Genomic DNA, 259,670 nt, shown 5'->3' with positions numbered 1-259,670 from the left:
TCCACAGTGGACACTTGCTATTAGTTTTTGGAGCATAGTAAGAGTAGAGGGATATGGCAGCTCTAACACTGGCTGTTTCATTGAGGAAAAGTCTGTTGAAGCCTGGTTTTGCAAAAGCAGAAGGGTGTGGGGAGCGGCAGCATGGGCCCTCGCTGACATCAGTGAACAGCACATGATGGGGTGACTAATGAAGTCAGGTCTGTTTCAGGATAATCAACTTATCACAGTCTCATGTGATGATATGTTCTTGGATTCCTCCAAGTCATGGGCCATACATGAGAGAGACCAGCCATTTGGGACACTGTACATGCTCTCTGCTTGACACATTGTTCAGCAACAGCTTGCTTTGATTGTAAGAGGACAAGAATCGGAATTCATCTCAATTGTTAATCCAACATCTGCATACTTTGCTTAGAGCAGGAGTGAGCCATGGCTGAGCATTTAGGCTGAATCTTTGCAGGTAGGACTTTTCTCTGCCCCTGACAGGTTGTGCTTTAGTTATCACCTCCCTGAGGATCTGTGCAACAGAAATGTCACCTTTAAAGATTTCAGTGATGCTGCTAATACACAAGACTTTTTTTCCCCCACACTTCAACTAACCCCACACAAGGGACTTTGAAGATGTATCATATCATCTCAGCAGACATGTGTGGTGAAAAGCCAGCAGGATGCCTCCGTCTTTTCCAAAGGTTTCTGTCAAAGCAGCAGCACACTGAAGGTTTGTGCCCTGGAGCTGTCAAAACTTGTGAGTTGTCAGGGCAAAGGCTTGAAAAAAGAATAACTGGGCCATGGGCTGTAGCACCCAGGTAGCTTTAGAAATTTATCAGGAGATTTTAAATATTTATAATTTTTTGGCACATAATAGCCTTATCCAAACACAGGACAGCATTGTGCATTAAAACAAAAACCATGCATAACAAATGCCATAAAATAAACTGTAGTACATTCAAACCAGTGTGCAGATGCTAATCCTCACATCCCCACAGGGCAGCTCATCCCCTAACCCAGCACCCAGCCAGTAATCCTAAAGATCCAGCAGCTGAGGCTTACAGTAGTTAAAGGTTTGCCTTTTCAGAAGCCGCAGGCAGCATAACTGGAAGGGATTTCATGGCTAAGTGACCGTAAATGGCATTGCTGCACTGAGCCTGGCTCAGCATCACAGCCGGGTCCTCCCAGCCTCCTGTGTCAAAGGTTTCCAAACACATTGCACATTTTCTTCACCTGTTATCTATTTACTGGGTTCTGAAAGACAATAGAAGTGTTTCTTTTCAATTGATGAAGTAGTCATTAAACCTCTCCTTCTGTTACCATGGTCTCTACCAAGTGAAGCCAAACACACACAAGCTGTTCAATCAAAGCATGAATCAAATGAATTGCATCATATGGATTGCATTTTCCTTATTCAGCAATTCTATGGAAGGCAAAGAAGCTCTGCATTATACAGATATTGGCTAGGACCTTTGATACAACTTGTTCTGAGTTTTTCCATCTTCTGTTTCCTCCTCTGTTATCCAAGGAAGACAGCAATATAAGAGCCTGCAGCAGCAGTTCAGTCCAAATCGAACAAAGGGATGTCTGTAGGCAGAGCTGAAAAATATTTGTTCTAGAATTTGCATTGAAATTTATATTTGGAAAGTCCATTCAGGCAACAGTTGCCTTTAGTCACAGTTGAATCTGGGGCAACTTTCATCTCTCTGTGTCTGGAAGAACATGGTTTTTCTTTTGCATGGAATTCTTGCTGCATTATATATTTGTATGTACAGGTCTTGCTGCATTATATATGTATCCAGAAGCTGAAAATGGTGCCAAAAGCAGCCATCCATCTGGTAAACACAGTGTTTTGCCAGAACTTTCAGCGCTGCTTTTGCCTTGGGTCCCAGGGAGACTTGCAGCTGGAATTTAAAGGTCTGCTTTTGACACAGGCTGTAAACAGCCCAAGAGCAAGGCTGTTTGTGCTTTTTGCTATCCTGAAATCAGAGGAGACAACTAAACTGAAATCCATCTAGTGCATACTAGAAGAGCAAGGACAGGGCATTCCCTGGGAGTGTCTCATGCAGGAATTCACCTAATTAATTTGTCCAAAATACCCTTGCTGCTTGTTCCCATGGAAATGTTATGAAGTTCATCTCTTTTTCTTGGCTCATCTATTTTTCTGACTGATAAACTGCTGCAGGGTGTTTAATTTTCCTTCTGATTTGTGAAGTTGATTTTTAATGAAAAAAACACATACTCACAGCCATGTATAAACATCTCCCTTTCCAAAATCCAAACAAATTTATGTCGGTACCTGAGGACAATGCCTGGCAGTGCAAATGTCCCCACGGCAGTGCCTGGTCTCAGTCAGAACCTCCCCCCCAGCACCAGGAATGTGGTGATGGTCGCGCTGTGGGTGTCCGAGTGAAACACAGCTTACTCAAATAAATTTGACTTGACATATCAAACATAAAGTTGAAAAATAATTTGAAATAGCAGCTCATTTTTAAAATAACTCAGGATCTGATTTCATGACCTGGGAAGTCAGATCCACACAATGCTCCAGTGTGCAGCTAATCAGGGCTTCCTGCCCCTAGCAGATACCACAGGCATGGGCCTCATTAGGCATTTTCTCTGCTTACTTCCAACCTTACTTACTGCTTGTGTTTGCATGCAGGCTAACCAGAGCTCTTTTCCTAAGATGATACACCCATTTTTCTCAGGGTTTGAATTTCTTTTCTTGTGCTTTCACTCCATGAGTTGGAGTTTGCAGGAGTGACAGTGTAAAGTTGGAATTAAGCATCTTACATCTGCCAGAGCTCATGGACTGCACAGAATTCCAAGTGTTTCTCAGTTACTCTTCAGGAGCTGTTGTAACCTGAGATACAGATGAATAATTTTGTTTGACTTCAGAGGAGTAGCCAAGCTCCTCCTTGGGACAGCTGGAACAGAGGAACAGTGTATATTGTTTAAACAACCCAAAACTCTTCTGTATGACATAAACAAAATTGTTGACCTATATCCAGCCAAAGGGGGAGTTTGTTTGGCTCTCCTGGCACAGACCCCAGGGTGCAGCAGTGGGGTGAGAATGCCAGCACATAGAGTGAGTGAAAACACAACATCCCAGCTATTTCACAGCAAAGGCATGACACTGTGGTGCTCACTTCTACAGTCCCCACAGCAGTGTTATTTGACGCCAAATAACCAACCCCAAAAGCACTTTTAAGTGGATTTGCTTTCTGTGAAAAGCTGAAGTCATGCTCTTTTCTCTTTTTTAAACATTCTCACAAAAATATTCCCAGACAGAAATCTTGTATAAAAGAAGCCTTAAGTCTACTGACTGATTTGAAAGCTGCTTTATTAGCCCCTACATGGGCTGATAAGCCTTGCCTGGTGCATTAGGACACAAGGGCTGTACATTGTTTGGCTGCTCCGCTCAGCACAGTGCTGGCAGCCTGGGCTTGATCCAGTCATGCAATTAGAGAATTTAACTTCCTCCATAAATGCTTGTATGTGTGAGGCCATGTGTTTGGGGGCATTCCTCTACTTGAAAGGAATCTAAGTTTTTAAAGGTGTTGCAGAAGCAGAAGGAATGGCAGAGGCCTCTGTGGACAACATCACATTGATTAGGGTGAGAATTAGGAATAATAAAAGGCAGAATAATAAAAAGGCAGCAGTCACCAGCCTCAAGTCACCCTTCCCCCTGCGTGGTTGTTAGTCAGTTCTGCTATTAGTGAGTATATTGCAGCATAACAATGCCCTGCTGCTGAGCTCTGCCCAGCAACGCCCTCGAAGAGGAAAGGCGGGTGTGCGGGTGCAAGAAGCACTAGCATAGGGGAAAAAGGCAGGGTGTTGCCGGAACAAATGGAAGACACCCCCCAAGGTGGGCAAGAGGAAGGTGGCATTTTGGAAAACCCTTAACTGTGTGAGCTGCATGAACTGGGGGGCTTGAACTGGGGGGCTTTAACTAGGGGGCTGAGTGTCTGGGGACAACTCAGCAAGGGTTTGTCCAAAGAAACTGAAGTTCTCAGATGGGAGGAAGAAGGCTGAATAGATCGCCCACCCCATGGTACAGTCAATGCCTTATCAATTGCTAGTATCTTCTCTGGCTGATACTTTCACTAAAAATTACGAGATTCTTCTGGGGGGATTCTCACTCTGCTCTGGCTCAACCTTTGGCTTGTTGGGCAAAACCTGCAATTCTCAGGTTCCTGCTTTTCTAAAAATGATGATTCCTGGATTTTGTGAAGCAGGTCCAAAATCACCAGCTAAATTAATAAAATAAAATAAAATAAAATAAAATAAAATAAAATAAAATAAAATAAAATAAAATGACTAAAGGGTATACTAATGAGAGAAGATGGCATCAGAAAGATGTTACTGGTGGATCTGGCTGGGCAGCTGGCACCTCTTTCTCCTTGTGTGCCTGGCAGTAGTGAAATGAGAGGTAATACTGAGATTCAGCCCAGTCACAAGCTGTCTAAAAGAAGCAAACAGTAAAAATAGACCCTTTTCAATCAAGGAACTGTGTATTTCAAAGGACAGTTCAGCCACTGTAGCATCTGGCACTGCACTTCACATCAGCCATCTGCTATGGCACTCCAAGCACGGAACCTTGCCTTTTAAAGTATTGTCACTTCTCTAAGTTAAAACACCAACTAAGAGCCTGGTATGACACAAAGGAGGAAAAACAGAGCCCTGGCAAGCCCCGTCCTACTAACCAGAGTGAGCAAGAGCCAAATGTAAAAGGGGAACACGGTTGGGGCATGGTTTGAGAACCCTTTTTGAGGGTGGCTGCTGTGCCTTAGTTCCAGCTGCCTCTTTGCTGCAATAGTGATTTTAGAGAAGGGTGAGGGAAGTTATATGTAGAGCAGCCCCAGGTAAATGGTACATTTTATCTTTACAGCCCTGGTGATAACATGGTTTGCAGCAGGATGGGGGTGATCCAATCCAGCTGGGGCCAGTTGGGCTATGTGGAAGCTCCACAGGGGCCTGGCAGTGAGCATGTCTCCAGTGCAGGGCTGCAGGAGCTCTAGAAAGCTCTGGATTCTCACCACTGCCCTCTCAGGGGCACTGGATGTTTGCACGGGCACAGCATGACACCTACCCAGGTGCCTCTGGGGGCCCTTATTTGCTTTTGGCTTCTCCGAGGCTCAAGCCTGTGGAGGGAGATGGCAGCAGCTCCTTTAGGAACTAGAAACAGCCCCAGATTGCAAGATGCACCAGGAGGGCCAGGTGTGCCCACAAGAAGTCTCCTTGTCCTGCTCTCTGCACAGCAGTTATCTTCTGGATATATGTCGTTTTTGTTGAACTTTGTATGTAAAATTCTTCCTCTGTTCTGCACGGACTTTGGTTCCCTTGGCACATCCATCGCTGGTTGGCAGCAGCTGATATGACTGTGTCTTAAAGCATGGGGCTGAGTGGGGCACATGCCAGCACACCTGTGTTGTCTGTCTCTCTGGGAGAAGTAGGTCGGAACACTCCACAGTGAAAGGCTTCGATTCTGTGGGAAGAGCAGCAGTCTGGCTGTTAACACACTGGTGCTGCTGGTGCTCAGGTGGCACAGGTACCATGGCACAGCCACAGCCCAGAGCCTGGGAGCTCCATGCACACTGATGAGCAATTCCCTGTCCTGTGACAGTCTGGTTTGGCCCCAAAATAAACTTCCTCCTGCTCTTTCACCAGCCTTGGCAGTGGTGTGCTGAGTTTTCTGCAGTTCTCACAGCAATTGCAAACATTCCTTCTGCAAACCAGAAATCCTGTCACAGGTTCCTTGACAGCAGCAAAGTTCCAGTAGTGAAGCGGCAGGGGGGTAACGAAGCGGTTGCAAAACTGGTCAAGTACAACTGGAGAATGGCTTCGTTGTCTGAGGGGGGGTAGACCCTTTCCCTTTGCGGCAGATCCAGCCGCTCTGACAGCTCCTAAAACACTGATGAAATGGGCAAGGCGTCCCTGAGGGCACAGCCCGGCCCCATGCCCGCGGCTCCAGCCGCCATGAGGGCTAACCGCCCCACACAGCCCTTGGCACTGCTGCCCCCTGCCGGGCCCCGCCTGGCCCTCCCCTCACGCCGGCCCCGCCGCCGAAATAATACATGATACAGCCATAGAATAGCTTAGGCTGGAAAATCCCTCTAAGATCACTAAGTCCAACCATCCAACCATTAGCCCAGCACTGCCAAGCTACCACTAACTCATGGCCCTCAGTGCCACAACTACATGGCTTTTAAACACCTCCAGGGATGGTGATTCCATCACTGCACTGGGCAGCCCATTCCAGTGCTTGACAGTGCTTTTAGTGAAGAAAATTTCCTTAATATCCAATCTAAACCTTCCCAGGTGCACCTTGAGGTTGCTTCCTCTTGTCCTGTCACTTGTTACACCCGGGAGAAGAGACTGACCCCCGTCTGGCTACAATCTCCTTTCAGGTGTTGTAGAGCCATAAGGCCCCTCTGAGCCTCTTCTCCAGGCTAAACACCCCCAGCTACTCCCAAGGAGCCTTGTGCTCCAGCCCCTTCCCCAGCTCTGTTGCCCTTCTCTGGACACACTCCAGCATCTCAATGTCTTTTGTGTAGTGAGGGACCCAAAACTGAACCCAGGATTTGAGCTGTGGCCTCAACAGTGCCCAGTACAAGGGGACAGTCACTGCCCTGGGCCTGCTGGCCACACTACTGCTGATACAGCCAGGATGCCACTGGCCTTGGCCACCTGCGCACACCTGGGCTCCTGTTCAGCTGCTCATGTCAACCAACATCCCCAGATCCACTTCCAGTCGGCAACTTTCCAGCCACTCTGCCCCAAAATCACCCAGAGCCTGTGCAGCTGATGGGTTCATTCGCATTCCCAGGCCTTCAGAACTGCAGTGGCGGGGTGGGAGCAGGGAAGGGGCTGTGCTGCCCCTGCTTCGGTCTGGGAGTATCTTCTCATGCCACAGGAATGTGGTTATGTCATGGCGAGTCCTCCACACGCCCTGCTGCTGCCTCCCAGCCCACTGCCGGGGGAAGCATCATTACTGCTGAAATGGAGGCATAAATTTCTGCTGGCAGGGCTCCTGGCTGTGAAAACTTGTAAGCAACAACCGCTCACTGCGACAAAGTTATTCTGACATTTCCCATGGCTCCGGTCCCGCCCTTCAGAGCTGGGGGCAGGAAGAGGGGGAAAAGGTTTTAAAAACTTTTCATTTTCCTTATGTAGTTGAGCGTTACCGGGGGCGATATTTCTGCCTGTGCACGAATCCTTCCTGCTGAACTCATGGGGCATGACGCACCCACAGGAGGGGAGAGCATGCCCAAGACAAGAGCAGCTGAAGTACGCTCCTGCTGAGCTGCTCTTTCTGAGGATTTGTATTTCTTTTTCCAGCTGAGGAGCTTCATTATTACAAAAAGAACATGAGATTTTTATGAGTGATTTTACAAATTAATTTCTCAAATTGTTTGCAGCAGCACAACAAATGTTGCAGTCATTAAAGTTCATAGAAAGTATCAAATGCTCCATCACCGCAAAGCTTTTCCTTGTGCAACAGAAACAAAGTAAAGTCACCCCTGGCAGGTTTAGAAGTCTGACTCAGAAATGCTGTTCATCACCTCTCCACCACAGCGTACAGCAACTCATCCTGCCCTTGTGCACGTTGCTTGAACGAGCCCAGAGCTGAACCAGCACAAACCCAGCTACAAATATGATTTTAAAAACAAACAACTAATTATTTCCATTCACTTCATTTAATTTGGGCTTATGCAGAAATGCTGTTCATCCAATATCCAAAACATGTCATGTATTAGGAGCTGAACAGTCCAGCCCAATGAATGAGTCATCACCCAGTGGATGAAATCCCATATCTTCATGGCTGCTCATAAATAAGACAAGCTCAACTTTATAGTAAGTCCTAAGTAAACAATGAACTATATGAAAATCAGACTCAGCTGTGTTATAACTGCATGGGCACAGTGCCCACACAGAAATAAAAAGCGAATGTGATACCATCACTGCTTGGCTTTGGAGACTGAATTTGGGACTGAGGCTCTTAAGGGGTTTTGATGTGTGTAGCAGGGCAGTCGGACATCCAGGCCTTTGAGGCCACTGCAGATGCTTGTTTGCAATAAATAACGCATTGTCTTGGCCATTAGCACTTCTGAACCTCAGATTCCAATGGGCAGATTTTCTGAAATTATTGTCTTGTATCTTCTCACAACAGAAAATTTCCAAAATCTCCAGGCAGTGCTCTCATGTTCTTGCAGCCTGCTCCTTCATCAGCGCTCTCTCCTAGAGGGAAATGAAGGGCAGCAAAAAGCTGTTCCTTCACCCTGAAATGAGCATCTGTACATCCTGTGCATCTCTCATAACCATAACCTGTGTGCTAGGCTGGATTCACAGAGCTGGCTGGAGTTTTTGATTTCATAACTATTTGAACAGGTGTTGTGAGAGAAGGCAGGAAATAGCAGAAAGTATTGATCAACCTCTATCTTATTATAAAATTAAGAGCATATAAAACACACTATTGAAATAACTGGAAGCCTGACCACACTGCAGACAGCCCAGTAGAAGGGCCAGGCAAGAGAAGGTGTGTTGATGGCACTGAGAAAGACTAACACATGGTCATAAAGGGATCCTTCTGCAGCAAGGGCAGCTGAAGCCACCTCCAAGTCTGAGCTCCACTGCCACTCGAGCGTCCTGACCACAAGCAGCTCATGGGGCTGCAGCCAGTTTGCATTTACTCCAATAAAAAACATCTTTCTGCTCCTGAGAAAGAGAAGTGTTTTGCTATCTTGTCAAAGACTCTGGGAAATGTCTTAAAATTTCCTGTTTGTATTCAGGTTAGTGGTGCCAGTGGGATACAAAGAAGATCACAGGAAGCAAATCCTTAAATTTTAAGGAAATCCAGGGTGTAGCTGGATGTGCTAGAGGGTACACAAGGTTGACAATCTCAAAGGATGTTTTCATTATACTGACACTGTGCAGGTAACAGGTAACAATTAATGGCAGAGCTGCTATTGCCTGAAGAAAGTGCCCTAGGGATAGATGCCTGACAGAGGAGCCAGGTTTGAAGTCTTCCAGGTATGATTGGGCTTTGTGATACACTCGGAAGTGGAGATGTACTGCTGCTTCCTTACTGTAGCCTTCTCCTCTCAAATACAGTAGAGCAGCTCAGGCTGCCTTTCAGATAGCAGTGAGGCCAAGACAGTAGCTGTCTGGCTATAGGAAGGGAAGAGACCAAAGCAGCTTTTCCCTGAGAGAGCAAAGCTCCAGCATCTGCCAAAGTACACAAGGACACAGACTGCCTTGTGGCTGTCCCTGCAGAATAGAGGCTGGGGCAGATGGGGATATCTGTTCTACAGTGATGTGTCCAGACAGGGGGGAGGGCTTCAAGATGAGTCACAAGAATGAAAGCCCTGAAGAGACCCAAGCCTGGTCACAGGCACTCAGTCCATCTCAAGGGACGCAGGGTCTCATGATGGGAAATCGAGCCTGGGTCCCTTCCTCCTTCCTGCCCTGACATGACTGCATTTCTTTAAAAGGCTGAGAACAGTTGTGCCCTCTCAGGATTCCACAGATGGTTTACAAGTCCTCTCAGGAGGCATCCAAAGAGCTCCTCTGGCTCCTTGCCTTCCTGATGGTCCTTGATCAAGTGGCTCTGGCAATCAGAGCAGGCTGGGCAGTACCACAGCCTTAGCTCAGGCTTTTCCCAAAAAAGATGCTCTGATCAAGGAAGTTGTTTCATTTTCTCAACCCTTGGTACAGTTGTAACAGGGCAAAGCCCAGATAGTATCCAACCAGAGATGTGACTGCACAAGCCCAGATCACTACTTGGTGTCCAAGCAGAGATCCTCTGTATACATTCTCTTTTTAACACTGGAAAATTATTGTACTTTAATAAAGTTCTGTAAATGGATGAATAATTTCCACAAGGAAAGAATGTTAAACTTGCATTGGCACAACATTACTTCTAATCAAGTGATCTTCATAATTCTCCAGAAAAGCAGAACTTCATATTTTCCATATGTAACCATCTTTGTCACCCAAAGAAGAAGAAGAAGAAAAAAAAAAAAAAAAAAAAAACAACCACCTTTTGATGTGCAGTTTTTCTGGCATTGCACATCTCCGGTTCACTCACTCAACAAGTTTAGAATTAAATCACAAAACCTTAATTCACTCTCTAATGATCTGTTTGTTTCCAGATTCGTATTCCCACAATATATTTGCTGACAGCAGTTGGGCCCTTTTACAAAAGTCAAGAATTTTTTCCCAACAATGTATATTTGCTTCATTCTGGTGAATTACAGGGGAAGAGTGCAGGCTGTACAAGCTGTCACTAGTAACGTGACTGTAAGACCAAGTGTAATTTATTTAGTACAAGCTAAGTGTTTATACTAAATATTCATTTGTTCCAAACATTATCACTTCAACATTGAGCTTTTTATGGAGAGAGTTGTGAGAAAGGTTGAGCCCTGTTTTGAAAGAATTTTTAAATTTAGCATCACTATGCCGGGGAGCCAAAGCTCTGATGCATACAGTTCTCAGGAAAATGATGGCAAAAAGCCATTCCCCTTGGTTTCAGGCACTTCTAAATTGTTCTTTTTGACTTTGTATTATGTGTTAGAACTGAATAAGAGCAAATCAATTATTGAAAGGATATGTTGTTTCAAAATAAATCCAGAATCTTACACTCCAAATAATGTTCAATGTGGTACTTTGATATTATTGCACCTTATCCCTTTCTCCCATTCTTAAAATAATCCCTTCAAATTCATATCGATTTCACAAAGCACTTTGACCGCAGCAGAAACAAAACACATTGGGATGAAATCTGGTCCTACCAATATTTCTCAGCCTTTCTCACCTGCCCACTGATGGATGGGGTCTGGAAGGTGTCCCTACCTTGGTGTCCACACACAGCTGCACTTCAAGCAACAACAAAAAGCAGCCCTTCTTTAATAAACCAGTTTAATAAACTGGCGATAAAGCAAAACTAAGTCTGTGATACCTAGAAAGCCCAGGATATTATATTTTTCAAAAGTCAAGTGCAAGTTACTCTGTCAGAAGAGTACTGGACTTTGTCAGTAGCATGAATAATCTCATTCCATGTAAGCACACTTGAAAACTGCATCCCAGTATGATCTTTGCCACTCAGAAAAGACAATAAGAAAAAGGAGAGCAGCAAGGAGGATGATGACTATGGCACAGGAAACCCACCTTGTGGTGAATGGTTTCAGGATCCTGATCTGCTGCTGAGAAGAAGGCCAAATGAGGTCACGAGCTGCAGCACCTGGATGGAAAGAGCAATGTCAGAGGCAAGGGGTTTCCACTTCCCAGGGGAAAAGTGACTCATGGCGGAAAGCTGCAGCTAAGCATCCACACACTAGGGAAATATATGTTCAAACAGGAGTGACTTGACCTTGTGAACAGCTATCTCTACCCTTAACTATCTCTTACAGTAGATCCTCCACCTCTCATATGAAAGGAAGAAACAATGTCAGATTTTTCTCTAAAATACATGTACTTTAAATAGGAACAGTTGAAGGCAGTTGTCCCACCTTACAATACTGTACTTCATCCTAGTTCCTGTTTTCTTGGGAGCAATTCATCCTATGAACAGCAATTCCAAGTTTTACTCCTAGAAAGCATTAACATCTTAATATTACTTCCATTTTTACAGCAGCTAGAATTATCCTTGTTTGCTCATTGAAAAATATTTTAGACATAACAAATACCTCTGGGTTTATCTGAAGAAAGGAAATCCTTTCTGCAGACTCCCCTTTGGTCCCTGCTGAGTTGCCGACTCCAAAGCCTGCAGAGTGCCCAGCAGCATGCAAGGGTGTTTCTCTGGGGTGTGAACCCTCCTACAGATAACAGCTTTATGGCACAGGCATTGTTCCTTACCAGGCCCCTGTTTTCAGAGGTATTTAATGAATAGGCTTTCAACTGGAAAAACAGAGGCAGAGATCAAGAAGGCAAATGACCTTTGTGCTTGTGATTGTATGTTCACATAGCTATGCTCAGTTTCCTCGTTAACATATAGGAATCCCTTTTTTGTTAACACATTTTATTTAATTTCTAATAGCCTTTTTGTTGTCTTTAAAAATCTAGAGGAAAACAGAAAAAAAAGTCCCATTGTTCTTCCACATGTTTGTTTTCACTACAACTACTAAGAGGAAAAGCCCTTTACAAAAACAGGATGCAGCAGACTTCTCTACGCTGTGCACCCTCTCCACCTCCCTCCCTCCGCACACTCGCACACTCTGGGTATGGGAGAGTCCACAGAAAGTCATCAGTGTTTGAAAAATATCAATGGGAGTTTTATTATCCACTTGAATAAGAGTAGTATCAAGTCCCTGCTGAATAAACCTCACCGGCCTAGGCAGGTTCTGCTCCCCTCAGACAAATTCCCACCTGCCTAAGGACACTTTCTCTGTGATATCAGTTATAGAGAGAGGGGCAGATGGGGATGTCTGCAGGGCAAACCCCACCATTGAGGAAAGGCATCATGTCAGTGACAAAAGCTACAGCATCCAGCATCCCTTCCCAGTAGTCCTAAGAGACAAATCACCAGGGAACAATGTGATGTCACCTACATCAGGTGCTACCTGGCCCCAAGAGATGCTCCAGATCCCCCACGGATCTTACTGAGCAGCCACAGGCTGTCTCTGGGGTACCTTCAGGAGTGGGGTTCCCCACTGCATTTCTACCAATAACTTTTCAGAGCTCCTTTCTTGATGTATCCTATGGCGTCCTCTCCCCCCTCTTGGATTATTGCTTCCCCTGATGGATTTTTGGCCAGTCAGCAGAGGACTTCCCGGCTGTGCCAGCAGCCCTCAGGAAAGGCCAGAGCTGAGGCAGGGGAGCTAAGCTGCACTCACTGCAAAGCACATTCCTGTGAGCTGTTGTTAAGAAGATAATAAAAATTACTGCTTTCTTTCTTCCCACACGTTAGCATTTGGGAGAGTTCATATTCCAAAGAATAACGCTGACTTGTTCTCTGTGATACAGAAGAATAAATCAAATGCAATTACCAGGAGATCTGCATTTCTATAATCAAGAGCCTCATCCCTGGCCAGAAAGTACCTTGGGGGAATTGAGTTCGAGTGTCTGGGAGGCCAGTAAAGAGCAATTTGAGCTTTTCTGACTGAAATGCGGTGATTACACTTCCTTTTGCCTAGGCAGAAACTACCGCTTAGCAGCCTGGCAACCTCCTTCAAACACCATCCCAAGAGCATTTCAGTATTAAAAAAAGTCTCAAATTTTAGGGAAATATGTCTTCTAATTTCTTTCTAAGGAAAAACATAAAATGCCATAAGGGTTGAGGATATTCTTGCAGTGAAGGGAACATAATACTACTTTGGGTTTAGTTGTATAGGATTGTGGTTCTACTTGTTTTTCTTTTAACTATGTTAAGTAAGCTTTTTTTCTTCAGAAATTATAATGACTTTTGATTTAGCCATGCTTTCTGAACAAGAGAATTATATAATGCAAAATGATTACATTACAATGTAAATTATATGAGAACTGTTTATGCAAATCCTTAGGTAAAACAATAACATTTTATTACTGCAAAATAAACTTTCAGATTACTGACACTTTGTCTTTGAATTGGAGAGTCTGCTATGGCTCAATAAACTAAAGAGCCAGGGAGACAATTTAGCACAACAAGCTATGCCTGATAATACTTAGACCACAATGTTTTCAGTTCAAGGGGAAAAAAATCCAATTTCCACTTCTACCAAAACCTTTCATTGTTTAGAAACTGCAAACTGACATCAGCTGCTTTTTGCATTCATTGGTAAATCTCTGATCATCATCGGAGGACAGGATTAAATAATGCAGCTGTCATTCCTTCCTCATCAGGGAGAAATAAACCCACCGTGTCCTCCCTTGCTGCATGCAAGGACTTCAGCTACAAAAATACGCTTTTCCCAAACTCTCAGTATCTGCTGACTGGGTGTCCCAAAAGGCAAGAAATCACAATTCCCCAGGCAATGTCGGGACAAGCTCCCTTTGAGCAACTCCTTTTCTGAAAGCAGAGCATGGACAGCTCTCCGGGCACTCCCTCCATCTCACAGACCCTCTCTCCCTGCCATCCCCTCCAGCCCCAGCCCCGGGGTCCCGCCGGAGCCGAGGGCAGGTCCCACATGGTGCCCGGCCACGCTGCCCCTCGCACCTACCGAGCACTGCTCCCCGCGGCCCCACCGCGCCGAGAGATGGATGGAACTGTCGGGTTTGGCCGGGAGCTGCTGCTGTCCCAGCAGCAGGAGGTCACTAGGCTGCTGGTCTGATCTTCAGTTTGCTTTCCATCTGAAAAGTTTAACTCCTTCACGCCCTGAAAGGCACAGTATCAGCAAATACTTGGGCGCTGTGCTCATCCCTTGCCAGGACTCTGGGCACAACCTTTTTCCAGGCTGCTGAGAACAAGGACATGCACCTGAGAGAAACCAGGATATGGGGGGTCAGCATGGGCAGTTTTGCTCTGAGACTTCGGGGTGAATGTGATGCAAAGAAGTCCTCAATTACATATTCCTCTTAACAAAGTACACCCCTAAGCCCTGTCCTGAAGTCTCCTGTATTCCCACACATTCCTGCAGCTGCCAAATTCCTGCTGGGGACCCCAGGGGCTTACACTTTGGAAGGGAAGGGGAAAACCTTTGACAGCACTTTTTTCCCTATCTCACCAAGCCCCTGGGAAATTGAAGGGGGTGGAAATTGCTTCTGGCGGAGGAGATAATCAGATCTGAAAGCGCACACTGGGAAGGGGCCCCAAAAACTCCCAGCCCCATCCTTGCTGCCAGGAAACCCCAGCCAGCCCTAGCCTGGCCATGCCTATCCCTGGGCACCCATGTTCCTCCTTGCTTTGATCACAGAGGGGTTCCTGGTGATGGTGTTTTGTGGTCCAGCTCAAGATGCCTGTGCAAGAGCATGGGTAAGAAGTTGTCCCTGCTTTGCCCCCACGGCCCACTGGGTTTCCAGCTCTCTGCACACCAGCCCTAGGCCCTGTATGTGGTACTACCAAAATGTATAGGACAGAGTAGTGGCAGCCATCAGGAACTCAAAGTGCTACTTTTTCCAGCAAGATATTTAAAATGGTTACATGATGATGTCAAGCCTGACCTCCATGTTCCTCTTGCAGCCCTCTGCTGTGTGACTGTTGAGCAATGGAAACACTTCTTGGGTTTCAAGGCACAGAGTCCTGTCCCCCAGTCCCTGGCTGTGGGCTCACTCTCACCCTCAGCCACCACACTGTCCTCTGCAGCCTGTTCAGATCTGGCAGATGGGAAGGCTCCTGCCCCACCCCAGGAAACTGAAATATGGCCCCATGCAAGGCTTCTTTAAACAACAGTTGCTAGGCATAAAATCATGGTTCAGTACAAAAGCCCACTCTTGTTGCCACAACCAGGCTGCCCTCTTGCCCAGCTGTGGTGGCAGTCACAGGAAACGGACAGTTGTGAACTTACCATCCTTCTCCAAAGGAGGATGTGCCAGGCAGGCAGGCTGCAGGCTGTCACAGGGAAGGCCACATGGCAGAGACAGGAGCATTTCATGGGGCCAGCAGGAAGGCAGCAGGTCAAAGCTGTGTTGGAGATCTTCTCCCCAGGGTGTTGCAGTGCCCTGTGGGCACAGCACTCTCTGGCCCAGGTGCACTGGCACTCACCATGCTGAGCCCAGCTGCTGCCCACCCCTGCTCAACCTTTGTGTCCTCTCCAGTGCACCAGCCCATGCATCCACAGGAACCCATATGTGAGCACGAAAAAGTGCTCACAGCAAACAACCAACACAAGGCTCTAGTAACCCACAGCTCTGATGCCAGCACATCCCATCCTGCACCCTGTGGCTGGGCTTCACTTGTAAGCTGCCCAGGAAGAGGCTTTGCTGAGACCCTTAAGTCAATCCAGCCCAATATAAATAACATGACCCTCATCCAGTCTCTCCAGATGGGGTGCACCTGGCAGAGCCTCTTCCTATGCCAAAGGTGATTCCCAAAGGACCATCAGCGCATACCACAGCCAGACCCTTTCAGCTCTCAGGCACTCTGAGTTACGCAAAAGGTGATTTTTGTCCCCAATAATAGGAGCCTGAGTGAGGGAGAGGACAGGGAGAGGTGGCCCCTTGCCCTTTTTCTGCAGAACAGGAGGCTGTGAATGCAGTGCTGTCATTCCAGGCAACACGTGGCATCTCTGAGACTGCACCACTGATGGGGCATGAGATGATGACTGACACATAATTCCCATGCAGACACCCTTATCAAGGACCTGCAGCTTTTCATTCATCTCTTAGATCAGCAAACACCAACATTTAAGATAATTTTCCAAACCTTGCTCTGAAGGGAGGATAGCTTTGGGGTTTTTGATTTCAGGTATGAAAAATGTAATTATGGATAAAGATGCCTCTTGCTGTAACCCAAGCAAAAAAACCTTTCTGTGTTTCATGGCTGGTCCCTGTGCCCTAAAGTAAAAGAGGGTTTCTGCTTTCATTGCAAAACATATTTGTATTTCAACCTGTAAGGCCACCTCATCTGGGAGCTCTCTAGTGGCCAGCAGTCACTCCTGCATCTGGTGTTACTTAGCCAGCAATTTTTCTTCTGTGTTGCCTAGGGGCCAAAAGTACTCCTCAAAAGGCAAAACACAGGTTAAAATTGTTTAGAGAACAAAACTCTGTTAGAACATTTTATTTGAGTCTGGGGAAATTACTTCTAAAATATATACATATAATATTAGCAACAATAATAGAGTTTTTAAAAGTTCACTGTAAAAGTAATGATGTTTCAGATGCCAGCATTTCAAACCCATCTGTATGGAGATGACATCAGATGCACGGCTTATGTTTCTACTTTTGGTGGTGTGAAAGAAAATACGCTGCTACACATACTTACCTTTAGCTTGTGTGTTTGCTTAACTTGGACAGTTTGGTTGGGTAATTGCTTGAACTCAGAAAGCTTCACTTTGACAGAAAGCAAAAACTGTTTTTGTTTTTGTTTCTTTTTAATTTACAGGCTTCTCAGCTTGTATCAAAACCACCCCTCTCCATCTTCACTGGGTTTTGCCACTATGACACTTAAATCCATTATTCTATTTCAATTGTTATAAGGTGACAAATTAACCTGGTGAATGCAAGACCTGATGCAGCAGACATCTCATACTGTTACATTGCAGATGTTTAGGCTCCCTTGGTTGACATCAGCCTTCCACCTTCCCGGAGAGTTCAGTGTGGGGCAGCAGGGCCAGGGTGGGCACTGTGGAGCTGCGCTGGCTTTCCCTTCCCTTCCCTTCCCTTCCCTTCCCTTCCCTTCCCTTCCCTTCCCTTCCCTTCCCTTCCCTTCCCTTCCCTTCCCTTCCCTTCCCTTCCCTTCCCTTCCCTTCCCTCCCCTCCCCCTGGGGCAAGGCAGCTTCAGCACTCCTGCCGCAGCCCTTCCCGTGTCAGGTAAGCAGCTGCATAAAATGCTGGTGCATTCTCGGCTGAAATTAGAGAGGGTGGGTTATCCCACATGCATCTCTCGTGAGCAGGAGCCAGGTCTCATTTCTCACCTGCCCGTGAGCAGGAGCCCAGTGTGCTGTGGGCAGTTGTGTGTACAGTTCAAGAAGGTGCAGTCCCCACTGATTTGGACCTTGCCTAGGATGCACTGGGTCCAAGCACATTATGCATTGCTTTTAATTAAGGATACTTGCCTCTGATGGCATTTTCTGCCGAGAATGGGAACTCCTGAGGACTGTTCCCATCTGCAGAAAGATGCCATTACCTGCAGTATAGAGACAGGCAGTAAGGAAGGGATCTGCTGACATGCACACTCTAAAGCCAGTCTGAGATTTCCACATAATCTTTAAAGAAGGGTAAAAAAATCTAAGTGATAAGAACAGAACAATGAAATCTGAGTAAATAGCACTAATGACCCTCATTAAGCTCCCTCCAATGTTTATAAATGAAAGAGAAAACATCCAGAGGTTACGAGTATGAGATCTTTTTTTTTAATCAGAAATACCCTGAATATTTCTCAGTTTCTGTTTTCAGATGTTGCCTTCTCACAGAAATGACCACCTAAAGCATTCATCTTTTTATTAAAAATACATATTTTCATTAAAAAATTACATTGGAATTTCATTCTTATTCCAATTCTATGCTTTTCTCTTTTTTTTTTTTTTTTTTTTTTTTTTTTTTTTTTTTTTTTTTTGGCATGGGTACAAACATTTTTCTAAACTTAAAGCCTTCTCAGTGGGGGGTGGAAACATGAAATATTTTTAAGATGTAGTTTTCTTTGATTTCCAAAGAATTTGATTCCAGTGCTAGAAAGCCACAGAAAATAATCCCAGTGAGAGGAACAACCAAGAGCCAGATTATTCCTAAGGCTCTGAGATCCTTTCAAGTTGGCCTAAAAACCTCATTGTTAATCAAAATAATTGCATAAGAACCAATCAGGAAATCCTGAAACATTCAGAATGAAACCTTGTCATTACAAATTCACCATCATGGCTAAAAACCAGATTATTTCTGTCAAAAGCTGTGGGAAAGTTTGCTTTGTAGCAGTAGGGGCAGAAGTAAATATTTGCCCAATCTGTTTTGTTTATCTTAAAAACATATATACATGTACAAAGTTTCAATTAAACACTATTTTCTTTTTCCCCATGTGTACATCATTTGAACTGCCCATGTGAGGAGTTTTAAAAGCATCTCTCACAGGAATCAGGGAGATGGCTCTGCACCAGCCCTTACTCAGACCATTATGCCATGGCAGGGCAGGTTGGATTGCTTGGAATTTTAAGCCTCATTTCTTTGGTCTCACCTCTAAGTCCAGGCATAGCTGGCCCCTTGCTGTAATTTAAAGCAATCTAAAGCAGATGCACAAAGTGCCCCTGAAAACATACCCACAGAGGGGTTGGTTTTGCTGGTACAGGCCACAGGTTCCCAAGGCTGGTGATCACAGGGAGCAGGTGCAGGAGAAAGAGGTTCAGGTGTGGCTGAGGTCTGTTTCACCAACATGCAGATTCCCCAAGTTACTGTATTTAAATCACTTAAGAAATTGCATATTTTCTTGAGGAGGAGTGGTGCTGGGGATGCCTGAGCTGGTGGAAGAGCTTGAGAGGACACTGGGACAGACCAAGAGTTCAAAACAACTGTTTTACTGCCCTGTGGGGGGTCATGAGCCCCTCTCATACCTACCCCAGAACCCTCCAGGCTGACACTGCTTTTGCAGGGATACAGTCAGAGATACAGGTGTGAAAGGTCTCTGGTCTGGGCTGTCCTTTGTAATAGCTGTTTGCAAAATTAGTTTCAAAATGCTTTGTTTTGAAATCGAGGTCCACACATGCCATTTAAAAATGCAGTTGTAAAAAGAAAAAAAAGGCAAAGAATAAAAGGAAAAATATCCAGCCAGTGGTTGAACCCTCTGAATCTTTTTCCCTGTGGCAACAGTGTTCAAACAGGTGAACAGGAAAGAAAAGCACAGGCTGGAGAAAAAACAAATGGTCACCACATTTAAAAACACCTGCTCGAAGTGACTGCAGCAAAAAATTGTTCAGAACATTTTGGAAAATACCTGAATCATGTGCATAATCCACTGCTGCTGCTGAGAGGGCTGGAGACCTCCAGGCACTGCGCCCTGGGACCCCACCGGAGCATCCACTGATCCCACTGGCATCACATGAAAGTGCAACAATCCTCTGTGAGGTATTAAGATCATTTCAAAATCTCTTCTTGCATGAAACAACTCACAGCAAAACAAAAGTACAGCTTATTTTGTCCAGATTTAGCAAGTCTTAGATCTTTAATTATCTCAGGGGATCAGGGTCCTGGTGCTTCTCCCACCCAAATCATTGGGAATGTTGCCACAGGCTCCAGATGGCAACCAGACCTTATCCTACAGGCTGCCCTGTCGAGCTGACACCTTTTCATCTCTCAGCCCCCGTGGCAGCAATAGATTTACCAGAGGTGGACAGTCTCCAGGCAGAGCAGTGGGACAGACACCAGCCTCCTGCAGCTGCCCAGGCAGGCAATGACACTCAGTCATGAAGCTGCAGGTCCCTCCGAGCTCAACCCCCAGTCCTACAGCTAAACAAACCTGTGCCAGGATCCCTGTGGTGGAGGATGAGCTGGAGGGGGCATCTGAATACCCTCAGCCCTCCAGGCCTGAAACTGTGGTTGGGGCTTCTCCTCCCTGGCCACAGGTCAGCAACGCAGGGGAGAGATATGTCCTAGGAATGAAAAGTCTGGCATTTTGGCCCTGCTCTCCCTCCAGGTCCTTGCAGCGCAGTGAGGGGCTGTGTCAGAGCACTGCAGCTAGAACTGCACACAAGTTTGCACATAAACACCACCACTTCCATGTGAGAAAGACAACTGGTTTGACACGATGTTCTATTTCAGAGAAATAACTGGTTGCAGCTACAGGCCAGTCCCTTGCATGGACGGATTTAATTGTCAACCCATTTCTGTTGGATGTAGCAACAAACCTTTGTAACATCATGGAAACAGACACATCCTGTGCGCATCCACTACCAGGACCATCCCTTCTGGCATCATGAGGTTGTCCTGTGCAGGGCCAGGAGCTAGACTCAGCAAGTCCCTTCCAAGTCATGATATTCTATGATCCTACGCCCGGGAGCACATCCAGCCACCCACCCTGCTGCGCTGCAGCACCTCACTGCCATCACAGCTCACTGCTGGTAACCCATCAAAGCCAGCTCTGATTGTCTGTTTATTCTTCCACATAAACAGACATAGGTTTGCCCCAGGTAAACGGGCAGAGCTGGCACTGCTGCTGCTGCCAACCAGGCACCTTTGTCATCCCAGCCCTTGGAAAAAATGGAGAAACCCAAAGGAAGTCAAAGACACCTTAAGAGAGGAACAGAAAACAATAGGGAGCTATGCTGGGAGGGAAAGAGGCCAAGGAGCAGCATTATAACTGAACAACATGTGCATTGTAATTAATCTAGATTAGTTTTTATTTTATAGCATTAACAGCCCGCGGTGGCAGCATGCGGTGATCTGGTCCCGCGAGTTCCCAGCCTTCGCAGGGCCGGGCCGGGGCGCTGGGAAAGCTCCAGGCGGAGCATCAGCCTGCAGGAAGCGGTGCCGGTGACTCACAGGCTGCATGCTTGCTTGGAGACTAATGAACTAATTCAGGCACTCCGGGCCCTTTCCACGGCCCCCTTCCATTAATCTTCGGGTTAAAAAATGCAGCAGTCGCTCAAGAGAGAAACTGCCACAGAGCAGAAGGATTTGTGCTGGGAGCCCCCTGTGCTGACCTCCTTGGCAGCCCTTGCAGAACCAAAAAAGTCCAACTGCTCGGCCCCAGCGGCGGGGCTCGGGAGCCGCTGGGATTTCGGCCTCTCCCCCGCGGCTGCCCCGGGAGGATGCGGGTCCCGCAGCGCCCGCGGGGTGCGGCTCCTGCCGCCGGGATGGAAGGCAGAGGCAGGACCTCGTCCTGCTGCCGGGCAGCTCACAACCACATATTTGTTCCCATGGAAGGTTCTCCTTGGCATTTTTTGGCACATTCCAACTTCTGCAATAGCAAGTTGCCCACCTGAAGTGCTTACAGCCGTCCTCCCCTCCCTCCCAGCCTCCCCTCCTCCACTCACACTCTGCACAGTTGGGGTTTTGCTTTCCCCACATCACAAATTGCCAGGTGCTGTCCCATTCCCAACAGGCACTACTCCTAAGGGGCCCACGTGTCAGTTGTGCCTCGAGATGTATTAGAGCTTTCCCAACTTCAAAAAAGTGAAGCACAGTTAAAAATTGTTTCTTAAAACTCCTGAGACAGAAGAGCTCCACAATGCCACAAACAGTAGGAGAGCAGGGCATGGTGGAGACAGGCTCTCCTGGAGAGTGATGTGCAACAGGATTTCATCTGTAGCTCCCCTTTTCATCCAGGACAGTCTGTATTCAACATTGCATCATCACGTGGAAAATGCCTAAATAATCCCAGGGATGGCAGAGACCTGCAACCACAGTCTTGGGGAATTGGACAACCAGTGCGACTGGGGATCCAGTTACTACACAGCTACTTTACTCCATCCTTAATCTTTATTTTATATTTGTATTTCTTCAATATAATAGAATACAGCTTATTTTACATAATGTATACAAACTATATCACAGTGCTTTACAGAGCAAAGTATGAATTACATGGTGAAAACTGGGAGAAAAAGGGTAAGATCCTCTGCTTTGCCAAGCCACTTCTTTTCTCCCTATTCCAGGAGACTTCCCAGGACACCCTCAATCTAGTGGGAAGCTCCCACCTGAGTAATTACTGGCCCCAAGGTGAATTTGGCTCATCACAACTGTGCTCTCCTCTCTCTGGAGCACTGGCAGGGCTGGTATCCCAAGGAGCTGTCACATTTAACCCCCTTGTTCTTTTCTCCTTTTTCTCACAAGACAAGCAGCAGCTCTTTCTTTTGAGCAACATAATTACTCCCAAAGTAATTACTGGAAAATGGAGGGGAACCCCCCATCATTATTTTCTCCCAGGATGAGCTATTTTTTCCAGAGCACATGGATGGCCCCAGATAAACCACTGGGTTTGGCAATGCTGTTTGCTACATTTATGAAAGCAGTAAATCCATCACAACTCCACAGTACCAGAGCCAGGGTGGGATGCAGACCTGGCTCCTCCAACAGTCTCTTTGTAGCTGCTTTATGAACACAGCAAGCAAAAAGCACTCACAACCATCATTCATGGTGTTACAGGATACTGTAAATGACATTGGATTGATGGCTGTGAGAGGTCTCTGAGACCTAGGAATAGGAGTACTCACAGTCGGAAATGGGAAGTTTTTGGAAGCTGGGAGAGAGTGGGACTGTGGACAACAGGAGCTGAGAGTAACACACACAACAGAGAAATGGCAAGGACAGACAGAGGGACACTGACCTAAATGCCAGATGAAAAGTTTTCAGATGGATCCCCAGAGTGATCCCTGTAGGATTCCTGAACACAACACACACTTCAGTGAATACACACAACACACAGCAACAAAAGGAAGGTACTGGCCATGGCTTCCCTCAGGCCCTGAGCTACTGCAGAACATCACATTGTGAAACAGGGCACTGTTTTAACACATACTTTTTATGAGTAATAAGAATAATAAACCACCCATTTTCCATTCTCTAACCTAATGGAATAAATGTAGAATTCCCAGCATTTGTACATCATCATGTCCAGAATGATCAGAATCCCTTTCTGCAACAGTAACATGGAACACACCCATGGCAGAACTGAAGACAATGGGCAGAAAAAGAGCAAAGGCAGACACGTAGGAGTAAGTTTCCCTATAACACTTAAAATAGAAACATAGGTCAAATATACATTTGATGAGTAGGAAAAAGTGAACAAGAAACCATAGTTTTCCTAACTTCAGAGTCCACTTCTCCTAATCCCTTTAATTCTAGACCACACTGATGAATCAGAATTTGACCTAAAAGCTTTGCAGCAGGAGAATTAGCCAAATACTTGAATTAAATATTGCTTATAAAAATCTATTTCCTTTTCTTAACAGAAAATTTTCCAACTGGGAAAAGAGTTTGAGGCCCATACGCTTTCTAAGTTTGGTGAATTAGACACTTCTCTCTTAAATCCCATCCCTCATAACCTGGAAAAGATACAGCTTTACACGTCAAATTATTTTCCAGGAGAAACTCAGCAGGATATTTGCTTAAGCAGGAGGATTTCTTTACATCTAAATGATTCTTGAACAACCTCTTCATTTCTGACCACTCATCCTGTAGTGATTGAAACCACTTGGAGCATGACAGGACTCTGCTGGCCCTGGTGGCTGCTGTTGGGTGTTACAGGACTTCCTCCTGACCAGGACCTGATGCATCTGCTGGGGCTCTCCTGATCTCAGGGGCCAAGGGACAAACCTACCTTGGCTTGACTGCCAGGTCAAGTGCTACCATGAGGTCACTCCAGCAGAAAAAGTAAATACCTCAGACTCTGCCCACATAACTGCAATTATCAAGAAAGTCCCAATACAACCTGAGCAAAAAACCCCATGTCCCTCTCAATTTTATAATGTATTGATATTGTGAAGTCACAATCTCTGGAGCAGAGCAGCCATGGCTTGTTCAGCACACGTGAATGAACCCTGTGCAACGGCCTCGCTCACAAAACACTTTGCCAGATCACACAGGGCCCCACCAGCACAAGAAGCTGAACCACAGCTTACAAAGCTTTCAAGAAGTGACTAAGACTTAGGGGATAGGACTGGGTCCTACTTGACTAGTTTTGCTTTTACACAACCTTTTATCTCTACTGATAAAGTTTGGGCTTGATTCAAGTAATAAAGATGGGAACTTTAATCTCAAGCAGTAAAATAATAAAGAAATAAACGAGTAATGGCTCATCCATGTGCAGCTTCTTTTCTAGAGAAGGATATGACTGATCAAAAAACATTTAAAGTCTAAATAGGACTTTGGTTACCATGTTAAGGTCCTATTTTTTTAGTCCATCAATCGTCACTCTTGGCTCAGCTTTGAGCTCCAACCATTTTTCAGACCATGGAAAGGAGGTTGTATCTTTCCTACAAGCAAGTAGATGACCATCAAGTTTAACTAACAATGGAAGCTTTGCCTGTAGGAAATATAATAATTTAAGTTTCCATATTGGTGGCACAACTGGAATATCTAAGTAATGGTGTGAGTGTTTTCTTGGACTAGTTTTAGGATTACTGCATAAAAGGAAACACTTTGAAGTTCTGGCAAAAATCAGAACTGGTAACTGGTGGTTTTATATCCTGCTGGGCCTTTCAGAAGCCATGGGCATACATTTAGAACAGCAATTACGTCAAGCTTTTCTGTTGTTCCCAAGAAATGTAAAAACATTTTTTGAGAATTCTTGCTTAACAAGAGAGAAAAAGGAGGCAGCTCTCCCTGCCCTGCTCCTGACTTGCAGAGGGTGGCTCTACATGATGCTCCACAAGTGCACAAGGAGTTTGTGTGCTCTGGGGTCCACTCCTACACACAGGCACACAACAAACCCAGGGACTTGCAGCAAGCCCCTCACTGTGCACACACACAGACTCTTCCTGCCTCTCCATCACTCTGCCAGGCTCCAGCCACAGGAAATGTGTCCTGCAGGCTCCTCCAGGGAGCTTCTCTGAACCTCTGCCTGAGGCCTTATGTTCTTGCAGGAACAGGGCCATGGTTCCAGGCAAGATGACAACACAGACCTTCCCAAACTCCCCCAACACTGATGGCACTCTACTAAACAACTTTTCCTGCACACAGGATTCCTGCCTGCCATATCCCACTCCCTCCAGAGAGCAGTTAAGACACATACAGCAAACTTCATCCCCAAAGTTATTTTGGTGGGTGAACAAGAGCCAGAGGGCAAGGCACAATTAGAAGGGGCAAAATATCAAGAATCTAGCATGGCACCAGTTATCTTAGTCTTTTTGCTTTACGCCCTTGCTTTAGTTGGATCAATATTTTTTAATGAAAAATTGATCACGTCTTACTAATGAAAACATTACTCAATTTTTTTGCAGCAAAATAGGTGACAACACAAAAAGAATAATTTCCCAGGATCTCATGCTCATGGCATGCTAAATCACACTGATTCCTGTTCTAGGTATGCAAATAGAGAAGTGTCAAGTTTTGAAGGACACAAAAGATCCCAATAAATACCCATGAAACAGCCATTTGTCCAAAAGTGCTATATGTAGATATAAGGAGCACTGAGATAGTCCAGAAAAAATAAATTGTATTCTAAGGCAGTGATGCTTCAAACATGTGCTGAAGCCCATAAAAATAAGTTAAAGGCTGTGTTGACAGACAGGATGAAGAAAAAATCTGTTTCTGGGATTAGTAGTTACAAAAGGTCTTCCAGATCCTACGATGAAATTTCTAGATGGCTCACCAGGATTTCAGTAAGACCAGGGAAGAAACACACATCCCTAAAGTTACCAGGCACAGTAAATCTTCTGGATAAATGGTATCTCAAGGATACTCCTAAGAATCGCCACATGATGGGGGCACCCAAAATCTTCTTCAAATGAGGATCAGTTTCTCCAAAACTGGTTCAAATCTCCTCACCTTCCTCAAAGCAGGAGTGAAAACTGCTTCTTGCCCTACATGGCAGCCAGGACACCAGCCCTTAGCCCTGGGCAAACTCACACTAGTGAGGGACACACTGAGGACCTGTTTGGGGCACGGCTGTAATCTCGCCCCAGTGAGGAACTGGAGTATGTTTGTGAGATGCCCCAAACCATCTCACTTCTGCCCTCACACCAGCTGGGTTCATCTGCTTTTATAAGGCTGCTGTTTTGAGATGAGGGTGAAGACACTTGGTAAGCTCAAAACAAAGCACAAAGTGCCATCAGGGAGTTACCCCTCCCACAGGGAGCTGGAGATACATAAAACCTTCAGATGTGATCTTCCTCAGGTTTAAATGTGAAACACAGGCACTAGGGCAAGTGAAACCTGGCAGGAGCCATGAAAAGCAAGTTGGTGATCTCCCCCAAATCAACTCGGTACTGGAGCCTTTCACAGGGCCAGCCCAGGCTAATGGGCTAATTCTCAGATGAGAGAAATCAAGAATCTGACCCAAAGGTTTGCTGAGCCAGCCCTGGCTTAAAGCAAGGAGAAGTGGCAGCAGATACTACAAAAGGAAGGTTGGGGAGATGCTGTTCTGCCCTTAGTATAATGAAACATTTACCTTCATTCATGGAGGAAACAGTTCAGAGAGGACAGAAGGTTCTCTGGTTTAGGGCACAGCTGGAGGACATTGAGCTATGGAAGCTCCGAATGTCCAAGAGCACTTAATGCCAGCCCATGGCATGAGGCCAGGTTTGAAAGCAAACTCACTGGAAGCAATCACTAATGCTTGCTAAACACTTGCTGGCTTTTCAAACAAAACAAACCAACCAACCAACCAACCCAAAGAACTTTCAGACTTCTGTCCCTGCCTGACCAGCACAGATATAGTCACTTCCTGACAGCAAGAAGAGGCACGGAGACATGTCCCTGCAGCAAGGCAGGTGTTAGGAAATGGGGAGCTTTTGTCTACTTTCCCCATCATAATTCACTATAGGAGCAATTCTTTTCAGTAAATACGACACAGAAAATCCAAGCGAGGAGAAACCAGGGTTTTCTCTCTCCAGCAGGTAGGTCCACGTGTTGCGGCACAGGTGCAGAGGTGGAGCCTGCCAGTCTGGAATCATCCCCTTTGGAGAATGAATTCCCTTTCAGGTACAAAACAGATGCAAGAACCCAGCCAGGCCAGTGCTCTTGGCTGCTCGCAGGATGTCTTTAAGGGCTGAATGACAAGCTGTAGAGCAGATGTTCACCCTTGGCAATGACTCAGCCATACTGTGGTGTATAGATTTGTTTTTTCAGCTCTGGCCAAAAAGGATGCACATTTCCTCCACACTGTCTGACGGAGAAAAGACTGAACATGGGTGTGATGATATTTTCTAACAGACATCAGCAAACTCCCCCAGTAGGAAACCGAGTGCTTTACTGGCAGTTCAGCAATGCCCTGAACACCATCCCCAGGATGACTAACACTGAATCCCGGGAACAAGGCAGTAGTTACCGTCACTGGATGGGTCAGGCATCACATACAAAAGGCTTTTGGAGGAGTGCAAAAGCAGATTTCTGGAGAAAGCTGAAAGGGGACAAAAAAAAGCTTGCTCTGCTGCTCTTCACACTCCCCAGCAGGCTGCAAACACCAATTTTCACACAGTTTAAAAGGAAAAAAAAAGATTAATATTTGCTAATATATAACAGTTTGAACTGAAGTCAGATTCACAGAACTTATCTGACTCAGGATACAGCATCTTTTATATACACACTTGAAGATGAATCACACTTGTCTCATAATATCACTTCCTAAAATTTGCTCTCCCGTAACTGTTTAGGGTTCCTGCTCTGCAACAGAACATGATGTCACTGTTTACATAAATAAAGGCAATGGTGCTCAGATCAAATCTAGGAAACCAGTCTCTTTCCTCTTAAAGTTATTAACCATCTCTACTTTCTTACAAGGCTGGGGGTGTAAGAACTGGCCTGGGCATAAATAGAAGCACAGACAAAAAAAAAAGGTGCGAAGGTGACCCAAATCACATACTTTACACAGACTCCTTTTGTTCTTAGAAAGCTGGCCATGATAAAAGTGATGTAGCTCTCATTGTTCTCACTCTGTCCACAGTGGGGAGATTAAACTTCTGCACAGGAGAGTTGCAACTGAAGAATATTGCCATTGCACTGAACACAAATAGCTTTATCTTGAACATTGAGCATGCACGTGGCCTCCCCTCTCCCCCAGCTTACATTTTATGAGATTTTTGACAGTCAGAGAAAACTCTCCTTCCATATGTTCAGGATGTTAAGATTTCAACCTCCTTGCAGCAGGAAAATAAAGTCATCTTCTTTGTAATGTCACAGTACTGAGCACACACAGAGCACTGAAACAGTAATGCGTGAACTGATCTCTGCCATTGCGGAAAACTGCAGGGATCCTGGAGCAGGTCTTGTTCCTGTCATGTCTGCAGATGCTCTGTTAAGGACTCCAGGGACATAGAGCAATTACTAGGGTTTGTTTCTGCTTTCCAGGAGCAGTTCTGTTTAGGAGAGAATAGAAAGGGATTATTTTTACCTTATAGTTTGGACTTACAGGGTGTGAACTGAATTTTTGTTCTCACAGAGAGACATCATGTAACAACACTTTCAATGCCCTGTCATGGGGCTGTTCCTTCTCAGCAGAGCCCAAAAGCCCAAAGGCTAATGAGAGTGACAGGCAGGGCCCAATTAGCAGCACTGGCATAGGGACGGTTGCATTTAGGCCACACATTGAGTCTAAAGGGTTTTTTCCTTTTGTTTGGGGGGCTTTGTTGGTTTGTGAGTTTTTTTTGCTTTGAGTCTAGAAAGTTGACATCTGCTTCTGATAAAATTGACAAACTATTTTATTTGTCAGTAAATGTAGATTGAAACAGTACAGAGAACTGCATTGTCTGGGTCTGCAGGATTGTAGGAAGTATCGATGAGGCATTTTCCACTGGCATATGAATAGAGAAAAAAACATTTCAGGGAAGACAATTTTTCCATATATATTATGTGCATTATTGTATACAAGTGAGAATTAGACAAACAAAAGTAGAACAAAGATTCTTTTAAAATTTAAAAGGATCTTTGTCTCTCAGCCATATGGATGGCTCAAGCCAAGCTCCATGGATGAGGCAACAAATGAGGCATCAGATGCATCAAAGGCATCTCACATCTTGTAGTACAGTTTAGCCAAGGCAAGACTCAGACCACACAGGGGATGTACTGGCACCAACGTCATTCTTGCTACAGCAGAAAAGACGTTCCCAGCTCTTACCTTCTCCTGATGTAGCCAGGCTCAGGTGAACCCTTCACTGTGCCCTACACAAGTCCTGGCACTTGGGCCAGCAAAGCTGCTTTTACCAGGGGCTCTGCCCACCCTGCAGTGGCACTGTGCCCCCATGGCAGCAAAACCAGCCGCGTTCTGCAATGAGATCTCACCAAATCCCATCCCACCATGTTTCCTGCAGCTGTAACTGCCCAGACCAAAGACTTTGCTTCCTGGACACCTTAGTGACTAGAAGGGTGTCTCCAGTTAAAATTCCCTGGTAGCCATTTTATTGTTCACCTGCTTTATGCTGCAAACACAGCCCCAGGTCACCTCCCTGTTGTAAAAGGAAGGAGAAATCTCCAGCATTCAGGGCAAGGGAAGCCCATGGACCTGGCTCTATGCAGTGGTGGAAGGTGCTGGCCCTGCATGGGTGGCAGGAAGCCTCAGGTCACAGCGGACCCACGGGTCAATGCCAGGAAGGGGATAAGAATGGAGCAGGCTTCCCAGGAGGTTCAGGCATAGGGCAGGAAGGCAGATATTGTCCGTGAGGCCCCTCTTTCACACAGTGAGTTAAACATTAAACAGCACCTCCCTTCCCCAGCTGCTCCCAAGGTCTCCCAGGGCAGCCACCCCTGCCCCAGGCAGCAGCTCTCCACCACCAGGCTGGCTCAGGGAGGCAGGCAGCAGACACAAGCAGAGGATGCAGATGCTCTTTCAAGGCTGGAAGAGTACTTTTTTCCTCTGTGGTAAAACCCAGGAACATCCTTCCCAGACTCATTTGACCCTTCCCTTCCTGATGTGCCCCCTACCCCATGCCTCTCCCTTGCCTTGTGTGGGAACATTCCCCAAAACATGCAGTTTTCCCCTCATTTCCTTCCTCTCAGGACACCTGGAACTTCCTTCTGCAGGCTCCTGGCACTCCTCATGGTGATACAGGCCAGGTCAGGCTTCCCAGGCCACTGGTTTATTGTCCAGGAAACCGAAACAACCAAAACTCCACCATGGGGCTGCTAGGGCAACATGCTCACACAGCTACCAGGGCCTTTGTGTACCGAGGATGACAATTTATTTCATCAAAACCACCCTGACATATTTGAGGAAAAACAGAAGCAGCAATGACCAGCAAGGACACCCCCAAGAAGGCTGTAGAGGAAGTATTTTCCACCACAAAACATGTTTTGAAATGTATTTGAAATTTGTCTCAAGCTGTTAGTAAACTCCTTGGTTAAACGAGTCAGTTTTGCATGCATTAAGCAATGCAGCACAGAAACAAAAGATAATTCCTCTCCAGCTTCAATGCCAGTTTAAAAGTTATTGGGAGGCAGCCAATATATTTGGGGAAGGTTTTCAAACATACCTCTTTCAAACTAAGATGCCTCAGCAGAGATCGGTGCACACAGTACACACCACAAATCACAACTCCAACTTCATCCTTCTAATGCACTGAATTTTAAAAGCTGAAAATACCTTTATCTAAACTTCTATCCCATTAAAACTGCTGCACTGAGAAGCATAAAGCTTCATTACACTAAAACAGAATGTATAGATAAGTGGAGTTTCATGCTCTGCTACACCAGCTTGTTTCTGTTCCATGATCATTTGATTCAGAAGCCATGCAAACCAGCTTTGCTAGTCCATTGAATGTGCACTGTAAAACAGAAACTGAGTTGGAAGGAACCACAAGGATCGCTGAGTCCAACTCAATATCCAACTCCTGATCCATACAGGGATCAAACCCACAACCTTGCTGTAACTAGCACCTGCTCTGACCAGCCCAGCTGATCTGTCCCAGAATCATTGGGACAGTTTGGACTGAAAGGGACCATAAAGATCATTTCATTTCAACCTCCTGCCACAAGCAGGGACACCTGCCATTAGACCAGGTTGCTCAAAGCCCCATCCAGCCTGGCCTCAAATACTTCAGGGATAGGACATCCACAGCTTCTCTGGACAACCTGTGCCAGGGCCTCACCACCCTCACAGTAAAGAATTTATTCCCAATATCCAACCTAAATCCATCTGTTAACATATATGCTGGGCTCCAGCTGAATGTCAACACCACATGGCAGAGCACAGCACACTGAGCTGCAAAAGCCAGACATTGCTTTTCACTGATGGGCATTCACAGACTCCTCAAATGGGCATTGCCAACTGCTGGGGTTCAACTCTCTCCCACTCTGGACTGGCAGACACTGGAGCAGGTGTAATCACCTGTAAAGCAGAACCCACATCACAGCAAATCACCTCAGCCTGGGACTGCAGAGAAAAGCACAGGGTTCTCAGCTGGAGGAAAGCAAGGCCATTATCTGTGCCTGCAGTCACCAGCCCTGGAAAGAGCCCCACCTGACCCCAAGACCTCCATAACTGCAGTGCTGAGCCTGAGCTGCTTTTGAACAAGCGAGATACCTGCATGCAAGATTTGAGCAGCCACAGATCGCTGAAGGACTGGGCTTTCAAGCTTTTCAACACTTCAAGAGGCTTCTTTTTATGGCTTCTCAGGTTTCATTAGTGAGAAGCAGGAAGACTGAATTGGGGGTATCCCCAGGCAGTGTTAACAGGATGTGACTCTGCCCTGAGTCATCATCCTCTTTCTAGAGTGGAGATGGCTGCTCACACCTGGGTCGTGGACACCTATGGCCATACTCATCAGGACAAACCCACTGCTTCCCAAGCTTGCACTCCAGAGGCTGCAGGAAGCAACCTTCACATCACACAATTAGAACTTTGTATTTTCAGAGTATCTTCACAACCAAAAGGACTGAAGAACTCCAAAATGTGCTAAAAATCTAATGATTAATACAGCAGTTTTCTGATTAAGTGTCTGAGCTAGCAGGATTGCACTGAGGTCTTACTTAAGTCCAAGAAATTAAAGCATTAAGCCATACAGCTGCAGAACATGACTAAATATGGAATTATTGCCCTGTATTTTACAGCTGAAAACTTAACCATGTTTGAATAATCTCCAGTGAAATGGATTTCATGGGAACTGGAAACAATTTACATTAAATGAACCAAATTAACACTATTAATGAGTCCACATGCACATGAGCAGAACTGAGGTGCCTCAGCTGAGAATTATCTCTGCCAATACTGTGGCTTATCTTCCATCCTTGACACTTTACAACAAAGGTTTCCCCGATACATTTGCCTGCCCATCTAAGGCAGTCATTCAGTAGCAGGGATGTCTCACAGACTCACATTCCAAACAGATGCAACATCCTACACATCTGACAAAGCAATTCAGTTCTCACCAAAGAAATATCCCGGAAGTGCTCATTCAGATGGAATGATTCCAGTATTTGTTTTTCAATTACTGGAAGAAACGTCTTGTGGGGTAAATAATTCTTTTACCACTCTCTCTAGATTTCAAATGAGACACACCATATAAGACACCAAAATTTTTTGTCTACTAAACATCTTCCTGAACAGGGACATGGATGTGCTAAGGTACACCCTCACTTGCTGCAAAGGCAATCATGTAAAGTGATAACGGAGATTGTTAATAATTTATTATTGGCTAGAACATAATTCTTCTAAAGAATACAGTTCAGAGAAGTCTCCAAAAGAAGGATGTACTATTGCTGCAATATGTACCACAGGCACACCAACACCTGGCCAACCCAAGGCTAGAACTGCAATTAAAAAATGACCGTGAAGCTGCCTCAGGCTGTCTTTGCTTATGTGCCACTGCAATAATTATGAAGTGGAAAAAAAAAAGAACAATAAATGTCTCTTACAATGGCCAGCTACAGGTGGATTCCAGTCAGGTTATGCAACAGAAAAACTGCCCGTCAGCTGTGGCTGCTACACTTACAACAGAAACACCAAATGCCTTGAATATCGTAACTACTGACCCTGGAAAACTGACATTGAACCTTTAAAAATGAGCAAACCTTATTACCACCTTTTGCCTGCAGCATTACTCAGAAATAAACTCACTCAGGGTCTAAGGAAGAGCACTCTGCGCTCGTGTTGGGACACATGAATTCAAGGCAAAGTTGTAACACATTAAGTGCTACCAGCAATGTCCCATGAAGAGCAACAGATATATTTATCACCATTTTAGGCTTCCTTCCCCCCTTAAACATCTACTGCATCTGGAAGAATGTTTTAATGCTAACTCTGACTTTCAATTTTTAAATTGAAAAATAGAAGAGACAAGTTACCTGGGTCTTACACCAGGACTTACTGCTTGCCTGGAATGAAACCATGTGTACCTAAACTGCACCCTGGGGTGGATCCAAAGCACACAGTCTCCAAATAGGGAAGAGACTTTACTTCCTCGAAACTTGCTGAAAACTGCGTGAGTGACTCATTCATGTCCTTCTCTTGAGTCAGCATTGAAAGAGAGCTCCAGAATTCCCACTGATTTACAGTGCAGATAAAAGACTGTAGGATTGTTGGTTTTCTCAAAGGATGATCCGTGACTGATGCCCTGAGGATGTCTCACCACTACACCCACATAACTCTTGCACAAACCAAGGCTGCATTCCTACCCCGTACTCCAGCCCTTCTCTCCCTGGGTTCAGACATGCTGGAGCCCAACTTTACCATGTCACAGAGGGGAGGGAAGGTCATGTGGCTGCAAATCCCATTTGCAAAAAGTAAACAGGAAAATAGATTCCAATTTTGAGATCAATTTTAATCAATTAATTAATTAGTAACTTGTCTTCTAACACAGTAAAGCAGAGCGTAGCAGGTTCAGAAGTTGTGGAGTGCTGAAATTTGGAGTTAGGCTGAATGAAAGACTATGTACAATACAAATCAGCTTTCTGTTGTGATGTAAATTTATTCTCATAATTTTTACCATTTATTCATCCCAAAAGACATATTGCATATTTGGAACATTTTTAAAGTAAGAGCCACTGTATTCAAGACAAGAACTAGTTTTGTCACATCAAAACTGATGACATACTCAATAGAATTATTTTCCAGAGCAAGAACTCCTTACAAGAAATATAAATAGAATATAAACTTCATAAATGATCTAGCATGAAAAGATTAAAATAGCAAATTCATTCCATACTGAAGGCAGTACTTTACCACTCATAGTGTGTATACAGTGTGTCTAAAAAAAATCCATGTCCCAACAATGGGTACTGAAACAAATATAGGTAAGCTTTTGGTTACATTTTATTCCAATAGAACAGCATGAATTGATGACTTCACTCTTTTGTCTCAATTTACTGACTAATATGATCAGGTAATAAAACACTGCCTTTAGTTTAACCCAGGCTTTGGATTTGTTCATCAGACACAATGAAGGGATGACACACTTTGGCAGCACATTGACATTTTCAGTGTTTCACCTGACATAACACAGGAATTACCTCTCCCTGCCAACATCTTCATTCCCACAGCTCCAGAACCATTTACCCAAGAATCTCAATTACACCCCCACTCTCTCTCACGGCTGCTGAACACCAGTGACCATGTCCTGGCCCACCACATGCAAGCGCAATCCCAGAACAGCACGGACACACATCCGCATCCCTCGGTGCCTTGGAGCTGAGACACAACCAGCTCTGGGAATGATGCTCACTGAGTACACTAAGAAACTCGGTCATGTGAACAACCTTGAATTTGAAATGCTTGGAGAGGGAAGTGTCAGTAATGTGCAAACAGCATGATGTGGCTGAGGGAAGAGAGCAAAATGTCTGATCCTGGGAAAAGGACTGGCTTTGCTTCACTCTAAGATGTGAGCAAATCATAAAACAATCTATGGGAAGAAGTCAGCAAAAAATTCAAGAACGTAAAATAATTCATACCTAAGCATTTAGAAAATAAAATTCCCCTTCTCAAAGTTTTTTTAAAAACGAATTTATTAGTGTTATTAAACCAAGACTTCTGTAAATAATGACATTCCAATAAAAGTGATCACTACACTACTATCACTGTAACTAATAACGCAGTTTACAGAACAGCTGTCAGTTTGTAAAAACTAAGTGAAGGGATTATTCTATTAATATTTTCCCTATTGTGCTTCAGGGATCAGTTTTTCTCTGATTACTGTTCAACACTGTATGATCAATAGTCTAGAATAAAGCTTCAAGAGTCATCCCTATAAAACCTGAAGGGGAAAAAAAAAACCTCTTCAATGCTGTGCTGAACAGTCATGGGAACAGGCTGCTGCTTGGGCCTGCTGCTTATAGTGGTTTTTCCCAAACAATATTGCAAAGTCAGATACCACAGGGTGCACCTCATACTGGGGTGATGTGAGGAGTACACTGATTTGATTGACAAGGTTAAAATCTAGAAGCTAGAAGTCAGTGAATCCCCTCAAAAAAAGTTCTGGTAGATAATCAAAGAATACCAGAACAGGATATAAAGCTTATTGTCTATTCATATGATGTTAGTAAGGTAATAACTGTAAGGACATGTTCTATTCTGGCATCTACTCTTCAAAAGAGAACATTTGGAAAATAAAAAATTGTTTAAAAAGCTGACAAAAACTAGAGGGATGAAGAAAAAAATAGAGAAATTCAATCAATTCATATAAAGTAAGACTGGAAGGTATGATCATGGTATGTCAAATCCCTGGATCAGGACAACATTTGCAACAAAAGAACATCCTCCAAGAGAGATGTACTGGAGTTCAACTTTTGGAAGCCAAAGCAAGATGAACTCAAACACAGGTTGGGGATTGGCTTGGGTTTTTTTTTTTGAGAGAAGTTTCTCACATACCTGATCTACAGAGGCAAATGATCCTTTTTCTGAAGTTCTTAGAGCAAGAACTTTTTTTCTAACAAATGCTGAACTTCTTGACATTCTGCTGCTGATGATGAAATCAGACTGAAGTTTCATGACTGCGAAAACCAGATCAGTGATCAGATGAATTCCCCTTACCTTTACAAATGGGAACTTGAGCCTGTAATGTCCCTTCCCATCAAAACTTGTGTTTCAATTGCTGATTCACCTTCTACTGCTGGGAGCCTTTTGTTGGACACTGGTAGCACCCAGCTCTTAAGCAGGAATGGGCGCAGCCCCTCTCTTCCAAGCAGAAATTGGCTCTGTTGGACAAACCTCTGCTCACTTTCAACAAGTTGGTCCAAAGTAAAAACCCAGGAAGGCCAGAAAATAATCCCCTACTCCCCACCAGAGAAGAAAGAATTCTGTGTTCATAAGAACACGCAAAAAGGGACTGGGATGAGCAAATCAGTTGGATCTGGGGGATTCAATGCAGCTGTTTACAGGAAGCAATCACTTCAAACAGACCCAGAGGTATATGCAAGAGAGAAGGAAAGAATATGGCTTCTAATTCTGTTTTATGATCAATTGCTGTTATTAATGGAGACTCAATTTTGAGACAGTTGCTAACAAAACACTAATGGCGGATGAAGAGCCAGAGGGGAGAAAAGGCCCCTGGTGAAACACTGCCAGCTCCTCTTGCAGGGCCAGTGCAAAGGACCGTGGCTTCCCAAAAGCCATAGTGGTGACCTGGTGTTTTAAAGCACTCAGATGCTGCTGGTGGAATGAATTCAGCAGTGGATTTGTTATGGAAAAGATTCAAGCTGAAGAAATGATTCCTGCAAGTGGCAGAACCCTGTGGATTAAGGCAGGAGACATTCAAAATCTTACATAAAGCACACAGATATCTGGAACAGGTAACATACTTCAGAAGACTTGATTAGAAAAATAACTTAGGGATATACCCCAAAATACATGCACAGGTGATTGATTACCTTTGCTTCAGCTATCAGTCATCTGATACTAATTCTCACTGTTTTATGAGAACTCTTGCAATATATTGTGCAGGCTCACAACTCTCCATTTAGCACCAAAAAATCCGGACATTCTGCAATAAGGATGAGGCAAAGACTCTGGAAGAACGCATTTAATTCAGCTACAAGGAACAGGAAAATCACACTATATTTTTCACATATTTATATTTTTAAATAAAAGGCCTGCTATTGTAGTCCCCATGTAGGTAAATTCTTTTAGAATTTAAAAAAGGTGCCTCATTCAAGCCACCAGGACAAATCTGAAGAAATGTTCAGATATTCTAAGATTTATACTAAATCTTCCAAATTGAACTAGCAACTGCTAAAACAACTCTCTGACTAACTCTGCTAGTATGAGAAACCTTTTTAAAGCCTCAAACTTCAGTGCAAGCTCAGAGGACTTGTTTTACATGTGAAAAGCTGCTTGGTATAGTAACTCCAAGGCTTAGCTAATGACGCCTCACAAAACAAAGAACCTAAATATGAATGTAAAAGAGCACACATACATTTACAATTTAAAAAAAAGCAATTAAAAACCAGAAAGGTTTGTGCAAGGAGTCCTTACAAAATAACTCCACTTGGGGTTTTAGTATCGAAGCATTGAAGAACAGCAACTTCCCAGTTACCCAACCCTTCTCCAGGGATTCTCACAAGAAGAGTGAACTGTGCATTTTAGCCCATTCCTTGTCATTTTGAACATGCAAGTGTCAAGAATCCTGGAAAAGGCACTGTATTAGGGAACCACAGGTATACTTGTAAGCACAAACCCCCATGCAATGTGTACTATGCACCTGTGTATATAATATACATATGCATACACGCACATAATGAAATTAGAAATATTTCTCCTTGAATTCACCCACGTTGGGCCTCACACTGCAGCTCTCAGGTAGGCTAGCGATTTCTGAAAACACATTTGTCTTTAATACATGGACAAAATTAAGCCCCAGGCAGAACTGCTGTGGTGCAGGGCTCCCCTGCTGCCCCCAGGGAACTTGGCACCTTCCCTGCTGCCAGCGGGGAGGGACCCCTGGCTCCACCAGGCTCCACCTCCTCATGCCACAGGCTACCAGCAGGGAGGAAGGAAGGGAGGAATCCGCTGCAAAAGAAACAGTAGCTGAAAGAGGGACAAACAGGGAATTTGAGATGCTTAAGAGGTGAGGAGGCAGCATCAGGCTCCCTTTCCCCAGCAGGGCTTTTCTCTATTGCCCAGCACCTGCAGCCACTGCTCCTCTGGTCTCACCACTCCTGCCATGGGCACATCCACCTTGCAGCTTGGACACCTTTTCCTCCTCTATGGCAACATGCTCCCAAGCCCTCCATGATCCTCTGCTACCCCACTTCCTTCTGAAAACCACTGACAGAGGGATCACCTAGACCAAAACTTAAACCTATGCAAATGCAAAATAAAAGGTAAAAAAAAAAAAAAAAAAAAAAAGTCTTTTGCTCTTACTGGACATGCTGCAGACATTGTGCCTAGTAACTGTGGCAATATCTAGTGCAAAAGAAATTTAGCATGAATCTCTCGTTTTCAAATGACATTCAACTCAAACATGCATAGGGAGAGTATTATTTTATTAAATCATGCACATCACATGTGTTAGTGCAAATAGTTTAATCTGTACTCCAGAAATTCTATTGTATTTTTATATCTTTACAAAATAGATTTAAAACAATTATTACTTTAAAAAATGTAATTCTGAAGTTAAGCATTTCAGAACAATATTTGCAATAACCTATATACAAGAGGTACTAAGTACCACTGGCATACGAGTGTTCTGTGGTTGGGTGGCTTCCTGCAACTGAAAAGGATGAAATGAAGTAAATGACAATAGTTATTTTCTACAAGTCACTTGTGGACTATTTTCGCCAACTAATAATCCTCCCATTAGGAAATCCCATGTAACTTAAGATAGAACCTTTAATTAAAGGACAATGACCCTTAAAACCTCACAAAGTAAATTATATACTAAATCTCTATTTAAATATTTAAACTATCTGTTGATTGCCATAACATTCTTTAAAGCCAATTGAATTGCTGAGATTACCTCCCTATTTTGAAGTTTCTTTTAGCAGAGCCATTTTACTTTACCATTCTTTAACATATTATTTAAAATCCGTCTTTAATAAATTTTTTGACAGACCTGTTGAGCTGAACAAGACAATTACGGTCAACATTTAATTCAGCACTAACTACAGTGATTCCCACCAAAAGTCAGCAAATAGCAATAGTTATAGTACTTAGATAAGGAAAATAAACTTTGTAATGGGGACCACTGCATCATTCTTACAGCCGTGTGGTAAGGAGCCATAAAATTTTACTACCAAATTAAAATCACCTTCACCTGACAATACTTAATCAGGTATATGATTTCGATTTCGTAGTATTTTATGTATCTAGATTTTCTCAGCTGATCACAGACATACTGTAGCAGTTCTCTTAATAAAGTTATGTCCACAAAAGCTTATTCTAAAGAGCTTCTCCAGCTCAAGTCAAAAAGTATCAAATGACTGAAAAAATAAACTGATACATGTGATATGTGAGCAGGTATTCATACTTTTAAAGAACGTATCTCTTTAAATATATGAAATTTAATAAATTACATTCAAACTAAAGTTAACGTGAGTTGAATCACTGCACTATGTCCATCAAATGACCAAGGACTTGCTCCCAGAAACACTTTAGTTCACTCAAGAACACACACATGCTTACACTCGCACACACACACACTAAATACTTTAGGCTGGTCTTCACCATCAGTATCTCCATCTCTTTAAGGCTGGACATGAATTGTGTTTATTTCCAAAACCCATTAATAAAGCAATCCTTATGAAAGAAAAATATGCTTCCTTTGAAAGACGTGGTAGAAGAAATTTTCTTAAGTCTTGTTCCCAACAGCTCAGTGACTAACAGCAAGTAAAATGATACACTAGTTTAAAAAAAAAAAATAGATCATACTGAAAGGCACTGAGCACACTGCATCTGTTTCCCGAGTATCTGCAAGGTTACTTGGCTTGGATGTCCAAATCAGTATTTTTCTCTTACGTCTAGAAATCAGATTCTAAAGTCAGTGTCCACAACCCTAGCCATTATAAATAATTTGGTACCAAGAAGCCTGCTTTAGGCCACCATTATAGTATTCAGAATCCCAACATACTAATTTACAACTTGCATGAAGTTGTAAGCAAAAATATTGCTCACAGTATGATGAATCACAATTTTATTCCCTCTTTATAGACAGATACATTTTATACAGTTTAAAGCAAATGACCCTACTGCTGTTCTCACGCAGAGCTGTGCTGTATTAAGAGGTAAAAAGGAAGAGAATTAATCTGTTTTCCCTCAGTATATGAATGTTGCCAGCTTCTAAAGGGAGGACGGTGTATGGATTCAACAACAGTTCTCATGGAGAAGCTCTGGTTAGGCCTGGGTACAGCACCACGGCTGTTACAGCAACCAAAGCTGCCATCACAGGCATCCAAGGCCATTGTCTCTGTGTGGAGAGAAAAAAGAAATCAATATCATATTTGTTCTAATTCATACTAATCAGTTTACCTCGTGGTTCCTGCAAGTCCTGAGTACCTGTTGATAGGCATCACTACAATGCTACCCATGAGCCCTGCTGAAGGCTAGTCCTGATTTGGAGCACCACAGCAAACCACGTTCCTCTAGCACAGGGAATTCCACGCCTCTTCGTGACTGAGGATCATCTAGAGGACTTTTGGCAGCTCCGTATTTCCAGGTTTGTTACTGTACACATCTCAGAGAAATGTGCCACTGAACATGCGAAAGCATGAGATGTTTAAAACATTGCTCATGCCAAGTCAATGCTAGACAGAGCTTTATGCACATCTTTAACTTTTTACCATTTAAATCAAGATCTGTGACTTATTTGTAGCAGATCCTAACAACACCATTTTTAACGGACTGTCACAACACTGCATGACAACAAAGGCATTTTAAGAGGAGGACACACTGAGAGACAAGAGAAAATGCAAGCTGAGAGTTCAGAATACAAACCAACCACCTACTTCTTGTCTTTTTTTTCCATCTTTCCATCAGCAATAGTGAGAAAAATTAAAGTGTTTAGAGCCAGAGATGAATTTCTTAGTCCATTGATAGGAACCAAAGCTTGTTGAATTTTATTATTAGAGGCAAACTCTTCATTTTTTTATAGTTAATTAAGCAATTAAGTTTTCTTACAAGACCTAACATCACAGCATTGTGCAAAAGGCAGCCCATTTGCTAAAGACAAACTGAGACCGAGTTAGAAGAGGCATGATCAAGCACCAGTTAGAACAAAATTAATTGTTAATTATTAAAGAATTAAAGAAATCACAGAGATGTTATATGATTAGCGGAGTGCTCAGCTCATCAGTGTCAACGGCATATTAAATGAAGGGTTTGCTTCAGGTAAAGAAATACCTGGGAGCATTTCACCATGCACTATTTGATACAGAGATGGCACAAACAGGTGAGAGGGACAAACATACATTGACTGAACAGTAGTGCTTGTACCTTTCGCTACCACAATGGGCCGTAACACCAATACAGGAAAGCCAGGATTAGGCCGATGAATACGGCTGGGACGGGTTGTAATATGGAAGGCTAAAGAAGGGAAGGGATATTAAAAATCACTTAGTGCTATAAATCAATCAGGTAAAGATGATTTAGAGAGGGGAATATAAGTCAGTAGGTTTTGTTTTAATTGAAATGTATTAAAGACATCTAACACATTGCAGCATTATCTAATCTGGTATACTAAGTTAGTATACCATTCTACTCAAATGAACAGGGATGTTTAAAAACAAAGGGAAGTAGGCAGAAAATATTCCAAGAAACCTCTTGTCACAACTTGGAATTTAGCACTTGAAAACAATATGAATGTTAAACTGATTTGCCTGTATCTTATTTATAGTTTGTTTTAGTTTTCATAAGTAAGAGGAAATCCTATTTGGATTTCTTGAGAGAGGGACTCACACCAAATACTGGATTTTTCAGCTATTTCTTCATTCCTTGCTAGTTAGCCTTTTCCATTTTCCATCACCAGCCTCCGGAAAAACAATCTTTTTTCCTCAGTTAGTGAATCAATTACAGCTATGTCCACAGGCAAACCCAGTAGTTCAGACATTTCTGTGAGATTGTAACATGACTGTACAATCCACACCCAGTTACTAAAAAGCAGAGAAGCACATTTTTATCAGAGATACCATAAAGTTCAGCATCTCCACCAGGTCAGCAGCCTTGTGATCAAATGCAATTCTGAAAATTGATCAAATGGTGCAGCTGGGCCAAACCAGCAGCTGGCCAGACTGCAGGGTTCATCCAGCTTATGGCCTCCTCAGAACCATCCACACTTTCTCAGCTATGTTTGATTTATGGAAACTACTGCACATTCTGGATGGAACAGTCTTTATCTGTGATATGAAAAATTAAAAGCAAAAATGGACCTAAATGCTTTTTAAGCTGTCCTTGGAAGACATCTACCTTCTTTTTATCCTACTCTATATATTTGTGCACACGCAAAGACACACAGAGGTTAAGGCTGAACCATGCCAAATATTTTTAAAACTGTTTGTGCTGAAATTACCTCAATTTTGTTCAGTCAAATAAATAATCCAATGATAAATTCATGTTTTTCTAAAACATTGTGATTAGTAAGTAAAATCTCACCCTGTTACAAATTTGTAGGAATCACTTATTCACAGAACCTCCAGTATGGTTCAAAACACAGAAATATTAGAAGGTATTCCAGTCCTGTTCAATTAATTTTTTTTTTCAATTAAGGCAAATACTTAACAAAAAATTATGTGTAACTATTGAAGACTTTTTCATGCAAGATTATTTTTGTGTCACGAGTGCCAAGAATCACAGTGCCACCTTCCCACAGAAAGCCTGTTGGCAGAAATAATCACAGCAGTGGTCAAAAAAGTGCCAGAGATTTAAATCAAACCAGAGCAGCTAATGTTCTCAAAGCATTCAGATCATCAAATCTGTTGTATAAAGCGCATCAGGAAGTAACCAGTGACTACAAGCATGCAAACAACAAGTGGTACACCACACTGCTAAGCATTTCAACAACACAACACTGCAATCTTTTTTAAAAGTAAAACTTAAATATTAAAAACTTAATATTTAAATGATATCCCAAATGGAGTACAGAAGCCTTATCTTTTCTAACATTTGCTGGTTCACTGAACAATTCTAGAGATTTTTTTATAAGTTACACACATTCTTGGCAAATGAAACAAATGATAAATGTCCATCATGTTCAATGAGATCACCTCCAAATAATCAGATTTTCCCCTCACAAACTTATCAATATATAACAAATCTCCCTATTGTCAAATAGCATTTAACTAGGTGCTTTAACAAAATTGTGCATCTTTTATTAGAGTATGAAGATATGCAAACTCAGACACAGATGGGCTGCAAAAGGGAACAAATCCCACAGTGGGAAGTCACTTTCTGTCCTCAGAAATGAAGTAGCAGATAATGATTCCAGCATAAGGGGGCAATGGTACTTGAAAAATTTGACCTTGGAACACAGCCAGGTATCCATGATGTTTGAAACAATCCCCAAGATGGATATGTTTTACATTACTGACTGTGAGTAATGTTTGGTGAGCAGTGAGTTTGCCCTTATATGGAGGATGCTCTTCATCACAGCCTGACCTCCAGGTTTCAACTGTCACAATTAACTCCTCTTCTGCAAGCAGACTTTGGCAACTGCTGTGGTTTCTGCTTTCATTTAAATACTCACCTCTAATTCTCCCCTAAAGTTTCCTTTCAGTTTTTTCACTTTCATCAGGTGCTCCAACTTCCTTCACAGTATTTCAACCCTTTACTATCTCCCCTTTTCCACTGATCGTTTTGATTCTGAGGTTAACGTTTCTATCAGAGCAGAAAATCTCACATTCACAATTATTTATTCAGTGTGATCTCTTCTATTAAAATGGGGTGAGGTTTTAGTCTGGTTGTTTGTGACTTCTGCTTAAATAAGTCAAGTAACTCAGCATTATTTGAGCACTGCAGAAAAATTCTAAACAAGAATCAGGTTCCAAGAGAATTATGAAATCATATTCCTGAAAATATGGCTGAAAAAAGTGAGAAAGGCTTTGAATTCTTCACATCTTGGACAGCTCCATGATGTTCAAGGTTTATATTCAAGAATAGATTATGGCAAGGATACCCATACAAACTTTAGGCATCCAGCAGCCAGCTGATTTAGAGGATGGGACCTGTACAACTTTCTTTGTAGTCAGAGACACAGTTTGCTAAAGTCTGTTAAAGAGCATCCATCATCCTCCTGTGTTGTACTGTGCATTACAGGAGCTGCTCACCCTGCACTGACCACAGAGGCAGTACGGGAAGACAAAACCAGCCCTCCCAGGGGAGTAGGGGACCTAAAATAAGGCTGTGATTACTGTATAATGTGTCTGCCACACCCTTAACGTTTGGACAATTTCGGAATCTCAGTAAAATAAAAAGCTGTCTCTAGCTGGGAACTCAGTTCTAATGACACAACCTCTCAAACAAATTGAAAAACAAAACCTACTATTTTCATTAGTGAATATAAAGGACAGTTCAACTGTAGTGTTTAAAGCATGAGCCCATCACAAAGAACCATGGTTAAGAAGCATATGCAAGAGTAAAGAGGGACCATCCATTGAAATAAATACTAATAAAATGAGAGCAGCTTGAAAAGGTTTACTCAATTCATTCAGATACAGGTTTGTCAGCTTTTACCCCTGTATCATTCTTTAAAATCAGAAAATGTTACTTAGTTCTGGTTCACTAGTACTTAAGCCACATGTTTGCAGGAGAGCAGGTATCTAAGGACATACTTAAAACTGTCAAGCAACTGTAAATTTAACTTTCATGTGTAATTGTAACAGTGTATTGATCTGCAAATCTGCACAGGTAGGACCAGAATGAAATTTTGTATAATATGGATCCTTTTCTATTTGACTCTTCTATGTTCCTTCAATCAACAGGATTGCCAGTGTAATAACCTGACTTCCCCACACATTTGGTACAGACTTACATTGTTTCCTTTTTCTTGTAGCAGCTTCAGGTTTTCTTTACATTGTTTGAGCTCTTCTGCGAGTGACTGGTTTTGTTGTTCAGCCACCTCATACTTTGCCTTCAGCTCCGAGAGCACAGTCTGTGTTCTTTCGTACTAAAGACAAAGAAAGAACAATCTGTGGACCTCTGGACACCCAACACATGCTGAGATCTGCTTAGCACACAGCTCCCTTTTCTGTCATCTGCCTAGACTAACTCGCATCAGTGCATTCTCTTTACATAAAAGCAGGGAAGAATTAAGATTTGCTTTTTTTCTAATTTTTTTTTTTTTTTTACCCAGCTTGGCAGGGCTAGGACTACTAAACCCAAGGAAATACAAAGCAAATGCAAAGCCTTAATTAATCTCTCATACCAATTATTATCATCGTATTGGAAAGGACTGTAAAAACTACAAAGCTAAAACAAGAAACAGGGGAACAAAGAGTCCTTTGCATTTGAATAGTGGTCTTACATCTAGGCTGCAGCTTACCACCTACTCCCCTCTAATAGGTGCAAAATTCAACACTCTGTATGAAGTAAATCAAACCTTCTTCCCACACAGCAAATTCAAATGTAAGAGTAAAGCAGGCCTTGTTACTGTCATGCCATAATCCTCAGTGCGGATCAGGTACAAACAGTACTGGATGAATATGACATGTTCCTGCAGAATGAGTAGCTTTTCCTTTTTCAAACCCTCATTCCACTTTTTCTATTCTAGCAGTCCTCTTGATGGGGCTTAGTAAGGACAGAACCAATGACCTTCAGTACTGGCCACAAATTCACCACAAATTTAGAAGATGAGGCATCTTTACAAATACTGATCTGATTACAAAACAGAGATTAAGACAACTGGGATTTTCAGATTCTGAGAACTGTAAGGAATGTGACATGGATGAATTAACCACACAGCAAACAAAAGGACTGCAAAAGAAACTAAGAGCAGTTACTAGGGAAACATTCAAAATGCTCATAAGAGGAAGCAAGTAAGTTGTTGGAGACTATGGCCTTCCAGACATAGTCTTTACAGTCCAGGCAGATTAAACACATGCTCAGAATGCTGCCTCTTCCTTATGCGCTTAGAAATCCACTAAGATAAAAGGAGATCTTTGTAAAGAATATGTAGTTCCATTGCCAAATAAAAGAGTTCAAATCTAACTGGGAAGATGAGACTGTAAAAAAAAAAATAGAATTTGATTCACAACAGCTAAAGAACTCTGGACCATCATGTCCATGAAGACTCTGAAAAATGATTTACCTGTCTGAACATCTTAAAAGTAAATTCACTACAGTAATATGCACATAAGTAAAGTTTAGGAAGTTCTCAAAGAACACGTGTATTTGCCTGCAGTCTTCCTTTTTAGCTTTGACTCCCAGTTCATATTTTCTTAGCTACCATTTAAACTGCAATAAACATAAAAAAATTCTTTACTAGAAAACTTTCCCTTTTCTTTTAGCTTAAAAAGGTCAGCCATTGGGCATTACATTCTTGCAAAATGGAAATATTTCATGTTACCTCTTTCTGAAAATCTTTTGCTTGACTCTCAGCTTCACTGAGTTGAGTTTTCAGACTGGCTGCATCCCGTTGATGTTTTTCTCTCAAAGATCCCATCTGATTTTCAAGCTCCTTTCGAGACATTTCAAGAACACTTATATCGCTGGTTAGTGCTAAACTCTGCTTCTGAGAACTGAAAAACAAAATCCAATTGCTTCCTTATGCATTTTAGATTTACACAAACAGGCACTTTTCACCCTTGAAAGCTTAACACATTGGTTTTGATATGTAAATATCAGCTTAGAGCAATCACAGAAGTATAGACCATTATTGTTTCCCTTTACAGAGTGCTGATACAAAAGGCTGGCCATGGTCTTGCTTTTAAAAATATGTGCACAGCTTGCTGTGTATAACTAACATTCAGTATCTCTTTTGGGAAGTTAAACTACCACCACCAAAACTCTTCAGCTGCTGTGGTACCTCCTAGACAAACCACTGTGCCCTTACCTGGAAAGCTCCTTCTCTTGTCGCTGAAGTTCAGATGTAAGTGAAGTATTTTCCTTCCTCAGTTTAACACATTCAGCTTCCAGAGCAATCCACTCTGCCTTCAACTTTTCAAGTTCACCTGCAATGTGTAAGTTAATTCAAGTATGTAAAATTATTTCATGACTGCTTCTCAAGGAACACCAGCTAATAAATGGAGGAAAAGCTGGTATCAGCCATAAATCTCAAATATACCTGTTTGTAAACATGTCACATGAATTCTCTCATGAGCACCTGTAAAACATTACAGTATCTTCTAGTGTTATGAGGTTTATTAAATCCAGTGCCAGGCAAGTTACTTTTTTCATTAAAGCTTTTTCTAGGGTACTAAGAATTAGAAAATCTTTTTATGGGTCAAGTCTAGTATTTTAGAAACACTAGTAGAAAAGCATATTTGAAGAAAATAATTTCCAAGGCTTGAAAATAGCAAGAGAATCACTAGATATCATGCCTCTGTTACAAGGGAAAGAATGTTTAAAGCAATAAGCTTTGGTGAAACTTTGTTAGAATTAAAAATTCAGGAGCTCCCCCTTAATGGGCTTAAATAATAGAGAAGTTACACAAGTCCTGGAAATTTTTTGGCAGTATGAATCCCTCAAACTGCAGAAGTTTTCCATCTTTCTAAGTGGAATTACACTTGTCTACTGATATCAAAGAGTACCTAAGTTAATTTAGGCATAACTGACACTAACTGTTTAATGAACCATGCAAAACGTCTTTTGTAACACCACGAGCCTTGGTGCACACACATCAATACATACACATGTACACACATGTATATACACATGCACATACATATACACACACACAGAGCAGCAAATGGCTAAAAGGGACAGACAAACAGTGATTTGAGTAACTGGTATTCACCACAATGAGCAGGATGCTCTGGTAGCCATCCTGTGACATCCTTTCAAACAAGTACCTTTTAGGCGAGAGGCCTCCTCCTTCTGCTGCTCCTCACACTGCTGGCATTTGAGCTGAAAACTGGCTTGCAGATCAACAATTTCTTTTTCATAATCTGAGGCATCTTTCCTCCACCGTTCAAGCTCCATTCGCACCATCTGCAGCTCAGCTTGCAATGTAGAAATATCTGTGTCTCGTTCTGATGCTGCTTTTTCTGCTACTTTTTGAAGTGACAGAATCTCATTTTGGGCACTGACTAGTTCATTTCGAGTGCATGAAATTTCATTCTCCTTTTCCTTGCGAAGATTCTCAATTTCTTCTTGTAACCTTCGCAACTGAGCTGGAAAGTAGACATTCATGTTAATATTTTTTTCAAACTGTATTTACAAAAAACCTAAAAAAATCTTCCCTCCCTTTCTCAACACACTGATATTTAACAGGATTAAAGAAGGCTAATGCAATTGAAAAAAATATATTTATCCTGCCAAATGCTGCACCTTAAAGAGGCAAGTATGTAGGCCATGTAATACAGAGAGTCAAAAGAAACAGCAATTATGTCTGGACAAAGCTGTCTTAGACAATACTGTGCTGTGTATGTGATACCAAAGCAACTTTCCAAAATCTGAAAACAAGATTTAGATCCAACATCACTGTAAGCAAAACAACTATTAGAGGACAAAGACATTAGGGCTTTCAGAGACAACAGAAAAAGCAAGAAAGCTCCTGTCACAAGCCAAACAATTGCAAAGCTACACTGGAAATATTTGCCTGTTCAGCAGTTAACTTATAACATCTATAAATATTTAATAATTTCTACTCTGTTCTAAACATGCAATAGAGGAAATACAATTTATTTATTTGCAAAAAGCGTTCTTCAAAGCACAAGACGAATTTTAAATTGAAAGGGACAGCTGCACCATGTATACTGAGCTATAAGAATGTCCTTTAGCATTTACAGCTTACTGTAAATGTGCAGCAGCCACATACACAAGGCTACTTGATATTTCTGCATGAAGCAAACCTTTTAAGTTATTCCCATCTAAAATCCTTTCATTACTAAAGATATCTCTGAGCACAATTTTTCATAAACATACATGTGAGTAGAATCCAGTGCAAACAGTTTAAAAAAAAGTACAGTATGGAGGAAAGGTAAGTATGAAAGAACAAGAGAACTACAATTATAATACCGATGGGAGCAAAGTATTTAATTTCCTTTTGTTCTATTTAGTTTGTTGTTTTTTTTTAATGTACTTCACTTATTTCAACATGTGAAAAAAAGCAATTATTAAATTAATGAAGAATTACTCTGAGAAGAAAAGGTAAAATTCTTAAGAGGAATTGAAAACCTCATGTAAGATACTGCAGAGGGTCAGAATTACAGATTTAAAGTAGTATGTTTCAGAACCAAAGGACAAAACAAGGACAGTGAAAAGCACAGGGAGGATAACCAAGGCTGAGTAACCTTCCTAGGTTACTTGTATTTATTTTTGTCATCTCAATCCATTATAGAACATTAATAGGAAGAACGTAGTTGTCTTGCTGTAAACTGACAGAGCATCAGAGCTACTCAAAGGAGACTTGCACCTCCATGACAATTACATTTGATGTTTTTTAGTAGCTACATATGCAGCAACACAGAAAGAATTAATATACTGGTACAATCTAGAAACTTTGTTGATGTAATTTAGTTGATCTGCAATGAAGAAGAAAAATTCACCTTTTTTGTGCCCTCCTCTAAACAGGCTCCAGCAAGACATTAATCTCATTAAATACACTAAAGAACCTATGAACTACTTAATTTCCCACTTGGAAGGAAAAAGACACAATGGGAAAAAATATGGTAGTTATTATATATTGTAATACCTAAGAGCTATTATAGACAATAGTAAATTAATTTCATGGCAATTATGTGTAAGATGAAACAGTCTATCTGTTCCATAACAGAAATATTTGTAACACGATGGATTTTGAAATATATATGAGCAAAATCAGGCTTACTACAACCTCATTTGAAAATTTCTACAGGCTTATACTAACAGAAAGCAAATGAAGCACTGGATGATAAGAAGCTGACAATAAGACAACACGATGTATCAACAACTGCCTTTCCACGTAGCCTTATATTAGAAGTCTTGAACCTACCAAAACAATATGCACTAAAACACAAAGAACTACGACTTGCTAATACAGCAGGTGCCTGAGCAAAGGAACGCAAACCATATCTTCCTGATAGTATTTTCTTCATCAAGCCAAGCTAAACTCCTACTTCTTGGTGCTGGCAACAATTCAAAGAACTATGGTTTTTTATCCGTGCACGCTGTTGATGAACAACTCTCCTTTTAGATGTTCAGGCCTGAAAAGAGTCTTGGAGTGAAAATTCAAAGACACACACAAATTCTAAGTTTGTGGAGTTGTAGAAATAACTTACACAGGAAAATTACTACTAACGATATGAGAAGGGTTTCTGAAGCATTGGGTATCATCTGAGAGGACAATTAGAAAGAAAATTTCCATTACATCTCTTGTTTATGTAAGCCATTACCTCATCTAAACTGAATGCTTTACTTCTTTCACTTTTTTTAAGTAAGGTGCAACGAGCTACTTGAATTTCCTTTCTCTACCTATGTGTTCATCTAATGAACCTGACATGTAGAGGTACAACCTCAGTTGTTTCTCTGGCACTTTCTCTTCTCTACCACAAACACAGCCAACAACACTGGCTGGGCTAAAACATTGATTCCCCAAAAATACTTCTAGAAATGTTATTTCATGCTGCCAGTTGTGGTTTTTTTTCCTCCCCTGCAGTTCACAGGGGCTGCCAAGGGACAATCCTGACAACTTTTCCCAAACTGCGAGATATGTCACACCCTAAAAGTTTGGGAAGCAGCAAAGCATACAGTGGACATCTGAACATTCTGAACTACAACAGAGAGTGGAGGAAACATTAGCAAGACTTCTCTTGAGACAGATCAAGAAAACAAGAAAGTACAGAATTGAGAAGCAGAATCCTGCAATTAAGTTTGGCTCAGCCAAGTTTCTACTTTCATTCTCTCTTTTTAGGAGGAAAAAAATTATTTACCTTTTTTTGTGCATAGAAATAACTATCAAATATTTTCTAATTTTTGTTACAGCATTTACTACTTAGAGAATTTTCATTCTTAGCAAGGTAACACTGAAAATTAAATTGCTCCTCTTGTTCTAAAGATAAGCATTCTGTAAGCCACTCTTTCTTACAAGACCAATGGCAGAAAACGTAAAGATTCTTTGCTGACAGTCACATAAAACAGAGCAATTACAGAAGTTTTTCAGTGTAACTAGTATATGACAAGTACTACATTATCCAAAAAACTACTGCCCAGAAAAAAAATTTCTAGGGCTATTTTGACTTCCTAAGAAAGTCAGGACTGTCAGTCCACCTGCCTGTCTGCTCATCTGCCTTCCAGACATTTCTGGATCCAAAGCAAATGATATGATGACAAAGATCCCAAGGGATGAAAATCCTGAGTTTGGTGATAATCAGAGGCTGAGTAGCTCTTCAAAGTAATGCTTGCTCTGAGGAAATTACAATGTAATATAACCTTTTTTGTCCTTAAGGCTGGACAGATGGACAGACTCTTGATCAATGAGCTCACTCACATGAATGGATGAGAAGTTAACGTGATACAGAACATGTGACTCAGAATTATGTAAATCATGGGATTACATCCTGCTGTACACATTTTGGGCTGAAAAGAGCATAATTGATTATATCAGTTTTCAAAAAGGCATGGACAGGGTCTCTGTTGCAGCAACTTTACTGCATGCTCTGATGTTGGATGTGGATCTGGATGAAAAACTTCTTCAAGAGTATCCTATACTGAAGTGAAGAGTGTGAGTAGCACAAAACCACCTGAAGCTTCTGAGTGCTCTGAAGGCAGTCACAGTAAGAACCACTGGATCATTCAGAACTGAGAAAGACTAATGGGAGATGATGAAGAGGTACCTATGACAGATTTCATCTTTTGCATTTTCTAAGTTACTCTTCGAACCATAGGAATTGAAAGGAATGATTCCACAACAACATTTACAGATACGGTGAAAGAAATCAGATTTAAAACATAGACTCAACTTTTCCTTTATTAGTGACTATGATGCCACAGAAACAGTCAAAACTATATAGTTTCCCTAAAGAGTGAGGGAAAAAAATTCCTACCTTGCAGAGCATTTATTTGCTTGTTGGATTCTTCAACTTGCACTCGATATGCTTTTCTCTCTTCCTCCAAGAGAGCTACAAATAAAAGTGAATATGTGCCCAAGAGTTTTTGTTAGTAACATTTATTTCACCTGTGTAATTAATTTTAGTCACAACCTCTCCTTAAATGAAAAGATTAAACTAACATATTACTTCAGGAAGTTATCAAAGGTAGTAACTGTGTAAGTAGTTTAATAAAAGTTAATACTAAGACATCATTCCATTATTGTGATAGTATTACAATTAATTTGAAATTGATATAATCTGTTGCCTCATCTGAAAACTCTAGGTGCGCTAAATGCAAACTGGTGTGGAAGGAAGGGAAAAAAAGGCTGTAAATATAACCTTAATGAACACTGAACAATATACAATTAAACTGGACTATACTCTTTCCTCTCAAAACAACAGAGCTACATAGCTGATAGGATGATCTAACAAAGAGCTACCACTGAAGACATTCAGTTACATCCATTATCTGACTGAAATAAGGATGACATATACAGAGTTCAAGTCTGTATTCAATACTATAAGAACATGTTGGTTTATCTTGAACTACCTGATATATACAATTTCAATTAATATCCTACAGAACCAAGTTTATCTGGGTCTCACCTTGAAGTTCAAAGCATTTTTGTTTACTTGTCCTAGCTAGCTCTTGGGCTTCAATCAGCTCCTTGTGCAGTTGCTGAATTTCTTGCTTAGCCTCAGTCTCTGACTGTGCACCCTGCAATTCATCTGATAAAAGAACATTTTCTTTGAATCATAAGTTTGTACAACACCTTAATTTGCATTGCCATGTGATGATTGGCAACAGTTTACTCAAATCTTCCAAAGTTAGTTAAAGTAAACTCAAAATTGGATTAGGCAAATATTAGCAAAAATATTAATATACTTTTTGAAGTAGTAAAACATATGCAAACTTTAAAACATTCACTACACATAACATGCAATATGAAACAAAAATTAACAAGGAAGATTTAGAGAGTTTTTAAAAACACTGTATAAACTGGCAAGGACTTCTGGATCGACAAAAATAAGGAACAATAAGCTTAAGACAATCCTTGACTGTGTTTACAACTTGTATCTTTTTAACAGAAGCTGCTCTAAGCCTGTCTCAGTGCACAGGCTCAGAGGCAAGAGCTGCTATTCCATGTTTCACTACTGCCACCCACCCACCACATTACCAGGCTCAGCCTTCCCCTCTCCCTCTGGGGATCAGCAAGGAAAGAATAAATTTTGGGAAATTTCCTAAAACAAAATTAAGAAAAAGAAAAAATTCCAGCCTCCTTATTTCATTCACTGAATATTAAGATAAATATTGCACTTTATTTTTTAAAAAATTATATCTTAAAATATTAGGTGTATCTTTAATATTATCATAAATCTATGCACATTATTTAAACTCTAAATAAAAACATCTGCTCTTCCCCATAAGTTTTCTATTAGCTAAAATGCATATTAAATGCCTCTTGGTATTACAAGAGATGACTCGCAGTCACAGACAAACACTTTTACAGCTGAAGTTTTGGAGGAATTTAAAAGAGGAAAACTAAGTATTTGTTACTAAGAGCAGTGTCCTCTAATAGGCACACATCTGGAAATTAGATTCAGGAACACTCCAGTCTGCAGGAATCTGCAAAGCCAGGAACAGCATCCAGAAAACTCTCATTTACTAGATTTTCCTTTAGCAGTGTCTGTGCGCAAACTGATCTTTCAACAGGCACAAACAGCACTAATAAACCCTATAGAGGTAGAGGGCTAAAACTTTTATATAACGTTTGTTTGGTGAGAAAGGTGAAGGAAGGAAATTGATGAAAGAATTCCAACTGTGTATCGTGGGAGAGAGTAGATAGAAAAGGGTTAGGACAATTACCTGGTCAATAAACATCTGCAACTATAGACCATATGGATTTAAGATAAAGGCTTAGAAAAAATACTTTGGTTTGTCTGGACGTTTCATTAAAAAGGAAAAAATTAAAAGAAACCATAATTTAGCTCTTCATTATAATTTTGACATTCATATTTAGCTGTATATATTATCAATAAAGTAATTATAGATTTTTTTTCTTGTTCTCTTAATTAAGAAAATTGTTTAACAAATCTTGCTAAAAGTCTTCATACTGTATCTCTCTAAGGGGCTGTTTTTCCTGCTCTCACAGTAATGAACTAGTGGGTTTGAGCAGAGCTGAGAACACACGTGTTTTTAGACTTTCTCAGAACAAAATTATGAGAGCAGAAAGAACAGAGGGGACCAGATATTTCATCCAAATACTTTGTTTTACAGTTTATTAGTTCTAAACCCAATTCTCTTTACTGAGCATGTTTTGTTCTTAGCTTCTCATGAATAAAGATTTAGGGCAATTAGACTTTCAACCCTCCTTAATGAGACTTTTCAGAAGAAATGGATGAGGAAGTTGACAAATTATGCTCAAATCACTCCTGATAAAGAAGCAATGTCCCATATCCAACAACAGACACCCTAAATGAACTTTATGGTGGCAGTGTTTTCTGGTCAATGAAAGCACACATCATAAAAAGCAGTACTGCTCCAAAAGAGATGAGAGGCTCAGTTTAAGGGACAACTTAATCTGTTTAGCAATGGCACAATCAAGGTAAGCTCTTTCCTACATCAATACAAAAGGGGAATTTCCATGTGTCTGACATGCTTCTAAATCAAACACCAAGAAATATAAGCACAAGAAAATACTAGCTTTTTAGTCTCACCCAAACTGAACATTAAATGTCTTTTAGTTCAAAGCAAATACAAATTTTGTGCTAATTCTAGTTTTGAAAAGTACTTCCTCAGTGAGTAACATTGCCCTATTCACAAATAATAAAACTAATAAATATCATCATGCTTAGAATCAGGTCCCTTAAGAAGCAAATTCACATCATGACCAACTGTCCTCAGAGAAGGCTAAGGAGTTACCATTAATTACAACAAGGTGACAGAAAGAATTAAATAAAAAATAAAATGTCAAATACAGCATATTTTCTACCTCATTCATTTTTTCTACTTCATGGAAAACTTTTATCTGTGATCATTTTTTTTGCCATATTTTAAGAAATGTTCTCAATTTATACCACTTTGTTTCCCACGCAAGTACAGTGAGGTGTCCCTTAACATTGAATCTAATGTTAATTTTTAAATTGTTCAAAAAACTATTTTTAGAACTATTTTAATTTAAAAAATTTTTTGATAACAGAGATAATGCAGAAGCACACACAGGTTGTGGTTTGAACTGGTCCCTTATCTGCATATGCCTGGCCTGTGGAAGCAACTTTATGAACAGCCTGGTATTTCTTCAAGCCTCACTTCTGAAAATTCACTTTCAGAATACTGCAGGATTTCTGAGATTATTCAGAAGACAATTTTCAGGGTACTCTGGTGAAGTCAGACACAACATTACAACCCTGAGTCTTTTTTAATGTCATAAGGTCCACATGAAGGAAACTGTAACATACATTTAAAATTAAGCAACTGGTAATTCTGACATAAAACAATGGTTCCAAAACTTTCTGAGCTGACAGACCACTGCTGATTTCCAAAATTTCTTAGGTAAATTATCACTATTCAGCAAACACACAACTGAAAACATCTCCTACTAACATTCCATGGATCAGTCTTGTAATTACTATGAAAACACAGGGACGTTGGTTAGAAGATTACCAATCTTCTTCAATGACATTTATTGCTTCTTTCCATCTGTTGAACATTCACCTGTCCTTAACTTTGCAATAAGTAGTCACAAACAGCCTGTTCCAACAGAAGTGTCCAGGGAACTATTACGAATGATTAATAAAGTAATTTATCTTGTGGGGGAAAAAACAAAGCGAACTAATCTGTCACAGCTTCCCCCCTTCCCCTCCTTGCCAGATTCTGACTTGTAGAAACTTGAATCAAATTCTGAACGGACTCAAAAATTTTGATGGAAAATGTTTGGAGGAAACTATAGCAATCAAGAGTCTCATAATTTTCTTGTTCTGTTAATTTGTTTTGTAAATTTCAACAAGACCACTGCCTTTTCCAGCAGCCATTTCTGCATTCCAAACTGATGCCAGACCAAAAATGTTCTCACTCCTCCTTAATTATATGGCTGCATAACAAATCTACTTGAAAACCTTTCTGAGGCAAATAAGATCCTTTTTAGGCCAAAGTCGGGCACATGAAGTAGCTCTCTGAAAAAAAACTCAAACAAAACTGTGGGTTTATAGGCTCTTCCTAAAAATTAAAAGGGCAAATGATTCATTGCATAGATATTTTGTAATGGTCTCATGAGAGCAAAATAGGAATGCCAATAAATAGCCTCAAGAGGAAAAGTTGCTGCCAACCTCAGTTTTATAACCAAAAATAAGACCATTATAATCACTACAAACATTATCATATTCTACCTTCTAGCACAGAAAGCCACCAAACATAGTTGTTATTAGTTGTAGATATTAGAGAGGAAACTCCAAACAGAACATGCCTGGTATCTCAAACACTCCTTTCTAAATTGCTCTGCTGAGTTGATGTCCACTGGGAAATATCTAACTCAGTATTATACATTGCCAAACAGCAAAAGTAATTTGCGCAAGCCTTTCTGTTGTAAAATTAGGGAGTGTAAACAATTGCAGAGAAAAGCTCTTTTACAGATCTCCTACATTCCATTACGGTTTCCTTTCTTTCTGAATCACGAAGAACTATGACATACCTTTACTTGTGATCCCATAATTTTACAGATCTTATCAAGTGTCTAATTGTTAAAGAAGTGTAAAAGATTTTCAGTAGGCTAAATGTAGTAACTAATTAATAAGCCACAAAATTCCTCAGCTAATGAATATGTAAATATCAGCTTCCTAATTAAATATATGCCTTCAATGCAAAAAAAAAAAAAACAAAACAATAAAAATGTTACTTTATAGAAACAAAGATCAAAGCTAAGCCTCAGCAATCATCTCAAATACAGTTGTAACACAAACTTCCAATCTTGATTGTGTTAAAGAGAAAATCTAAAATCCTGTTTTGATTAACCCATCAGCTGCAAACTAAGAGAAGCATTTCTGACAGTGATGGAAGCTATGCAAGTAAAATTTGACAGTGCTTGAAAAATGTCAGTGATGGAAGAATCCCTCCTCTCCACAGCTACAGTCTTAAACGTGTGCTGACTCTACTTCTCAAGTCAAAGTTATAACATGTAAATTCCTAGAACAGCACTGGTGAGTACAGAGATTACCTTTATACACGGATTATTTCTATAGCAACACTCAAAAGTGTGCTTTTATATCACTCAAAGGAGTCATTGCTGATATTTAAATTTAACTCTTCCATACTACATGATTAACATCTTTAAATCCCAGCATTCTATTTTAATGCATATTTGATTAAAACTAGGTAGATAAAAAGATTACGTATACAGAGCACACATCTAAATTTGCAAAAGTAAATTTGTTTACCTTTTAGAAGAGCTACTTTGACAATAGGTTCATTTAGATCTTGGTCATCCATTTGAGCATCTAAAAAAAAAAATCCCACACTTTCAGAGAGCAGGCAGACTGCAGACAGTTCTCATATACACATTCTTTACATGGAGGGAAGATTTTATGTTCTTCTCAATTTACAAGAGTCAAATTACGAAGTGGTAAAATAAATAATACTGCTGTAAGGTTGTCTCTAACTCTCCATAATACACTCCATTCTTTTAAGAAAATACTCATGATTACCTAGACACAATTCAAGCTAATTATAGGTTACAGAACTCTCAGTTAAACTCTTACCTGTAGTGTCGTCGCTGCTTTTTTCTTTGCTTGGGCTAAGGGTGTCAGACAAATCATTCGATTCTTTGACTTGTGCTTGGTTCTCTGCAAGAGACAAGGAAAAGCAACTGCAATCAATAAATGCTTTGTTCATAATTTCTCCTATACACTAAACTACTGCTAAATATCAATAGAAAACAATCTGGTTCAAGAAACAGTTAAAAACCTGCTGCGTGCTTATTTCTTTGCAAGTCTGGGCTGAAATGGATTCTGCATCCCTGGAGTCATTAACCCAGCCTGGCCTCTAATAAAGGATGTAATTACCTCGTGCACAGCTTGAATTTGGGTTAAAGCTGTGTTCTTGCCAGCTGGAACTGTGGAAAAGCTGATTCAATCAGCAAACAAATAACAAAAGAAAACTAGAACAATGCAGGTACTGTAGCAAGTCAGAAAGAAATTGCTGTTAGGAATAAAACTTTGCTTCAGTATTTTGGACAAATAAAATAATAGCAAATCTTGTACATACTGTCTCAAAAGAAGTGTGGTATGAACCATTAAAGAATCACAGCAATATAAATTAATACGCTATTTTCTAGAAAGAATTTTCAGTTCAAATTGTATTAAGAGAAGCAGTGTAGATTGTTTCCACAAAAAAAATTATCTTCGTGAAATATCTATTCATATATAATTGAACACTTTAGTACATGCAGCCTAGTGAAGCCACACAGTTAGTTTTGGTTTGGTTTTTTTTTTGTTTGCTGGATTTTTTGTTGTTGGGGCTTTTTTTTCATCAGTTCCATATTTTCAGTGGAGACCACATATTTTCAAAAGATAAGGGGATTTAATTGCACCAGTGCATCTTTGTCCACACAGAATCACCCCTGACTCCAAGTCTAAATATTATACGTGACTGAAATATACTTTAAAAAAATAAATCTTAAATAACAATTTTGGTTTAGTTCTGGTGGGTCCATTAAAAGAGGACACACCATCTCTGGTGTGGGCTAACCCAGCAGGTCTGTCAGCAAGGGACTGTCACCAACATGCAGGTGAGGTTATGCAAAACAAAATCTTTCTTGGCTGCCTAGTCAGAGCCTTGCTTTGACAGCACGGCTGCCCACCTGCAGGTTAACAGATTTCCTCTGAGTCTCAAGTTCCAGGCAGAGATACTGTATGAAAAGGGGTCAATACAGCATTCCCAGTACACAGACTTCTACCACTCATGGAGAAAAGCACAGCGAACACAAATAATATCACCACATATATATTATTGCGTGCATGCAACAATGAAGTACCAGGACATGGAAGAAAGAAGCACACCAATAAATAAATCATGTTGTATAATCATGTTATACAACAGGGTTAGTGTATGAAAATATGTATAAACCAAGGGAATAATAAGACACCTTTCCAAATAACAAAAGAATACACAGAACTAACTTCCCTCAAAACAAAAGAAGTGGAAACTGGACACAACCTGTGCAGCTACATGAGGAAATCAACACAGCAGAACACAGACAGGTTAAGAGAAAAAAAACCACCAAGTTTTCTTAATCTAACATGAAAAGTTTTCTATAAAACTGTTTCTATAAAACAGATTAACATTCACTTGTACATGAAACAGAAGGCGGCAAGTAGAAGCAAAGCAGCTGCTGAAGAGCAAGACTCTTCCCATCCTAATGGAACTGAAATCGCTGGAGAAGAGGAAAATAACTTGTACAGTTAAAAGCACACAAGAGGTTCAGACCTGCCAGGTATTCCAAACACAACTCCAATTTTAGCAGATTTCAAAATTCATAATGGTTACTGTAGTTAAAAACTTAATCTTTGGGGGTGGGTGGTTCTTTGCTAAAACAAAAAGGGTTTTTTCTTTTTTTTAGGAATAAGGTTTTTAACCAGTATCTAAAGTTGTTAAAAATCAAAACATTTTGCATTATCACACAGAACCAAGCTCACAGGATTGTCACTAAAGCTGTAATAATTACTAGACCAAGTAATACATTATTTTTTTAAACTATTAAGAAAAGTATAACCTAAAAACCTCACCCATGTCACGTTTATTAGTGGCCGATCCAGAAGCACTAAGCTGAGCAAGATCCATATCCAACTAACTTTACCATATCTGGGCATCCATGGAAATACTGCTTTCCTGCCCTGTGCAAAATGGGAGGAACAGTGCGAGTTCCTCTGAGCTGAATTAATTCTCTCTCCCACAGCATCCCCTTATATACTTCCCTCCCACCCACTCTTGGTAACCAGCTTCTCCCCACCTCGTGTCCTCCCTCTCTGAAACAAGGCACAAAAGATGAGGCATCAGAGGAAAGATGTACCAGTTCTACATGTGAAACAACAGAAAATAGACAAATTACTAGAAACCAGTTCCCTATTCTGGAACCAGTAGTAAGCACAAACTCTTTCCTGCACTATATTATATCACAGCAGTTGTTCCCATTTCCCATAATAAAACCGTGCTGAATAAATATAGCTGAAGTGATAAAGTGTATTAAAATGTGTTGACATCATAGTTGATGAGTTAGAATATATTACCAAACACTAAAACTAGCTCAGAGCTTTGCAATGGAAGGGGCATGCAAGTGTTACATTACAGTTGTAGTATGGATTCTTTTGCCAAATATGGCACCTTGTCTATAGCTTCCTCACATAGAGAAAGGAGTTAAAGGTGCCATTCCATGCACTGAAGGAAGAGAAGTTAAATTAAAAAGTCTCTAAAACGCGGTATCTTTTAACAAACTAACATTTATTATTAATGTGTATTAAAAAGTTGCAAGAGAGGAGTGAGCCTGCAAGTCCAAACAATCTTACATTATGAGGCACTTGAGAAATATTGACCTGCACACTTGATTGCAGTCCTGAACTTGGCATTGTAAGGTAAGGATGACTGTTCTAGACAAGTCTTTTGTAATTAGCTCCTTTAATTTAACTTGCTTTATACATTAGAGAAAAGAGTTAGAAAGGCACAGATATATTTTACTTGGAAAAGACACATTTAGGAGGTTAATGCTTATTTTAAAGTCATGAGGGTGTAAGAATGAAAATAGTCAAATTAAAATACACTTTTATTTAAAACTTAAAATGACACCAAACATTATTTCTGTGTAGCACTATAATAAAACCAAAATCCTGTTTGGAATTCATGCAGGCACTAAAACTTCAAATGACTGTACAAAAAAATTTTTTTAAAAAATGCATATTCAAGGAAGAATTCAGTCAGTATTAACATTTCATGCACTCAATCTTCAAAAATGGTTTCCATTTCATCTTTTTAGCCTACAATGGTATTTGGAGTACACTTTAGCAAACAATTTCCCTCCCCTTTACTGAATTTCTCCTCAAATGCGTATTCTGTCAAAACTCAAACTGCTGGCTTAACAAAGAACATGCACTGAGTGACAGAAAAAGCATGCTTCAGAAACAGTTAAATAATCCAGAAGTCTAACCTTTCAAAAGCTTTGTTTCTTCCTCTTTGGTTAGATGTCCTTCATCTATGATCTTGTCTGCCAAACAAAATAAGTGTTACTTTCCAAGCTCAAATTTTCCCTGCATGCATCTACATAGAGTACATTCCATGACCAAATTAAAAGCTGCTAATATTACTTCCTACTCAGGCTTGAACAAAAACTTTATTCTGGGACAGAATAATGAAACAGAGCACACAAGCCTACCAGAACTTTGTGATACAGTGCATAATTATTTCTCTTTATTAACTTACATAATGCTGCAGTTCACTAATGAGAATTTAGAAAAATTAATTTTATGTACTTAAAAAAATCTAATTGGAAGCAACAAATAATCAACACATTTCTCAAGTTTAGTTATCAAAAAAGGAATTCGAAGAGCCAGTTGCATGAAATAGACATTCACCTAACACAGCAGGAATCTACAAATGCAGCACACTAAAAGCAATAGAGAAGTCCCCTCAACATCACAATTGCTCTTAATTGCACCTGTGAAAGGTACACAGAAACAGCCTTTCTTCGTTTAAACCTTTCAAGACAGCTGCACAAACCTCCAAAAAACTAGGAATGCATTACGTTCAGGTCCATGAAAAATAGAGTTTTTTACAAGGTCTACTTTAGGGAAGTCTACTCATATATGGGAGGTGGATAAAACCTTAGAAGTGGAATTTGAGACTAGATTGCTAACTTCATCCTAACTCCTGCTAGGACATGAAGGTAAACAAGAACACCAAGGGAAGAACACGACTGGATTAAATCAGAGACACTAAAAAAACTATTCAATAATTCATTTCTTTTTGCAGGTGAAATGTTATTATTTCTAGTTCCTTAAGAAGCAATGACAACACAGAAGTATTGAGGATCCCTTCCTACAGATCACATCCTCAATTTCTGTGCAGTAGATTTTGCAGTTTAGTCCATGTTGAAACCTGTTAGTCCCTGAAATATCAGGCTTGAAGCTGCCTCTGCTTCCCCTCCATGCTCTCCCTCTCAGAGGCCTGATAACCAGGCAGGGAATGCAGTTTGCCGGATACTTTATGTGCTGTCAACAGGTAACTGAGACATAGAGAAGGGTGAATGAACAGCACAAACAAGAGAGTTCAGACTAAAGAAGCTGGATGACAGTAAATCCTTCTCAAATTTAAAAGAAATAATAATAATAATAATAATAAATTTTAAAAAAAACAGTCAGCATTTCCAGCTGCAGGTATCTCTGAAGATTAACTCATCCCTCTACTCCTCTGATGGCATGTTGCTGTAACTATGACAATTTAAGGACAAATGTAGGACAAGATCTTACAACCCTAGATGGCAGACAAGCTTTTAGACAAAAAGCCCTGAAGTCTGAAGAAGAGTTTTCATTGCCAAAAGGCTGTCCTGTCCTCTGCCCTCCCCCCCACACACAGATAAACCAGTCTAAAAGAGATGTTCCCACCACCTACTTTTATCAACAAATATTATCCTGCATTAGTGTAACGTTTTACTAATATCGCTTCAAAAACACATGGAACAGGACACTGCATTTTCAGGACTGGCTTTAGGTCTCAAGCAAGTGTAGGAGATCACTCATCATCCAAATTCAGAAGAGCCTTGAGTTCCTCAGAGCTGGTGAGAATGACTGTGCCTAGACTGAAGAAAACACTGTGGAGGACTCAAGTTACTCGCAGCCACAAGTCAGTAGTTTGAGTCATATCATGAGTCCTCCTCCATTTTAAAATAAAATAAACTAAAGTCTTCAGATATGATTATTCCAGGACTCAGTTGTGGATAGAGGAGGGATGGAAGGGAAGGCAGCAGGAAAAAAGCTGAGAAATTCTTCTTGTAGATCTGAATAAAACAGCCGAAAGCAAATAAAGTAGCTTTTAACTGCTTGATCTGAAGGGGTAACACCTCAACCATGCTAGACTGCTGGCTTAAAATAGGTTTCTATAATCAGCTTACAGAGTTAAATTTAGCATTATGAATTGATGCATCTTTTAGCTTTCACAATTTCAGTAACTGCTAAACCCCAAATAATTTTGATACAAAACCGAAACTACCCTTCTTGACATGTTTTCCAAACTGAAACTTCTGCAGCAGTTCTTTACACTTTGTTTCCACAACTAAAAGAAACTGCAGGCATGGTTTTTTTGGCTTTTTTTTCATTTCCGTGGTGACTTGTTGTTTTCTTGATTTCACCATTTGTACAAAAGGTGTTTCCTTGGCACTGTTTCTTCAACCAAGACCTCGAGTCTGTCCTGTCTGACCCAAAGCTGGCACAAGTCAGAGTTTTGCATTTGGTGACTGACACCTCTCCTAACTTTCAGAACAAGTGAACATTCTCTTTGTTTCAAGAATTCTATGGTTAATATATGGCATAAGCCAACAAAAAATAGTTTATTTCAGCATGTTGGTATTTAGATAATACACAGAAAATTGGATGTTGGTATCTCTGAACTCCATAGAATCTTATTTTTTGTTCTTACCACCCTAGTCACTAAAAAATGGCAGAATCCAGACAACAATGAAAAAGAAAAGATAAAGACACACCTTCTTTAAAGCATCTCTTTCAAATCTCTGCATTTTTTTATTTTACTATTTCAGAAAACTTCATAAACCTGTTTGTTTTTAAACCAATTTGTGTTTTCCCTGAATCAAGACATGCAATCTTGGCTACCAAAATATAAAATAGGGTGAGGATCCTGGCTGTAATTTCTGGCACAAGAGACCTTTAGCTTTCATGCTATCCAGTCCCTATTTAGCAGACAGCAGAGAGGTACACAAAACTAATGTTTTTACTAACACAATCTCCTGTGAAGTTAGCTCTCAGTTCTTCTTTAAGATAATTAGTATTTCCTTTTACAGCTTAAAGCCAGCTTTCCTTTAGGTTTTTAGGCATTTCCTATATTTTCAGTCTAAGAACTCTATTTTACATTTAGGTTGCTTATCACTCTGTGCAATAGAATAACTAAGATCTGTTAACATTGCAATTATCACTTAAGTAACATGATCCCTCTACATTTATATTTTGGCAGCAAAACAATCTTTGAAGTAAGCCAGGCTTGAAAACTAATAAAAAAACTGTCCCTCAGTGCACAGATTTCCAACCATCTGAAAAAAATGATACTAAACAGCTTAAACTTTACTTGACAGCTGCAGGTCAAAGGAAAAGTTAAAAATAACCATTCAATCCATGCAAAAACTATTACTTAATAAATTTGCAAAAATCAGGTTGGTGAAAAAAAAGTTGACTCGCATTTAAAATCAAATGCAAAATCACAAAGTAAGGGAAAAAAGAAGGACACAAATAAAGAAGGGTTAGACTGGAGTGAAAGACAGGAAACCAGCAGGGCAACAAATATCGCTTTGGTCTGTAAATAATCTCATTTTTTGCTAATAATAAGTATCATGTAATGATCAAAAAGAAGCACCATGACTTCTGCTCTTGATATCACTGATTTTCACCAGTGATTACTAAAAAGAAGCTATAGAATGAGCAACACGTGAACTGGATGCAATGATCAGAAAGTAAGAGACTTTCCAGATCATTCAGAGCCAGATCCATAACATTCAACAGATGTTAAGAGATCAGGACACGTTGCCAGATGATATTGTGAGAGCATTGTGCTTAAAAAAATAAAAATAATTACATAATATCTTTCAAAATCTACAGAAGCTGGATTTTACAAACCATATGTTTTCTGGGATTTTTATTATACCATTATTGCTTAAGTAATAAACCTGCTCCTCTCTCAGAATTTAAACCTCTGGACAAAACCCCAACATACTACAACATAATGAACTAGATATTCTTGCTCTGTATTACCAATCTTTAGCATATTGTTCTACACTATCTGCTGCGTGCCTTCAAACTTGACTTTCTGACAATCTCTGGAACTATAATTTTTCTCTTCAGGAGTCCCCAACCCTTGATGCTACACAGAGCAAAGAACAGGAGTAGGACTGAAGGGTAGCATTTATATACAAAAGAAAAAGAACAGATCCTACAGTTTGGAGTTTTTAACCTCATGATATTGTGAGGCCTGACTAAACGTATTTGAATGTGGGAAAGGCAAACTTTTTGTCTAAGAAAAAATAAAAGGGTCAATGATTTGAAATTTTTCTTGATGTGAGAATCAAAACTTAGACTGTCTTAAAAAAAACGCAAAATACTGAACTCTTTTGAAGTCATATTCATTCCTTTAAAACTGAAGCAGTTGAAGCCTTGCAGTGTCTTCACTCTGTAGCTTTCAGTGTCTTGAGAAAGGGTAGGCATAAATCCACTGATCTTAATTTTACTCTTATTAGTACTTCTTTTACATCTTAGAATATTTTACTAGATATTGTTGATCACTTTTCCTTCTCAATAGGGACAGGACTGGTCACATTTAGTTTGCAGAAGTGATATTAACCTAAGTTTTGCCAAAATAGGTTATGCTAACATCCAAGCAATGAAAACAGGCAACCAACTTGTATTTGAACATCACACAGTGTGCTGCTCTTCATGTTCTAGGCAAAAAAAAATGTTTCCTCAAGCATTTAACTTCATTTTTATATACTGAAAAAAGAAGATTCATACAAGATCTTTGCAAAATTTAGAATTATTTTAAACTGCAGCCTGACAGAAGACAGCTATGAGTCATTAATTTTTTAAAATAAACATTTTTCAAATAAATAAAATTTGAATTTTCTTAGACAAACATTAGCAATATCACGTCATTTGGTTCATAGCACTGCAATCTGGATCACAAGCTGTAAAATCAAACAAGTACACTACACTTCCTCATGAAAATTCGAGAGGAAAGGGTCCAATGGACATTATGCCAAAAATTAACCTCTCTTATTTCTGCTTCTAAATGCTTCTCTGCTCAATTTTAGGTATATAATTTCTATAAACTCTGAAGGAAAAAAAGCAGCATATTTTCTTGAAGTTTAATAGCACTTTGCTTCTCTTCATTCTATTGATATTTTTCTTTCAGTAGGCAAAAAGTATTAACCTCTTCAGTTTTTCCTTAATTAGAGATGTGCAGACAGCACTGTTTCATTACTCATTTTCAAAAGCATTTGCTTTGAAAAACACATTTCATATTCTGAATAATACATCTTTCTAAAGACTGGTATTGCAATTTTCTGTTTTTCTTAAAACAGTCTCTTGGATTTCCACATACAAACTACCTTTTGGTACAACTAATTTGGAGACTATGTAACGTCTTTAATTTTCAGATAAATTATAGATATGTGAAAAGGCACATATCTGTCCTGCTGCTGCTTGTGATGTTTGCTTAAACTGACAGATTTCAACCTAATTTTTAACAGGTGAAAAATTACACTCAGTTTTAAACACCATGTGGCAATATCACCACCCTTTTGTTGGTGATGAACTGAGAATAATGGATGAACTGAGAAGAGACAATGTGACCATCACTTTGCAAGAGCAAAGATATCCTACTACTGCATCTACTAGACATCTGCTTTAATACCACAATGTCACAATTCTATAATTAGAAAATTTCTGCTATTACAGAAATATTAAACATTAGTGACAAATTCTGTTTCATCCACCTTTTCTGTGTTTTCTGTTGTTTTTAAAGCAAATGTGAACACTCTTGTACTCACTCTGACATTCTATGAACTGATGAATAAAAGTGCAGTCCCCTCCATTCTTTGAAAGAAAGTGCTCTAGTAGAGAAAGAAACACTTCAGTTTACATCTTCTTATAATTTTCCAATAGAGGCAACAAAAATTTTGAAAGGCATATTAACAATATTTGTCAGTGTAGTCTCAACGGACTTTGGAGTCAAATCTGAGTTAATATGCAAGCAGACAAGACATGAAGTTGAAATGATGTCTGAGTGATAGTAGGAAACAAATTACTCTCTTGAATCAGTCAGAAGAAATAAGCACTTTGGCTGCAGTTTCAAAAGAAACATGTTTTTAACCTATATTCTTCAGCATTTTTATTAGCTTTAAAAGGGTATTTTCAAAGTTTTTCATTAATCTTCATGTTGATTCTTCATATCTAACATCCTCTATTTTAAAAATGTCACTGAATATATGAATATATACCTATACTTTTTGAACAGTTTCACTTTGAAAAGACAGCTCTGCAGCAGAGTTCCTAAAACTGGCCTCATTTCCCAAGTTTACTCAACTCCTTGTTTAGTTCCCAGATCCATCAGAATCCTGCACCTCTTCAGGGTGCAAACACTTCTTTCTAAGAACCCCAAAAATCCTTTGGCCAAGAGTCCAGCAGTAGGAAAAGGCTGTCATTAGTACAAACCTGCAGAATGTGGTACATTCTAACAAAATTGTTAAACCATTAGCTCTGACATCAGATGCTCAACTGCAATACTAAGCTTTACTATATTTCAAGGTTAATCTCAAAAGCCAATATTTTTTTCAACCCAGAAGGACAGAGCATTTAAAAAACAAGATGGCTGTAAACTTTATTTTCCATATTTAAGCTTCCTTTTTCATTTTCTTTTCATTTTTACCGGTTCTCTATCTCGTACCTTTCTTTGTGCAATATATGGTTCACAAAATTTAAAGATGAAAGCCAGGTGTGGTGCAACACACTGAGAAAAATACTACATTTTGAAACAACTTAGTTCTATACAACTTTTATCAGGGACTTGCTGTACAAACAAGTTGCTCTTTTCTGCACCAGCTTTCCTGTATGTACAATGGGAGAAAATAAATGCCTAACCATCATCCTCTAATACAATTTTTTAATTAAAAGCCCCTGGAGAGGCTATGAGTTCTTAGTTCCTCAACTCTGAATATAGCTCTTGACTGCTACAGCCACAGAAAAAAGTAATGAAAAAAACCCATTATTCTTGTCATGGCCAGGTAGTGTGCCTGTGCACACACTTTGAGAGAAAGAGATACAAAAGGAATTTTTTAAAGCATACTAATTTTACATAGGTTTTACAGTTTTCCTCTCTCATTCCCTAAATTGCTCAATCTGAATTATAAACCCAAAATTCTTAGCTCTTCTAAAATAATGCAAAAATACATAGTGGGGGGAAAAAAAAAAATCAAACAAAAACCCCAAGAAAAAGCCCAGCAGTAACTGCTTCCTGCTGCTTTAAAGGGAACAAAATCCAAAATCTGGCAGAACACATAACTTCCCATCTGTTGTACAAGGGCTATGTAAGGGACTGGAAGAAGCAAAAAGGCACAGACTGTCATGAAGAGAGCACAGGGCAGCAAGCTGTAAAATGCCAGAAAAATGGGGGTGGGTTGGGTATGACAGAGATGTAGAAAAATGTACAACAGAATAATGAAAAACTACGCTAAAATGCAGAATAATAAAACAGTATGGTATGTGCATGACAAAAAAAATGATATAAACATACAGAAAGAGAACTTGAATCAGCATTTATATGTTGTCTGTACTCAAAGAAAAATAACCCAGAAAATAGTTTCCTAAAACTTTCAGGTTTAAGCACAAGTTCCACTGTAACTCATAGGATGGAGGAATCTATCTTGTCATGCCTCAATTCAGATGACACTGACTCTTATACAATCCAAAATAAGTCCAAAAGGGATTGCTTCTTGACCTTTGACCAAAAAAGTGAGTTTCACTGATATAATGATATTTATTATAATCACAATGATTTTAAATGGGCAGTATTAAAATTTGGACTCGTAAAAGGTATCAGTATTTCAAAATCTCACATGACATTCCTAACAACATTTTTAAAACAAACAAAAAGTGTTTCTTTTAACAAAAAGTCAAATCTAGTATTACGTTATAAATTATTCCTCTATAAAATAATCTATATTTAAAGTTAAAGCTCAACAGCTTCTACTAATGTTTCAAATTAGCTCTAGTTTAAAAAGAGAAAAGCAGATCTATTTCTTAACCATTCTATCAAATATTAAGCTATTACCAACCTAAAATCATGGATCAGTAAGATGGATCAACCTATATAAAAATAAAATCTCATGGCAGTGGAGGGAAGTGACCACAAGCATTGAATGTTCTGTTTGTTAACCTCAGTATGCACCACGGCCAAGCACCTAAAATGCTGAGACACTTAGGGGCAACCAGGACTCTTAGCTTTAGGGGAGGTTTTGGTGCAGTTCCTGTAGGTGTTTAACAGATATCTCCTCCTGCTCCCAGTAAGGACCAGCCATGAGGTTCTCATAATTACCTTTCAATTTTGCTATTGGTCTCCCTAGTTAAGAACCTCACAATTTACAAATATGCATATGGAACTTTAAAGTTCTGTTTCAAAAATATATAAATACAGGAAGCCTTAAACACTGTGAATACTGGTTAAAACCACAAGTTCTCTATATAGGTCCCTGAACCTTCAAACCAATGCTACCACCATTCCTCAGATTGTAGAAGCTGGCTACATCAAGGAAAATTAAATTTACATAAGACGACAAATGTATCTCAGCCAGTTAAACAATCCGGAATCATAACTGAAATATTTTTTGCTATATGTAATATTGGACAATTTAACTCAAAAAACTTTGTGTATGTTAAGACACATGAGCTAAAATATTTGGCTTTAACTAACTAGCCTTTAAAAAACCCTATCACTTAGTTTAATCTGTATTAATTCCTGTTTCACATAAGATACTCCTTAGTTTTAAAAACTTAGTTTCCACTGTTTATAAATTTTATATACTCACATTTTTCATATTAAAATTATAAAAAAATAGGTTCTGCTGACTTTATTTAGCATACCCAACTTTACTAGAAAAACACTGTATGTCTATGTGTTGCAAGGGAAATAAAAAGAGAAAACAATCAATGAGTTCTCCACTTTCTTGTGTCACAACCCTGACACCATTCAATCAGTACATTCCTCCTGATTCCAGTGACAGCCCACCACAAACAAAAAGACAACCCAACAAAAAAAAAGACACCCTCCAAGTGGTTTTGTTGTATTTTACAGAACTTTCTAAAAACACTGTGACAGGAATGAAAAAAAAAAAGTAATAAAAAAATAAAAATTAAAAAAAAAAGCTGGTCAAGAGTGGACAAATTCATTTGCAAGAGAAAAAATTCCAAGCAAAACTTTAGAGAAGATTTTGAATTTGTTCATTTTCACACATCACCCGTAAGACAAAAGGTAGCCCTCAGATACACTACCTTTCTCTGTGCTCCCATTAATTTTAGGTATGAAGTCGTCAACTTGTATGCCTAGGATTAAGAAAGGGCATTATTTTTGGAATCAAGAAAAATGTTTTGGGTTTTGTTTCTTTATGAACACAGTATTTTGAAATGTACCTGGCTTTTCATACCACCTCCTCACAAGTACCTTTTCAGACAAACCAGGCAAAGTTTGATATGTTTCCTACTACACATCACATTGCTGTTTGTTCAAACGTCTAAGAGGTTACTAACTCCAAAGAATTACTGCCTATTACATACATATACGTGTGTGTGTGTATATATGTATATATAAAAGTATTTTAAATCTAATGGCTCAAAGGCCCCTCCAAGCCTTGGGCCCTGGGCCAGAGTGAAACCCGCAGCAGCAGCACCCTCTGCTGGCCCTGCCCCAACACGGACCCACCAGTCCAGGAGAGCTCCCTACTGGGATAACTGGGAATCAGAATTCTTCTGCCAGACACTGAGACTGCAAGATTATCATAACAAAAGTAACGGAACAGCAAACCCGGAAACCAGCTTGAAATGAGAAATTGATCACACCTACCTAAGCTGTTGTGTTCTTTAAGAGTTTTCTCTTGAAGGTGTTCTAACCGTACTGTAAACAGAAGTCCAAGAAAAAGGTATTTCACAGATTAAAAGAAAAAACAAATAATCAAAGTTTCTTCCGTGCTATTGACTAACCTTGTAAAGCAGTCAGCCGCTCATTGGTGAAGTCATTATCAGCCTGCAAAGCTTCTATTTTTGCTTGAAGCTCTTGCTCTCTTTCTTCCATTTCATCTATTTTATGCTGCAATTCCTTTTTCTCAGCCAGTCCTTTTTGCTGGATTTCTTCTTGTCTTCCTTCTGCTACCTGCTCAAAAAGATTTTTAAAATCCCCCCAAAAATCAAAATTAACATGTGGAAGAATAGATCTTCTTGATTTTTATGTAACTAAATGTACGTGAGTAACTTTCTTTGCTAATCAGACAAAGAAAATGAAAAAAAAAAAAGCAAAATCTATTACCTTTATACAAATTTCACTTCAAGTAGACTAAGAAAAATATCAAAATATCTTAACTAACTTTTTGACTGAGGAACATTAATTTTAGAGCAACAGTAAAGGGCCCTAGAATTAAGAAATGCCCCAAGTCTCCAGCACCTCAATTCCATCAAAACTCAAGAACCCTTCTGAACTGAATGTACACTGAGCACACCACCTTGATTGAAAGCCACAACTTTTTCCTTACTGGATCTCAAGAAAATAAGTTCTAAACAGTCTCCTCCCTTAAAACAAGATAGTAAGTTTCAATTTTGATCCTTCTGGGTATACTCATCATCACCAGTGATCAACCCACTACTGGGAAACCAACTGTCTTAAGACCAGTGATTTGACATTTTAGTTTGGAAAGAAAGATTTCCAAACTAGGACCCTAGGTTCCAATTCCAGTATTTATCCAAGATAAATGCAACAACTGTCTCAGGTCTCCAGAGATAACACCATTACCTTCCTCCTCTACAACTCCTACTTATCTATATTGGAGACTCTTGAAGAGCAGGCTTTATCATAAAGTGATTATTTTTTTCTCCAGCATAAAGGAGAAGATTCTTAAAACTTCATATACTTAGATATTTAGTTTAATATTAAACTTGATAGCAAGATGGAAGATGATCCATATTATTACAATGTGGTGGACTAGTTATGTTTGTTGTAACTGCATGAAGAGGCACTGAACTGCATGAAATGCAAATTTATTTCTAATTCTAGATTTTTTTCCTCTTACCTTTCAGATGTTTAGCTTGAAAGTTTTTAGTCCAAATAAAAGCAGCTGGATATGAAGTTTTATACTACACATAATTTTACAGTATAATCAATTTCAGCCCCAAAAATATTAACTTTCGAAGTGAATGAAGAGGGAATCTTTTTAGGAATTTACTTAATTGATGGCAGTTTCAATTACATTAAAATAGAACCTAGAGAACATGTAGATGATATGCATCTTTCTATTGTTAACTGTTGTTTAACAAATTTCTTAACGTTTTTGTTTGCTGCATTAAAAATTAAACTGTATTTATTTGTTCCATTAATCACAGTTCTATCCTAAGTCAGATGAAATTCTGTCATTACCTTTAGCTTGTCAGAAAGATCTTTAATTTCGTTTACAGCTCCATTGTACTTATTAGCTAATTCCCTTAATTCTTCCTGAGTCCGCTCATTCATTTCTTTCAGGTGCGTACATTCATCTTCTGTATTACTTAAACTCCGCTGTAAGACAGAGTTATTATGCAATAAATAGTAACAAAAGACAGACAAACTAACAAACACTGCAGATAATCTACTTTTTCCAAGCACTATATATACACAGGATACCAACTAGTCTTATGAGAGTTCTTGACCAAGGAAATATAGCAAATAATGATAAAGGAAAAGAGAATGATAAGAGATATTACAGAGGCAGAAATCTTACTTCAAAAGACTGTCTAACAGTTTAACTGTAAAAGCTCACTGTAAAAGATCCCTTTAAGCATACTTTTTACAAGTAATTAAGTGTATGTTTTCATAACTGCTGCAGTTTAGACAAGGTCTTATATAGCTTTTTATTTTAATGCATGTATGTCATTTTCCCTGCATATGTCCCACACACAGTAACTTCTGTAAGACAGCATCATGAATTTTGAAAGCAGGGAGAAAGAGGAAGAGCTGGAAGAATAGTTTCCTATTAAAGGTTTAACAATCTTAGTCCTGCAAGTGTCAGAGTACAATGAACACTGACATATTACAGCAACAAAGCAGGAATCTAAATAGCAGCAGTTACAGCTATTTCAGCACTTCCAGAAGACCAGAAATGAAACTTCAGTACCTCCACTTCAGACAATTTTCTGACCACTTCAATTTTCTCCTGAAGGACCCGCCTCAGGGACTCTTTGGCTGTTGTCTCATAGTTGTGTTTGTCTTCCTGTAATGCTATAAGCTCTTTTCGTATACTGTCTTCTGTTTGATTCTGTACACACAAAATAATTCAAGAATAGAATAATTACTGTTTTGCTCATTAAATAAATTAGATTTAGATTAGATTGTGATAAAGCCTGTTCTATGAAAAATGTTTCATAATCTCTGATAGATGAAAAAATGTTATGTTCAAATCAGTGATGAAAGATTCTTGACATGACTGGGTATAAGTAAGTTTTTTTGAAGTGTATGTATAGCAGCACACATTCAATGGTCAACTTTGATCCCAGGAAAATTATGGCACTTTTTTTGGGCACTGTTAAGACAATGTCAAGCCTAGGAGACATAGACCTGGACAAACCATGTCCCAGAGGAAAGACCTTAAACAGGACCCGCATAAAAAGTTTTTACAATGTAGATAGTTGAGAGGAAATAGAAATAAAATAAAAATTAAAATCCAAGGCAGGCATAGGTGGCATCAACAATAATCAGGGCAGCAAATACTTGTAACTCCGAATATCAGACAGGACAAGAGCAATGAAAACAACAGCCATTTACTGAGATGCCTTGAAATACAGAGCAGATGTACAGTTTTTGTGCTACTCAGATTATCAAAGTTGCATAGGCTCATTTTGGAAAGTTTATGTTCCAAATGCTTTCCTACAATTAGCTACTTTCAAAACACTTGAAAAGAGCTGCCTTTCAGCATTCCTAATATTTTACTTCAAGTGAACTACTTACCTTTGAACAAGCCTGTAACTGATTTCCCATAACCTCTAGTCTTGATAGCAGCCTGTCTTCATCTATTAAAGCCTAGAAGAAAAGAAGTATCACCTTGGAATTATCGCATGCTTAATGTAGTGCCAGTAGAGTTCTGCTTTAAAGATCTGAATTTTGTTGGAGTACTTACTGCTAATAGCTATTTCAAAAGGTACACAACCACTAAATTTATTAAACATTGTCTTTTGCACAGTTTTAGGGAGCCACCATACAGTTCTTATTATTTCTGCTGCTTTTTCCCCCATTAACAGCTAAAATTTATATGGCAGTGCATAGTTCAGTCCATAAGGAAAGGATGCCTGCAGATACCTGCCAACTAGTATCTGAAGCCTCTTGTGTGACAGCAAGTAATCGCTGAAGGGTTGCCAGCTTCTGCTCCAACATTTGTTCCCGATGTAAGGCTTCCTGTGAAGAGAGCAGGGCACCAGTCAGTTCAGCTAGAACAACTCAAGAAATCAGAAGTAACAGAAGAGATCCCAAAAAATGCAACAAAGAAAGGAAATGCGAGTAGCAAACACCGTCAACTTAGTCAAAACCATAATAAGCCCATTCCATTGTATCCATCCACAAATTTATTTGGATGGTTTAATTAGAAAATGCTATCCTATAACCTCAGGTTCCTAAACTCTTAATTTTTCATGCTATGTGGCACATGCTGAGGACACACTCTTATTCCTCCCAAGACTTAAGGACACTTCACCTTGTCAATAATTTGAGTAACAAAACTGCAGACACCAGAAGACAGCTTGGCAGCTTCCATGCAATGAGCTGTTTATCCTCAAATGAGGTCACAAAAGAGAAATGCCAAGCAAGAACTACTATTTTTGTTTGATTTTTGGTTTATGACAGGAAGATAGAAGAGTGTCTTTGTCAACTCCAGGATATGGAGAGTGAACAGATTGGTGAGTGAATATGTATTTGGCTTCTAAAGAAAAGGAGTTCATCTGGATGAACTCCTTCCTGCTATGTCAGCAAATACATATAAAGATAGTATTTATCTCAAAAGCCTTGATGTGAACCAATAAAAATCACCACTATCAAACAAAACCAGGAAAAATAAATCAGTAGAACTTATACACATTCAAACCTGGACAGAATTTACCAGCAAAAAAGCTTTCATTTTTTTCCCCAGAAAGCTGATCATCCTTTCTGAAGAGTTTACTTTTACCTATCAGCACACAGTTTAATGTGCTGCCATTTCACAGTGTACCTCTTTTGTGACATGACATCTTGGGAAAAGCACATCTATTAAACTGACACAGAAGCAGGCACAGAAAGGCTGCTGATGCCAGTGGGGAAAAAGAGCTGCCAGCACTGTCCCTTCCTTTGTAGTTTCCAATAGATACAAACTACAGGATAAGATGTGTGTTTTGAACAAAAATATTCAGCCAAACTAAATGCCCTTAAAAAAAAAAAGCTTACTTGTAGATACTGTGAAAGCTGAAACAGTTCCTGAGAATACATACTGGGCGTGTTAGCAGCAACCTGAAAAAGAAGATAAGTAAGAATCAGAATGATTTTGATTTTTCATTAAACACAAATAATGCAAAATTCACTTAAATCTAATCACAAAGGTATATTTCAGATTATCTAACAATAGCATTTTGCTTCATTTCTTGTTCTGCTACTATTTATACTTTTTTTAATCACAGAACTTCCCAACTTGGGACTTAGGCCCCACTGTGTTTTCCTGCACAATTTCTTGAACCACCCAACACACTAATGAGTTTAAAGCTTCTGGTACAGTTGAGACCAAATTGACAAAAAGGGGCACAAAGGTGAAGCCATTGAATCCAACTTGATGTCATCACACATTACGATTGCACATTTCCTGCTGACCTATGAGTTATCATTATCTCCCTTTATAAATATCTATTTCAGAATTAAGGAATATCTGTATTATCTGAGAATAGGAACAGACTGTTCTTCACTTGGAGAGAAGCAGTGGGGGGGGGGGGGGGGGGGGGGGGGGGGGGGGTGTTGTCCTGTGGATTTATTTCAGCCAACTTATTTATTTACTAATTCTTGTAGGCTTCCTACACTGGAATAATTTTTAACTGTTTTCCCACATTTATACCTGCAATCCCTCCTCAGGATTTCTACCCTTGCCCTGGATTCAAGCCACACATTGTTTTGAAATCTCAACTTAAACATAGTCTATTAAGTTCTTCAGGCTGCTGGTTTCACAAATAAGTTTTCACAGTCTCTTGAAATTTTGTTCTTTGTGCATAAAACTCAGATCAGAACCTATTTAAGTTAATCCTTCTTTTTAGAGACTAGAGAAATAATCAACTCCTGATCACTTCTCTCATGGCAGTATATATTAACAGGTTTTCTACAAGTCCCTCACATTAGCAAAACAGAGTTTAAGAATTATTTAAATTACACTTGACAATACTGACTCCGTGACTCTACAGCGAGCAACTCTGGCTATAAACAAGAGAGGCAGAGAGGTTTGGTCTCGGTCTTCCTTGGGAACACAACGGTGCTTTCCAGACTGTGCAGTGCAGCTTCTCCTCCATAAGAAACATGACATAAAGAAAACGGACCTCATCCAAACACCAATCATGAGCTACTCTTGGGTCCCACAGAATATCAAGTATTAAATTATGCAAGACCTGTTAGTCCATCAATCTGTACCTGGAAATTAACCATCTTAACATCAACGGTTTTGTTCCAAAGCCATGTTTCAGGTGCCACAATGTAACAAGTCAACTTACCTTCAAATATACACTCTAATACTGCATTACTTCTCTACCTTAAATGTAACTCAAAATATTAACCTAGGTAAAAACAGTCAGTGGAAAACACATCAAAATGTTACTGGACAGACTTCACTATTTCTTAATCTTTAAAACAAGTCTGAAACAGCATGTGTCTGAATAAGGTATAAACTAGCAAATTACTGAATTACCTTGTCAACAGGACTTGGTAATGGAGCATGGATAACACTAAAAAATAAAAAAAAAGAAGCAGACACATAAATGTTGTACTTGGACATTGTCATCAAAACTATAAAAATATAACACCATATATTTTTACTATTTCTTATTTGGACATGAAATTAAATGGAAAATCTTCTGTAGTAATTTACTTTTATTTTACTTATCTCCTCACTAGGCAAGCAAAGACACCATAAAACTTCATGCAAGTATTTCTGGATACTAATGATAAAAAGATGTTTAAATTAGCAATAAACCCCACAAAATTGTTGATCATGAAAGATGACTAAAATTACACCATTTTTGATTAGCACTTAGTGCAAACAAAATGTTAAAGTTTTTGGTTTCTACTACTCTTGGAAGATTTCTCAAAAATGAGCATATACACAGAACATGCTGCCAATATTCAGCTGAGTTTCCACTAGCTTCACTTCAGTGAAGTCTATGTGCATTCAAAACAGCCAAAATAATAACCACAAATAAAGAAAGAGGCCAGGAGAAATTGCTAATTTGCTTTCTTTGTTTCTATGTTCTTCTGTTTCTAATACCCATTTCAGCAGAGTAAACCACAGTCAGAAAAGCCCAACTACATAAGAATGTTTTTCTTCTTTTAGAGAACTTCTTTATTCTTCATAGTTGTCTTAATTACTAAAAACAACAAGCAAATGAGGGGTTTTTTTTTTTCCTCACATAATGCCTGCAAAAGAACCATACACTCAGTTACTCGTTCTGCAGGATCACAGGAAAAGAAACTGCTCCCATTATGATTTTAAAAAATATATCCATCATATTCTCATCATACAGTAGTTGAATTTTGGTACATGTGAATACATATTCTTACTCTGATCGGAACCGAGCTTCCATTCCATCTGGAAGGAACAGTTTGATTGTGGAGACTATACATCCATGGGTAACTGAAAAGAAAAAATACTAAGTCATCATGATCCATTATTACCTAATTTTAAGTTCAGTGCTTAATGTTAAAGTAACCAAGCAAACTTTCTTAAGAAACTTTCAGACAGGCAAAGAGGAGGAGGCATGAACACCTTCAAGCACCAGTGCCTGAGTCTGCCTTCTCAAACCTCCTCTGGACACAGGAAGAGTCATTACACACTTGAAGAGATTATACTGTGTACTCAGTCCTGGCTGTGGAGCAGTTCCAGTTCCAACTCTTCCACATGCAGCAATACCTGAATTTGTCTTTACTATAGTAAGTTAAAAAAAGGTCAATGTTTTGATCATAAAATTAGTTAAGAGGAATGCATTTTACCTCCACCAGGTAACAAAAATGCAGAGGCATAAACAAAACAATGAGCTGCCTTTTTGACAAGATCCCAACAAGCATATCCAGGGACTTAAAAGGTAACACATCCAATTTGTGTCACCAACACTTACTTCAAGATCTGGAACTTGCCAAGCGATTATTACTTACAAACAAGGATCAAAAAGGAAATGCAGAGGAAGTGTGTAGGAATCACTGAGAAGCATATTCTTTCGAATACCATAAGCAGCATTATTCAATACAACACATTTCTCTTTTGGAATGCTTGTAGTGCACATCTACTGCATAGCCCTAGACAAGTGGCCTTTCATTCAGAAGAGGATTTGCTCCTTGAGGACTAAATTCAAGATTCTTTCAACTTGAGAAAGATCCTAAGGAACAAGAAGAGGAAATGCAAGACTTGATTCTTACATCAAGTTCAAACTTTCTACAGAATGTTATAAAATGTTACTGATACCGTTTTCAATGCCTTTGCGAACAGTCAAATTATGTGTGAGTCTTGGTTGATTTTTTTTCCTTGAACGGTTCTATGAATTGGAAAGTAAAACTATTTCCAGATACATGGAAAGATAGCTAAAATAGCTGTACATTGTTCCCAAAACACTACCACAAGTGAAATACAAACGAGTATGTGGCCACCATCATGTACCACCATACCTCCAGCACTCACTACATGCAAATAGCTGCTCTCCTTTCTCGGTTATTAATACCTGTAAAACAGTTAATCTGGCTTTGAAAAAAAGGGCAATGGGCATTTTAGGACACTGGTAATACTCCAGGGAAATGAAACAGGTCTTTAAGGAAGCTACCTCAATAGAATCTAAAAATACAGGAGAAATGATCTAACAAAGACAAGCTGGTTTTAACTTTTAGTTAGCTAATGCTTTGGAGATGTATTTTCCTGGCTAGAGCACCTTGTTTTTTCAAGCTGACCTGACAAAGTATTAAATTTATATGCCAGGGCAGAACAGATAAAACTGCAGGGTTTGGGGTCTTTATTTCTAATGGAATAAATCCAGTTTACAAAAACACTTTAAAAATACATTAGCAATACTAGCTGTACTTTGGCAGAATTATTTCTTTAAGAGGAAAGCAGTGATTTTAATAAGAAAACATTAGGATACCTGACATTAAATACCAACAGACAGCTTTGCCTTTGGGTCACATATCAGGTAGGTCTGCTGTAAGATTACATAATTCTGAAGTTTCTCTGTCAACATCTAGACTGACAAAAATCTCCTAAAATCTGCAGGAGCTTTTTTTTGTCTCAAATTAAGATATAACGGGCATCTCACAAAAGGTCTCAAATAGACAGTGACTGGAAAAAGGTACCAAGCATTTTGACAAACTTATAAAATTAAAACAGTAAGAAAGGAAAAAATATCCAAACGCTGCCTTCTGACCTTTAGCTATCAGTTCATTGCAATTGGAAAAATAAGGAGAAAGTCTGAGGTAAAGCAACACAGAAAACATGAATACAGTACTAACCGCACGGAACAGCAGCAATGGTTTAAATTCAGGTCTATAGTATTTCTTTTGAAGAATTAACAAGAAAAGGCAGTAAAGCAATCCCTGGCTTCCCCGTGGAGCTGAGGCAGCCCCTGTCCCTACAGCTTTTCCCCCTCCCCATCCCGCTCACCTCCGGGCGCTCCGCGGGGCCGCCGCTCCCGCCCTGCCGGCGGCACAGCGCCATGGCCCAGCGCTGCCGCCAGGGGGCGCCCCAGCGCCGCCCACCGCGGCCGCCGAGCCCGCCCCGCCCCGCCCCGCGCGCCCTTCGCAGCGGGAACAGCGGCCCCACAGACACCGCTCCCTCCACAGACACCGCTCCCTCCACAGACACCGCTCCCTCCACAGACACCGCTCCCTCTGCGGGTCAAACAGCGGCCCCACAGACTCCGCTCCCTCCACAGACACCGCTCCCTCCACGGGTCAAACAGCGGCCCCACAGACTCCGCTCCCTCCACAGACACCGCTCCCTCTGCGGGTCAAACAGCGGCCCCACAGACTCCGCTCCCTCCACAGACACCGCTCCCTCCACGGGTCAAACAGCGGCCCCACAGACTCCGCTCCCTCCACAGACACCGCTCCCTCCACGGGTCAAACAGCGGCCCCACAGACTCCGCTCCCTCCACAGACACCGCTCCCTCTGCGGGTCAAACAGCGGCCCCACAGACACCGCTCCCCCCACATCCACTGCTCCCTCCACGGGTCAAACAGCGGCCCCACAGACACCGCTCCCTCCACAGGTCAAACAGCGGCCCCACAGACACCGCTCCCTCCACAGACACCGCTCCCTCTGCGGGTCAAACAGCGGCCCCACATCCATCGCTCCCTCCACGGGTCAAATAGCGGCCCCACAGACACCGCTCCCTCCACAGACACCGCTCCCTCCACAGGTCAAACAGCGGCCCCACATCCATCGCTCCCTCCAAGGGTAAAAACAGCCTCTCCACAGCCACTGCTCCCTCCAAAGCGTGAAACAACTGCCCCACGTCCATAGCTCTCTCCACAGAGTAAAACCCTGCTCCATTTGCTGTTCCACACTTCAGTCACGAACTTGGTCACCTCCAAAACACGGAGCTGCCCCACATTTCACAGCTCCAAAACCCCTGAGACAGGTTCTGCTGCACTAGAGCACAATGGGCACACAGAAACCATTTGTCTCAGTTTTTGCTTCCTAGAGAGACAATTCGCCAATGATGCTCTCGTTTTTATTTTCACTCATTAATGTGGTACCCAGCCCTGAGGAGCCCCCCACACCCCTCGGGGGTCTGTGCACGGCCCTGCAGCAGACACTGGGCTTCCCACTTGCATGACCTCCCTCAAACACCCCATGACAGAACAGATATACCAGAGCTCCAAACCTGACTAGAAAAAAAGTGCACAAACTGCATTTGAACTAAATCATGCTGGTATTATTTGACCTTGCTTCGCAATGCTGCTGCTCCTTTCCATGCAGGTAAGTATCACCAGTTAACTTGGAATGTTCTGGCACCAAGTGGGAAATTTAGAAAGTACTAAAAGAAGATAAACCACACTAACACAGAGAAAAGCACAATGAGATGTTAATAAGTAAGTACTGTATTAAGGAGGGGGTAATGGCCAGGCCCCTGTACTTATCAGTATTACAGCAAGTGGACAAATAAGGAAGCAGGAGGGATGCAAACAGTTCTCCAGGACCTGTTACTAACTGTGGCTCAGCAGCAGGAAAACTGAGGAATTGGTGCTTATACTTGATAACCTGAAAAATCACATACTGAACATGCCACTATTTTAATGAACCAAATCCAGATCACATTTGCAAGGAAATCACTTAATAAAACACGGCCTGAACAATAAAATAAATGTATTCTAGCAATACTGACAGAATTCAGAATTTACATGAGCAACTACACTTGTTCTGTCCTGTCATTACCTTATAATTACACACAGCAGATTGCTGAAATGATTTGAGCAAGTAAGGCATTATGTAAATATCAGAGGGCAAAGTGTTTTTAAAGGGAATCACCAACTTAAAAACTACTTTCCTGCCCGTTTCATGACTAGATTAGATTAACATTAACATCTAAGATTACTGAAATGAACTGGTGAAAAACCCATGTTTATATGCATTCCAACTGCATTCATAGGTAAACACCCTGTGATGATACAATCTTCATTCTCTACTTGGGGGAGGAGAAAGGGAGGAAAGCAAACTTGTATCCTCTTTCTCATTAGCGAGCTCAACACATTCATGAGGTTGAACATGGATCACAGCATCCCTGTTCAAAGCCAGAGAAAAGGACAAGGAAGGCTGCATAATCTGATCACTCATTACACAAGTGCCAGGTCACCTGCACTTGTGTAATGCATTGTGCTTTGTAAAACTAACATAAACCACAGCAAATAACTACTACTGGCAATAATTCATGGCAAGAATTTGCTTACTATGAACTTTCTGCACAAGTTTCCATGAACTAACTACAATGTGCTGAAAAAAACAAGTCGAGTCCAATTTTTCTTCCAACTAAATCTTATAATAAAATTCTTTTAGTCTAAATACACTTGAAGAAATTCAGCTTTGCTTAGCAAGGACAGCATCTCATCAAATTAATAGCTCCAAGTTCATTAGATGCAGTGTATTCCTTTGACTTCTTTCATGTATACTGCTAGTATTCATAAATGTTTGCAATCACTTCACATGGGAACACTTTAAATAACTTCCAGGCAGTTTCAGCTAGGCATCCTGGAGGTGAATCTTTGCAACTATAGTCAATTATAATCATTTTTGAGAAGAGTAAAACAAGGTGATGAGACCTTCACTACAATGAATCACTCAAAAGTCCTACAGCTCTAGCAGATTCTTCATGACAAAATACCACCACCACTATTACTTAACAATGTTTTCTTTAAAGACATTCATTAACCTTCCTTCCTCTGATACTTCAGATCTGAGATTACAACCTGGTCAGGCTAAAGACAAAATTAATGAGTAACAGAGCAGGTGTCATTTTTATTCACTTTGTTCATTTATTCATTTTGTTCACTTAATGCACTTTAAGAATTTCTCCTGTTGTACCATGTTTTGGTTTGTTGGGCTTTTGGGGGGGTTGATTTGAGAGAGGTTTCCTTTGATGGACATTTCATTTATTTGCTTGTTTAAAAGAACTTTATCAGCCTTCCAATTCAATTTCATTCTTCTCTAATAAACTTCTCTTTAAGGATAAGGTCTATGAAGGTCTTATTCAGAACAGTAGCAAAGGGGTGATGGCAACTGACATTTTATTGCCAAATTTGTGTGCTACTGAGTGTGGGTAGTTAAGATTCTACAGAATATGGCCAGATATTCAATGTTTACAGAAAGCAGCAAACCTATTTGGGAACTTTAAAGTCTTGACAAAACTGATTACCGTCTTAAAATCCCCATACAGACCAGTCTCCAGATAGATAAAGAAATGGTTCCTGAAATATACTATGTATTTTCAAAAGAAAAGAGATAGAAGCTGCATTTTAATTAACACAGATACAGAGCTATTGCCATAACACAAGATCTCCTGAGCGTGCATATTGCGAAGAAGACAGTATGAAAAACAAACCAAACAAAAATGCCATCACCTCATTTGTCAGCTAGCAACTTTTTCTATTTTCATTTTAAATTACATGTAGAAATCAAAATCAGTAGCCGTCACAGAAAGAAACAGTGGATATCTGTTAAAGATACAAATTTAGAATCTGTATCTTTACAAAATAAGAAACAAAGAATTAAGTTAGCCTGTTTCAAATCTACACTGACTACTTGATCAAGAAATTTCAGGTTCATACTTCTGCCACACTATTACCTGAAACCTTAGGGTTCAAAGGCCTTGAAAGAAAGGTAATTACAATTATTATAATAAAATCCAAACACAAAAAGCCCAATACAGCATTACACACACATGCTCGTGTTGCACTTTTAAAACTGCTGCTGTCATTTTAAGGGAGGCAATAGATGAACACGTGGCCCCAAGTTGAGCCTCCTTTTCCAGATCTCCACCTCCCCTGCACACAGTAGCACCTACACAGCCAGGGAAGAAAGCAGGCCATGCGAACAACCCAGTAAAGTCCATCTAGGGGCGTGGAGGTAGAAATAAGAGTCTGTGTTTTCAGCAGAAAAGTTTCTTGATCAAGGTACCACATGGGCACAGGGCTCACTGCCAGCACAAAGGAGAGAAGCGGTAAGAAAAGAACAAACAAAACTGTTTTCTTACAACGGGAATGCCATTTAGTTTTAAAGACTGGATTGCAGTAAGATGTTCTGAATAAATATACTTGAAAAGAAACCAAAGAATGATCCACACCCTTACCTTTCCGTGTGTTCTCCGTCACATCTACACCAAACTGGATGACGTCACCTGACATAATTTCACATGGTGGGCTTTCCTCGGATCCTCTGCTCAGTCTCTGACTATTAATAAAGGTACCATTACTACTTTTAGTGTCTTGAAGATAGAACTGAAAAAAAACGAAAGAACAATCCTGAATGAATCATGAAAAATAAGACAAAAAATACAAGCAGAAGTAAAATTTTATTTATATAAAATTTATTTCTAGAAGATAAGAAATGTATCAAACTCTAAACACATCTCATCAAGATGCAACACCTTCCCATTATTAAGAAGTATTTGTATTTGATTTTGAGTTAACGAATTATTGAATTCTAGCACATACACAATGCAAATAATTGCTACAAAGTGTGCCCGAACCACTGCCTGCAGTACAGGATCTCGTGTATTAGCAACACCTTGTGCCACATACATATAACAATTCATATTTAAGTTGGTCAACACAGAAAAATTCTAACTGCTCATACATTTAAGGTAACAGTATTGCATGACAAACATGCTGCAGGGAAGGTTAGTACTGAAGGCACAAGGAAAACCTCTGGAAGACAGAATTCAGGAACTGCAATAAAGACCATGGTGAAACTTAAAACCAATAGGATGCTTTTACTTCTCAGTAATACCAGTTCACAACATTAACTTAATTTCAAGTATTTTTGTAAATACCCATCTGCAGAATTAATTAAATGTTAATTGCAACTTACTGAATCTGAAACTGCTTTTATGACACAAGACTGCTTTTATGACACAAGTCAAAACTGCTTCATCTGAGAAGAGGTTACAAATTAATCACCTAGCAGAAGACCAGAGTGACTGGCTACGACCTGAGCAGTGACAGCACAAAAGAAAGGACCAGAATGTTACTGACAGCCAGGTGTAGCTACTGGAATGAGTCAATCTCACTACTCCAAGACAACAATAGCTACTACAGGAACCTGCTGGGATGGTGGAAATCACTGGCTTCCTGCACTCATAAAGAGTATCATGAAGTCCCCAAGCAGGCATAATGTTGGGGGAAAACATGTTGTATTCAGAGAAATGAATGTATTCCCACCTTTTTCTTATAAAAGCAATTGACCTTTCTTTTTTTTTTCAGCATTCCATGCAAAATTTTCCATGCTTTTAATTGTCTCTATTATTGCATGCCTCAAAAAAACATAATACATAGCTGAAAACCACAGTGTCAAGGGGAAAAATGGGTTTCAAATGGAGCGAGAGCACAGCACTAGGGCTCCTCAGATATTGTACTGGAAAATGGCACCGTGTATGATATGGATCTTATATGACTTAGCAGAGTGGCCCTAAGCACAGAGCTGGAATTCAACTGCATCCAGCACACAGGACTCAGTAATCAAGGGGAATGCCAGCACAGGAAAGCTCAGGTAGGTGTTTGAAAAGAAATGCAGTATCTGAAAAGAATGAAAAGCAGTATGTGAAAGACTTTCCTCCCCCCAACAGATAAGCCTTAGCTCTTCAACTGAAGGAAAAGAAAACAGTCATCAGTCATAAGCTGGTAAAGATGAAGGTAAACATAAATTATGGATAGATCAAGAAATTATGACTGCAGTCACTGTGTTCATAATCAAATCCACTCTACTCTAAATAATACTCTCCATATTATGAAATACTACCTATTAACTTAATAGTATATAATATAGCTTTTACAAGTTATATGCTTAAAAGCCAATCAAATTAATTAGCCTGTTATTTTAATAGCCTGCAAGTCCCGAACCCTCTTATGGTTCAGTGCAGAGGTAATTATTTCTTGCTTCCTGTTTGTTTTGAATTAGCTTTCTTCTTCATTTGAAAGTTCTTCAGTTATGAAAAAGTGAGTCACAGGGAAGGAGAAACAAACATGCCTCTGCTTATTTGCTCTTTCCCACCCTTTAATTGTTTTTGCATATCTGCCTTTTATCCCTCTCAACATTTTGATTAATGATTGCCCCTTGCACCCACATTTTTGCAGAATCTGCAAGTGGGACTCAGAGAAGATAGCACAAGGAAATACAGGACATTGACTACAGGAAAGGAAGTGCAACAGAGCATCAGTCACACAAAACTTATATCAGGAGACACAAAATTCAGACCGCAAAAGAATATTTATAAACAAATGTCCACAGAAAATACACATTACATTTAATATTATGTAACTGATGTCTGCTTAAGGGTATAGTACTGAATTGTATTACATAAATTTTAAGAAAGTGATGCTCTTCAAGCCTTTTCATCCTGTTTGTAAATACTCTTCTTCCTGCATCTAGTAAAGAAGCAATAGCAGCCACATGTTAACAGTTGATATCTAAAGAAGAGGAAACTCACTGCTTTCAAATCTTGCTATAAAGGATTCAGTTATTTTTAATGTAGCCATTCCTCAAAAATCCACTGAGCCAGTCCCCTTTCAGGTAGCAAATCCAAATGTTACTTCCATGCTAGTTTTCACTAGTTCAAATGATCTTTCTCAAAGGTCAATCTCTCCATCCCTTTTTGCATAATTTCTGAAGCAATCTTCAGGAAATAAAATGAAGCGCAAACCCTTAAACAAATGTATCTCTAAATTAAGTAGTAGTTGCGGCAGTATACCAGTTTTTAATGTACTATTTAATTATGTGGTATTACAGAGGGTTCTCTGATTCCCAAACCAACACCTTTTACACAGCAGCTGCACAATACAGCACCTTCTGTGAATCCACCAGCACCTGTCCTTCCTGATCCCAGTGCAGCCCAAGCCAGTGCCAGCCCACAGAGCAGCAATGAATCCTGCCCTTCCCAGCTCTCACTGCCAAGCTGTGCCACCACCTCGTTACTTGGCCTGGCTCAGGAGCTTGTTTAGTCACTGCAAACCAGTTTCGAGTTGATGCAAGCAAGGTACACAAGGAAGTGTTTAAGCCAGTGCTGCCAGAAAAAATGGCCATGTTTACTGGCCTAATTATATGATTCACTCTCCAGAGCAAAGTCCCAGCTCTTTCGTACCTCATATTAACAACTCCAATGTAGAGCAGAGATGGCAGCTCACACACATTCAAAACAACTCAGCTTTTGACAACTGTTAAAGTATTACCACATCCTTAATTCAGCGGCTAGCTGCATATATTGCTCCAGTGCTGGTTTCCCTCCTTTCTTAAAAAAATACAAGTAACACACAGTGTTCAGGAAGCTTATGCTCCATTACAGTAACTGCCCAGACAGAAAAAAAAAAAAAACAAAAAAAACCACCTAGCCTGTATTTCTTCTTTAGTAATTTACTGTTTATATTCCTTCCCACCTACAAAGAGTTAATAAGATCAGTTAACTGCAGACGCTGCACCAAGCTGCTTCCACAAAATTTGTGAAGGCTTCTTCTAAGCTAAAACTTGCAGTTCATCAGTACACACAAACTTCTCCAGGACAGTTCATCTTCCTTAGAAACTATATTATGGAAGTTTCAAAAAACTACAGATTTTTGTTTCCCTGTTTTGCAAGGAATTATGTACTTATTTCAAAGATTTAGTATTTATAATACTTAAAGTTACTGTTCAGTTTTGACAATGGAACAAATGTACCTCCTCTGCCATGACCTATGGTACATAAAAATCTCATTCCTTCTTCTAGGTCAATGACTCAGAAGAGCATCAACAACCTGCTAAATCAGTTCATGTGTTATTTTCATGCAGTTAGATACCACAACGATTTTCTCCCTACAACAAATTCTGACTAGAGAAATAGAAGATTCTTCTGTAGTGATCCCAAATCATAATACATCAAAATTAAGCACAAAAAATTATGTTAATTCTAACTGATATTAGAAAGTTGCAAACTGCTATGCTCCAGGAGAACAGATTTTAACCTAATTTACAAAATATAGGTAAACTGTTTTCTTCAAAGTAATAAAAACAACTAGCAATAACGAACCCATTCTATTTAATGATCACAATTGTATCATCTTCCAGGAGGCAGGCTGAAGAGAACTCCTTAATTAACCTGACAAGTGAGAAAGACATGAAGTGTTTTCTTTCCCAAGCCATATGCAGGCTTGATACAGGATGAGACACTTCTGAAGGATCTCAGAGAAGCCAAAATATGGGCTCGGATGTATAGAAAATCCTGAAAAGAAAGTAGACACTTCTTCAGTGACTTGATTACCTGGATTTAATTACAGTAGAACTACAGGAGCAAACAACTGACCAGCTTTTTAATACTTCTAATATTTGCTATTACTATGTACAACCATCCTTTGCCGTTTCAAGAGCACATTACTGCTACTCCATCTAACCCAGCTTGAAATTGAAGTTCAGGGCAATTATTCTGAGAACTACAGTGAAGGAGAATTGCTGGAAAACTGAGGCAGTTTGTACACAGAGATGTGAGATTCAGTATGTGAAGGAGAATAACTTCTAGATCAAAAAATGCAGGAAGAAGGAATCATCACATATAATTAAACCTATTTCAGCCTCATTCAATAGCTGAATTAAGCATGAAGTAAATAAATACCAAAATGTAGGCTATTGTCTTTTATGCAAAGTCAAAAATTAATGTATTTCATTTATTAAATAAATTTTCACTGCCTAAACAACTAACAAAGAAAATGAACCCAAATTTCAGAATCTCCTGGTTTACCATTCTTTTTGCCACCACTTAATTCCTTTGTGAAAGAAGTATGCACAACTCCCATGAGCTTCAGGGTCCTATTATATACATTTGTGGCCTTAGCTTGAACCAGAAAGATTTAAATTATTTTGCCAAAGTATGAACTATAATCACTAAGGAGATGGCAGCTTCATTTTTGCCACGGTTACTGCCATAAAGGGGCAGCAAAGCTGTTGGCCAGAGGAGTTAAACCATAAAATGCTGCACTTAACGCTGAAAGATTCCTCCCCTATTCACACTAACTAATCATTGAACAATTAATGCAGGCATTATAAATGCAATCCTCTGAATACTAAAGCTAATACTCAAAAGCAGCAAGTAAATAGGGATCTAGAAATCGGAGTATTTGGAGTAATACTTCAGTAAGCAGAAATGCAACAGACTTTATTTACTCATTGCATGATGAGAATTCTACCAGGGTCCAACCAGCATCGCCAACATTTCTCACACTGGCTAGAAATGTTTTTCTCTCATAATATTACAAGATTATTTTATCTTATTTGAAGTCTTAACACTGACAATTTTCTCATTTTTGGAGCAGCTCTGCTAGCAGAGTACACTGTGCAAACCATACTGAATTCCAGGTCAGTCTTTTGGCTGTAAGACAGAGAAGTTCAAATGCTAAATTATCTCCAGACCCAACTGATTGTGTTCCTCATTCTGGTCTGCTTAGACAGATCCTAAATTCCTATCCTCTCACTTGCCTAACTCCACCCACCTATCAAGGAAGTAGAAGTATTTGTCTCCATAAGCAAGCATAATTCACAGGGTGGGGTACATCAAGCAAAATTGCTTCTCTATTTAGTTTTCTGTTTCTTAAACACATAGATCTAAGTAGCTCTTTGCTTACTAAACCCCTGCTCCTTCAACTCAGAAACAAAACTATTGCATTAACTTTTGAGTTCTTATGAAAACTCTTTTTAAAAATTATTCTAACTACTCCAGGCAGACACTCACTATGAAACTAAAAACAACCAGCTGTGAAGAAAGGGATTTTCCAGTCAGATTGAACAGAGCGAGGGAGTGGTAGTTGGTTTTTCAGGGACTATAAGTATTGGGTTTCTCAAGTAAAGCAAAACTTGCTAGTAGTTTTCAGTAACTTTTCTAAAAACTAAAAAATTGAATCACTTTTTCTATGGAGTAATAATAATAAAAAAAAGGATAAAAAATTAACATTCTTTGATATAGCAATGGAGAAAAAAAGTTGAGGTGTTTTTACCTCAAAGTGTAAGCCTAATGTAAATCCAGCTACACTGATCAGAAAAGGTTAAAATCTTCAGCTATCCCCAGGAATCCAACACTATCCTTCCAAACTTGCCAGTAGTTCAAAGGGGTAGAAGAGAAAGGAGAGCAGGGCATATGCTCGTCTGCTGACCAAGTTGTTCCTGTGTCTGTTTACACCTTGAAGTTTTGTTGTCTGTACTGCCAGGACAACCCTGCTGGCTGCTCATACCTACTGTCAAGCAAAATAAACTGTGCCAGTAAAAGCAGCTATATGCCAGCATAACTGAGCGTGGGTATAAATACAGTTTGGCCTTTCTAGAGACATTATTTGAGGTGATATAAAATATTAATCCTTGTGTTCCTTGCCAAGTCCTGGTTGTTCAAGTGCTTTGAAGTTCACTATAGGTCCTGTCACCCAGCTTAATTCTTGTGTGAGGGGTCAGCAGACTTTGCCTGAAAAGGACACAAGGACTGTGACAGGGAAGGGAAGATGGATGGATTTGTGGGGAGGAAGAGGAAGCACTTTAAGTAGGCAGAAAGGTAATGCCCAGCACTGAGAGGTACCAACAGATTAACTGTCCATAAAACGTGTTTGCCTACAACCCCGAGTTGCTCTAGTGCTTTTCTCAGTACTAAAATATCACCTTTCTCAATAGAACAAAGCAAAAACATGTTCAAGTTGTACCCGTGAACATTTCAGCACAGACTTGTTTTGACATATGCATGACTTCGCAATGCTTATTTTAACTGCTGACTTTTACAGATGCACCTATCAGAACTTTAAATTCTGGCATATTAAAATTATTAGCAAAAAAAACCACCAAACACAAAAAAGCATGTTTGCAGACTTAATGCCACCTCCTATATGTTGTGCCCATTTAAGCATGTCATTTCCTTTCTAAATCAATATTCAATCCACAGGTTTGCTAGTAGCTGCAACTCAACTTACTAGTCTGAAGGTGTAAAGCTCATGACTCAGGATTACTATTAGTCAATAGCTCTATACTATTCTTCAACTAGTAACAGATAATCTAATTTACATCCAAAAATTGAGAAAGAGGCTATCGGACATTTATTTTACAATGATTTTTGATTTGTATTAGAAAGTGGTCTTTATTAACAGAAAGGCTACTAAAAATATTAAGAAATTCTTTCTAATTATTCACATTCTATTTATTTACAACTAGCTCCACAGAGCTTAAAAATATGCTATTTAAATGGTTTGAGCTATTTTTATCAAATATAATTCCCAAGCAGTACTGTTGCATTTTTCCAAGTAATTCATACTTAAGAGAATGGCAGAAGATGGCTAAAAGTATAAGTGTAGGACCTCAAACTATATCACAGTCCAAGTTCTCTAGTTTAAAACAACAGCAAAAACCCATGCTCACAATTCAAAATTTGTGCATGTATATGAAAACGAGGAGAAAAATTTCTACTGCTTGTGTCCAAAAGTTTGTGTGATTATGCACTGCTGCCCTCAACTTTAACCCATAGTCTCCCACACCTTTCACAACCACTACACCGTTCCAGACTGGTTTCTTCAACTAACACGTGATAATGGGAACAGGAATGAGGCAGCTGGACCAGGATGGTGGTGGGCTGTGTGCTCCTTAGCAATCACAGAAAGCAGCAAAGTTGGCTTGATGGCAGGGCCAGCTGAAAACCCAGTGCCATTTCAGAACTCTTATCACTTTCAGTTTGCTTAACTTGGTTGGTATGTAATGATGACCTGAGCTAAAAATGAGCAAAGTCCAGGAGCTGGTTCCTAAGCCACACACTCACACCTCCCCACAGCAGCAGCATCAGTCAAGAACAGAAGGGCAGAGAGCACTGCATTAACAGTGACAACCACCTGACTTCTGTCAATTGTAATATGTCAGAATCAGTACATAAATTACATTAGTACTTACAAGTACAGTTCACAACCAGAATGTGAAGTTCTTTGTATTAGGAGACAACTGTCTCAAGCTGAATTAAGAAAAGTAAGGAAACCATGACCTACATCATCCTTGCTTTCATGAAATACATGCTTTTTCATGAAGTGTAGTTCTGGGTTCCTCAGTCCAAGAGAGACACAAAGCCTCTGGAGCAGGTCCAGCAGAGGTTACAAAGATGATGAAGGGACTGGAGCATGTGTCTTACAAGGACAGGCTGAGGGAGCTGGGGCTGTTCCACCTCGAGAAGGGACCTCACTGATGTCTATCAGTATCTGCTGGGAGGTGTCAGAGGATAGAGCTGGGCTCTAATCTGTGGTACCAAGCAGTGGGACATGAGACCATGGGCAGAAACTGATGCCCAGGAAGTTCTGCCTAAATATGAGGAAGAACTTCACTCTGCAGTAACCGCACACTGGAATAGATTGCCCAGAGAGTCTGTGGAGTCTCCCTCACTGGAGATATTCCAGAACCACCTGGACACAATCCCATGCTGCGTGCTCTCTCATGACCCTGCTTGATCAGGGAGACTGGACCAGACAACCCACTGTGGTCCCTTCCAATCTGAACGATTCTGTCATTCTATGAAAACGTAAGCAAGTAAAGAAATTGCATTACAATTCCTGAATCCCTCAACATCAGACAGTGCAGAACTGTATGAACAGCACTAACTCACTTGCAGATGGGGTTTATTTACTTTAGTTTTGAAAGGAACTATCAATGCTCCAAACACCTAAAACAAGAAAATATCTGGAAAAAAACCCAGTAGTGTTGTGGTGATAGCAGTTTATACAGGGAAAGAATCCTTCATGTAAGATCATAAATATATCGTATAAACTGAAGTAAGAGATTAAACTGAAAGCAAACTTTTACTCCATGATTGTGCACCACCAATGTGAATTGAAACATTATCACAAAGAATGGCTCTCCTTGCTGATCTATTTGCCATCACTCTCCTTCAGCAGAACTGGTAGCATTCAAGTAACACAAACTGTTTTCTAGAAACAAACATTTCAAGCCTAACTTGACAGTCGTGAAATTACCACTCCCAGCGATCACATTCCATAATGGAAAAATGTAGTACAACACCAAGTCACAGAAGAACAACTCTTGGACACTCCCTAAAAAGTCCTGGATGCTCCCCTCCTCCAAATTCTGTAGTAAGTACACTCTGGGAGAAGATACATGATGAAGGATATGAGCAGAAGCAATCCCAGGCATGATACAAAATATTCATTAGTCTTCTAAATAAAATTTTCTGCAGAAAACACAAGGTATGGAATAAAGTGACTGCAAAATGTAGAAGTCGCTCATGTACCTGATGCCAATCTACCCATAGATTATCCAAATAATCCAAAAAGGCATTCACTGTCAAAAGGAGAAGAATGACAAGGTAGATACTCACCAAAAACTTTAAGATTAAATGTTTTACCACAAAATGCGACACTACCATACAAAAATAGATCCCTCTCTACACATCAGTGTCACTAGTTTTGATGCAAAAAGCTATTTTTAGAAAGATGTAGAGAAGAGTTCTAATTTACAAGTAATTTGGTTTATATATAGCCGACTGACTTGCTGCAGTGAGACATTTGTCACTATAGTTACTAATCTTTAGAATGTCTCTTTTACTTAACTTTTGTCCTCACAGTTGACAAAAATTTCTGAGTATCAGCCTTCTGCTACAAGTGCTGGATGGTTTCAGGATAGCTAGAAGAATTTCTATTTATTCTTTTCTCAGCAGAATGAAAGTCTGTCCCTTCACGTACATCATGCTTTAAAACTTTTGTACATGAATCACAAAAAAGGTGAAGAATATTAACACTTTCAGAAAAGATGCAACTCCATTCTGAATATAGACAAAGCACAAAGGTTTCCCACAAAAAAACTATCCAACACACTACTAGTTATATGCAATCTTCTTGAGGAAATTGAATTTTCAGCCTACATGAAAATTCTCAAGTATTTTAATTCCATCCTGAAAATGCTGAGAGAATTTTAAGATACCCCTGCTTTAAGTGCAAAGCTAAAATACATTATCAGTAAAGTACAATCAACAGAAAGCTTCCCAGGAAATGATTACTCACACATCATCCCAAGATACTTAAATTGACTTATTAGAATACTAAAACAATATGAAGAAGAGACTTTGTTTTACTGCTGTCATAGGTGACAGTATCTTACGTAACATTCAGAGTCTTTGAAAGAACTTTTCCTGCTCCATATTAAAACATTGACTTGTGCAATGTACTCATAAAACCAGTAAAAAGTAGATAATAACAGGTTTCTAGAAGGAAAATGTTTTTCTTGTAAAGAAGTTTTCTGCTTTATTTCATTAAAGAAGCTCAGCCTTTTGTAACACAAGACATTTGTACAGCTACATATCATATATCTCTGTGACACCAGTGATTACTTTGTATAATTTATCTCAACTTCTATCATTACATCAAACATGGACCCTGGGGAAAACATATGGCCAAGGTGACTTCCCGAGGTCTCACTTAATGCTACTGTGTTCTTTATATTAATCAATTACAGAAATATACTGCAAATTAATGCAGCTTTAAAATAAAGAAATAAAACACCCTAATAGGCCATTATTCAGAAATCCAGGCTTCTTCAGGCTAATCACTTCTGAGAGTAAAATACTGCTGAAATACTCAATAATCCTGATGCCCTTATAGGAATACTTTCCTACAAAACCAGACTGAAAGCTAAACATTATTATTTGTTCTAATAAATGTAATTAAAGTTTGGCAACATGGCACATTCAAACTCTGCAGTAAGTGAAGTTAACTTGCTTTCAACATGTACAAATTCCCAAAGATTGTATTTGTAGGACACATATATCCACATAAAATAAATAAGCTCTACAAAGAGCAAGTTCTCATACATAATCTTAATTTCTTTTCAAATATATGTTTCTAAAGGTTTTGTAATGTATTATTGCAATTTACTCTTCCCTTTAGGAGGCAAAAGCACCCATAAATATTCTGCACTAGTGAAAAACACAGACTATGCAGAAAACAAAAATTTCTATTCTTAAACTTGATAATTAACATTCTGTGGCCAACCTAATGAAGCACAAGACTAAAATAAAGTATGGTTTTATCTTTGACTACTGCAATGAAAAGTATGACATAAAGAGAAAGGTTTGTCATGTTTAGACAGAGTTTGCCCTAATGTAAAAGCAGAGGTAATGCATAAATTCTCTCCTGGTCTTTAGATTTTAACTGATCTTATTACAACCTTGCATAAATAAAAACTAAAATCAAATTTCTGTAGCACCTACTAAAGGAACCAAATGAATTGCTTTTATGGCAAGATATTGACAAATAACCAGAAATGACAGAAAAAGAAGAAAACAAATGAAACCAATTTTTTTTTAAAAAAGCAATCTTGAAATACTATCAGCATCTGTCAGTAAATATTCAGAATGAGAAATCCAACACCAACATTATCCATTGTTTCTGCTTCTTCAAAAATCTTGAGCTAACAAGGTAACTAAATAAGTAGTGAAAATTAATTGAAAGGGAAATTTTCCTTAAGAAAATTGCACTACTGAACTTCTATCAGCAAGCAATTACATTCTCATTTGCAAGCAAATTGGAGAAAAACCCGCAACAGAAGCCAAGATTACCAGATACTCCGCCAGAAGAGAAGAATTACTTATACAAAAGCAATAGGTTATGAGGGAGCTCGTTAGTTTATCAGGAAACTCCAACTCCCAACATAACCCCAGACATTTCAAGGCAGGTGCAGAACTGCAAAAGCTTCTTAATTGTCTTGTTATTCACTGCTGAGTTGCTAAATTAGTTAATCATTACATCAAAGCTCCTCTACTCCTGGCACAGAAGAATCTCTTCGCACATGCTGACTTTTCAACTGCTTAGAGAGTAAAGGGAGTTGTTGAAACTATTTCAAACTATTTCTCATTTTAACTCCTTCCACACAAAGGAAGGTGTAGACACACAAAGCACTGTTTGCCTACTATCATTAATTCCATACTGCTGCTGGTTTATGGCAGAGAAACTCCCAGTGATCACACATTCATATAACAAAAAAAAAAAAAATCCACATCAGATTTCACAGATACCTCCAAATGCAACACAGCAGTGGTTTGGTATTATCTCTCTTTATATAAAAAAAACCTCTCAGAATATCCTGAAAAAATTAGGAAAGTTTCTCCCTTAATAAAGGGGTATATTCCATCTGAAAGGACTTGTCTAATGTCACTACAGTATTTTTTTTAACAAACATCTGCAGCAAGCCTAGTTAATTCACCTCTCCTTTGCACAAAGCAATGTTCACTTGCTTTCTGCCATCACCTGCTCCAGAACTATTAACTCACAGAGCACAAGTGTCACGAGGAAAATAATGTTCAGCACATCACTAAACTATAGCTAAAATGCCCATACTGAGGATAAACTTAAAGCTACTGTGATATAAATTCAAGGCAGCCAATAAAGATGCAGAAGTACAAGTCCTAACTGAAGGGAGCTGCCTTAGTACAAATGACACTGCACTAATTTTAATCATGTCAAACAAGATATTTTTGTAAGAGTTCCAAACCACAAATATTACCCAAATAGAGTGTAGTGAGAGTTCACTAAACAGTTCCTCATACCGAAAACAACGGGTGACCAGAGCAATATGCTCCTCCTTGCTTTTCTCAAGGACAGACCAAAACTTAAAAAAAAAAAATACTAAACTTAATTTATTTTCATTCTGTGTTTTGACCTTCAGCATTCCATGCACAGAACAAATGCAATTAACTGGAAACCAAACACCAAAAGAGAAGGGTGCGGCTCCATCCAAAGATGGAAAATTAATTTTCCAGCACAGAGGAGAAATCTGACAATTAGGAGTTTAATATTTATACTCAAGACACTGCCAAGCCATATCTCCAACAAAGTGAGAGTGAAAATACCCTGGGAGGAGCCTGTATTTATTTGCAATGCATTCCTGGATCAGGACTTTTAAAGAAAGTAGTAATTAAATACTGGTATTCATGAACAAAGGCTGATTTATTCTGGTGCTCCTTTGAGATCAACACTTTCACAATAAAGAAAAATATTACTTATTTTAAACTTAAGAAATCCACATACAGAGATGGGTCAGCCAGCAACGGAAGAGACTGTATGAGCTGATTTTTGATAGGCAATCTTACAGAATATTGATCAGTCATCTCTTTAGCTGTGTCATACCGGCTTCACAACAAGAGGCAACCTTCTCACAGGTTCATGTCCAAACCACCGGAATGGACAGAGGGCAGATAAGGAATTCAAGGATCAGGATCAATTACAGTACCAAACATGGTGACTCATGATTCATCCACAGCCAAGGGCAAAAAATCACATACAAGGTACAGGTTAGACAGGTTGTTAATATGGCAAAACTTGCCAAGGTACAGCTTTCTACACAGACAAGTATTTTGCTGGCTTTCTTCCTAGCTATTTTCCATCAGGGGCATCGAGGATGTTACACTGGTAACACCTGTGCCCATGAATGTGAATTCTTCCAACAAGCTAAAAACAAAAAACAACACACACACAAAACTACCAATAACCCAAATCTCTTAATCTCTTTGTCAATAGAAATGCACCCAGAACACACTAGCCTGTGATCAATCTGCCAGTGGGCATCCACAACCAGGGGAACTGCAAAGTACTGATGGCAATCCCACACTCTTTCAGCTGAAAAGCCTGAGCGAGTGGTTGTCCACACCTCTAAAAATTCATTATCAAGCCTTACAATTTTTTTTGTGCTAAATGTGCCGTATTTCCCTCTAGAACAGAGACAAAAACTTCAAAGTACAAAAAGAGCATCTTTCTAGCATCAGAGGTTCTAGATTGTCAGTGTAAGAAGAAATAGTCTCTCCTGATGATTTAATTCTTTAAACCACCACCAAAAATGTTTCCAAATCCCTTCCATAAGCACCAAAATGTTCCGTTCACTATTTAAAGCTGAGTTGCAGCCACTAGAGGGCAAGGCCACAATACACAACACGCTGTCTGGGCTGGGTAATGCAAAACCAATGTCACAAAAAGCAGTGCAGAAACTACAGCTGAAGACTGTTTATATTATGAAGATTTGGTTGTTGTTTTATTTTGTGTTGTTTGTTTTGTTGGCTGTTGTTTTGTTTTAATACTGAATTTTCCATTAATTATAAGAATATACCCACATATTCTGTGGATTGCCTAAAATATTAATTCCATCTTTATAGTCTAATGCCCCCCAGACAAGCTACTTCTACACTTCAACATTCACATTAATAATTATTGTACTTCTCAAACTTCAAAATTAGGTTTCTCAACTTCAGTGCTCCTGACACTGAAATTACTGGAAGCAATGTACTGGAATTCTACCCAGAATAAGCAAGCATAGGTAAAAATTAGAATGCTGTCAAAGGCTTTTCCCATTAAATACGGAAATTGAACTTCCTAATCAATGGTAAAAAGTATCTAGCTAGAAATTTGCTATATGCTCCAGAAGAACCAGGATTAACATGCAGGTTTTTTCTGTGTCTAATCAGCATTTTAAAAAATTGCTGTTTTGAGAAGTTAGGCTTTTTCTGTACAAAGATAGCCCTTTGCTGAAAAGTGTTCTTGACATTTGCTACAATTCATTATCTATACTCTTAGAAGAACAGAAAACAAGGTCCAGAAACTAAAGCAAACCAGGAGAATGAGTCATTTACTAGAAGAAAAAAAAACCCCAACTGACAGAAGGACATACACTAGAAGCTCAAACCAAAAACGTTTAAAGAATTATTTCAAAATCTATAGTCCAAACAGAATGTAGAAGCTCAGCAAGCCTGTCATTAAAAATGATGACACTTAATAACAGTGGCAATGCACTGGTACTGTGCATGAAATCAGTCCCATCTACGCCAGTCCATCTACTCCATGGAAAAAAATCATCTGTAGTGTGTATCACCAAAACAGATGAGCCCTCAAATTAAGCTCACATAACATTCAAATTGCACTCCCAGTACAAACACAGCCTTCCCACAAAAAACATGCTTGGTTTTAAGTAATAAGCTTTGACATACCAAGGTCTGTCATCCAAGCTTAAATTTAATACAGCTGTAGACAAGATTACACTTTGATTAAAGGAAAATCAGCAGGACTTTTACACTACCTATAATCAGTCCACTATTAGTACAAAGTTTTAATAAACTTTAATTAGAATTAGATGCTATCCAAAGCTTGTTTCAAAGGAAAATAGGTTGGGCCACTGGGAATTGGCAGCATTAAGACCAACACGGTTAAACACAAGTTTAAGAGAAACATGTGTGTCCCTATTTTTTCCTTTAAAAATTTTTGGAAAAAGATTTACTTCTGCAGTCAAGTAGAACTCTTAAGCAAATAGTAGGCATATCAAACACAATACATGATGGAGGTTGGTAGAATGTTTCACTGGATTATTACAACTCTGCACTATTTCATAAAAGAAAAAATTTTAAGAATCCCAAACAAATCTGTGACACTTCTGTTAGATGAATTTTCAAGTGTTTACCACAAAAGAGACTTCACAAGTTTTCCCAGACAGCCTTAAAACAATTAAGATGTTATTGTTACCATAGAAACAGAATATGAAATGTGTATATAGATCAGTAAGAGCTGCCCTGATTGGTTATACACAAATTCTTGTGAATATCCACCGAAGTTACAAAATCTAAGAGATACAGGAAAGGAAGTTAAGGGCAAGGCCCTCTCACATGAAAGAACTTTTACACAGTGCTCTGGTTAGTAGGCAGGAATTAGAAAGATTTCTACATAAGCTAGTCCTTCTACTGATCTTAAAATTACCTCCCGCCTCTGTTGCCACCTGAGTAGCTCCTTGGGGCTGAGGAACCAGCTGTATTTTAGACATTCTTAAATGACAGACTGCAGCAGGAAAGTACCATACGCACAACATCAAGCCTTTACAGATCTCTTGGCTTCACTGCACAGCACTTCCCTTGACTGCACTCAGAATCTCCCATCTAGGTTTCCAAGGAAGTGTCAGGACTCAGCTCTCTGCTTTCTTCTCTCCGTATTTCAAATAGTTTTCATCCCACCAAGTTCCCCCATTCACACCAGGTCTATGCTGGGAGCAGCAACATTTCACAGCAATTATGGAAACACACCCTGTGCAGCACAGAGCCGCTGTGCTCTCTCTAACATCCGCTTCAGGAATTGCACCACAGGACACCTCCAGCTTCCTCCCTGTTTATGGTTTCTTTTGGAATAGACAAAATCCTCACAGATACGCGGTGGAACTGAGTGTAGACCAGTCCCCCCCACCACACAACAGCGAGACGTGCAAAACATACAAGGGACTGGAAAAACATCACAGAATATCCTGTACTCTTTCAACAAGTTACCTTAAAACCAAAGGAGTGCTAAACTTCTGAGCTTAAAGTATATTCTTTAATTCTTAACAAGCTCTCATGGGACAAGCAAAGTGCATTTTTAGTACATGTATTTCAGGGCTTGCTTGAATTAGTTCAAGTCAGATAAAATAACAAAGGTGCCTCATTTACCTTGTTACATTGTACTTTTCACACTTAATTCAAAACTGGACAACTTCAGCAGCTTATCTACCTCCTGACTACACAAACAGGATGGACTTGCCAACTCCCAGATTCAGCAGCTGAGTGTCTCCAGACTTCTAATACCATCCCCTCATCCAGTGCCAAGCAGAACTAATGCAAAGCATCTCACACTACTATCAACCACCACCCAGCACTTTCTGCCATCTTTTCTCAACCTCAGTGTTTTTTAACAAGCGTATCAGGAACGTTCATGTCTTCTTCACTTCCCTCTGAAAGGTTTAGCTTGAAAACTTAAATACCAGAAACAGCAAGCTACTAAACAAAATAGTGCAAACCACATCAATAGCTCAGAGTAACAAAACAGAGAAAAATCTCAAGAGAACTCCCACAGCTCTTATTCTAAAAGCAAAAAAGGTAGGCATTTACAACCAACTGAAGTTAAATCTTTATTCATTCCTAATTATTCTATGGATACCTAAATATTTTAAATAAACTAATTTTGAGATTAAAATTCTTAAAATTTCAGAAGGTCCTTGTGGATTTTATCAGTCACTCATATATATAATAATTAATGTGCAAATTATTAATCCATGTTTTGCTTATTACTTGAAGAGAAAATTAATAATCATTTACAGAAAGTAAGTCACTTGACATTAATTTTCCACAATAAATTACAATAGAGGTATTCTTGCAGTGGACTTTTTGGTAGAATGCAAAACATTTACTTCTTTGCCAGTCAGACAAAAATAACTACAAAACTTCACACAGGATCAGCTAACACCTTTCAGTCTCTCATTCCTCTCCTTCTAAGAGCTTACCAGCTGTGTGTAAATGACAAAGATTTTGGTCAGTGACCCAGAAAGAAGTGTGTCTACAATCAATGAGTCCTCTGGAACCTCAATATCACTTGAACCGCAGTAAGTTACTGGTTGCCTTCTCTCAGATTTATGTGCTGAATAATTTTAACGAAAAATTCAATGCATGTTGGGGTTCAGTCCCTAAGCCATGAACACAAATAAACTCCCAGAAATAAAATTTCAAAAAGCAAAAAACCAAAACAAACAAAACACCCACAAGAAGTCACAAAGTCACTTTATTCAACCAAACAATGAACTTAATAAAGAAAAAACCAATTACCAATAATTTTAAAAGAAAACTACTAGAGCTTTTACATTCTGCAGATACAAAGGTATCATTGTAAGTTCAAGGATAAAAACATTCATCTCTACCCAGTATCAACTAAAAGGCAAACTGAATAAGTAGATTTCTTTGTGAAGCAACATATTCAAAACTACATTAAGTATGAAACAAACTATTTTAGCTGTGATAGAAGCATATAAATGACAAGTATTTCTATGCTGCTATTTCAACGTAAACCAAAACCACCTAGTGAAGTCTAATAGAGAATGATCTCATCAGCAAGTCATAATTAAAAACAGGTGAAGTGCTCAACAATAAGTCTCAAATAGGGCAGACAGCACCTTCCTCACTAAGAGCAGTCTTATATGAAGAGCTGAAACTATTTTTCCTAAAATCTTTCATGGAAGATGACCCATCTTCCAACTACATGACTAGTTCAATAAAAAAAAAAATTATTTGTCTACTGTGGAAATACTACACTTCACTAGGAAAACAGCTCCTTAAAACTGCCATTCCTGCACTGCTCGTAACAATGGCTCTTTTCAAAATGCTAAGAATATTTTAATAGAACCTGAGAAATTAAGCTGAGAGAAGTAAACATTTTTAAAAATTAAATACTCAAACAGCATAACACAGAAAATTGCCAGTAAAAAAGCTTTGTGACCTTAAATGATAATTATAACATTTATGGTCATGTTTCAACAGCGTGGAACTCAACACCTGTGCTTAATGCTACAAGCAAATTCAAAAAGGAGAAGTAGCAATACATGTTTCCTGTTGTTTTTTCTTTTTTTTTTTTTTTTTAAAGGGCAACTTGCAATCTAGAGTGAGCAATTGTGACTACAATTGCTGTTCAGTTTCAATATTCCCTTCCGCACCACTCGATCCACTTGTAACAACGATCCCCTTGTCTCTATCCCTTCTTTGTATAACTTCCCATGCAAACTCCCTGGTATCTCCAGTGCTCAGTGCTCTTCTCACCCGATTGTTTATCCCCAGTACAGCCTCAGTGCTGGTATGAAGTTCACCTCAATAGTTCCCCAAACTGACTGAACAGGTGTGCTTCCTGTCCTCGCAGCATCTGAGCGCCTGAAGGCCACCTTCCACAGCTACCAGGCTAAACCACAGAGAGTGACCTGAGAACTGGTTCCTTGTATTTAGGAAGAATGAGAAAGAGAAGCAGAAAAGTTTCTTCCAGCCTTTCACTGCATTCCTCTTTCCCCTGATTTTCCTCTCTCCAGCCCCTAAATCGACTTAATGTCTGGCTGCTCTATCACCGTAGGTAGTCAAACCCACTTGGACACGAGAAGGAAGGCAAGGGGCATGAAGCTGGAATTTTACCACTGTTGTTTGCACTTTGCAAAAAGGGACAGCAGCAAGAGGAAGGAAGCAGTTGGGATTACTTACAGACTCCAGCGGGCAAGCATTGCAAAAACCAGGTAGCTTAAGAATCTGCAATTCTTTTCATCCTATAGACTGGAAGGAAGACAGCACCAACAATACAGAGGACAGACAAGGGAGCTGAAGTCGAAGTTGAGTTATTTTAAGAGTGGCCCAAGTGTGAGAATCAACACAAGAAGGATAAGACAGAAGGGCTCACCTGGAATTTGACAATTGGTTTAGAAATATTCTGTGCATCCATAACCTTTTCTGGATAGATTTGTTCTTATTTGTTCAATTTTGTCAAATACCTTCCTAAGAATCAGTATTTTGCAGAACATTTTATTTTTTACCTTCTCAACTAGAAAAAATAAAGAAATTTAATTCTAACCTGAAGAATCATGTTTTCTAATGGTAATATATATACCTTAAAAATGAAAGGAAGTTACTACTCAGCAATTGACAAAAACACAATACAGAGAGGAACTCCCTGCTACAGAGGCTTTAGGCCTGAAGAGTATCAGCTAATTGAAACAAGGAACACCCTACTCTGATGTTGGAGTTCACTGTGCTTTTGCTGCCTATTCTATTTCACTATTCCTGTTCAATTACATTACTGTCCTAATTTATATTATAATATTTTTAATATTTAGAGCATCATGCTCTAAATAAGTGTTACCACCAACATTTTCAGACACATGTAGGTTCAGTGACCTTGGATTTTCTAAAATACATTTTCACTGCACAGTGTAAGCTGACAATATTTTTTCTATGCTATTTGCTTTAGTTGTTCTGTCAAAGGTACTAGAAAGCACAGAGGAACACAAATCGATAGTGAAAAAAGTACCTTCTGAATGGGAAGAAAATCCTGTAAAAGAGTAGAACTGAAACTGAAAAACGAGAGTTCTCTCTGAATTGCAGTTCTGAGTTTTGCAGCAAGTAACAAAAACTCTGTATTCCACCACAGTTTTCAAAATGCAATTTCTCATTAGCATTGTGGGAAGGTGCAAGACATGTAGCCTTTCTGCTATGGGACATCTTTAATAGCTCTACCCAAGCAGAAAAAAAAACCTGTTAACACCTTTATATAGAACTGTCATGCGTGTCTATTCTCCAGAACCTAATGCCCTAATACTTGAAAGAAACTTAACAACTCAAGCTATTTAAATGATAATGTTCTCAAAACTTCTAAATTTGGCTTCGTACACTGCTAGCATGTTAAACAAGTATGTAAATTATCATAATCCAGACACTCACTATGCCTCAAGTGTAGGCAGGTATTTAAGTGTTTTACACCGTAAACAAGCCACATTTAACTTAACTTATCACTTGTGATTATATAAAATAAATATACAAGACATTCCTCTCATCATAATCCTTCTTCAAGCAAGGTCACAGAGCTCTTTCCAAAGGCTGTTTACCAAAGGAGATAAACTTTCTCTTCCCTTTTTTAAGATGCCAACAAACAACACTCATACTTCAAAGGCTGCATTCAAAAGACAAGTACAGCTCACACTATTTCAAATGCTCAGAAATATAATGCATGAGGGAAATAAGGAGCTCACCTCCACCAGCCTAAGTCTACACAACATATGGACAAACCAAAAGAACCCTGCTAAGATGGCTCTCAGACCTGCTCATGGACACAACTGATAGAAGTGCACTCCTGACAGCTGTTAGAGCAAATGTAGTGTACCTAACACCTATCTGATTTTGTAGTCATGTATTTCTGGGGTGCTTTTCTTCCACCAAAATAGGACATTTCATCAAGAATTATTAATTATTACTGACAACTATCTGACAAGAATTATTACTGACAGAAATTCTTCTGCTTTGGAATATAATAATAATAGCAACTACTACTACTACTACTACGCTAGTACTTAATGAGCACAATAAAGTTAAAAAACACCAAGAAAGGAACAACGACGGGGAAAAAAACCCCAAACCCAAACAAGTGGAAGATGCCCCATCCCTAGAACTGTTCAAGGCCACGTTGGATGGCACTCTGAGCAACCTGGTCTAGTGGGAGGTGTCCCTGCCCACGGCAAGGGTGTTACAATTAGATGATCTTTAAGGTCCCTTCCAACCCAAACCATTCTGTGATTCTCTGATCAGTAGCAGGTTGATCCTGTCCATTCACTGTGTCATCTCTATCTTTCTGGAAAGGAAACCCCAGAGCAGGACTTACATGGGTCAAAACTAACAAAAAAGACTGAATTGGCCCATTTTTCATATTTCACTCAGTACACTCACTAAAGCCCTTTTTCATGTCCTAGCAATTATACTGTCACTGCTAATATTAAAATAAAGTTGGCCCCTTCCTACGTTCCAAAATATTTTTCTTGTGACTTTTTTTATCACATTATTTATAAATTCAAGCAGAATTTTCCAGAAGTAACATCTTTTCAGATAGAAGAGACTGTACCTAGAAAGCTGGTTTGCCTCTTCTTTCTTTTTTTATGTTTCCACTATCTTACCCATTAAATAAAAATATTAAACATAATGTTATATATTAAATGTAACCACTTTTGAAATAAAAATGCATCTTGACTGTGTCTGTAAACACTATTAAACTTCAAGGTTAAAACATTTTCTGTCCATATATGATCATAAATTCACATTTTCAAATCCTGCACTACAACTGTCTCATGAAAAATACTTGGGACACCTCAGCATGAGTGTAGAGGTGAAAAACAATTACCACTTCCAAATGTCTACAAGTATAACTAAGCACTTATTATTTCTTAAATACTTCTATTGTCTGAAAAGTTTTGGTCTGGACAAACCAGAATAATCTCCACTGAGCTTTGCTTACCTGTATAATTGTCTGAAGCAATACTGAAAGCAGAATGGTTTAAAATACTTTCTACATTTGAGGCATAACACCAGCAAGCAGATCCAGTCACTGAAATAATGTTACAAGATTACAGGTACCCTAACATTAGACTCAAAATTATATCGTCATTAAAGTCTTTAAAGAATATTACAAAACAATTATTTACAAAACAGCAATTATAAAAGAAGATTCATATAGCAAGTTTAAACCATAACACACATCAAAGAGAGTACAAGTTACAGATCTCAAAATAAATAGTAGTCATGAAGATCCTTTAATATTAGTTTATAAAACTCAGATCATCATCTAAAATTTATCCAGCAACACTTATCCTGGGACAGCTCAACATTAAGCTACAGGGGAAAGGAAAGAAGGAATATGAGCACACCGACATTTGATAACCAGAGGAGACCAAAAAAAACACCCCCTCTTACCTGTACATACTTATCTACATACAAAATTGTTCAACTGCAGGCACATTTACACTGACCTGTGAACCAGGCAAAATTCCAGAACACCGTGACCTAAGGAGCCCCAGGAATGCAACCTGGATATCCCAGAGTAGCTCAGAGAAAGGACAACTGTGTCAGCGCAGTGTTTTCCCAAACTAACCCTTCCCAAGCTCACTTCTGGAACACAGGGTGAGGGAAGGTCAATCTGCAACTAAAATGTAGATCTGCATTAAATTGATCAGGAAGCAATATGCTGCAACAGGACAGATGTACAATCTGTGCTGATCTCAGTCAGTGAGGCAGCATGTCACTGAGACTGAAAATCAAAGCATGCATTTTGAAAGGAAGGGTGGTCCTTGTGGGCTGATGCAATGCATTTGTTAAGTACAAATACCTCAAGAAACATTTTCTTCTCTGTTTACATCGAAGTTAGAAGTTATCTAAACACAGCACACATCTTTTTAACCTTCTAATTAAGAGACATTCATAAATGTAACCAAAGATCAGAATGATGCCATGGGTAAAGAGCATTCAAATGGACTTAGAACATCCACATGCCTTTTTGTGTTATATGTAGCATATTATTAATATAAATAGCAGGTTATCACTTCTTCCCTTAATTACAGAGAAAGGGCTCTGTTTGTAAACCAAATAACTGGATTTCACTGTCACTGACAATATTTATACACCTACCAAAGCTCTGCTTAAGCAGTACAACCAGCAGCTTTACCTAATGTTGAATAGCTACAGAGATGGCAAAAATAAATATACCCTTTCCATGACAATTTGTATCCGTGGCTTTCTCTTACAAGTACTGGAATATGCAGTCTATGAAAAGTCCTCAAAGAGGAAGACCAAAAAAAAAAAAAAAATTCTCCTGTGAGTTCTTAAAAAAAGAAGCAGTAGTTGAAAGCTGTAAGTGAAAGTGTGGTATTATTTCCACCCTTATGGAATTAGGAATGGAACTAGGAACATTCTTACATCATTCATTTAGTGCTTCTTTTTCTCCAGAAATTCTTTTAAAATTTACCTGGCACATTTTGGTGGTAATCTTAAGTTAGACTATAAAAGAAGTACTCCAGGTAAGCACAATACTGAATTCTAACTATACATACATACACACACTGGAAGTTAGAAACATAACTTAAGACAACAGCAACACAGGTTAACCTACCAGCTAATATGCCTGACACTGACCTTGGAAGCCAATTTCCTGGTAGGGATTAATTCTGTACACAAAATCCTCCACCAAGTCCACAAGCAACCTCAACTCCTTAGACCTGCTGTGGACCAGCAGACTGGACTGGACAATCTCCTGAGGGACACACCAACCTTAGGTATCCTCTGCCAGTTCATCCATGCCTTAGCATTTGCTACCTTTGTTCACAGTATTGTAACTTCCCCCAAAGTAGATAACTACTTAATGACCCCTTAACTACTTAATGACCTACAGTTCTGGAATCCATAGAAACTAAGAAATTTCATCAAACTTATTCTTTGTCCCTTAGAAGTATGTGTTAATATTGACATAACCTTAAAATTCCTCCAGCATCCAGCAAGAGGAATCCCTGTAATAATAAGAAAACAACAAGGAGTTACCTACAGAGACCACAAACCTGCAAAGGTAACTTAGCTGCAGAATGGATTCTTTCACAATCAGATATAAAAACCAAAGCTTATTTTTTTAATAACAGAGTTCAAAACATGAAGAATTACAAACAATTCATTATGCCTCCTGAAAGTTTTCAGATTCTTCAAGCATCTGGAAACAGTAGGTGTAAGTGAAAAACCCAGCAATGGCAGAATAAACCCACAAGTAATACTACAGAAACTGATTCACAATTCTCTTGCCTGTAAGTTCTGGCATAACTATCACAGCTAATAATGAAAAGAAAAGAAAAGAAAAAAAAAAAAAAAGGAGAACGGCAGTTAACTGTGCCACGAGTTACCAGGAAAGGTCACCAGGATATTAAAAGGAAAAAAGGTAGGCGGGCTAAATGCCCAGCTTTGCAGAACCAAGAGATCTGGCTTCTAACCTATGTAATTAAGCATTGCACTTCAAGAAAACCAATCAAAAAACACTCCAGAAAGCAAGGTATAATCATCAAACTCTGCTGAGATGGGGTTAAACAAGAAAAAAAAAAAACACTTACAGAACATGGATACTACGGCAAAGACTTAAGTTTTAGACAAATCAAGGTTTAAACTTCATTTCACACAACTTCCAAAAAAACCCCAACTTTGGAAAAGTTCCATTTATGAGCAAAATCTTCCATATCAGACAAGACTAATGACATATGCAGATAGCAGCAGCCAGTACCAAATGTCTTCAAAAGAACTTGCTGTACAAATATCTATCTGGCCCACTGCAGAGCTTTTCATCCTGGATTTGAAACATAACATTTCTAACCCTTCCTTTAAAAAGGAACCATGTATTACTCAATACATGGTTACAAGCATTTTCTATCTTAAGCTCTTTATTTTATTTTTATGGAAGAAATACTACAAGTGTAATTATGAGAATATGCAGCACTAATAACTTAATTCTTAGGTTTCTATTCAATACTCTCTTAACACAAGAGTAAAAGGTCACCTGTTCTTACATAGGTTTTATACACATAAGAGACATTGTATGCTTTCACTGTATTGAAGATTTTCTGTAATAAATATTTTCAACACATTTGAATTATCATGTGAATACTAAAACTAAACAAGATATTCCTACTGGGGAAAAACTTATTTTAATAGTAGCACAATACTGTCAGGTTTTTTTGTATTTAGTTACAAGTTCTCCTATTTTACACTATTAGGACATTTGCAATTGAGCCCATTTCACTGGCAATTCTTCAGTCTTTCCAATGCTTGGTTAATGTTATTTTAATCTAAAAGTACTATGAATAGCATCTATTTCCCTTCACTACACACCACAGCTCAACTATCAATACTGTAATGTTCCTTAGCTCTGCAAAGATCTTATAAATCCCTCATGCCCTAAACTACCTTTGACTAAGCCCTGTACTTTTAATGTTTATTTTCTACAAAAGTTAAAAAAAAAAAATCAAACTTCTCCTAGCTTTTACTCTGTTTTTCCACTGAACTAGTGTTACTACAGGATTTTGGACTTCCTATTATAAGCCTGCTGGAAGTTCATAATTTATTTATACTTTCTCAAGACTGAAAAAAAGTCTAAGACATTGCTCAATCACACACAAGTCTGGTACAACACAACAGGAAAATTGTATCCAATTAATTGTCTGGCTCCAGTACAATGATTTTCCTTTTCAAGGAGGAAACTGTTCTGGGCTGCTGGCAGAGAGAGATGTCTTCCTGCAAGATGGTACAGTCCAATCCATCTCTCTGCCTGATGTTCCCACTTCTAGACCAGACTGAAAAAACAGTTGCCTATAATCAGATGCCTAAAAAACGTGACAATGCTGAGCCTTCTTCCAACAATTCTGCCACAAGCAGAAACATTTCTGGAAAGACAGACAAGTTGGGAACATTAAGGCATGGTCACAGCAAGATCTAGCAAAATTCAGAGCTCTTGGATAATCCAAACTCTCAGCAAGTGAGTAAAATTAACAGGAAGCAAGTATTGATGTGATTCAAAAGAAAATCCAGAGACAACAAATAGTCATATAATTTAGCAGCAATAGGCTGTAAAATTGCTAGCTAAAGGGATGGAGACAGCATTCTTCCTTCCTTTTCACTGTCCTGGTTCCACAAACACTAATCACTTTCACTTTATATTATCTATTAAAAGAAATTACAAAATCCAAAATTCAACACAACAGCTGAGTACGTACTGACGCATTTTGCAGAATTCTAGCTAGATTAGACTCAAGTCAACAAAACCAAAGTAGCACAGGGACAGACACTCCTCATCCACATGGCCCTCTGCATCATACATAAATTCAATTACTTTCATTAGATAAATAAGCAAATGAAGCTGTCATATTTATTAAGAAAAAGGAGAAGATAAAACTAAATCAAAGTATTTCTCCAGTGCCATTTAAATCCACCTGCAAACAATCACTGGATTGCTCAACTAACATATAAAAAAGTAAAAATTAAGAACAACTTTATAATCAAAGTGTAGGGAAACAAGGTTTTGCATTTATAAGCCTGGGAGCAGGAGCAAACCAAAACCATCCCATAAGAGATCTAAGGAAAACACATTTACTGGCCTTCATTCTGGCTAAGTAACTTGATTCATTTGAGGATTGTAAAAATTCATTGCAAATACAAAAGGGGCTTCTGTTTGTTTTCAAAGCCTAATCAATGTGTTGGTGTTCCTGGCTCAGGACAGATGCATCATGACTGCAATGGATCAGTTCCAAGAATTACAGTATTAACTCTGCAGCAGTGGCTGTAGATGGTATCTCTGCAGGGAAAACTCATCAGCACTGACTTACCTCTACTATAAATGGCTGCCCGCACTCCTACACTGGCTCCCAAAACCACGGTGCTGAAGGTTGTCAAAAGCAAGAGCTCCCTACCCCATACTATTCTCATGATCATATCAGTATAAAATTGGATGGTTCATTCAGGGTGAAGAGCACTTACATAAAAATATTAACAGGTGTATGCAAGGGCTTCCTGACATCATCCTCTTACCAGAAGCACCTAAGCACTGGAGTTTCACCCCAGTGCATTACAGCAAATCCCAGGTCAGTCCCCCAGGGCTCTTGGAACAAACATTCAACATTTGGAAGATAATGTCTCCACTGCAGACTAAGCATACAGCAACATCAGGAGTACTGAAAAATAAAACATCTGTTCATCTCTCAGACAAAAATTCTAACAGAAAGTTTAAAATATAAAGTAGAGGGGAAAAAAAATAACAGACATGGTTATCTATCAAAATAAGTGCTACGGATACATGGGAAACTAAACATCCTTTACATAGATCAACACTAAATAGGCCAGAGTATCACAAAGGATTCTCTACTGGAAGCAGCACGAAAAAATCTCCCAGCAAAACCCTGCAATTCCAAATACTGTATTTCATATCCCACTTAGTTTTTTAAGATAAAATTACTAAAATAATTCTGAACAAACAGAACGTCCAAAGAAAATGTTCTGTACTTTCCTGAATCATGCAAGTTCTTGATACCCACAAAACGTTTTATATAAAGTTAAGTAACATATTTCCTCTTTACAAAATATGTTTGCATTCTTTCATATCAAATTAGTTTTATCCCTAGACAATACAGCAAAAAAAGACTATCTAATATCAACTCCTGTTTGTCAGTGTATTTCTTGCATTAGTGGTCCAAAATTAGATGTAGTATGCTGGATGATCTAATAAGCTGCAAGGGGCTCTTCCTTTCCAAGTGCAGCACCTGTGTTCATCCTGAGGCTCCTGTCTGCTCTCCACTCAGCACAGCCAGGTCCCTGCCCTGGAGCAGATCAGCTCACCTCCGCCACAACAACATTCACAGCCTTGATGCATCCCAAACACGAACAGAGTAAACCTCACTGTGTCCTTCACATCACCCTAAAATGGCTGCACCTTTGGCCTGGTTGTTTTGAGTTGTTGGGGTTTGGTATGATTGACTGGGTTTGGGTTTCCTTGTTGGATTTTCAGTTGGCTCTTCTGGAGTTTGGTTTTTGAAGGCTTTACGGGGGGAGGGCAGGGAATCTCTTCTGCGTTTGTTTTTTTTAAAGAGGGTGCTCCCTGCAGGAAGCATTTTGCAGTATTTTTACCTCACGTATTTTAAGTCTAGAAGCTACAATGTACAGCTTTAATGAATTTCATTTACTATTACGAGGACTATGGATTTCAATATACTAGTCAGCATTTCTGTCACCAGGATATGAATGTGCTCAATTCATATCCACTTTGAATTAAATTAAAACAATAGCATTAGCTACCATTAACACATCACCTTGTGCCTACACTTTTTTTTCCAGTTATTAAAAATGACCAGTTCTTTGGCATGCTTTTAATCTAAGAAAATACTTTATTTTTCACAGTTTCTCAGAGCCTTTGGTAAACTGTGACAATGAACTCTCTGTAAAAGATACTTATAATAGCAACTCACAACAATCTCAGGCACTGAATAATTCCAGATTTTGAAAGTCTGGATATCTGTTGGAAGCTTCAGGTTTCTACTAAAAGCTTCTACAACATCTGTCAGAAGCATCTCAGCCTGGAAGTCACACACAAATTCTCAAAGGTCTTCCACTTACTTATTTTTAGAAATGAAAACAAAACCCAAAAAAAAAAAGTTGAAGATTATTTCAGTTACACAATTTTTAAGAGCTTCTTCCCATATGCAGTGATTTGAGCTGAACACATTTACATTTTCTGAACTATAGCCCACTTTTCCTTTTGCTTTGATTCACACTCTTTGGAACATTCCATGCTCAGCACACCTACTTCCCACATATCTAGTGAGTCACTTTTTCAGGCATCTCTAAAAAAATCCAGATTCATTAACTTTCAATTACTAAAAAAAAAAAGAAAAAAAAAAGAATTCTAATTATAATATTCTAATGTTATCACTGCATGAAAAATCCACTAGTTAACTAGGAGTTATTACGCTGTATCTACAAACACAGGCAGGAAGAGGCATTGCACTGGTTGTCTATAAAAATATTACTACACACAGAAAAAGTCCAAGTACAGATAATCTCCTGCCACCTTTATCATACACATATTTAGGCTTATATATTATGCTTAAAATATTCTAAAAAGCAAATCCAACTTTATGTACCTTCTTTTAATTACTACATAATGGTGATCTTGAAAGTTCATTCGATTTTCATCCTTAAAAATGCTGGTGTTACACAGACATTATCTCTCTGGGCAAATAACTTTTTCCATGCATAATTAAAGTACCTTTATACAAAGTAAACATTCACATCTTTCAACTGTAAATAACATGTTATCTCCAGCTTGGTCTACCTATTCAACATATTTCAGCTTATACCTTCCTTTGCCTTAGGAAAAAAATTCCATACTACTTTCCTTGGCATTGCTTATTGATGCTCCCTCTCTTCAGATTCTACGCCTATTTACAGATACTACTGACAATATTGTTTACAGACTATGCAGTAAACAGGATCACTCACATAAGTCACTAAACAAAATAAAAAACCAAGCCCTCATAAAACAAAAACAAGTATTACAGTATGACTGAAAGGCAGCTCAAGAGGCAGCACAGAGACTGGACTGAGTGACTGGTAATTCCCGAAACTGGTATTGCCAAAGTCTACAACCATGAAACTTGAGTCCCAGATCATTCATGAACTATTTTGAAATATCTGAAGGTTTCTCTCATTACTAAATTAACATTTGTAGGTCTTTTATCTTTTGAAAAACCCAGAATTGATAAATGTCCTATATATAAGCTTCCAAGAAATGTTTACAAATACTCTGACAAAGAGAATTTGTGCAGGTTTAAATATAGGTCATTGATAGGATAATGACAATTTCCTAAATGAGCTATGCTTATTAGCACTTACGTAAACAATGATAACAGATGCTCCTGCTTGTAAATATTCTGGATTTGTTTGTATTTTGAAAACACCACGGAGTTTTTTTAAGTAGTTCTTGTGACTCAAGATCAAGCTTGTGTTTATCAGTATGTTCCACCTACCATTCCACAACTGCATTTGATACCTATTATCTCTAATGGTGCATTTTCCCCTCCTGGCCAACTGTCTCACCATTTACCATTCAGATACTCCACCAGATGAAAAGCCAGTCCATGTAGCCAACAATCAAGCACAGAACCTGAAATTGTCCACATTGTTTGTACCCGTGCTTTAAACCTTTTACAACACCACATCTAACACGCAATAGGAGTGGATTGCAGGGCATGATCCCAAACCCATTCATTAGTTGTTTACCATGGCTACAAATGCCCACCTTGGAAAATTTCAACAAACCTCTGTCAAATCATCACACGGTGTTATCTCAGGAACTATCAAATACAATCCTCTTATTTACTACTAAGTTGCTATTTTCAAACAGATAAATAAAATGAGTGAGCATATAAATTTTTTACCTATTTTGAAGAAAGCAAAGCAAACTGAAATTTAAAAACAAACAAAAATCCCCACAGCTGATGGTTTGTGAAGCTTGTGTATCAGTTAGCAGACTTGCTCAACACTTAGTGCTTTGTCAAATTAACCATCCTGAATATGATAGACTATTTGTAACCATAATAGAGCATGTGAGGGTCTTGAAATCTTTATAAGAAGTCATAAGAAATGCTGATAAAAAGCTATTTCCATAATAATTTCTAATTTAAAGACAGCACGATAAATTGGAACATTTTACTTTGTTCAGTCAAACAAGAAAGATTAAAGACTCAACTTGAAGTATTTCAATCACCTAAATTTTCTAGAATCCAAGAATACACATCACATACACAATACAGCCAAAGCAGGATGCTTGACAAAACATTTAATACAGACAACAGTTCGCACAATTACCTGCAGGTAACTTGAAAATCATGCCATAATCCAGCCTTAAGAAATTAAATGCCTGTCTTGTCCCATCATGTCTAAGTATTGCATAACGTAAGATAGTTAACAATGGAAGGTTTAAGAACTTTGACTGCGTTGTACTGCTCCTCCTGCTGTGTCATACTACTGAAAAAATCTATATGAATTACAGACCACATTATTCTTAAAATCCAAAGTTACACTGACTGCGTTTCATAGAAGGGCTTGGTGTGAAGCTAAAAACCAGTTGACGCAGAATATGTTAAGTTCTAGGGCATAGTATCAATGTATTTGGAAAAAAAAATACAGTGCTGAGCAACTGTAGTCTGCCCCTTGTTAATATTTTGCTGAATATTTAAAATTAACTTGACAGTTCCTAAGTAAAACAACTTTACTTGTCCCAGTTCAATCCCTAGTGGACAAAACACGCACTACAGGACCCCTTAATTTGGCTTAACAAGACAGTCAGACTTGTGAGAGGAACAGTTGAGAACACAGGATGTATTATAAAACCATTTTCACTAACAATAAGACTATATCATGAATGCCACTCGCCACACTCCTGTTGCTAGTAATAAACATTCTAGCAGAACCAAATAAAATACTCCACAAAATTTCAGAAGGGCAGGTAAGAAGAGTGCCAAATAAGCACAGTATGTTTTTTAAATCCATTTTTCAATGATCCTAACAATCAATTTTCATACACCGACAAAACAGTAATTTCTCCACATTTGAAAGAAATACTATTACACCACTATATCAATACAGTGTGCTTTCACATTTGTATGACTCACCTCAAAATCACCTACTTCCAGTAATAAATAAGACACACGCAAGCCTTTCAGCGCTCTAACCATTTTCAACTGTTAGTTTTATATACTTCTCATAATATCCAAGCTTTCTGCTTAGTAAGAAATTACCAACTTACCTGGAAAGTCACCACTTTAAAACAAATCTTACTCCTGCCCTACACAACCATATTTACTACAGCAAAACCAGAGCGATTCGCAATCTACAGGGACTCGCTAGAACAAATGTGCAGCGTCAGTGTTTTTAAACAAACATCTTACCTTGCCTGTCTTGTGATCAAACCAGACAAGCGCGTGGTTCCTGGACAGCACCTTGCAGTCAAAGGTGGCATTGTTCTGGGCTGGCCGGCAACGAGCCACAGAGCGGCCGATCTTAACAGGCTCGTCCAGGTAGACATGACGCTCCTGAAACGGGTGGGAGTTCGGCCGGCAAGTGAAGATGGCCAAGGCTGAAGGCATCGAGGACAGATTGTGGTTGCCACACCAACCAGAGATGAACAGAGCCTCTTCTGACGCAGGCTGTCCTCCACAATTTTTTTAAAACACCTTCACAGCAACTTTATATTAAAGCAGGACAAATATTATCGTATGAGAGGCCTAACAACTCATTGTTTCAGTGTGTAAACTAATTCTGGCAATAATCCAGTGAAAAAGTCCCATTATGTCTTTTAATAATATCAGCAGTGACCCAAAAAAAGTCTAAAACGTACAACTTTCAATCCATCCTTCTCTGGAAGAATATGAATAAGCATCTGATTCCTTCAGAGAGAAGCAAAGGCCCCGTGAAAGAAGGATACAACGTCTTAAATCCAAGTAGGTGAGTCATACAAATACTTTTGTTTGTAATCTCAACTGCCTTCTTTTCCACCCCCCTTTCGTAAACAACTCTGACCAACAGTCTGACCAATGCAACATGGAAGCAAAAGGAGAGGTTTAGGGAAGGGGGATGAAGGAGAAAGATTAGCGTCCTCTCACAAACGGCACAGATCAGGAACTGGAAGGTGAATACAAAGCCCTCGCTCCACAACGGGGACCTACTGGTTCACTCAGCAATCCGCATTTCATCATCTTCGTGCGTTAAACCCCGGCAGAATAGGTGGTCCTCGATTTAGGATGTAGTGCGAGAGCTACACTGTTTTTCTCCCCTACACCAGACAGAACTGAACTGGTCTACAGCTTCAGGGAGCCGCTCAGATAAGGAACTTGATAAGGCATGGAGAGGCTCCCAACTCTCCTCCCGGGGACAAACCAAGGCGTGGGAAGGGTTCTTGGGGCCGGCCTGCGAGTCGCCCTGACAGGTCGCTCCCCGGCGACGGCTCTGGGAGGCGGCGGGGCCGGTGCGCGTCCCTCGGCGGCGGCTCCGCAGGGGCGGCCAGCGGCGGCTGCCCCGGGAAGTCCCCGCCAGGAGCCCCCGGCGCGGCGGCGGCGGCTCCGCTCAGCACCTCCGCAGGTGACTGCGCATGAGGCAGGCCCGCTGCGCACCCCCGCGCTCTCCGCCCGCCCAGCGCGGCTCCGCTGTCCCGACGGCGGGAGAGGCCCGGCGGCCGGGCCCGGGCGCTCTCGCTCGGTCGCTCTGCCGCTCAGGCGGCCACCGGCCGCGGGAAGTTTCCTCCAACCTGCGGGGCCCAAAACAAACCGGGTCAGCCGCGTCCCTCAGAGCGTCCTCCACATCTCCTCGGCCCCGCGGGCGGCACGGGGCGCGCCCCGCTCCCCCCTTACCTTGCGCGCAACCGCCGCCATAGCGCCTGGAGCCCTTCCCGGTGTGGCCGCGGCGGCGGGGCCGGGGCAGGGCGGGGCCGGGAGCGGGCAGCGTGCGCACCGGCGGGCCCCGCGCATGCGCCGTGCGCGCGGTGAGGCTGCGGCACGGGCGGGCCCCGCCCCGCTCCGGGCGCGCGGGGTGGGGACGGCGGGCCGGGCCGGGAGGGGACAGGGAGGGGACAGGGAGGGCTGCTCCGCCGGGAACGGCACCGCTGGACGGGTCAGCGGGGGCAGGTCCCTGAGGTGAGTGACCCCGGCTCCGGGCCGTCGCTTTGCCCTCGCCGGTCTCAGCTCTGGGAGGGAGGGGGCGAGCGGGGCCCGTCAGTCCTTATAAATGTGGGGGAGAGAATGGCCCGAAGTTGTGTCAGGCGATGTTTAGATTGAACTTTAGGGTTTTCACCCAGAGAGCGGTCGAGCAATGGAATAGGCTCCCCGGGGAAGTGGTCATGGTCCCAAGACTGCCAGTTCACACACCTTTTGGACAAGGCTCCCAGGCACACGGCGGGATTCTCGGGGCTCCCTGTGCAGGCCCAGGAGCTGGAGTCGGTGATCTTACTCGACTCAGAACACTCTGTGATTCTGTGACAGTGAAGAGCTCAGAGGAGGATCTGAGGTGACAACAGAGCTTGCATGAGAAACTGCAGGAGTCTCCTGAACGTCCTCCTGCTTTCCCTGTGCCCGTCTGGTCGTTTCATGACCCCAGATTAAAAACCCAGGGAGCCGCAGTGTGGTTTGGTGTGTCCTGGGGCAGGAGGAACGCTGCCCGTGTTTGTCATATCTCGTTGCAGGTTGGCAGCTGGAGCAGCGGGAACTCTTGGAGCAGCGGCTGCAGGGACAGGACCGAGATGGGGTCACTGGTGCTGTGTCTTCCTTCAGTAGGGCACAGAGCATCATCCAAGGTCACGTTTATGCCTGTTTTCTACAAGCCGAGGAAAGGTCACTTGTCAAGGTCATGTGGTAGGCTGGTGCTGGACGAGTCTCTCCAGTCCAAATACATTTTTAATTCCGTCATTCCCTGTAAAGCAAACAAGTGGAAATTGTTGATATAAGATAGATGTTGGGGTCATGCCAGCACTATAATTACCCTGTGACAGGGTGTTAGGATTAGGTATGTGGGAGATGGCAGAAGGAGCTGGAAGCCATGGAGGGCAGGAGCAGAGCTGGGCCAGGCACTTCAGCAGTGGCAGCGACCAAGGTAAGGCAGTGCAGTGGATGAGACAAAGCATGATTGGTGCCTTCTTAGTTGTAGCACAGTAAAATCTCGGGGCTGTCTTCATTTTTTTTCCTTTTCTTTTTGACCACACTGTGATTTGGGGAAGGGAGATTGATTCGTAACAAGACTAGTTTTCTTCCAACAACTGAGTGAGTAAAAGACAGCAAAACCAGGCTGTGACATCTGTGTTTGAAAGACAGAAATGAAATCCAAGATTAAAGGCAAGTTTGATTTTGTGAAGACCAGAACAAACTGATCAGTGGAACCCTTAGAACTATTTATCTGTAGTTTTAATTCTCCTGACAGGGGAAAAAAAAAAATCTGGCACGTCACTTCACAGCTTTCATCAGCTTATGAGATTGTACTACTCTGATAAATATAATCATAATTTGCTTTTACTGATTTTTTTAATAAGTGGAAATCCAGTGTGGCTGTTGCTTACAGCACATAAGGTGCCATAACTAATCAAAGGGAGAAGGAAAGATATTAAAAGAAGATGGAGAAAGTGAGAATAAATTTAGGTCCATTTGAGGGAATGAGTTGTGAAAGTAGAAATAATTGAGAGCACTTTGCAAAGTGTAAAAACTGGGGACAAAGGGCACTACAGGTACCCTTTGGAATTAAAATAATGTTTCTGAGAGCATTTTTAATGTTTTTCTGTGTGTGTTTAATGGAGAAAGGAGACTAAAAGTAAAATTAGAGATGAAAAAGATCCATTGCCATCTATAGGGCCTAAGAGAATCAGGTAAAATAATAAACTGAGTAGTGGATACCTTTTTCTGACTTTTTAAGTATTTATAATAACATAATAATAATAATAAAATGTAACTGTGTCATTTAAAGTGTAAGCCACTGGTATGTTGCATTTTCCTGAACCCTTCTTCATCTGCTGGAGAAATCCCACTCTGACAGTCTCATGGGGAAGCAATGGTATGTGCCAGCTGCCTTTCTAGTTCTCTTTGGCGCTGCCAAATGGCTCATGTAACAGCTAAGCTGTATCTACTGCTCATTGAGGACGTTAATTTGACCCACCCTTCTCTGCATGAGGGAGTGTAGTTATCCCTCAGGCTTTTTAACTCCCATTTCAAATTGGCTGATAAGTTCAGAAGTTATCCGGGGCAGAGCCATAGGCTAAGATGAAAATACAGAAAGCAGTTGCATTCTGAAATGAGAATACAAACTGTATGGGTATCTCATGTATGGGTATTTCATGCTTACCAGAAAGTGCCCATTCCAGAGCTATGGAAAGCAACAGGTGGATGAGGAGTGCGGTGTGAACTCCGGCCGCTGTGCTGTGCTCGGAGGAGAGGAGGGGAAAGAGGAGGAGGTGTCAGCTCCTGTTCAGTGTCTGCAAACGCTGGTACACAGTGAGGCGGGCAGAGCACCTCGCAGCCATGTTAGCTAAGGGCAGCAGGAGTCACTGTGTCCGTCCTTTTTCTGGGCAGGAATCCATGGAAATGTTGTGCTAGCCATCCCAGCTGAGGGCAGAGAGAGCCTGCTCCAGAGCCATCTTGGGTAAGGGAAAGGCGGCGGAGGGACTGTCACATTGTCCCCTGGAGAGCTGGGGTCTGTTCCAGGAGGATGAAATGCAGCTGAGATAGTTCATGTGCAGACCTGAAAAACATCTGGATTTGGGCTTGAGTGTGTCGAAGTCTTAATGACTTGATGAAAAATCAGGTCTTTTGATGAAGGAAGCCTATCGTGAATTCTGGGCTATCTATAACCAGCTCAGATAGAAAAACACCGAGCAGCATTATGGGCAACTCAGTGCCCGATTTCTGACTACTGTGCAGTGATGATCGAAAAGGCTTCCAAAATAATTAACATATATCAGACTGAGTTTTCAGTGCAGAGGTATGAACCAGTTGTTTAGATGCTGATTGCAGAGAAATTGCTAAATTTAAAATGACTGAGGCATGCTGTATAGCAAAAGTTCGGTTTCTAGTGTAAAAACAAAGATGCAAAGCTGATAATGAAAGCAGAATAAACAGGTAAGGAGAAAGTTGGACATGCAGTTTTCTACTGAGTTCTCATCCCTGAAACTCATTAATCAGCAATTTATCCAATCAGTTTTGTATTGATTTTTAGAAATACAACAAATTCCATGTATAATTGCCATATCGAGTTTAAAAATATGATAGTGTAAGAAGGTATTTACTGTTGTATAGAGCAGTGTGGAAATGTAAAGCAAAGTTTGAACTGTTACTTACATCGTTATGTATCTTTTGCAAAACAAACTTGCCTCAGAAGTAGCTTCTAAAACACTCTGAACAAAGCTGTGAAAAAGTAAGGAACTGTTTTAGAGAAGTTTTCTCCAGTGTTAAAAAGATTGATTCTAATAATCACCCTGGATTTAGTGAAGGGGTCACATTTTTTTATTTTAGCGCCATTATTGTTCTTTAGTTTCATTCTTAATTTCTGTTCACGATCGTTTAACTCTCTGACTGGTTATATAAAAAACAATTCCATTATCTTTTTTAGCATTAATTTTGAAAGAATAAGCAACTCTACCAGTTTAATCCTCTTTTGTCAGGTAGGTTCTCCATTTATTCCATTTTCTTTCAGATCCTTCCTCGCTCCCCTTTCTGGTTTGCATTTTAAAAAGATAGTTGTATCCAGTATACAAATAAGTGTCTTACTAACATAACATTTACATTAATGTAATATATGTAGTAAGCATATACTGAATGTAATAAATATGAATATGTTTTATACAATGAATAAATATGTTTTATACAATGATTTAAAATATTTATGATGTACTATATATCCTATTTGTTTATATATACAATGTAAATTGCATAGTATGTTGGTAATACATGTATTTGGTATATATACATAAGCATAACGTAACATGCATACCATTAATACGTTATGCTAATATGTAGCTAATTTTACATGTGGTGTTTTTTCATTTCAAATTAAATCAGGCAAGTTGAAGTATCTGACATTTTCACTGTTTTGTCATTTTAGCAGAATATAGTCATCATGTGACCAGCTCTTATTTGCTTTTCTATTAATATATCAATTTAACAATCAATATTAATGTTGACTTTTTGAAATGTTTGATGTTTTCTGTGGCTGTTTAAAAAACAGAAGAGATGCTTTAAAAATAATTACAACTTTTTTGTGTGTGTTTATTTGTTTTAAATGAATGTATTTATTCTACCAAATCTAACTTTCAAATACAAATAAAATACTGCTTTAAACTGAAATCTCGAGGTGGGGGATGGAGGGGAAGGTGAGATGAGCAGATGATGTTCATGCAGTTCTGTGGTGTTACACTGTGGATGTGAGCAGTCTGCAGAGTCACTCCCTGCTGAAGCTGATGGAACCTGGCCAGCCTGCAGCCAACACAACAATTTGCTGCTACCTGATAGAAACCGTCCTGCTGAGAGACACGGGAGAGAGCCATGGAGATCACAGCTGTAGGAGCAAGATAGAGCATGGCAGAAAGCAAGGCAGGCTCAAACACTGAACAGCTGTGCATCTTTTGAACCCAGCTGTCCCACATAGGCCTTTTCTCATTTATTCCAGCAACTGACATCACAGGGCATGCTTTTTCTATAAGTCTCTCTTGTTCAAACCCTTTCAGATATTAACAGAGGCTGTATTTCTGCAAAACGAGGCAGAGTTCCTGGAGATTTGTAAGGGCACATTCCATATGCAGAGCTCTAGTGTTTTATGAGGCTTTATTGCAAATTGTAGCAAAATGCTCTCAGTTAGTAGGTTCCCAACTCTGAAGTCTGTCTTTTTGTCCTGCATTGATACTTCTTGAAGAAGAAAGTAGTCTCAGATGTTTCTAAAGGTTACAATACATGCAGAAATATTTTTCTTTCTCAATTGAAGATAATCACATTTTATCAAAATGAAAATATATTTAAAGTGACTAAGTGAAAACCTTTCTGAAGCAGTGTTTCCCTACTTACTAGGAATATCTCCAGTGGGTAAGAATCGTTTCTTCTGCACTTTTTTATCAGAGATCACGTGTCTATTCTCTTAACTTTCTCCTGCCAAAAGATTACTTGTTAAGCATCCAGAGGAATTAATTTACTGTTTAATAAAATGAGCAGAGCATATCACTCTAAGTACTTTATTCTTATTATTTCACATAGATACACTTCTTATTCACATGAAAACTTAAAAATAGGGGCCAGCAAAAACTAGAAGGACATGCATGATGATAATAGCTAAAACTTTTGGTTTGCCCATGACAGCAAGAATATATACAAGGGAAGGCTTATAAGAAGCAGTGACATGCAATCTTTTCTTAAACCAAGTAATAAAAGCTTTTGGCCAGGCCATTTCAGTTCTTAAATTGAAACAGCAAATGAAATGCCATTGAGACTTATTGTGCTGAGTTGAACTTGGTTAAGCTTAGGCTTAGTTATGTCTTTTTGTGGAGAGTAATCTTTTACAGAATTCAGGAGTTAACTACTTGAAAAATCTATGAGTCTTGATGGTATCAGTGTAAAATACCTGAAGGAGCTGGAGACAGCAATAACCTTCCCATAGAGCCCTGCCCGAGGCTGCACATGGCAGAACCCCATTCCCATCTCAGTTTGTATCTAACATTCACTTTGCTACTAATGGTTTCTGGTAAGCCAGAAAGCCACTGTATCTCAAATTATTACCATGATAATTTTGTGTGTTGCAGTTTTGTCTGAGTTATATGTTTGTTCATCTTTTGTCTAGAAAATTACTCTAATGATCAAAGCATGCTTTGATTTCTAGCAGTTTGCTTTTGATAGATAAACAAATGTTGTTAATGGGCCTTGAGGAAACAGTGCATCTAAGGAGTTATACATTTTGTTTTAAGTGTGTATAGATTTATTATCTTGGTTTTAATATTTGCAACTCCTGTTCTGGAGAAAAAAGTGGCATGTAGTGATTCAGGTAACAGCACATCTACACCTACTGCAGCTGAAGCTGTTCTAGCAGCCTCAACCCAAATTCTAGTGTGAAAAACTAGGAGGTCAGGAGTTTGGAGGGCTGCATGCATATCATGCATATTTCTCTCTCTCTTTTTTTTTTTTTTTTTTTTTGGTTTTTTTTTTTTTTTTTTTTTTTTTTTTTTTGTTAAATACAGTAGCTATTAACTTTTAACTCTACAAAATGTTTCATAATGAAATATAAATAGCTGTTGGACCGTGCTAAAATATTTGAAAGCTCTTAAATTATTAAAGAGCTCAGGCTTTGGCTAAGGCACTAAAAGAGGGTTTAAGAGATTTGAACGCTTTTATTATTATCCCCGTTTCCTGTGGGAGTGAATCTGTCCAGCCCTCAGCCAGAGCGGTGTTTCTATCTCCTCCTGTGCCGCGCTCAGGGTTGCACAGGGCACGGCGGGGACACGCCTGTCAATTCCTCGGCGGCCATATCGGTCCCCGGCAGGTGCCGGCCCTGACGCGGCAAAGAGGAAAAGAAAGCTGATCGATCCGTTGCCTGCAGAGTTGCCCTCGCGAGCACCCTGCTAAGCACAGATGGGGCGGGCTCCCCGAGCCGGGCGCGGTGTCTGCAGCCCCGGCAGAGACGCCGCTTTCCCCGCCCGCCCGGCTCCGCCCGCCCGGGGCCCGTTTGGAGGGGCCGGGCCGGCTCGGGCGCACCGCAGCGCTTCCCCGGCGGGCCGCGGGGGGGCGCTCTCTCCCTGCCGGCCCCCCCCGCTCTCCGCAGGAATGGTTTGGCCTCCGCTCGGTGCCCGCCTGGCGCCGCCCACTCGGAGCGGCTCCGGGGGGAGCGGGCGGGGCGAGCGGGTCACCTGACTTCGCGCGACGGGGCCGGGGTCGGGGCCATGTCGCGGCGGGAGCGGGGCCTGGAGCCGGGGCCGGGCGGCGCCGAGGCTGCTGTAGAGGATGCGGAGCCTGCGGAGCCGGAGAGTCCTGACCAGTGCCTGTCGCTGCTGCCCTGGGACCGCTTCTCAGCCTGGCTGCACTGTGTGTGCGTGGTGGGCTTCGACCTGGAGCTGGGCCAGGCCGTGGAGGTGCGTGCGGCGGCGGGCGGGGGGCACGGCTCGCCCCGGGGCCTGCGGGCTGCGGCGGGGGCCCGCCGGAATCGGGCGCTTCCTCTGGTCCCGGTGTTGCACAGAGGCCGGGAAAGCTCGGCCGTGCTTGAGGAAACGTGGTTGTGCGGAGCCCCAGAGCGGCGAGCGGGGCTGCGCTCCGGAACCCGCTCGGCTGTCCCGGGTGAGGCCGGTGGTTTTCGGGCAGCTCTTCTCGTGGTGCTGCTTGTGCTGTCGGTGGGCGCTTTCAAATAGTTTGCATCCCGTCACGAGATTTGTATGAAGCACGTCGTCGGCTTTCTTTGCGTACAAATAGCGCTGATTTCTACGGCATCTAGGTGTTAAAAAGTGTGATAATAAGGGGAATGAGAGTGGTCTTCATAATTAACAGCGTCTTCCAGGTCGCTGAGGTGTGCCCAAAGGTACTCTGCGGGTTTGAAGCGTTTTCCGTCAGCCCGAGCTGGATGCCGGGCCGTGGCAGTGTCACAGCTACAGCTGCGGCTCCCAGCTGTGCCCTGTGTGCGACAGGCGGGGACAGCTGTGGCACTGCTTTGGGAGGGCACGGGGAGCTCACAGGGCTGGGAAATGGAGAGGAGAATTAGCCTTCGGGGCAGTTTCACATCCTATTTCACCCTGTTCACCCTGTGACTGTGCAGCAAACTGTTGGTCTTTAGGGAAAGTGTCTTTTCTTTCTCTTGCCTTAAAGGGGTGCCAGCATAAATGCGTGGCAGACTGGCCTAAAATTCAGCCAGTCCAACTATTATAATGTGTAAATTCGTAATGGATGTCCACAGAGAAATGCAGATAAAACCCCAGCATACTGTGCTAATTATCTGAGTTTTCTTCCTTTGATGTTATAAGGTGGTGTTAACAACAAAGACAAGTGTTTCTGTCTAACCTGTGACTTGGGCAGCTGTTGTGCTCAGTGGATGAGTGAACCACAGCCTCTGTCCTGGCTGCAGACTCCTAAGCTGACAGGAGTCATGTTAATTTAACTGGATGCATAAAATGAGACTTAAAATGTCTACAGAGCTAAGGCCTGGTGGACTTTTTTTGTTGTGGGTTGTTTGGGTTTTTTTGTGGTGGTGTGGTTTGGTTGTTGTTTGGTTGGTTTTTTTTTTTTTTCTCCCAGTATGTAGCTGCAGGAAGACTAATTTGCTTTAATTTATATAGGAATGCTGAGACGAAACACCTGCTAGTGAGCAGAATGAATATGAATTCATGCTAATCTTCTGACTAAATGTGGATAATTTCAGCATCATTCAGCTACTGAAAGAGTAACATTCGGTGTACAGCTGCTTAGCATAAGATAGCAAAGGGAAGTATTAAGAGTTGGCAAAGAGACGGTGATGGGTTTACTACATGCAGAATGCAGGTGTTCCACCTGTATATGCTTTCTGCTTCAGTCGTACTAATAATGTCTTACACAGCTGGACATCATTTAATAGGAGACTGAGGGGAAGAAATGGCCAGAAGATTTTGGAGGCTGGAGGACAGAAAGGTGCTTAGTCAGATATCAGCCAGTGGGTATATTTGTTGTTTTCTCTAGAGTAGGATAGTGTTATCTTATCAGGAGATAAATTTACATACATTTAGTAGAACAAGATTAAATGAGATAATGGGATGTTAACTGTGTGGTCAGATGAGGACTCTGCATGAAGCTACTGTTCCTGCATTGAACTTCTGTTCTTTGACTAAATCCCATCTTTGGAAGTCCTGAATCCTTCTCTGAAATATAATCCTGGAATTTTTGTCAAATTTCCTTGGCTTATAAGATAGCCACCCATTTCAGGAGTTTTGGAGTGGGTTGTGTGTTGCTTTGAGGACCTTTTAGGTGAAATTTAGGTGTCTGAGGTTTGTCCTCTTTCCTGTATATTCTGTTTCCACTTGCTTGCATAATCACTGATTTCATACATCCTCTTGTTTGAAATAATGGTACTTCTGCATCTTAGGTTGTGTTGCATCGTTTTTGATTTTTGTGTTGTAAAAACTTACTACATGATCTATTTTTTCTGTAAGTACAAAAAGCCATGACTTTGAGTTTATTCCTTGAGCTTTCACAATTGTCATTAGGGACTAATGTTCATCCTTCAAGAGCTGGTAATAATATAGATCATGTTTTGTGGTTGAATTTTGGTTACTCCAGCCTAACGGATTTCAGACAATAATGTGCTTTAAATGTAATCATCTACTGCATTTTGCATGTATGCAATTAATCTAAAAGATGTAATCTTGCTCTCCTTTGAGGCCTTTTGCACCAAAAATCTCAAGTACTCTGAATGTACACTCTGAATATAACTTTTTAAATGAATGTGTGTGGTCTCTAACTGGCATTCAAAATATCTTGTAAAGATGGGTGATCAAGAAAGCTTAAAAGCATGTGAAGATAAGAACTGAGATATAATATTAATAACTTAAAATTGAAAATGTCCTAAAGCTAGGAAGGAGTTTGAGGGTTGTATTGTTAAAATATTTGATGTCAACTTACTGCTTATACCCACATTATTTTCAAATAAAATAATGCTGGTTTTTTTTCCTGTAGGTGATATATCCTCCACATTCCAAACTCACAGATAAAGAAGTAAGTCATAGTTGCTGTATATAATTTGGTTTTAGCTTAGGAAATATATAAATATATTATATTTCAGGAAATATAACAGCTCTCTTTTCTTTTCCCTACCCTTTAGAAAACCAATATTTGCTATTTGTCTTTTCCAGATTCTAATTCAGGTAAGTGCTTTCTTCACTCTGTTGTCATCTGTTGTTGGACCAAACTGTGTTAAAAAAGAATTTGACAGGATGTATTCTGGGCTTTAGATCAAATACGTATTTATATATCTTAATTAATATTGCAATACAGAAATGTTGCAGTTAAGGTTAACTATAAAGCTGCAACTGTCTGCATTGCAGTAAAGTCTGAGGATTCTTCTCTGCTTTATGTAAGTGTGTAAGACCTTCCAGATGACATTTGTGCAGACGTTTCAGAACACTTGGCAAATAAAGAATTAACATCTTAATCTTGCTCTTTAAACAAAATAATAGTATTGTCACTGTAGAGAGGAGACTAGGCATGGAATTTGAAGGATTTAATAAAGCAGATGGAAGTATATGGAACCCTCTTCTCATAAAGGACTAAATGTGTATTTTCTAAGTTCATAACAGTGAACCTGACTTTTAAATTTAAAAGCATTTTGATAAAAACAGTTGTGAAGGGAAAACTTCAGCTATCTTCTCCATTCTTGCTGTGCCTGTAGCTGTGTGTGGTCCTGCTTGTTAAATTATTCTTGAATCTAAATTTCTGCTCTTCTGCTGCCAAAGAGAAATTGGGACATGTGGCTGATGGGTTGGACCACCTGCAAAAAGAAGTGGCACAAGTTCAGACCGTTCCTTTCACATTTATTTCCATACAAAAGTCCAAACATGCAGGACCAGCATTGTGCCTGTTAACTGCATTGGCTCTGTGCTTTTGAATGCTCTGCAGTATGACAGCTGAGATGGGGGTGATGCTGATGTGGGCTTTTAATGTGTGTGAGCTCTATTATGTAATTTTACAAAGTATTTTGGCTAGCTTTTCTCCTTTGTCTAAATGTCACTAAAATTAATAAATTTTCTCTGTTCTTGCTATTCTTGTATGTAAATAGAGGGACAGCTTCTTTCTGTTGCTGAAATATGAGTTAACTGTATCTTTTAATTACTCTTATTGTTAATGGTTATAAATATCTTCAGTTTTTAAAAGATATCTTGAAGGTACAAAATCATGTGTTAGGGGCAAAGGTTGCTTTCTTAAGATTTTAATGAAAATTTTAAAATTTTTTTGTGTATTTTTTTCAAATAAGAGTGTAGTAAAGCTGCTTCAGGCAGAATATGTATATGTAAGGAGGTTTTGCTTTCAGCAGGGAAAAATTCCACTTTTTTGCTTTTTATAATGTCCCTATTAAGATCTGCTTGTTCTTGATCATTCTTGATAGGCTTAAGTTTCAAATGATGTAGAGGAATAACCTGTGTAAAACCTCCCTTCTACAAGGCTAGAAGTGTATGCTGTCTGTTAGGATTTATTTTTTCGTCACAGGCCTTAACATAAAAAGAAAAGCTTTATGTAATATTGACAGTGAAGGAAGTTTTTGGCTTGCAGCTGAATTTGAGGTCAGTCCATCCCAGATTTTCATGGCTCAAAAGGTTAATTCAGCTTTTTTCTCTTATTACTACAAAGAGATATTATTCCAGTACTTGTGGCTGTGAATTTAGAGGAGAAAATGGATTTAATCAGCTGCTAGATCATAACACTGGTGGTTTTAAGCTGAGTTTTACAATACAGTTATCTTTAAAATAATGCTTTTATTTTCTCTGCATGGAAAATTGAAGAAAAGACATCTACCAATCTTTTCTGGAAGAGCTTGTTAAATAAGGAGATGTATTCTGAATGCTATTTCAGCATATTAATGATTAAGGGTAATTACGTCTTCTATGTGTAGCTTTTTATAATAGTTTGTGAGGATTTCTTTTTTCCTTTGGATGAAGGGAATGCACTTTGAAAAGTTGAATCAAATATTTAGTGCTGTGTTATTGGCACGTGCTGTGTTTTTTTTTATTGTGTCTGTATTGCTGAGCACTAGTTACCTGTTGGAATTGAATGGTCGCATCACACCATGTTTAGTTAGCTACTTTTGGTTTTGTCTTGGTGCATTGAGGGTTTCTGACTGCAGCTTCAGAGGGTTCTGAGACTCAGACCTGGGTGCTCAGGGCACGTCAGTGTTACTTTGCACAGCCAGTGCATCTGACTGAGGGGTTGGGCTGTCTGTGCTTGCTGTAGCAGAATGTGTATGACTGAAAGAGAAGATGAAATGGAACTTTGAAGTCTGATAAAACAGTTCCTTGGAGAATTAGTTAGATTTTTCTTTAAGAAATTAATTTTGATAGAAATGAAGGAAAACTTCACTCCTTGGGGATATTACTGGGAAGTCATACTCAATTTCACTCAGTTTTCAGCAATTAGCTTTGCAGCTAGACCTAGACCTGCCTGTAGAGATACAGATCGGCATAATGCACTCCTGCAGTGTGATTTTTGTATGAACTGTATGGTGTCAAAAAAAGAGGCAAAGTGCAGCCATGTAGCAGAGGAATGACGTGGCTAAGATGATCAAAGCTAGACAGAAATGCCAGTGAAATGTGTAATGCCAGTGAAATGAACAGCTATTTCACCTGTTTGAGGACATGATAGTCACTGTGAGGCAGTGATTTTTTTTTTCCTTGTTGCAGACAGTACATTTACTGTTGCCAACGATGCCAAATTTTTCACTTATAAATCTATAAATGTTCACAAGAGTAATGCAAGATAAATGAACCAAGACTCAGATACCTCTTTGGCTGTAAGCAAGTGCTCATGTTAAACAAGGCTCAAACTCAGAACACTGTGTTTGTTTATCTCTTCCCACATGTAGGTTGTCTTGGAGACACACAATTTTGTTTTAGGTTCCGACGGTCTCCTGGAAGGAAGGTCTCATTGTGTTGTTTTCTGGACCAATTTGATAGAGATCTACCAGTTTACTTAAAGGTTGGAAATGAGAAAAAATGAAGTTAAATTTCTTTTGGGTAATGTTAATTTGTGGGTCTTCACCTTTAAATATAGCATTTGAAAAGAAAAATCTCTGAACTGGATGTCCTGAAAGTCAAAACACGTTTGTTGTAGCATGTTATTATAATTATAATAATAATTAGTTTCATTATCTATTCTTTGGTTTATTAGTATGGATTTTGGATTACAAGGAATTAAGTTGAGGCCCAGATCTATTTCATTATTGACTGTAAACCTGTAGATCAAATTGTAAGAACCATTACTGTTGTGGAAACATGAAGTGCTTTATAACTTAGTTTTAAAAATTCCAAGCAACTTGGGCTGTCTCAGTTTCCACCTTTTCACTTTTTGAAGATGGACCACTTACCTAAAATAGGTAGAGGCCAAAAGTTGTAGGGAATATTGAAGCCTCAAACTCAATTTAGTTCTGTTCATGTGTCAAATACTTGAATTCCTGTTTGTAGGCAGAATGAAGCTGATGTCTTGTCTTTGAAATGTGAGAGCCTACTTCCTTAATATTCCAAGAACCTTTTGTAAAACTAATACATTGAAAGACTGGGTTTTATCTCCAAGTCAGGGCTTTAAGGTTTTATCTGCTAAAATCTTTCTAAGTGCTACTTTCTAGAATTATAAAAGTTGATTTATTCCTCAAGAACTTATTTCTATTTTTGGTTTCACAGTGTGTCCAGAGAATGTAGATATGAAAATGGTAAAGCCTGTTTCCCCATGCTGATGTTTTCTCTTTGAAGTACTTACTAAAAAAAAATAATGCTAATAAACACAGTAATCCCTCTAGTTTATTATATGTAATCAACTTTGGAGCTTGCAGGGGCATAGGGTTTTAAACTGTATGTTGAATGCTTCAAAAAGAATGGCAGTAACAGGTGGTTGTATTGAATAGTTTCCTTTCTTTTGCAGAAAGATGCAGCGTATTACTATGGCTATGTGTATTTCAGACAAGTTCGAGACAAGTCATTAAAAAGAGGCTATTTCCAGAAGGTAATTTCAGTTCTTTTAGGAAAATATTAATTTGGAAATGAATTATTTTTTACTGACTGTAGAGGAACAGGAAAACTGTCGTGCTCTCTAACTAAATTAGTTGCTAATTTATAGTGAATTGGTTTAATTTTACATCAGCTATGCTATGTTCCAGCTGTGCTGTCAGAAGAAATAGTTTTGTCTCTGTGTTTAAAAAGAGAAAGTTGGGAAGTTTTGGGAGTTGTTTGCAGCTTGCCTGTAGTCAGATGTGTGGTTGGCTTGCATGTGTGCAATGTGTGAGAAAAGTCACACTTTGGTGTTGTTTGAGAGTAACAGGTGCAGTAGAAACTGAGGGGAAGTGTTGACTTGCAATTCTGTTTTGTTACTCTTTATTCCAGTCGCTGGTCCTCATCAGCAAGCTGCCTTATGTCCATCTCTTTCGTACCATGCTTAAACAAATAGCACCAGAATATTTTGAAAAAAGTGAAGCTTTCCTGGAAGCAGGTAGTGGTTCTATAATGTTGAGCTCTTACACTATCACATGCAACTTCTGGAGAAATAAACAACACTGTTGTTCTATTTTATGGTTTTGTCTTCTTGCAGGGTAGAGGGTTGAAATTTTAGCAAACTGGCTTGACTTCTAGATCATTAAACAGAGCTAATTGAATTCTGGATCCTTCCCTGGGAGAGTTGGAGGTTCCTCCTGAAACACATCTAGGGTTATGTGTTTTCAGAACCAGCTGTTAGGCATATGGCAGCTGGAGCTGATGGCAATCCTTAGTTTTACACTCTTCACCATCCAAGTCCTTTTGGGCAGTCTGACAAGTTTTGCTAAGCAGCTGTACAAATGTTGTCTTGCTTGAGATGTGTTTTTTTTGTGTGTCATTTGTTTGTTTTTGACTAAATGGAAAAAGTGACAGAGCAGCACTGGTAACAGGTGCTTCAGCCTTACTGCAGAGCTGAAAGAGCTGCAGAAGGGCAAGTAGAAAAGTTACTTGCTCTTTGTCTGGAAGAGTTCTATGTACTGTACCTGTCCCAACCAACTTTCATGTTTTTTGTTTTTATTGAGCAAATTTGTGTAAACCATGAAAGAATTGCATTTTTCAATCACATGTTTTCTTGAGAGGTTATATTATGAGCAGTATAAGCTCTACAGAAACTATAAGAATTATGTATTATATTCATAATGGTTTACAAGAAAATGCTGGAAAACTTTCTAGCTGAGCTACAAACCAACTTTTTCCTTAACTGCTGGTGTTTATTGGTTCTGCAGTAGCCAATACACATAAATAGAGGGTTCTTTCCAAATATTTTTAGTATGTACTTTCATGGTTTCTCAGATAACATTTCTTCAACTAATTGTAAGTCTTGTTGCTACAAAAAATGGATGACCAGAGAACACTGTTTTCTTGAAATGAAAGTCTTTATAGTTCTAGTGGAATAATACATAATGGTCAAAGGGCTTTAAAACTTGTTTGTGATCAAGAGACAAATTGAACTGCTGTGATCTATTTGTACTAATTGAAAGTTGCAGTGCACGAAGGTGACTCTGTCATCATGGTTTATAACTTGCAGAAACTGTTGTATTTTTCTTTCAGTTTGTAGTGACATTGATCGTTGGCCAGCACCAGTTCCAGGGAAAGTTCTGCAGTTGCCTATTATGGGTGTTATAATGAAGGTAAGGACTCCTGCACTTGTCTTCGCTGAGGGTGTCCACCTTTCACTGTACAGTTCCTCACTGCCTTGTGACTTGTTTTCATTGTCTTATTCTTCCAAACAGGGTAGATGTTGACAGCACTCAGAGTGAAGGTCTGGGAGATCTTGATTAGGTGCTTTGATTGGTGGGAGGAGGGGAGGATCTTTTATAGTACTTAGGTTAATATTTAATTTTAGTAGCTACTAAAAAGTGATGTTTCAGTACAACTACTAATTGCAGTGTCTGTATTATCCCTCTGGAATTTGCATTCTAGAAGAATTTAGTGCTAATTATGTTTGTCAAATCAAACAAAGTAGCACTTGAAAATACTGAGAGGCAAATTCCAGTCAAGCAAATTAAATATATTGATGAAAATCATTCTCATTCCTGAAAGTTGATGAGTAAAAATCTTTTTTGTTCCGCACACCAGAAATAATTGCTTGTGCTGTTTATATTTTTGAATGGCACTGAAATATGTCTGAAGAAAGCAATTAAAGAAGTTGTGTCTAGCACATAGGGAAGAACTGTAGAGTTTAAACAGCAGTTAAGAACCGGGCCTCTTGTAGTCATATTAATTTCATAATCCATATGAAATACAATTAAATGGATTTGATTAAATTAGAGGTTAATTTGATTAAATTAGAGGTTACAGCCAGAAGTACCTTCTCAAACATATACTCTCAAGCTTATGGGAAGACATGGGAGAGAAAGAAGTTCTGAAGCTGTTTTAAAAGCAGAAATTTAATAAAATGGTGCTGAGTGATGAGGAGTGTCAGATATGTCTTGTTTGGGTATTACCTGCATTTACCTCAACAATAATTCTTACCCATGAGAACTGAAATTGTATTCCTAAACTGAGTAAAGTCATAATTTACTGCCCAGTGATATTGTCCCTGGGTTTTTACTGTGCTTGAGCTGTTTTAAGTGTTGTGTATAAATGACATCAATTTGTGCATACCAGCTTCCATTATGATTAAATTTTTAGTACTCAAGACTTACAGATGCAAACTGTGAGGCCAGAGAAGTATACTTATGTTCAGACTATTTGGATTCTGCCTCACTTGCCAGAACACCTTGATGTTTTTAGAAGATAATTTTTTCTAAAAGTAATTCTTTACCATCTTAAACTCCCAAGACCTTATTTCAGATCATTCTTTCCAACATTTAGAGGTATTTTTATTGAAATTACGGTAACAGTTTTGACTTACTTTAGCAATAGTCTCTTTTTAAACTGGAATATTATTTTCATATTCTGTTATTCAATTTGCAGTTGGAAATTATGTAGGTGGAAGTTCTGTAGAGCAAATAAGCATCATGCTGCAGTATATCCTCTCAAAGTATTACAGATTGTCTCTTAGTCAGCATTTTAAGTGTCTGCTGGATTCAATACAAGGGAAAATAAATCTTTCTCTTTCTTTCCAAGTTGCGGATTCCAACATATCGTGACAAGCCTGGAACAACACCGATAGTACAGAATATGCACCAGGTAGCCATTAGATACTGATATTGTATATAGCCCCAGACAAAGCTAAAGATCTTTCATTGTTTTAACTTGTTAGAAAAGATTAGTAGTAAATCATCATATACCACAATAATAATGAAATCCAAAATCTTTGCAACTTCGAATGGAGTAGTCCAGATTTGGATTCTTCACAGAAAGGATATTCTAATGTAGTTACCCTGAGCAGGGAGAGATATCCAGGTCCTGGAAGAAGATACTGGGGGGACAAAATTACTAACCTGAACATCCTTTTACTGTTTGGATAGTTTGGATTGTTTTGAGGATGAATCCAGAATTAAAATTTTAGCCATAGCAGATATTTATAAAACAAATCTATCTGTGTTTTCATGTGCAGTTCGAAACAGCTTCAGTATTTTATGTATTTTCTGGACTGAAAGCTACATGCCTGTAAGTGGAGGTGTGTGTTGTCTTAGGAGATGTCTTACTTTTAGAACACAAAGGTAGTTGTGGAAATAGCATGCTATATACTGCAGCAGCACATAAATAATTAGATTATATACTGTGTACTGTCCGGAAGCATTTAAGGGAAACCATTTCATTTAATACCTAGGTGTTCTGATGACTAAAAACCAAGCATTGCGATGTCTTTTAGGCAGATGCTCAGGTCTCCATGGCTTTACCGACTGTTCATGAAGTAGATCTTTTCAGGTAGGAGTTTGGACTGCTTAGTTCCTAGCTGTGAACATGTTTTTTGATTTATGACAGTTACTTAACGCATCTCATGGCTTGTTAGCTAACATTTATTACTGTTGGTTTTAATATTCTTTTTCTGTAAAGTTTGCTACAACACAGTTTGGACAATATCCAGGCTGACACTGCAGTAAATAAGGAAATTCATTAAATGTTCCATTTTACAAGAGTATTTTATGATTTTCAAATTACTATTAAAATACTACCACAAACTTCTTTTTATGCCTTTATTAACCAGAAGAAATATGTATTTTATGATGTCAAATGTATTAAAATACCTCAATGTGTTTTTAGGTGTTTCTGTCCGGTGTTCTTTCACATTCAGATGCTTTGGGAGCTGGTGCTGCTGGGGGAACCACTTGTTGTGATGGCACCATCACCAGCAGAGTCTTCAGAAACTGTGTTAGCCCTTGTTAGGTAAGTGCAGTAGAGCTTTCTAACTATGACTGAGGGAGTCAATGTAAGATTCTAGCTGAGTGCACCTTCATTTGCTCTGTGTGACAAAGCGTTCCAAAGTTTAGATTTGCTTGTGTCTTTCATGAAAGTTTGCACTGAATGCCTAAACCAGCTCATCCTCCTTGTACCTTGCAGCTGTATTTCACCACTGAAGTACTGCAGTGATTTCAGGCCATACTTTACAATCCACGACAGTGAATTCAAAGAATACACAACTCGCACACAAGCCCCGTAAGTGAATCAAACTCTACGGAAAAGATGTTGCTCAAAGCCACTTGTAGCCATAAATTTGTATTAAAATACTGTTTCACTACTCTAGATTTCTATCATTAGAGAATTAGGTTTAGTTTTTTGGGGTTTTTTGGGGGTAAGATTTATCTCGCAGAGTACAGTAATTAGCTGATTTAAGTTTTTATCCCAGTTAGATATGACTAACAGGTTACAAAACAATTCCACAATTAAACTGGGCTTGAGTTTCATAGGATACTTCTCTACAGAATAAATGAAACTGCAAGCGTGAAACCAAGAAAAATTCTTGCTTTTCCATGAGGGTTTGTCTGTGCTACACCAGCTCCAGAGTAGCTCCTTGGGAAATTCTACTGTAATTGTTTTAATTTTTAATTAACTGCTAGACGAAGTGACTTGTAGAATTCAACATCCATACAGCTATTTTGTAAAGCTGAGTCAGTTGGTGTTCTAGTTGAGACAATTTAAAAATCAAATATAGCTTCACTAAATTTATTAGGGTAATAATGTAAACAAGTCAGAAATTAGGCTTATTTTTTAAGAGTGTGAATGTCCAAAACCAGTGATGTTTGAAACTGCTTTAAGGCAATGTTTTTCCCCCTTTATTTTTTTAAAATTCTGCTCTTATTTTGAGAGCATACACCTCTATTATTTCTTAATATATATTATTTAAATGCAGCTTGATTTGGGAATGGAATGCATGCATTAGGTTCACTGATTTTTAATAGATAAATTTCTTCTAATGTCAGAACAGGCGGAGGTTGTTGATTTGGATTTTTTTGTTTGCTTTGGTGTTTTTTTTTATTGTAGTTTTCATCTCAATGTATTGCCAGAGATAGAGCAGTGGAGAAACACATAAACATAGGCAATGTGTTTTAAATAGTGCATAACCATTCCCATGGAACACAATGTAATTTAGTTGCTAAAAAAACATTCCAGGAAGAATTTGGTTAAACTTTAGTAACCCATGTTTCAAAATCCCATTCACTCTTCTGTGAATTTTGCAGGCCTGTGCTGTAGCAGCAGCACTGTGCTCTTGCCGCCTTTTGTTCCCTTTGTGCCCCTGTGCACCCTCCAAGCCAGATGCCAAGCACAGAGCAGACAGAAAAATCTGACAGAGTGTGAGCAGGGGCACAGTGCTCTTAATGTGCTTGTACTGCATCCCTTGGTGACTGCTGCTTAAAGCAAATAGGATATTAAATGTCTCATTTTCTTAATGACATGCACATTCAAGTACTGAGAGTTTGTTATAATCAAACATTGAAAAGTAGCAATCTGTCTTTCAAATATGGGTCAAATTTCTACTCATAGAAAACCCAAACATAAAACCAATAAATCACTAAACCCTCAATAACAGATAATGTGCTGTTCTCACCATTGCAAGTGGGCAGAATTTAGGCAAGTCTAAGCAGATGATGTAATTTTTATTCTTCACTGTTATTTTACTTTAAGATGCCTCTGTCTTATTTTCTGAAACATTGAAACTTTGATAAACATTTGTGCTCTTATGTGCTATTTAAAATGTAACTCTTAAATACCAAAGGAAAATAATTTCAAGTTAAGAATTTAAGGTGACTTTTTGTATTTGTTAAGGCAGAAGCTCTTCCTGTCATATTTTAAACATTGTTATTGCTTTTCTAGGCCATCAGTCATTCTAGGAGTGACAAATCCCTTTTTTGCTAAAACACTTCAGCACTGGCCTCACATTATCCGAATTGGAGATATCAAACTTCCAGGTAAAATAGAAGTATTTTTTACAGTCCTGTGCAAAGGGATCTAACTGTGTGCTTGTTTATTTACAAACATATGTAATTATGTTCCATTTATTTAGTTTAATGCTAACTAAATTTTCCTGGATGTAAATCTGTCAAGTGAAGTTAGAATCTTCACTGCTCTGTGTCTTGTCTTTTCATATCTAGTATCTTAAATGTAAAAGGTAGGTAATACTCATTAGTAATAATGTTCTGCCTTTCACAGAGTCCTGATTTTGTATCTCTACCAATAAGGTGTTAAAGTGAGACATAATATGTTACTGATGTTAATTTTAGTGTGAGCAGAATGTAATAAATCAGTCACAGCCCAGCACAGAACATAAGACATGCATGAAAGCTATCTTTGAATGTTACAGTAAAATACAAAGCTGTTGACAATATTTTGATAATATATTTCTAATCTGGCAATATTCCAATAATTATTAATTGTTCAGTCTGGATGATTTCCTGACGTGATTGAGTAGAATTTTCTTGTAATGTCTGGATAACACTTCAATTGTTGAATAGTTTTTGTATGAAATTCTTGATTGTAGCTGTTTGCTGCTACAGGTTCACTATGCTGTTCTGCCAGCAGGAATGCATAAATATGCAATTAAGATAAAACACCATAAATTTAATTTTTGTAAAAGTTAATTTTAATTTCTGAGTACACTGAATTAATTAAGGATTATGTACTGTGTTCAATATAATTAGGCAAGGTTTTGCTTTACTTTAAAATACCATGTCCGTCTACAGTCAGAAAACCTGTGGGGGCTTCAGGTAGTGTGGGGAAGAGTTACTTTGCTGCTGTGGAGCTAATGTTTGGAAAGTAGAATCTTATTAAACTCAGAAGAGCCATATAAACAGGTGGCCTTCAATGTGATACATAGTTTCAAGTATGAAACTCTAGTTTTGATGTAGCTATGGGAAATGCTTAGTCAGGAAGTTCTAAAGATATATCTGTCTAACCTGTCTTTAAAAAATTATATTTTATTTCTTTAGGGACAAAGAGGGGGTTCTGATTATTTTTTGCTGGGTTTTTTTTTTTTTTTTTCTTCATTTCCCCCCCACTCTGCAGATCTAAGAGCAATTTAACCATTACTGTTTCTAAAGTCGAGCATCCAAATAGATTTAGGAGGAAGGTTCTGCTAGGCTGCAAGACTTGGCAGGGTTTAGGATCTCCTGGTTGGAGCAAGATAAATTGGGAAAACAAAATGAAAGCCCTTAATATGGCCTATGACAAAGAGGACTTAAATTCATTTTCTTACAACACTTAATCCATAGGTACTATTTTATTTTCTTCTATACAGCTTTTAGTTATGCCAAGGTACCAAAGATTTGTTCCTTAAAGCATTTACACTAAGGGGAACAAAGGAAAATGGAATAAAAATGTGAACTTAAGAAAATAATTATTGTCTGCTATATACCCATATGTTAATTGGCTGCTTGGATTCAGAAGGTCATCCTTTGGCTGTTTTTGTTTGTGGGGTTTTTTTGGTTCACTTTTTACTTGTTTGGGTTTTTGTTGGTTTTCAGCTATCTGGCGTTTTTTTTCTTTTCAACAAGGAACGCTTATATGAAGTGAAAAGTCTATTTGCTGTTATTCATGTGTTTGCTGGGTGTTTCTGGATATATACTTGGATTCTTGTCAATATTTCTAATGTTTCTTACAATATTAGGTAGTCTTCAAGTAAGATGGCTTTATGTGTTTTGGCAGGTGAAGTTCCAAAGCAGGTGAAAGTAAAAAAACTGAAGAACCTAAAAACTTTGGACTCCAAACCTGGTAATAACTTCAGTGTTGTCATTTTAGAAGACATACCTTGTTTCTCCTTTGTTTATACAATGCTTTTTTTCTTTAGGTGTTTATACCTCTTACAAGCCATACTTGAATAAAGATGAAGAAATCGTGAAGCAGTTGCAAAAGGTAATGGTTTAGGTCACTTCTTAATGGCAACTGGTTTTGTGTATTTTGTGTACTCTTGTACAGTGGTTTCATATAAGGCTGCACTTTATGTAATCGAAATGAAACTGGACTCTAGTTCCTTTGCCCCAGTTCATAACAAAATAGATGTATGTACACCCTCATTGTAGAAGGGCTGTTCCCTTGTTAGCAGCTTCTATAACCATATGAATGGTGGACCTCAGTAAGTTAGTTTAATAATTTAGAGAATTAATGGTATTTTATCTGTTCATCTGTTGAGGTTTTCCATCCTCTGCCACCCCAACTCTGGTCTCTTTGGTCTAAAAGTCTCACACATGAGGTGTGTAAGAATCAGAGCTTCCAGATTTTAACTGGTTTGCCAAAACCAACACTGGTTTCTTTATAGAAACGTTTCTTTCCTTGAGTTTCTTTACATGAAAATAAAATCAGTAATTGCAAAGACAAATATCTGTACAAAAGAACTTGATGCTATTGCTTTCCTTCCCTGGTTTGGGGTAGGAAGTGCTATGTGTCGGCGTATGGCAAATGAATACAGATTTATAATAAATGTTCATAAAAAGTAAACCCAACAAAACTACCTACATACTTTGGAGTAACAGACTGACTGTGTTTTGTTGTTTTGGGTTTTTTTAAGGGAGTACAACAGAAACGTCCTACAGAAGCACAGAGTGTCATACTTCGGCGGTATTTCTTGGAATTGACAGAAAGTTTCATTATTCCATTAGTGAGTTCTTAGACTAATGGGGTTTTTATATTAAGTATTAAGGAGTAGTTTTTTTGGAGTTACTCTAAGTCCAGTAGTTCTCGATTGTACTCCTGAAATCAAGCCTGGGTCCAGCCCTGGGCCCAGCTGGTGAGGCACAGCTGCCTCCTGCTGTCACACATGACACTTGGTGGTGGTCCCACTCCTGTGCCTTGGACACCTTGAGGCTCTGGCCATGCCTGTGCCAAGCCTTGCTAGGGCAGAGATGGCCACAGCTCAGACAGTCTTCTGTGAGTTAGAACTAACTCTAATATTTGGGTAAGGGACTCAGAAAATCTCTTTCAAACACGATACCAAGTGTGATTACTGTTTGGAATCACCCACGATACGAAGGTACCTGTGGAGTGTTTTCAAAGAAAAGAGGGCTTGTTTACCAGTGGCTTAAGTTCAGGATATAGATATTCTATGTGTACATTTGCTTCTTGTCCTTCTCCGCCTCATGTCCTTCTTGAACTTTCCTGGCTTAAAGTTCTGGAGTTGGGAAGTACAGTCTGTATAAGATAAGCTCCTTGTCTTCTCATGTGGTAAATATGCACAACCCCACCCTGTACTAACACTGGGAAGAGAAAATGCTGTGGGCATAAGCAATAAGTAAACACACAGTGTGGACTGTGTATCTTTAATACTGATTATGCAAACAACCTTTCCTTTCCGCAGGAACGTTACGTGGCAAGCCTTATGCCTTTGCAGAAATGCATATCACCCTGGAAGGTAAGGAAGTATCATTTGAATGAGCTGGCAATTGGTAATTAGAGAAATTAAGGTCTGCTCATTTCTTTTTTCCTTTCCATAGAGTCCACCACAGCTGAGGCAGTTTAGCCAAGATGACTTCATGAAGACATTGGAAAAAGCAGGACCACAGCTCACCTCAGGGTTAAAGGGAGATTGGATAGGACTTTACAGGTAGTTCTTTCATCGATATAAAAAATTATATAAATTAAAACAGATCAATAATATTAATGCTGTTTTTTCCTGAGGAAACTTACAAGGATTGATTTGAGTAAGACTTTCTTTTAGAATATATGCTTTAAAAGAAATTGATAGTGCTAAGTATACTTTGCTTGCTTAAATCTCTCTGCTAATGTTACAGGTTTCTGTAGATCAGTGTTGTTTGTGGGTTTATTTCTGGTTCTAGCTTGATCCCTCCTTCCCATCAAACACAAAGATAATTGATTTCTTTTATTCTAAAATTCCCTAATCTTCGTGTTTCAGACCTATGTTCTTTACATTCTTTTCTCAAGCCTTGTCTTAATTAATATAAGCACCTGTTAATCTCTACTTTAGAATATGACATCTTTATGAAAGTATATAGAGAAAGAGTTCTAATATCTTACTCAATCTCAAACATAATTGCATTTGATGATGTAGAAAACACTGTTACCAAATAGTACTTAAAATATAAAATGTATTTTTCTTTGGTGTTTTACCAGGCATTTTTTGAAATCGCCAAACTTTGACGGTTGGTTCAGGAGCCGGCAGAAGGAAATGACACAGAAGTTAGAGGCCCTTCATTTAGAAGCACTCTGTAATGAGGTTAGAAAAATGTGTGCTTACAATTATATTTGTCATCTTGTAATAAAAATATTCTCCCACAAGTCAGTTTTAATCCTCTTTTCATAGGTCGAGCATGAAATTTTTGACAGTTTTGTGAATCCTGATCTAGCAAAACATGATTTTGTTAAACAAGTACAAGCTAGAACTGACACAGCAAGAGAACAATATGAAATACACACTTCACTTGTCATAACAACTGTCATCATTTTTAAAACCTACCTTTAGGTAGTACTTTTTGTTTGGTTGTGTATTTTAAAATGAAGTACACAGACACACACATGCCCCCCCCCCCCAAAGCTTTTTCCTCTTACTTGGCAATATTATTTTATTCAGCTTCCATCCTTGGCAAGATATTTTCAGTTATGACATAGTTTGTAGCTTTAAAGGTAAAACTTCAGCGAATTTGACATTCTAATTGACAGCTAACTAGATATATTTAGTAAATAAGCCTACAGCTGATCCATAGCAATGGAAAGCTTAGAAGTTAAGTCTGTTAACATATAACAAAATGCCACATAACTATTCTGATGTTGTAAGATCCATTCCTTAATTAAGAAGCCGAAGTGGGTATCAGTATAATTTAAGTTGGAACAAGCGATAGAGAAAGGAATTGCAAGAGAAGATGCTGTACAGCCAGAGAGGGAAGAGGAAGAACAAAAACAAAGTAAGGCAAATACCACAGCTTTAAAACAAACAAACAGAATTGGTCTGGTTATTTCTCAAAAGCCATTTGTTTTTATTCCTTGCCTTGTCAATTCTCAAATGTAGCAAATCCAAACAGATTATTCAAATAGAGCAGACCAAATAATTTGCAGGTCAGTTATACAACTTAGATTTTTTTCCAACTGTATTTGATATTAACTTAAAGAAAAAGAAAAATGTGTTACAAATTTATTACCAATTCTGCTCCTTCATTGTTTTTTCTTTTGATCCACAAAAGAAATGTTTCTTTGTATGTGAACAAATGTCTTTCTTAAGTGAGTCATAAGGGGGTAGGGGAGCAGAACGTCCATAAGAAAATTTACCTGATTGTATCTTACTAGTTATCAACTGTGATCTCCTTTGATGCCCTAGAAACAGGGTAAGCACTGCCCTGAACTGCTTTAATACTGCATTGTGCTGGCAGTTCTGATTTGGTAATCATTCACCACCATTCTGCATTGTAGATGCTCTTTCTCAAACTAAGCCTGTTTGGCAGGATTTTTTCCCCCTTTAATTGATTTTTATTGTGTTTATGTCCAAGTTCGCTCTTACGTGAAGTACTGGGCAAATGTGCAAATAAAGCAGATTTTGCAGTTCACAGTAAAGACAGTGCATGAGTAAAATGAGATTGGCAAATAGCATAAGAATAAGGAAAATACCCATTCTGAACATTAGGTGTAAATCTCTTTTGAAAATTACATGTATAACCATAAATAATTCAATGCCTAACTTTTTGTATTTTAGAACTTGGTTTTCTGGTGTCAGAAGCATACTGAGGTAGAAACAGTGGATCTTGTCTTAAAGTTAAAAAATAAACTGGTAAGTAACTGAATTGAACATGACTTAGCTACATAAAAGCATTATATACTTGGTTTTGCAAGTACATGAATGAAAATATTCTTCATGAGCTAGGTAGTTTAAAGAGTCAGTGATTCATTTCAAATTTAGGCTTTAAAAACAAAAACAGTCAATTTCAGCCATGTCTGAAAAGTTATTTGGCTTCCCAGTATCACCCAGCTATGCTGGAAGCATTGTATTGCTGGATTGTTGTTGTTGTTGTTTGTGGGGTTGGTTTGTTTGTTTGTTTGGGGTTTTTTGTTGTTGTTTTGTTTTGTTTGTTTGTTTGTTTTTGATTAGTTGGAACTCTGTGAACTGATCTGAATCCCCAGGGAAGAAACTCTAATTTTGTTATTTCTGAAAGTCCAAATCAGTGTTGTTCTCACTGTTGTGTGGTTGCTGAGGAAACCTGCTGTGTCCTAATTCCTACTCAGTCAGCAAATGAGGAATTAGTTTTCCAGATTTCCTATTACTTTACTTTGATATTTCTTAAGGCAAACTTGCATTTTTAGTACAAATCATGTTTTTCTGGTACCTTTGCAGTTGCAGGTTGACAGAGAACATCTTCCTGTGAAAACTGACACACTGAAAAAGCTGCAGACGCATATCAATGATATTATACTGGCACTGCCAGATGACTTACAGGACATCTTGCTCAAAACTGGCACAACATGATTTCTGCTGGGCTTTCTTGGTGCAGAAAACCAAAAGGCAAGTAGTCACAGAGGACAGTGGCTTACCAAGTTTGGAACACAGCTCTAAACAGTACATTAACACTACAAATGGACTGTACTAATAGTATAGCCCACTGTATCATTTTCACTGTTTTTTCCACTTCAATATCAATGCAACTAAAGGGATCCTTGTGTGTAATATTATTTGAAATAAGTGCTCTTAAAGAATAATCTGTGGGCATATGAAGCTGTGCCACAATAGGACTACAGTGCAGTGCTGGCATTGCAGAATGTTTTCCCATTGGTGCTGCTATACCCAGTCCTACTCAGGGCCATATTGATCCTGTACTGTCCTGTTGATGTAGTATCTGATTATTTTTCTTTGTTTTTTACTTATAGTTTTTAGCTAGTGGTAAGTCCAACTGACGTATTGGTGATTTGTCCAGAATGCCTTATAATTGAGGTATTTTACTGGTAAATCATGGCTTTTAAAACTGTTTCAGGAACAACTGAAATTATTAGTTCCATTCTTAACTTTCTGCATTTCTCCTTCTTACCATCTTTCCAAAAGGATACTGATTTAGCATCTTTAAAGAAGAGAAGGCAGCTGACAAAAAAATCCTGAAGGGAAGTCTCTTCCACTCAGTGTCAGTTATCAGGGTGCTCTTACATGCCTTAAAGTAATTATATACTGATTCGTGGTTTTAAACTGCTGACATCCAGGATTTCAATTACATCACTCTTGTAAATGTAAGCATGCAGTATTCATCACAGGAAATAAACACTTTGGTGTTCTAATAGGGATTTTAAAATTGGTGATTTCGGTTCAGTTAGCTGATACACAATCTGTTTCAGTTGGAGATCATACCAGTCAGCTCCTGTTATAATTTTAAACTTTATTATTTTTGGCTTACCCAGTCAGGTGTTTGAGGTGGTGATGAGGCTGGAGGGAGAAAATGTTGGCTTCAACTGAAAAAAGCCTCTGAACAGGTCAGACTGGTAAAAAAAGATTGTAGCATGAAATTATTCTCAGTATGTACATACAGCAGACATGCATACAGAGTAATTTCCTCATGCATATTAAGCAACAAGGATGGGATGTTTTATCTTCTTGAACAAGTTTCAGTGGTATATAAGAACTCGGCTGCTCCAGGTGCAGTGTTCTACTCCAACCAGTTTCAAGTAGAGTAAACATAATGCTATAGTGTACATACAGCATATACTTTTATATGTCAAGTGGATCACAGTTATTAAAAAAAACCAACTCTGCTTTTAAGTGCTTGGACAGAATTTTTAAAATCTTGTGACATAATCCTGCTATAAGAGTATGCTTTTGTATAACAAATATTTCATACCATCTTTCTAAAAATGTCTTATTTAGATACAGAGTTTCACAACAGTATTTTTATGAAAAAATGTGTTTTAATACTGTTATGTTTTGTATACGATTACTAGCAAAAGTTTAATGTATCTATTAGGTTACTTAAACTATACCACTTCAGCATTAATTGCTAACTTGCAATTTTATTTTATTTTTTTTTGCACACCTTGATGAAGCATTTCTAATCCAGAAATTATTCAGTGGCCCTTCATACCTTAAATTACCTTAACTATTTAACCTGGAGCACTGTGTCGCTTCTCGGAACCATGTAAACTGGTAACAACTATGATAACTAGCACATGACTGCAAATACATATTTTTTTAAGCAAAAATAAAGAGTTTGATTTTTATTTTTTTTCTGTGGAAGTTATGTGACTTAGATGACGGGTGTGTTTGGTTTGCTTGGTTTTTCCCCTCTCCTGTGTAAGCAAAGCTGTTCAGCTTGCAAAGACCGTTGCTTGATGAAACTCTACCCCTGAGCTGACCAGAAGTGTGGAGTGGTGGTGTAGTTTGATTATGCGTCATGGTCGGAATATGACAGAGCTGCAGCATCCTCAGCAAAGCAAATGGCAGGGCCTGGATTCTAAAGCAAGTGTTTGCTAGACTGTACTCAAAGAAAAGTGACTCAAAGAACTGACATAGTGAAAGGTATCCATTAATGACCCAGATACACTAAGAATAGGCCAGCTTGGAGATCCAGAAAGTAAATATACTCAAGCACAGGGAAGCTGAACTTTCCTAGCCCAAGACAAAGAAGCGTGAATGCTGAATGCTCTGAACAGAAGATAGGCAAGTATTGGAAATGTAGAACTAGACTCCTTAGATTACAGCTTCCTGACAGTTTTCATGGTTGATCAGGATCATATTAACATCTTAGGCACAAACTAGATTGAAGGTATGATTTATTTATTTTATAAAAATACATCTTTCCGTTTTAATTTACACCAGGTTTTGGGTTCAGAAGAACATAATTTAGAATTAAAATAAGGTTTTCAGCATGATACCTAAGAGCAGTTGTGGATGCCCCATAGCTGGAAGGGTTCAAGGTAGGGTTGTGCAGGGCATTGAGTACGTAGTCTAGGTCCTTGTCCTTCCACATGGCAGGGGCGTGGAATGAGATGATGCAACTCTTCCAACTCAAACCATTTTATGATCCTATGAAAACAACAGGCTCAGTTGTCTGGCTTAGTAGCCAGATATTAGGATCCGGACTATTGTAATAAAAAACATTAACAATGCTTTTCTTTGGTAAAGGATAAGTAAATACCTTATCTTAGTAGAACGCTGACCTTAGCATCATTCAGCTTTTACTCCACTGTTACGTCCCTGTGTGTGGTGCTCCCTTTCCTCGTAAACCGAGAGCAGTTTGGTGCTGCAGCCGAGGGACTGTGGGGAGGGTCAGGGCAGGGTGGAACATGGCCCTGCTGGGACCGGGGTGCCTAATGATTGCTGTCGTAGTGGATATGTTTACACAATTAATAATAGTATAGTAATATGTCATAGCGCTGCCTTTCGTTGGTTAGTTTCGGTTTGGTTTTTAGAGTTTGGAGGGGTCGGGGGGCGGGATTGGGGTGTTTTTGTGGTTTTTGGTGGGGGTTTTGGGGGCGGTTCTGGTGGGGATGATTTTTTTCTTTTTTAATTCAATGTCCTTGTCGCTATCTGGTGCATCTGAAGCCTCTGGAAGGTTCTGTTTCCCCAGTTTGGCCCTACCCGCCGGCAGTGGGACCTGTTGCCCGGCGGCTGCGAGCGGAGCGTTACCGGGGCTGCCAGCTGACCCCGCGGCCAGGGCGGGGCCGCCCGCGCCCGGCGTGCCCCGCGTGACCCGGAAGCTGCGCGGTGCGGGCGAGCGCGTCCGCCTACATCCCCCGGCGTGTCCCGCGGCGGCGGCTAATCAGCGCGGGGCCCAGAGCGACGCGGTGCATGGCGGGAGCCGTAGTCCCCGCCTCGCCGGGGCCGTGTGGCGAAGGGCGGTGCCGCGGCCAGGGGATGTGGCGAGCGTGACGTGATCGTGTCCGCGTTGGAGCCGGGGCGGCCGCGGCGAGCGTGACGTGGCAGAGACCGAGCGAGGTCCCCGGTCACAGAGCACCCGCCGCCGGCCTCCCGTCGCGCGCGGAGGGATCCGTGCGCGCACACCGGCCGGGCCGCGCTCCCTCCCGTCCTCCTTCCCTCAGCGCTCCCCTGCCGCCGCCCAGAGCCGCCGGAGCCGCCATGGGCCTCACCATCTCCTCGCTCTTCTCGCGCCTCTTCGGCAAGAAGCAGATGCGCATCCTTATGGGTGAGGGCCACTGCGGAGCCCCGCCGGCCGGGGGAGGGGGAGGCCGCGGGGCGGGCCGCGGGTCCCGGCGGGGGCATCGCCCCGTCCCGGGCTGCGGGGCGCGGATACCGCGCTGTGCCCGTCCCACGGGCTGGGAGGGGGGCATTGGGAGAGCGGCGGGGAAGGGAGGGGGTGCGGATCGGCTGTATTTGCCCTTCCTTTTCTCCCGCTGTGTGCACGTTCCCTCCCTGCCTCGCCCGCCGCCCCCCGGTCCCGCCGGGCAGGGCCGGGCCGAGCCCCGTTCCCGCACCTGCGGCGGGCCGTGCGCGGAACAAAGATGGGATTGCGGCCGGGTAGGGCCGGTGTCCCCGCGCCCGGCCGTGCCCTCTTGCCCCGGCACTGCGGCTCCGCCAGCAGGATGTGACAAAGCCTGTGTGTGCAGCACCAGCGGCGTAAGAACTGCCGTATAATGGCCGATTTTCGGTAGCTGCAGGGAGCTGTAGTGTCTCAATCCTGACTCTGGTGAAAAGGCGTTTCGGTATAGCCTCTGTGGGCATTAGTTTTGTGCCTCGTGTAGAAACCGATAAAACCTTCTAGGCAGCTCTTACAGTGTTTGCTTAATCCTGCTGTCTCCCCCCATAATGATTTATTTTTGATATCCATTTATTTTGAAATTATCTGTTCCTTTGATACGGATTGTGTAGGAGTTGAAGCCAGTGGCTCTTGCAGATTCTCACTTTCAGATTGTAGTTCAAAAGGTCAGCACATACTGTATTGGTATTTCCTCCTCACTTCGAAATCTTCCCTACCTTCTTCCACCCACCTACCCACCTCTGCAAGCTTTATGTACAGTTCTTAGCCTTTAAATTTTTCTCCAATTCTGTTACCAAAGTGAATGGAATTTGGTTCATGGCCGTTGACTGAAGTAGCTTGTCCTAAGAAAGTAAATAAAGAGCTTATTTGGATATAGCCAGCAAGGGGAGTGGGTTCTAACTGTGAAACTTCCTGGCACACACCCATCCCTGAGTGCTGCCTGGATATGCACAGCAGACACAGTAGTGCAGCTTTGTTAAACTGTAATCTTTCAGGTTCTCCATATATTTTGTGTTGGCAAAGTTCATTATTGCATACCCAAGAAAATTTATTGTGTCTTATCTGTTTGAAATTAGAGTCTGTCATCCGTTTCAAAATAAAATAATTCAAGTAATTTTAGTCTTCAAGGCAACTTACTACATGTTATTTTCAAGGAGGTGATTCGTGTGTCTCCCTAACAGCCAGACTCTTCATATGACTCCTAATGAATGAAGCTGAATCTTCAAGTGAGCTTGACTGTAGGATGTAGGATGAGACAGTGTCTGTGGTATTTGTAGTTCTGTTACTTCTTGCAAAGTACTGAAAACAGGAAAGTGATGTCATAGACATCTGAACTGCTTGCAAGGCTCTTCATTGGTGGGAAATCAGGTCGAATTTAGGTTAGGGATGGCTTTGGAAAGTGCACCTTCTAGCAGTTGGTTCAAATGAGTTTATTTTTGTATTTCTTAAACATTTTTATTTTAGAGCCTTGTATTAAAATGCAGGGCTGGATCAGGGCACAAGACAGCACTGTATTTGTTAGGTAGTAAAGGAGAGTAGAACTTGGGCTGTGTTGTGGTGAGAGTGTGTTGTAGGACATAAACTGGATTTTTAGAAGCAGAATGTTTTCACTGAATATGACATAATTTGTGTATAACTGTAACACTAAAAATAATCTCTTCATAGTATTCTGCATCATATATGAGATCTTTGAGGAGAGATGTCTGAATGAATACTGGGACAGAAATAAAACCTTTCCTCAAAGTTAAAATGTTTGGTGTATTGAAAATGGGGCTGTACAAGGCCAAACATTTAAGTTTCCAATGTAGAACACCAGTTGAGAAATAACTTTATGGGGTAAAGTACTTAGGGAGAAAATATTATGTGAGTTGATATTAAAAGATAATTAATTTATAATTCTAACTTCCTTTTCACAGCTTTCTTCTGTTTCTGAAGACTTTGAAGATAAATTAGAATTAATTTAGCTCCTAAAACAGAATTTGTGTTATTGAGTTCTACAGAATTTGAGTATTTCTTATCAGGGGCCATTACCAACAGCACTCACTTATTTTTTATGTTCTCAAATTCCATTTATGATAAGAAGTGGAAATTTAATGTTATACTGTTACTGAAACTATGTTTTTTAAAAAATACGCTTATATAACTAAGTATTTTTCAAAAACATTAAGTTACTATTTGGAAGAAATGCATAAAAAGAAGATTCATGCATTTTCTTTTTAAATAGGCATAACATGAGGGAAAAGAAGGAACTGTGGGATAGGGCTGAATGTTTGAAAATCAGATTAGGTTACTGGGGCATTAAGAGTAAAAACAGAGTCCTAACCCTGCACGTACCTGTCTGTGAATCTCTTCACTGATGGTTTTTTGTCCTTAAAAGAAAAGGTACTGATTCACTGTGCCCCTTTCAGTACCATAATTTAATGTTCTGTGTCTTGGTGTAGTTGTACAAGTGTTAACTGACATAGTAACTACACAGGAGCTTTAAATACAAAGGTAATTATTAAATACATTGAATGGAAAATGTCAGATTCTTTGGGAATTCTGTCACTGTAACAGATCATAATCATTTAGCTGTTTTTTATTTGAGCAGGTGTTGTTGTACACAACTGTTGGTTTGCGTGCCTTTCTATAGTTTTTATGTAGTTTTGTGCTGTGATAACAGAGGCAGCTTGATATTCAGCCACCAGTGAGCAGAGTAGGAAGTTGGTTAATGAAGGATGTGATGTGGTCAGGGGACAAGTGAACTAAAAGCTTGAGATTTAAAAACACAACTCACAGGCCGTGAATAAAATACTCTTTAAGAGGAGTAAACGGCTTAGAACTACAGTGATTTTAGCTGCACCTGAAAGCCTTGTAGATATTTTTTCTCCAGCTCGTGGAAGAGGATGTTTGATTCAGTTTACAGGTGAATGGTTGCAAGTACAGGTCTGTGCTTCCCGTTTGTACTTTATCGTAATCTTGGTGCTTTGCAGTACAGTTGCTTAACATTATACCCTCCATTGAGTCTCTTACATCTTGGTCTTGACAATGGTCAGTCAGGCAGTAGAATCAGAGAAAATGTAGAATTGGAAATTTACTTTGTTTGGGGATTTAAGATGTGGCTTTAATCTTGGTGAAGTTCATGACGTGGCAGTAGCTCATGTACTCGGACACATTTAATGTTCCAGTTCAAATATAAATATGTTTATTCTTGGATTACTAAAAGCAATAGTCGCACTTCCTACCAGCTCAAAAGATTAAATACGATTTAGTGCTCTGAAATTTTTTTAAAGGGTGGTAAATTGCAAATTGGAGTAAGAAATATGAATGGAGGCTATGCTTTTCATGACTTGCTTCTTTAGACTTCATAACATTTGCAGTTTGCCCAAAAGAGGCATTTTTTGCTAATAGGGTCATGGGGATTTGCATGAGGTCCTTCCCTCAGTTAAGCTTCTGCCCTCAAGTGTGAAGTGAGAAGGAGAAAACGCGTACCCATAACTCAGGCTGCCTCAGTGCAAAGTCCAACAGCTTAATCAAGAGCTGTGGGTAAGAGTGGATTTCAGCAAAGTCTGGGCTTTGTGCTTGCATAGGCACTGTTGGCTTCTGCCAGCACCACTGAGATGCACAGGGATAAGAGTGGGTAACTGGGGCAATAGTCTCATAATATAGCAGGTAGTTTAAAATTCTTGACTAGTTTCTTATTTCTTGACTCTGAGTCATGTCTTCAAATGGATCTTGATACCCTGTGTACATTCTTTGGAATGAAATTAGTTTATTCCTTTGTCTTTATCTGTGTTGTTAGTATAAACTGAAAAACACTCGAACAGTTTGTGTAGACAACGGCATCTTTCTTACATTGTAAATTGTAACAGATCATGTCAGTGTTTGTTATATTGATAACGGAGTAATTTTTTTGGTGGGGAGCAATGAGAGAAGAGTTTTGAGTAGTAGCTGTAACACTAATTGGTTCACTAAATTATCTTATTAATTTACTGGGAAAAATCCCTTTCATATCATGTACAGGCATCATTTGTTCTTACAAAGATCTACACGTCCTACAAGTGCTTATTTGAGGTAGAGCTTTGTGAAAATAGTGTTTGGCTTCAAGCATTGTGCTGTTAAAAAGATTTTCAGCATAGGTGGAGTATTTGAGGGTTCTGATGTCAGCTTACAGGGTTTTGTAAGGTGACCCAACACTTAACTGGTGTGGGGAAAACTGTGGCATTTACAAGTTTCATGTCCTTGACTTTTTTTGTTCGTATTTGTGTGTAGTTCTGAAGAAGACCAACACTTAAACAATAGCAAAACTCAAACCCCTTACATTTCATTTTGAGCATTTTGTGAGTCAAGGAGCTTTGGTTTTGATGGTAGATTCTTAACCCGACCCCTTTCTTTCATGCTGTCATTACATTAAGAATTAAAACAATATTTTTTTTTAACATGCAATGACATTACCAAAGAAACTGCATTGGTATGTTTAATCCTGTGCACACTATTAGAATATAGGACAATTATAGATAGGGTTTTTAAAATTAGTTTTCTGCAACAACAGCAAGTTTGTGTCTTGAGAAAAAGGAGGTTTTTCAAGAGTTTGGTTTCATTCTGGATGAGCAGGTAATTTTGAATCCTGGTTTGTGTTTTTGTTTTTTTTTTTTTTTTTGCAATGCTAAGGAAAGAGTTGTATTATTAATAAGCAAGTCACCAAACCACTTAAAGCTTAATATATTGCAGTTGCAGAGTAGGTAGTGAACTCAGAATGCTTAAGAATATGTGTTATCCTTATAAAATGAAGACTGCATTTGGTTTCTTGCAAAAGTATTAGTTAATTCTTTTGATGGGGATATTTTCGTTTGGGCAAAATGTTACTGACAAAAGAGAGACATCTTGTGCTGTGGTGTTTAGTACCTGCTGTTTATGGAGGTGCTTATATGCTATGTATTGGGTTCTAATTTAAAGAATTCTATTTTGAGTTACATTAATGTGTTCTGAAATGCTTAACAATAAGTTTCACAAACAGTTTTAGAACTGTTTCACAAACAGTTTTAGAAAACTACAGTGTATGCTTGCAGTGTTGGTGATATGTCTAAAAGAATGTCTTTTAGGCTTAATTTAATTTATATCCCATATTTACCACATAGCTGACACTGAAAAACAGGAAGCTTAAGTTTTGTTTTAGAAACAGAAGAGCAAATTTAAATGCAGAAGGTCTTCTGTAGTGACCAGCAGTCATTAGAAGGAGACTCCTGATGGAAGCATCCTAGTGCATCTCACTCCATGGAAATGATATCCTGACAAAGACCTACAGCCCTTGTAGTATATGTGGAGGGATGATGAGGGATTCCTGACGTGTGTGGTTTTGTCAGTGCTAAATAAATGTTTTAGCAAAAGGACGTGAGGCTGGAATAGGGACAAGAAGTGTCTTTCATGTGTAGTGCCACCTTCAGTTGGTCCATGTGCCTGTGAAGCTGAGCTTTGTGAGTGAGGCCTTCCTCAGCTTAGTGAAGTAACAAATATGTGATCAGTTAGAAATTGTGTGGTGCTTGTAGATTATTGCTAGGCTTTTAAAATCTTCCTGATTTACACAGAAGAAACCTTCAATGTGAATGATAAAGCTTAATTAACACAAACACTAAGGAAGACTAAAGACTTGTGGGTCAGTAGGTTGTGAATGGAAGCATCTTACTGAGCTTTTCTTCATGACCTGTTCTCTCTCAGTCCTGGGTGGAGGAGATGGGGAAAAACATACAGTAGTTTATCAGCAATGACCTAAGAATGTTCAAAAAGCTGTTCTCAGCTTTTTGATATGTTTTTAAATTAGCAGGTTGTAGTTCAGTTTGTGAACTAAAGCAATTTTTCTTTCCTTCTAGTTGGTTTGGATGCTGCTGGTAAGACAACCATTCTTTATAAACTGAAACTAGGAGAAATTGTCACCACAATTCCCACTATTGGTAAGATCACCAGTTCTTGTATCTTTATTCTTAACCTGACAGGCCTCTGAAGGGTGCAGGGTTTTGCTGTCTTTGCTGTTAGAATAAGAATCAAGACAAACATGAACTGTCTGGTACTGCCATAACATAACTGTGTCAGACCAGAATCCAGCTACTCACTGTGGCCAGTAGCAGATGCACAGGAGAATAGGAACCAGATGACTAGCACCACTTGCCCCAAACACCATGAGCCTCACAGTTTGTGGCTGAAAGATTTGCTCAGACATTTGGACTTGGATTTAAATGATTCATGTTTTTTCCCCCTTCAGTGAATTTTCTTCCTGATTTACCAGTTCAGTATTGATAAGCCATTTTATACATATTTGGGAGAAGTGTATCTTAGGAAGTATCTATCTTTAACACAGTTAGAATTATTTTAACACTAGAAGTAATTATTTCTAATTACTAAACTTCTTCATTTTTAGGTTTTAATGTGGAGACGGTAGAATATAAAAACATCTGTTTCACAGTTTGGGATGTTGGTGGTCAAGATAAAATTAGACCTCTTTGGAGGCATTATTTCCAAAACACACAGGTAAGAGTACTCAGATGGCAATTAAAAGACCTATTCTGTAAAGCCTCATTGTGTTTTGTAGAATACATATGAAAAGTTGGTTTTTTTCTTTCAGAAAAGCTCTAGACTATTTATTGCAACTTCTGAAGGCACCCAGATTTTATTCTAGTTAAAGCTAGTTTGTTTCCTGGAGGTTTCACGCCTAGTCGTGAGTGTAGCCTCTCAAGGATCAAATCCTTTAGGATCTACCAGTGTTCTGTAATATGCCAGAACAACTGGTTTCTTATGAGGAACTCTTAAAATATATGGCTTTTACTATGCTAAATCAGTGGTTTTAGTAAGCTGAGCATCTAAAATATGGTAAAAGATCTTGTTACCAGTTGATTGAAAAGTACCAGCTTCACACTGATGTGACCACAGTTGGTTTTTGGAACATAAATGTGATACCTTTGGTTCACAAGTAGTGAGATAAGTTGGTTATTAGTATTAGAACACTTCTGGAGTGAGATTGTTTGGCGATCTTTTGTGTTAAATGTAGAATTGTTTCCATGATAGTTCTGTGCAGCATGATGCATATGATTGGTGCAGAAAAATAGAGAGGCCTGGATTGATAAAAGGACCTTGAGCCTCCATACTGTTGTGAATAGAGTAATACTTAACTGCAGTTCCTTATTACAGTCCTTTTACTAAATCTTTCTAAAAGATATTTCTCTTTCCTTGAAGAGAGTGATAAAAGCAAGGTTTTCAGATGGAAACATTAAGAATAAATAGTGTAAGAAGAACACTTGAATATCAGAGATGCCATTAGAAGTACTGTTTGAAACAAACTTTTTAAAACAAATTCAGTCATTACTTTAAGGGTGTGGGTTTTTTCCATGAAATATAAGATGGTGAAGCACTTGTGATTTTCAATATAGTGAGTGAAAGGGGAGAGGGAAGAGGTAAGTCATGTAATTTCACTATATTTTCTTCCTCTAGCTTTATTTTGAAGTTGAAACTTAGGTAGTTGTTCAGACACACATTGTGCATAACAGAAATTTCTGTTAAATTTGTCCCCTTTCTTAGGTAAGCAATCACAATATTCCATATGTGTATTTTGGCAGTTTTAAAATAGTGCTGCACATTTACATTGGTTCTTTCCAAATCTGCTTAATTTTCTACAGGGCCTCATTTTTGTGGTAGACAGCAATGACAGAGAGAGAATCCAGGAAGCAGCAGAAGAGCTGCAGAAAATGGTAAATATCAATATCTTCTGAAGGTTCATTGTTAGACTGACCTGTCCTATTTTTGGATGTTCGTCAGGTTCCCTAAGAGATTTAGGATTTTAAAGTTTTAGGGAGTCTGTACAGTGTGTATTGTATTCAGCTGGTAATTCTGGGTCACAGAGTGCACCGAGTTGTGATTTCCACTCTCTAGAGAACTAATAACGTGTCTGAACCTTTCATTCATGAAACGTTGATAGAAATGCAGCAGACAAAGAATTTTGGAGTAACAGATTGGTTCTAGAGAACATTTCATCAGCAAGGTGCCCATAAATTTAAACTTTTTAAATTGAAAGGTGGCTTCCTTAATTGCAGGAGTTCTGTTGTATACTAATTAAATTTCACTCAATACTCAAATACAAAATTTCACTTCAGGAGCAAGAATGAAAATGTTTACAACTCTTAAGTATTTAGATTTTTTTTAGTGTTTGTCGGAGTAACTGATTCACTTAACTGAGGCAATTTACTAACATGCCCTTTTTTTCTGTTAGCTTCAGGAGGATGAGCTGCGGGATGCAGTGCTGCTTCTGTTTGCAAACAAACAGGATCTGCCCAACGCCATGGCAATCAGTGAAATGACAGATAAACTAGGCCTTCAGTCTCTGCGTAACAGAACTGTAAGTGCTAAACTTTCTGGCTGCTCAGCTCTTGTCTCTCTCTATTAGATATTATAAAGTTCCTCTGAGGGAAAGGGTAGTTTTCACCTCTTTCTGTAGAAAGATGTACACACCTGCTGTTAAACTTTATAATGCATAATTCAGGTTCTTGTTCAAAATAAGTGATTTAGAACTATAATCCAGTGTTATATGTGTTACGTTTCTCACCTTTTTCTGAAAACATACAAATACTCCAGTCTGTCATTGAAATACAGACATCCAACATTTCACAAAGTATGTGATGGACTTTGCTGTTTTCTCAGTATTGTGGGAAAACAAATGCATTCTGCATTCCCACCTCCAGGAGGAAATTAGATAGCTTCTGAGGCATTAGATGCCATCTACTCAAGCTTCAGAGACACAGGTTTGCTTCATGTTAACCATCCCACCTTTTGTGATCTGAGTGTCTGTGTTGACACACTAAGATCCTGACCACAGAAGCTGTTTCAGAGATCCATTCATGTAGATAATTCCATGTTCACCTCCTGAAGAGCAGTCTTTCAAAGACAAGAAGTAGTTTTCAGCATGTAAACCAAATACAAGTTCTGTATTTGTTTCTTGATGCCTTAAACTATTTTGTAGCCTTTACTAGGCCAATGATTGGATTGGCCAAGCATTTGGATAATTTCCGGATAATGTCTGAACCTCCTTTACAGTACAAGTACTTCTCAAAATTTTTAAAAATACTGTTTGTTCATTCTTGACTCTATTTACAGCACAAAACTGTATGTAAAGAACACTGTTATAACACACAATTAAAACAATGCTAAAGAGTGTCATGTACTTTCATAACTTAACTTGCATTTTGCCAGTATTCAAATTTAATTTTTGTGTTCTTCATTAACAGTGGTATGTCCAGGCTACCTGTGCTACACAAGGAACTGGTCTGTATGAGGGACTTGACTGGCTGTCAAATGAACTCTCAAAACGCTAATTCCAACTGGATTACTCTTTCACCAGGGACATGTTTGATATAAGTGGTCTAGGCTTGTTACAACAAAATTAGTTTGCATCTTGGTTATTACAGTATCTGGAACTGATATTTGGGCGGGATATTACAGCGTTTCAACTTGTTTCATTGCCAATTGTTTACCGAGCTACATGTTGCAAAGGTAGCAATATGCTTGGGTAAAAATCTCCTTAACTTGGAAAAAGTGTATCTTCTGATTTTATTCCCCTTGTTAGCCTAAATGCCTGAATATAGTTATTGTGACATCTTTAAGATCTGTTTTGAATACTCTTTGAGCCCCAATAAATTAATGTTTTAATTTTTTTCTCCCTGCTACTCTTAGTTTACTGATGCCCTTTTTCATTCCTCAGACAGTCTGCTGATTTAAAAATGTAGCATTCCATATGTATTTATTTCTCTCCCTTGCCAAAAAGATTTCCTAATACTGCTTGTTCCAAGCCAAGGAAATGCTCTAAAACACTATACAAATCTACTGCACTGAGGAACATTTTGTTAATCCTTGGGTTCTGTCAGCCCAACTTGCCTTTGTGTGAATTGGATTTGATGGGTAGAATAGTTCTGTGCTGGTTGCGAAGAGCTCATATTGAGGTTGTTTTTAATATTCAGCAGATTGTCTTCCTTTATATTGTATCTTTTTTTATTTTGCATGTTGCTTTTTGGTATCAGCCTGACTATTTTTGCCCAGTGTATAATAATTCTGCTGAAGTTTTACTGTTTGTTGGTGAACATATCTTCATAAGGAAATTTTGGAAACTTCATCAAACTCAATGGATTAGTTTCTTCATAACCCACTTGGAATTATTCCTAATAAAATGATAAAATGTATAGTTCTGTGTATGCTCTTCTTGATTCCTGAAATAGTTGAATGCAAATTATCACTTATTCTTTCTCCATATACTGAGTTTTCCTGCAGCTTGAATATGAACACCAGTCTCAGATTTTCACTTGTTTGGAACTGTGTGGAGTGGGACATGGAAGGGAGGCAACCAAGTTGTATACAGTGCAGTAGAGTAGCTGTCATCGGGGCTTACATAATTCTGTAATGTCTTTTGAAGATGTAAATCTAAAATTGCTTTCAAGATGTCCAGATATGAAAATACTAACAGTTAAAAAATTGTAATAAAACAAATTTGAACTGCCTGAAAACCATGCATGTCTCTTTCATAGTTTTATCCACATGTCAAAACCTACATGGGTCCCAGTGGGAGAGTCACACATTCTGTTGGTGGCTAGCTGGGAAGGTAACCTGAGTGCTTTTACAGGGATATAGCAAATATTATAATAATGCTGATAATCACCCCCAGAAATCATCTCTATACAACTGCTACTCTGTTTTCATATTCCTGTCCCCTTATACCATTGTAGTTCAAAAGGCATAAATTAATACATGTCTTGAGGCTGCTACTTATGGGTAGTTTAGAATCTATTTTTCTGTTGCCTGTCTGCTGTATAGAAGGAAATATTGCTGAACCCTCCAACTAAAATGTGCTGTCCTATTGATTTGATGTCTTTAGGACCCCAAAGCATGATTCTGTTGCAGTTCCAGGCTAAGTGCTTCTCATTTTCCACTCAGGTCTATTTACCTTTGCTACAAGAAATCCCAGTGACAAGGTCTGGTAAACTAAAGGTAGTTTGGGTTCAGAACACCCTCCTGGGCAGTTTCTGCTCTAAGTGAGGTTTATGTTCTTAGGAGGTGCTGTTACTGTGACCACAGCTAAGCAGGGAACATTACAGAATTTTCAAAAACAGTCCTTAAATGTCTTCAATGTATAACAGAAACTCAGGAGACAGTGTAAGGTGAGAAGAGTTTTGCCTGCACCTTTAATGAATTGCTGATTACTTATTAACCAAAGCTGATATGCCCATGCATTTGATCAGTGCCTGTTGATGAGCACATTTCTAGCAATGCAGTTCCTTGAATTAAGCCATAAAAGGCTTAATTTGCTTGCTCAGAAGAGACAGCTTGTCCCTAATACAAGTTGGTTTTTGTAGTCCCAGTAGGTTAAAATAAACCGTGCTTGTTACACAGTTAGAGGTAGTCTTTAAATGAAACAGTAGATACTTAAATTAGGCCTATTACCATAAAGGAGACAGTCTGCTTGGTAGAGAGTTAATTATTTAAATAAGTAAGTATTCAGGTTTAGGTGAGCTCTGTTGAGCCACTATGCTTTTCAGTTGCAGCGTGTGTATGCTAAGTTCCTATTTCAGAGTCATCATGTTCAGGCTTTTGTATCAGTAGGTGTAATTCTGCTATAAAATGAATGATTTCTCAAAGTCAGAAAGTAGTGAAGATCTTGAGCCTCATTTAAGAGTGATGGATGAGAGTTAATGTGTCTGCTATTTCATGACACACAGAGGACAAACAGGCAGCAGCAGCAGGTCAAACAAGGAAAGCTTCCCTTTATTTTCTGACTCCATCAACGTACATACGCTTTGTACAAAAGCCAGGGATTGGCTAAAAAGGTTGCGACCTCATGGACCTCGTTGGTCACCATTACCATCAATCAAGATTCTCCTCCCAGAGGAGAACTATGCAAAGACATTGATAAATTCTAAAAATACGTATAGTTTACATGAAGCTGCGTGAGAATCATGCTGCGAAGATTCAAAGACTTGAAAGCAAGAAAATTCAGGGCGACAAGGCTACAGCTTGCACTGAAATGCAGTAAGACAAAGTCAATGTTGTGTATCAGTAACAATGTACAGTACAGCCCTGTTCTTCAGAGGGAGATGAAATTCTCATGAAAATCCAATTTTCTCATGTCTAATAAGAGTTTAGGTACTAACATCGTTTGTCATTTCCCTATCAGAAGTCAAATACTTGAACTAAGTTGCTGTCCCCGAAGTTCAAAATTTTGGAGAGGCATGAGACTGCTAAAAATGTGTTCCTCTTACACTGTAGTGACAGGAAATCCTGAGTTTCAGTAGCTGTAATTTCTCTTTGTATATATTAACTTCCGTGTTCAAACAAATGGGTAAATTCTACTGCACTAGGGAGTTAGTCAAGTAATATTTGTGTACAGGAGGCTTTATTTCAGTGTGTCAGATGGCCAGCTTAATTATAGAGAGCAAAATACTGAAGAATGAGTGGTTTTCTTTTATTTGACCATGCTGACACAATTTATTTCTCAAATATTAAGTACAAGTATGATTTTCATTTTTTTCATTGATTACAAGAATAGCCCAGGTTGTGTAAAACATTGGTTTGGGGTTGGCCAGTAATGAAAATCCAGAGCCCAGTTGTTAGTCCCTTGTTAGTCTAAGAAATCCTTCTATAAAGGTCTGGACAAAGGCAGATTGAGTGCATTATGATGAAACCTTGCACATCACCTTATCCAAGTATGTCTTTCCTACCCTTGTCAAGAATGGGACTTAAGAAATTACATTCCATATGCTACCATTGGATTTATGAATAAAGCTGAGCTGCCAAAACTGAAATGTTTAAGGCCTTTTCTCTTACTGAGTAGGAGTCAGAAGACTTGAAACAATTTTCTGTCTATGCCAAGAGTATGAGAAACAAGGCAACTACACAATTAATATGATGTGTTGAAAGCTCTGATGCCTTAGCACACTGGATATTTTCCCCCTTGTTTTTTTCACACCATTTTTCCCCTTCCTTTTCTTCATCTTCTCAATCATATTTGGCATCCTTGCTTGATCATGATACATAGAGGTACTTTACTTAATGCTTAAATGATACCTTTCAAAAATAGCAATGATACAAGAGATGTGCAAGAGTTCAAGTACTGTCCCAGGAGGATAAGAGACCCCTTTGTCTGGAACAGATATGGTCAGGGGAAAGAATAATAGGAGTTCCAAGTTGTCAGACCAGTCTGAAGGATCTGGCAGAACTTGGTTGATTTCGTAGGTATCAAATACACAGGTAAATATTTCACAATACCCAGAGCCTAAAAATGAGCCAAATCTGCTGCCTTCAGGTCAGTGTTTTGAGTGCCTTTAGTTCTGTAATGTTCTTGTGAGTGGTGAGTTTGTCCACAGCAGGAGCCACTGTGTAAAAAAAGCAGCTTCTTCCTCCTGAGACAACAGCTAGGCAGGAGGCAGCACTCTCTCTCTTGTGTTTAATGAATCAGAGATGGGAAATTCAAGTAGAAGGCAAAGAAATTTTCCTTTTTCCCTAACAGGTGGTCTGGGAAGGTAGAGTAACAAAAACAAAGAAATCCCACACACATTTTACAAAGATGCAAAGAAAATCCTACCCATTTTTTTTGTTGTGAAGGTCATGGAGCTTTCCAGTTGCTGGATGAGGAATGAGTACAGGTGAGTTTAGGTTTATGGAATAAAATGGAGACAAGTTGAATGGGACTTGTACAAATGTGGGTTCTGGATGTGATTTAGAGAGGAAGAATTAATTGCTGGGCAAGGTCCAGAGGTGTAGGGGGAGCCAAAATGGGAGTTAAAATCAACGTATATTCAGTAGGAAGCACTATCTATTACCTTACAGAGATGTAAATACAGCTTGGGAGCATGAGGGCTCTGGGCCAAAGGTATACCTGAGGGTTCTTTTACCCCAAAAAACTCAAGTTTTTTGAACTGTGCCTTTCCTAATCTAGACACTAGTGCTGCATTCTCATTCCAGACATGTGACAGGTTCCTGACACATTGCTGCTATTGGCAGTGTCTGTTACTGCTGCAGTTTTCTAATTAAATGGAGATTGCCCAGCATCAGCTCATGGAGCTGAATTTCTCACAAACATAGTGGAGGATTACCTGCCATCTGCAAGGGTCTGGTCCAGTGCCGTGTTTGTGCTCACCACTTGCTTCCTGCAGATTCCAGCTTCCCTGTACACTCCTTCTCCCCAGTCTGCAGGGAGACAGAGGCAGCAGCCCAAGTGCAGCACAGGAAGTGGGAGGCAGCTGTTTCTCAGAAGGGAGGCAGAGCACCAGGCAAGCCTGTTTTCTGAGCAGCTCCATCTTCTGGTTCCAGGGACAAGTTACAGATTTTTAATGTTTTGGATTTGGAAAAGACCCAGTTGTAATGGATCGGTACTTAAAAACGAGGCAAAGAATGTTCTTTCAAGTTAGAAGTGAAGCTCAGTTAGCTTGTATAAGTAATACAGTCTCACTTCCAAACTTCACAATATGAGTCTTACTGTTCTAAGTGACTGAGACATTTCTCTTGCCAGCCCACAAGCCTGCATTAGTCAGTGGAGTTTGGGTTTTTTCCTCCTCATTTTTTTTTTTCAGAACTGGCAAGTTGTAGGCCTCTATTTTTCTGACTCAGCTGTAATGCCATCATTTTCAGTGTTTTCCCTAGTGTTGATACTGAATTTTTGTCTTGAACAGATCTTCCAGTTAATTTTTCTGCCCTTTAAGATGCTATATGATTGCAAATGTTACATCTTCAGGTGTGTTCCCTCATTTACTAAATTAGTAAAAATTATTTGCCCAGATAAGGAGTTTACAGCTTTCATTCTGTTTGCAAGATTTTCTCCTCTCACCTGTATCTTGAAATTATGAATCAATGATACTTTTATTATTAACTTTGTGATCTAGGAGAGTACAGATACCAACTCATGCAAGACTGAATTCCACATTATTTTTTAATTAGACTTATAAAAAAACTGATCAAAGATCCATCCAGATTTTTTAAGGTCCAGTTTTTCAGGTGGAGTCCATCACTAGTGCCGTGATCTAACATCCTTCATTGCCACATTCCATTCTGTATCCAAAGGTGTTTTGCTACTATATGGCTTGGCTGAAGTGCTGACTTAACAAAAGCAGAAATCTGAGGGTTTACATATAGCCTGGCAAAGCTGTTGGAATAAATGAGCACTGTCCATCTGCTCCTTCAAGATCTCTGGAGCAGTAGGAGCCAACCAGCAAGCGTGGGGAACAGCCAGAGCACTGACAGTGCCTTCTGCCAAACCTTTGGGGAGTGCAACCCCAAACTTGTGGAGTGCACAGCACCAAGCCCTGGCAGGAGATAGCGACAATGGATCCCGATAAAGAAGGCAAGGGAGGCTCTCTCTGTGAGGTTCCAACAGGGTTTATTGGTGTTGAAGGAGTCAGGGTGAGAAGAGCAATGGACGCAGTGGGGCAGCGGTTTTTAGGCAAGGGGTGGTACAAGGGGTGGAACAATGAAACAACCAATGTGGGCACAGTAGGTGGGGAACTCAAGAGGAAGTACAAAGGACTATAACCAATGGGGAGGGTACAAAGCCAATGGACCAACAGGGTCTTGGAGAACACAGAACTTTCTAGATAGAGGAGAAGGAATAAGTCTTGACAGAGAAGTGAGGGGTTGGTACAGCTGCAGATTGGCATGGAAGGGTCTGGAATAAAGGTCATGGTAAACCTGATGGGCAGGAAAAGTGACAGCACCATCCTTAGGACTAAACCAATTATGTGGAACAAGAGGGAAAATCAGGAACACACCACAACAGAGCACCATTTCATTGAGGTCTTGTGTTACGTTTTAGGGAGGATCTGATGGAGCAGGTTAAGTTCTTGCTTCAAGCTTTCATTACCTCTTTCTACCTCCAAGCCTGTATCTTGTTCTTTAGGCACAAATGGCTTTATGATAACTATGTTCAGGACATAAAGATCCACTAACATGATAATACAAGCAAGAGAACTAAAGCCTCTATTTTTAACAGGATCATGTCCCTGTTTTAGTTTGCTGTGGCATGAGCAGGAACAAGGAGACAATTCACAGGTGGTAGAACAGATCAGGTAAGAGAGTTTGGGATAAGAGAGAAGGTTAACTGCCTATGTTGCTGAAAAGAAGCTGCTTTCAAAGGACATTTACATGAGCTCTTTAGCAACACAGACTTCTACAGACTCAGAGTAGTAGAATTTGTCCGTTTCCCTTGATCAGTGGGCAGAGTTGGTAATGAATACTGGACAGTTAATGAGATTTGTCTTCTCACATCACGCTGTTTCAGAGGTTTGGAGATTTATGGGCCTGTATCTTTTAACGCTTGTATGATCTCTGAAGGGCTGAGGGCTTTGCTACTGCAGCTACCAGCATCATGTTAGATGCCCAGACACTACAGCAGCAAAAAGGTAATTATATTAGAAGTAACAGGAATGAGCAGATATTTAAAAGCTTCTGCACACCACCACCCTTCACAGCATAGCAAGTACTATGGCAAGGGACAGCACCAACAAACCCTCAGAAATACCTACCTGAAAGTGAGTTCCTGGTTTGAGTAGTGTTTGAACAGTCGAGTGAAGCCCAGCTACAGAGCACCAGAGGTGAGCAGGTGTGCTGCAACACAGGGGTCTTTGAGCCAGTGAAGTAGAGTCACTACTAAGGTGCAGATGAATTGAGAGACAGGACCCTCCTTTGAGACAGCAACTGAGGTTTATTCCACCTCAGGGCCGAGGCTCCGAGTAACAGGAAGACAGACGGAGAGACCTCGAACACCTGAACATTACAGTTTTTAAAGGGGGGGGAAGGAACACGTGGGACGGCAGAGCATGGGGACCAATGACAGGGACTCAGGGTGCATAATGTAACTTGTAGGAGAGGGAAACCCTGACTTCTAATCAATCGCCCAGGACTCTTCCCAGAAGTTTCCAGACACTGGGAGAGGTCTCTGGTTGAATGGCAGGGCCGGGTGCCATGTAAACAACAAGATTGACAGGTAACTGCTTTATGGTCCTAAGAATAGGGAGAATAAGGGGTAACAGGACATGAACTATGCAACATTAACACATAACATATCAGCAAAGGATAACCATAAGCACTCATCAACCCACTGCCACAATTCCCCCTTTGAATTTTATTTGAAGAACGGATTTTAGAATGAGTGGAACTGGGCTTGAGGGGTATCATATTCTGATTCGGGGTAGAGGTCCCTGAACCACTGCTGATCGATCAGCCATTCCTTAAAGGGAACGGCCCATTGCCCTTCAGCCTCGGGCCCAAAGTCCTCAAAGCTCAGTTCTTCATCCTCTTCTTCTGGGGGCAAGTCCTGCATTTTAATCTCCCCAGGAGAAGGAGAAGTCATCCGAACATGATTCACTCTCAGCTTGGAGGTGGCGTTGGCAACAAGTCTGTTTGTGGATTTTTTGATAAGTCCAAAGGCTATCCCAATAATTGAAAGCAAAAATAAAATTAACAAACCAGTCTTAACAGCAGACCCTATCCAACCTGTGAGAACCAATTGTCAAAGATGTTATCAAACCAGTCCTTGGTCTCTTCTTTCATGTCGTGCACCATGTCTCGGATCTTTTTGATGGACTGGCGGACGTCCTCAGCCCGAGATGATAGATTGAAGCAACAGAGGCCTCGAACTCCTCACAGGTGTGATGGTGGAGAAGGAGGAGATAGTCAATGGCCGCCCGATTTTGGATGGTCGCCTGTCTGGTTACGTCCTCGTCTCGAAGGAGGTCCGATAAGGCATTTGAAGTGAGGTTTGCCTGTTTAGCTACCCAACACTCTAATTGGCCTAATTCCCCCATTGATTTTGCCGCTGAGACCCAAGGCAAAAACACTGTTATGGCAGTGGCCTTGGACCAGTGGATAATTTCTGATTCACAGTCCGGGTTGGGATCTGCCAAATCCTTTTTTTGGACTGGTGCATGCATGGATGAATTTTTAACGAACCAATCTATAATTTGTGTTTTGTTTGGGGAGAGCAGGCCTAGTTTGCCTAATGTACATGGACCTCTGGTGAGACGAGAGGGGATGCCGGCAAATGCACGGTCGCCGCAAATTAGGAAGGTGTCTTTGGGGAGGGAAAGGGGAACTGAACTTGGGGTTGAAGCCATTTTTACGTGTGTAATGGTATCACACCACGTGTTGGCGAGATACTCACCTTTGGTTTGTAGAACTTGGGAGAAGGTTTTTTCCTGGCCCTGTGGTGGGATAAACATGCAGAAGGGGGCAGGGGATGAGCCGAGGAGTTCCAGCTCCTGAGGCTCACTTTCAGCCCAGGGAAGGGAGGTGGAAACCCAATCTCTCCACAGGACCAGGGGGTTGGTAACAGGGAGCTTGATTTTTCTCCGGAGGTGGAACTCCTCCAGAGCTTGGGATTGGCAACCAAGCGTTCCTTTATTATATTAATCTTTAAAATTGAGGAGTGTGGGGGGATACTCAGCCTCTTTAATTGGGATCCCCACCAGACAGGACGAAATCAGGTCCTCGGCCGAGCCTTGGGACAGGCAAATGTGATCCTGCCCCATGGCCTTTGCGAGGGTCCTCCACACATTTGCCTTTGGCTGAGGAACGATCCACGGGATGGTGCATCCAAAGAGACCAAGGACAACCGCGATTTGAAAGACGCAGGACAGCGACGGGGCTCTCAGGTGTAACATTTTGGTTGGACAAGATCTGCAACTAAAGAGCAAAGTAAATTAATTAGAAAAGAACCACAGAGGGATCTGGAAGGAGAGAGGAAACCTCTCGCTGTCCGGACCTGGGACCTTTTTTTTCCTCCTCCAGGACACTTCAGCCACCTGACGGTTTTTGCCTCCTGAGACCTTGGGAACATAGGGTTTCACCCGCTTGGCCGGCACCCATTGAAGTCCTTCAGGTGTTGAGACGCAGGCATAGCCACGTCCCCAAGTGATTAAATCGTGAGGACCCTCTGTCCTCATGGTCTCCGGGTCTTTGACAAGAACTGGTGGCCGTTCACATTCTTTCAAATCTTTGTTCCCTCCAAAGTGGCGGATAATGGGAGGATTCATTGATTCAAAGGAACAGTTAAGAAAATTCAGGGTGAACAAGGCCCTGGCGAGGCGAAATTGGGGAGTTTCCAATTTGAGAATTTGAGTCTGCTGGTTGAGAACTCTTTTGATGTTTTGATGAGTTCTCTCTACGATTGCTTGACCCGTTGGGGGGTGGGGGATGCCAGTTTTATGTTCCACTCCCCATTGCTGCAGGAAGCTGCAGAACTCCCTGGATGTGTACCCCAGACCGTTATCGGTTTTAATTGTTTTGGGGATGCCCATGAAAGAGAAAGCCTGGAGCAGGTGTTTGATGACGTCTCCAGACTTCTCCCCTGTGTGGATAGAAGCATAGATTGCACCTGAGAAGGTGTTCACTAAGACATGAACGTACTTAAATCTCCTGAATTGAGAGACGTGCGTCACGTCCATCTACCACACTTTGTTGCTGCACAGCCCACGGGGATTAACTCCAGCATGCAGGGTGGGTACAGCATGCTGCTGGCAGCTGGGACAGGTCGCCACAATGGCCTTGGCCTGGTCTCAGGTCAGGTGAAACCTTCTGACCAAGCCTGGCGCATTTTGGTGGAACAACTGATGACTGATTTTGGCCTACTGGTAAACATCCGGCAACGGAGCCACTGCGGCAGGGGCAGCAAGAGCATCTGCCCTCCTGTTACCCTCCGCGATGAACCCCAACAGATCTGTGTGTGACTTTGTATGCATCACGTAGAATGGCTGCTCTCAGTGGGAGATTAGCTTTATTAGCTTTGAGAGCAGCTCGAAGAGCGCTGTGTTGGACACCTCTTGTAGGATCGAATTTTCTGCCCTGGAGACTACTCCAGCGACATATGCCGAATCTGTTACAAGATTTAACGGTTCAGAGAACCTCTCAAAGGCTCTGATGACAGCGGCCAACTCAGCAACCTGAGGGGATCCTTCCACCTCAGCAACATCTGACTCCCACTGCTGAGTCTGAGGGTCCTTCCAAGTCATCTCAGACTTGTGGGATCCTCTGGACGCGTCAGTAAAAACTGTCAGCGCTTAAAGGGGTTTTTTGCTCTGAACACTTTCTAATGCCAATTTGAATTGAGCATCCTGATTAAAAATTTTGTGGGCAGGCCGATGAATTGAAATTTGGCCTGAGTAGCTGTCGAGGGCAAATTGAAGAGCTTCATTCTCTTGAAGCAGGTGTTCCAGCATAGCTTTTGTAATTTGGCCTGATTTTAGCTGAATTGGTACGTGAATGTATTCAAAGTCACAACCAGCCAGTTCCCTAATCTGGACTCTGGCCTTCCAGGTTAGGTCGACCATCAATTCTTGTGGCTTTGTCATTCTTTTGGACCTGTGGTGGCTGAGAAAGACCCACTCTATGATAAGAAGAGGATCTCTTCTGCCTCGCTCTTGTTTGGGGATGGTGGTAACTCTCGTCCCATTGAAAGATGACACTGTGAAGATGTGGCAGATTCCCGAGGATGATAAACCAGAAAGGCAAATCTGGGTTGCATCGATTTGCCTGCCTCGTGGACATGATGTTTTGGATCCTTCCTAGGGCTTTCTGCACCTCTGGGGTGAGTGACCTGGGGGAACTCAGCCCCTCTCCCCCTTTTAATAGATTGAAAAGGGGTGCTAGGTCTTCAGTTGACAAACCTAACCAAGGTCTCACCCAGTTCAATGCTCCACACAGTTGATGGACATCTGCCAATGTCTCAATTTTGGTTTTAATTGCCAATTTTTGCAGAACAATGGTCCGCTTTCCGATTTCGAGTCCTAGGTATTTCTAGGGTGGCATCTTTTGAATTTTTGATTCTTGCAGCTCGAACCCTGCGGCAACCAGTGCAGACACTGTAAGGTCAAGCGCGTGGGCCAGCAGATCGTCGTTGGGGGCGCACACGAGTACATCGTCCATATAATGATGGATAATGGCCTGGTGTGTGGCTGCACGTACAGGGGACAGCAGGGAAGAGATGTACCACTGGCAAATCACAGGGCTCTTTCTCATGCCTTGCAGAAGCACTTTCCAGTGGTAACTTTTCCTTGGGGCCTCTCGACTGATGTTTGGAGTCGAAAAAGCAAACCGAGGAGCATAGTTAGGGTGTAAAGGAATGTGAAAGAAACAATCTTTTATGTCAATTACAGCCAAATTCCAATTTTGTGGCAGCATGGTCGGGGAAGGCATCCCTGGTTGGAGAGAACCCATCTCTTCAATGACATCATTAATTTGTCGGAGGTCCTGGAGGAGGCGCCACTTGGTCTTATCTGCCTTTTGTTGTGAGTCATTCAAGAAGCGAGGGGTGGAGCTCCCTGTGTTGCTGAGTGGCCCATTATAAGAGGTCTGTATGGAGCACGGCGACCCGGAGCGCAGCGAACAGGAGTGGGCAAACAGGGGCATGGCCAAGGCAGTTCGCGCAGGCAGGGCAAGCAGGCAGGGTTGCTAGTTCTCTGCTGGTAAGGAGTACTGTGTGTTGTGTTGTTCGTGGTGTTTCTACTGGCTGTTTGGTCTTGTGGTAATGGTTTCAACACGGTCAAAAACTGTTGCTGGTATTAGTGTATGTAACCAAGTGGAGCCCTCCAAAAAGGATGCATCTGTACAGACCTATTCCTGCCCAAAGTGTTTGAGCTTATCATTAGTTTCAGGGGATAATGTGAAGGAGGGGTGCCTGAGGTGTGAGCAAGTGAATGACCTTCTTTCACTGCTGGCTGAGCTTAGGGAGGAAGTTGAACGATTAAGGAGTATCAGGGAAAGTGAAAGGGAAATAGACTGGTGGAGTTCAGCCCTTCCATCTTTAAGGGATGCCCATCTGGACTCAGAGGACTTGTATGACTCCCACTCCCAGGCAATAGAAGAGCACCCGGTAGATGACGGGGAATGGAAAAGGGTTCCTACTCAGGGAGGTAATAATAAAAACTTCTCCCAACCTCCATCTCCCAGCCAGGTGCCACTTCAAAATAGATATGAGGCCCTAGCTCTGGAGAACCAATTGGAGAATTTAGAGGAACGTTATCTGCCCAGTGAGCCTCCCTATTTGGATTCATCTGTAAGACAAATCTCTACTTCTAAGAACAAGAAGAAAAGAAGGGCAATTGTAGTAGGTGACTCCCTTCTGAAGGGAACAGAGGGCCCCATATGTCACCCAGACCCATCCCACAGGGAAGTCTGCTGCCTCCCTGGGGCCTGGATAAAGGATATTACTAAGAGACTTCCTGGGTTGATTCAGCCCACTGATTATTACCCACAGCTGATACTCCAGGCTGGCAGTGACGAGATTGAGAAGAGGAGTGTCAAGGCAATTAAAAGGGACTTTAGGGCACTGGGTCATGTGGTTGATAAGACAGGGACCCAGGTAGTGTTTTGCTCAGTCCCTCTGGTGGCAGAGAAAAATGATGGAAGAAATAGGAGAAGTCACATCATTAACAAGTGGCTTAAAAGTTGGTGTCGTCGACAAAATTTTGGATTCTTTGATCACAGCGCAACTTTCACGGCACCTGCTCTGTTGGAACCAGATGGGATACATCGCTCTGTTAAGGGTAGAAGGTTCTTGGCTCAGGAGCTGGCAGACCTTGTTGAGAGGGCTTTAAACTAGGTTTGAAGGGGGAAGGGGATGCAGCTGGGCTGCCTGGAAGCAGACCCAAGGGTGCTAAGCCTGAGTTAGGGCTGAAATCAGTAGCCCAGCTGAAGGGCATGTACACCAATGCACGTAGCATGGGTAACAAACAGGAGGAGCTGGAGGTCATGGGGCAACAGCAAAGCTGTGATGTAGTCACCATCACAGAAACGTGGTGGGATGACTCACACAGCTGGAGCACTGCACTCCATGGCTACAGGCCCTTCAGAAGAGACAGGAAAGGGAGAAGAGGTGGAGGGGTGGCCCTTTATATTAAGAAGGTTTTTGACTCCATAGGTATTGAAACTAATGAAAATGGAGTTGAATGCCTATGGGTGAGAATTAAGGGGAGAGCCAACAAGGTTGACATCGTACTGGGAGTCTGTTATTGTCCACCCAACCAGGAAGAAGAGGTGGACAACTTATTCTATCAGCAGCTGGAGACTGTGTCAGAATCATCAGCCCTTGTTCTTGTGGGTGACTTTAACCTGCCAGACATCTGCTGGGAACTTAATACAGCAGAAATGAGGCAGTCCAGGAAATTTTTAGAGTGCATGGATGATAACTTTTTGTCACAGCTGGTAGATGAGCCCACCAGGGAAGAGACTATGTTGGATCTATTGTTCACAAATAGAGATGGGCTGGTGGAAGATGTGGTGGTTGGAGGACGACTGGGGCAGAGTGATCATGAAATTATAGAGTTCTCAATAATTGGTGAAATCAGGAGGTACATCAACAGGACTTTTACATTGGACTTCCGGAGGGCAGACTTTGGCCTTTTTAGAAGATTTATTCAGGGAGTTCCTTGGGAAGAAGCCCTTAAAAACAAAGGAGTTCAAGAAAGCTGGGTGTTCTTCAAAACAGAGATTTTGAGGGCACAGGAACAGACTGTCCCCGTGTGCCGGAAGACCAGTCGACGAGGCAAACGCCCAGCCTGGATGGGCAAGGAGGTTTTGGATGAAATCAGGAATAAAAAGAGGATGTACCGTTTTTGGAAAGAGGGCCAGGTCCCTTGGGAAGTATTTAAGGGGGCTGCTATAGAATGTAGGAAAAAAATTAGGGAGGCCAAAGCTCAATTTGAACTCCAAATGGTGACTTCTGTAAAGGACAGTAAAAAGTGTTTCTATAAATACATTAATGGTAAAAGGAAAGGTAAGGCTAACCTTTGCTCTCTATTGGACAAGGAAGGGAACTTAATAACTGCTGATGAGGAGAAGGCAGAAGTGCTTAATGCCTTCTTTGCCTCAGTTTTCAGTGGGAAGACAACTTGCCTACAGGACAACTGTCCTCCTGGGCTGGTAGATGGTGTCAGGGAACAGAATAGTCCCCCCATTATCCAAGAGGAGGCAGTCAGGGAACAGCTGAGATGCTTGGATGCTCATAAATCTATGGGCCCAGATGGGATCCATCCCAGGGTGATGAGGGAGCTGGAAGATGAGCTTGCAAAGCCACTCTCCATCATTTACAATCAGTCCTGGCTCACTGGTGAGGTTCCGGAAGACTGGAAACTGGCCAATGTGACACCCATTCACAAAAAGGGTGGGAAGGAGGATCCCAGTAATTATAGACCAGTCAGTCTGACCTCAGTACCTGGCAAGATAATAGAACAGTTTATACTGAGTCTCATCATGCAGCACCTACAGGATGACCAGGGTCTCAGGCCCAGCCAGCACGGGTTTAGGAGAGGTAGGTCATGTTTGACCAACCTGATCTCCTTTTATGACCAGGTGACCTGCCTGGTGGATGCAGGAAGGGCTGTGGATGTTGTGTACCTGGACTTCAGCAAGGCCTTTGGCACTGTCTCCCACAGCACACTCCTGGAAAAGCTGGCAGCCCGGGGCTTGGACAGGAGCACTCTCTGCTGGGTTAGGAACTGGCTGCATGGCCAGGCCCAGAGAGTGGTGGGGAATGGTGCTGTATCCAACTGGCGGCCAGTCACCAGGGGTGTTCCTCAGGGGTCTGTGCTGGGGCTAGCTCTGTTCAATATTTTCATTGATGATATGGATGAGGGTATTGAATCTTCCATTAGTAAATTTGCGGATGACACAAAGCTGGGAGCATGTGTTGACCGCTTGGAAGATAGGAGGGCTCTGCAGGGAGATCTGGAATGGTTGGGTCAATGGGCAGAGTCCAACAAAATGAAGTTTAATGAGTCCAAGTGTCGAGTCCTGCACTTTGGCCACAATAACCCCTGCAGTGCTCTAGGCTGGGGACGGTGTGGCTGGACAGTGCCCAGGCAGAAAGGGACCTGGGGGCACTGGTGACAGCAGCTGAGCATGAGCCAGCAGTGTGCCCTGGTGGCTAAGAGGGCCAATGGCCCCTGGCCTGGATCAGGAATGGTGTGGCCAGCAGGAGCAGGGAGCTCATTCTTCCCCTGAACTCAGCACTGGTGAGGCCACACCTCGAGTGCTGTGTCCAGCTCTGGCCCCTCAGTTTAGGAAGGACCTTGAGATGCTGGTGAAGGGGCAACTCGGCTGGGTTCGGCTGTTCGGTGAAACTCGGCGATTTCCGTCAGGCGTCGGCTATTCTCGGCTGTTCGGCAACACTCGGTCATTTCCGTCACGCCTCGGGTCTTTTCGGTTGCGAGGAGCGTGACGTCACTTCCGTCCCTCCTCGCCGCCATCTTAGTTGTGGCTAAAGCCAGTTCCGGTCGAGCCGCCATCTTGGTTGTGGCACGCTTAAGGCCCCCGTCGGTGTCTAACACAGGCGCCTGACTAAATGAACTTACCTGAACGCAGCTGCGGCGCGGTTGAACCCACAGCCCGTGTCCTTACATCTGGAAACGCAACAGAAAATTGCCCCCGGGTGGCGCCGTGGTCGAGTTTTTGTTCAGGCAGCCAGGTAGACATACCTGGAGTCCTCGCTATTTCCCGCCTTTTTGGCCGCCATCTTTAGAAGGTCGAGCGCCGCGAGCCGCGCCGCCATCTTGGTTGTGGCCCCCTCCTAAATGTCCCCCTCGGCTGCTCGCACAGGCGCCTGACTACATCGACTGCCCAAACACTGCCGTGGCGCCGCTCAGCCCCCATCTCGTGTCCGCACACCTGCGTACGCCGCGGAAAATCGCTCCCGGGCGGCTCCGTGGTCCAGGTCGCGCGCAGGGAGCCGTCTGCCACGTGTCCGAAGTCCTCGCGGTTTTTTCCCATCTTTTTGGCCGTGATCTTTCGGCGCTCGGGCGGCAACACTGCCCGTGAGCTCACAGCCCGGGGCTGCTACGGGCCCTCGGGGACGGCACGGCGGAGAGCTGCAGTACCGCTCTTTGTCCACACGGTGGCAGCGCCGCCGTAGGGAGCGGAGACAGAAAAGAACGTGGCCAAAATTCCCCTTCCAAACATCCCCGAAAATAAATGCCCCAAAAGACCCCCAACCACAACAACTACGAGAATCCTGCCATCAACCAAGCCGAAAACAAAAAAGCCTTCATTTTAGGCTACACTTCAATATTTCTTCTATTTCTTATTTTGATATTTCTATTAATCATTACAATTTATCTATTATATCATGTACATTATAGTAGGCATATTTTACATATTATAATATATGGAACATATAATATAGAGTGGATCTATTGATATTATTTTTCATATTTTATAGTTCTCTTTTTGTTACTTATATTTTTCTTCTTTTTTTTTGTATTTTTTTTTTCAATTTGTATTTACTTCTTGATATTTTAAACTATATGAATTCATTAACCAAACACATCAGAACCACAGTTAATTAGAATTGAAGGACCCTGGTTTTCTAAGGGGTAAATATTTAATCTTTATTAAAATAATATGGGCATATTTTCTCTTTCTGCGTGCTGTGGGGGAGGGGGGGGTTGTTTGTGGGGGGTTTTGTTTTGAGGTTTTTTTTTGGTTTGCTTAATTTTGGATTTCTTGGCTAATAAACAAGGAGGTTCAGAGAGTTACAAAATAAAATGTCTACATTGTTTTATCGCTGCCTCTGAAATACACCTCGACATCGAGTTACTGCTCTGCATGGGGAGAACGAGACCTGTTAAGGAGTTGAAAGGAAAAAAAAGGCACCACGGTGTTCACAGCTTTCTCCGTTCAGGTTTCTTAATTTAGCAGAAAATACAGAGGTTTTCCTCTCACTGGGCTCTCAGTTCTATTCAGACGTCCAGCGGACAGGGAGGTCATTTCTCAACTTCTTTCTTCCCAACAGCCAAACTTCTACATACTCGGGGGAAAAACAGTAAGGAAAAAAGAATGAACAAAGACAGCATGATAAAATAAAATAAAATAAAAAAGAAAACTCAAAAGTTATAAAAAAGTAAAAAAAAAAAAACCCAGAAACGGAAGAAATAAAATCTAAAATAATAAATTAAAAATATAATTTAAAAAAATTAAAAATACAAAATAAATAACATTAATGTAAAAACTGAAATAATATTCATATATTTAAAAAAATAGGAGTAATTAAGATTTTAAATAGTAATAAAGAAAAATAAAAATAAAAAAATAAATAATAAAAAATATAAAAATAAGAGAAATAAACCAAAAACATTTAAAAAATACAAGACAAACAAAAAAAAACCCATTAAAACATTATCCACAATACAATATTTAACATAAAAAATACAAAAATCAAGAAGTAAAAAATAAAAAGTAAAATAATAAATAAAATAAAATATGAAACTGAATAAATGTAACTCTCTCCTCAGGCCATTGCCTAACAGAGCTCTGGGAGCATCGTGGATTATAAAGGGATAGGGAAAACAAACCCAGTGCCTCCCAGAAAATAAGGTTTTCTAGACAAATCCCAGTTTTGCTTGGAAACAAATTCTGTTTTAGCAGGAAGTTCACTTTGGATGAACATCCACATGTGCCAAGGCAGGAAAGAACCACCCCCTTGTGTCCAAGGAAGAGGAACTAGGCCAGGATTTAAGTTTTAACGGAACTTATATAATAAAAAACGCACTAAATTGAACTTCAGAAAGAGATGAATCATGGCAATTAAACACTTAACAAGTTTTCCTGGGAAATCCCAGAATTCTGTGGATATGGTGCTGAACAATTCCTGATTTACCAACATTAATTGGGTAAATTTCCTTGGAAATGTCCCCTAAGAAGTAGCAAAATTCCAACTCGGATGGAAAATAGGAAAAAATAAATATTGCCTTACTAAAATCAGAGAGAGGAAAAACATCAAATAAAAGGAAGGAATAATATCTAACTCCCAGCTTGCCTACAAAACAACCTTGGAAATTTCTAACACTGAAAAGTTTTGGAACAGTCAGGAAGTACATGGAATGATGATTTCAAATCTGCTTCCTCTGCTCTGATTTTCAAGGGAAGAGGGAGTTAAACATGCCTATTTACTCCTATTCCAGAATGATCTCTAATTTGTGGGAGTAACAATCCAAAGAAACTCCAGTCTTACTTGTATTTGACAGCTGAAACTCTCAGCAGAGTTGGGAAGTTTCAGTGGAACCAAAGAGCCACAATTGCTGGAATAACAAAATGCAACTCAGCAAAAGACAGCAATTCTATTGACAAATCCATGGAGGAGGAGGAGGATGACACCAGGAACACAATCCAGCTGAAAGCAACGATTTACTGGAAAGGGCAGGAAATCAAATGGACAGTCTCTGGTTATGATCAGGCATTTATCCAGGAGTCAGAGAGAAAAGTGAGAACCCTGCACTGGGATAAGGCCTTCCTGTGGCTTCACTTCCTACTGGCTCTCTCCTTTTTTGCCAACTACCTGCAAGAGGAAAAACAGCAGGAATAAAGTTTCAAACAGGAGGTCCTTGGTTCAGGCAGATTGAAGTGCAGCTCCCAGGGAGCGAGTCCAGGCTGGGCCCAGGGGAGCTCCGGGAATCTGGGATTGCCCGTGGGATTAAAGGGCTGGAAAAGCAGGACCCACCTGCCGGGTTTAGTGCTGGGACACAGCAAGGCCTTGGCTCAGGGGCAGCACTTAGAGCCGGGACCGCAGGAGAACACCCCAAAGCCAGGTTAAACATCCAGCATGACACCCAGCACGCTCCAGGAGAAACTCAGGTGGGAGAAGGCCCTGGATGCTCCACGTTGCTTGCCTTCAGCAGCTTTGCCTCCCTCAGAATACTGACCTTGCCATGCAGCTCCTACAGAACAGGAGAACCTATGAGAATCACCCAGCAACACATTAATTTCCTTCCAGTTATTAAGATCCAAACCTGCAGCAAAATGTGCTCAAACTCTACTGCAAAGCAGCAGCTCTGAGGAGACACAGGGATTTATTCCAGAGGGGACACAAGTACTTCACAGCTTTTAATACATAAATGAATAGGAGCAGAAATTTTGCATTTATTTTAGGTTTGATGATGTCTACAGTTGCACAAGCATGGGGGGACAGTAATCACATTACTATCTATATTGAATGCTAGGATATTTTGAATAGCAATATATAACAAACCAAGTATGTCTCATAATCTGCTATTCAAAGGAAACTAATAATAAGCTGATAACATGCAGTTTGGGGTCTATCTGTAATTTACCACACTTCTGGTTAAACTACAGCTCCTGACTGTAAAACCCCTGAGAAATCACAATTTTAATCAATTACTCCTCAAAATAAAAAAAATTGTGATACATAATGGCATTAACATTAAAAATTATATTCTTGCATATATAACGCAGTCTTTTATCAAATACCAAAATGTATAGAAAATCTATTTGGTAATTGCTTTGATGTCTCCTGTGAATACAGCAAATTACAATACCCTCCTGTTGCTAAAATACCATTTTAATGCATCCAATTTCTAGAGTGTATATTGGACAAGAACAAATATTTTCAAAGGTCGGATTTCACCTCGAACTTCTTCCAAACAGTTGTCTCCTGTCTCATGCATATATTTTAGTATTTTGTTTATGGATTATGATATGGATTAAGACAACAGCATACCTCTTAGTCTTTTCGGCTACATACTGAAAAATTACATACACAAGAAATGAAAAGCCTTACCTGAATGAATTTACCTCTCAGACAGAAGTTATAGTAATCATCTGCCTGCCTTTGATACGACAGTAGTTTCTCTCTGAGAACTTCTGCCCAGTGTTGAAATGTTTCTGGTAGATCTTCAAGCATTCCCCTTCTGAGGCTTTTCTCCTCCATAGAAACCCTGCAGAAAGGAAAGATAAACCAGAAAAGCTGTTTGTAAGACATTCAAACAAGTCACACCTAGATATATAACAGCAGGAGAAGGAAGCAAAAGTTTTGGGTGGTCTGACAAATACTGAAAAGAAACAAATTGTTTTTCTAACACAGTCGGCCCATGAAAGCAAAACTGACTGAAGAACACAGGGGTGTTCACCTCACCGAGCGGGAGGCGAGGGATGCTGTGTCTGTCCCTGGATATGAACGCCGTGGGAAAAGGAAAGACCCCAGCGGCCCAGCCCCGGCCGAGCCCGGCCCGTCCTGCCCCGCTCCCCTCAGAGGACAGAGGAGAGGGGCTGGGGGCTGCGGGCCCGCCCTGGCCCACGGGCCCCTCCCTGCCTCAGCCGGGCTCGGCGAGATCGGGCCGGGCTCCCCTCGGTTCGGCTCCATCCGGCGCGGTTCGGCCGCGCTCGGCAAAGCGGCACTCGGCTCCGCTCGGTGCGCAGCCCCGGCCCGGCCCCGCCGGAGGCGAGCGCTCGGTGTGTGCGGCGGGCGCGGAGCGGAGCGGGGCCGGCAGGGCCCGACCCCGGGAGGGCGGCGGCATCTCGCCTCCGGCGGGCCACACGCCGGGCCGGTGTCCGCGGCGCCGCCCGGCCGGGCTCCAGCGGGCCCGGGCTCTCCGCCTCAGCCCGGGGGCACCGGGGACGGGCGGCGGCCGTGAGGGGCGAGGCGCTCCCGCGGGCCGGGCTCCCGGGGGCTGCCGGATCCGCCCCGGGCCGGGTCTCCCCGCCGGGCTCTGCGGGAGGAAGGGGCTGGGCCGGGCCGGGCCGGGCTGGGGGTGCCAGCCCCGGGAAAGCTCCGCCGAGCTCGGCACAGACGGCTGCGGGGCGGCGCAGCTGAAGGCGAGGTGGCCGCCTGCCCCAGGGCTGTCCTGGCATCCTGCTCGAAAACACGGCGCCACTGAAAGGGGCGCTCAGATCGGCCCTTTGGTAGGAGAGTTCTCCCTGCAAATGTCCCCTGGAAGAAAAACTGCGTGGTCTTTTCATATGACAGAACGAGATGTGGTGAGGGATTTTAGGAATTAACCTTTGACTCTCATGCTCTCCTAGTCCGGCGTTCGGGGAGAGAGAGACAGATGTCGCTGAAACCATTCACTTACCCATTGCCCGAAACAAGATTTCTTCATGCTGGCAGGCATGTGTACAAATTTAAAATCCGGTATGGAAACTTCAACAGGTATGTGTGTTAAAGCCAAGAAATCAGCCTGCTGTTTGTTGACTGCATGTGGCAGTGAGTTAATATAAGATGTTAAAACACAAAACACAAGTAGGTAGAAAGTTCACACGGAACAATCCTTGTGAATCAGGGACTTTTTTAAAAGAGTAATAGATTAGGAATTAATCTGCCTGCTAATTTTTTTTCCTGTTCAGTGGGAATTATATTTTTATATAATATATTATTTAATTTCTTATATGAAATGTAGCTTCATTGCATTTTGGCTGGGATGATTCCAACCCTCTCTTTGTTTCGCAGCTCTCCCAATCTCAGTCTCACTGAAAGTGCTGCCAAGGAATCAGAGGTAGGAGCTGAGGCAAGTCCATAGGATCTCTGATGGGTGTTAGGCTGAACAAATCATATGCATGTTGTGGGGTTGAGATCATTTTGTCAAATGCAGCATTTCAAGTGTGAGTAATGGGGAACTTCCCTAGACAGTCTGGGCATGAAAAAAAAAATTATATAAATGAAAAATGTTCCTCAACAGGCAAAATTTAGTGTAGAAGAGTCATGCTTTTGTTTGAAATATTCCAAAGAAACTACTGACTGTTAAAATTGGACAAATGGAAACTCCTGTTTGTTGAGCTAGTCGCCCTCAGTTCTTGTCTTGATTCCTCTTCAGAGTCATTCTTGCAGGAGCTCTTTCCCAATATTTCGGTCTCAACTTCGAAACTGACCACAGTTTTCAAGTTGTCAGGCTTGACTAGCTGTTAATCTCTCTTAGTTTTTCAGGAGCTGTGGCAGTACTGGTGAGCTGGCTTGATGGAGGCTAATCTAATGCTACATTGCACATGCTTTCCTTGAAACTGTGGAACCAATGGGTGTTCTTTTAACAATGCTATTGTTTCGTGTCCAAGCACAAACTGATGGTCACAATTGATGAGTTGTGTTGTTGTCATCTTCTTCCTGAGACAGAAGGCCCCTGCCATTACTAAGAAATTGAGATAAATATGCTGCCTGCTTAAAAAGCTCCTTCCTATTACTTAATTTCTAAAAATCTTCAGAGTACAGTAATAGTATTAAAAACCACACTGCAGAAAATGTGCTAATTTTAATTTATATGAAAAATTACAGGGTTTTTTTCACTTTTGAAAATATTGAAAAGTATTACTAGAAAAAGTTGTGTTTATAGAGGTAGAGTTTGTTGGGGCTTAGTTGCAGTTCCCTTGTAACCAGTTTGGGTCACTATTCAGAGAAAGAGGAGTAGGTAAATGCTATGTGTGTTTTGCTGGAAAAATAAAATGACACTCCTTAAATTTAAAACTTCTTAAATTTAAAAGCACACCTCCATTTTCCATGGTGCTACTTCTATGTTAATTCAAGATTAAGAATCTCATTCACCTAAATTTCTATGAGTCAGTGCAGTGTACTCTAAAATGGTGGGAGGGAGCTGGAAGAAGAAAAGGAGGAGGAAAAGCAGAATATCTAGAAATTGGTCTTCCATGATTCATGCAAACTGTAATGTTAATTTTTTCCCAAGCCTTGAAAGCATACTTGACTGTGGAATTGTGACTCTGCTTTTAATATTTTTCCTTTGTTTATTTTTTTTGGCCTCTGCAGGAAGTGATTCGAGTAATCCTTGGAAATCTTGATGATTTACATCCATTTTCTACAGACCACTTCATTGTCTTTCCATGTATCCTTTCTTTCCTACTCATAAAAGAAAAGATTCAATGACTTGTATCTGTTGTGCATTGCATAAGTCAACATTTATGTGTAGGAGTGTGCAGATCTTTAGCTGGAGTAGCACTGCTTCGATCTTTGCAGTTTGACATTGGCCAAAGGTATTGTGGACACCTCAGATGTTGCCTTCACTAGAGAGTTTATGTGACAAGAGTGTTTTGCAGTGTTTTCATCCAAACGGCCCTGTGTTCCAAATTAGGTTTAGCCAGAGCAAGTGAAGGTGTATATAAAGTGCCAGGTGTATGTAAAGCCCACCTCGTGTGCTTGCAAGCACAGCTGGTGCATTGTTCTCAAAGGTTTGTAGGATGTAACACACTCCTTACAGGCCCAGCAGTGCTGGCCCATGGGCAGGGATACTCACAGTGCTGTTCTCGTGAGGTCCCTCAAGGTTAAACCACCATGAGGATGGAGGATGTGAGCAAGTGTGAGTCTGTGCTCGTGTCTCTACAGAGATGGCTGAGAGAAGCAAAAAGCACCTCACAGAGTGAACTTTACAAGGAGCAATAGTTGAGCTAAGATAATTGGAAGTCCAGACAGGCTTTTGAACACACAAAGACTGCAAGATTGTCATCCAGTTATCCTGGTCCCCTCTTCAGTGTACATCTTTGAAACCCAGAAACAAATGTGAAGCAAATGTCATCTGCACAGTATTCACCTTGCTGTGCTCATGCCCCTCGCTCCTGTGGGACTGGTTTCTGTCTTCCTTGAAGTTTGCAGAGGCATTGAGCTGCTGTCAGTCTGGCCTGCTGTCCACAGACAGTGCTGTAAAAGCTCTGTGCAATTGCACAGCATAGTCGTGTAGAAGCTGATACTTAACTATTGGCATGCACTGGTTTTGAGGAGTGTAGTTTCCTGGGATTTCACTTTTGATATAGAAGTGCTGAGGCATTTGAGATTGGATTATTCTAGCTAGCAGCTGTAGTACGGGCTCTTCTGCTTTCTAGGTGTTTTTTCATCGCGGTGCACCAAGACTGGCCTTCATTTTTTTCTTCTGGTTTATGTAACTGGACAGAATTTAGTCGTGTCTGCTACATATTCTGCAGATTATTAATTTAAATCAACAATAATTTGATAAAAGATACGGTAACCATTAATATTTCTGTTGTAGTTGCTGTTGCGTAATGGGTTAAGAAGCTACTCTCCTGAGGCTTTTGTTGAAAAGTAATTCAGCTAAATGTTAGCATTTTCCAGTCCTAAAGGTGTGTCAGCTTTTGGATCAGATCTAACATGACCTCTTGTGATTCTGAGTGCCCAGGAGTAATGAACACCTCCAAGGCATTCCCTTCTGTCTTAGAAGACTGCATTATGCCTCCTAATAGCAAGCAGGAATGAGGTCATCCTTTTTCTCTGTCCAACGCAGGTACATACGACAGCAGTTTATTCCTGTTAGAGTCAATAAGATTAGGTAGCCAAGAGCATCATTATACAGGAGACGCCCAACACAACCAGCATTATTGGTTTGCTTCTCTACAGCTCAGCCAGTTCTGCCTATGTGTTGAGGAGTGTTTGGTTCACAAACTTGTATTTCTAGAACTTTTAAGTCCATCCATGTGCTTAGCTGGCACTGGGCCTGGAAGAGAACTGTGAGCTCAGAGGCCTGGCAGGAGGAGCTGTCCTACCATTGGTGTGTCAGGCTCCTCTCTGTAGAGTGACTCTTTGTTAATCACCAGCTATGAGTCCTTCAAGCCAAAAAACCAGACAATTTCAGTCCTTAAAGGAACTGATTGTATCAATGTTTCATCATCTTCTGTCCCCGGGATGTTAGTTTCTGCTAGCAAATGTGGACTAACAGTATTAATTTCATGTATTTCTCCCTGAGATCAGAGGTGTGTGAGGAGATTTATGTCCAGCACCATTTGTTCTTCCAAGCAGAAGCTCCTGGATGTCAGAACTGCACTCACATGAAGGAATGGCTGTAACTGTGGTGGTTATCATGTCAATTATCTTTTTTCCATTAATCCAAATACTTTTCAATTTTTAAATGAAATTTTAAAATAATTCCTTTTTAATTAGGAAGACTGCTGAGAGGTTTTTCTATGCATAGGTTTAGAAGAGCCTGGCATGGTTTTTTGCAGGAGGGTGTCAGTACTGAAGCCAAACACAGTTAAGGGAACAGAACATTATTAATACAGGTGACTGATGGGACAGTGGATAAGTAAACCTGGATAAAGTGTTTCCTGTAGTGTGTTACTGGTGCAGTTTCACAAGTTCATAGTGACAGGTTGTATTTGCTCCCTCGTGCACATGTGCAGTGTGCTATGACTTCTGAGGCTTTAGAAGACATGGTCTTCAGGACTCATGCTCCTTTGAAATGTTAGTGTTGTGTTTTTAAGTCTTACCATTCTTCTCAGATTTGAGTAAATGGGAGAGAGTATCAAAGATGAAATTCAAACATGAGAATGTCCATCTTGTGCCTTATCCCTACATTTGTACGTTGTATCTAGAATTGAACCCATTTCAGCAAAACGTATCTTGTGGTAAGTGACTGTGATTATGTTGGGTAATTTCTGGAAATATCTATGATCTATGTCTTGCTTTTCTTTTGTCCTTCACCTACTGTATCTGAATCAGAGAGAAGAAAACTGCATGTGGGATGACTGTACTGTGAGTTTGAAATAGTGCATAACTGGGTGTTCTTTATTGTCTCGTGTTGCTTTTCTAAAATTCCCTGGATTCCCCTTTGTATTTCCAAACACTGCTGACTCTTTAGCTGGTATTTTTATGTAGCAATGCCCAGTGGCTCCCAACCTTCATTTTTTAATGTCAGTCATTGGACTGGAGCCAGCACATACATGTATATGAGGCACAGGTTTTTCTTCCTTGTGCTTGACTATATTTGTTGACATAGAACATTACAGTCTTTGTTGCTATTTTCCTAATTATATAATGGATTTTTGTAGAAAAAATAATGATAGTAATCATGGTAATAATGTCTTTTGTATAATAAACAAAAATTTTCACCTCAATAGTGTCTCTTCTTCCAGGTTTTCTATGAATTCTCTGAACAACCTCAGGCCACAGCTAAGGCCTCTGTGGGACTCTACATTTAAACTCCCCTGTTTTGAAAACTGAGTATTCTTACTATTTCCTGTTCTGATTATCAGGCTCTGAAAAAAGTTACTGGTTTTTTTTTTTTTTAATGACTGCTTAGCAGATAATGTGATCTTTATAAAATGGCCAATTAGTAATTTCTTAGTCTCGCCTATTTGCATTCCCTATCAAACATCCCATGTTTGGATGTAAAAACTTCTAACCATGGAGAGTTCACTCACTTCCCTGTACACCTGCTCCAGTATTTAATTGTCCTATCCAGATAGTTGTACAGCATTGCTGTTCTAAAATTAAGAACAGTGTGAGGCACTGTTACTTTCAGATGATGTCTCAAATTCCTTTTCGTGGAGATATTTCCTCAGGGAAATATGTATGAATCCCCTACGTCCTACAGCAGGCCAGTATTCTCTAGAGGCTGTGTTCCAGATGTCTTTGCATTGTCTATCTGGTGCCCAAAGCACAGTGAGATGCTAACTCTTCTTCAGGCCTATCTCTTCTGAACACACTTTTCACTTCTTTAAGACAAGCAATTGTCCCATCCCATTGATATCTGGTGTTCATACCTAGGAATTCTGGTTCAGAAAGAGCTGTATTTGAACATTTTCTATTTCAGTATATCATATGCAGGTCCAGACTGTTTCACAGTAGTTTATCTTGCTCCTGGAAGAGGAAGTGCAATGCAAAAATCTACTTTTCAGTTGGTTAAAGAAAGTCCAGTCTAAATATTCACCAAGTTTTATACCTCTGTTGCAGGTGAAGAAGTAAAGAAGGGCAGTGATGAGCTTGTAAGTTGTGCATTTGGTTTTGTTTAATTGTTTAATTTATGTTCAAAGTATTCCTGAGAAGCAGAATATATGCCTTTAGGCAATCTCAGAGTTCTCCTACTGCTAGGAGATAGTCAGTCAGTGTAAAGTGGCACCGAATTCTCCCGTAGAACCATCCAAGGGGAGAGAAGTTCTTCTGGCAGTTCCGCTGGGCTTGGAAAGCAGTCCTGTATCAGGACCTGAGAGCCTGCTGCCTTCAGTTCCATGGATTTTCTGCAAGCCTGACTGAGTGAGCTGTCCAGTGTTTTCTTCACTGGAAGAGTCTGTGATTGAGGTTGATATTGCTGAGTAAATTAAGTAGTTCCCTAGGTATTATGTCATAAACAGCAAAGTTATGCTAATTTGAGAAGCTTTTATGTAATGAGACCTCAGGGTAGCTTTATTTTCAATATAGCTAGTGTCTGAAGTGAATTAATGAAGAATAATTCAAATCCAAATTCCTTCAAGGAAGTGTCCAAATTCCTCTAAGGAATTTTTCTATCTCTGCATTCCTGCTACTTACATTCCTTGTGAGTCCTCTGAAAATGGGGGAAATAGGATGTCCTAAAAAAAATACTTTGTTTAAAAATGCTGAGCATAATTCTCTGGCTGACCTCCTAGTGCTTGTTGTAGTCCTGAATCCTTTCTTGGTGTTCAGTGTATAAGCAGGAACAATTTTTGCAAAATACGAATGTACGTTAACTATGGATTTTGTTCTAAAATAGAAAACTCAAAATAAATTGTTATCAATACCAAATTTGCAATGTTTTGAAGGCTAGGAGAAGAAATGTTTAGGTTTTGGATAAAAACATGTCAGTAGCTCCTGTACTTTATTGGAATTTTTCTGGTCTTTCTTCCAAGGCTCCTTCTCAGTTTATCAACACTGTATGGCTTTGGTTTCAAATCCACCCAGTATTTTATAATGCTTCCCTTCAAGAAGGGAAGGGTCTTGTTAAATAGGAAGGAAATCTGTCTACATAGTACTTGTGAGATCGACTTTGGGTTGTTGGATTTGAAATGAGGAGCAAAGAAGTGGCACAGGGCACGTAACTGTTCAATGGATTGCATTTTCAGCGCTCAGCCTGTCACTCCAGAGAATTTTCCGAACTTAGCTAATGGTCTCAGACTAAACTGCAAAGATCTCAGGCCATCAGAGGTTTGGAATTTTGTGTTAACCTGAGCTTAGATGTGGCATTTGGGGACATGGTTTAGTGATGGCCTTAGCAGTGCTGTGCTAGTCGTTGGACTCAATCTTACAGGGCTTTTCCAACCTAAATGGTTCTGAGATTAGTGCAAGGGAAACACCATCAGGACCTGTCACTGTTTTAGGGTTTACTCTCTTATAGAAGCCTACCTGATGATTTTGTTGTGGCTTTGTATGCTTATTTTGTTTTTCGTGGTACTTTGTGTTGTTGATCACCTTCCTAACGGGTATTCCTGGCCCACCTCTTGCTTATGGCACATTTCATTTTTGTCCCTTCCAAGTTGAGTGTGTGTCCCAGGACTATGTCTTAAACAGGCTAATATCCAGGGGCCTGCACTGTCCACGGGCTGTTGTTTCCCACAGCTCTCCTGTTCATGTTTTTTGAAATCTCTGCTTATTCCATAGCTACTATTAGTTTACTGTTTGGTATGCTAAAGTCTTCTAAATGAATTACAGCTTTATGTTATGTCCTGACGAGGGAGGTGTAAAAATACCTTGGTGAAGAAAGTCCTTATTGTTGCAGAAGAAAATCCCCAAATGAAACCACACAACAAAGAGTGTAGACCTTGTTTTTTAATACTTTCCGGAAGCAAGCTTACAAAAATCTCTGTGCAATAGAATTTAGCATTATGTAACAGTTCTTGGGTCCCTTTTCCTTTTAGAATTCCTCCAAAGCAAATGAGCTTGAGTTTAGCCCAGCATCCCTTAATAAAGACTGTGATCAACTGAGTTTCTGTGAGTAAGGAATTTCTGGATTCCACTGAGTTTCATTCCCCTGGGTACACAGGGAGTGGGTAGAGAGCGGGGTTGTGGTTTTGTTCTTGCTGCTGTTTCTTACAGGGGAACCTGTGGAATTTCCCCTTGAAGAAAAAAGAGTAAGCAGTCAGGCTGAGGGTGCAGTGCAGCTGCTGCAGCAAATGGACCAAACAGGAAAGAAAGGAAGCATGAAGTCAGAAGGAAGAGGTCTTTCACAGTTCTGGAGAAGGTACTAATCCTGCACTGATGACCAGAGGGAGTCCTGGCTCTGTCCAAGCCTGTGATTCTGGCAGTGCCAGCTTGTTCTCCATCATTTTGAAGGATGGAGACATCTTTTCTGTGGCTAAACCAAAGTCTCCCAAGGCAAAAAAAAGGGATGTCATTTGTCTTTGGGAAAAACTCCTGATGAGAGAGGGTCACTGAACCTCCATCACATCCCTGATACAAAGTGGCTTTTCTCAGCTGAGAAATGCCAGCTAAAAGGGTCTTCCCAGATAGACCTTCAGCCCCATTAAGGTGGATGTGATCTTTCTTTGGCCACTGAGCAAATCTGGATTTTATAACTCTTGACTCCCAAAGGCACCATTCTAAATGGAAATCAGTGTCACTGTGCAGACACCTGCTGGCTGCCTAAAGGAGTTCTCCATGCTGCTGAGGCTGGATCCTGTGAGTGCTGTCCATCACTGCACAGCACCAGTTGGATATTGGCAGCTGCTGGGTTTTGTTAGTTTTTTTAAAAAAAATACTCCTTGTTAATTGCAATGTGCGCCATTCCTTTAATGACTGAGGCCAGACCATTAGTGCACAAGTTATTCATTGTTTCCTCTGTTTTTTCACTTTCCCTCCGTATTGTTTTGTAGTGTCTTTCTGTTGGACAAATAAGCTTTTCAGAAAAGTATTTTAAGTCTAATGTGCTCTTGTTGTTATTGTTTCCCCAGCATCATCTTTTCGCCACTACAACATCTTTTTGGTGGAAAAAAATGACCTGGAAGTACTAATTGTTGTGGAAAGGTAGATTTGTAGTATGAATGTTGGGTTGTATTTTTTCTTCTGTAATTCATTCTTTTCACATTGCTTGTCTCAGCTATTAAATGCTTTAAAATAAATTCTTCTTTGCCAACGTTTTCAAGGTAACATTCTGAAGATGTTAGGTTAAAACAACATGTTGGGTTTTTCTTCACATCTTAGAGGTTTTGGAATAGAGTAAGAAACTTTAAGATTTTGATCCTGATGTGTCATAAATTGTGAATTTCACGTTATGTGGTATTCTAATAAAACAAGCATCAGCTTGGAACTCTGTGTTGTTTTACTCAGACTTACCCATGCAGAAGATACTCCTTCTCTTCAAGAAGCAGCAGCGGTTTCTAGTATTAGATGGATTCCAGTACTATGCTTCACAGCATTAGAAAGGTCAAAATGATGGATAAATAGATATTAGATATTGCCACTACACTACAACTTGGGCAATTATTTATGCATTCAATATGTAATGGGATGAGGTTGGATTTGAAGATTTCAGACATGCCAAGGGCACACTCAGGCAGCTTTTTGCCACCATGCTTATCCTTTTAAAATGATCTGTCATTTTTGAACCACCCCCTGAGCTGGGCAGCTGGCTGTAGGTGATTCTGCTTGGGCAAGGGCTTGGGCCCCATGGCCTCCAGAGTTCCCTGCCAGCCTTGGCCACAGTGTGATGTGATGAAGTGTTTCCCGAGAGAGTTTCTTTCCCTTATTAAACCGTCTGTATCTTACCCATGAGTGTTTTCTCACATTTGCCTTTCTCCCCTGTCCCCTTGAAGGAGTGGGAGTGGGCAGCAGGATGGGGGTCACCTGCCAGCCAGGGCCACCCTCTCCCACCCCTGGAGGGGCTGAAATCTGCAGAGAAGCCGGGTGGGAGCACAGGCAAAGCAAGAGGCCACACTGTGCACAGAGCCTGTACCCTGCGGTTGGCTTGTGGCATCGAGTGTGACTTGCTGCTGTAAGGAGCAGGAAGAGAGAAATCTGAGGGGAAGCTGAGCCTGGGAAAGTGCAGGAAGGAAGCCAAATTGGTCTACTTCAAATGAGCATGTGTCTTGGGTAACCCAGGATGTTATTGTAGTCCATATCTATCTGTGCCCAAAATTGTTAGTGTCTCTTTAAGATCCAGTGCCACAGCTGGAAGATGACACTTGAGGGACAGGGGTTGCTGGGGTTCCTTTTCAAAGTCAGGGGTCTTTCAAGCAGACCCCTCTTGCCTTGTGGTCTTTGCTCAAGGCAGAATCTTTGCCTTGGGTTTTTCTGTTGGTTTTTCTTTTTTCCCCTACCTTTTCTTCCTCTTTTGCATCTTGGACTGCCTCAATGCAAGTTCCAGGAGAGTCTGTCAGCAGCATTGTGCCAGAAAGAAGAGTGGTCTTACTCCAGTCTGAGTTGCCTATAGCTTTCCAGCAGTGCCCAGCTGAGGCAAGAAGGCACCAAGTCACCCACTCCAGCCCAGCTGCTTTGCCTTGCCTTTCCTTGCTGTTCTCTGCCACAATGAAGGCAAAATTTCTCCATGAGTTCTAGCTGTTTGCTGAGTATCACCTGCTGGAATGTGCCAGCTGCCTTTGCTGATGAAGGGCTAAGTAGGGAGGAAGGCTGACTCTATTTTCCCTTTGTCTCTTAAACATGGTTGCCCGTGGCAGATGTCATCATGAAAGGGAGGAGTACCCCTCCACTTCGGGTCTGTTTGTCTTTGTTCCTGTGGAGATTGTGGGATTTAGCAATTCTGTACCTAGTGATTATTTCCACCAGTAAGGAGAAATGAAATATGAGTAGATATAAATGTATTGTGTACACTGGACTTCATCTTGACCTAGAGGGGACTGCATGTTGAGTTTTGTCACATGCACCTTCACAGACAGAGGGCTGCAAACGGCCTCTCAGCTGCTCAGCACAAAGTGACCAGCGGTCATCTCAGGGGAGACCACGGGTACAAGTGACCACCTCACAGGATGGCAGAGACAGAAGTCCCCTTGTCTCTTCCCTCCCTGGCTGTTCCATGGCTGCACTTTGCCATCCCGACAGCCAAACGCTCTCCTCCAGGTCTAGGACTAGTGGGAGGGAAGCGGACCTTGTGGTGGCATAGCTGGACATCCCCTGCGTCATGCTGCTGGGGAAGTTGGAGTCATTTCTGGGCCTATCAAGCCACCACAGCATCCCTATTTCTCTCTGGGACAGCTCCATGGAAAGGAAGGGGTTTGGTGTCCCTTTGTCCCTGTGTCTGACTCAGTGTAATTGGGGTGCTGGAGCTCAGCCTGCAGCAGCCTCATATGGGCTTTCCCTATGTCTCTACAGCTGGAGACACCAAAAATGGTAACATGGAGTGGTGATACCTGGTCCCAGTTGTGCTTGGAAGGGTCACATACCAACATGGATACCTCTGCCCCTGTTGTGTTTGGTTGTTAGCAGGGCACCCCACCTCAGTCTTGCCCACAGCTGTGGCTTTAGCTCTGCCTTTACCCTCATATGGACACCCCAGGAAAGGGGGAGAGAAACTGCAGGTGAGGGAGGAGCAGTGGATATGGGACATTGTATGGTGAGGCTGGGTCTGGTCACCACATTGTCCCTCTAGCGCTGGACACTGCTGACAATTTGAACAGAGCAGGGGGATGGCTCACACCATTTCTGTTCCCATGCACAGGGGGTCTTGGGGAGGGGGACCAGATTCCTCACTAAAGCTGGTGGGAAGAAAAGGGGAGTTGCCAGGCTGCAGCCGATCCTCAGGCTCTCCCCTGTGTGAGGGTGTTTAGGGCGGAGTTCAGGCTCCCCTACACTCTGGGGTGCAGGGAAGCAGAAAGGCAGCTCCCAGGCCCTGGCATGGATAGAGCTCTGTGGAAAGGGGGAAGTTGCACATCCACTGCTACTCCCTGGGATGGGCATGATGGCAGGGTCCCATCCCCATCTCAGCTTGAAGATCCTGTCCAGCCAACTGCCACTGCTGCAGGAGTCTGATGACTGTCAGTGGAAAAGAGTACTTTCCAGGCCCTGCAGCCTATCTTTCCCCTTGAAAACTAGCATGCTATAGCTGCTCTAGTCCCTTCACTTCTTGCACTCCAAGAAGAGCTCCTGGAGGACTGCTTCCTCCAGCTGTTCCTGCAGCCATCCCTGACCCCATAGCTGTGGTCCAGGCTGGAAGTACTCATCACTTCAACTCTAGAAAGTCCCTTCCCCAGGATTATACCAGCAGTGCTGAGGGGTCAAGAGATATTACCACCAGCTTTTCTCCTTCACTCTCTCACCCTCAGAACTTTCCAAGGTCGTGGCCCAGCTCTCCAGCAAGCTTGCCACATCACTGGCTCATGTACCCGTGGCCCATCAGAGTGGCCTGGCTGTGGGATGGTTGGGAGGTGACAAAGAGGCACGGGACCAGTGCACAGCCTGGGGGCACAGAGAGGCCAGGCATGAGGCCCTGTGGTGGGCAGAGGGCTTGCCTGCCCTGTGGGGAAAACAGCCATGTTGTTGTGAGCCCACCTGGCAGCACAGAGCAGGTGGCAATGTGTGTTCTATGCAGGGCCAGATAGGCCAGGCACAAGGAAGGGATATTCCTATCAGGGTAACGGATGCAGTGCATGGGCAAGTGACACGTCCACCTGACAGGGGGGTAGAACAGAGGACTCAGCTCACCCACATCACCCTGACTGTCAAGGTGCTGCTGCAGCCATGAGGGACAGCTCCTGCATGCAATGGAATGACCTTGTTCACAATCAAATTCCCCAGCACTCACAGCCATACTCAGGATGCCCCAGCTCATTCCACGGGGGAACCTCAGAGCCCTCCCCTAAACCTCAGTGCCAACCCCATTGGCTGCCAGGGCCATTAGCACCAGCAGAGCTGCCCAGGCAGAGCCAGCCTGAGGAGACATCTGAGGCCACATCTCTCAACAGTCTATTCTTCCTGCTGCTGCACCCACTGCTGCAGACTCTGGGCCTCACTGCTGGAACTATGCAGTCCCCTTGCTGCTGCCTTCTCTTCCTCCTCCTCTACCTCCTTCTCCTCTCTGGGACATGGGCAAACCTGGAGGGTAAGTAGGACCCCCTGGCTCATACACATGGGACTTCATAGGAGAGAGGCTTCCTGCTCCCTGCTCACCTTGGGCACTTGCTTCCTCACTCCTCCTTGTCCCCTGGCTCCATACCTCCTCCCCAGCAGGGATGCAGCCACCCCAGGTGCATGCAGGGGATGGGAAGTGGGGTTGCAAAGGCTGTAAGTGGCTTATGGGGGGTCCATGGATCCCTGCAACCCCAAGGACCCATCCCTCAGCTCCTTCACTTTCCTCAGCCCTCTTCTCCCAGTCCCATCTCCTCCCTGTCAACCCTTATCTCATGTAGGGACCTTCACTATCCGGCTGCTGCAGACCACCACCTTCCAGAACACCTCATTTGCGGACACTGAGGGGCTAGGCCTGCTGGAAGACATTGAACTTGGTTCTCTTGATAAACACACATGGTCCATCCACTTTTGCCAGCCCTGGGTGCGCTCAGCCCTGCCCCAAGCTGACTGGGACACCATTGAGAACCTGATTAAGATCTATTTGCAGAAGTTCAACCATCTGATCAATGAAGGAGCCATGCAAATGGACGTCCCCTGTGAGTACCCAGTCTTCACTGCAGGCCTTTCTGAAAAGCAGCTGGGGAGTGGGGAAGCATCTGACAGTGCTGGTGCTGTATAGGAGACACTGACCATGGCTGCAGGAAGGCAATCACAGCCCCTCATGCAACTTCTGTCTCCTCTCTGCTCCACCAGACCCCTTTGTGGCTCAGTGCATGGCAGGCTGCACGCTGTACCCCAACAGAACCTCCGAGGCCTTTGCCTATGTGGGTTACAATGGTGAGGATTTCCTCAGCTTCGACACACAGAATGTCACCTGGGCCCTCTCCCAGAACACCACGTTGTCACGGTATGTCCAGTCATTTCTCCAGAACTACACCGCCATGAGTGAGCTGGTGGAAATGATCTTCAATGAAACTTGTGTCGATGAGATGGAGATGCTCCTGGACTATGGGAGGCCAGCTCTGGAGAGACAAGGTGAGCCCACCCTGACTCTGCAACAGCCACCCCCACAACTGGGGCCCAGCCGTGCCGCACCAGACTTGCCCCACGCCTTTGCTCTCATTCCCCAGAGCTGCCTGTGGCCACTGTCTTCGCCCGCAGCCCCAGGCTAGACCAGCTGCTGCTTGTTTGCCACGTCACTGGCTTCTACCCCCGTCCCATCAGCGTGGCCTGGCTGCGGGATGGCCAGGAGGTGCCTCCGGGCCCGGTGCTCAACAGCAGCCCCATCCTGCCCAATGCTGACCTCACCTACCAGCTCCGCAGTGTCCTGGCCGTGGCCCCCCATGACGGGCACAGCTACGTCTGCCGTGTGCGCCACCAGAGCCTGGGCACCCGCAGCCTTCTCATCCCATGGGGTAGGTGCCACCCATGGGGATGAGATGGGGGTCCTGAGCCACCCTGCCCCACAAGCTGGAGCAAACCCCAGAATGTTCATGGCAGCTTCTCCTTATGTTTCCCAGGGAACTCAGAAGTGGTGCTGATCACAGGGCTCACGGCCGGGCTGCTTGCAGCCATGGCCATAGCTGCCACGTTGGTGCTTTGGGTGTGGAGACAAAGGTGAGTCCCTGTCTGCCCCATGGAGCGGCAGTGAGAGAGGAGGGGAGGAAATGCCATGGGGATTTCTGCACTGAACAGCAAAGCTCTTGCTTTAGCCCTGACAGATGCTGTCTGCACTCCCACAAGGGCTCTGCCATGCAGCATCCAGCTGTCCTCTCATTTCAGAAAGCACCAGCAGATGGAGGAATCAGAGTCCAGGAACTCCATCCTGAGCAAAGAAGCTTAGCTCAGAAGGGAGCCAACAGTCTCCATTCCCTCCCACTGCCTTCACAGCAACTTTTTCTGCTTCAACTATGTTCTGGGTGTTGCCAATTGCAAGACTAACTCGATTCAGAGATGCACAAGAGAAACTTGAAAGAGAAGCCTGAGCTTTTGACTCACTTGACTTTTCTAAACAGATACAAATTCAAGTCTGAGACCTCCTCACTTGTTACATGATCATCTATTAGCTTGTGGCACTGGCCAGTCCACCCACTGATGCTCTAGGGCACCTCAATGCCCAATGGCAAATTCTCCTGGTTCTGCTTCAAATAACAGTTTTGTCAGAGGCTGGAAAGCTGTCCCCTTCTACTGTCACTTTCTGGCATATTTTTTTCCTAAAAATTGCTTTATTAACCATATTCCAGAAATATTTGTGGTGAGACTGAGCTGTTCCACACAGACTAACAGAACCTGGCCAGAAATGGTTTTACAAAGTGCTGAGTAACACTGAAACTCTTGTGTAATGTGTGGGAGCTGCAGATGTGTAAGAAATTAAAATAAACCGTTCATATTTTCACTAAGATCATGTGCCTTTCCTTAGAAGTTGAATGGGCTTGGAGAGGTTTTGATCAGGCACGTATAGAAGCTGAAACACTGCTGAATTATTGGCACTAATTGCAGAAAGCATCAAGGCATGGGGGAAAAAACAGTACATGTGTGCCTGTGCATATATGAACATGTTCTCACATATTGCATGGAAATAAGCAGCTGTGCACGTGGGGGTAAAGTGACCCCAAGGCTCCTAATAAAGGAGAAAAAAGAAGCCCATGTCCCATCAAAGATAGCAGAGTTCACACACACAGAGAAAAGCATGTAGTCCATGCTCCCAATCAACTTGAACATGTAGCTTCAAAAGGTTTGGTTTCACTGGACAACTCCCTGCAAAGTTTCCCAGGGTAAGTCTGGCAGCCGTGTGCAAGACAGAAAACCTGGCTGGCTTGCGGCCATATCCACCAAAAATCCAATAGTGCTTGTTCTCCCTTGGCCAGAATGCCAGGGTGAGGACTGCATTTCCCTAGCAGCCAGAGTCACCTGCAGGCATCACAGGACTCAAGCACCTCGCTGCAAGAGAAGTGACACGAAGCTTCTCCCAGCCCCTGCTGAATAGGGACAGACAGGTGAAACTCTTTGGTGTGGCCGTACCTCCCTGCAGCCTTGGCACCCACAGGGCAAATGGGGCAATTCCTCTCCCAAGCAGAGTGGAACATCCTGCAGCACTCACGGGACCGGGCACACCTGGAGAGCAGGTGCCGCCAGTAAGGAAACATGTTGAGAAAAGCTATTCATGTGAATGACCTCCCAAGAGACCCTACAGCACCACACCCACAAACACCTGGTACAAGGGGGGGTGTCTGCAAGTGTTTGCTTACATTCCCTAAGAGACTTTACAATAACACGCCTCACCCAGGCATTTTTAGAGGGCTCTTAAGGCACCTCACCCCAGCCCAGTGCAGCGGTTGCTGCTGCTCACCCACCCAGTACTGCACCCAGAGGCACTGCATCCCTGTCCATCCCACCCCCAACTCACTCAGGCATGGCTTGGGGGGTTGCAGCCTTCATGTCAGGGGAGACTACAAAGACCAATGTCACCCAGTGGCCACATGAGAATTTCAAAGTCCTATAGTTGACTAAGGGTAGGGGGAAAGTGAGGATCAGTAATCACTTGAGAGGATTGTAAGGACCAACATCACCTGAGGGAACTGTGGGGACCAGTGGTAACCTGAGGGTGACTCTGAGGACTGTGGTCACTTGAGAGGACTCTGAGGACCAATGGTCTGTGTGGATCAACAGCCCCCTGTCCCCTTGGGTCATTTTCAGACCAGAGAACTGACAATATGAAGGAGGGAGAAGTTGGGAGCAAAAAAAGGAAGTGAAAAAAACTCCAAACATGAGAAGTACATTCAATAGAGAAGTGGAAGGGCTAAAGCAGATCCACTGCATCAGTGGGAGACATCCAGAGGAATTTCTGAGGGAGATGAACACATTGTGACCACCCTCACAAGGCAGGTGCCTGGTCCTGTCCTACGAGCAACTCAGACACCAGCAATGTCACATGCACCTACGCAGGACAGAGGGCTGCAAACGGCCTCTCAGCTGCTCAGCACAAAGTGACCAGCGGTCATCTCAGGGGAGACCATGGAGACAAGTGATCACCTCACAGGATTGCAGAGACAAAAGCCCCCTTGTTTCTTCCCTCTCTGGCTGTCCCATGGCTGCACTTTGCCATCCTGACAGCCAAACGCTCTCCTCTGGGTCTAGGACTAGTGGGAGGGAAGTGGACCTTGTGGTGGCATAGCTGGACATCCCCTGTGTCATGTGGCTGGGGAAGCTGGAGTCATTTCTGGGCCTATCAGGCCACCACAGCATCCCTACTTCTCTCTGGGACAGCTCCATGGAAGCAAAAGCACTAAGTTTTGGGATGCTACTGAGGTGCAGCCCTCAGACTGGCCCTTGTTTGCGGTTTTGGTTCTGCCTTCAGCCCCCAATGAAGGCACCACCCAAAAAAGGGGAAGAAAAACTGCAGGTTGAGAGGAGGAGCCAGGGAGGAGCAGTGGACTGGGGACATTGTGGGAGAGAGGCTGACTCTGGTGACCCCATGATCCCTTCAGCACTGGACACTGGTGTCAGTGGGGACCGAGTAGGGAGATGCCTCCCAGCAATTCTGTTCCCATGCACAGGGAGCTCTTGTGGAGGGGGACCAGATTCCTCACCAAAGCTGGTGGGAACCAAAGGGGAGTTGCCAGGCCAAACCCCAGGTTTTTAGAGCAGAGTTGGGGCTCCCCAGCCATGTCCTACAGCTTGGAACTAGGTGGAACAGCTTGTCACCTCCTCCCCGGAAGCCCCATCCCCAGAATTACGTAAATGATGAAGGAGCAGCCTGAGCTGGAGGTGACAGGAGTGGGAGGTGGGTGACCCAAAGTATCCCTTCTCCTTGTGTAGGGGTTGAGAGGGCAGAAATCATCTTTCTCCAGTCAGGTGTGAAATCCAAAAGCCGTCGTCACCTGCACTAGTGCTGATGCATCTCACAAGAACTGGGGTAGAACAATGTAATATTTGTGGGGAGGAGGAGTCAGGAAGACCCAGCTTGAATATCTTTTTTCCTAGTGCTACTTCTTGGGATTCTTTTTCCCTGCGTTCTCCTTCTGGCTGGGCTTTTCCCAGCCCCAGCCTGTCACTGTACTTCATGCTCAAGACCTTGTTTCAGCTTTTGTCCCTCCCACACGTCCCCAGCTTTCAGCTTGTGACCTCTGGGTCCCTTCCTGACACACTGATTCCCCAATCGGTGGAGCGCCGCCGCAGTGACTGCTGGGCTGGCTTGAAGCTTGTGATCCCACAGTCACTGCTGCTGCTTCTTCCGCCTTGCGGCATGCACCATGCAGCCCCATCTCCTCCTCATCTTCCTCTTTCTCCCGATCCTCCTCCCTGGGATGTGGGCAGACCCAGAGGGTAAGTGGGAACCCTGGCTCACCTCAACCGTTCTCATCCCCTTGCCCTGTCAGAGGACCCCACAAGTTCACTCATGGGAGGCACGGCCAGGCCACTGGGCCGTATGGGGGAGCAGATAATTCCCAGCATCAGAGGGTGACCTCCCACGGTGCACTACCCAAGCATGCCTTGTCCCTGCCCACCCTCCCTGTTCCTGCCTCCAGTTCAGGACTTCTGCCCCACCGGCTCCAACACAGAGCCTTGGGCACACAGGCAGAAGAAACAACAGTGGTCCCAAAAGAGGCCTTGAGGCTTGAGTTTGCCTGCAAGATGTCCTCCCCCTGCAGGGAGCCCATGGGTGCCAGGCAGATCTGAGCTCCACAGGGTGCTGAAGGCCCCTTGTTTGTTAGGGAGCTGCATCTGCCAGAGGGTGTTTTGGGTACTGCTGTCACACAGAGTTTTACCACAACCCTGTGAGACCTTACGCTGCCAGAGCAGGCAGCATCAGACACAGAAAGGCAGGACTGATGTCTGGGCTGGGCTCGTGTTCTGGCCCTATCAGAGGGACCCAAGCCTGGACAAAATTCCCTTTCCTATCAACCACCCTCTGTATCCTCTGTACCATGTCCAGGTCTTTGGCAGACACAGGTCCTGGCACAGGTGCTTCTCCTGAGGGGAAACATGATCCCAAACGAGCAGCGTGGTGCCTCTTCATCTGCTCTCCACAGCCAGACACCAGCTCTAGCTGGGAGGGAGGCATGTAAGGGAGGGGATAAAATGCCTATAATCTTCTGCAGCAGACAACCACTTTGTCGAAAGTAAAATAGAGAAGGAAAAAGAGCAGTGAAGTCAGGGGAAGTTCAGACAGGAAAGCAACCCTGAGCAGGGTGAAGAGCATAGAATCATAGAAGTGCAGAATGATTTGGGGTGAAAAGGACCTTTAAAGGCCGTTCAGTCCAACCCCTCTGCCATGGGCAGGGACACCTTCCCTGCTCAGAGCCCAAACAACTGGGCCTTGAATGTTTCTAGGGATGAGGTTCCACCATACGTCTGGGTAACATATGCCAGTGTCTCACTACCCCTCACATAAAAAAATTATTTCTTATTATCTAGTCCGAATCGCCTGTTCCCCCTCCAGCACCTCCACTTCCTATTTCCCCTTTAGCACCTCTAGTCATCTCCTTCTTGCACCCTTTCCTGTCTCCATCCTCTCTCCTAGCAGAGCCACAGATTATCCAGTACCTCCTGACTAGTCAATTTGCCAACATCAGCTCTGCTGAGGTGTCATCCATGGCACTCATAGGGGACATACCCATCTTAACACTGGATTCTGCCAACTGGAGCATCCACTTCTACTGGCCCTGGGTCAGCCAGGCTGCAGCTGAAAGTGACGTGGAAAAGCTGATGTCCCAGTACAAAATCGGTCTGCGCAATTTCATCCGATTTGTGCACGACATAGTTCAGCAGACAGAAGAGCACTGTGAGTAGAGGAAGGAGCCCTGCCAGAGCCCTCCTCCCCAGGTTCTGGCTGTGGCCTCCTTCCCAGCAGGATGGCATCTGGGAGGGGCGGGTCTCACAGAATGCAACAGCTCCTGAAACCCTGCAGCTTCTGGGGCATATGACTAGCAGGAGTGGGGAGGGCAGCAGACCAAAAATACCCCTCAGAGCTTCTGCCATCTGGCACAAGGAACCCCTCTGCATGTCAGAGAGCTGCCACTAGATGTACTGGAACTGCAGGACTGACACAGCAAAGATCATGGAAGAGAAAATTGGGGCCAAATATTTTGGGGGACAGAATTCTTTTTAAGCAAGCACCCCATGCCAGCATCCACTCCATTTTTCCAGGAGGCCTGAGGGCTTGCAGGATGTCTGGGGTCTCCTGAAGCATGGCCTTAACCTCTGCTGCCCATTGCACCCTGCTTTCCACTCCATCCCTGTATGTGCCCTCAGCCAGACCCCACTTCATGCCAGCCATGTCCCACACACTCATGGGACCTCTCCACTGGCTTTGCTTTGACAGACCCGTTGGTGGTTCAGTTCCGTGCAGGCTGTGTGCTGTACCCCAATACAACAAGCCAAGGCTTCCTGAATGTCGGCTGGAGAGGCAAAGACCTCGTAGCTTTTGAGGTAGATAAACAGCACTGGGAGGCCCAGCAGCCATCCCAGGTGGCAGAGCTGGTCAGCAAGAGCCTCAACAAGAACAAGTCTGTCAGAGTGCTCCTGAAGCACCTTCTCTCCATCTGGGTATGCCAGAGCAACTTCCCCACCCTGAAGAGGTATGGGAGGGAAATTCTGGAGAGACAAGGTGAGTCCACCCTGACTCTGCAACAGCCACCCCCACAACTGGGGCCCAGCCCTGCCTCACCACACTTGCCCCACGCCTTTGCTCTCATTCCCCAGAGCTGCCTGTGGCCACGGTCTTCGCCCGCAGCCCCAGGCTAGACCAGCTGCTGCTCGTTTGCCACGTCACTGGCTTCTACCCCCGTCCCATCAGCGTGGCCTGGCTGCGGGATGGCCAGGAGGTGCCTCCGGGCCCGGTGCTCAACAGCAGCCCCATCCTGCCCAACGCTGACCTCACCTACCAGCTCCGCAGTGTCCTGGCCGTGGCCCCCCGTGACGGGCACAGCTACGTCTGCCGTGTGCGCCACCAGAGCCTGGGCACCCGCAGCCTTCTCATCCCATGGGGTAGGTGCCACCCATGGGGATTGGGTGCAGGCTGCAGATGACAGCCACTGCCCCCATGAGGGATAGCTCTTGACTTCACACAGTCACCCTCTTCCCTCCCTGCCCCAGAAAACCGCAGCGCAGCCTCAACCATTGGCATCATTGTTGCAGTGCTGCTTCTTTTGGCCACAGCCTCTGCTGGGGTATTTTGGTGGTGGAAGCACAGGTGAGCTCTCCCTCCCATCACCTGCTGTAAGATTTATGGCCATGTAGGTCAGTCCAGGGGTTGCAGCAGCAGCAGCTCTGTAGGGGTGAACTCCCTGACTGTCATCACAGCTCACACATACCCTTTGCAGGAAGGGTAATGAGGCTGCATGGGAGACCCAGGAATTCATCATTTGAGACCTGGTTGCTGACACAGCAACAACTGCTTGCTCTCCCTTCTTACTTCATGTCCCACCCCTGACCCATCAGGACCAACAAGGTTTTGTTCTGGAAAACCACCGCATTAAACAGCTACAGACTTCCCCTGATGCATGTGGCTCCTGTGTCTCTCACCTTTCTTTCCCCTCAGGAACTTTTCTCAGGAAACCCTTCAATGCACTACAGAGACTCGATATTGCAGCCAGAAACTCTTCCTTTTCCTGCACTCTGGTTGGTCTCCACCTGACATATCAAGAGAAGCCAGTCCTCTGACAGCCTCTCCCACATCTCTCCGTGGCCAGTGTCTGCTCCTGACAGGGCAGTTACAACCTGAGGCCAGACCACTGTGGGGCTGCTGAGTGAGGTGTGGGATGGAGCAGGCCACAAATCAGGAAGAGATAGAGAGATGTGAGCTATTTCACCGGGGAGAGAAGGGGAAGGGAGGACCCAAGTGACACCCCTGACACCCCTGACATTTTGAGCACATTGAGCAGCTCCATCTCCACGGCTGATCTCACCCCCAGTTCAGAATGGTTTTAGACCAGGATCTCCTCCACTTCTGACTTCTGCCCCTATGTCTGCCTCCTGTCTCTGTAAAAGCTGGAAGGATGGGGGATTGTCACACTTCCACTATGCCTGATAGCCATGGAAAAGCCATGCTGAGGCTCTGGGAGACTCTGAGCAACACCCTCCACAGCAAGATGTGGAATGAGGATTGCTATCAGTTCATTATGTATTGTCCATTGCTCCTTCCTCCTCACCCTGGCTCCAGTGTGGAGTCCCACCCACAGGAGATAGTCTTCCACAAAGGTCTCCAGCATGGGTCCTTTACATGGGCTGCAGTTCACAAACTGCTCCAGTATGGGTCCCTTCTATGGGGTCACTCCTTCAGGGACGTGTTGTTCCAGTGTGGATTCCCCTCAGAGTCACAAGTTCTGTCATGAACCTGCTCCAGCACAATGTCTCCATAGGGCCACAGTCTCTCACCCACCTTCTACGGCATTGCGCTCCTTCAAAGGCTGCAGGTGGATTGCTGCAGGTGTGGATCTTCATGGGCTGCTGCAGGACAGCCGCTTCCCCACGGTCTCCACCACAGGCTGCTCGGACCACCTCAGCTTGGCCTGGAGCGAGCCCGCTCCCGGGCCAGCTGCCAATGGCGACCCGTACTGCACCTGACGTCACCTGGTGCCCAGTAGATCCCCGGCGCCGCTGCCCCGCCCGCCTCACGCTTCCATTGGCTATGCCACGGCCTGTTGGCCAATGCTATTCGTGCTCCTCATACGTCACCGGTCACCGGGCGGGCTCAAGGCAAGCGCGGCGGGGTGGTGGGGCTGACCCGGGCCCCCATCCAGACCCGGGCCTGCGCTTCCGAGTCCCCGCTGTGGCTTCCCGCCGACTCCACACGGCCCCGGATCCAGCCCGCAGCCCACCCCAGCACTGAAGAGCCGGGGATGAGTCCAAGGCGTTTCCCGCCTCAGCTCCAGATTTCAAGATAAAGGCAAAAAAAGAGGAAGATGTTTGCAATTGTCAGGCCTGCTTAAAAACCCAAAAGTCATGCTGCATCACTTGTCTGGGGAAGCCAGGGAGACATGGTGAAATAATCCGGCCATTTGGTCCAGAATGATTAAAGCTCTGTGGGCCTCATTGTCATGGCATTGTTTCCCTCTTTCTTTCTGTCTGCACATACCTATGTGTATGTACACAAAGCGTGTGTATAAAACTACTGAAAATTTAAACTCTCAAATTTCATACCAAAGCAATAAAATCCCCTTGTTTGGGTGGGTTATCCTGCAATTCCCACTTCTTTTGAGAAAAACATTTCTTGCTAGTGGGTATGCCAAGCAGAAATCTGAGATGCCAAGGTACTATCATCTTTGGGGACTGACACCAGCAAAACTGCTGCTAATGAGCTCCAGGGTAAAGCTTTTATTGTAAAATAAATTAATTGATGGATATTATAAACTGAAAATATTAAAGCTTACCTGATCCGTGAACCTTTTATCCCTCATCCAAACGCGGTCTCTGAATGCTTTCAAAACCTCACCAGTAGCAGTTTATTCACAGCTGGCTGCAAACCAGGGACAAACTCCTCAGGGGTCGGAGGGCACCTTTGAACGGATATTTGGACTCTGCTACAGCCATATCCTACAGCCCAGCTAATGACCTTGAGTAAGAACAAGGCCTATATAGTAATAATCAGGGTTTCTTAGGCCATTGGTTTCTCCCAGATGGTCACTAATCCCCAGAAAATGCTTTCCCGTCTAAGTTGTTAATGCCTAATTAACCCTTCAAGGGTATTATCTCTGCCATAGATACAAGTTTTCTGTTTCTCCTTAAATGCATTGAAGACCCCTATACTTTCCAATCAAGGCACACACTTTCCAAGAGGCACAGCAGCCTATCAAGTTACAGTCCAATTAAGATCCATGTGGAGTATAAATATATCAGATGACACTTTGTACATCAGCCATTAAAAACCTCCTGATCCCAGGACTGCATATCTATTCCAGATCCCTCTCTTAATATTTCGGTGGAAGTCACAAGCAGACGAAGACTGTCAGCTTTAGCAACCTTTCTTGGAAAAAATGTTTTCTCAGGCCTTCTTTCAGTTCAACCAAGCTGAGAAGCAAAGAGCAATCCTGACTAAGTGGTTCTTTCTTTTCACTCACAGTGGGCAACTCCTAGTCTTACCTCCTGCATCCATGATAATTTTTAAGTATTATCAAATCCTTCTGGTTATGGCACCCAGCACAGGTTTCACAGCATCTTTTCAGCCCTGTGGAGGGAGGGGATATTTGGAGCCCTGTTTTAGAGAGAAGGAGCTAAAGCCAAGGGAGAGGGGTTAATCCTCCCTCATTTTGCATGCTCTGGTCAAATAACCTGATATAGTTTTTCAGAGCACATGGAAGCATGCAGGTGACCCCTCCACTACTTCTAATATGGGAGAGACACCATGTGCATTTCTCCCAGCAAGGTGCTAAGCTTTTCACTTGATGTCAGTTCCTCCAGACCTGCTTGTTAAGCTTTTCTGTCTTTGGCAATTTCTCCATCACCTTCTTCAGCAATGCCTACCTTCTTACTGGTCTGCAAAAATGAACTACCACCTTCCCTTCTGCTTTCCACAGTAGTTCAGCTGAGTGGAAAGTACATTTGCATCCACAATTTATGACAGAGAAACCTAAATTCTTCTCTCTAAAATACTTCCTTTTCAGAGCAAACATATTTAGATAAGAGGGAGAGCCATCTCTCTGTCATTTGTTTCCTACAAATAATCTGAAGTTAGTTAATTCTGGCCTGAATTTTGGAAGCCCATCCATCCTTGGCTAATTACACATCTCTTTATTTCCTTATCTATTTTGTTATTTCTTGTCCTCTTGAAATCTCTCTCAGAGCTGCAGGGCTGATATTTGTTGCTCACATGAGCTGCCTGCAGCATGATCCCAGAACTGAGTGACTGGGAAAGGATGCAGAAAGTGTTTTCAGTCATGCTGCAAAATGACTTTTTCCAGATTTTTGCTTTTGTAAACATGCTTCAAATTTTAGTAGTCATCTCAAAATTGGACAAGAGATAATTTCTCTCTTGAAGATAGAGACTAAATAGACACTCTTCCTATTTCTCCCTCAAGTACAGAAAATGAGGTAGACACTCTAAAGACATCCAGCAAATTATTCCAGCCAGCTTGATCTCTAATTGCTCTAATTGCCCTTTTGGGTTTTCCTGAAGGTAGAATAAGAAGCTCTTAAACTCTATGTTCAAGGCCACAGCAACTTACCAGACAATCATCACACATACCAGAGAAAGGAAGGCCAGGAATCCATGTGGATTCTGTTAATCCTTTGCCACTACTATTTACCTCAGTTTAGCCCTTTTCCTGGTGAATTCATTTGTATTATTTTTTATTGCTTTGTTTTTTTTTTGTTTTTTTTTTTTTTTTTTTTTTTTTTCTTTTTTTTTTTTCTGTTCAGCCCATGTGTCTGAAACTGTAGCATGCTTATTTTACCTGGCAGCTAGAATCACTCAGCCCCCTACACCACATCACCTTGCACCAGCGCAGACCCATGTCCACGGTCCATACAGCTCCCTCGGAATGTTCCCTTGACTATAGCTTATTTTAGCTTCACTTTTGCTACCCACTCACAACAGTCTGTACTGGGACTGCTTTTCCTGTGGATCTGCGCTTGTGCAAGTGGGTTGTGTATGATGTTTTAAAGGCTTTTTTCCCCTGACCTAAAGGTAGCATCGCGTGGAATGGCAGAGAGATGGAGAACAGCAGTTCTGCCATAGAAGCCTGGGACCAAGGGCTCTTGCCCCTGGAGGTGACAGTTTGCCACCTGGAAGTTGTTTTTCCTTTGCCTATCTTTTTCCTGCTGCTGGCAAGAGCAACAGCTGTCTGTGAAGGGAAGAGCAGCATTTCAACTGGCAGTGAGCAAAACTGGAGGCAGTAGAAGCTCTAGCAACTGTAATGGACTTGAATACCAGAGTAAAGCTGAAATCTGAAGATCTCGTTTTCTCTCTTTCTCTCTCTTTTTCCTCTCTCCTTTCTTTGTCTCCCACCGGCCAGAGTGATCTGAGCGTTTGTGCTAATGCATCAGCTTATCTTTGCTTGGAAATTTTGTTGCAGATATCAGAGGTCACCTTAAGTCAACAGTCAGAGTCCCTGTGATAATAGCCTGAGGATGGAGATATCAGCTCCCTTTCAGTACTGGGATCTGGTTTCCTTCATGCTGTTTGTTTTTTGGTGGGGTGGATTTTTTGGGCGTTTTGTTTTCTGTTTTTTTGTATTTTGGGTTTTTAAAAAATTCTTTTGACAATCTGCATATAAAGACTTCAACCAAAGAGAAATACATACTGTGCTGAACAACAGTATGTTAAATTTTAATCCTCATAGCTGTGATAAACAGAAAAAGAGCATTAAAGTCATTACAGTAATCTTCATTAAGTATATTGGTGCTGACAGACTATTTCTCTGGAATTTACTTGTGTAAAAGAGAAGGAAAATACTTTTTTTCTCCTAAACCCCCCTTTGGGTATTTCAAAGTGATCATGCAGTTCCTTTTTTTCTCCAGAATGAGTTTTAATACTTTGAAAAATAATGGGTTTTTTCTTTGGCATAAGCTACATATAGTTTAAGTTCGCTTTCACCTAGCATCATTACCATACCTTTACCAAACATCTAAGCAGTCCAAAGTGCTTTTATGCCTAAAGTGTTTTGTTTCTTTTTAAAGTAGAAAATAAGAGGAGAAATATGGAACAGCTTGGTAGGGTTTCTTATGGCTGTTTCAGGGCCAATTTAAAGACTTTCTTGTTATGGTGTTTGCTGTAGCTGAGCTGTACACAAATGCAGTGGATAAAAGGAGATTGAAATTATAATGTGCTGTGCCACCCTAATTGTGGTACACTTGAACTTATCCAAAGTAATGTATGAAAAGAAAGACATCTAGAAGGAGTTTCCTGTCTGCAGTGACCCCAGTTTTAAGCACAGGTTAGGCTGGTTTACACATTCAGATACCTGAATGTTTTGCAGCCTTGGATTATACTGCCTACCTGCTTTGGGACTTGGACTCAGGTTAAATAAAACTAGCATTGAAGGGTTTTGCCTTTGCTATGAATTTTTCACTAGGGATTTTTTTTTTTCTGTGGGTTAATTTCCACAAGAAAAAACACTACTCAAATTTATTTTAGCATTCATCCACTTTGTTCTCAGTACATAGCTTTAAAATCTCAACAGGAAAAAGAAAAGCAACAATCTCCAGCTGCTGTGTAAGTCTGTATCACCAAAATACACTTGGCCATGACACCTTGAATCAGTGGGGTGGCTTTGCTTTGATGAAGTCTGGACACATTGACCTGGGGAAATGGGCAGGGGTCTCTGGGTGTGCTCAGGAGCAGATGATGGGCATTGGCCAGGCTGTACTCCTCCATGCATTATACAAGCTTTTATTATCCTGCAGCATTACCTTGAAGGATGATGGGAACCTTAACTTTGACAAGTTACTCCAGTTTTCTGAAACTGAGCAGGAATGCTTTAAAATTAACTATTGCAGTATTTATAATTTCTGCCTTTGCGTCTTTGGCAGTTTATAAAATAACCAAGTTTGAAACCTAGAAACAAGAAATAGTTCTGTATATGACCTAGAAAACAAATTATCCAGTGAAGTCCCTTGTGCTATGATGAGTTGATCAGCTCATCTCTATTAATCCCTCAAACTAGTCATATCTCAAAATTCACTTGTAATCCCAGAAATATACAGGATCTGAACTGAAGTTCTGTGTGCTGAGAGCAAGTCATTACATGCAAGTTTCAGTTTAGGAGCAGGAGGAGCACTGAAGGGTAGCTAATGTGCTTGAGCCCAGAGTTGCAGAGAAAACCTGGAATGAAGGCTCAGAAAGTATGAAGTACAAGCCAGCATTAATTATTAAAAATATCTTAATGATGAATCAGTTGTGAATGGGTGGTACTAGCAATGCTACCTACTTGAGTGGACAAAAGAAAACTATAAAAGGCCATGATGAAGTCCTAATAGTGAGAAACAGAATGTGGAGAAGAGATAATACTGTTATTTTCCTTTTTAAGCTTTATAAAGGAATCAGAATGTTTAAACTCCCTAAAAACATTCTGTGACAGTAATGATGGTACAGAGGTGCACAAGAGTGAAAATGCCTTCTACTGAGAATTTTGAAAATAAAAAACTAAAGGAATTAATTTTGCATGCACACTCTCGGCTGAGGACATTGATTTGCTACTTCTCAGGTCTGGGTGACTGAGTGTCACGTCAGTGCTCACAGGACAAACACATACCTGCACTTGATGCACAGGGAGCTCCAGACAGTGTCAGGAGAAGAAAAATTGAGTGAGGCAGCTTCATGAATAACAGGTAGCATTCAGCCATGACACAGCTTATTAAAGGGATAAGGGACATGTGCACAGGCAGAAGCTCAAAGTAGCTTGGAAAAACCTTGCAGCTGTACACAAATACGTTGCTTATGTTTGAGACCTTGCGGAGTGCTCAAACACGTAATTGTTTTTATTATGCTTGCTATCTGCTCACCAGTTCATTACCGATTGTTTTTGACTCTGGAAGAAATACAAGCTGCACTTGCTCTATGAAGGGACGATAAAGCTGCAGGGCTCTCCTGACGATGGGAGTGAAGCATCTCCCCACTCCACAGGGACACATACCCCCCAGCTTTATGGGGCTGCTTAGGAACTGCTATGGTCCAACTAGCAGAGGTTTGTCTCTGTTCAATCTTCACTGTGCTTTCGAAATCAGTTCTACCCGTGGTGCCCCAATGAGTGTCCCAATCGCGGTGCCTTTGCCACCAAACCTGCCCAAGGAGTGTAACCTGGAGCGAAGGCGGATGGCGTTTTCCTCACGAGCTGGCAAATCCTCTTCAGGCAGCACAGTACCAAGTGTCACTGTCCCACGGCTGCTCCTGGCACTGGGTCTTGATGCCACCTATCCCTCCTCTCATCAGGTAGCTCAGCAGTAGGGGAGCACCTTGTCCCGTGGCCGTGGTTATCCTCAGGATGACTCGGGGGACACGCTTTGGGCCCCCGTCGGTGTGCGGAGAACGCCTTTTAGCAGAAATTCCACCTCTAGACGCAGGACGCCGGGAACAGTGAGATGCTCGCAGCTCTCGGTACGGCGTGGGGCTGGCCCCAGCCTTCTGTGACCCTCCGTTCGCCCCGCGCTGTGGCACCACTCACCGCACCGGAACGTCTTCCCCCCCCGCCACACGCTCCGGTGCTCGGGCCTCATCCTTCACACCCAGCTGATCCCAGCCCTTTCTCAAACCCGCCCCGAAAGCCCTTCTGAGTGCGGTACGGGGTGTGTACAGGGGCTGTGTACAGGGGCTGTGTGCACGAGGTGAGTGCCCGCGGTCCGGGGCCTGTGCCCGAATTTCTGTCTGGGGTCACTGGGCGGTCCCGGGGCGCGCTCGCTGTGGGGCCAGGCCGCTCCGGGCACCGCCGCGCTACCCGCGCCGCCCGGCAGAGGGCCTTTTCCTCCCCGCCTGCCACCGCCCTCGCCCGTCACGGTCCTTGCCGGGAGCTGTAGTTCAGCGAACTGCGCGGCGCACGGCGCGGCGAGTGCCGAGGACTCCCGCTCCCAGCATCCCGCGGGGCTCCGGCCCGGCCATGCCTTTTGAATGATTTCACTGCGCTCGGCGCTTGCGGCGAGTGCGGCGGCGGCGGCGGCGGGCGGGATCCCGGGAGGGTCCGCGGCGGGAGCAGCGCGCGCCTGGCCCGTCGATGGCGGCCCGAGCGGGCCCTGCCGCGGCCGCCTGCGGGCCCTGCCGCTGGTAGGAGCGGCAGACGGGCTGCGCGTTCGCCCATCCGCCTCGGCGGCTGGCGCCCCCTCCGCCGACATGTCGCTGGCCATGGAGGAGGAGGAGTACGCCCGGTTGGTGATGGAGTCGGAGCCCGAGTGGCTGCGGAGCGAGATCAAGCGTCTCTTCCAGGAGCTGGGCGAGACCACCCGGGAGAAGATCCAGGCGGCGGAGTACGGGCTGGCAGTGCTGGAGGAGAAGCAGCAGCTGAAGCAGCAGTATGAGGAGCTGGAGCTGGAGTACGAGACCATCCGCACCGAGATGGAGCAGCTGAAGGAGGTGAGGCGGGGGCGGCGGCGGATGGGCGGCCTGGTCCCGAGCGCGGCCCTGGCGGGTGGAGGGGCGAAGGCGGAGCGGAGCCGTGAGAGCGGGGCCGGTTTGGAATCCGGGGGCGGCAGGCGAGGGGCACCGGGGCTGCCGGGAGGCGACCGGCGGGTCCCCAGGCCTTGGCCTGGCCCCGGCAGGGCGACCGCACCTTTCCCCAAAATGACAACTCCGAGCGCCTGGCTCTCTGCAGGCTGGCCCAGGAGAGGGAAAAGGTGGAAAAGAAAGGCCTTTCTCTCCCGACCCCCGCTCCTGTGAAGGGGGGTTGTGGGATGGAGGCGGGTAAACGCTTTTCGTTCTCTTCCCGTCCCGTTCCGTTCCCCTCGGGATCCGGTGGGTGGGCCGCCCTGGAGCTGCTGCAGGGCGGGGAGCCGGGCCGGGATTGCCCCTCCTCGGTTTGCAGCTGCCCCACCGCAGCCCCGGCAGAAACCCAAGCGTATGGCGGGCGTCGAGGGCCAGGAGCGGGGTGCGGTGGCAGTACTGTCATGTGCCTGCTTTTGTGTGGAAGGAGAAACCTTACGGTGGTGCTAACCACTTCCTCAATGGAGACCACTGCGAAAATAATACAGCAGACTTCAGTTCACATAGCTTTGTTTTGGTGCAGGTCCTGCCATTGGCTTTTTTTTTTTTTTTTTTACTTTATATTTTAAGGGAAATTCCAGATCTAGTCTGTACGGAAGAGTAAAGTTTGTCAGTAGAAATGCTGTATTAGGCAATTGGCACATTAAGTTTTTCTCTAGGTGTAGAATGTGGGAAAAGTGCTGTGCGGGGACCAGTCAGAGAATGCAGACAGGTGGTTTGCGATCCTTATGAGCTGATCCTGTCAGCCCTCTGTAGAAGGTGGCCCATGTGAACTTGTCTGCGTATAGCTTTGTTTGGCTCAGTAATTTGGCATGCAGGCAAACCTTGTGCTGCTTTTCAGCTCATTTAGGCCTTGCGTTGATTGCAAAACATCTGATACAGCCTAGGTGGTGAATATAGGTGGATTTGACCTCTACAAATTGTATCCAATGGGGCTTAGCTTTCGTTTATTCTGCTGGAAATGGATTTTAAGTAAAATCAGAATACAGTATTTCAAAGGAAAAGTAAATCCTTGTAACAGACTGGTAAAAAAATCAGCTGAATTGGTGAATGCACTCCTTTCTGCGTATCTTTTTGTTTGTAAATAAAGCTTTATTTTGTTTTTATTGTGTTGAACAAGCATAAGCAAAGAGGTTAATTACTGTGAATTACATAGCTATAAACTTGTTAACTAAATATGCAGGCTGGACTGATATGCTGCTGTTCCTAAAGCCACTTGAGACCAGCAGCATACAGGAGTAGAAACTTGGAAGTCAAGGGTGGAGGCAACTGAAGAGTTGAGCTCAAGGGAGAGAAAAGTCAGTAAACCCAGTTGGTGGGTGGGATGCGAAACATGACAGGGAGTGGTGACAGGACTGGCCCAGCCTCATTCAGCAGGGCAGTACCTGACACAGCAGCGGGAGCCAGGATGCCTTGATCACAGGTAGTCCTTTAGTCACTGGGCTGTGCTATGTGTGTTTGGGCATTACATGTTTTGACTTGAAGATGGAAAAAACCTTGATGATGCTCTCTTTTCATTCTTTTAGGGCTGTACCAGTTGAGAAGCTTGTAAAAGAGATTAAAAAGACAAAAAACAACAACAAAAAAGGCAGAATCAGCAATGATTCACTCCTTTTTGCTTTTAATATTTTGAAGGATTTGCTTTGTGTGTGCATGTCCTGCTCTAATTGAGACAAAACCTAGGAGGCAGACAATTCCAGGAACAGCTTGAGGACTCTGATAGCCTACACAGGGAAAGAGCATTGCTCTTCTAGCTTTCTTGTGATGCTGTGCAGGAATCTGGTCTGCTGTAGATCTTGTAAACCTTCAGCAGATGTATGCAGCATATGCTCAGAGGAGGAGTTTATCATCTTTGCTGTTTTATGCAACTTCTTGTTTTTCCCACATTCAGCTAGAGGAGTGCTGCGTACAAGACTTAGTTACTACATGTCGTGCTCCAACCCCAAAGGGACTCCACCTTGGATTAGTTAAGTTGTTCTTGGAGAATATGGGAGATTGATGTCAAACTAGAACAGGATTGCTTTCCGTCTCTGGCTTCTTAACTGTGACTTCATGCAACCTTTTAAGATAGAGCCCTTTTAGTCTCTATAGATCTTACTTTGTTTATGTATGTTGAGAGCTAAGGAGCACAAGGCCATGTTAGGCGGGGTGTGGGCCAAGCACACAGTTGTTTTCTGTCCTGCTGGGTATTGTAGGTTTGACTATGCTTTGCTTTGTTTATTATTATGAAGCATTCCTGTATCAAGGCCCTAATCATACCATAGGTAAATGGGTTCCGAGTGTGGGAACTTTGTAATGCAGTTTGTTGAAAGTACAGGGTTTTCTGCTACAGTCGTCAGATCTTTCTGGCCAGATAACTCCTCTGTGCCATCCAGTCCTCAATATGGCAGAAACTCAGGGCCTTAACCTCCACTGTTGTATCCCTTTGGTGAGTGTAAATGACATTGTCAGAGCTGTACCCCCCATTTTGTAAAGACGTCTGTGTACTCTCAGTATTTGCCATCCAAGTTGTCCTGGTGAAAATGGGGAGCTGCTCTGTCCTTGCACTGCTGAGCCTCCACACCAACCCCTTTTTAACTGGGGTCAAGTCTTCTCTAAGTTTGTTCTTTTCTTGTGTGTGTGCTGACTTGATCTCATGTATCTTTTAAGGTACTTTCTGCTGCATCTCTTCTGTCATTTAATTTGACTGAAATACAAACTGTCTTCCCAGATACACTTATTTGCAGTAGCACCTTTGCTTTTGTAGAAGGGAATTAATTTCAAACTGTACTGAAGATTATGATAAATGTTTTCCCTAGTTCAGAGAAATAAGATACTGGTTTTCTTGTAGTGAAATACTACACTGTATAGTGAACATGTAATTTTATTAATTTTTTACTCTCTCTAGGTAATGAAGTAGCTAAGTTTTTTTTTCTATAGGCTTTGTTTCAGCTGGTGAGTCACCTTGCAAGCCTTTGTTATAGTGCTAATTACATAAATGACAGGGCTGACTACCTGCCTAGGCTGGGACATTTTTCTTACATGGATGATACACATGATCACACCTTGTGCAGTCCAGCTCACAAAAGTAATTGTCTGAGGATTCAGTTATTGCTTTTCTGGTGATTTGTGGGGGGATGTGGCATGGAAGGTTTGCTTGAAAAAGAGGTTATCTGCTTTGCTCAGTACTTCAGAGTTATTTTGAAACATCAGATTTATAACCAGCTAGTAGCTCAGTTATGAAACTGGCAGCTGTCCAATTAAGCTGTTCCGATTAAGTAGTTATGATGTATTGGTGGTGGTAGAATTGTGTTTAAACCCTTGGAAAACATGGGTGTTGTAATTAATTATTTCTGTAATAATGCAAAAATTCCTAAGTGGACTATGTCTATCCCTAAAGTCTAAAAGCACATGTCAGTATGTCACAGTTAATGTAATGTATGTGGCTTTTAAGGAGGGAACGAGCTTACAGGAATACTGTCAATGATCTCCACAGGGCTCTTCATTTCTTTGTATGGTAACAGTGGCCCTTGTTTCTGTTCTTTGCTTTTAAGAATCATGTGTTGACTTTAATGCAATTTTATGACTTCTCTGTAGATGATTCCTGGGTAAACTTGCAAGGTGACTTCGAAAGAAACATTCAGATAACACCTTGCTGTTTCATTTCCCATGAAGCCCAAGTGGGGTGCATGATGCAGCTGAGATGATGTGTCCTGGGCTGTGATATTTGTACTGGTTGAGTTTATATTGAGGTGGAGTACAGGGTCTGTGATCGCTGACAGAAGTTTTGCTTTGCTTAATTGACTTACATATGTACTAGTTAATTGGGTACGTTATATTTCATCCAGGCTAGTTTCGCCTTTCATTATCTTACATGTTATTAACGTAACATTTAACTGTGCATCTTCAGAAGGGAAGGAGAAATCATTCCCTTTTCCTGTCTATCTCATGTAGTGCTGTGTACCTTGCAGGCAGACATTGTAAACTGCTTGCTGAAGTAGCAGTGATTTTCCCCACTGAATTTATCAAAGCATTTTGCCAGTTTGTACTGCTGTGCTCATTTTTTGTGTAAGAACATGAGGGCAAGGAGGGAAGAAACGGCAAGGCTAAAGTTACCTAAGAAACCCATGACCAACTGGGATTAGACCCTCTGTGCTCACAAATCGATTGATCAAGTCTTTCTATTTAATCATGGTAAATAATGATGTTCAATTGCAGTACCTCTAAGGCCTCAGGTGCAGCTCTGCAGCCTCTTCCTCATAAATATTCAGGTGATATATTGATTCCTGCTGAAAGGGAAGATCATTAATGTAATTTGAGATTACCTCTAACTTTGCAGTACTGTTAAAATCAAAGGGTTTAATGCATAAAATAAATGTTTCTTTAAATAGACTGGCTTAGGTGAAATTTAATTCTGGTTATACAGATGTAAATCTAGAGTAGGAAAAGTACAACTGCAAATTGAATTTAGGAAACTGATACCAATTTTGCACATACTCATAGAAAATGGTTATACTTTTGTGACTCTGTCTTGGGGACTTAATGGTGATTGTTACTTGGTCTTCATCAGCTGCCACACTTGAAATGTTAGAACACAATTGCTGTCTCTACAGTCAAATCATACTGAAAATTGTGGGTGGTGTAAGCAAAATATTCCTGAGTAAATTAAACCTCTTATATTTTGATAAATTGCAGTTGCTTTATATGAAGAATAGAGGCACCCAAATATTAATCTGATGTTTGCAATGATATAGTCACTTAGTACTGTGTTGTGGAAAAGGCACATTTCTCACATATCCTTATTTAGGGAAAAAAAAAAAGCGAAAAGTTAAACATTCCAATTCTTCCTGGTGTACTAGAAATAGTAACCTGTAATGCCTCATGTTATTAAATTAATTTTCTTTCCAGTGTTCCTTGAACTGTCTTTCTTAAAAATAATAAATAATATTCTTGAAGTTATTATTTCAGATTATTTTATAAAATTGCTGGATGTTCTTCTTGGTCTTTTTCTGATAAAATTAACTGTACCTTATGTATTAGAACATCGATAAATATTTGGGTGATAAGGACCTTCAGGTGGAATTATTTTTAAAAACCCCTATGTTTCTGCAGAAGAGATATTCCTTGAACTGCTGTAGTCTCAGTTGAGAGCTGGGTCTTGGGGAAAAGTCGTGTTTTACTTTTGGTTTGTGGTGTTTGTCTGTGTCTTGGCCCAAAAGGAGGGCTGTCCCTGACCTCCAGCAAACATCAGATAATTTGTTTCTTAGTTTCTACATTACCTTTAACCAAAGATTTCAATGTTTGGCAGCAGTAGTGCAATTTGCTACCTTTGTTTTCCCCTGGAAGTGTGGCGGCACTGAGCGCTTGCTGTCCTGTGGAGGGGATATAGTAAAACTACACAGTGCAACTGAGTCAGGTTTTCTTTGGTATTTTTCTTTCTTTTGTTTTTTTATTGAATTAGGTCAGTACCCCAGTTTGGGTCACAGGTGTGTTGTACGTGGTTGGGCAGGTACCACCTCACCCAGAGTGTGTTAAAGCAGCAGAAAACAAGGAATGAGAGGAGCATCTTCAGCTAGTCTTTCTGCTGAGCTTGGCAGTGAAGCTGCTGCTGAGCAGCGCAGACAGCAGCTGCACAGTGAGCGGGGTCTGTCTAGCCTGGCTGCTGGGAATTAGCAGTCCTGGGGATGCTGCAGTGGCAATGTTCTTGTCAGGCTGGTAGCTTTGATTGAGATCTGTCCTGGGATGTAGTCTCTCTTGCAGCATTTATTGTGTTTACACACATAAATTGTTCATTAGAGCCTTGCGTTTGGCATCTTTCAATGTGCAGTCCCAGATGAGGGTACCTGGGAGCTGAGGCTTGCAGGCGGAATGGTGGGTGTTGTGTGGGTGTTCAGGGAACAGGGGCAGACCATAAGAAACGTTAGACCAAATGCTGCATGCTGCGGAGGAAGATTCCTTCCGAGCAATGTTGCTGAAGGCTCTGAGTGAACTCAGGGAGCTTCACAGTGGGGGACATCTGTGTGTTCCTGCACCCCTGAAGTGGAAGTTTGTGCAACCCCTGATATGACAGTTTCCTGCCTGGAAACGGAAAGTCTCAAACCTACAGTCAGTGGTGTTTTGTCACATGGGCTGTTGTGGTTTCCTCATTTCAAATCTTGATTCATCCTTTCAAAATCTAGGGGAACATGCTTGCTAGTTTCAGGGATATTAATACCCAATTTACCCCTTTGAATTAGGACCATATTTCTTCTAGTCTGCGAGACAATTCTAATGATTTGGAAAATTACCTGATTTTACTGGGAGCAGGTGGGAGGCTGGGAACAGCAGTTCTCGAGTCTGTGCACTGCCCCCAGACTTAATAGGTTCACCCTTTCCTCTTTCACTCTATGGTATGTGAGCTTGTGACTAGTCTGTAGCAGCTTTGGGCTGTAAGATGACTTCCAGAGGCTGATGCATACTCCAGGCATTCATGTGCTTTCTTTCTCTGCTTTTGGCAGACTGCAGAGAATTGTTTGTTCAGATGTGGTAACCCAGCAACAGAGGAATATAGTGTGGGTTTGAAATATGATCTACAAAGCCTCAGCAAAGGGAAATGACATAGATCAACTTTGCCATCCAAGTGAAGGGAGGATCCTCCATTTCAGAGAAGAGCTGAAGTTTTAGGTATAATAGCTGCAAACTGTGGGGTTTTTTCTTAGTTTCCTCATTCTTCAGCTCATCTTCCTTCTTTCTACCTCCTACATTTTTCTCCTTCCTCTCTTCTCAGCTGTTTTCACTAATCTGACTGAAATATATACCAGGCAGCAGATGTCAGGCTCACCTCACTTTGGAGGGAGGACTTGCCGGAGGAGTCTGCTAAAAGGTGTGGTCTGTCTTGCCCACAAACAGGTTTGCCACTGGCACTCTGGGCAAGCAGGGACATGGGGCTAATTTTGAATGTTTGGCCACAGCATAGTTAAAGCTCAGTGTGGGAATGGATATGGATTCTCTGCAGTCCTGTGTCCATGTTCGGGAAGCAGCTGTGCCATAGGAGGACCTATACAGCTCTCACTGAAACAAGTGGTGTGTCTGGTGGGGTGCTGGGTCGTGCTGGATGGCCCAGACTCTGCAGCATACAGAAGTCCTTGGTCTCCTTAAATATTTTTTTATTTTCATCCCTCAGTTGTTGCCAATGTGCAGTGTGGAGCTTGGCAAGCTCCCAACACAGTGCAGAGTGCTGTGCTGTAGGCAGCGAGACAGTATGTAGTAAGTTCATTGGGAAGTCCTTCTGCATGTTCAGTGTCAGTGCTGGATGGAACTGGGCCTGAAGTTCAGCTCTAGCTCCAAGGCAGAGAAGTATACTGACCTAATACCATAGCTGGCATCTAACCTGCCCAAACCAAACAAGATTCATTGCTTCCTGTGCACAGTTTGTTACGTCTGATTTTAGCCTCCAAGGTCAGAATCGACTGTATTTTCTGATGATGAAGGCTGATGTTTGTTTGGAGCTTGTTCTGTTGTATGAATGGGTAACTGTAAACCAAAAGAGATTTTCTCACATCTTTCTGCACAAGGCTGTGTGTGTTTCGAGGGAGAAATTTGGTTGTGATGCCCAGAGTGGCTGAGTAGCATGACATGTTATCTGTAGTCCACTCAGCCCTCTAGCTCTTGGAAGCTGTGGGTAAAACTTCTCAACACTATGATATTAGGAAGGAAATGGAAAGAATGCATTTTCAAGCGGTCAGTATATAATTATTTAGTGGTTTTCTATGATGTCATTTGGAGAGAGCATTTGGCTTTTGAAATAGAAATTGGCTATTGTTGGATGAATGTGACTGTCCCCAACAGGTCATGAGCAGTAACAGGCGTGTCATGTAGCACGTGGTACATACTATCAAATGAAAGAAGGTTACCTCGCCAAAACATACTTCCCTAATAAATTTAGGTCTCTGATTCAGCAGAAATCATTCAGCAGTTGTCCTGATTTAAATTTTTCTCTGGCTCAGTTTAATACAGTAGCTTTATAAGATTTGTATCCATGTGAGGAAAAGCTTCTGTCTAACTTGTATTTTGGTTCACTGTGTTCAACAGCTGTGCAAAGCAATTCCACTTGGGTCCGTTTTGGGGATGCTTTCAGAAAATACATGGTTTTAGCCAAGAAATGGCTAGCCAGCTTCACATGAAAGTTTGTTGTTGCTGACAGATAAGTCAGGTCTGTCAGTAGTGGAGAGCTGATGGTGGTCTTACACCAGATTTGCCACGTGAATAGCTTGGTGTTTGTCTTCTCTTGCTCAAGGTGGTTTGTTGGGGCAGGCATGCTAGGTGCTGTGATGGTGAGCAGCAGAGATGGGATGTTCCCTGGGAAGATGCAGCACGCATCTGACTTAGAAACTGATGAGGGATTGTATTTTTCGAGTGAGAGTGAGATTCACGTTGCTGTGGTTGGCATGGATGAAAAGGGTTCAGGACATGCTGATGAGGAGCATCTGCTGGTAGGAGGGTTCATGTGGATGCACTAGACACTTCTGGCTCTTGGTGCAGTTTACAAGGTTGAGTATAACATCTGCTGCCACCTGAAGCTTTGTCAGGTTGCATTTCAGACACATTTGGCTCAGACACAAAATGCAAAATATAAGGTATTTTTACAAGTTTCGTCTTTTAGAGGTTATTAACACTTTCTTTTTTTGCTTATATGTTCTCTACTAATTGAGTCCAATTCAGGAAGCTACTTAAAGGTGGGCTGAAGCCAAAATATCCAAACTATTGCCTGGGAAACAGGACCACTTGCATTTAATGACTAAATTAGAGCAGTGTTTGGGGAGTGGGATTGTTTTAAAACATTTCCCCCTCCTCCAACTGGATACAACGGTGTCTTGTTCTAAGATCGTTCAGTAATCATAGAAATATTTTAAGAGCAGATTTGAGTCATTTGGAACAAATCAAGCTGTGGAGTTGTTCAGCTCTAGCCTCCAGTATTATTTGTGTTGCTACAGGGCAGTCCATAAAAACTAAAGACTGAGTCCTAGCACATACGTGAGCAACCACAAACATAATGTGCCATGTGTAACTTATTTTCTGTTCTTTGTCCATAGGTTATATGTGGTCTTCATCTTGGGAATCACTGAAATCCCAACCAGACAGTGTCCTGAACACGTTTGGTGGTGACCCTGCTTTAAGTTGGAAGGCTAAATGTAAAGAGTAAATGACCTCCAGAGCCCCCTTCCAGTCTTCAGTATCAACAATTCTACAATTCTGTTACTTTGTTGCTTACATATGTATGTTTTTACATATTGTGCTTTAAAATATTGCCCATAGTTTAAATTCTAAAGTTTTAACTGATTTTTATTGTTCACTCCCTCCAACTCTATTTAGTCAGTGAATACACGCTGAAGGATTGAGTAGCTGGAACTATGTTTTACCAAGTGGAGCATGTGAGATACATTAGTTGTTTGTCTGGGCTTCAGGAGGGCTGAAGGAATGCTTACTACTGTGACACTTGCAGTATTACCCCTTAGGAAAGGAATGCAGAGAAGAGTAAATCGTCTGTCATTGCCAGGCATTTCACGGACTTTATGGTTTTATTCCTGCATGTGGGCTTTTGCAGTGATCCTACTAATCAATGTGTCAGTTTTGAAGCCCTCCTCTCACCCCTGCATGTATTGTGCATCAGTCAATATTCTATACTTGTAAACTGCTAATGTAATTCCTTAAACAGCGTGAATAAATTGTGGTTACCTTTAACTTCTCTGGGGTTCTGGGGTGGGAAAAATCCTGTATTCCAGGATTAATTTTCACTCATGTGAACCGTTACACTTTCCTGTCCTCCTGCCTTCACAATGGAGGTAAGCACAGTAGTGAATTGGAGGGAAATTTTAGCTAGGACTCTTCATGGTTTGACTGAGGCTTAAGTACAAATGTTGTGACCTCTCTTTTCTGAAATCTGGGAGGGTTTCAGGAAGTAGAGAGAGCCTCTGAGGGCTGGGTTGTAGACTTTTTGTTAAGGCTGCTGGGATAGTAGACTTGAGCATTGTCTGTCCTGGAAGTTTGGAGGAAAACTTTCGCATTGCAATATTCTGTTTTCCAGGCTCACGTGAAAAGGGAGAGCACAGCTTTCCTAACAGTGTCATGTTTCAGACAGCTCTTCCACCTGAGCACTTAATAAATCAGCTTATTCTTATCCTCTCTGTAGAAGAGACAAGGAGAGGGAGACAAGGAGAAATGCCTACTCATTTCACTTGGGAAACAGGTAGAAACCAAACAATAAGAGTACAGTAAAGGAATTTGGTGGGAGAGAGCTGCTAGTATATGCAGGCACGCGCACACACACGCACACACACATATATATGTGTGTATATATATATAAAATAGCTACTCCACTGGTTTGTAGCTGCTTGTTCTAATGTAGCCCGTGTGGCCAAATGCCCTAAAATAAAAATGTCGTATTGGGATGGAAGCAAATGGACTCTTTTAATGTGGCACAAAGGCTGTTAACATTAAAATTGCTCTGATGTTCCTTTTGACCTCCCTATTGTTAGGGTTTTTGGGGAGCACAGTAAGGCATTCATTCCTTTCATGCTCCGCAGTGTGAGGGACTGCAGCTGGGGAACATCTTGGAATCTAGCTCATCCAGGGAGGCTTTTGGGGCTGGTGAAACCTCTGTGAGGCATCTGTTTGCTTTTAAGGTTCTTGGCTCTGCGAATTGTGAGAACTGCCCTCAAAGAGCGTTTATCAGCCCTGTGGTCTGCTGCTCTCAATGGGGCTGTGTATGCCACAATAGATCTAAAAGAGCATTAAGGTTGACACGATATTTCTATGTGTGCTTTACAAGAAATGTATTTTCTTCTTTTATTATCATTGTTCTCTGTGGCAAGGGTCATCTCCATAGAAAGTGATTAATTTGGTGAAAGTATTTTTCTTGCCCTGGGCTCCATTTGTTGCCTGGTACCATGCTGTGCTAGTCATGTGTTAGCTTTGTCTTACTGCACATAGCATTAGGCTTTGTATGAAGAATGTGGCCTTAATCTTCAGTAGGCACTGCTGAACAAGGGAACAGAGCCTCCATGAGATGTGGAGTTCATGCAGATCCAAGTTTTGTTCCATTGCCTCTTAATTCAGTGAGGCTCTAAAGCTAGATTTTACTTCTGAAGAATTCCAGAGCTATCAAGAACAGCCCAGTACTTGGTGTCTGTGTACACAGGAATGCTCTCCAGTGCTCAGGCTTAAATTTTTTTAACTCTTGAATTGTTTAACTCCTTTTCTTGTGTTTTGAGATCTGTCTTAATGCTGCCTTTGGAACTGTGTAGTTGTAGTGTTTTCCTATTGTATTAATGGTCTTGTGTCTTGAAATTTCAGGTCTGTAGATAATGGGTATATGTCTGTTTCTCTTTCTTTTTTCAGTGCAGAAGACGGCAGTAATAATGGAAAAGTTATGTTTGAGGAATTTGAATAACATCTGTGGGGATGGCTAGAGCTCCTCTTACTTAATTTCTTTAATTTTTCTTTAACTTTATGGTCTTCATGTGCATAAAACTAGTGTCTGATTATAATGCAACAAATCAACTTGCTGAAATTCAAGCTCTAAACATGAAATGAACTCCTGAAGAAACAGAATTCTTCCTTATAGTCTTAAAAGTAAACCTGGTCTGCTTCAGTGTGTTGTTGAGTACAAGATGTGACTCTCAGTTCTGTGTTGGGATCATAATTTTTTTTTGAACTAAGTGTGCTTTAGACATCAGTCTCAGTCCTGTATAGTTGTACCCTGTGTTTCATTTGAGAATGAGCAGCAAGGGTAGCAGTGACAATGAATGCAAAGAAGTATAATAGTGTCCAAGGATAACTAAACTAACTAACTCTAAAGTCTCTTCTAAGGTGGTTTTTGAGTGCAGTGCCAGGCTTCTTGGTGTTAAACTTTCAAAACTTATATGTTTAGGAAAGAATGCCCTAAGCAAATGACGCAATTACTGCTCAGGTTTTCTTCCAGGGTGGGAAACAAGCTTCAACCTTAGCTTTAGAAACTGGAAGCAGTTAGGGCACAAAGAGGATGAGGTTGCCCATTCATATCTGAAGTGGGCAAGCAGCTACAGGCTCATGTCTCTTCTTCCTACTTCTACTTCATCCTGCACTTGGTTTTGTTCCTCTTCCTTGGTTTCCTGCTGAATTCCATTTCAGTTGCTCATTGTGCTGCTGCCACTGTTACCCTGTGCCAGTTTTGACTGTTGTCTCTTATCTCTTCCCTTGGACACGTTCTTTGCCTCCCCCTTACAAGATTTGCTTTCTCCCTTGACACTTCTTATATACTTCTTATGGCTCCTCATTTAATCAGTCTTTTTCTGACAGTTTTCTTCTCCAGCTCCCAGCCTCCTTGCCGAAGCGTTCTTTCTCCTCTCACTGGTAAACTGAGATGGCTCAGCCAGCTGGGCAGTGGCTTTTTCAGGCCTGAGGCTGTCAGAAATGCCAGTCATTGCCGGGTGTGGCTAAGAAGTGGAGAGGAAGGGGGTTAAACCTTGGTTTAAGGCCTTGTCTACGCATAGAAATTATTACTTTTCATTGAACTTTTAAAAATAAAAGTTAAAAGTTAAAAATGGCTTGAGTTAAACTGCAGTAGGCTTTGGGATGTCCTATGCTGGCCTAAACTTGGATTAATTCAGTGCAGATGTAAAACAGACATTACTGCTGCAGCAAAATCTGTTTGAACAAGAATTACCTTTTCCTGGGTGCCAGTCTGGAAGAACATTTAGCTTTGCTCCAAATTAGAAGACATTTGTAACAGGCTTCTGAGTGGCAGTGGGCTACTGGGAACCCTTGGCAGGAGTCTGGCCACCTTCTACCTGAGGCACGTAATGTATCTGCTTTAGCAGAGTTCTCTGTGCCAGAAAATATAGAATGACATCTCTCTTACCCTGTCACCAGAGAATGACAGAGCTGAGGTCAGTGGGGAGCTTCATCTGCTGACCAGGTCAGACTGATACCCGAAGGCAGGAAGTGGGCATATCCCCACTACTGGATCTTTGCCCAGACCAGCTGGGTCCCATTGGGCAGAGCTCTGGGTGGTACTGGCAGCTGAGCCCTTCTGAAGGCTTCGCCTCCTCAGTGCACTGTTGGCAGCCCCACAGGCCCTACCCAGTCTGAAAATGCCAATGAATGAGGGGTTTGTCTCTGCAGCTGTGATGCAACTGTGTGCCCCCGGCATTCCACCCCATCAGTCTGCTGGCCTTGAGCTGCTGGCTGGGGACAGCATGGGCTGCCTCTCTACTGCTGGCCTGGGAGTTGTCACTGACCACTTGGAAGCTTTGCAGGATAAAGGCTTTTCATTGCTGCCGGTGTCTGCCAACTCCTATTGCAATTAAAGGGTAATCTTTTCTAAATGGTGCTAAATTAAGGCCTAATCCTTCTCTCATGCCACATAAGAGGATGAATCCCTGGTTTTCTGAAAACAGCTTATTGTTTGGGCCACTATCCAACCAACTCTTACAACAATAGTCCTGGATGGTTTGCCTGTGGAGGGGACTCAGGCTTTTTGGTCAGTCTGCCTGTAGATCCAACACCTCTATGAGGTGTGTGGAGAAGTAGAGGATTTATTTACCACTTCTTTGTATGGCTCATACCATACGAAACGTGGGAGAAGGTTTCCTGTTGCTGAAGTTCTTACTCTGGATGCTGTGGTGATGGGAGATGGCTTTGCCTATGACTCTGTGTGCTGGGTCTGTGCTGTTGGCTGCCCGCTCTCTAGCCACCAGCCATGTGCTGTGTAAGTGTTGCATTGAAGCAAACAGTCCTGGCAGTACGGGTTGGTTTGTTTTACTCAAGGCAGCTGTGTGCATAAAGCTGTAGTTTAAATTATTGTTGTTACATAAGGCTACTGCCACAACATAAATCAATGAGGGAGGAGAGGGTAACTTTTCACTGCTCTTGGAATTGCTGATCTGGATTAATAAACAACAAATTTCACCTTTGGGGACAGGAGGAGACTGCCTTTTGAGCCCTTGTTAAGACCAGGTTTTATGCCTCTCCTTAGGGGAACTACTATGTCTGTAGAGCAGGATGGAGTCAAGATGTTTATTTGCTCATAAATATGTGGACTTGTTTAAAGAAAATGCAGTCAAATAGGATGAAGGAAGGGAGCAGTAATGGGGACACTCATTGATGAGTTTGTGGGCAGCTCATCAATGAAACATAGCCAGAAGCTTGCTTTGATTCCATGTTTTTACCCAAGTTCCTTGAGGGGGAAAAAAGTAATCTGGAGAATTTCAGTGGGATAATTCTAGCAATAGGCTCTCAAATATACTATTACATAAAATCCTCTTAAAATCCTCATTATGTAAGAGGGTTTTTTTTCTGTCCTGTTCACCTATGATTCTATATAGCAGTGTCTGTAGCACTACTAAAAAGATCAGACTTGGTGTGGGCCTTCTTGATCTGTCTGCTGCCCAGGAGTAGATGGCTCCTGAATAGTCTGGTTCTCACCCAAGTGCAAGAGTGAATGGTTCTGCTGGATGCTGGCAGAGGGGTTCACACATACCCCTCTTCAGCTGTGTGACCATGGGCAACTGAACCTTCATAGGGGTGTTTAGATTATTATTAGAGGCAACAAAACCTGCATTGTGTTTCTGCTGAACATGAGGTCAGAACTTAAGTCAAGATATGTTTATTTGTTTTAAGATGCGTTTTCAGTTAGCAACCACATGAAGGGCTGCTGGCTGGAGGATGGTGACAGACATGAATGAATCTGTGACAGACATTCCCTATCTAACAAAACAAAATCATAGGCAAAACAGGAGAGCTGGCCGAACAGCTGTTCTGGTGACAAGTGGCCTTTGAATTAATCCTTGGAACAATTAAAGAGTGATAGTCCCTTACACATGTCCAAAATCCCAAATGAAATTTCCTGTATGCATTTTTTTTAACGACGATAATGACATTGATTTCTTTTCAGTGGAGCTGGCAGTGAGAACACTGCTCAGGAATGTAAACATTCCTCCTGCTTCCTGCTGCTCAGCTCTGCTTTGCTGCAGTGTCTTGCCCTGCTGAAATCAGGGGTGTGATGAACTTACGAGCACAAAATAAAATTAGATCTATTATTTGCAAGAAAAATGCTTCCTTTTTATTTTTGAGTAATACTTTATTGTCTCTTCATTAGTACTCCTTATAAAAAGAGAGTTCGAACTTAACCTTTACCTCTGTGTATGCAGTTCTATCTTGTGGTGTTGCAATTTGGGATCTGCTGTTCATGGTCAGGATTTTGTGTTTCTCGTGGTGGCTGTATTTCTTGCCTACCATACAAGTCACATAGTTCTGCACACCTTTACATGGGGCGTGAAATCATATGGGACCTGCATTAGTAGCACTTCATTTCTGGATTTGCAGTTGGAGGCAAATAATCCTGGAGATTCTTGTCTTCTGAAATCATGAAGAGCATGTTATTATTTTTAAATTTGTCTGGAGGGGGAGAAAATCAGTTCCCTATTTGTACCTACAAAGTCTCAATATGATTAGTTGGAAATTAATTCTTTAATGAAATACAAGATTTATTTATGGTTTGACTTATCTGTGTAAAACTATTTTAGGAGCTCTGTGATCTCCTTTCAAAGTCTCCAAAATTCACAGACTTGATTTGCTGCCTTTTAATTCTGAATGTCCAAAGCCTTAAGATAAAATAACAATGTAGATTATTCAAGTTTCTTGTCTTTGAACGTTCTTGAACAGATTTTCTGTCTAATAGTTTTGGCAGTTTCTCACTATGTGTGAATCCATCATGCTGTTTCAACTCTTCATTGTTTCTCACCGGGTCCTCTGAAGCACTACGGTCATTTCAGGTTTTTAGACCTTGACCTTGGACTCCCAAGACAGAGTTTTTTCAAGACATCCTTTGGAACTTGTAATGATCTATATTTTTGTTAATTTCTAACTATAATTAAATGCTCTTTATGTGTAATTAATGTTTGCTGAACAATTTTCAGAAGAGTTTGGTAATTACATCCTTTCTATGTTGACTGTGAGTTTTGATGCATCTCTTAACTTTGAAGAATTTTTAAAATGTTTTTCTTCTCTGACAAGGTGCTTTACAGTTCAGCCAATAATTTAAAAGTCTACACAATTTCTCTTTGCAGTCGTCTAATTAGCAAAAAAAGACCACCCTTTGCCGTGTCCAGTAATAATCAGGCTCTTGTCCTGTTATTCAGTCATTTATTTTAACCAATTCTGCTCTCTTTTCAGTAGCCAGCAATTGTGTTTGATTAATTTAAAATCCGAGGACAGCTTTTTCTTGACCCTTTGCTGTTGCTTGCTTGCTGCTGCATTTCTGGCAAGGACAGAACATTGTGGGTTTTGTTTGGGTGTTTTCTGAAGCCCCATTTTGATTTTTGGTGGGGATTTTTTAATTTATATTTTTTTAATGATTGTTTCTGTCAAAAATTTCTGAAGTCAGCAGCAGACTGTGTTCCTGAGCTATCTTTGAGTTTCTCAGATTGCATCCAGTTTAGAGAATTCCCAAGTTTATCTTGGTTTCAGACATGTGTGGTTTCAGACATTCAGCTGAGGTGGTCTCCCGTTGCAGTTAGCAGCTCTGTCTTGCAAGCAGTGAGACTCATTGACTTCCCGTGGTACCATCAGGCCTGAATTTTGCAGTGTGGGTTTGCTCATAAGGTAGAAAACAACACTGAACTTAAATCATGAAAAGTATTTGAATGTTTGGAGAGAAGAGGCACTTTGCAGATGATAGTGTCAGGGTGATGTAGGGCCTCTCAGATGGTCACAGAGTAGTGACACGTCCCAGGATAACCTGCAGCCTCTTTAGGTGTGCTGAATGCTGCTAGAATGGGCTCGAACAAAGGGGCAGGATCCATAACATCTTCAGCACAGATGTGATGGTGTACAGGTGTCTCTGCTGTGCTGTCCATTTTAGCCAAAACTCTTGCTCTTGCCAGCAAGGACAGTGCCTGTTACTATTCTGACAGGCATTCTGCCTCAAAATGAGCAGTGACTCCTGTAATCCTGACAGGACCCTGTAAAAATAGCTGCCAGTGGGCTTGTGCTGTCGTGTGCTGAGGGGCTTTCTCCCTTCCTGTGCAGTGCTGCTGGGACCCCTCCAGGGATGGGGCCCTAAGGGAAGCCTCTGCTTCCTGTTTGCCAGTGTTTTAAGTCATGCACCAGGACTTCACTTCCTCCTGTATTTTGTAACTCTTTCTTTTCTAATCCTCTCCTTTACTCCAGAAAGTGTCTCATGGAGTTGAGCCGAAGGAAATGCATTTGTCCTCTCTTTTCAGAGCCATGGTAAAACCCTGTCCTTGAATTGTTTCTGACACTGACACCACTGGCAGACAGACATCTGGGGGCTCTGAGCAGTACCTCACCAGCCACACTGAGTATCGACTGAGCTGTGTGCTCCAGATTAACGGGCGCACACCAGTGACTTGGCCACGTGGCTGTTGCAGCTGGCAGTTGCTCTCTAGAGTGTTTGTAGAAACTGCATTACGAGAAGAAGGCTGGGGTTTGTCCCTCTCCCTTCTTGCTTTTTGATCCAAACCTTAGAATAGAGGCTCAAATATGTCTAATGTTTATTTTTTTAATCAATACATGACCATGATGGGCAATGGTAATTGAACATGCTATAGTTCAATGTGAAGCCTGGATGTAGGCTGCAAGCAGATCAGAGGGAATTGAGAGATTCCTCTGGAGTTTGTTGTAAATACTGTGCTAGTAGGACAGAAAAGATTATGATAAAAGTTATATTTAGGTTAAACTCTCTGGACCTTTGCTTAGGTTCTAGGGGGGAAATAAATTTGTTATTCAAGTGTTATGACTTCTTAATGAAAGGGCAATTAGATAACAAGAAAATGTCTGCTTTTGCCAGGTAGAACAAGCTACCAATGGTACATCTGATAAAATGCCTTGTGCAGTTGTGCACATACATGTGTGAGAACAATTGAAGACCACTAAAACCAGAAAGCCTGACTACTAGTTTTGGTATTTAGAAAGCTCTTTGCATAATGGTACATGAACTGCAGAGCTCACATGGTAACTTTGACATATGCTGGAAGTGTTTCCACACTTAGCATTAGTCTCCTTTAATACTCTGGTGATTAAAAATCTGCTTAGGTATTTTAAATATTTAGTCTGAGATTTTAAAAATTTATTTTATTTTTCCCCAAAGTGCCTCATGTCCTGGTTCATTCTGGTACCAACAACTAGTAGGTATTTATATGTACTGGGCTGTATTTATGCAGCCATGTGGCGAAATCCTTGTAGAGCAGGGCTTGTTCCTGGAAGCCTCTATTATTGTCACACCAAGGGAAGCTACTATGTTGGTAAATAAGCAGGCAGTAGTGTGATAAGCTGTACGTTACATATGTTTTGCAGGATGCAGTCTACTTCCTTGTTTTATTTCTAGAGCGGGTGTGCCTATGCAGCAGGCAAGCATTGTTTTAGTCCTCATGCAATGAGATGCTAATGCTATTAGCTATTGCATTTAAAAAAAAAAAAAACAAAAAACAAACAAACAAAAAAACCCCAAACCAAACAAAAAAAAAAAAAAAAAAAAAAAAAAAAAAAACCAAAGAGGAAAACATTTACTTGAGTATCACTGGAGGATTTCATGCTTACTGTTATCCATACAGATAAAAAGTCCTTGGCTGGGGAGCAGAGCTGGTGAAGAGGATGCAAAGTATTTTCTATCACCACTCTGTGTGTGTGTGTGTTTGGTTACCAATAATTAAAGAGTGAGTGGAAGCTGTCTTCTCATCTCTAACCTCTCAATCTTGCTCTCAGCTAAAGCAATTATCTTCTCCTAATTTCAGGTGCTGGGTTGGGACAGAGGAGGTGAGAGAGAGGTTAAACTTAATTTTTTGGGACTAGCTGCTGAGCCTGGGAGCAGTTCCTTTGGTGCCAACTTAAACTCTTGGTTGACTTTGTAGAAGCCTGCACTTAAACATCAATTGCTTAAGTGGATTGTGCTTATATGTAATAAGTAATCTTTCTTGTGTGGGAACAAGGATGTTATATCTTGTGCTTTATTTTTATGTTTCTTTTATAGAAAAGTAGTTCATAGTACTGCAGCAACTTTTCTCAGTTCTGGAGGTAATTGTGTTGAGGCACGCTCAGCAGGCTTTTACAGCCATAGGTGGGCAGCCTGATACTTTGAATTTCTACAGTTTCACTCTGTTTCTTACAGTGTATTACTTAACAGGCACCTAAGGGTAAGTGAGCTGTGCTGTAGGGATGTGCTGCAGTGACCCTCTGGAAGGTATAATCCTTCTCCAGCTCTTGCCACAACATTTTATGGAAGGCAGTTTAGAATTACTTTGTGTGTTAACTGAGCTTTCTCCAAAGAAAGCGTGAACCATTATTTTAACAAAATGAAAGCCAGATCAAGGACTAGTCTCTTGCCTGAATTGTGCACAAGTCTTCACTGTTGCATGACCTTTTGCAAGATGCTTGATGTCAGTATGGAGTGGGGTGACATGGTGGGAAGTGATATAATGTTTTGGAAAGCCTCACAACTACCCTGAAGGTACCAGATCTCCTTCAAGCAGTTGTTTGTGAATCTATGCCTGCTGCTTAGTTGAGGTTTGTGTTTGCCTCTGGGGATATTTGAGTGTGAGAGAAAGAGCCTACTACCAAACTCATGGAAATATGAGAGCTTTTGCGATGGTGAGGAGCTGAGGTCTGTACTGGCACTCAAGTGGTGGCTGGCCACAGACAGAGTGTGGGCTGGGGTGGTGGATGAGGGAGGTGGTGGTGCTGGGCTGGAGGTCCAGGGTTGCCAAGAGGAACAGTCACACCTGCTACTTGCAAGGCCACACACATTCCTGGTGCATATGCATGACAGACTGCAGGCAAACTGTAGTGTTCAAATAGAAAAAGAAAGATTTTTCTTGCAAGTCGTGTGTGGGGCAGTTAAACTATTTCCATTTTGGTCTAATGTGAAGGACAGAATGCATATACTGGCTTTGTTAGGTGTAAGTTGGTTTTCGTAAGTTTATCAGTTGTCTTTGGTAGATGTAACTCCTCCTAACTTTAGACACATGTTTAGAGGGCTGAGATCTCATTTGATTTTTCTTTCACGATGTTGCAGGATCTTCTAGTGGTAATGTTGTGTTTTAACTCCATCCAGCCTCCAAGCCCCACACAGCCACAGGATAGGTTAAGGTGGTACCAAAATTGGCCAGATAGCTTTCTGACATGGTTTTGAGTATTAGAAAGCAGGCATTCTTTATTCTAGCCATGGTCACTGGGAGGATCCCTCCTCTAATCGAGTGCCCTGATAAACAGAGATTTTATTATACACACTGATTACATATTCATTAGCTATCCCTGCTTACTTGAGGAGTATGTGTTACTTTATTTTACATAGCTGCCCCCCTTCTTAAACCTCCTTATGTGTTCTTTGTTGTCTTCTTTGGTGGTCTTCAATTTCTGGTGTCCTTTTTAGGTGGTTGTTTTTCAACCCCTGCTTCTGAGGAGCTGCAACATCCTTGTTTTGCTTGGCTTCTGCTTTGTCAGCTGTATCTATTTCTCCAAGGTTACATTGTTCCTTTTATTTGATAAGAGTAAAAAAAACTATTGTTCTATTCTATTATCCTTATCAAAGGTGAAGATGAGAAGGAAGGCAGTGATGTCAGCAGAGGTACTCCATGATGCATTTGCCCAGTTTCCAGTGATTTATTGATCAGGCGCTTACTGAACAGCAATGGGTTTAATTTGATTAGTAACACTTAAGTTTTTTCTTCTATGAATTATTACAGTAAAGGCTGTGTGAGACACCTACTTAAGAAAATGCTGCATTGTCCTTTATGAAATGTGTAATTTCATTAAGATCTTGTTGAGTTTTAAATAAAGAGCTAACATTTTAAGAAGGAAAAGGCTGCTTCTAGGTTTCTAGTGTCCATTGCACCCTTTGAACATTCATAACATATCTTCTCAGGACTAATTACGGGCCTTAGTGAAATTATTCTTTGAGGTCAGCTGCTAGAGATCTAGTGTAGTACTTACAGATCACTGCTCTTGGTTTTCAGTTTCTTAATATTACTTCATTATAGATCATACCTACATCAAGTTTCTGCACAATCGTTTGTAATGCATGTCCTGATAGGTGCTGAGCTCGAATGCCTGCAGAGGAGCAGCAGTCTTAACAGGACAATACTGTACAGAGCCCATTTGCAGTCACTTCTTGTTTCATATGCAGGGGAAGATGACCCAATGACCTACCTAACAGGATCAGCTGACTGTGAAATAGCCTGTACAGATAAATAATTCCATCAAATTTAGCAGAAGGGTTTAAAAATCAGCAATTGATGATCAAATTTCCTGCAGTGTGACTTCTGGGAAGAGTGAGTTTGAGTCGTGTTTCTCTACCACAGTGGGCAGGTAATGGCACCCTTTGCACTTGTAAGTAGAAATCTCTAGTCTCTGCTGTCTAGCTCCTAAACAGTCCTGATGTTCAGCAGCATTAACTCCTTTTACACATTTCCATCTTTCCTTTGAGGCTTGGTCTGGAGCTGTGTAGATGTTGCTTGCAGCAGTTCATTGGTCTGTTATGATGCACAGTAAAGAAAGATGCCTTAGGATAGCTTGTTTTATATTTTTCCTTAACTCAACAGTTAAAGTTATCCTGAAAGGACTACTTTTTTTCTGTTGACTTGTGTCATTCCACCTCTCCTTTCTCCCCTCACATGCCCCTTTTCTTTATTTATGAGAAAGCAGAAATGTATGCTCACCAAAACTTCCATTCCTCTCTGGTTTAAACTCAGTAGAATGCAATTGGATCCTTTTTAATTCTCCTTCCCTGTTACAGTTACAGGAATTTTTCATACCGAAAAACCCAAACCAAAACCCCAGGCTTTGGGCTGAGTGCCCATTGCAGTCAGTGAGAACAGCTGGTGGGCTGTGCAGGGGACTGCTGCTGTGTGGCTTTCCTGGGAAGGTGACTAATGATGAAGACACCAGCAGTTCTGAGGTGGCCATGAGGACACCATCCTGCCCACTGTCTCCAGGGCAGGACACTGGGGATAAGGAAATGCTCCGTACTGTCAGAGAATGTACTTTTGATGTCAGTAGTCACAGGTGTTTGTAAGTGACAGAGACCACATTTTGGGAGGTAATGTGTTTAGCTAATTTATACTATAAGCTTTGAAACAAAAGCAACATTCACATCTTTAAGAGCAGCAGTGCCCACAGTCTGATGAATGACAGTGGTGAATGAAATACCTTGTGACTAATTGTCCTTGGCTTTTAACTCCAAGCTTTCCAGGACCTCTTCTTGGAAGTCAGAGTGGACAGTGATGAGTCCTGACAGGGCTGGCTTTGGTCCCTTACACAAAAGGGAAAGAGCATGTGTACCTTGATCACAGTTTGGTGCCTGCAGCTGAAGGAGGGGAGGAATGAGGGCTGATCTCTGTTAATCACTAGAAAGCCTCCTGGAAAAGGACTTGAGTCTCTCTTGAGTAGTGGTAGAGAGCAACTGAAGGAAAATATCTTGTTTGATGTTTAGTCTCATGACTTTTATCCTTATTTTTTAAAAAAGGACATCTTGATTAATGGCACCTTTTTATTGGGGGCTTGGATTCTGTTTAATTTTTATGGGTAAACCATTCTTTCACTGCAAAAGTAGCCTTCTAAAAGGAGCAGTTTCTGCAAATTCTTCTTCGTCTTCAGCACAAAAAAAACAAACACATCTGCTAAAGTGCTCTCAAACCTCACCAGAAAGGTGAACAGGCACCTCTCTGTGTGTTTCCTCTGGTGATGGACGTACCTGGTACTGCTCTTCTGGTGCGTGCATGCACACAGGCATCACTCTGCTTTTCAAACTTGATTGAGAAAGGCAAGGGACTCTTTTCAGACAAGCCCTCCTTTTTTCCTGTACTTATGTCAGCTTTTTTTGTCAATGAGTTAGAAACGAATCCCTCTTCTTCCTAACGTGTTTCTTGGAGGAACATGTGCATGTTCTGGTCTGCTTGTGGTGATGCAGCAGCCGTGTTAATGTGACCGTGATAGCAAGAAGGGCTGAAGCATCTCTTAAACATCACTGTGTGAGTGAAGGAAAGGGTAAATGCCTCATGCTGCTTCATCTGTTGAGGATGGTTAGCATCTTGTACCATCTTTTCACTGCAGAGAAAAGGCCAGTGTGACATTTAGTAAAGACTGCCCCTGCTGCTTGACATTTCAGCATCATGTGTGGCTGGATGTGCAACCTGGAAAATGGGAAGAAATGAAGACACGCACAGGTGAAGAGGCTTCATTTTGAGAGGAAATGAGCATGAGGATCAGTGATGTCTAGAAGTTGATTTGTATTGTGGAGTTCTGCGCTCTTTTAAGATTTTCTTCTCTCTTTCTTATTTTTCAGCTCATGTATAAGGAATTGTCTCTCTCTGCCCTCTCGCTATTTCTTTAAACGGAGAACACAAGTTCAGGTTTAGGTGACAAATGAATTTTTAAGCAATTTACTTGATGAAACTCCTTCACTGAAATATTTGTGTTGTTTTCTGTTTGCTTGGGTGTGTTCCTGCATGGCACAGGAACCTCCCTGTCATTTTGACTGAGTATGAGGGGGATGTCACTTCCCGTTTACCTGTGTCTTCTCGGGGCGGGTGGGCTGTGAGTTTCCTTGTCAGTCTATCTGCTTTAACATATAGAGTTGTGGGGTTTTTTGCACTTTCCTATTTGCTGTGGTTCACTTGTGTGTAAGAAGACAGGTACAGAGTGAAGGTAGTACCCTAAAGACAATATAGGGCAGCCTCCAGAGCCTCTAACAGTCCTTGTGCAGCACCTAGATTCTGATCAGCTCTTGACAGGCCTTTAGGGACATCAGCTCTTTTCAGAGGTTAGTAGAGTGTTTGAGATCATACTGGATTTGTTCAGAAAAACCCCTTTCCAGCATTTCTTTGGGGGGTTTTATTTGATAGTGGCATCCCAGTATTTTGTGTTACTCTTTTTTTTAGCAGTCTAGCTCAGGATCCCAGAAAATACGGAAGCATAACCAGCCTAATTTTGGATGACTTTTGGGCTAAGTAGAAGTCTGGAGTGACAGATTATAGAGGCAAATAAGGCAGAACTGTTCTGATTTTCCTGAAGGTCTGAGCGTCTTGCTTTTAAGCATGACTGAGATCAATCTGTGCATCTCCCATATCACAGCAGCTGTTCTGAGAGAAGCATTTGGAATTCTTCAAGTAGCGTGTTTCAGGGATTTTTCACATTTTGTGTGTTCCATGAACAGCTGCGCTGTGATAAAGAACTTCTTTTGAAAGATCATGTTTAAAATTTTAACAATGTTTTTAAGAACTTGACTTGATATCTTAGCGGTATGTTAAACTTCACAGAATTAGGAAAACTTTCTAATCAAAGCTTGGAGTTTTATATGAAAGCATCCTTCAGAGTACTGCGTTTCGTGCAAAAAAACTATCCGCATCTGCATGACTGAGATCTTGTTCCTCTTGCAACATAAACAAATGAATCTGTGTTATCATCAGACCTAGAGGCAGCTTCAGCTTTTATGAAGTCTGTCTTTTGGACATCAGTACTTTAAACTCAGTCTAAATGTAGTTTGATCCAGGGCTTCATTTGAAGTGAGCTGAGTTTGACCATCTTATGTAACATTGCAGTTTTTGGATGAGTCTACTTCATCCATTTGCTGTCCAGATTCTTTTTTCCATTCATAGTTGTTGTGGAGAGCTTTGTATTCTTGAGACTTAAGACATCATTGTCTGAAATTTGTAGTAATCTCCTTAATTTAGCAACAATATTTTCTGGGCTATTTAAGAATATGATGGCATGTATTTGCTACGTGCCTTGAGTCTGCTGATGTAAGTAGTTCTGTGAACACGGAAGTTGATTTAATAGCATTTTTGGTACTGATTTTGCTAAACCTTCACCAGCAAATTATGGTAAATTTTCAGTGTGTTTCAGGGATGTTATAATTGGCCTTTGGGCAACACTATCTAGTGTATTTGAAAAAAGAGAGAAGGATCTCATGGACTGGCATGGCTGGTAGGGGTTGGCAGCTTGACCAAAGGAAACCTGTCAGGGTTTCAGTTATCTGCAGCTTTGGCAGCATATTATATGAGCAAGAACCAAAAATTAGCATTGGAATGATTTGGTGCACTTCTCTAAGCTCACTGTGCTTGCGACACATAACTGTGAGTCCCCAGCTGGGAAGTGTTTAGTGTTTGCCTGGTCCAGAGGTAAATGGCTATACAAAATTTGGGGTTGTGTATTGCACAATTTGAGGTTGTGTGTTGGGGGGTAGGTATTAATTTATGTTGGGTTTAGGTGATGTTAAACCCAAGGAGGGCTTTTGATGTGTGTCTTGTGCAGCTTTCTAGAGAGATAGTTGTGAGTAAATTGTACCTTTGTCCAGAAAAATGCTTTCTAATGCACTGACAAGCACAGCTGAGCAAATAACAAGACAGCATTTTGTTTCATGAACTCTTTGATTTTGCTTTTGCCCTGATCTTGGAATCTGGAAAATAAGAGCTTTGTTAATTCCCTAACATTAGTGTCTCATAATTCCTAGAGGCAGCTGTTGAGCAGAACATGATGTTTTGCAGCCTTCATGTCAGGAGCTTTTATTTTGTGAAGAGATGCTCCAAAGTCTATCATTCCAATGTAGCTGTGCACAGTTAATTAGTTAATTCGTTTTCTTCCCTAATATATGGAAATAAAGGTTTTGGAAGAGAAGGAAGAGTAGGGTAACTTTGACTGCTGCTTCTGTGTTTTAGATAATGTTACAGCAAAAGGAGGTGGTCAGATGCTGGGCTTCAGGATGTATGAAGGTATAGGGGCTTCATGCATAGCAGTAAAAAGTCCATTTTCCTTTTACTAGATGGATCTAAGACAGGTCTGGGATGTAGCTATGGCAGGTTATTGCATTGCCCTGTAATGTTGCACAATTTTGTTAAAAGTTACATTTCCTGTTCTACACAGGAATTATGAAAATGGCTTGCAGCAGTGATGTCTGAGGTTGTTTGTAAGTACATACAAGAGAGGTAACAAAGCTTGGTTGGAAGGGAAGTGCTTTGCAAGTGTTGTCTTATAAATGCACGCAACTTGAATTTTTCCAGGCCTGTCCTGATGACCATGGCTCTGAAGGAGGTTTCTCTTGTTCTGTGTGTCAGAGGCTGTTTACTCACAGCGCTGTACTCTAGACAGTAATACTCAAGCTAACATCAGGGTTTCTGCCAACACTTTGCAAGTGTGCTGGCTGAGAGCAAATAACAGCCTTACTGTACAGAAATAACTGGAGCCCATGGGGAACAGCAGCATCCTTAGGTAGGATTGACCATGAGCTTGTTTCTGCAGTTAATGTGTGTGAGCAGTTCCCATTTGGTTGGGTCTTGTGTGTCAGCTGGGACAAGCCATAATAAAAGACAGTTTCTAAAAAAGGAAGTCTGACTATTGTAGGAAATGGAAAAACCTCTCACACATAAAAGTAGTGATAACTTACTGAACTTCACCTTGCCATCACCAGAGAATAGAGTTCTGATTGCTGTCTCAAAATATAGTGAATGATTGACAGTTGACCATGGAATTAACAACACACCTTCAAGCCTTTGAACAAAAATATGCATTCTTATATGGAAATGTGAGAAGCTTGTAAACTGATGGAAAACTGTCATGTAAGAGTAGGATTTTATATAGAGAGAATTCATTGTTGTAGGATTTTACTAAGGCAAAAAAATGCATAAACCTCTGAAAAATAAAAAGGTATTTTACATGGGTAACTCAATGCTAGTAGCTCTTCCAAATTTACATTAGGCATTTTCCTTCAAGGCTTAAGGCAATCCCCAGCTTGAGGAGATTATGTGATTTCTTGCACCTTTCTCTGAAGCATCTGGCATTAGCCTGTGTAGAAGACAGGATATTGGATTAAAAAAAAAGCCTTGTCCTCTATGGCAGTTTCTGTGTTTAAATACTCCCTGTCAATTGTGATGTGGGCAAAATGATGAATTTTCTTTGCAGATGTTAAAGAAACCCAAGGCCTAGCATCTGCCTTGGAACTTCCATGAGCAAATTAGTCATTATTCTTAAGAATCCCTCTCTTAGTGGCATTATTGAGCTCCGTGATGGAATCATGCCTGTACTCTGAGGTCTGGCTGATCAGCTGTGGCTTTAAGTGTCCTGAACTTCCATTTGCTGTTTTGGCATCTTGCAGCTGAGCAAATGGTGCTGCTTCACTGGGCAAAGAGATGCTCATTGTCTCTTTCTCTGTGCCAGAGATCTGTCATACATGCTGGTCTATAAAAGATGGATCTTAATTTATTACGGGGAAAAAATAGTGTATTTGAGGAGCTGGTGTGCTTTTTGTTATCCCTTTAACATTTATGGAGATCTTGGGTATTAGGCTTTTAAGCTGCTTTGTTGAAATTCATTTGACCAGGACTTGCACAGATGGTGCTTTTTGTCTGAAATATGGTGCTTTTTAATTTCCCTTAGGTTATCTTGATGAATCTGGCTAGAATTTCTGCTATGGATATTTGTCTTCTGTATCTCTGACTTGCTTATCTGAAATAAAATTTAGTCTGATAGGAGCAATATCTGTGTGCCTTTAATCATAGGCAGAGCTAGCATACTTGATCAGTTCTCTCAGCCCTGGTATAGTCAGTAGTTTCTGTGTTGTTAATGCACCTGCTGTAATATACAGAAGTAATAAAACACTGAAATCTGTTTCTCATCAAAGCAGATGTTTTTCCTTCTCTGACAGTATTTTTCTGAAGAGCTGGCAAAAGATGATCAGTTGAAAATGCATGGCTAGATAAGGAGTTTCATGAGATGCTTCTCTGTCCTTGACTTGGCCTGGTATTAATGTTGACTAGGAAAATCTGACATGTTTTTGCATCCCGAAAAGATGTTGTGTGGCACCACCTGAAAACTCCAAATACGCCTGGGGTTGCATTGTGGTGCAGGCGTGTGCAACACTTAGAAAATTGCATTTTTAATCTCGTTGAATATGGCTGATCTTCCTTCCAGGCTGTGTGTTACAAATACAAGTACTGGAAGTGGCCAGCTCTGCTCTCCAACACGTGCCAGTGACAGCCGCAGGCTTTTCTGTTACCACAACAGCTGGGGGTGTCTGTGTGGGCTGGGGGCACACGTGGAGAACGCTCCTGCAGGGACCGTCACGTGGAAGGGTTTCTAGCAACATGAAGACCCGCAAAAAGAAATGTAAGGAAGGAAAATAATGCCAGTGTCATGACCAGCCAGAGGCCGGCTGTGCCAAGTGGGTTGGATTTCTGACCTGCCTCTGAGTGCCTTTACTGGCACACTGCTGGGGATTGATGTCTTGAACTGGCTGGGGGATTGTCCGCTGACCTACTTCAGCCAGCGTGACCCCAGTGGCTTAGCCTGGATCCGGAGCAGCCCTGCTGATGTCGCCAAGCCTAGGGGAGGGGACTGTAATCTCCCAGCCAGGAGCACCTGCTGGGAGCTCCCAGCCTGGGAAGGGGAACAGGAGGCTGATGCCAAATGTGTTCTCAGTGATTCTGGTTTTGCAGAAGTGAATCTGACCCCACTACAGAGAATATGTGTGAGCAGCAGTGCTGGTCATCTTGCAGTCATCTGGTTGAAAGCCAGTCATTTTAACAGCAGACTCGAGTCACTACATTGTTGTTCCCTCCTACAAGGGTTAATACGAGGTTCTACTTAAGCATTCTGCATCACAAAGCACTATTTGGGTGCTGTGGTTTACTTTTGCCCAGATATTAGCATTTGTAAATCTGACCCCAGAATTGCAGAGTGTACAAAAACGTTCCTTTGCCTTGAAGAAATGTATGAGGGTGTTTGCAACTATTTAAAATTGAAGTTACTTATGCAGAATTACAGGTTTACTGATAAAAGATGTGTTTTCTGACTGTCCTAGGCTTTTGGACAGGCCCATACCAACCACAAGAAGGTAGCAGCAGATGGAGAGAGCAGAGAGGAAACCTTGATTCAAGAATCAGCTACCAAAGAAGAATATTACATGAAGAAGGTTATGGAGTTGCAGACAGAATTGAAGCAGATAAGAAATGTCCTTGCCAACACACAGTCTGAAAATGAACGCCTTAATTCTGTTGCACAGGAACTGAAGGAGGTGAGTGAAGATGCACAGGGTGCACTGCAGCTTGGATTTGTTACATTTTCTGGTGCTATGTAACCAAAAAACTGTAAGATTTTTGAGCTGAAAGGTGATTTGACAGACACATGGCTGGATGTTTGGCCATGCTGGTCATGTGGGTACTGCACACCAGTTGCCTCAGTTCCAGAATTGCTGCCTTAAAAAGCAGAGGAACCTGTTTAGGTGAAGCACAGAGACCCTTGGATGTACTTTTTCTGCTTCATTCCCAATACAGACTTTCTTGCTGAAAATATTCGTGGCATAATTTCACTTCTTATCCCTTTTTCCTCCCTTATTCCTGAAGGTGTGGTATTATAACAAAACACTGAAATGCACAAAGAGAGGGATAGTAAAGTTTGTAGTCTTGTGTTTTCTCTCGTGATGGCTTTTACATTTATAATAGCTTTGACCTTTTATTGTTTTACTATTGAAACCACGTATTTTTAAGGGGATACCATTGCTGAGAAGTTACTTAAAGGATTTAATTACTTACAAAATCTGTAGCGCAGCAGAAGTCTTTGTGGCACTGGTGCAGAAATGATTGAGAGCTCAAATCATTGCTTAAATTCAGACTGGTAAACCTACAGAGACGATAAGCCACAGATGGATGGATAAAACAGTCAGCAGTTATTATTCCTGAGTTTTCTTGAACCTTCCTTTGAAGCACTGGGGACTAGTCTTGTCTGGTCCTAAGCTAATCAGCTGGCCTCCCCTGCCAGGAAGGAAGGCTATCCAAGAGCCCACATCTGAATCTCAACTTATTCCGTATGGCCTCAGCTGCAAGTGTCTCATGTAATTTTTTAGGACATAGTAACAAATATGTAGATAATATTTGGTGGTAAAATCGATGAGGAAATGTGGGTTACTTCTCTGGAGATGTGGGGATTCACTGGTGCCACTTGTTGGGGTATGACAGAGAAGATTTGTGGTACAAACAGTTGCAAATAATCAAACAGGCCAGTCAACTTCTCCTTTAACTTTGTGGAACAGAGTTGAAATCAAACCTTGTCCTTAGACAGGGAAGCAGTTCTTAGAAACAAAGACACAACTCTTGTCTGTATTTCCCAGCCTTTAAGACTAGCTTAATGGAAAAGCTGCCCACCCCAGAGGTAGCACGGTGTCCCTGAAGGATTCTGGTCAATTCCCAAAGTGCACTGAGCAGCAGATTTCCAGTCTGCTTCCAGTACCACTGCAACTAGAGGTGATTTCTCTTTACTGATACTGCCCCATTCCAGTCACTTTTAAGGAGACATAAAAATGTGAATTCATGTCATCCCTCAGCTTTCCCTGTGGCCCTGGGTTTGTGCAAAGATAGAGAGACAGCACTTACTCAGGCATGGAATATGGGATATAGCAACTTGTAATTTGCATTGGTGTACCATAGTGTCTGATTGCAGCAATTTTGATTTCTTGGTGTGCTGTGAAGCTGTGTTCACTTTGTGGCTAAAAACAAGCAGACAATTTTAAATAGCCTAATCTTTACCTGATATGTGAGAGAATTGTAATTTCAATTTATTAGTCCTAACAGTTGCAGGTGATTCAGTATTTATGTTCAGAACATGCCAGATTCAAGTCTTGGCATGTGCTGCAGCTGCAAATATTTTCCTTATCTCAGTGTGCCGTGTGTGCCTGTTGGTACCCATGTGGTTACTCAGTGGACCCTTGCTGCACGCTCTCGAGGGCTGAGACTGTATTTAGTCATCGCTGGCATGCCTGTGTCTGGCCAGGAGTGGAGAGCTCGGGGGAATCTCAGTTTGTAGGCCTGAGGCTGAAGCTTGCTTGGCTGGGCTGCAGGACAGGTGAGATCAGGCAGCAGATCCCGTGTGCCAGCTGAAGTGACAGGCTGCCTCTGTCAGCAGCTAGCAGTGGTTTTGAATTAGAACAGTGGAAAACCACCCCATCGCATCATGGGCACAGCTACAAAAATGCCATTTTTCTAGGCAACTGTATTCCCTGCTTGCCAATATCTGAAGCTAATTCTGTGAATGTTTTAGAACATACTTTTCACTTTGTATGAATTAAGTGTTTGAAGATAGGGCTTGAAGGAAAATAATACTGGAAAACATACAAGCTAGTACAGTGAGCCATTCCTCTAGCTGTATATATGTTCCAGCTCCATTTATTCAAGTGTCTGTATGTATTCATGAAAGATCCCAAGATCATACTACACCAATATATTTTTTTTTACTTCTTATCTATTTCAAAACAATGGTAACTTTTTCTTTGAAGTCTTTCATTAAGTCCTGCATAAGTCTTGGGGCTGAGGGAAGGGAGTATTTTATGTCAACCAGTTTCTATTTTTTTCTACCTGAGATCTTAGATTTCATGAGTTTTAATTCTGTGTCCCTCTCCAAAAGGATTAATTGTATCATATTTTCAGCTTATTACTCTGGTTATAAAGAAAATGTGTGTTGAAAAGCAGCAGCAAATATATGTCCAAATAAGAACATCTGGAGTCATCTTAATCTGTCTTTCTCTTGTGAAAAGGCCCTTCTTGTTAAAGTGAAAACAGATTTGGGCACTGACTTCTGGTCTGGAAAACTTTTGCTGGTTGCTACAGGCAGTGAAACAACACAGGTGTGAAAGCTGCTTTCCCTACTTGTTTCTTGACTTTTTTCTGAGTCAATGATGAGAATTTGTAAGAAAAGCAAGAATACGAAATCTAATTATTGTGTAAATTACTTGGTTTTCTGTAATTTCAGGGGTGAGGGGAAGAGTTTCTGTTTCAATATTATTCAATTAATTAGTGCACATTAAAAATATATAAAAGATATAAAATTTTGGAATTTAATTGTAGTTGACCAGTTGCCATCATTTGGGGGTTTGTTTGTTTTTCCAGGTCAACCAGAATGTGGAGATCCAAAGGACCCGCCTGCGAGATGATATTAAGGAATATAAATTCCGAGAAGCACGTTTGCTGCAGGACTATACCGAACTTGAAGAGGAAAACATCTGTCTCCAGAAACAAGTGTCTGTCCTGAAGCAAAGTCAGGCAAGTTTTTCAACCAGTGAGCATTGCCTTGGTAGCACCAGCTAATTCCTGTGTTACAGTATGGTTCTGTCTCATTTGAACATCCAGCTACTTTTTTTCTGCCTTTGTACTACTTTTGAGACTATAAGCTTTACATTTTAGCACCAACACTTGTCCTTTCTGACTCTATTTATACACAGTCATAATACTTCATTGAATCTAGTTTGACTTCCAAGTCCTTCCATTGCCTTCTTTTTCTCTGATGGAAGAAAAGTCTCTATTGTTCTGCTTTGTTACTTGGTTTAGTCTTTTTGCTACAGTAGTTATTCAGTGTCACTCAACAATGCTTCCCATCCATGCATCTTCCATCTTTCCCCTTCTACAGTGTCTGGAAATGGGGATGTTTCTGAAACATGTTTTAATTGCTACTTAATCCTTACCTTCTCTCTCCATTTCTGTGCTCCTCTTCTATTTTAGCTACTTTCATTAAACTTGGAATGCTGTTATAGTTGCTCTACGCTGTCACATCTGTATGACTGGTTGTCTGAAAGGTCACATTTAATTGTGCAGCTCCAGTTATTTCCAGAGTTTTAGAAAATTGCATTCTTGGAACTTCTTAGGAACTTCCCTGAGTTATCATTTGTAGAGCTAATTAAATTAGCTGTGGTCTTTGGCATGGTTCACTTACGTTCATCTGTTGGTGTGGGATTTGCTGTTTTTATTCTTCAGGTAGCTGTCAGTCCCATTGCATAAATAAAGCTCAGTTGGGAAAGTGAAGGACATAGACAATAAAGATGCTGCAAGGAAACAGGTTGGGAGAGCTGGGTGTGTCCAGCCTGAAGAAGAGAAGGCTCAAGAGAGACCTTCCAGTACTTAAAGGGGCTCCAAGAAAGCTGGAAAGGGACCTTGGACAAGGGGGAATGGCTTTCCACTGCCACAGGGTAGAGATAGATTAAGTAGAAATTTTTGGCTGCGAGGGTGGTAAGGCCCTAGCACAGGTGGCCCAGAGCAGCTGCAGCTGCCCCATCCCTGGAACTGTTTAAGGCCGGATTGGACAGGGCTTGGAGCACCCTGGTCTAGAGGAAGGTGTTCCTACCCATGGCAGGGGGAGGAATGAGATGAACTTCAAGGTCCCTCTCTGCCCAAACTGTTCTCTGATTCTACAATTGCATGATAATATTCTTAAAATCAAGGTTCTTTAGAAAACTCAACGTTAATACCATCTGTTGTAGTCAGCACATAGTAAAATCTCTTTAGGATTTGCTGCAGAACTCCTTCAGTGTTCTGACAAAAGTGGGATATCGAATATATTTTATTTATATCCAAGTGAAACTCTGTGTTACTGTTTATTACTTTGGGCCTTGCTGCCCAAAATGGGGTTCCAGGTTGGACTTGTTCTTATCTGCATGTATTTGGTCTAATTAGGCCGTTTTGGGTGCCCTGACATCCTGTAGTAGAGACAAAAGGGGCTGTTGGGCTCTAGATGCAGGCTGGAAGAGAGAGGGAACTGGTAAAATCAAACCTATGTAGTTGGTTACTTTTGGGTTTTACCTTTTTTTCTCATTCATCATATTCAGAGCAGCAGCTGGGAGTTCCCAGCTCCATGTTCACATTTTAGAATAATAATACTGGAGAATGCTGCTATTCTGGCCTGATCCAAATTTAACCTCAGATGCTATTTCGGTACTTGCTAGTAGTTATTGACTGCTATATTTTTATTCTGGAAACTTTGAAAATAGACTGCTATCTGAAATATTTTATCTCAGTGGAAGTATACAGAAACAAGAGCTGGTTCTTTTCATGGCAGTGGATTATTTAATTTTCTACCTTGTCTTAATCCTACTTGATGAACTTCTAATTATTCTAGTTTTTAATTATTCTAGTTACTGATGTAACTAGAAATAGCTGTCTAGTTTTCCCAGACAACACTGAATTAACATGCTTGATTCCTGGTTTGGAAGTTGGGTGTGGTTCAGCACTCCCAGGTTGCTCTATGTTGACATCTAAAATACATTTAGCAACTGGCAAAAAATAAATAATGTGACATGACATATGGTATAAGTTCCTTTCTTTTAGGGTAAGGAAAAATATTCTTTGTTTGCTTCCTCCCTGCGTTCCCCAAATGATTAAAAATGATTAAAACTTTTAAATCGTTGGTGTACATAATTTCAGTGCAAGTGAGATTTTAAAAAGTGCAATATTAGAGGTAATAGAATGCCATCAAACTCATCAGTGTGTTTCAGACTCTCAAGTGTAGAGTCTGAATTGTAGCCCTTTCAAGATGTGCTGAAATGATGATGAGAGAAATGCTAAAGCATTTTATTTTGAATGCATAAAAGCAGAGCTTAATCACAATTTTAACCCAGTTGTATATTCGAATGGCAGTGAAGCAGAGTGTCAAAGTGTACCTTTGTCATGCCAGGTTTTAGAAATGTGAAGCTTAACTTTGTAGGAAGACTGGCCAGGGAATTTGTTGATTAAACAAAAGTTGCATGCAGTGCTAGGAAAGACTGTTTTGGGATACTTCTGTGTTGGAACCCAGAAATTACATAAGCCATGTTTACAGTCATAGTGCTAAAACTAGACTCCAGAAATGAAAAAAGTATTCTGTTACTAGAATATTCAAGTGATATCAAGCATTCAAAAGCAAAATGACTTGGTGCCTTGCAGGCAGACATTTTCATTAGAGGTTTTTCCCCCTATTTGTATATCTCCAGGTGGAGTTTGAAGGCTTGAAACATGAAATCAAAAGGCTGGAAGAGGAAACCGAGTTTCTCAATAGCCAGCTGGAAGATGCCATCCGGCTGAAGGAGATCTCTGAGCGCCAGCTTGAGGAGGCCCTGGAGACACTGAAGACAGAGAGAGAGCAGAAGAACAACCTTCGGAAGGAGCTGTCTCACTACATGAACATCAATGATTCCATGTACAACAGCCACTTAAACATCTCTTTGGATGGGCTGAAGTTCAGCGATGAAGCCACAGAGCCCAATAATGATGAAATCATGAATGGATTTGAACAAAACTGCCTCAGCAAACTCAGTAACGGCAAGAACAGTACTTCAACACCTAAGAAAAATGAAAGCTTCCCTCCAGCCCCAAGTCTTGTTTCAGATCTTCTGAGTGAATTAAACATTTCTGAAATCCAGAAGCTGAAACAGCAGCTTGTGCAGGTAAATGGGTTTCCTAAACAGTTGTGCGCTCCCAAATAGCTCCTAAAGTTTATTTGGGATGTAATTTCATTCTTTTCGGCATCTCATGTGGTACTGTTTATACTGTATTTTTAAAGGCTTCAATCGATTTAGAATTTGACTCTGTTAAGTGTTAGTCAGTGAAAAACCACAGCTTTTTTCTTTTCCTTTCTTTTATTTTGGTGCAGTGGAATTGGCAGTCATGTCCTTTCCTTGGTGGAAAGTTCTAATGCATCTCCTGTGTAATACTTGCTGTGCAATGCTTCGTTATATCATTAGCAAGAACAATAGTGGTTTGTTTCAAAATTGAAAGCTACTCCAATCACCTTCATCAAAAGTAGTTTTGTACTTATATTTTCTGTAATTAGTTCAAAGAGCATGAAGTCTTAATCAGCACCAAGTATTTCTGTGCTATATTTGTGCAATTAGGAGAGTTTAGAACAAGGTGCACGTTTCTGTTTCCCACTAATACTTTGTCAAGTGTATTTTTTATTATCTTCTATAAGAAAAAGCTCTTGTGCAAAAAACTCTCCGAATTTTTTAAAATGCGACATTTAGGAGGGAAACTTGAAAAAGTTTTGGTATTTCTGAGTCTTTCTTGAAGTTCCAAACTTTCACCATAGAGTAGCTGTGTATTTTCTAGAATTTACTTGATAATTTAGAAGCTATCAATAAACTTTAACTTGCTGTTATCTGAAAGGAAGTTTTCACAATGACACCATCAGCTAGGAAATTAATGTGTAAAAATGTGCATTTTGAAGAAGAGATATGAAAGAATTGGCAATGAACACCGTACTTGAGATAATTTTAGAATACATTGTTGAGCCTTTCCCATAATGTGCAAGTGATTGGATTTCTGTAACCATATGGACCATTGGCTAAGCTTCTGTGTCTTAAAGTTAAAACCATTGCAGTGATACAGTTCCCTTAACATGGATGTCTGTGTTCCTGCATTTCAGATGGAAAGAGAAAAGGTTAACTTGTTAACAACACTGCAGGAATCTCAGAAGCAGCTGGAAAATACACGGGGGGCCCTCTCAGAGCAGCATGAGAAAATTGGCAGGCTCACCGAAAATCTGAATGCCATGAAGAAGCTCCAGGCCAGTAAGGAGCGTCAGTCTGCCCTTGACAACGAGAAGGACCGAGATAGCCATGAAGATGGAGACTATTACGAAGTTGATATCAATGGGCCGGAGATCCTGGAGTGCAAGTACAAAGTGGCTGTGGCAGAAATTACTGACCTGAAAGAAGAGCTCAAAAGTTTGAAGGCAAAATACAAAGAATGTGAGTCTAAGTATGAGGAAGAGAAGAGTAGATATGAGACTGAGAGCCAAACTCTCACTGAAAAGATCACCTCACTGGAAAAGTCTAGTCGGCATGATAGAGAACAGATGGCCAGGCTGGAGAAGGAGCTGAAGAAAGTCAGTGATGTTGCTGGAGAAACACAGGGCAGCCTCAGTGTGGCCCAAGATGAACTAGTCACCTTCAGTGAAGAGCTGGCCAATTTATACCACCATGTGTGCATGTGCAACAACGAAACTCCAAACAGAGTGATGCTGGACTACTACAAGGAAGGCAAAGGTGGACGCAGTAGTCCAGAGGCCAGGGGAAGAAGGTCTCCCATTCTTCTTTCTAAAGGGCTGTTAACTATTGAGCTGGGAAAGGCAGAGAATGGAAGTGGTGACAGCAGCCCATCCCCGGTGTCATCTCTGCCATCTCCTGTGTCAGATCCTCGGAGGGAACCGATGAACATTTACAATTTGATTGCCATAATTCGGGATCAGATCAAACACCTGCAGGCTGCTGTGGACAGAACAACTGAGCTCTCCAGGCAGCGTGTTGCTACTCAAGAACTTGGGCCTGTGGTGGACAAAGACAAGGAAGCTCTCATGGAAGAAATCCTGAAGCTGAAGTCCTTGCTGAGTACCAAGAGGGAACAGATAGCAACTCTAAGAACTGTACTGAAAGCCAACAAACAGGTAGACCAGGTCTTAGAGGTTCTAAGGTTACAATGTCAGGGAATTAGGTCTTAAGCACAAGAAAATTTATCTTTGAGGTCATTCTGCCATTCCTTCAGCTTTGTGGGGCTTTCGTTGCTAGTATTTGGCTAGTCTGAGGCTGAAGCTGGCTGTTCCATTAGAGGCACCCAGCTGTCCCACTTAAAAGATGAGCACTGGGGCTGTAACTGACTTCAGCTTATCACATACTCCTGAGACTTTATTAAGGTTCAGATAGCTTCAATCTACTGTGTGTCTGAATTAGATCAGGTTATATTTAATGTAGGACATGTAAAATGAAGAGGTAATCTTATTTTCTACTTGAAAGAATTCTATAGTTACCCTTAAATTTAAGTATTGTTCTCTCTCAAACTGCAAAATAAGAGAGCCTTCCAAGATGTGATGAGAATGTGATATAAGAATGTGGTCAAAATATCAGAGGTGAAAGGTAGAATTAGTCTTTGGGGATTGGATATTCAACAACATTAGCAGTGCAGTAGTTGAAAATAGCTGCCATTGAAGTACCACATGATATTGTTTCATCATTTTCTCTATGGTTAAATTGAAATTGTCTTTTAAAAAGTATAGTGTTGTTTAAGAATGAAATAAGCACATTAAGTTTCCTTTTGCACATTTTAATAAAGGTGTCCCAAATGTAAGATAAGTAAAACGCTATAATGGTTAGAGAACTGTGCTAGTTATTGACAAATGCATTTAGGTATGGAGATACTAAGGTAGATAGTTTTGTTCCGTTTTGTGGGTAGTAGATAGGTTTCATTACATCTATATTCTGTAACTTCCTTGATGCTGCTGCATGGTTAATGGGAGTAGGAGACAGCTCTTCCCAGTGTTCAGAAATGAAATTTTATTTTATCTGTACAAGATAAGTTGACCACAAGTTTAACATTCCAGTACAAAGTAAATGTTTCATTATGTGAATAGTGATTAAAAGTCTTTTAGCCAGCCATTTGATGAAGAGTTTCATTAAATGTTATGTTCTGTTCTCCCTGGTAACCAACAGACTGCAGAAGTAGCCCTTGCCAACTTAAAAAGCAAGTATGAGAATGAGAAAGCGATGGTTACGGAGACTATGATGAAGCTGCGAAATGAGCTGAAGGCTTTGAAAGAAGATGCTGCCACTTTCTCTTCCCTGAGAGCTATGTTTGCTACAAGGTAAAGACTATAGCGAGCTCTGCAAAATTTACTTCCTTGCTTGTGTGGGGAGGAGTTGAACATCCTTTCCATCCACCCTGCAGAGAGTGGAGCGGTAGGTGCTTTTCCCAAGTTCATTGCTTGCAATGTGTGTGTCTGTGATCACTCATATTGATGAGGAACATGCATGAATATAGTGTGCTGCTACAAAACATAAAGCTGTTGTGGCAGTATTTATTCAGGTTGGCTGGGAGATTACCTTTTATCCCTGGTTCGTGAATCCATTAGCCCTGAGAAGGAGTGACATGTAACAATACAAAAGGAGCATTTATTGTACACTGAAGATGGGACTCTGCTTTACCTTGATGATCTAGAAAAAGGTAAAGCTGTTGCAAACATCTTGGTATTCTTAGGTTGTCCATCCTGCAGTTGGCATCTGTCATTTCATTGACCTGTGTCAGCTGATTTGATTGCTTTGTCTTTGGAATTTGCTTCTGCTTCTTAGTTGTGCTTTGTGGTGTTAACAGACATAAAACCCTGCTGACACATAGAATCACTGAATCATCAAGTTTGGAAGAGATCTTTGAGGTCACCAAGTCCCGCTGTCAACCCAGCACTGCCACTTAACTTCTAACCCACATCATCCAGCACTGGATTCAGGTGCTTTTTGAACACCTCCAGGGACCTGGGCAACCTATTCCAGTACCTGGTCACCTGAAGAGTGAAACCTGAATCTCTTCTGTCTCAGCTCAAGGCCATGTCCTGTGATCCTCTCACTGCAGGCACAGCAGAATAAACTGGCCCACCTCACTACCGCCTTTCAGGCAGTTGTAGAGAGTGATGAGATCCCCCCTGAGCCTCCTCTTGTCAAGTCTAAATAAAACCAGCTCCCTTGGCTGTTCCTCATTAATGCTCAGAAGAGCCAGACACAGAAGATGTGACTTTGAGCATTTCCAGAAAGGGATTCCCAGATGGGAATAACAGCATTTACCTCCTATTCCTGGTGCTAGATCTAGAGTTGGTGAATAGTACCTAGAGACAAAAACAGTCTGGGCTTCCAGCATCCGTGTGAAAGCAAGGAGATGTCCAGACAGAACAAAGGCATTTCAGTATCCAATAGACATGCTACAGAACCCCATAAATGATGTTGTGCACACACTCACATTTATAGCACTGAGGTGCCTAGACTCTGTCTGAGAACTGAAATGAAATGCTGCATCTGTTGAGATTCAACCTTGGTGTAGGTGCCTCTTCTAGATAGGCCCCCTGGGTTGTAGCAGTCTTCTTCCAGGGATTTGTTGATGTGTCTATGTCCACACCACCTTCCCATGTTCCTGATGCTCTGCTTGAACACTGCTGCTAAGGAGAGTGAACCACAGGATGCATTCCTGTGAAATAATAATGGTGCAGGGAGCTCCTCACAGTACACTGAGCCAGCTCTTGTTTGGCAGTTTGTCTGCCCTTTGGTTTTAATCAAAGTGAAAAGTGAGTTACTTTAAGATATGGGAGATTACTGCAGCAGCAATTACTTGTCTCCATGGTGTTTTAGATTGACAAGTCCTGGTTTTGTTTGACAGTTCATAGAAAGTGTCAGTGCCTGTATGCTGTAAAAAGTAAAGCATATACACAGCTTGAGTGATGTGGGGTGGAGAGAGCTGAAGAGCTTGGAATTAGATGCTGGGGTAAGGGAAGGGTGGAGAGAAGGCATTAAAAATCTGTCTTTAGTATTAATTTCTAACATAAAGATTGAGTTAGAAACAGTAGGTGGCTGATCTCTTACAGCTGAATGCAGTCAGTGCATGTCACTTACGTGTCATTTTAACTGTGTCTCTGCTAATACATTTCCCAGTTTTTAATAAAGCTGAGAAATTGTGATTTTAATCCTGCATATTTGAATTTCCTTAGTGGGTTGACAATTTAATCTCTCCAGGCAGAAGTACTTGATGCTTCTCTCTAAAGCCTTCTTCAGTCACTGTTGAGTCACCTGTCTTGTTTCTGTGGAAGTCGTCACATGGTCTTCATTGATTGCAGAAGGGGAAAAATATGGATATGGCTAGGTGCATTTGGATACATCGCTTTTCTTTATTTATTTTTTTTTCTGGAACAGAGTTTGAGTCACTAGAAAATTTACTTATATTTACATATATATTTACTTATATATGGTACTAAAACTATGCTGACCTTTACATAAATTGGTCTGTAGAACTAAGGCTAAACCACTGTTTGTGGGAAGCAGTGGTATGCAGCTTTGGAAAATGTCAAGTTAGGTTTTAAAATAATTTGGCTTCAAAGAGTTTTAGAAGATTTAGGTTTTATTTCTCATCATTATATTTAACACTCAGGATGTTTATTTTCTCTGTGTAGATATTTGTATATACAACACTGTTTTAAAAAATCTAGTTGATGTTTCCTTAAGCTTCTTTTTTTGTTGTTATTAATTACCAGTAGTAAGAAAATGGGCAGCATCAAAGCCTTGTGTTCACTCTACTTAAAGCTGTAAATGTGTGAAAATACAACATGCTTACACTAATTTCATATTCTTCCTAAAAGTGTGAAAGCTAAATTATTTTCTTTTAAAGGTGGTTTTAAAAGAAAGACATCTTCTATTCTGATTTTATTGAATATGTAGCTGGGAAATAGCCTAGCACATGGCAAATGGAATTGTAAAAAGGAAGGAGCCTTTATTGTTCTGTCAAACAAAGCAGTAAAAATACACAAAGCACAAAGATATGCCACCATAGCTGCTGCTGCCAGCTATAAAGCAGGTCCAGAGCCTGTGTCGTCCTGGATGGTTAGGGAGGCAACATTGCTGGGGTTTGGTTTTTTGAGAAAATTAAACTAAGAGTCTGAGCGGCATGAAGGAAGAAAGTGAGGCTGATCCCAGTCCACCTTGGCGTGCAGCATCTACAGCCACTGCTAGGAAACTTCTCACCCCTTTGTTCTAGTAAATGATTGCTGTGCTTTGTAAAATGTGTTGTTCCTTGACCCGGGACAGCCATGTTTGCACCAGGATAAGGTTTGAGTCTGAGGCTATATGATTCCTTTTCGATTAAAGAGTCAGGAAAGCAGGTTTGGGATGCAGGATGGTGTGTAGGCAAAGTAGTTAACACTCCTGCCTCTCCCCAGTCATCTCTTCTATAGGAGGAAACAGTCACTCAGGTACAGTTAAAACCTGCAGATGCATATATGCTACTGACAGCACTTCCCTTTTGTGGGAAGAAAGGAAAAACTCCCTGAATAGAGTTCTATGAAAAACAAAAAACCAAACAACCAGTTGAAATAGTGAGTACCTTGTAATTTCTAAGGACAGTCAGTTGATGCTGTAAACTTTTGTGCTAACGGGAAGCTCTATGAGATAATGACTTGCTACAATAATCTTCTGGAGTCAAACTCCTGGCTTTAATTACAGCTTGGCTCACATGGGAAAGACTTCACTGCTTTCTAGACTATGCCAGGCACCTGTGTCACCAGTCAGCCATTGGCTTTGCACTGGCTGTGCTTGGTTAAGAAGCAGGAGTGATACCAGAACATAAGTAAGATGGTGTGGGAAGTCCCTGCTCTGCTTTACTGCAATGGTTTTGTTTTCTCTTCCTCATCTCTTTTTGTTCCAAATGGGGTGGAGGTGAAGAGATATGCCCCCTTTGCTTTGGCTGGCCTGGATTAACACTTCTCTGTTGCATGTCAAATCAAGGCAGCAGCAATCTTGATGCTGTTTCACTGAGCTGAAAGTTTTGGGGCTACATTAACTTTATGTTCTGTACAAAAACATGGATATATTTTGATTCACAAGAAAGAAGCTGGAAAAGGGTGGGGGAAACCTCCACATATTTTTATGTTGCCCAAATCTTTTGGAAGGGTAATACTGAGCATGAAAGAAGGGGAACAGGGACAGGTCACTCCAGTGCCAGATCATATTTTGCTGAAGCAATCACATTCCATTCCTCAAGAAATTGGTGATGCTATTCTGGAGATCCCCCTGGTTTGCAGTAATGAATCTTGGAAGGAATCAGGTTTGAGGTGTACACAGAAAAGAAAGCAGAAGGGTCACTTCTGATATAACCAGACCTTGCTTTTCACCTCAGATGTCATGAGTGTGTTTGAACACACCCCACAGCCTCTCTGACCTCCCAGAAATCTTTAGTCTTTGTCTTGCTTCCACCCCCAGGGGAAGAAATCATGTCTCTGACACTCTGGAGCAGCAGTGCACAGGGTCAGTAGGAAGCTGGGAGCAGTTCAGTTTTGTGATCACTCCCTCCTTCTGGAGCTGGTGACACCTTCACTCAGAGAGGAGGACTCTTATCCTCTCAAGATTACTTTAGTCTTTTCAGACTTCCCAGGGCTGTTTCCATTTCAGTTCATCTCTTGAGCTGAAATGGGTTAATGGGGCAAGACCTGGCCCTCAGTCTGGCTTCCACTGCCTGGAGTGTAGCAGTTGGTGTAGGTCCATCTAACCACGCTGAGAAGGGCAGGTGCTGGTGTTCCAACAAGTTTAAGCTTTCTGGGTTTGTTTTTTTTTTAAAGAAAGACCCTTCACATACTGGTTTTTCCTGGGCTGCAGTGTGGGAGAGGCTGTGAGGAGCTCCAGAGCAGGATGCCCAGAGATGCGGGGGGACAGATTCCTGTGGGGGGAGGCCCCAAACACACCCAAACTTCTGGTCTGTAAAGGTGCAGCACAGTTATAGTTCATGCAGTTTTATATTTATATTTCTGAGTTACTGTTTAATCTCTATATGTATTCAAAAATAAAAATCTGCTTTTTTCTTTTCCCTATTTCTATTCCCAAGCAAATATAATTAGGAATATAGTCCTAATCCTGCTATTTAAAGTCAGGGAGAGTAGAATTTGAGGCTTGATAGTGTAAGCACAGCTGATGAATCTGCATATCAATGCGGTTTTGTTTCGTGGTTGGTTTTTTCCCAGTCTGCTTTATATTACCTAATGATAAATGTCCCTTAAAGTCAAGGGCTTTTCAGTTTCAAAATTTAAAGGAACTTCTCTGCTGATATTTTTGCTTTTGTGAAGAAGCTGTATTTTGCAGTTGGTAATTTCAGCTGGTACCTATGAATATTTACTTCTCCATCCATATGCATAAATGTTGTCTCTGTGCAGTAAATATGCACCTACATGTAGATTTTAACTTTTTAAGTTGTTCATGGTGCAAGTTAAGCGGCTTCCAGGCTCAGTGACAATGACTGTAGATGGAACAACTTGAGGCATTCATACAACTTTACCACAGCCTTCCCACTAACTCAGTTCCTTTACTTGTTTTAAATTTGATTTGGTGGTGAGAACAGTTAAATAAAGGTCACTTGCTATTGAGAAGACAACCACTATTTATAGCATAATTGGAGTGGGTTAAAGTAGAATTCTGAAAGATGGTTGTTTTTAATAGTGCTGTTCGGTCACCACTGGAGATTTGTTACTTGGGCTTTGTGTAAAGTAACAAACGGCACAGTTCAGGTGGCCATTTCACAATGCTGCTGTTGCTGCCCTCAGACCCTTTCCAGCCCAAAGCTTAGAACCACTGTGATCCTCTGTAGGCAGAGGCAAAAGTAGTATGACTGCGTGGGGTGTCTACTTGCCATGGGAGGACATCTCACTGACATTAGACATGAGTACAGTTACATCAGGCTCCATACTTCTGCTCTTCAAGGAGGCTGTTAATGATACACCATCTTAAAAGGCACAAACATAAGCACTGAGTATGGGTTTTTAAGAACCCCAATGAGAAGTAGTTGTGGTTTTTCTACAAGTTTAGTTGAAGTTCATGTTTAAGACTGTGTGTGAAGCAGCTGCAAGCTATCATTCCTATATAGGCTGGACACGAGGGCTTGTTTTGGAAGGTGGTTATAACAGAACCAGGATTGCTAAAGATTGATGTATTTCATTGCAGATGTGATGAATATGTCACACAGCTGGATGAAATGCAGCGGCAACTTGCAGCAGCCGAAGATGAGAAGAAGACTCTGAACTCCTTGCTTCGGATGGCTATCCAACAGAAACTGGCCTTGACCCAGCGCCTGGAACATTTGGAACTGGACCACGAGCAGTCCAAAAGGGTGCGCACAAAGTCTGCCTCCAAAGCCAAGGGCAGTAACCCCAGTGTAAGTCACGTTCGGTCCTGTGGAGACAGGTCTGAAGGATCTGTCTTGAACAACCAGGTGTTTTATAGTGAGAAATACAAAATCTATTGTGACTAGGACACACGTCTAGAAAAACCAGATTCTGCATCTTATTTTATGCTGTAACTGTCAGCGTAAATCCCCACTATCTAACGTCACAGTGAGTTGACTTGTACTAGTATGTTGTTGATCCAGGTAATACAGACTGTATTACAGTGGTCTTAACTGTAACTAATGCATAAGTATGGGGATGCTATTAACAAGTTAATAGTGGAAAGCAATTAGCTTTTTCCACAATTGACATGTCTGGGGTTTGCTGTTTATGGTAAGTGTTAAGAGTACACCTGGTAAGATTATATATCTGGTGTTACTTATTGTAGTTTGTATAGCACAAATGTGATCCTTTCTCCAGGGTTGCAGCATACTTCAATAAATGCTTTCATAGGCAGAAACAAACAGAAAACCTTCCTTGTTACTGTGGCTTAAGTGGTGAAAAGCAAAGGTTAATATTAGGGCTATGTCTTGGGAATGCAAAGCGTTTGGAAACTGGAGTCAAACTTAATTTGCCTGTTGCAGCAGATGTTAAATACTTGCTGTTCTATCACCACTAACGAAAGTCCTGAAGCTTTTATAGACTATAAAAGCTAGAAGAAAACTTGGTACATTATCTGCACTCTGCGTCCTTCTCTTCAGAGGGATAATCAGAAGAAGCTTGCACATTTATATTAAAAATATGCAATGTTAACTCAATCTGATACAAAATTTAAAATGTTAAGAATTGGGATTCTACGTGGTAAATAGTTTCTCTTTAAGAAGTTATGTCCTAAAAGGATCTGTGTGGTCTTTTGTTGCTCCTTGCAAGCATAACACTTTGGAAAGAACCTGTCTGAGATATCCCGTATGGGAAAGAACCTGTAGCCACACAATATGTATGTGTAGAATTAATGTGACTATGGTCTAGCATTGTTGGTCACAAACAGTTTTTCTCAGCTCTCAGTATTAACCTAAATAGGCAGCATTTCAGAGCTCTTAGAATTTTTTTAAGTACATGGAAGATATGGCATTCCATATGCAAGCCATGTGTTTCACAGGGCTCTACGTTAGAGGCACAGGAAATTGATCCAGATCATCCTGCTAATAATGATTTATGAAGTAGCTTAGTGCACATACTAATCTTTAAAAATAAATAAACCTTTGTCTGATACTGAACTTTTAAGGGGCCTTTTTACCCACTTAATTATAATAAGTTTGATAGTATAAAAGTGTACTTTATAATTGGTGCCTACATAAGAGAAAAAGATTGAAAATGTTGCTTCTAAAATTGTGGAAAATTTGTGGAGCACTGAAAGGCATAGTTCTTTGTTTAACCTGGAGTTTGAAGTGCCTAGCCTCAGACTTTATTTTAATGTAAAGCCCTGTTGGTTTTGTACTCTTTCAAATACTTTTATATGCCTGTAGTGTTACTAAAAGAAATGCAAGCCTGTGCTGGTGAGTGCTTGATAGTGTGGTTCCCAAAGCCATTCTAACCTTGTGCTGTGGTTGTGCTCCCCTGCCCATCCCTGTTGATGCTCACAGCTTGCTCCATGCGCATGCAGGAGGTACCCTGGTGCTCACAGAACCTGATAAGAGCATGGCTGGTTTTCCTACTGAGGAGAAACTGTGGGAGATTTTGGCTTCCCAGATATTTTTAGGCATGTTGTGAGGAAGTCTTCTAAATTAATATAGTGAGATTTGAAACAAATGGAACTTTGCTACAAAGCTAGGAACCATGGAAATGCTGCAGCCCAGACCCAGAATTGCATTTATTGATCTTTAGAGGAAGAAAAAAACCTCAAGTGATTCAATTCTAATACATTTCTAAAACATGACTGCTTAGGGTTTTAAACAAATTTCAATTCTGGTTTTAGAAACTAGGCCCTGTGCGTCTGTTATTACTTCTTTTAGAAAATACTGAATTATCCTGAATTTGAGCTTTAATATTGCTAAATAGCAGGCTTGATATTTTAGAAGAGACATCTTTTATAATTTTCAATCCTGCTTTTCTTTTTGCTGCACAATCTTCCAAAAGGCCTTTATTTTTCTCATTCCTACATTAAGTACAATTTAAATATATGTGGTGAAAGCAGGCCTTTGAATGCTAACTTCCTCTGCTCTAATAGACTCGGTAACAATTCTGCTTCCACCTTAGTAGGGATCTTTAACACAGTTTTCACTGCTTCCGTGTCTCTAGTGACAGTACTTTTGTGAAATACTGATGGCAAAAAGGTAAGCTGGAGAAACTAATTGGATGCATTGTTAGGTTTCTTTTCAAATTAGTTGGATTTTTCTGTAACAATTTTGGTGTTACCAGACAGTGGCTATTGCTTGCAGGCTTGGCCCATTCTTTCAGTTCCAAGTACAAGCAATTTTGCTATTAGCCCAATAGCCTTAGTGATCATTTCCAATTTCAGTCATTTCTGCAAATATTTAAGAAACCTGAAGAGCCAGCCTGACTGCTGTTTGAGTCAATCACCAGTATGGTTTATCCTGTCAGAAAAAGACCTGAGGAATGGTGTAAAGTGACTTGATCCTGCTGTTTATATTTTTAGATAATATTTAAGACTGAGTCTTTTAATTCTTGATTAACAATTTCTTGAGATGTTCATTTGCTGTAAGTCTTTCATATCAGTCTCAAAGGGTTGGGGTAAAGCATGGAAAATTCCTTAAGCCATCACCTACCTCTGTAAGCAGGCTCTTCTGAATGATTCTCTGCATAGGCCTGCATGATATACTGACCTGCATGTTTCTGGGGAACCTAAAGCTTCACTGAAAACATTTCTTGCACACTCACTGCTTTTAACTTATGCTTGAAGAGCAAAGCTTTATTCAGTACTTGTAAGAATCCTTCTTTCTGCAAAGCTATTGCTTCCAGGCTGAGCCCACAAAGCCTTGTTCACCCAGTGGGAAGGCATCTGCAAGCTGGAGTGGCTGCTGTTCCCCCAGGCCAGCTAACAGACCCTCAGCCAACTAACCTGCCTGTGCAGCACATGAATGGGGTTAAGTTTTCAGTTGATTTAGAAATAAACACTGATTTTTTTTTCCTAATGCTATTTTATTTTTCCATTTTTCAGCTGTAGAGTAGTCCCCGGAGAAGGCCTTTCCAACAGTGCAACAGCATTTCTTAGCCCTCCTCACTGTGGTTCAAAGTGGTGGCCCATTGCACACAGAATGGAAACCACTGACCCCATCCTAACTTTTGAAAACATCTTTTCCTATATACTACCTGAAACCTTCCCTTACTGCCTGAAGCTATAAAACAAACAAGCTTTACCTATAAATGCTGCTGCAGTAAGAAACCTTACAAGTGCTGAAGAAACCTACTTCAAATGTAATGCTCACCATATTAGTCTGTGCCCATTAGTCTGTCACCATTATAGTCTGTGCTCTCCTAGAAATGTTGGATGGGGGAATTTACTTCATTGCAGATGGTCATTTTTTACCTGATTGTTAAACCTGTGCACTTTTGATATTTTTCTTTAGCTTCTTTAATTCCTTATGTAGAAGAGTTTATATAAATGCAGTGGTTTGTGCTCATAGTCTCTCTCCAATTTGAAACTTGTGACTTATGAATTATATATCAGCATGTGGCAGAGATTTGGGGGGGGCTCTAGATTGTGATTAGAAAAGAGTTTCAACAAAAAGCAGGAGCTCTGCTAAACTATGTGCTGTGCTTCAGCATTTTTTTTATTAAAATGTTATGCTTTATATGTTTAAATTACTGATTTTTTTTAACTGCCATGTTCATTAAGAAATCCAGGGTATTCAAATTCTGGGGTTTTTTTCATATTGTATTATTATTCTTAGGAATAGTTCAATGTAACAAGAAGAAAACTTGACTTTGCTCTGGTTAAAACAGTAATAGGCACTTGAAAAATATTAAATAAGTAGTATTACATATAAATTCCAGAATTCCTGGGTTTTAGGAAGTTGAAGTATTATCGATTAACAGAATTTTATACAACTATACCAGTTAAATTCCAAATTGGAATTGTTTTGTTACTTTTTCATTTTATTGTGCCAAATTATGGTACATTTAGAAAGAAAAATTCTAAAGTGGTCAGTGATAGGGTGTTATCTGTCAGCGCCTTTCTGTCACTCATTATTGCCAGTAGTGCCTTTGATCATTTGAAGGGAGACTCTTAGAGTAGCGTAGACTAAGTGCTGTCACTTAGGAGGAATGGAATGGCTGGTTTGGAATTTGTTAAAGATGTGGAGCAATAAGTGCAAAGTGAACTCCCATTTCGCACATTTTTAATGGTAGGCTTACTATAGAGTTTATATATTCAAGGAATTGTAAAAAATTCTGTTAGTCAATGATATTTCATCATGCAAATCCTTGCAAATTCAGGGGTATAGGGGGGAAAAAAGTCAAAACCACAAACCTGAACAAACCCGACTACACTTTCGGAACCAAGTGGACTCGTGTTGAACAGATGAGCAGTGTATGACCACATTTATGGTGTTAGTCCGGGAAGGCGTCGGGAATGTTGCTGTCTGTGGGCGGTGGCGGGGCAGGAGCCACAGCGCTGTGTGCAGATGTGAACCGCAGCACATCAGGATCTCCTTTGCATGTTGTATCTAATTGTGATTTCAGCAAACAGAAACAGAGAAGCGTATCAACAAGCCATGCCAGGTTCTCAATGGCTTGGTGAGCCTCGTGTGGATGATTAAATTGGTACTTGCCGGAGGGGAGCCTTCCCACTTCTCAAAAAAAGTACAAATTGAACTAATATTGACAGTGCAGAAAAGATTTCTGTTTGCTGGAAAAAGCATTATTATTCCTAGATGTGGGGACTTTTATTTCCATATTCTGTTACACTATTGATTCATAAGAAATATTGTTGCATTTAAAACTACTACATTTGTATGTGGGTATTTATTTGAAATGATGTCAAAGTACTGTATTATGTTCTATGTGCATTACCTTTTAGCGGTGGGTTGGTCTCCATTTAACGTCCTGTGCATGTATTCTTGCCAAGTAACCTTTACACAGATCCAAAAAAACAAAAAAGATAAATTCTTAAAAGAATAACTGTGTGTTAATTGGATAACCTTAGGAGGTGGGGTGGAAGTCAAAACACTGCTTCCTGATTAATAAAACAGTTTTTAATCTAGGAAAGCAATGTGCCTGCGTAAAGGTAGTCACATTGGCAGGAGCAATAAAAGACAAAAGGAATTGCGTGTTCTGCCTGTTGGTTTTGTGGTTCAAGAAGGTGCTGGTTTAAATCATCTGCTGAAGGGATTTTCAGCCAGGGCCCAAATAAATACTGATTTTTATCTGAAAGAAACTGAATACATCACATGAAGTTTTCTGCAGAACTAGAAAATTAATTATTTGTGCTCACATTCAGGGAGCACCATCTTCTCCTATTCTGTGTCATCTTCATGGATTAGTTTTGGCCTGGATCAGACTCATTTCATGTGTGTCACTGAATAGCCTTATAAACACTTGTACTACTGGTACATAGAAAGTAAGAGTAGGATTAAGGCTGTGGTGCCAAGTCATCCTGAAATTGCATCTTAATTTCTCGTATACTCTCCAAAATACTCACATACTCTTAGGGCTCCTAGAGCCTAGCCCTGAACACTTCCCTGGAAGTATCTCCTGGCCTGGCAGTATTCCCTGAGACCCCTGGTCTAGTGGGAGATGTACTTGCTCATGGCAGCGGGGTGGAACAAGATGGTCTTTGAAGTCCCTTCCAACCTGTCAGGGATTCTGTGAAAATGCATTAAGTTGCTGTTTGTCCACTAAAATTAGCAAACAAACTCACAAAAAGCCCATGAAGGAGAATGCCAAAACTCTCGGGGCAAGCCTGAAGTTTGCCCCATCAATACAAAGATGTTCCTGGATCAATGACTTCATATTGTCTCCTAGAAACATTAAATATGGTTTTATGTTCTAGTTTAACAACTCTTGTGCCCCCAGGTGGGATTCTCAGAACCATTCTGCTGCTTGTTTCTCTTACTTGGCAGGAGTCAGCTGCCTGACACCGGCGCCTCAATATAATTTATAGCTGGAGTGCAAGATGCCAGTTTTTCCTTGGGCATTGAAAACACTTGCTCAGGGGTATGCAGTGAACTAGCAGAGCATGCGTGCTGGGATACTTACCCTGCTTGTAGAGATCTGCATTTTCTGTAACAGGAGCTTTACCTGCAGGACAGTCTACAGAAGAAACATGTAAATCCATCTGCATGCATGTGAGAGCTGACCTGTGAAACAGTAAAACAGGGTCATTCAATAATGCTTTAGTAAGAAAGAAAATGAGAAAACAGTCAGAGGAGAGTATTTACATTAAAAGCTTGTCTAGTGAATGGCTATTGATTAAAACATTAATTTCTTTGACTCTTTTCTGTGTAGAAGAATCCCCTCCCTAAGCCCTGGAGGAAATGTTGCCTCTGCAGAGATGGAGGGTGGGTTCAGCATTCCAGCTGCAGATGTGGCTGCAATTAAGTTTCTGGGAGAGGAATCTGCCAGCAAATGTCACACTCCTGCTTGCTGTGGAGTTAGTAATTCAGCAGTGATCCTTTGTTTCTTGCAATGAGGCTTGAAAGCCAATTGCTCACTTCCAGAAAGAGGAACGGGGCAGATTTCTGGATGTACTGAGATGCCTAAGGATGAGACTTGTGGGATGAAGGCAATCAAAATTAAGACAGAGGTGCTTTTTGGAGATGCCACTAGATAACATGGTAAAATTCAGCCAAACAAATATTTATGGTAGTTAGAGTTTCCAAAATATATTCACATTCTTGTGATTTTTAAAGGCTGATGTAG

The 259,670-nt window shown here is 41.3% G+C and overlaps 7 protein-coding genes and 1 long non-coding RNA gene across 36 annotated transcripts; 7 read left to right on the top strand and 1 right to left on the bottom strand.

Annotated features, from left to right (window-relative positions):
* Positions 1-40,170: 40,170 nt before the first annotated feature.
* On the bottom strand, positions 40,171-117,496 carry SLMAP (sarcolemma associated protein). 24 transcript variants are annotated; one of them, XM_083869591.1, is made up of 25 exons: positions 117,444-117,495; positions 115,986-117,340; positions 84,283-84,430; positions 78,020-78,092; positions 77,151-77,187; positions 75,659-75,721; positions 74,546-74,641; positions 74,198-74,269; positions 73,368-73,508; positions 72,635-72,772; positions 71,212-71,380; positions 71,075-71,125; positions 70,507-70,557; positions 67,011-67,073; positions 61,398-61,454; positions 57,961-58,044; positions 57,640-57,699; positions 52,816-52,938; positions 52,165-52,239; positions 47,992-48,312; positions 47,034-47,151; positions 46,548-46,719; positions 45,015-45,149; positions 41,486-41,575; positions 40,171-40,460 (listed from the first exon to the last, which is right to left on the bottom strand). In XM_083869591.1, the coding sequence occupies exons 2-24, from the start codon at positions 116,181-116,183 to the stop codon at positions 41,492-41,494; spliced, it is 2,529 nt and encodes an 842-aa protein (XP_083725717.1). In that variant the 5' UTR covers positions 116,184-117,340; positions 117,444-117,495; the 3' UTR covers positions 40,171-40,460; positions 41,486-41,491. The 24 variants fall into 24 exon arrangements, with proteins under 24 accessions (XP_083725717.1, XP_083725706.1, XP_083725710.1 ...); XM_083869580.1 differs by lacking the exon at positions 41,486-41,575 and having other exon boundaries at positions 117,444-117,496; XM_083869584.1 differs by lacking the exon at positions 52,816-52,938 and having other exon boundaries at positions 117,444-117,496.
* A 129-nt stretch (positions 117,497-117,625) lies between these two features.
* On the top strand, positions 117,626-121,661 carry LOC310913906. The gene is made up of 3 exons (XR_014590919.1): positions 117,626-117,725; positions 118,271-118,439; positions 119,539-121,661. It is a non-coding gene; the product is annotated as an uncharacterized lncRNA (long non-coding RNA).
* A 2,816-nt stretch (positions 121,662-124,477) lies between these two features.
* On the top strand, positions 124,478-145,785 carry DENND6A (DENN domain containing 6A). Its single transcript, XM_083869530.1, has 20 exons — positions 124,478-124,672; positions 127,233-127,271; positions 127,378-127,420; positions 130,129-130,241; positions 131,181-131,261; positions 131,639-131,744; positions 132,839-132,918; positions 134,360-134,422; positions 135,051-135,106; positions 135,443-135,565; positions 135,740-135,835; positions 137,492-137,586; positions 139,319-139,384; positions 139,461-139,525; positions 140,178-140,267; positions 140,964-141,017; positions 141,100-141,209; positions 141,737-141,839; positions 143,307-143,381; positions 143,943-145,785. Exons 1-20 carry the CDS (start codon positions 124,484-124,486, stop codon positions 144,072-144,074), a joined length of 1,779 nt encoding a protein of 592 aa, XP_083725656.1. The 5' UTR covers positions 124,478-124,483; the 3' UTR covers positions 144,075-145,785.
* Positions 145,786-147,584: 1,799 nt separating this feature from the next.
* On the top strand, positions 147,585-157,994 carry ARF4 (ARF GTPase 4). The gene is made up of 6 exons (XM_083869432.1): positions 147,585-147,729; positions 153,648-153,728; positions 154,193-154,302; positions 155,445-155,516; positions 156,035-156,160; positions 157,047-157,994. Exons 1-6 carry the CDS (start codon positions 147,663-147,665, stop codon positions 157,131-157,133), a joined length of 543 nt encoding a protein of 180 aa, XP_083725558.1. The 5' UTR covers positions 147,585-147,662; the 3' UTR covers positions 157,134-157,994.
* A 19,910-nt stretch (positions 157,995-177,904) lies between these two features.
* Positions 177,905-187,717, top strand: LOC310913878 (membrane-anchored junction protein-like). 4 transcript variants are annotated; one of them, XM_083869680.1, is made up of 9 exons: positions 177,905-177,985; positions 178,597-178,723; positions 179,021-179,078; positions 180,323-180,398; positions 182,797-182,922; positions 184,250-184,281; positions 186,166-186,238; positions 186,344-186,488; positions 187,198-187,717. In XM_083869680.1, exons 2-9 carry the CDS (start codon positions 178,623-178,625, stop codon positions 187,241-187,243), a joined length of 657 nt encoding a protein of 218 aa, XP_083725806.1. In that variant the 5' UTR covers positions 177,905-177,985; positions 178,597-178,622; the 3' UTR covers positions 187,244-187,717. The 4 variants fall into 4 exon arrangements, with proteins under 4 accessions (XP_083725806.1, XP_083725807.1, XP_083725805.1 ...); XM_083869681.1 differs by lacking the exon at positions 177,905-177,985 and adding an exon at positions 178,001-178,026; XM_083869679.1 differs by lacking the exon at positions 177,905-177,985 and adding an exon at positions 178,365-178,476.
* Positions 187,718-191,218: 3,501 nt separating this feature from the next.
* LOC310913692 (T-cell surface glycoprotein CD1b-3-like) lies at positions 191,219-193,145 on the top strand (the record flags this gene model as incomplete). Its single annotated transcript, XM_083869311.1, has 6 exons — positions 191,219-191,297; positions 191,605-191,862; positions 192,020-192,301; positions 192,397-192,681; positions 192,787-192,883; positions 193,049-193,145. 6 exons carry the CDS (start codon positions 191,219-191,221, stop codon positions 193,107-193,109), a joined length of 1,062 nt encoding a protein of 353 aa, XP_083725437.1. The 3' UTR covers positions 193,110-193,145.
* Positions 193,146-196,481: 3,336 nt separating this feature from the next.
* On the top strand, positions 196,482-199,713 carry LOC310913819 (antigen-presenting glycoprotein CD1d-like). 2 transcript variants are annotated; one of them, XM_083869554.1, is made up of 6 exons: positions 196,482-196,591; positions 197,793-198,050; positions 198,591-198,875; positions 198,971-199,255; positions 199,364-199,460; positions 199,591-199,713. In XM_083869554.1, exons 1-6 carry the CDS (start codon positions 196,519-196,521, stop codon positions 199,634-199,636), a joined length of 1,044 nt encoding a protein of 347 aa, XP_083725680.1. In that variant the 5' UTR covers positions 196,482-196,518; the 3' UTR covers positions 199,637-199,713. The 2 variants fall into 2 exon arrangements, with proteins under 2 accessions (XP_083725680.1, XP_083725679.1); XM_083869553.1 differs by having other exon boundaries at positions 197,790-198,050.
* Positions 199,714-208,025: 8,312 nt separating this feature from the next.
* On the top strand, positions 208,026-259,185 carry BICD2 (BICD cargo adaptor 2; the record flags this gene model as incomplete). Of its 2 annotated transcripts, XM_083869309.1 has the most annotated exons (8): positions 208,026-208,265; positions 237,193-237,405; positions 240,269-240,421; positions 243,118-243,570; positions 244,548-245,567; positions 246,607-246,758; positions 252,631-252,841; positions 255,970-259,162. In XM_083869309.1, the coding sequence occupies 8 exons, from the start codon at positions 208,026-208,028 to the stop codon at positions 255,973-255,975; spliced, it is 2,448 nt and encodes an 815-aa protein (XP_083725435.1). In that variant the 3' UTR covers positions 255,976-259,162. The 2 variants fall into 2 exon arrangements, with proteins under 2 accessions (XP_083725435.1, XP_083725434.1); XM_083869308.1 differs by having other exon boundaries at positions 252,631-259,185.
* Positions 259,186-259,670: the final 485 nt, after the last annotated feature.

The sequence above is a fragment of the Zosterops lateralis genome (genome assembly GCF_965231275.1).
Source record: "Zosterops lateralis genome assembly, chromosome: 11".
Classification (NCBI taxonomy): Eukaryota; Metazoa; Chordata; class Aves; order Passeriformes; family Zosteropidae; genus Zosterops; species Zosterops lateralis.
Note: the sequence above shows the minus strand (reverse complement) of the source record. Positions and strands in the feature narration are given on the sequence as shown.

Bases quoted from the DNA above. Each gene is read 5' to 3' on its own strand.
- SLMAP (XM_083869580.1), bottom strand. From the start codon at position 116,183: ATGCCTTCAGCCTTGGCCATCTTCACTTGCCGGCCGAACTCCCACCCG. The intron at 73,509-74,197 runs GTAAGTAGTTCA...TTGTGTGTACAG, and splicing joins AGTTACAGGCTTGTTCAAAG to AATCAAACAGAAGACAGTAT. The intron at 67,074-70,506 runs GTAGTGTATCTG...TTTCTCTACTAG, and splicing joins TAATGGGAGCACAGAGAAAG to AGCACTTTCTTTCAAAGAAT.
- DENND6A (XM_083869530.1), top strand. From the start codon at position 124,484: ATGTCGCGGCGGGAGCGGGGCCTGGAGCCGGGGCCGGGCGGCGCCGAG. The intron at 131,745-132,838 runs GTAGTGGTTCTA...TTTTTCTTTCAG, and splicing joins TGAAGCTTTCCTGGAAGCAG to TTTGTAGTGACATTGATCGT. The intron at 141,018-141,099 runs GTAAGGAAGTAT...TCCTTTCCATAG, and splicing joins AATGCATATCACCCTGGAAG to AGTCCACCACAGCTGAGGCA.
- ARF4 (XM_083869432.1), top strand. From the start codon at position 147,663: ATGGGCCTCACCATCTCCTCGCTCTTCTCGCGCCTCTTCGGCAAGAAG. The intron at 153,729-154,192 runs GTAAGATCACCA...CTTCATTTTTAG, and splicing joins CACCACAATTCCCACTATTG to GTTTTAATGTGGAGACGGTA. The intron at 155,517-156,034 runs GTAAATATCAAT...TTTTTCTGTTAG, and splicing joins CAGAAGAGCTGCAGAAAATG to CTTCAGGAGGATGAGCTGCG.
- LOC310913878 (XM_083869680.1), top strand. From the start codon at position 178,623: ATGTCGCTGAAACCATTCACTTACCCATTGCCCGAAACAAGATTTCTT. The intron at 184,282-186,165 runs GTAAGTTGTGCA...TTTTCCTTTTAG, and splicing joins AGAAGGGCAGTGATGAGCTT to AATTCCTCCAAAGCAAATGA. The intron at 186,239-186,343 runs GTGAGTAAGGAA...TGTTTCTTACAG, and splicing joins CTGTGATCAACTGAGTTTCT to GGGAACCTGTGGAATTTCCC.
- LOC310913819 (XM_083869553.1), top strand. From the start codon at position 196,519: ATGCAGCCCCATCTCCTCCTCATCTTCCTCTTTCTCCCGATCCTCCTC. The intron at 199,256-199,363 runs GTAGGTGCCACC...TCCCTGCCCCAG, and splicing joins CAGCCTTCTCATCCCATGGG to AAAACCGCAGCGCAGCCTCA. The intron at 199,461-199,590 runs GTGAGCTCTCCC...TACCCTTTGCAG, and splicing joins TTTTGGTGGTGGAAGCACAG to GAAGGGTAATGAGGCTGCAT.